The sequence below is a fragment of the Amphiura filiformis genome, chromosome 4 (genome assembly GCF_039555335.1).
Source record: "Amphiura filiformis chromosome 4, Afil_fr2py, whole genome shotgun sequence".
NCBI lineage: Eukaryota > Metazoa > Echinodermata > Ophiuroidea > Amphilepidida > Amphiuridae > Amphiura > Amphiura filiformis.
In genome coordinates, this window is record NC_092631.1 from 15,309,435 (window position 1) to 15,597,792 (window position 288,358).

Below are 288,358 nucleotides of genomic sequence, written 5' to 3' on the forward strand. Positions count from 1 at the left end.
AAGTGGTGTCAAATGAAAGAGGAAAAAGTAAAAAATATAATAAAAATATTTCCCCACCCGGGAGTGACACTCATCATCAGACCCGGGTCATTATTCATATGAGAGAAAAAATTAATGATATTTAAAATAATTTCCCCACCGGGGTGACACTCCTCACAAGGCTTTTGAAAACATTGTACCATAGTCCGGCGCTTTACCAACTGAGCTAATGGGGTTGAGTTTTTTGAGACACAAATATAACTATGTGTATCGATGATTTACTCAAAGCCCTTTACACTTTTGTGGAGGGGGCTCTTCATGTTTTAAAAGCACTCGATAGTAAGCACATATGCTAACTATCGAGTTTTTACGGTATGCATGTATGAACAGGTATTGGGTGAAACCATACTTGTTATTATTATATGATTATTATTGTTTTTGAAATCATATATGAATAAATAATTGTGTGAAATATATCTGATTTGTCAAGACTATTATCATCCTGCATTAGATCTGAGCAATTGGGTAAATATTAAATATCCGCAAGTGACATCAGGAATCAATGATGAGAAAACAAAAGTTGCTGCAATCATTGCTACCATTGGACCAAGGTGTTACACAACGCTGAAAAATGTCACAGCACCAAAGAAGCTGAAAGAACTGAAATTGGTGAAATCTGTGAAGCCCTCAAGAACTACTACTACCACTCACTGAAACCAACCCTGGCCTGTTGCTACAGATTTGACAGAAGGAAGCAGCGGCAAGATGAAACCATTACTGATTTTCAGGCTGATTTACAGAGGATGGCGTAGAAATGTAATCTTGGGACGGCTAAAATTGGCGACATAGTTTTAAAAGCAACTTTTCAAGTACATTGCTATTTATTTGCCTTTTTTTCTTGGATGTGCTATTTCAGTTGAAATCCATAAACCCCCAATGGAAGACATGACCTTAATCTTTCACAAAGGAATTTCAAATGGGGTTACCTGAATGGGTTACTCCATTTGAAATCTACAACCCATGTGTGAGAGATTAAGGTCAAGTCTTCCATACGGGTTGTATGGATTTCAACCGGAATAGCCCAATAGTAGAATATCTTGAAATTTCACATGATGAAGCAAAAATGAGTACTTTGTTTTAAAAAAACGTTTAAAGGTAAAGCCACAGGAAGTAATTCTTTATAATATTGATCCAACTAACTGTCAGGATCAATAATCCCAATTTCAGTAAGATTTTCGGTACACTTTTAGCCTGTAAATATGGGAAAGAAAATTTATACAATGCTTTTCATTTAACAGATTATCCGTTCTAAAGGATCACATTGAATACTTAAAATGAAAGAAAAAGAATGTTACATTATGAGGGTTTGATGCAAGAAAGCCCTCTCTGCAATAGCTGCCTTATAAAAAAAATTGTGGATTTCTGCATTCTATCTTGAACATTTATGTGATGCGATCAAGCAAAATCAGTCGGAACTCGGAAATATTGATTTTGAGATATAGCCACACAAAGGAAATATTTCCTTTTGTTTCCTGTTGTTTTGGAAACTCTTTAATTGCTCACATCTTTGGAACTGGTTGTTCAATTTCAATGGGGTTTTCTGCAAAATGCAGCTTTGTAAATGCTTTTACTATCCTATAAGAAACTGAAAATTTAATATTTCCGAGTTCCGACTGATTTTGCTTGATCGCATCACATATGACACCTGCAGATAGGTCTTTCTTACACCACACCCTTTTGATTTGTTGATGGAATGTACAAGAATTGTACTAATTATTAACATAAATCAACTACGTGATATCATATGTACTTAAATCAACCTACATGTACTCACTCTTTACAGCCCAGAGTCAGATCCATCTTCATACCAATGCTTATCTTATATGTACCTTGGCTTTATTCACCTGCACAGGTGCTTTGGAACAACATGGTCGTTTCATACATGTAAGATGCCTAAAGGGGTATTTCGTGATTTTAGTGCCATCTTTTGGGAATGGTTCAATAGACAGCCACAAGATTTCCAAAATTTCAAATTCAAATTAGCCGATATCTCTGTCAAGCGACCGAATCTGCAAGTAAGTTTATGCACACATATATTATGTAGTCCTAAATTTCTGATAGAATAATTATATTTTTTTGAAGTTGGGAGGGGGCTGAGGCTGTGGATCACGAAGTGCCACTTGAAGATACATGGTAGCTATAATGCTATCAATAAAACATAGCTCTCTGATCAAGACACACGCCCTGTTAATGAGATACATATAGCCAGGGCTTTTATGTTCCCTTTGTGATGCTTCATAAGCACCTAACACATCTTTAACGCGTTATCGGCCAATCAGATGACCGGTCTGTTGTTACCGTTGTGAAACGACTAGAACTTCACTTTCGTGTTTAAGCTCTTAAACGGTAAACAAGGTCCAAACTTCTCTGGAAGCTAATGTAACTTCATACTTAAAACCCGATTTCCGATTTAAAAACATTGATGACATTTGAGCATTTCAGTATACATTTTTGCACTGTTCGTGTAAATTACATCACTACTTGATGATTGGTGATGATTGCAACCTCACTTGGCTGTTATAAATGAAGAGGTCAGATGCAAAAACTGATATATCCATTCTTCTCAATTTGCGATATAATCTAATGTAAAGTAAATATAATATGCGCTGTTTTTGATCAGATCCAAAAATTTACTGTGGAATTTCTAAAGTAGCTGTGTCAATTTGGAGCTAGTTACAGGGCATATGTTGGTGGCTTTAACTCAAAAGTAGAAGAAAATGCTGTTTATCAGTTTTTGAATCAGAACTCTTAGGTACAGGCCTTGCAAACAGTGAAGCAAAATATAATTTCAGAAATCATCAAGTTCTGCTGTGTTTTTATTAGCATACTAAACTGCATTATGAATACCATACAGCAGCGGTCCCAACCTGTTTTTTTTGTAAAGCGACTTCATTTCTTGAAAGTGGCACCATGGGAAAAATACATCACACATCCCATCTTACTCCTGCATATGTAATCTTGCCAGACTCCCACTTGGTATCAAAACCAACTGGCTGGGAATCACTGCCATACAGCGTGAGTCTTCTGCTCCGAGGCCCTCTCCAAATCCGCCAGCCTTTGTTCACCCGTAATCGTTTTCTAACCCAATGCATATTTTAACTTAATTCACCACTCGCTAACATGGCTAACAAGCCTTCACTTAAATTAACATCGAAGTGGCTATCAAGTTTTCTTCACATTGTATTGATAATAACATTGCCTACATCACCTTGCAAAGCAGTGCACACAACTGCTTACTGATACCTGCAGAAAATGCAATGTCTTTTTCCGGCGCATTGGCTCTCGTCATCCTGTGCTGATGTTGAACTTGGTCGGATCAAATTCTGCCCCCCTGAATGGTGACCCTTCCGCATTCCAGGCCTTCTTCAACATATCTTGTGTTTCCTGGAAAAAGTAGCACATCAAAACAACACAATAAATATGTGTGTTTTTATATGTATTTTTATAGCACTAACTTGGCAATATTAAGTGATATTCTTTTATATTTGTTCTTAAATGTGTGAGAAAAACATTGATTTGATTCAAAGGGAGTCTCCGGCAATCATAACATTATGCCTTATACAAGTATATTAGAAAAATAATTATCAAGTACGAATCACATGGTTTAATTCAAAACAAACTCATATTGAACATAAAAAGTCAACTCTCAGCACGCGATATTCAAAATTCCTGCGCCAAAATTGTCTTAAGTGCAATGACGTAATGGTTGTTTGTGCTCAATTGTCGTCATTGATTACTGAGACATTGTTACACTTGACAATTTCGGCGCCCGGGAATTTTGAATATTGCGTTTTTATTCGTTTTTATGGTCAATAAGAGTTTGTTTTAAATAAAACTATGTGATACATGCTTGACAATTATTTTTCTTACATACCGTATTGTTTGTAATAAACGCCCCGGGGGCGTTGCATTTTTTCAAAAGGGGGGCGTTTATTGGAAGTGAATTGTCAGTGAAAAAAGCTTTAAAATCATTTTCAATTTCCCGATGGTGCTCCTATTAAAAGGAGGGATTCACACTATACATGATGGAAAATGATATTTTCGTGGGGAATACAACAAAATTACACCTGTAAGTGCATGGAATTAGTGAAATTCTACCATAATTAGGCAGTGAAATGGATGGGAATTGAGTCATAATAGGTTTTGTCCATTCAATTTAGCGATCGTGACTGACATGACTGATGCAAGTTTTAAGCTTACCTACACGATATGTCATGGAAATGTTCGCATTTTTGTAAATTTTTCACAGAAAAATTGGAGGGAGGGGGGCGTTTATTAGAGGGGGAGCGTTTATTACAAACAATACGGTATAAGGCATTATGTTGTGATTGCCATAGTAAAATTTCGGTCGATTCTTTGAAGTCCATACATGTAGGAATGATTTTTCCATAGCTGTTCTTGTTTATGAATGAAGTTTACACCCTCTGGTTTCCCCCCAGGGGGGTCACTCCCATTGTGGCCTGTACACCATCCGCGATAATCAACTTTTGAAAAGCACCCTAAACAAGGATTAAACCCTTGGCTAAAACGACACCCTAAACAGGGATTTCATTCCTAACATCAAATTTCATACCCTAAATTTCATTTCCGCGTATTTAGAAATTGCAATTTTGCTACCCTTTTTTTCAATTTTTCATGTTTTTGACACCCTAAACGCGATACGCGCGTATCGTGCCTACCCACGAAAAACGACCCTTTTTACGCGTTTTCATTATAGCGGATGGTGTACAGGCCACAATGGGAGTGACCCCCCCGGGGGTTTCCCTAGTCCGAATAATCAGTCCCAGAACAAAATATTAATTTCTGACATGATCGTGTTCTGGGTCTGAACTGTTTCCATATGAAATCTTGATGGCAAATTGGACAAAAGAAGCACATGGTTCTACTTGACAGCTTTTTAATCACTATTCATGTTATGTGAATCACGCTATTGTGGACCATCCTTCTGATACTTGAGTGTTTGGACAAGCAGAACGGTCTTTTGTCTACCTCTCTGTTTGTAAACAGACGAGGAGGTCAAAATTGTCATCCTCGCCGAATAGGAAAGACAGCGTAATAGTATACTGCACTAGTCCGAATAATCAGACCCAGAACAAAATATTAATTTCTGACATGATCGTGTTCTGGGTCTGAACTGTTTCCATATGAAATCTTGATGGCAAATTGGACAAAAGAAGCACATGGTTCTACTTGACAGCTTTTAATCCCTATTCATGTTACGTGAATCACGCTATTGTGGACCATCCTTCTGATACTTGAGTGTTTGGACAAGCGGAACGGTCTTTTGTCTACCTCTCTGTTTGAAAACAAACCAGGAGGTCGAAATCGTCCTCCTCGCCGAATACGAAAGTCAGCGTAATAGTACGGCACTGGTACGGCACTATGGTTTCCCTAATTGTGCAAGGTGATTCCCAATGCAAATCCAAATCAACGCAAAAAAGGTGGCAAATGTGTTGCAAAAAGTACATCTCGATTCCCAGGCGATTTACTTCAATGCAGTGGTAAAGGTAGTAGTAGAGGAATTCCATCTCTGTGAACCAAAACTTCTATTGTCCAGTCCTTAGCAACATGGATGTCACTTTAGTTACCATGCATCAGCAGTACTATGATTGCCCAAGTTAATATTTCAAACCTGGCCCCAGTGACTGGTCATGTCGTTTTTAAGATAGCATACATCAACCAAAGTCAAAAATGATGCTGAAATGGCCTATAGACCAAGGCCTATTTCCCGATGAAAATATGCTTTGAAATCTTGAGACAGTTTTCTGCAATGACTCTACAACGCACACCGACATCGCCTGGCTAATAATTATTTGGTGCAGCAGAGACATTAAAATGAATACACGGATCGATACACGTGAATTGCTATGCACGATTTTGATATCAGACGAAAATCTTCGGATACTGGGTTAGAAAATGATGAATATCTCCCGTAAATGATTTTTTTTCTAGAAACCAGATGTGGTCTCATACACTTGAAAATATATGTTGAACAGATATGATAGTCGTTAGCGTGCGCTTTGAAAATTGGCTGTGCGCTTTGAACTCAAAATTTTACCAAAACTTTTATATTGCGTTGGTCCTGTATGGACTACAGCGCGCAGCAGGCTATAGCGGCACTCACTCAAGTGGAGACAGTATAACCATTGACCGCAATGTCGTATACTAGCTTACTCACACAGCGAGAAATCAATTACCCGTCTATTGTCAGTAGCCTTAGTCAGGTCACTTCGCTAATTATGCATCTCATAAGGTCCGAATAAAATGGCCATGGATTCAACCTACCATGGCGATTTCTACCATGAAGATATCGGGGCGATGTCACTGTGCAACGTAATGTTCAAAGAAGGAGTGAATTCTGGCTGAGCTACTAATCCCCACTCACTCTAATCAAAACATGCATTAATGAGAGCACAAACACAAACAAGCTTTGAATACTATTGTATCACTGAACACTCATCAATTCGTTACACCCAAAACCCAGGTGTACAGAGCACTAGAAAAGCTATGGGGTCAGTCCATGTCAAAACAGACTGAGTGTACACCCACCCTCTTGGATTATGCTCTCCTTTGGCTCAGGGGTACCTTTCATGGACCCCTAGGTGAGGTCACAAGAAAAAATTCAAATTCAATTTCGTTTCCGAATGGCGGGCCATCTAACTTTTGCGACCTTGACCAAAATTGGGAATTTAAGGTGTCCAAATGACAAAGCGCTCTCTTTGAGAGGCATTTTCTTCTTAATTAAATCAGTTGTGACCCTCTTTTTGAATGTGGTCACTCACTGGCTGTGTCTGAAATGCCTAATGCCAAAAAAGATTGATTTGAATTTCGTTTGGGATTTCAGAGGGGTCAAAATCAGCACTTCATACTGTTCAATCAAATTATCTTTGATTTTGAAGGACCCATGATAATGCCACAGTGCACTTATAGGTCCTAATTATGTTCAGAATGGATTAACCATATGCCAATATCTATGAGCAATTCAAAAAAAGAGAAATTTCTAGACCCCTACAGAATTTTAGGCCCCCTAAAGTGGTTCAGCCACAAATGGCGCTTAAAATCGGCAAATTTTGACACCTAATAACTTTAGGTGTACACCAGATATGAATTTCTAGTCTTTTGCATCTGAAAGAATGTAGTCTTATGTTACTAGGAACATAAGATTTGTTTTGTATTTTTTGTGTTTTGATACTTTCAAAAGGTCGTTGACCTATGAACATTTTTAAATCATAAGCGCCTCCTGAAACGTCTGACACATAACAAACTATACATTTTGGAATCCTCATGACCATACGAGTAATTTGATATATTACTTGACATAATTGGGAGCATTCTGAAAATTTGACCCCATAACCTGTACTTTGCATGTGCATCGTTGCCAGGAAGTGCATTTTTGACCCCTTAAAAATCCATACAGAGGATTAGAAAGTAGTTTTTTCTTATTACTTGACTCAAGAGCAACTTGAAATATCAGGATAAATAATACAAATGGCTATAAAGTGATCAAAAATATAAAAAAATATCATACTAAAATTGGCATTTTGTACCGTATCCTGTATGCATGGTATGTTAGGCAAAAATGACTATTTTTGAAAGCGTCAACTTAATACTAAAACACAAAAATACAAAACAAATCTTATGTTCCTAGTAACATTAAACTACATTCTTTCAGATGCAAAAGACTAGAAATTCATATCTGGTGTACACCTAAAGTTATTAGGGGTCAAAATTTGCCGACTTTAAGTGCCATTTGTGGCTGAACCACTTTAGGGGTGGCCTAAAATTCTGTAGGGGTCTAGAAATTTCTCTTTTTTTAATTGCTCATAGACATTGGCATATGGTTAATCCATTCTGAACATAATTAGGACCTATAAGTGCACTGTGACATTATCATGGGTCCTTCAAAATCAAGATAATTTGATTGAACAGTACGGCGTGCTGATTTTGACCCCTCTGAAATCCCAACGAAATTCAAATCTATCTTTTTTGGCATTAGGTATTTCAGACACAGCCAGTGAGTGACCACATTCAAAAAGAGGATCACAACTGATTCAATTAAGAAGAAAGTGCCCCTCAAAGAGAGCACTTTGTCATTTGGACCCTTAAATTCACAATTTTGGTCGAGGTCGCCAAACTTTGATTGCCCGCCATTCAAAACGAAATGGAATTTGAATTTTTTCTTGTGACCTCACCTAGGGATCCATGAAAGGTACCCTGAGCCAAAGGAGAGCAAAATCCAAGAGGGTGGGTGTACACTCAATCTGTTTCGACATGGACTGACCCTATGAAAAGATCCTAACAAAAAGGATTGAACACCCAAACCTTTTCAATCACTGGTATTACCCTAGACCCTCCCTCGGGTCCGTGGAGAACGACTGGTAATGTAGATTACATAGCATTAAAAATCAACCCAATACACGGACCCTCCCAGTCTGTAGGCAATTTGACTTCCAGCTCCCACAAACTGCTGGAAGTTCACTTTTACGGATTTGGAGTCACGCAATCTTTCTATATACCACGTCCATGTTTTCACTACATTAACGTTTGTGTAAGTGACTAAACAACGATATTGTATCCGACCAATCAACGCAGCTTGGCAGCGCGGGATATTTGAAAAGGCTTCCTAGCTAAATAATGTGCAAACATTTGCAAACCGCACGCGATAATGTACGCAATATGGACAATAGGCCTAAGTCCGAGTCGAGTGGTTGCCTTTGCCTTTATTATTGCGCTGCACCATGGGTCTATCAGACGCGTGCCACTTGAGCTCAATACCTCTCAGTTGTTGACAAGTGTCCCATCCGATCTTAAGTCCACATCCCGCGCATAGCTTTGTGCTACCATATTTGAATTGAAACTGGGCGGGCTTTCGTAATTGACATCGAATCACCGTGCTTCGTTGAACGAATATTTGGAAGTGAGATCTCTAACAGATTGGACCAGTCTCGGAATCAGCGCTCAATGGACTTTCGCGTTCACTTATAATACGAGTATATTTCTATATTGCTGCATAGTTGACTGTGGCGGGTGTAATTAGTGGCGCCGATTTGTGGATGAAGAGGAATGGGTTTTGGCATTGAAGAAAATAAGGGGGTGGGGGGAGTTGGCATTTTTTTTCATAGGGCATTACGTAATTATTTATTGTTACATTATCCAGAGATGGAACCCGAACCGAGACTGGGGCCAGTCTAGTATTACCCAACCATCAATACTAATACAGGGTGAATGACCAAAAAGGACAGTGACTACACTGGACCTGGGTGACCTATTATAACCTTTGGGTTACAACAACAAATGCTTTTAAAAAGACATGGTGATGTGCAGGAATAACAAACATAATAAAATGCCAAATCAACTACAGGCCTACTATTCTAATGTGACAATATAAAGGCCATGAAAGCATTTTATATGAAAATACATGTTTCAAAAATGTTGTCAAAATATAATTGTAAAATATTTTTTTTAATTGTTAACATTGTTCGTTTTATGCAAATCCAAGAAAAATGTTTTAAAAATTTATATATTACCTGAAATTTAAATTGTTTTGTGTTTCCTGGGTAGTTCAAAGTAAAGAATGTTTACTTTCTGTATTTTGTTAGTACAGCTAGATGGCCATCAGCCTGACGCCAGTCGAGTGTTTGAACGTAGCAATTTTGTTAACCTGGGTGTACATGCAAGGAGTGCGCAACTTGCCAGTGCTTGCGCACAAACTCATTCCATACGCTATCGCTATCACAATCCGCACTTAATGTTGACCCCCATGAACAACATCCTACCATCTATAGCATGGGAAAATACATACCAGTTCTTTGCTTGATGGTTTTCCGTGTCTTTTCTGCTCAAAATCATACATGACTCTCCTATAGTCGCTCTGTGATTCCTCATCCATTTCATGTATGTGCTGAGTGTTGTCTATGCTCTTGCTGTCTATATCTGGCTCACCCTCTATAGCATGTTTCCACCATGTTTCTGTCCTTTTCTCCAAATTAATCTACAAAGAGAATAAATGTGCAGGTCTCAAAATTTTAATATGCTTCTCTCAAATTCATGCCAAATTAACAAACTTTATGCATACGTATGTGAAATATATTTGCCAACCACTTGTATCAGATAGCCTGACCCATGTGTACTACTAACTTGCTGACGACATTCTGAAAGCTTCACAAGATCTAAGTTCCACCATAAGACTTGCATTCAGCAATGAATGTTAATATCTTCACAAGCATTGAAACATACTTTATTTTAAGGCTGATATGAATCAAAAGCAATTTGAAAACAATTACATTGCACAAAAAAATAATATCAGCTTTATCTTTGATTTTTATGGAAGAAGGTTAAGGGATCAGATAGCAACGTTTGCACAGTATATTTTGTGGGAGCTGAGAGCACATCAGACATATCGAATTGCATCCTGAATATGAGGAAGGCCCTTTTTTTTTTTTGAAATTGGCGATATTAAACACATTTTATGTCAAATTATTTGATATGTCTGATGTGCTCCCATGTCCCATAAAAAATACTGTGCAAATGTTGCTATCCGAGCCTTTAAGCACACCTGCACATATTTGCCTGGGTCCAGACTCCACATAGATTCTTCGGTGTTAATTCTACTATTCACTTTTGCTTCTAATAATACAGTAGGTCCTCCTGGGTCTTTGGTTGCCACCTGCAAAATATCGAGACAAAGGAGTGAGAAGAGAGATGGGTTTTTTTAATGTCAAGACATATCAAAATAAACAGCTTTTTCATTACGGTAAAGCTGATGGGTTGATGCCTACAATCAAGGAAAAAAGTCCTTGGAACGCTTGGCACACTCTGTCGAAATTCCGTGCAGAATTTCTTATGTTCATGGAAATGACCTATATTGTGGTTGGGAAGAAACATGACACCTACAACAATGATTTACCCTTCCCCTCTCCCCATCAAGCAATGTTGGAACACATTGGGGAACCGCTGAAGACATTGGCATTTCTCAACATTGCACGGGGGAGAGGGGTGACAGGTTTCCGTTATTCACACGCAAGCGTTCCAAGGCTTTTTTCCTTGATTGTCTCTACCGAATGCAAAATATTTCATCTAAATTGCGTTTTTGTCTCATAACTCAAAAACGGAATGTCGTATGAGCTTCAAATTGCACACGATTTGAGAGTGCATTATATGCTTTGTAATCATAATAAAATTGTTGATAAAGAATTTGGTTTATTTAGGAGTGGTCATTGGAAACATCCCCTATGCTAAATTACTCACGTTTCTTAATCATGGCTCTAAAATGTCGTTTTTGTCCATAACTCAAAAACAGAATGTTGTATGAGTTTCATATTGCACCAGATTTGAGAGTAGATAATATCCTTTTGAATCATAATAAAATTGTTGATAAAAATGTTGGGTTATTCAGGGAGTGGTCACTGAAAACACCTCCTATGCTAAATTACACAAGTTTCAGTAATTATGCCCTCTACTGTAGTCAAATTTCGTTTTTGTCTTTTGTACTCAAAAACACTACAAATACAGTTTTTACAATATCACAATGTTTTGTAGCATGTTTCCAAAATATTTTCAATGTTATTAAAACTTCAAACATTTTGTACCCTTTATGATATAACCCAACATGTAAATGTTTTGTCTAAAACTTGTGTTTGCTGAGTATAGGCATATATAAATGTTTTCTGGAAAACTTGTGTATGCTGAGTATAGGCATATCCGAGCGAATCACAAATATTATGATGTAACAATTTGAAACAACTCATTTCTGAATATTATTTCTATTAAGACACGCTTTTGCGATGAGAAAAACAAGAAAAAAAACACACAATTGAATATACTTTTTTAAAAAAAGACCACCACTGGGACTCGAACCATTCACATCGGTCAATAGTCAAAAGGTTATCAGTCTGAGGACTAATCCGCTACACCACGCTGCCATTTCGCAATCGAAGTAACAAGTTTTGTTCTTTTATAGTAGTCAGGTATCGGGGAAAGTGTAAACTTGTATATAGTGCTTGCACGAAAGGTCATGAGTTCAAATCATCCTCCAGACACGCTCCATAAGATATGCTAATGCATGGAGTACAAAGAATTACTTTGATCAAAACCAGTTAAACAGGTGATTGGTATTATACTCCGTGCATTTGCATGTCCTCTAGAGCGTGTCTTTAGGATGGTTTGAACTTTGTGATCTTCCATGCAAGCACCCTATAGTAGAAACCTCAAAATGTATCAGTTTACCATAATGACAAAATGGTCCAAAATCGACATTTTATGTTTTTAGGCCGCATCTCACGAAGCGTCACGTTCGTTTACATTTGCTATACAGTTAGCAGCCTGCACAACCGATTCTTTTGTTTGGCAAGGCTCACTCAGTCATTTAATGAGGCAATACAAACGATCAAATTTGGTGTTGAAATCAGCTAAATTTTTAGTTACACCTTTTCGATGTAAAATTAATTTTCTCGGCCAAATGAAAAGCAATCATTTTCATTTTTTCAGTAAATGTCAGGAAAAATTGTAGTGCTTGATACTGTATTTTTTTTTCAAATTCTAGTGTTAAACTTAGGTGTGAAATTTAGTCATTTAGTGTAAGATTTTCGATTTTGATAGGCTTAAACTCTGTCCATGAGCCTTTTTTGGATCAACCTTTTAGCTTTTCAAAGTAAGATAGTTCGCTAATGAAGGATTTTTCCCAACTTTCTAACGCACATCACCGTGAGCGATATATCATAGTTTTGTCAGAATTTGCGTTTTCATTTCACTATTTTAACTGCCGGCTGGCCATTTTTCAAAATCAACGAGTGAAATCTAAGGCTAACTAATACTAGCATTGTGGATCGATATCCCTGGGTTTAATAGGAATACCGGCATGGCTACAGTGTTGCTAGAACTTCAATATAGCAAAGAAATTCCCAGGTCTATAGCGCTTCTTCTGATCATGTTTAACCAGAACACTCAATTGGGGATTTGGGCTACCAAATCGCTGGTCGGGCAATTTGCTTTCAATGGAAAATTGACCTGGATAAACAACAAAGGAAATATCGACTATTTCTGTTGGTTGCTCTCGAGATAAAAGTACTGAGTTAGACATTTTCCGAGTATGAAGGGAAAAAGGGTAAAATAAAAACGGAAATTCTAACAAAACTATAATATATAGACCCACACGATGTGCTTTACAGAGGTGGGAAATATCTTTCTTTAGCAAACTATATTAGTTTGAGACGCTAAAAATGAATTCGTAAAAGCTCAAGGCGTATGAACTGAAGGCCTATAAAAATCAAAATATCACACTAAAAAACACAATTTGATGCTTAATTTTAACACCAGAATTTAAAAAAAAATGTATATCCAAGCACCAAGTTTTTAACTGACATTACTGAAGAAAAAAAATATTGCTTTATATTTGACCGAGAAAATTAATTTCATAGCAAAAAGGTGTATCTCTGAATTGTGCTGATTTTAACATGTATCGATCGACTTTCAGCGCGACTAAGCATTTCTAAAGAATCGGTTGTGCAGGCTGCTAACTGTATACCAATTGAAAATGTTTTATTGCAAAAGGAATGAAACATTCGTTTCATATATAAAATTTGTTAACAGTTAAGTTTACCAATTTGAATTGAAATAAATACGCATAAACAACTCATTTCTGAATATTATTTATATCAAAATACGCTTTGCGATGAGAAAAAAAAAAAACAAGAAAAGAAAAAAGAAAAAACAACAATTGAATATACTTTTAAAAAGACCACCAATGGGACTCGAACCACATCGGTCAATAGTCAAAAGGTTATCAGTCTGAGGACTAATCCGCTTGTTTGTGGCCATTTTGAATTGAAAGAACAAGTTGTATATATTATTTCAATTCAAAATGGTAAAGTGTTAACAAATTTTATATAAGAGATCAAGGTGTCATTCCCATTTGCATTAAAATTTCAATTGGTATAGCAAATGTAAACGAACGTGACGCTTCATGAGATGCGTCAAAACATAAAATGTCGATTTTGGACCATTTTGTCATTATGGTTAACTGATACACTTTGCCATTTCTACTATACAAGTTTACACTTTCCCGATACCTGACTACTATAAAAGAACAAAACTTGTTACTTCAATTGTGCAATGGCAGCGTATGAAAGCGGATTAGTCCTCCGACTGTTAACCTTTTGGCTATTGACTGATGTGCATGGTTCGAGTCCCAATGGTGGTCTATATTTTTCTAAAAGTGTATTAAATTGTTGTTTCTTTTTTCTTTTATTTTGTTCTCATCGCAAAAGCGTATTTTGTTATAAAATATTCAGAAATGAGTTGTTTCAAATTGTTACATCATAATCTTTCTGATTCGCTTCGGATGTGCCTATACTCAGCAAACACAGGTTTTAGAGAAAACATACATTTTACACGTTAGGTTATATCATAAAGGGTACATAACGTTTTAATAACATTCAAAAAAAACATTTTGGAAAACATGCTGCAAAACATTATGATATTGTACGAAAAATGCATTTGTAGTGTTTTTGAGTTATGAGACAAAAACGAAAACTGACTCAGTATCATACAGAAGAGGGCCATAATTACAAAACTTGTGTCATTTAGCATAGGAGGTGTTGTCAGTGACCACTCCCTAAATAACTCAACATTTTTATCAACAATTTTATTATGATTCAAAAGGATATTATCTACTCTCTAATCGTGTGCAATATGAAGCTCATACAACATTCTGTTTTTGAGTTATGGACAAAATCGACATTTTAGAGCCATAATTATGAAAAGTGTGTAATTTAGCATATGGGTTTTTTTCAGTGACCACTCCTTAAATAGACCAAATTCTTTATCAACAATTTTATTATGATTGCAAAGCATATAATCCCCTCTCAAATCGTGTGCAATATGAAGCTCATACAACATTCTGTTTTTGAGTTATGGACAAAAACGACATTTTAGAGCAGTTTAGAGCCATAATTATGAAACGTGTGTAATTTAGCATATGGGGTGTTTTCGGTGACCATTCCCTAAATAAACCAAATTTGTTATCAACAATTTTATTATGATTGCAAAGCATATAATCCACTCTCAAATCGTGTGAAATTTGAAGCTCATACGACATTCCGTTTTTTGAGTTATGAGACAAAAAACGAAATTTAGATGAAATATTTTGCATTCGGTAGAGACAATCAAGGAAAAAAGTCCTTGAACGCTTACACACTCTGTCGAAATTCGTGCAGAATTTCTTATGTTCATGGAAATGACCTATATTGTGTTTGGGAAGAAACATGACATCTACAATTATCATTTGCCCTTGGCGACACCGCATCAGCCAATGGTGGAGCACGTTGGGGAACCGCTGAAGACATTGGCATTTCTCAACATTGCACGGGGAGAGGGGGTGACAGGTTTCCGTTATTCACACGCAAGCGTTCCAAGACTTTTTTCCTTGATTGTAGATAGATGTTAACCTCCTTATTGAAGCTGGCCCATTTCACAATTCCTGGAATGCGAGGTTGGAGCGCATTCCATGTGCGGGCTGTAGATGGATTGAAGGACCGTTAATTACTATCAAGGTTAGATCTTGGAATTTGAACTGCAAGATCGTGAGATCTAATGGAGCAGCAAAGATGAAGGCCAGTCTTGGCTGGTCAGGAACAGCCCTGTACATAGCGACCAAATCGGTCACAAATTTTGAGTAAGCTTGAAAATTCGTTCCGACTTCCGATAATCCAATTTCCCGAAGCATGATTTACACCTGCAGTCGCAAATGCGACCAATTTTTTACCAATGCGGTCATGTTTCCAAGCAATACTACACTGATCATTATGAAAGCTTAACAAGAGCACCAATGGCGCTGTGGCTCTACGCTTTTTTTGTGGGAAAGCAATTGTTCTTGGAGTCGAATGCGCAACAGGTTGGTAGGTCGGTCAATTTTTTTAAACCTTCAGTTTGAAAAAATTCCCCACAAATATTCAATACGGTCCTTGAAACTCGATGCGGTGGTCAATCTTCCTCCTCCGCATTATTATTTTTTGCCGCATTACTATTAGTTGCAAAATCTGAAAATAATTCATTATTGTGCAAATTACTACTGAACCAGCAAGAATAATTTGTTCTGCAACATTTTAAAATCCCCTTTTTTTAGTATTTGAAGCTTTCAACAACTATAGAAAGCCTTGGCAACTATTAGAATTCATCTAAATTGACCTCAGACGACCCCGAAATGACCTCCCAAAAATTTTGCTCTAAATGGTGACCTCAGATGACCCCGAAATGACCTTCTAAAAATTTGACTTCAAATGTTGACTGTACCCACCAAGTTTCATGCCCATGCGACAGTTTTTAGTAATTTGACCTCAGGTGACCCCTGGCTGACTCCGAAATGAGCTTCCAAAATTTGGTTCTAAATGTTGACTGTACCCACCAAGTTTCATGCTAATTTGACTTCAGATGACCCCTGGATGACCTCTGGTGACCGTGACCCACTATCCAATACAAACTTGTTCTGTGCGACCCTACAAAATTAGGCTCCAAATGTTGGCCGTGCCCACCAATGCCCATACGACATTTTTAGCAATTTTACCTCAGATGACCCCTGGGTGACACCGGTTGACCCTGAAATGACCTTCCAAAATTTGACTCCAAATGTTGACTGTACCCACCAAGTTTCATGCCCATATGACAGTTTTTGCTAATTTGACCTCAGATGACCCTGGATGACCTCAGGTGACCTTGACCTACTAACCAATACAAACTTGTTCTGCCTGGGGTCAAGATGCACCCACCAAGTTCGAGGAACATGCGACCCCACAAAATTTGGCTCCAAATGTTGACTGTATCCAGTTTCATGTTCATACAACAGTTTTTTGGTAATATGACCTCGGATTACCCCTGGGTGACCCCAAAATGACCTTCCCAAAATGTTGATTCCAAATGTTGACTGTACCCACCAAGTTTCATGTCCATACGACAGTTTTTAGTAATTTGACCTCAGGTGACCCCGGATGACCTCAAAATGACCTTCCCAAAATTTGACTCCAAATGTTGACTGTACCCACCTAGTTTCATGCCCATACGACAATTTTTAGTATCTTCCCAAAATTTGACTTTAAATGTTGACTGTACCCACCAAGTTTCATGCCCATACGAGTTTTTAGTAATTTGACCTCAGATGACCCCTGGGGGACCCCGGATGACCTTCCCGAAATTTGACTCCAAATGTTGACTGTACCCACAGTTTCATGCCCCTACAACAGTTTTTGCAAATTTGACCTCAGATGACCCCTGGATGACCTCAGGTGACCTTGACCCACTAACCAATACAAACTTATGCTGGGGTCAAGATGCACCTAGTACCAGGGATCTATACGATGATTTTGTTTTTGGGTGGATCACCGCGATAGGCATTTTACACATAAAATACACATAACCCACACACAACGCAATTGAATAACAGACCGGTACTGCACAGTGCCGCTGGTTACCAGTTGTTCTCATTTATGTAATCAGCAATTGGAGCCTACAAAATGTGGTGCATTTATAGTGTACGGTACTATTATGTGATATCGAATTGACACAAATTTTACGGTAACAAAATCAGTCATACCCAGAAAGGATAAAATTCAATTGAGAAAATATTGTATGTGTGACTTGTTGTACTAAAGATGCATCCACCCACCAAGTTTGAGGAACATGCTTCCCCTACTATGCTAGTGCTCTGACGATAACACTCCGATCGCCATGCAATCTAAGTTTTGTAGGCCAGTGGGACAACGGAATCACTACGTGAACGAGCTACTACTACACTAGTCTCTGAGAGAAGAGGCAGACACAGACAAACAAACAGATTCTAGTGAATAAATAGTGATGATCAGTTGTAGCAACTACAAATTTCGAACGCTTGTCAGGGGTCAAACCCCTCCATTTATATTTCCCCACACTTTTTAGACAGACACCCTTTTTATCAAAATTGAACCCCCACCCTTATGTAGTGTTTGTGACCAAAGCTTACAGCATTACTTTATCAAATTCGGAAGACTGAACAGCGTCGCTATCGCCGTTTTATACAGTCACTTCCGGGTCCATTTTATCACTATCTGCGCCATCAATCCATTTCAGAATCCAAATTGATGCAGAATTTATCCTCATCTATCAAACACTCATGATTTTCTTATTCATCTGAAACATTTGCGACATAATATTGGCAAAACTGCAATCATCTTTCGAAAAGATACGACTTTAGATTGTTTACAGCATTACTTTATCAAATTCGAAAGACTGAACATCGGCGTTTCATACAGTCACTTCCGGGTCCATTTTATCATTATCTGCGCCATCAATCCATTTCAGAATCCGAATTGATGCAGAATTTATCCTCATCTATCAAACACTCATGATTTTCAGATTCATCTGAAACATTTGCGACATATTAAATGTTGGCAAAACTGCATCACTGCAACTGCATCGAAAAGATACGACTTTAGATTGTTTATCATAAAGTAACACATGGGCAAATGGGCAAAAGGCTGAGATACCTGTGAGATCCTGAATACATGAATACGTCAGTCTATACTCTCTACACGGCCACTGTGGTTCGGATCGCTCCACTTCTAGTGTGAGCGAGCGGGCCAAAGCGGCTGATGTAGAGACTGAAAATTATATTCATTCATAAAACTCACGGCGCGTCGATTCTACTACAGGTGACGTCGTATGAATTGAAAACATCAGCAAATTAATTTTTGACATTTTCTTTCCAGATTTATGAAGAAAATATGAATGTTTTTCAACAGATCATCAAATTACTTTATTATATTTTTTTTTCAATTGGTAGCGTTACCCCTACGCTTTATAATTATATATTGCTCACACGCTTTTTAGAAACCCACCCTATATTCCGCAAAATTGTAATTTTTACAGATTTTCAGAATTCCCAACCCACGCTGTAGAAAGCGTGCCAGACAAACAATGATAATGAATAGCCAGATGTGACCTTCGCTGTCGAGACGTTGTTTTCAGGGTTGTCAAACCCGCGATTTGGTAACCCAATTAGGCGACTTTTGAAGATTTTCCCCAGGACAATTTCCTGCCCCATAGAATACAAAGGGTAAAGAAAAAAATTGGGCGACTTTTCGATTATTTGACCTGCGATTCGGGCTGAATTTTTTTGGCAACCCTGGTTATTTAGCGTTCATTTAATTAAATTACTACGCCGCTGGTCTCTAAATATTTTGAAGTGTTGTCCCATGGTAACAAAACTCCCGAGAACTCAATAAACAATCTGGACAAAGGAATCATCCAATCACGTTTCTATCCATGTGAGATCACCGCAAAATTTCATGATAAAAGGTCACTTTCCCAAAGAAAAATAGTGCAATCCGTCAATTCCCGCCATGATCTCACAACTTAAATTACTCAGACCAAAATAATCTCTAGCGCATACAGGGAACCAAGCAAAACGGCAGTTTGAATTTGACCTCAGATGACCCCCTGGGTGACCCTGGATAACTCCAGAATGCCTTTCCAACAAAAATTTGGCTCCAAATGTTGACTGTTCCGACCTTGTTTCATGCCCATACAACAGTTTGAATTTATTTGACCTCAGATGACCCCGGATGAGCCCAAAATGCCTTTCCAAAAATTTGGCTCCAAATGTTGACTGTACCCCCCAAGTTTCATGCACATATGAGCTTTTAGTAATTTGACCTCAGATGACCCCTGGATGACCCCAAAATGACCTTCCAAAATTTGGTTCTAAATGTTGACTGTACCCACCAAGTTTCATGCCCATACGACAGTTTTGCTAATTTGACTTCAGATGACCCTGGATGACCTCTGGTGACCGTGACCCACTAACCAATACAAAGTTGTTCTGTGCGACCCCACAAAATTAGGCTCCAAATGTTGGCCGTACCCACCAATGCCCATACAACATTTTTAGCAATTTTACCTCAGATGACCCCTGGGTGACACCGGTTGACCCTGAAATGACCTTCCAAAATTTGACTCCAGATGTTGACTGTACCCACCAAGTTTCATGCCCATATGACAGTTTTTGCTAATTTGACCTCAGATGACCCTGGATGACCTCAGGTGACCTTGACCAACTATACCAATACAAACTTGGTCTCCCACCGCTGTTCTCACCAAGTAACTGAGTTCACGCGTGACGTCATATCCGCTTATTATTTTCCCGCCGCAAACTGATTGTTATTTTTTTGCTAAAAGTGCCGCACAGTCATAGCAGGGCGATCGGATCATAACTCATAACAGGAATTACGCCTCGAGATTGCGCTTTTACCGTCTATATATTTTTTATCAATAACAATGTTGATTTAATTATTGAAGTTTGGTGGCTTTATATTTTTTTACTTAATAAACTTTCTGATATCTAATATTCTTCTTTAAAAGAAGAATTTTGTTGATTTTTTTGATATTTTTACACAAAACCACAATATTTATCGCTTTATATTTATCATTGGCGTGGTTTAGCCGAAAGAAATTTTGACGTTTTTATTAAAAACACCCTTTTAACTTCACTGTACAGTTTACAAAACCCCGGTAGCAGATTTTATTTTCTTGCACGAATCGTAGATCCTTAGGCCTCATAAGTCACAATGCACGCAATGTACACTGTTTAACCCCGCACGTTCATGCCTAAAAAAGCTAAACCTACCGTCATCACTGATCCCAGTATTTATTATTGATTGTTTTTATTATTGTTGATGCTACATGCTAGCCATGCACGTACTTGACGAGTTATGAACCACATCTGGGAGTGCGGGTGCAGCCGAATACCCGGCCCTGCAGCCAATCAGAAGATTCTCTGTCTGGCCCGATGTTGCAAACCTCAGACTAGACTCGCACATGTGTATTTTTTGCAAAATGCAACGTGACCGTACGGGAATGATCACAACGCAATAACACGCTAACGCTTTTTGCTTTTGGGAGTTTGCTATGACAGAAAAGCTGAACCATGAAACACATTTTTGCAGTAAACATGCTCTTTATCAAGTGGAACTCTTAAATGAAAAGTTTGTTTGCCAACTGCTTTCTTGGAAAGATCGCGGAAAGTCAAGAAGTATAAATTCATTGCATGAATGGATTCCAGTGCAGTGCATGATCGGGATATAGGCCTATAAAAAGCGGTGGATTTTAACTGTGGAATATTATTTATCTAGATAGGCATATGAATAAGCAGTTTTCCAATCAAGTGAAGTAATATTATTTGAAATACCCGGGGGAAATACCATGGTCACATTTTGATCATTCTATTGTAGGCCTACCTCTGAATGAGGATATGCAAGCCTCACGGAAGTAAACCTAGACTTGTTTTCTTATCTTTGTTCATGACTTTGTTTTGACTCAATCGGGTCATGGATGACAATGCATGATGGTTTGTTTGATTGTGACAATGGTAGGCCTAAGTAGAAAATACTTTTTGGAGCTGTCATTGTTTCATTGTTGTTTTCTTTCTTATGTTTTGGCTTGACCTCCTTAATTACTAATTAGGATCTAGGCCTAAGAATTTGCAACTGGTAGCATCTTTTTTTTTTTAATTTTTTTTTCGCCTAGGCATGCTAGGCCTAAAGTCATCATGCCATGCATGCGGATGTCATAATTTTCGGCATGATGATGCCTGGCGGTGTTCAATCAAAAAGTTATTTAACATCTTCCGAAGCCTGTGATAAAACTGTACGATACCGATATTTGAAAAGGAGTTTGGTCATTTAACAAAACTGATTTTTTTTGGGCACAGGCCTAATCATGATAATAATGTTTACACATGTCCGAAGTAGGCCTAAACAGCTAAATTGGATTCAGAATAATCCATAATTTTAAAACAAAGCAATCCGGGAAAGCAATGCTTAAATCCATCATGCGTGACCATACATGATAGTTTAACATGTTTAAGGCCGTAAAAAATAATGTTTTGGTTCTCGTCCAGAGGAAGTTCATGAATATATTTTTTTTTAATGTGAGATTCTGAGGGCTAACCCCCCTATAGAGTAGACCTACCACAAAAAGTATAATTGTAAGTGATCCGTGTTCTCTATAATAGGCCTTAACTTATTTTTATGCATAGTTTTCTTAAAGTATCCCAAAGTCTAAAAATTGGTGAAAAATCTAAAAACAAACTCTGACAAATCCCAGAAATTGAGGAGGGAGGGACGAGGACCAAAACAAAATAATTATTATAGGGTCTAAGCAGCCAAGATAGAAAGTCAGTTTTCATTCGTTTGATCTCATTTATTGGGTTAAAATGACCAGAAAACTTTCCTGACAGTTTTTTCGGGGTCCAAAAGGCAACTTAAAAGGGAAAAAAAAAGAGGCTCTCGTCCAGAAGATTTTAACAAATTAATGACTGAGGGAGAGAGGTTTTCAGGTATGGTGTCTTTAATGTAAAATTCCTGAGCACGTTTAAGTGGCCCAGCCAGGCGGGGTGAGGGGGAAGCTTCATCCTGTCCCTCTGGGATACTAGCTGTCCTGGTATTTAAAAAAGTAAAGCATTACCCATTTTTGACCATGTTCACAAAGTTTGCCCCCTTGAAAGTTGCCTCCCCACCTCCTGCACACCCTCTGAAAAGTGTTGGCTACGCCACTGGTGTACCTTTTTGCTGTTTTATTCGGTTTTTGCCAACCCTTTTCATTTCAAAAATACTAAATCACAATTTGAATGACCTGTCCTTCACTTTTTTAAACCAATTTACAAACAATTTTAATTTTTTCGTAGTGATCACTGAATGGGTCTTTAGTCTGCGTCTAGGGATACATCATGTAGGCCTACATGCAAAATGTCAATTAAATAGTATACCGTATAAACAAAACTGAATGCATCTTTACACTGCATATCGGGCTGCAAAGTGCATACACACATTGATATTGTTACATTTCACTATCATTTAATATAAAGACATAGGCCACACGAATATGCACGTATAGGCCTATACATCAGGGCACTATAACAATAACATGTAGGCCTAGGCCTATCGTCCAGGCTTTCTCAAAGTTTTTGCAATGTGTTTATGATAAACCAAGAACTTCTAAACATGTCTTTTCATTTATTCACTACAACAATTTCAGAAACAAAGTAAGGGGCTGGTTTTTTCTTCGTAAGAGGGAGGGGGGTCCCAAATATACTGGGGTAATATATTTTTGGAAAGAAAAATAGGTACGTGGGAAGTGGCGGCACAAGGAATTCCGGGGGCATGGGGGACAAAGTGAATGTCAGGGGGAAAATCGCCCAATTTAGCGCAAAATTGACACAAAAAGTGGACATTTACGTAATGTTGGGGTAGGCCTAATATAAAAGTGGGGAGGCGACAAACCGGGGGGACAAGAAAAATATTGGGAGAATACCCCTCCCCGTGAAGCGCCCCACTGGGGGGTTAAAATTGTTAATGACCAATAAAGTCACAACTGCGATGTTTATTATTCAAAAAGACTGATTTCAATACACTTTTAGCCTAAAGTTTAGGCCTATCGGTGGTGGGGGCGCGGGGTGGGGTCATAAAATTGTTGTTGCCGAAATAGGGGGGTCGCTATTTTATTGCTGCCGACTTTTTAATTTGTGACCCCCTCCAGCCCCCTAATGCCATATAAAATTAATGTCATGGTTCTCGTTCCCTCCCTCCTCAATTTATGGGATTTGTCAGAAGTTTATAGAATGTTCTAATTTTTTTAGACTTTGAAATACTTATAGGAAAAAGTTTATTAGGGAACATGAAATCATTTCCAAGACTTCTCATGGTAGGCATACTCTAGGGGGTTTATCCTTTCACATTTAAAAAAGGGGCCCCCTCCTTTCCTCTAGCACAGTTTGCAAAAAAACGAAACTACTAACAAAGCTAATTTTACATTGAAAAAAACCAACAAGTAGGCCTAGTAAGTATTTACACATTTGTATCTAGATAGGCCTACCTGTCATATGAATAATGGAATAAAAGTAAGTTTAGTGGGCCTAGATTTTTTTATATAAACGTTTGTTATTTTTTGTCTTGTAAACATGAGCGGAATAAAAAATGTAGACCCTAAAAGGGGAATCAAAAATATTTAGACCCTAAAAAAGGGATCAAACAATAATTTTTTTTGTGTCCCAAGCGCAAGTTTTTTCACCCAACCGCACCAAAGTATTTTATAAACACGCCCTAAATAACGCACTATTGTACACGCTCATTTGAGAACTTTAATAATCTGCTACCGTGATTTCAGCTTATAGATAAGCTTGTTTATATGTTATATTTTGATTTAATTCAAATAAATATGAAATGTAAACCCCGCAAGGTAGTAAAAACTTGGCCACAAAATCACTCCGTACGGCGACTACCGACTAACGTGTAGCGATCCTGTACATCGCGCAATGATGGATGCATGGACTTGGCGCAAATTAGACCGAGCATATTTACGAAATTTTATCCCTACAACGAAATTAAATACACCAATAGTTGCTCGAAATGTCTTCTTTTCAGCATACTGAATGAATTCTATCAATATGACGGAAACCCCAGCTTTGCAGCTTTTTTTTGTCTGCTCTCTTCGAGCTCTTAGGTTTATGGACATCGCCATGTTACACCGCGCCTCGTGATAGTAAAACGACTCATGCGTTTATAGATAAGTCTACGCCAGCGCTGTAACTGAATTGTCGCTACAGCGCGATATGAACAGCGGTGCTCCCTGGGGTCAAGATGCACCCACCAAGTTCAAGGAACATGCGACCCCACACAATTTGGCTCCAAATGTTGACTGTATCCAGTTTCATGTCCATACAAGTTTTTTAGTAATCTGACCTCAGATGACCCCTGGGTGACCCCAAAATGACCTTCCCAAAATTTGATTCCAAATGTTGACTGTACCCACCAAGTTTCATGTCCATACGACAGTTTTAAGTAATTTGACCTCAGATGACCCCTGATGACCCCAAAATGACCTTCCCAAAATTTGACTCCAAATGTTGACTGTACCCACCAAGTTTCATGCCCATACGACAGTTTTTAGTAATTTGACCTCAGACGACCTCTAGGTGACCCCGGATGACCTCAAAATGACCTTCCCAAAATTTGACTCCAAATGTTGACTGTACCCACCAAGTTTCATGCCCATACAACAGTTTTTAGTAATTTGACCTCAGATGACCTCTAGGTGACCCCGGATGACCTCAAAATGACCTTCCCAAAATTTGACTCCAAAGGTTGACTGTACCCACCAAGTTTCATGCCCATACGACAATTTTAGTACCTTCCCAAAATTTGACTTTAAATGTTTACTGTACCCACCAAGTTTCATGCTCATACGAAGTTTTTAGTAATTTGACCTCAGATGACCCCTGGGTGACCCCGGATGACCTTCCTAAAATTTGACTCCAAATGTTGACTGTACCCACCAAGTTTCGTGCGCCTTCGACAGTTTTTGCAAATTTGACCTCAGATGACCCTGGATGACCTCAGGTGACCTTGACCCACTAACCAATACAAACTTATGCTGGGGTCAAGATGCACCTAGTACAGGGATTTTGGGTGGATCACCGCATCAGTAGGCATTTTACACATAAAATACACGTAACCCACACACAATGCAATTGAATAACAGGCCGGTACTGCACAGTGCCGCTGGTTACCAGTTGTTCTCATTTATGTAATCAGCAATTGGAGCCTACAAAATGTGGTGCATTTATAGTGTACGGTACTAATATGTGATATCGGGAATTGATACAAATTTTACGGTAACAAAATCAGTCATACCCAGAAAGGATAAAATGGAATTGAGAAAATAATGTATGTGTGACTTGTTGTACTAAAATGCATCCACCCACCAAGTTTGAGGAACATGCTTCCCCTACTATGCTAGTCAGTGGTGCTCTGATGATATTAACACTCGATCGCCATGCAATCTACGCTTAGTAGGCCAGTGGGACAACAGAATCACTACTTGAACGAGCTACTACTACACTAGTCTCTGAGAAAAGAGGCAGACACAGACAAACATATTCTAGTGAATAAAATAGTATGATGATCAGTTGTAGCAACTACAAATTTCGAACGTTTGTCAGGGGGTCAAACCCCAACCATTTATATTTCCCCACACTTTTTAGACAGACACCCTTTTGATCAAAAATTGAACCCCCACACTTATGCAGTGTTTGTGACCAAAGCTTTATACAGCATTACTTTATCAAATTCGAAGACTGTGAACATCGGTAGCGACCGCCGCTTCATACAGTCACTTCCGGGTCCATTTTATCCACTATCTGCGCCATCAATCCATTTCAGAATCCGAATTGATGCAGAATTTATCCTCATCTATGAAACACTCATGATTTTCTTATTCATCTGAAACATTTGCGACATAATATTGGCAAAACAGCATCACTGCAATCATCTTTCAAAAAGATACGACTTTAGATTGTTTACAGCATTACTTTATCAAATTCGGAAGACTGAACATCAGCGCTACCGCCGTTTCATACAGTCACTTCCGGGTCTATTTTATCACTATCTGCGCCATCAATCCATTTCAGAATCCGAATTGATGCAGAATTTATCCTCATCTATCAAACACTCATGATTTTCTTATTCATCTGAAACATTTGCGACATAATATTGGCAAAACTGCATCACTGCAACTGCAATCATCTTTCGAAAAGATCCGACTTTAGATTGTTTATCATAAACACATGGGCATTTGGCAAAGGGCTGAGATCCTGATCTCTACTCTCTGCACAGCCGCTGTGGTTCAGAGCGCTCCACTTCTAGTGTGAGCGAGCGGGCCAAAGCGGCTGGTGTAGAGACTGAAAATTATATTCATTCATAAAACTCACGGCGCATCGATTCTACTACGGGTGACGCTGCATTTAATTGAAAACATCAGCAAATTAATTTTTGACATTTTCTTTCCAGATTTATAAAGAAAATATGAATGTTTTTCAACAGATCATCAAATTACTTTATTATATTTTTTTTAATTACACACACGCTTTATATATTGCTCCCACGCTTTGTAGAAACCCACCCTTTATTCCGCAAAATTTATTTCCCACCTTTTTACAGATTTTCAGAATTCCCAACCCACACTGTAGAAAGCGTGCCAGACAAACAATGATAATGAATAGCCATGTGACCTTCGCTGTCGAGACGTTGTTTTCAGGGTTGTTAAACCCGCGATTTGGTAACCCAATTAGGCGACTTTTGAAGATTTTCCCGGACAATTTCCTGCCCCATAGAATACAAAGGGTAAAGAAAAAAATTGGGCGACTTTTCGATTATTTGACCTGCGATTCGGGCTGAATTTTTTTGGCAACCCTGGTTATTTAGCGTTAATTTAACTAAATTACTACGCCGCTGGTCTCTAAATATTTGAAGTGTTGTCCCATGGTAACAAAACTCCCGAGAACTCAATAAACAATCTGGACAAAGGAATCATCCAATCACGTTTCTATCCATGTGAGATCACCGCAAAAATTCATGATAAAAGGTCACTTTCCCAAAGAAAAATAGTGCAATCCGTCAATTCCCGCCATGATCTCACAACATAAATTACTCAGACCAAAATAATCTCTAGCGCATACAGGGAACCAAGCAAAACGATAGAAATGACTTGTTTCTCAAGACGACTTTTGACTTTTCTCACTTCAAAATAAGTACTTTCCCACCCCAAATTCACTTCTAAAGGAGTGCAATCGATTGCTAAATAACTAAGTAAACCTTGTGACGAAATTCAAAGCCAAATATCATAAACAAAAAGAAACCTTAGCATAAAAAGCAAGAACACAAGTGGCCAAAATATGTAGCAAAAATTTAGTCCTCACTGAGTGCAATGAGTAAGGCTCACCTAGCTACGCTAAGAGCCAAAAATCGATTAAAATTAACTGATCTCTTAGCATTTATACTATATTCACAAAATGTCAGCTTTCTTGTGCGATATACGTACGTGAGCAAACGTTATGAAATACTAATTTATATTCTGCATGTTCTTTATTCATCATTTTTTTCCTGCTTAGTTCGTTCTACATGAATGTATGAAAGAGGGTGGGGGGTGTTTGTATGTATGTAATTGTATTTTATTAGACAAATTAAGAAACTTAGGCTAAGGTTAAGGGGGTGCTTGTTCAGGCCTTTTTGGCCTTCTGAGCATCTCCTCATTCAAATGTGTTGTTTTGCTGTTATTGTATTGTTGTATTTTGAATGAAATAAAGATTGATTGATTGATTGATTGATTGATTGACAACTGTTTGGTTACTAACATGTGTTTAGAGTAGATTATTGAAGTAATCCTGTGTGTAATTTTGGTTCATTTCTATGGACAGGATTTTAAGATATGACCGAGTGAAAAATTACAAGTTTCTTTTTGAGCCCAGTTTATGATATGATGATATCTGTATGTAACCACTTGTTGGGAGTTATTCCCTAGAAAGATCTTAACCCCTGAGCACTACCTGCCAATCTAACATTGCCTTTGATTGGTCAATTACATAATATCTTCATTTTAATCACCAATCAGAATGGAGCTTTGCCAATAATTCACCTCAATTTTTTTGCATAGTGAAATTATTTTAACAATGTTGCTGATTGGTCCAATTGATAATGAAAACTTATCTTTGACCAATAGGCAGGTAGTTCTCATGGGGTTAAACTATATACCTTGATGTGTTCTGCTTTGATTTCTACTGAGAGTTGCTTGGCTGTTTTGATGTTGCTAGGCACAAATACTTTGATATCTACATCCTTGAGTGTCTGACTCCAAGCGTAGGCATCCCGAAGCGCCCCATTGTAGGTGTCAGCAGGGGTCAACGATGGTTTGGTTTTGCTCCTGTGTAGTTAAAAAAATCAATCATATTGTGATTGGTAGATATGAAAAATCGGATTACAATCATGGTATGTACCTGTTGCATGACCCGCTAGATCCCCTGCCTATCGCGGGAGATTAAGAGATATCGCATTGACAAGCTGTTCCTAGCAATTTAACCATATTTGACTCCATGACCCACCTCTGAAATCAAGCACTGCCTACTTGAAGTTGAGATACATATAAATTATAATGCTGTGAAGATGGACACCCATACTTGCTTTGCTTAGATCAACAGATAACATGTTAAAAGATTTATAGCAATTTAACCCTATTTGACCTTCAAAATCTAACCTTAAGATCCACCTCCGAGCTCACCCGCTGCCTACTTGAGGCAAAGCAACACTGTGAAGCTTGACAAATAGCTTAGATCAAGACATACCCTATTTGACCTTCAAATTTGACTCCATTTGACCTTTGACCCATGACACTCTTCCAAACTCAACCACCATCTACTTGAGATACACCTGTGCTGCGAAGATGGACACTCGTATGCACTTAGATCAAGGGATCTTGCATTGATAGTAATTAGGATTTATAGCAAGGTTATATAGCAATTGGGATTTGGCTACATTTTGTAAAACAGGTTGTTTAATTCAAATAAATTAGTGCCATATTTTTCTGGAACTGCGAGAAAGCACACACTTACATGTCTGTTACATTTTCTTCACTATCCTTCTCCTTTGCCTTCTCATTTGAAACGGAGCCAGTAGAAGGATCTTTTGTTTGTTGAGATGATCCTTCACCTTTGGCCTTCTCATCGGATCCGACCTCTACTTCTTGTGCCATAGATGGTGCTGGCCCTTGTTGAATCTCAGCACTTGGAATCTTGGCCATTTGCTCATACTTCATGAAAGCCTATAGATGCATTGTGGAATAAAATGTTGGGTTTAAACAATGTAGGAAAACTGCAATAGTCGGATATAACTTACTTGTGAGTGTAATGTTGGGTATGACCAACATGGGCACCCTTGAGCATTCAGAGAATATCGGGGTCAACCTTTACAATGTAATTTATGCAGGGATCAAAAAATAAAATTTGTTGCGATTTGGTTAGAACCTATTCAAAAATATTCCCTAGGTCACAAAAATTCAGAAAATGTATAAGTTGACACACATAAAACTAATCAGTCTGGGAATATTGATGACTACAATTTCGAGCTTCTCGACCTGCGCGGTTCTCGACGCAAAGCATCGGCCGCAATGCCTCCACCTTGACGCCCATCATTTTAACCGGTGCAATTTCACTTGACCCCAAAATGACCTTCACATTCTTTCATTCATTCATTCATTCATTTATTATTTATTATTTATGACCAACAGGGGCACCCTTGAGCATTAAGAGAATATCGGGGTCAACCTTTGAATTTACGCAGGGATCAAAAATGGTGATTTGACCCCAGATGACCCCAAAATGACCTTGACATTTTTGGCTTGTTTCAGTGGTCATCCTCACAAAATTTCATGAACCTGCGACAATCTATGGCAATTTGACCTTGGATGACCCCAAAATGACCTTGACATTTTTTTCTTGCTACAGTACATGGTAGTCGTTCCCACCAAATTTTATGAACCTGCAACAATATATGGCCATTTGACCCCGGATGACCCCAAATGACCTCACAATGACCTTGCGATTATGCAAATTAGGTACTTAATTACCATATTTTGCAACAAAAACCTGCTAAAATTTGGAGACCCCCAATTGCCACCTCTCCATAAAATTGCATCACTATACGCCTTACCAGTTCCGAGAAATTGCACTCACAAGCTCAGATTGACAGACGAACGGACGGATAACCAGGAAACATAATACCTCCGGTGGAGGCATAAAAAAGTCAAAGGTTGAAATTTGGGCTCTATAGGGGTCAAACACAGCCAAATTATCCAATTTTGATGAAAATATTCTCAAAATGTTGGTCATGTTATATTATTTCAGAAAAGAAATAGTTTGCACTATCAACAATGTTCCGTTATTATTCTATGGGCGGACGGACCTTTCAAGTAGGGTCGGTTGTTCAGGTGCGTTCGGTCATTTGGGAAACAATTGTAAAAATCTGTAAATAATTTACTTTTTTTTTGCAATTGTTTAACTTTATTTTGCATTTTGCACGCTTTTTTTTCAGTTAAAATAAATCTACTTATTGCCCCAAACAGCTCATTTTACATGCATACAACAGATTCCATATATATGGTCGAATCCAACCAAAAGTGAACATGGGCCAAAAATAAAAGTCCAAAATAAAAATGCCTCCATATTTTTTTTTCCTTTTGCCCATTGATTGAAGGCATGTTGGCCTTATTATAGGAACCAAAAGTGCCATTACTAATCTTGAAAAATAAATCCAGGACGTGTGATAGTAAATGTGACATCATAACCCAATGTTACCTACGAATACCACTGGGATGCTTTCACTATCGCAATACTAATCAATCTAAAACAAATGGTATATTCCCGTTAATGCTTTTTTCGTGTATTGTAGACCACAGGGTGTCAGGAAAATGCTAGCTCAACCAGAAAATATTTGTTTTTATTTTCATAACGCGAACAATATGATCTTATTCAATTTATGCTAGTTTATTTTTGAAAATGAAGTTTACATGTAGGTCAGTTTCTGTATTTTATTTATAAAATGAGTATGAATCAATTTACATATTATGTTAATGAATGAATAAAATGGTTGTTTTTAGATCTGTTTCAGCTGGTACGTCCAAATGAATAAATGTCATTACATTAGATCAAAAAAATTGTGATGCTTTTAGCAAGATTTTGAACACTTCATTTTGATACAAGTAGTTTAACAGCAAATTTACATAATAAATGATTGTTGAATGAATCTGTATATGGGTAATAATATTGTCCAGGGGTACCACTTAAAGTTTTTGACAATTAATTTCCATTGGTAGGGACACATCATTACACAATGTCATGTATTATGCTGTATTCGTAAGCAACATTTAACCTCAGACGGAGACAATGACACACAAGGCAACAGCAATTAAAATTTTTCGTCTATCCATTCTGAAACCAATAATGTAATGAAATCAAATCACCACGACGGTGACCAGCGCTGACGAGAGGGCAGCTCTCATTGGTCAACACACGATGCTGTCACGCAGCTATGGCAACACCCGGGAAAACACAGACCTGATCGGTATGAACCGGAATTGTTTCCGCGTGGGGTCAAATTTGTTTTCTTACCGTTTCACGTTAGAAAACTTTATTCAGTACATATTTTTCAACAATTAAGCCGTATTCAGTTCTGCATGGCATGCATGTATGTGAATTCGCAACTTTCATTGACATATGATTTGATAGCGAACGTACGTGCCTTCTTTATGTACCGATATGGGCATTGGCATGAATGGCAGTGTTTTACAATACTGTCATGAAGTCAAATTGTATTTGTAGGCAACATTCGCCACCGAAAGCTACCTTACTTATTTTGTTAATATCTCAGTTCTAGTTAAATGCAGGCTATCGAAACTTGGTCGTATTAAAGAGTGTATTACCCTGCACCTATTGCTTAAATATTATTTATTATTCTCGCAGTTCGTGGAAATGATAATTTGTTTAATACTTTTAAGTTATGGCCCTGAACATGCTGTGTACACTTTTCATTGGATTCGACCATATGAATGCCAATTTTGGCAAAATAAATGCTGATTTAACATGCATGTATTCAGCAAACTAAAAAAAACCAAAAATGTTAAATCTGGATTGGCAGGGCCAATAAAATAATTGTTGCTGCCTTACTGATATTCTGGAATAATCAGCTTGCCCAAATGATACATGACATATCAGGAGGGAGAGAGATGATGCCCATGTAATTCTAGATTCACTTCCCATACTTCATTTAATTTCCCTGAACATACCTGCATTACTAGTCTGCGTGCCATTCCGGGAGGCAATCCCATAGTATCCTTGTCATCACGCATAGTACGATAGAAATCAGTCCTACACAGAAAAAATCATATAGAAGCAAGACATCATTAATGGGTAAAACTGAGACTCAAGGTGTGCAGGAATAAAGTAAAATCTTTTCTCCCAGTCAGACAGGACTAAAACCAGCATGTGACCACGACCACCAGGGACCGCTATCTTTGGCTAAAATAGGTTGTAGCCCTGTATGGTCAGGTGATGGTTTGGGGAGTCCAGTACGGTACCAAAATGTATGGGTTAATTTTTGGCTGCTAGGAACACATGATTTTGGAGGCAAAAAAATGCACCCTGATTTTCCAAAAAATGCAAAAATCTGTGATTTCCCACCAAAATTGTTTTATAATTTTTTTTGCAGATTTGGAGAGTCCCTGGACCTAACATCAAGTGGTGTAATCAGTAAAAAAATTTTTTTTTGTGATCTTAACATTTTTTTTAAACGGATTTGGAGAGTCTCTTAAAGTGCATCAGTTTTGTACACAAGTATGGTATATCTTAAGTTACAAATCTGCCAATTTTGATACAAACTTGTAATTTTTTGATAATTTTTTTCTACAACCACGAATGAAATGCAAAAAAAAAAAATGTTTGGAGCCAAAATACCCAAATAATCCAATTGCATATATATATATATTCTTAGCAGCCCAAGTTTTTTTTCGATGGTCTTGAGAATTTAGACCCGATCCCTTGTTCAGGCAATGCAAAACATTTCACTTCAACTGAACACACTGCACAGACATACATTAGTGCGACAATTGAAATAAACACAAGTCATCACAATCAAGTTTATTTTTGAAATAAACACACATTCAAGTAAACATTGGATATTATTTAGATGATATTATACTACTGCAAATGTTAAATAATTTGGTACTTACAAGAAATATTTTGATTCCTATCAGGAAGCTCTTTGGAGAAATATCAAAAATATTAGGGGACTCCCCGATTATGTGTTGACATAGCATTTGCAATTTTCCACAGAAATGAATAGTAAATTTGTAACAAATAAATAGGGCCTCACTCATTTCCCTTGATCGTGTCACATATATTGATTCCTTCAAACGTATTTCACTCATTCTGAGCATGTGCAGAAGGCGTCACTGCACAACTTTGGACGTCATAGTTCAGATAAGATTCATCCTCTGGGCGGCTCACAGAATTCAGGCCACAATCCTAAAAAAATTTTGACCATGCTTTATGAACTAAATCCATTTGCATCTAAGTTATGAGATGATACTTTGACTCATTTACCAACGTTGGGGATTATTTTTTAAGATGGATGCGCTCAGGGCTGGAAAAAGTGCACAATTTCCCGGGAACATAGTTAAGATTTTCCCCTATTTCCCACTATTCCTTATGTATTTCTTTATTTAGAACTCAAACATTTCACTCCAAATCACAAAATTTCCCTGGAACCAGGTTTCCAAGTTCCCTATTTTTTTCCAGGCATGGATGCGCTGTAGTGCTGGTATTGCCAAGCATTTTCATTGTCGACAATCGACAAAATTAAAAAGCTGACATCGACAACTGTCGACAATCAGGCCTTATTAATAACCCCCAAAATCGTCACACAAACCTGGCAAATTTTGCGACAATCCGGGTGCAAAATTCAGCAACCTACATTCTACAACACGCTGCGGGAATACCATGAAAGCGATACAAACTGGCAATGAACAGGCATGAGATTTTTCTTTAAATATGACCCCCCATACTCGGCAGTGGGGTTTGACTCCCACCCTTTTTATTTTACCCCCACCCTTTTATTGAGGCACCCTTTATACTGAAAATTCCTGACCCCCACGCTTTTTACTGAGGCACCCTTTATACTGAAAATTCTTGACCCCCACCACTTTTTGCTTTTTCCGCTATTTGTTCGAAGTATGAAGTACGCCGAATTCTGCACCTATTTCACATGTGCGAGTCCGATGTTTTTCTCTCCAATAAGTTAATTGATACATTACGTGAACAATGCAAATTATATGTGAAAAACTACTACTGCACTGTAAAATAAGCATTTTAATGAATAACTGTACTTTTATGGTGTTCAAATGTTGTTCTTGTCATGAAACTTGACGTACGCTGTGTTCAGCGACTATATCCTACTTCTTCCGTGCTGCTTCGCTCAATCAATTACGCATGTCAATGACTTCACTCATATACGATCAATGTAAAGAAAAATAACACGTCATGGAAAATCGGACATTTGCATATGACGTAGGTGTTTTGGCAGCGCTTCCAGGGAGGATATTGTGTACATTGCACTGGATTCACGTAAACAAGCGCGAGCCTGCATCAAATGGAATTTTATCTTGCGACATAGTGTGCAAGTTTTGGTGATTTTTCTTGGAACTATGATTATTTTATCATTCAATAAAAATATACTGTAAGTTGGAAGCCCCACGCTTTTTATTTTAATCCCACGCTTTATATCAGTCCACGCTTTTTACCCAAAAAGTTTAAACCCCCACGCTTTCACCAATTTTCAGAATTTCGAACCGGCACGCATTATAAAGCGTGGACTGCCGAGTGTGCCCCTGAGATCAATGTGAATCCGGTGAAACATTAGGGGGGGGGCAATCATTCATCAGGCAATGTTTACGAAAACGAAGTTGATGAAAATAAAATACCTGTAAAAATTACAGCGATAAACACGAGGTTGAAAAATATTTCCAAGACACGAGTATCGCCATTAGGCATGGCCCGGTAACCTGGATAAAATTTAACGCAATCGATCGTCCAATCCTAGTTCACCTGAGTGATCACGTGGTTTGCTGAATGAACGGTATCGGTGTCGGGACAAGGATTGTTACTTGTAAACAAATCGTTTCGCCGGCACGTTTCAAGAAATTAAATTTACGATGTTTTGATAGGGATCGTTTTATTTTAACCTCTGGCATGAGTAGGCTTGTTATCGACAGAGCTACTGACGCCAATATTGTCGACAATGAATTTTTTTCAGATTTTTCCGACAGTCGATATTGAGACTTTCATTGTCGACAAAATAGTAATCAATAAAAAATCATGCACGGCTAGTAATTAGTAGTAAAAATATAAAACCAAGAGCTTCACAATCCAGACAAAATGACCCTACAAAAAACAAAGGGAAGCCAATTAGTATATTTACACTTAGATGGGTATAGGCCTACCATGATAACGCCAATAGAATTGCCATGATCCGAGTTAAAATGCCGTCCAAACCTCCAAGCTAAAAACTTTTTACCAATAGCTAGCGTGGAAAGTAACTATGTAAACAACAAGTCACAGCAACTGTACACGGCACATGTTGAGCTAAACAGCTAATTATAAATGCACGGTCGAGGGGTTCACTGTACTCGCCAGGCACTCGTGTAATAATAGGTGATTTCCTGTGATGGTTTGTTTATTATCCACAGATGTAATTATTTTCTTTCTCTTGGTTTCTTTCTTTTTTCTTTTCTTTTCTTTCTTTTATGTTTTTTTTTTCTTTTTTCTCTTGATTCTTTTATTCTTTCTTCTCCGCGAATCAACTTTGATTTGCGTGTGTACCAAGTTAGGCGAATCACTGCGCGAATTGATTCGATGACCCTGCAGCTAAATCAGCTCTATCGATATTATAATAATTTATGCATATGACGTATTGGGGAATACCGCGGAATTCCCATCCTGATTGGTTGTGCAGAGTTGTTTACAGAAAGAATTCACGTGTTCGGAGATTAAGAGATGAAATCGTCCGTGTGAGGAGGAATAGCGAGAATGTGCGCAATTCTAAAAATAACATGCCCTCAAATTCACCTTGGGAAACCCGACATTGAAGGGCGCAGGGACTTCACGTGTCGAGTGTAAGTGTTTACTAATTTTTCCCAGGGACGCACTGTACAGTCGGGAGTGTTGTCACTGAGTGGATAATATTTTGTGGTTTTATTATACAATGGACAATGGAATGTAGAGGCGTTGTTGGTCAATTGGGCGCAACAAAAAAAGTTCTTAGAAATGACAATTTTTTATAAGCTTAAACGTCACTTTTTATCTCTCAAATTTGTGAAAATATGGTACCAAATGGCGTCAAATTAATGTCCATTTTTGAAATAATACTCAGACACCCCCCCCTCCGTACATGTATGTGGTGCAACGCTGTGTGTGAGCTATTAATAGCGAACTCGTCATGTCGTAACTCATGGGTCAGTCCATTACTACCGTGTAGGCACTGGGAGGGCAAGCTGATGCTTTAATACTGCTTGTAAAGATGTAATTATATTTCTTGGCCTGTCTATGGATTAATTATTATTTAGCTGATTTATTTTTAAAATATTAAAGTGAGATGATACGGCAATGAGTTGATTGGGTTCATGATAACACAGTCATATTGAAGTGAAGTCCTTCCCCCGAACCACTTTTGAACTGCTTTTTTGGGAGTCCCCTGCACACGTCATTACATCATCGCTGCATGCTTTCACCGTTGAATAAATTTGACCTTGTAAATCATTGTAATGAATCCTCAAAATAAAGGAGAAAAAGCAAATAAATGAAGCCATCCAACAAGAATAATGTTTGGAAGTTCGTCAATTCATTCAAGGGAAATATGGTAGGATAAAGTTCGTACAGGTAACAAGTGCTATTTTAGGGTCATGGAATTCGCCATCGTCGGCCGTCATGGATGCACAAATAACGCATTGAGTGCTTAATTCGGAAGCTTTATAAAGACTATATTTTTCACTTGTTTGTCGACAAAGATTCGACGTCGGATTCAGAGTTTTGGCGACATGTCGCCAAAGAAAAATGAAACGATAACAAGCCTAGGCATGAGAGATTGAGAATGTGGGTTAAAGATAAACCACTCTGTGTTCTCATTTTGCAACTAAAATAGGCTTCTCATAAAGCTTAAATTTGCGGGCCATTATGCTGGCCATCCACGTATTTGAAACATGGTGGATATACCAAGCACCCTCACTACGTTCGGGTCTGTGAGGGTGCTCGACCAGGCATAGCCAAATAGATCGAAAAAGTAATGATGAAAACGCTAAAGAAACATTCACGAGAATGTCAGGTAAATCGACAAAGATAGACATGTCCACATTGCTTATTATAGAGGGCGACATTCAATCCAAAATGTGGCGACCACAGTAGCTCACACTCAATGGCTTAACTGTGTAATCCCCATAGGGAAATACAAAAATTTGAAATTTGGACACCAGAAACTTGGAGACGTAGTCTAAAAAGTTCTGGTACTTTATCCTTGATACAGAAGTCAGCATGCAGTGAAAGTTAGATTTCATAAAATAAAATTGCCTTTGTGTAAAATGGATCATCATGGTAAAAAAAGATGCATTACATGCTTTTTTTGTACAGTAAGTCATTGTAAGGTATTGTCAATGATGGCCGCAGAATAAAGTTTTCTAACTCGTGAAACAGTTAGACAACCCATTTGACCCAAGCAGAGATACTTCCGGGTCGTATTTTGTCAGACCGGAATTCCCCGGGAGTTTCCATGGTCGCGATTTTAGCATCGTTGTTTCAACCAATGAGAGCGCTCCTTTCATATGGGTTTGGCCACAGAGATCGCAGATTTTGATCATTGCATTTGTTGACCAGCAACCGGGAGGACGTTAAAAATTTATTTCCCACCCACCTCTCCCATTTAAAGGGGAAGTGTAGTGCTACTAAATGCAAGATCATTTAGTCAAGCAGTGATTTATAAAAATTGTGTTTAAAATTTTAAAAAAGCAAGTGTTGCTGTTGTATTTAACACATTTGATTGGAACCGGAAAATTGATTCAAGCTAAATTGATTATTGCTTGTTGACAGCATGCTTTATGCATGCTTTATACCGTTTTGCTTTAAAACATGTGGAAAAGAAATCGCAAAAGTGATTTGATCTAAAAACTCATAATGTTGGATGGCATGCCATAGGCATGCCTCTTTGTTTGACATAGTTAAAGATGTATTCAAGAAATATTCTAAAAAATTAAATAATTAATTAAAAAACTGACATGTTAGGTCAGTTAAAATAATGAATGCACGGAAATTCAACATAGTGCGACAGATAGCAATTTCATTTATAAAGGTTAAGTTAATCATTCTTTTTAAATAAATTCATCTTCAAAATTCTACCAACAGTAAGGAAGTGAATCTTAAGAGAAAAGCATATTATGTCAACCAATAGAAAAAAAGTAATAATTAGGAGATGTTTGTCTCTTTTAGCTTACATCTTCACGTTATATGCACATGTATATCCATATTTCATACTAATATTATATCACATTCATTCTTTCAGTCGTTGTATCTTCCAGGTCCATCACCTCGAGGATTCATCCCAGGCCGTAGCCCTCGGAGCAACTGATTGTATGCACTAAAATCATAGAAGAAAAATTTGATAGTGAAAGTTTCCAGCCATTATAAAGATTCCCTACAGGTGAATAAAATGGGAAAAAAAAAAAAAAAAAAAATTCCTTTTTGGGTTGTAGTGAATATCATTTTCACTCTTTGGATTCCGCGTTTTACAGTCGGCTGCATGCTGTAGAATTTAAATTGGGTCCAGTATTCTCACTTGCGCTCTGGAATCCTCCATTTTGATTGTTATGGGATTGGGATTCACGTTCCTCAGTCGGGTGGTCGCTGAAGAATAGAAATTGGGTCGAGCCTTTTCGCTTTTACTTTTGAATCTCCCCTTTTTTGTCTGTTTTTTCTGGGTTTTGCAAAACCCTGTGCATTAAATGCTTAATGGCTGGAATCTTTAATGGAAAAGTGCATGAAATAAATTTATTGTCTATCCCGATGGTCAATAAGTGGTCCTACGATATTGCATTCCGTGTGTTTCCTTGTCTCTGTCTTGGGTTAAAAGTGTAGTTTTTTTAAAATAGACATTTGCCCATAACTTTGCTAATTTTTGACCTACAGACATGGTTGACCCCTCATTTTTTAAGTTAAATAATCACCTTTTTAAACAAAATAATTTCCATGTGAAATATCCTACTTGAAAATTTTGTGAACATGCCTAACAAAGATGTAAAGAATAAGAGATCCTGAAAATACCTTGGTTAATTTTTGTTAGGATGTTTAACTTTTCGAGCTTTCTTAGCCAAAGTTTTTGTTTACTTTTTGTTGATACATGCAAAGCTCTTGTCGACAATCGGCAAAAGTGCCAAGTTTTGTCGACAAAAGTCACAAAGCCTTGTCGATAACGACACTAAGGCCTAAAAAAAAAAAAATTTTGGTTTCCGGTATCCCGACCGACCGTGTAAAACCCTGCCGACTCAAGTAATTTTATCCAATTTTTGAAAAAAAAATTTAAAAAAAAAAAAAAATTCAAATACAATGCATTTTGAAATCATTAATAGAGTATGACATGAATACAAATTATCAATTTTCATATTAAAAATACAAAATATCTTGAATTTTTTTTTTAGGTCAACCATGAATGATCCTAGCATCTAGGTCTAGGTCCAGGGACACTCCAAAACAAAATAAAAAACTTTAAAAAAAAAAAAAAAAAATATTTTTTTTGAAATTCGAGTATAATCCCACCCCCAATTATGAAAAAAGTTGAAATCAATTTCTCCCCTAATATTAAGTGGGTAAGGGCAAGGGTTTTGGGTTAGGTTGGTTGGGCTTGGGTGGGTTTGTATAGTTATTCATGTAGTAGGTTGGGGTGGGTTTGAGGGCTACTATAATAGTTTGCATCATGGATCCAAAATTTTTTTCCTACCTACCGTCCCAGTTTTTTTCAGCAATGTAACCGGAAACCAAAGATTATTTTTGTTAGGCCTAAGGGACCATTCATAAATACTTTGGTGGGGGGGGGGGGGGGCTGGGCACTTGGAAATTTTGGAGTCAAACTTTTTGACCCCCCTCCAGAGAACCTAAAACTTTTTTGACCCCCCTCTATAGACATACAAAACTTTTTTGACCCCCCTTTTCAAAGCCAAGAGGTTATAAAACAGTCTGGGGAGGGGGGGGGGCTACTCCATTTGTGCAAATTCAGTCACAATTATAGGCCTACATGTTTGTTCATACATTTATTTATAGGTCTGTTTCCTAAAAACATGAAAGTTGAATGTGTTTTTCACATGCTGTGACTTGTATGAAGTTTAATTTCAATTTATGCATTCTAATTTTTGGAAAATACATGTTTCATTCTTATAACCAATAATTAAATTAATAACAGTAACACAAAAAAGGGAAATTGACAGTGACGTAGCTAAGGCTTGTGGCACCCAGGGCTAAGGATAGGTGTCACTCCGATTCTTGAAATAATTATTTGCCCAGTCCCCCCCACCAAAGTATTTATGAACGGTCCCTAATGCACTGGGTATTTCCTTTGATATACTTTGAGGTTTGCACTACAGAAGCGTCCTCACTTAATATATTCAAGCAAAGAGATACAAACAGTAAGTAATAGTTTGCATTAGCTCGAGATACTCTAGCTAAAATACAGGTTTACATTTACTATCTTACATTATCTTGTTGTATTTCAGCTAGAGCTCCAAACGACAAGCTTCCGGGTTTTTTTGGAGAACAATACTGTTACGTATTAAGATAAAGAAGAAACCCGCCTCGGAGCCCGCCCTACTCATTATTTCATTGTACTTTTAATATTGCAATTTGCCTCCCCACATTACGTAATCAACACAAAGCTTTTGTGAGGATTAGTGAGTGGATAAGAAATTGACAGTGGAGGATACTGAAGGACACGCCGATTGTTAGTTGTCAATCATGAATTGCCGCAACATTTTACTGCATGGCATTCCGCAAAACACCAAGACAAATTATGCCGTATTTTTCCAAAGATCATCTCATATGAAGTAAGCTGAATGCGATCTGTACTTTTGTAACATTCCGATCGCTTTTGATCACCTATTATCGGCGAATTTGCTTGAAAACACGTGAGTTCATGTTGTGTAAACATAATTAGCATAGACACAAATGAAATTACGATGCAATACAATGCAATTTGAATGGGCAGCAGATCTATAGAAATAACGTTGCCCGGTTTTATGCAGAATTAGACCCTGTCTGGTTTGCATGCACATATGTACGACAAGGTTTCCGAATTCGCCGACCATGATTGAGACGCATGCATGTGACGATTTTTTGGACACACTTTCTACGTCATGTAGTAACTTTTTGACGCTCCAAGTTAATGCAAACTAACCTCCTATACAAAAACTCGAACACTACATCGAGGAAATTATCTATCTGTCTCACATTCTGCAAAATATCCCCCAAGTTTTGGTCGAACTGCTGAGCCGTCATTTCCACTTCTGTAAAGTTTCGGGATTGTTTACCTTCCCACAATGCCACGCTGCTAATGCCCTGAAAACCCGGAAGTGCATCAGAAAGCAACACAGAAAGTCATGCCGAGTTCTTGATGATGCAGGAGTTTAAAGGTTTTACTTTTGTACGAAATCAACAAAGATTTGATATGTTGTTATTGTGGGGTTGTTTTGTTTTATCTGAATCTTAAGTTGTACAACAAATTCGTGTTTTAATCTTCGGTAAGTGCCGTAATATTATCAATCAAAATAGGCGTAACCTGTCCTAAACTGTTCACACAGTCACCAGTGCAGTCATTGCAGTGACAGTCATTGACATTGTTGTCAGCTGTGTGTCAGATCAAAGGCGATTTTATTTTATGATAAACTATCACTGCATGATGACTAGGGTAGTGTACAAGGATAAAGTACCAGTACTTTTAAAACTACGTCGCCAAGTTTCTGGTGTCCAAATTTCAAAATTTTGTATTTTCCTATGGGGATTACACAATTAAACCATAAATGATTTACTGTGCCTTAGGCTGTGGTCGCAACTTTTTGAGCTTTTTGAGTTGAACGTCGCCCTCTATAATAAGCAATGTGGACATACCTATCGATGACATGTCATGAAATGAATGATATATGCAGATCAAAATTCAAAAGCACCCAATAAAAAATAAGTATTGTAATGGATTTATTCATACAGTTGGTCATGTTGGTAAAACAGAACTTCAGAAGTAGACTGCAGAACTCAGTCTTCAATGATAGTCAGTAATTTATCTTTTGGTCGTTACATGCATGACTATCGAAGACTGAGTTCTTATGATACATCTTCCGAGGAGCAGTTTCAGACAATAGCTCGAGTACTGAGGTACGGTATTAAAAAGCAAAGAAAATTGGAATTTAGCACGGATGTCACCAGGCCCGTGACGCAGGATTTTTTTGGGGGTGCTGATTTTGAAAAAGTGGACTTTTTTTCCAAAGGGGGGGGATTTTGTGAAATGTGGACTTTTCCGCCAAATTTGGACATTTTTTGAACAAAAAAGCATAAAAAACCTGATTTTTTTGACTCGCTACGCTTGAAATTTTGAGACTAATTGTTTACTTTTTGCAAATTTGGGGAGGTGCGGTCGCACCCCCCGCACCCCCCCTGCGTACGGGCCTGGATGTCACCTCTGTGTGTACTCGGTTGTGTTACGACACAATCCTTTTGATGTGTGTATATTTCCATCCCACATGCCATGTGGTCATTTTCACGGTAAAGGGTGTAACTTTGGATTTTTAACATTTTGATCCGTAGTTTTCTAATAAAGCCACAGAATTCCATGATTTTTGGCCACATAAGTCATCTAGTTAGCAGCTACCTTGGGTAGCATAATCATCTTCGGGAGTTACTGCGTTCAGTTTTAGCAGGCTTAAATGTACCTAATATTGCCATTTTGAAAAACTATAAAAACAGTAACATTTTTGTAAAACCCTGTGTTTTCTTCAGTTAGTTCATGGATAATTTTTCTTATCCTGAAAGTATGGTCATATGTTCAGTAAACACTGCCACATTAGATTTAATTGTGAACAGCCCTGTATTTTGAGAACCGGACTTGATATTTGTCGCTTCGAGGCTTCGTTTTCCGTTAACAATTGTTAACAAACTTTGTGGGTATAGCTTTGGTTCATAATTCTTGGTTATTTCTTCACTTCTTCTTGATTCATAACAGTTGATATCTTAACTTGAAATGGGTAACAAAAATTAGTTGATTTGCAAGCTTTTAAAATTTTTATAAAATCTTGACTTCAAAGAGCCGATTTTCCGTTAACTTTTTGAAGCCTCCGAAACAAACTGTTCAGCAAGCTTGGGCAAATATAAATAAAAGAGCTCATCCAATCTATTTATCAAAATGTAGCAAAGTAGATCCTCAAGTCACTTGTTTTTAAATCATGGAGATATATATCACCGTTTGAAAATGGGACCCAACACAAACTTTCCGTTAACAATTGAAGCCTCCGAAACAAATGAAGCCTCCGAAACAACAGTAAACTTAATTATCATCTATGCATATCTAAATTGGTATGTTCCATATTGATATCTGCATTGTAATTGTTGCATGATATGTGCAGAATGTCATAAATTTAAAAAAAATTGATATTATGGTTAATGCTTGAAAAATATACTGATATCCAATAAAGCCCGTTTCGTAGGCTTCACATGCAAATAACACCATACTTAACAAATGGGTGAAAAAATTATCATGTTATAAATCTGCAATATCTGCCGCATAGAATCATTGATTCAATACACACAAGAAAATAACAGCTTAGATGATCCCAACAGTGTTGTTTTCAAAAAAACTACTTCTGCCATGTTTAACCATTGTAAACATGAAGCCTCCGAAACAAAAAAAATGACTTGCTGTGATAATTTAATTTTTGTCACAACTGAAATTCAATACTTAGAAGCAAAGCATGAAAATTGGTAATTGTGATATTTTTACCTATTTTTTCATGTCAACTTGTAGTAGTTAGCCAAATATTTTACTTTTATGATCACCTGTGTTGTTAACTGAAGCCTCCGAAACACAAATCGCTTGAATTGCCAATTTATAAAAAATAACTCCAATTTCTGTGAAACTTGGCTGGGAGGTTCCTTTCATCAAGTAGTATTTGTACATGAAGTTAGACATTTAAATTATTTTAGGAACCCAATTAAAACTTAAAAAATATGTTTAAGGTTGGGAAATTTCCATTGCAAATGACCCTTGATGTTAAAAATTTTCAAAATTGCAATTACAAACATAGCAAAACATGGTATAAAATTTAACTTATATCTGTTGACTTACTTTGGAATGGGATTTCACATGTATTCCAGCTTTCATGTCATAATTTTCTGAGCTTATGTAAAATACATTTTTCTTAGATTTTAACCAAAATGTTATGGAAATGTCAATTTTTTTTTTTTTATTCAAAAGGTTTAAGCCTTGAAACACTATTTTACTGGAATTTAAGTTGCTTCTATGCATGATTACAGTAAACAGAAACATATTTAAGTGGTTTGAAATTTTGACCCTAAAAATCAAAAGTTACACCCTTTACTGTGAAAATGACCATGTACATATTGTGTTATGAACATCACATTCGCTCGCGTTCAACTAATATTTCCATCGTAATAATAAAACAATGGTTCAAGACCTTGATTCAAAATCTCGGATTTTGACAAAACTACAGCACTTAAAAGTCTTCATTTTTGCAGGGTATTGAATAAAATTAGTACATTTAAGGGGGTACTACACCATTGCATTTTTTTTTTGCGTTTTTTTTTGTGAAGAAATCAGAAAAAAAATTGGACAAAGTGGTATGCAAAATGAAGGGGCAACTCTTCTCGTTCTATTGTTGGCATCGGTATCAGTGTAGCTTACATGCTTTTAAAGGTAGAAGCCCAAGTGCACTTTTTGGCTTCTACCTATAAAAGCATGTTTTTAAAGCTACCGTATGACATTGATACCGATGCCACCAATACATGTAGAACGAAAAGATTTGCCCCTTCATTTTGCATACCACTTTGTCCAATTTTTTTCTCATTTCTTCACAAAATACGAAAAAAACACATGTACACAAAAAATGCAATAGATATGGGTGTAGTACCAGTAGGGCCAGTGGCAAATTCGACCCCTGTGTGGTCCATTTCACTAAACTTTTAACCCTTCGTAACTCAAGTAACCATTCGTAAAGTCCACCAAATACTAGACGTAATTTTATGAAGGGTCCCTGTAGTTTTCCCTTACGAAGGGTACCATTTGTAAGTATGTTTAGTGAAATGGAACTTACGACTCGTCTTAAGTTACGAATGATTTTGAGACTTGCGAAGCTTCGTAATAGTGAAATGGACCCCTGGAATTTGACGTGCCGACGACCAATGGGTCAGCCGTCTTGTCAAGACCATTTGGAATCGCATCTGTCTTTAAGCTTGTGTACGCTCGGCGCAGAGCACAGACCACGAAAGTAATAAAAAATTAACTTTCGCATTTGTTTTCAAACCACTTGTGAGCTTTGAGACAAACCTAATATATCAATTGTATTTCGAGAACTGTCTTGTGAAAAACGCTGCACTATATGTACATACATACTTTCAGTCATCTGGAAAAAGTTCAAATTGAGATTGTGATGTGCCCTGAGTAATTTAATTTGATGATTTATCTTTGTTTACAAAGTTACATGAGTGATGACATTTTAGGGAATTCCCCTCTCAAATTGAGCAAAACAAGTTGAATCATATCTAATTTGGAATATTTGGAAACCCCCTTCAGATTGTAAAGAGATGACATCATATATGGGATTCCCCTCAGGAAGTGATGTAATGGGATTTCCCCTCAGGAAGTGATGTCATGTGAAAGGTTAATGTTATAATTAAGACTTTGGAATTTCCCAGATTGAGCATAATGTGAAGGTAGTAAATGGCCCATAATAGAATGGGGTTTTTCCCATGCTTGATATATAAGAAATGTGAACACAATTATTGTGACAGTTGATAGTGTTGATCTGGGCTATGCTTACAGTCCAATTCCTTGAAAGAAAGGAAATTACAAACCAGAAATATTTTATGTAGTCAAAGTGCTACTATTTACCAGTGTTGTCGGAGAAGATCTAGAATACGTCAAAGAACGTTATTCTTCCAAGAAAGGAAATATATTCTTCTGTCGACTTGCTGAAGTCTGGTATTTTGATTCAACACAACTGTCAATATAAGTGGGGACAACTGCATCGCAGTCCTGCTTCCTGAAGGTATTGTGTGAAAGGTGGAAATAGCACCAAGTTTGGAGAAAGCAGCGCAAGGAGTTAAATTTGGAGAACTGCAAGGAGTTTAGCATAGGAGAACGGCAGCAAGGAGTTTAGCATAGGAGGACGGCGCAAGGAGTTTAGTATAGGAGAATTGCATGAGGAGTTGTAAACGTGTTTGGAGAACACCATTTTCGGTGTAAGGATTTTATACATGGAGTTATCAATGCAAGTATACAAAGGACTTCGCTGATTGTCGCAGGACAAGTGATTACATCAGTCGTCCAGAACATTACAAGAACTTTATGATCACCAAGAAGAAGAATGCTGGCTAAGTACAAAATAGATAAAGAGTGATTATATTTGATTAATGTATATGTGCATTTGTAGTCATTATATTGTACCCAACGAAACTTGCTTTCAATTAAAGACTTAGATTTTGTTAGCTTAAACGAACAGTGTATTTGTGTTGTGCATTCGTGTGAGTTCGGGTAAAAGGTGATTTTGGCCTTGAGTCAAGTACGGCTCGTAACAAGATCAATTGAATCATGTCAACCAGAAAAAACTCACTTTTGGTTAGATGTTATCACTGATCGATTAACCTCGGATGATCCTACATGTAAACCATCTACCCAGCTGAAGGCCAAAGGTTATGGCCGTAACTTCGGTGATAACATCTTACCAAAAGTGAGTTTTTTTCTGGTTGACATGATTCAATTTATCACAATGTCTTGTGAAACCTCCATCACTGGTCAGAAGCATCACAAATTATTAATTCAAGTCATATACCATACTTTGTCTACTATAGATCAGACAGGTAAACAATGCGACTCTTAAGGGGGTACTACACCCCTGCCCAATTCTGTGCCTATTTTTGCATTTTTCTCAAAAATTATAGCGCATTGGTGACAAGTAAGATACATGTATGATTGTATGTATATTATAGGGGCAAGGACTACAACTACTGCACTGGAAATTTTATTTCAGCACAGACAACAGTTGTGGATTTACAGTCAAAAATGAGGGAAAACCAAAATAAATTTGATCAATAAATCAATAACTACTTGCCTTGAGTTGCTGAATTTTCAGTGTAGTAGTTGTAGTCCTTGCCCAGGGCTATAATATATCTTACTTGTCACCAATGCGCTATAATTTTAAAGAAAAATGCAAAAATAGTCAAAAAAATTGGCCAGGGGTGTACATGTAGTACCCCCTTAATGCGGGTCTACTATTCAGCTTACTATACTATTATTTCTATTTTATTGTTTTATAGCCCAAGAACCCTAACCACCCATTAAAAAGAATAGAGATTTGGTCATCCTCCAGCAATAACAATGGCACTGAAAGGCACCAAAGCTTTGCTGGTGTGGAGCCAACGTTGTACTGAAGGCTACAAGGATGTCAAGGTGGACAACATGACAAAGTCTTGGAGGGATGGACTCGCATTCTGTGCCATTATACATCACTTCAGACCAGATTTAATGTGAGTACAATGTACAAGTTTAATCTTGAAACAGGTTTGTTTGGTAAATAAAAAAGAGTTTTTTAATCTGTCAAATACAGTTGAAAAAAACTTACTATTTTCTTGCTGACAGTTTCATCTGTGAACCACTTATTTTCAAAGCTTGTTGTTGCCCCCCAGTCATCAGCTGTTGGATCATCACAACAACAAGCTTTGAAACACTAAATATTAGTAAAACAGAATAGTGGTTACTAGTTTCCAGTTCTCAAAATACATATTTGATTACGAGGGCTCTATTAACAGATTTGTATCAAAAGTAGCCCTGTGTACATACATTTTACCATTGACACATATATTTTCCCACAGAAGTTAATCTAGTTTGTCAAATTTGGGCTAATGGCCCGTAGTAGCCCTGTGTGATTTGAACCCTGATTTCCCATTCTTTATCAGTTGGGTCCAATATCAAATTCTCAGCGGCACACCCCCATTCTTTGGTTTGGGTATTCACCATAGAAGTGACGTAATAATCGGATTAACTACCATAGCAATAGAGGAAAACTATTTTTGAATAGATCGCACTTCACTACAACGTTCACACGGTACCTATGCATTGAACCATAGATGTCAGAGAAATGCTGATCACTTGCACCAGGGATTATATTATGCTTGCACCTGTAAGATTAGTATCTTCGAAAAGAGCGGTATTGTATTCAATCTATGATTACAGACATACACAGGTGATTAGTGCAACCTGTTTGTAGTGAAGGGCGATCTATTCAAAATTGTTTTCCTCTATATTGCTATGGTAGTTAATCCAATTATTTATGTCACTACTACAGTGAATACCCAAACTAAACTTCAGGTACCCCCTGATCTGACTTTGTTGCAGAAAGACTGTCAACTACCTTAAAAACTGCATTATCAACCTTGAATTCAAGAAAGGAAAATAGGTTATTTGGGGGGATTTCCTTGGTGAGTGATGACATTAATTCAGGCCTAAATGAGAATTGTCAGGTTTAAACGTGAACTGTTTTCTCTCTTATTAGCTCAACTTTGATATAAATGCACTTTTGAACAGGTGTTTTCGTAGTGGTTAACTTTCTTCCATGCATAAAAATTCATTTTAAAAGTGTATGTATGGTCGCATGTCATAAGTTGGGTACAATTTCAATTACATGGTCAAAAATGACAAAAAATGTATTTTTTGATATGTTGTATATATTGACAACCTCTAATAATTAACACCATTTTTAACCATAACACATGCTTAATTTATGAGATAATGCTTAATTACTTATTAATTAATACACAGGCGTCTATGTAAATCTCAATTTTCAAATGCATTTTTCTCAAATCGGACCTCAATTACAAAAATGACTGTAAAATTTTTATTTTATGCAAGAATGGCATCAGATTTGGAGGATATGTTCTCAATACATTAATGCTTCAAATGAACTATTTAAAATAATTGTATGTATGTTAATTACATTGTGAAGGTCAATGACCTTTTTACGAGTAATTAGCGAGACGGTTATTCTATTATTGAGGAAATGAATATCAAGAAGAGAAATGTACATTAGCATGTTGCTAAAAATACTGAAATTCAACTAGGATTTCATCAAAAATGAAAAAAAATGGAACATATAACCCGTTAAGGTGGCGCTACACCTGTTGATAAATTTGTGACTATTTTTGCATTTTTCTCAGAAAATAATAACACACTGGTAACAAAAGTTATGTATATTATAGGGGTAAGGAATCCAGTTACTACACTTGAATTCCAGTGACTCAAGACAAGCGGTATGTTATATTTATGATAAGAAAAGAGGTACCGCTAGAATGTACCTCATTTCTTAACATATATAATGAACCCCTTGTCTTGAATCACTGAAATTTCAGTGAAGTAATTGGAGTCCTTATCCCTATAATATACATAACTTTTGTTACCAGTGTGTAGTTACTTTTTGAGAAAAATGCAAAATTAGTCAAAATATTTATCAGGGGGTGTAGTACCACCTTAAGTAGTCAGTAATTGTTTTAGTTGTACAAATTCAATATTCAAAGCTGTCAGTACATCATAGCCTCACTAGATTTGAAAAAGTAACCAGTAGTTTTGACATGCTGACATCTGAATTTTCACATAGGCCCTATTGCACACTCCCGATCCGCCTGCTCCACATCCGCCTGCTCCTCCACCCCTGGCATTTTTCGTTTCAACTGATGTGATTTTTTTATTGAATAATGTATAATTATATGCTTCAGTAGAATGAAAGAGTATAATATTAGGCTTAAAATGAGGTATCAGCCACTGCTGTAGGATATGGGGTTACGGAAAGCCAATCAAATTTGTAACGCAATTTTCTGAAAAATGTAATCCCTCCACCCTTTTTGCATACCCAACTTATGACATGCGACCGTATATGCTTGGGTAAATGACTGGTCTTTGTTTTTGTGATTTGACCTGAAATAATGGACTGAATCCTAAATGAGATTTTGGCTTTTTCAAAAATCAATTTATTTACACTAGAAAAAAATATTGTTTGTTATATTATATTACCTATACCTTCACAGTGAATTTACAATTTTTTTTTTAATCTAGCATATTTGAACTTTTTTGGGAGAAAAATCACACATTTTGGTAAAAAATGTTCAAATTGCGCATTTACAAAAAATGGCGCACGCATTTTACTCTCAAAAATAGCGCATTTACCCACTGCTTATGATTTAAGGCTTAAAAGAAGCAAGTCTTATTTCTTGTTGCCCGTGCACATATAGCATTTTGAAGGCATATTAGATTTTTAGTACAAATTGTATTTGTGCTCAAAAATCATTTAAATCAGGAAAAAAAAGGAAAGAGAGAAAAAAGAAGCTAGAAATAATTGCATGATCAGCGGAAGCAACCAAGAAGCAATGAAAATAGACATGGCAGCAACAAGCCAACAAATTGTGAAGTGATTTGATCCAGAGTCAAAATGCGCATTTTTTTCAGTCACACATGTTGAACATCAATCATTATCATGATCACCCTTTTGTACATGCAATAATATATGACACAATTGTCTAATTAAACAAGGATCATTTGACACATATGTACGGTATCGAATCATTCATCAGTAAAATATGCTGTGCATTGCAGTAGATTGGCCCATATATTAAACGGGATATTAAACCATATTTGACCTGTGTATACTGTGATAAATTATCATACCCCACACCTGTATCATATAGATCACAGCCTTGCTTGATTCAGAATTTGTCAATAAATCACTTCCTGGCAAACACAGAACTCTTCTGGTGGGGGGGGGGGGCATTGGGACTAATCACAGAAAATGTGTTGGGGCCATTATCACCCAAATTTGCCTTCAGAAAACTCTGGTTTTCCATGCCATGGAGATTGGAAAATTTCCAGTGTTCTGGCCCTTAAAAATGGCATGGTTTGGAATTTACTCATTCCAGAAAATACAGCGCTAATGTTTTGCGACGAAAACAATATTATCCTATTTTGTCAAATGAAAAACCCTAATCCTTTAATATTAGTTCTATAACAGGTACTTAGAATATTTTAATATTTAGTCAATTTTTGGAAATAAGGGCCAAAAACATACGTTTTTAGGGTGTTTTACGTTTGCTGTAACAATCAAGCCCAAAGACTTAATGTACTAAAAACACATTTGCCTTATTTTGTCTTTTCACAATATCTTCTATGAATTACATGTACATGTACATGTAATTATCAAAATCAACATAAAATATTAGATTTGTTATGAACTAAACTCATGACCTGTACTCCCAATTTTGAATGTTTAGAGACTTGTGGCAAGTTTTAGAATTTTGTGACTGAAATTGTAAGAAATCTTACAAAATTCCCTGTTTGGGGGCAATTTCTCTTCAAATTGCAAAAATTTGACTTTCATTGCCAGTTTAGGACTAACTATTTTAAGGATTAAGATGTACTACTTTTTTTTGGGGGGCGAGACAGGATAATATTTTTTAATAAAAAACAATATTTGTGTTGTATTTATCTGGAATTGGGAGTAGTGTCCTGGTGACTTGGTCACAAAAATTAGTTTGCTTCCATGAATCATAATATTGTGAATTCATACAATATCAATTTCCAATAACATAGATACTGATATGTATAAATGTTTGATCAACATTTCATCATCACAACTGTATAGCCTAGGGATCCATCATGAGTGACTAAGAGCAGTGGCGTAGTGGGGGTCATCACATTGGGGGGGGGGGGTACCGACCATGACGGGGGGGCACCGGGTCTGATGGTGGGCACAAGCCGTTTTTCGGCAATTTTCCTATGGGATTTTCTAATTTTTGCAATCCGGTGCCCCTATGATGCTACGCCACTGACTAAGAGTTTTGAAAAACTAAAAATGATCAGCCCACTCAAAAGTAGGCCTACAATGTACATACATGTAACTCTTCTAGCTTCTTCTGGTGCAATCATAATCTTGGCTGCTTTATCATAGACCCGGGGGAACTCACATATATATTGGCACGTATCATATGCCTGTCATATACCCCCTTTTTTCTGCAAATCTGTCAACCAATGACCCCCTTTTTTCATCAGCTTGCACCCAATGACACATGTTTTTTAGAAATTTACACCAAGTCTGCAAATCTTTTGCATGCTCATATTGAGCAAATTTAACATTTTTGTAGCAATTTTAGCTTTAAAATGGCAAATTTTTGCACAATTTCCCCAAAGTCCTACCCCCAGCTTGAAGAAAGTGTTTGCAATGTGTTTACATGTATAAATGATAATCAAGAAATTCCTTCTTTTCATCACAACAATTTTAGAAACAAAGTAAGGGAGCAAATAAGAAAAATTACAAAAAATTTGAAAATCTCCAACAATTATTGGTGAGGGCGGGGACAATATACATGTTATTTATTTTACTTTGCCTTATTTTAATGTATTTAGTATATTAATTAACCCAGGATCTAATCTTATGTACTCTTTATCAGTTTATTCATTTGTTTGTTGGTAGGGATTGTTTGTTTGTTTGTTCTTTCATTTATTCTGGGACTTTTTTAACTTTGAATCTTTTTTGTGAGGCCTAAAGTAACTTACATTTGCGAGTGTATTTTGTATTTTGTTGGCCTACAGATAATTTTTTGATTTTATGTAGTGCATGAATTACAAAGTTCAACCATCCTAAACTCCAGTTCTGGATTTCATATGAAGTCAAATGATATATCATTTTTTGCTAATAATACTTTTAAAATATGTAATTACAAAACAATATTGACTGGGCCAACTTTAGGAGAGTTTTGAGGTGGATGTTTCATTAATTGTAAATATTTCCACATGAAATTGATGAACTTCAATTTTAAAACTTAGCCTGCAGGGCTGCACGATAAAATTGACAACAATAATTCCATTTGTTTCTATTGCTTGAAACAAATATTTTTATGACACACTGGCATGTCATAGACCTCAAGAGAAATTCCTGTGACATAGTCAGCTAAGTAACACACTGTGTGTACATGCTGACTTCATTGATATTGCCCAGATGTGATGTGATCAAGCAAAATGAGTCGGATGTCAGAAATATTGATTTTCAGATATACCCAATAATAGTATTCAATTTACTTTGTATTTTATTGTTCTGAGCAACACTAAAAGTGGCCATACCTTTGGAACAATGAATCTAATTATAATGGGGTTTTTCAGCAAAATAAAGCTCTTTTATGAGATTGGCTAATAATGAAATAGTAAACCGAATTCTGATTGTGATAGACATTAGACTCATTTGTGATGCGATCAAGCAAAATGAGTTTGATGTCGATCAAAATCAAAATTCAGTTTTCAATTTCATTACATTGAGCTATTCTCAGAGCTTTTGCTGAAAACCCCATCATAATTAGACTTACTGTTCCAGAGATATGGCCATTTTAGTGTTGCTCAAAACAATAAAATACAAAGGAAGTTGAATTCTAATATTGGCTATATCTCAAAATCAATATTCCCGTCATCCGACTCATTTTGTTTGATCACATCACATTTGTGATCATATCACAAAATACTTTCTGCTGTTTTTGGAACATTATCCTGGCACTTGATAAATAACATTGACATTACAGGAAAGGAGAAATGTGTTGTGCTTTGTACATGATGATTGGCAGAATTATGTATTGAGGGAAATATAGTCATGCACTGTTATTTTTCAAGGGTTAAATTTTTGCCAATTTCATTAGTGTATGTGCATAAATGGCTTCAAGAGCAATTCCTGTGACATAGTCAGCTAAATAACATGCTGTGTGTACATGCTGACTTTAGTTAATATTGCTTCAAAAGACACAAATATATAACACACACTAAAATATATTGTGTATATTTGTACATAGAGGTACAACTGGATATAATATGCCACAAAATCAACAACTCAAGCAATTTTTCAAAAGTTCAGCATATTGCCAAAAAAAATGTGTGGAAAAATAGCTGCGTACCAGTATCAAGTAGAATCGGTCTGTTGGCACAGAATCTCAATTTTGAAATATAAGGCCTGATGGAGCTATTGTAGTGTTCAAAGCCGCTGTAAACATGCAGGGATTAGTGCTTTTTTTATGAAATTTACACATGGTCATATATATATCTTAGGGGCTGTGCAATAATTAAAAGCTGGGGTAAAATTTGAAAATGGGTGCCAAAAATTGCTTGCCCCCTCTCTGCCTGCCAAAAATTGCTCAAAAATATTTGCACCCCTCCCCCCATTTTACCCTGCCCATGGCTCATAATTATTGCACAGCCCCTTATAAATGGCCCAGATTCAACAGGATTCCTGTCTCCCTGTTCATGGTATACAAGGAATACCTCGAATAGTAAGATGCTACAAAACCAGAATCCAGGCAGGCTATACTTTCGTTCACATAACTTTGGTTGCGACTTAAGTGCATATTTCACTGGTCATAGTATGAAATCATATGCAGAGTATAATTGTGCAGAAGTTGCACAGACACACGTACAAGGGCAGTTTTCCTGCACTCTTTTGGCTGATTTAATTACGAAAAAGCATTGACATCAGTACTGAACTATAGAGATGAACCAATGTGGACGTATCAAACAGGAATAAGCCATGCAGTGATAATAATACAAACAGTGCTTGTTATGCCCTTAAAATTTGTTTTCATTTTCACCAATTTTGTTCAAGTGATCAGTGCCACAGCTCAAGCACTTAGTGAGCATTTCTTGCATGTGCATTGACAGGTCTCATTTTGGTGAAAAGTGCATGCAGGTTTATGTCAGATTTTTTCGGTTTGTTTGTTTTTATAAATCTAATGAGCACCTTCGAATTCCCCGCTCCGAACAAAATTGCAGACTTGCACCCTCCCAAGCCCCATCATCTTGCATATAGTAGAATGTATCATGGAATATACAAGGGGGAAAAAAGACACATTTTGCTTTTCTTAAAATAAGCTTGTTAGTCAGTGAGACAGGGATCAGGGGATATGATGAACCTTTTAAGCAGGATCCTTGCCTCCTTCCTTCTACCCCCACCCTTATAATCAGCCAGTTAGTGTACTGAATGGGTTTTTTTGGCCAGATTTCACCTTGCATCAATTAAAGGAGTTGAGTTTTAAAGTTGTACTATATGAAAAATATTTTCAAGGTTCATTTAAAACCTTAACCAGTTGGTAGCCAAAAGGGGTCGGGGGGTATTGACCTGTGCCCCTTCGTACCGACAGCCCGTAGGTACATTGTGACCTGTTGGTACATTTCTCTGATTGATTTTAAACCGAGTTTGCTTCAATTTTGGTTGAATTGCAAACTCGATTCACATTCAATTTTCCAAGTAATTCTGGGAGTAGATGTGCCATATTGCTTAGAACTTTTAGAGGATGTCCAACAACATAAATGTTGGAATCTTTAATTCTGTTGGTACAATTGCAATTTTGTGCCGCTCTGGTCTTAAAAGCTGGCTACGCCTGTACGCCAAATATGGCCTTTAACAATATTTTGACCAGCTTCCCAGGATCAGCTTCCTCCATTCATTACCATTAACTCTTCTCATTTCCGTTGATTTAAGTTGACATATCAGTCCGTTTTTTGCAGGGTATGTTCTGAGCAGTAAGAATCCAATAGGCTATTCCAGTTAGAATCCATACACCCCCTAGATAGAAGTCATTGACCTTAATCTTCTACACAGAGAGTGTGAATTTCAAATATGGCGGTGCCTGAATGGGTGACTCCACTTGAAATCTACACCCCCCCTGTGAGAGATTAAGGTCATGTCTTCCATAGGGGTGTGTGTATTTTAACTGGAATAGCCCATTTGCATGAATCCACAGAGTTGCTCTTCTTGACTTCTTCAAGAAGTGCAACTGCAAGAATTTGAAAAAGGTTCTCCCCATTCCTGCTGTTTTGTTTATTTGTTTATTCAAATGGTGGGTCATTTCAGATCAAATAATATCCGTTTCAAGAGTTCTCATAATCATATGGAAGCCCTCAATCATTCATGAGTCAGAGAATTACGTCTGGGTGTAGTGTAAAAAGGATATATCTTGTCTGCTAGAAGGGATTGTAAGTCTCAATCCTTCCATGTGTAAGTCTGAACAGCGCCTCACACGTGGTGTCAATGATCAGCTATGTGGCTGTGATGGATATGTGACCTGCTACCCATATGTGACCTGCTACTAGGGGTGTGATTTTCGGGTAATTTTGTGCCCGGGTACCCGGCACATTTTTCGGGCGGGTAACCGGGTGCCCGAAATTGCAACCAAAAAAAAACATTTTTTTTAAGTTATTTATTTTTTCGGTTTTGTAGTGTCCCTGGACCTAGACCTAAATGCTAGGATCATTCACAGATTGACCTAAAAAAAAAATAATAATAAATTGCACGATGTTATGTGTTTTTAATATGAAAATTGATACTTTGTTTTCATGTCATACTCTACTAGTGATATTAGTTAAAGTGGAAGAAATTACATTATGGGAAGCGTATCTTGACTATCTTCTTTGGGTTGTGTGTGTGTATTACTTGAAGATTATGACTCTTGATCTCAACACAAAAATATTTACCTCCATAATTTTCAGCTGTTACTACTTATACAGCTTTCATCAGGTCAATAGTCCGAAGAGTCATTAGTCTGAAAACCCAATAAGTTATAAACCCTTACCCTAGCCCCAAACTTTGCCCTAACCTCAATCTATAACCTAAGCCCTGATCCTAACCCTAAACAACCCAAACCCTAATCCTAACACAATTACCCTATCCCTTACACTAATCCTAACCCTAATGCTTACCCTAACTTTATCTCTAACCATAATCCCAACATAACATGCCCTAAACTCTAACTTTAACCCTTTTTGGACTACTGACCCTTTGGACTATATGCATTGGTTGAAAAAAAAAAAAGTATCTATTTTCTTGTAAAATAATATCAACATCATATGTGCCATGCATATCAAGATGTTATCAACATTATGTATGTATTCCACAGTGTATCTATATTATATCAAATGTCAATTGATACATTTACCTTCCAACCATTATCTATTACATTATCTAAAAAGCTTTTTCTTTTCTGTTTATGTTTCAGGGATTTCGCCTCACTTTCCAAGGAAAATGTTTATGGAAACTGTAACCTGGTAAGTTCCAGTGGCCAATTCCAGTTGACATCCATCAACTCCCCCTCTTGAAGACATGACCTTAATCTCCCTCGCAGGGGGTGTAGATTTCAAATGGAGTCAACCATTCAGGTAACCCTATTTGATATTCACACTCCTTGTATGGAAGATTAAGGTCATGTCTTCCATAGGTTGTGTATGGATTTAAAATGGAATAGCCCATTTATATCTTGACTGGGTGGAGCTAGTTTTGGTTCAGTCCCATCTGATATCCTCTGAGATACTTCATGCGCAACGCTGCTGACATGGCACAAGCGCCCCCTGCTTGCGATAGAAGATAGAAGGCATCATAGTCTGGAGAAACTGAGCTACAATCATGGAAAAATATTGGACGCTGCCGACATGGCGCAAGCGCCCACTGCTTGCGATAGAATATAGAAGGCATCATAGTCTGGGGAAACTGAGCTACAATCATGGAAATAAATGTTGGCACACTTGGTTGTCTTCCCCCTTCCACTCCCCAAATTCAATGTTTGGGCAAGCCATATATGTTGTTGGCATGTCTGTGAGACCATCTGGCTTTGAAAGGTGGGGAGTGGGGAAGGATGAGATACAGGGGGAGTCTCTGCTTCACTTACATTGCATGCATGTTTCACCATCTTCTCCCAATTTTGATATTGCACACATTTCAATTGTTTAGTACCTATTAGTGGGCCAACTATTTTTTTTCCAGGATTGTAGTTCTAGGTGGACCCAATTCATTTTCCATCCATTTAAACATATCATAGAACATGAAAGCGGAACCTATTTGTCACCAAGATCCAGACAGCCAGAGGAAGTTGCCATGGGAACATTTCTCAATCATGCATGTTCTGTGGATCTTTTAGGTTTTATGGTGGGTATAAGAGAAGGTATCATACCTTTCCCAGAATCCTTTGCAACATGGTATATCACATTATTTCATCATTTGACACTCCTATTAATTTGTTCATGTTCCATTTGTTTTCAAGTTCAGAACAGACTGGCTAAACATGGGTTGATAGTCAAGAAATACAAATATTTTACAAGATCCAGATGTGCCCTGTTCATTGAGGTACGTTTCATCACTATCGACCCATGTTGCTCTAGATAGCAAATCAGTACAGAAAATTAAAATGGGAGAAGTGCATTGTGGGAAGTGTTAGATATCTCTGGGCAGGTATATCAAGGGAAAAATGATGTTTACTTGATTTAACCAATGTATTGAATCAAAACCATCATGCTATTGGCATGGCTGGGTTAGAGAAACATGGTGTAGGTGTCAAAATAGGCCATAGAAGAGCAGACAGTTTAAATTCTTTTTTTAGGTATGACATTTTTAAAATGTCTATGAAATGAATAAGCATCAAATTGTCAAATTGAGGGGCTATTAAGTGCAAAATTCCCTATCTGCAATAGCTGCTCTTTTATGAGCCATTTGATGATTTCTGCATTTTATGTTGTATACACCTCTAAAAATATGACACCAGGCAGCTATTGCAGATAGAGGTCTTCTTGCACTCCTTGAAATATTCTTTTTGTGGGCAATATTTCAATAGAATCGCTTCCTTGTACATGTATATCAATCCATAATAAGCCTAAAGGAATCCTATCATCGCTTTCTATCCATCTACCATCGTGACTCCCACAACATCCTGACAAAACTGCCACAAAACCCTCAGAACTTTTTTGGTTAACATAGAATCTTACATCACCTATAGTGACCAATATCCAAATTTGCCGCTGAAATATATAACCAAAGGGTAGTTTATCAAGCTCCCCAAATTTGAACTCAACAGGCCACATTGTATGTGACATAGAGCTGTTGTGACATGCTAACAGGACATGATCTGACTCTCTTTCTTTCTCAATGCTCTGCTTGTTAGCCTTAAGCTTCAACATAACTTCAACAACTCTTCCTATACCTTTGTACAGGAGCCAAGCGTTGTTAATCCGTGATGAATCTACAGTCGAGTAGCGAATATGCGAACACAAGGTTACGCGTACGCGTTACACGTGAGCGCGTAAAATTCCTCATGCCTGGAACTTATCTTATGCAATAGCACTCTCATGTTGCAGGCAGCAGCTAAATCATTACCACTTTATTCTTTAGCTTTATTGCTCACTTTTTCTTTATTTTAATGCTGATATCAACAGAGAAATCATCGATCTTCTTGTAAGGTTGAGTGGCAATGACAACGGACATGCCTCATGAAATAATCATGTGAAATAGCTTGTTTTCATTGTTGAAAGGGATTCAATCATGTTTCACCGTTGTTCATCACCGATTAACAACTTGCGTCCGGCGCGTCTGCGTAGTTTTCTTCATTCGGGCAGTCTTATGATTGAATCCCTAAAAGTCCAAGTTTTAAGATATTTTCTCAAAATATCAAGACCAATTTCAAGAACCACTAGGCTTGTTTATAATTATTTAAATGTAATTTTCATGCTGATTCCAATATGGTCATGAAAATTTACAATTGTACAATTTTTGAATTAAAAAAAAATTGAAACTTGTCGTCTGCAGTCAACACCTGTGTGGAGAGAATTGAGATTCTGAAGGAAAAAAGCTGCAAACCCTTGATATAGGCTCTGTGTGGGTTACACTGAAGCTGCATTTACAGGTCTAGTTTTGGTAGCAGAAAGTACTTTCTGACCAATGACTGGGATAGTACTTTTTGATGCAACAAGTAATGATCTATTTCATTGGCCAATAATCAATCACTCAATCTCTAATCAGTCACACATCAGAAGCCATTGAACTATGAATTCAGCCTACGGTGGTTAAATCAGTGATAAGAAAATAAGGGATGTGACAGCCACTTCAGCAGTGGATACAGCTATGCAAGCCACAATTACCCTGCCATTCCATTCTCTGGAACACCATATTTGCACCAATGCACATTGTACGCCATGCTGATCGTGTAGTGCATGATCAGCGTTGAAATTTTGGTTGTCCGGTTGCCGGGACAACTAAAAAGTCGCCGGACAACCAAAATATGATTCGGTTGTCCGCCGGACAACCATAAATCTAGCCAAAAGTCACATTTGTAGGCCTACGGACAACCAGAAACTTAGACGGACAACCAGAAATTGTAATCTGGTTGTCCGTGGGACAACCATTTATTTTTCCTAAATTCGAACACTGTGCATGATGCTGTAGTTCGGGGATGCTGGCATCCATCGACTCAGAGGTGGCCAGCACTCTGGATGGCAGCTCCCATATGTGTACCTAATTTGCAATACCCAGCAATTTATTTTCATTCAGATTCTGTAGTGTGCAAATGATAACCAGCCAAATTCAGTCAGAACCCTGGTTCGACTATTAGGGCTCCAAACTCTTAGTAGCTCAATACTGGAAACACTATGAAATATGATTTTCAAAATACATATCTTGGAACTGGAAGTGTGCCAACTTGCATGGAACTACAATATACATAGTTTAAGTGTGAAGTTGCAGTTAATTAATCTCTGTGGAAAGAGTAGCCATACACACGATAGATATGACAAAAATAAACTCTTCCTGATTTGCAGCTAATTATAGAATAAGTGTAATTCAAAGTATCATCTTCACAGTAACAAAGTTAGAAGCTGTCTGTTGTTGGCTTTCAACAAAATCAGTTTTGTTCAAGAGCTTCAAGAGAGCAGGACGACAGGTTCGTTTTGCATACCTGCACACTGCATATTTCTAGAGTTTCTAAGTGGCGAGTTATAAGCAGCAAATGTTGCAGAGTACACAGCTGGTGGCAGAGTGGAGTATACATTGTGTATGTGTGCTTGTGGAGTGCGGTAGAGTTGAGTGTGGTAGTGTGTGATGGATGCGCCAAAGCATGCACTCCAAATATAATAGCTTATACTCGCCACTAAGAAACTCTAAAAATATGCAGTAGGCGGGTATGGAAAACAAACTTGCCAAGATCATGCAGGATGTGAAACTTTCTCAATGATTTGCTTTGCTAACCCAACCAGAATCTCCAAGAGGCTACATCACAAAGCAACTTCAAGGGCAAATATTCTATGTGATCCGATTGCATCATCATGTGAACACACATACCCACAAAATGAGCATAACGTATCAAAACGTTTATAGCTGTGAGAGACCCATTACAAACTGCGACTTTAACTTCTTTCCAAAACTGCTTATAGGGATCACAAGGTCAAACGCGATCTCTGTGTGTAGTTCAATGCAGTCTCAGATTACCATCTTTAACCTTTGGTGAAACCTCAACATACGAACCGGCTCACTGCACGGACTGTGTACAGAATGCGGAAAGACCAATATACCTAGTTCAAGCAGAGGTGGATTTGGGGTTTTTGCTCGTACCAATTTTCTTTCAGATTTTTCGCTGTATGCGATCCTGCGAGTGAGATACTTGACAAAATCAGATTCTTTCTTAGATGATAAGCTTGGAAACATCCCAAGCTTCAATTGTATACCTCGACTAGGTATACAATGGTTCCATGTCATTATAACGCTTTGAGATAAATGGTCAAAATACGTAGAAAATCATAGAAAAGTTGAAAAACATGGATTTCAGGCAGAAAACAAAACCTTTTTAATACAAAGGTGGAGGTGAATAAAAATTATTTGCGAGTAAACAATGTCATCTACATTATTTTCAATGCGATCATAAATTGCAGGACATTCTCATGTTTCTTTATAACGACTGTGATATATGACTAATAATTTCAAAGTTGTGATTTTAGTAATACAAATGTTAAAATGTTTGATTTTTGTTGATGTCAGTGGACGGTACGAGCGGTTGTTAATGGAATGAAATAAGAAAAGGAGTAATGACGCTTGGGGTACCCTAACGTTTTGATATGAGTCACCAAGGCACTATTCAACAGTCCATTAAATGTGACAAAATTTGATAGAAAACTAGAAATTCTGTTGGAAATATTAATTTTTGAAGACTAAAGTAATGAGCCATCCTAACATGTTTAGTATCCTTTTAAAAGGAATAAAATAAGGATTTCAAATCTGGAATATCTCAGAAAGTTATTTTGTCAACTTTGTGCTCAGGGATGACTCTTCCGTTGCACCCCCCTCACCCCCTCCCCTGGCTACGGGCCTGATATAGGGCTATTGATAAAGACTACATGTAGACTGGGCCTTGCATTAGTTTTCCTGTACAAGCTGTTTTGTCACACCTGTTTTGGTACCCCTAGAAAACATGAGAAGCAAACAAAAACAATATGACTGTGAAATGTAATTTGAATGTGTTAGACATTAATAGTAATTTCTATGTAAGGCCTACAATGTACTTCCAAGAAAGTTGACAGTTTCGTTTGCACCATTCACAAACAAGGTAACCCGTAACTTCCTTCCACAATGGCAACTTGGTCCACTTTTGGAGCCAAAATTAGAAAATGCCATGATCCTGTATTCCAAGTTGCCGGTTAATGACATATCGACTGCTCAGTGCCAGAAGTGGGGAAGTGCAATAGCTGCCATGTGTAGATGAGTACAATATACTGTGTGTAAATTGTCAAAAGTACACAGGGCAGCTATAGCACTTACCCACTATTGGCACTGAGCAGTCGATGTATTTGACTCTTTGTTCATGTACTAAACACCTGTGAACTTGCTTGCACTATGGAGCTCAACCATGCTCATCTTCAGGACTCAGTTCTTTCATGCTAGCCATAGGATTCACCATGAAAAGTCAAGAGCTATCTCAAGAACCACTGAACCAATACTAGGCTTGTTTGTACTCATTTTAATGCATTTGTCATACTGATTCATTCAAAATGTACAGTTCTGAAATTTTTGAATTTTTAAAGAAAATTTGGAAATTATGGACCTTTGAATGCGTTGGTACTAAAACTCATACTCCACATCTTGAGGTCAAATGTTGACCTACAATTGTTGAATGGAATGGATTGTGCCAATGGAGATGAGATGAATTCAGCTCATATTGGGCTATTCCAGTTGAAATCCATACACCCCCTATGGAAGACATGACCTTAATTTTTCGCACGGGGGTGTAGATTTGAAATGGATTCGCTCATTAAGGTAACCCCATTTGAAATTCACACTCCCTGTGTGGAAAATTAAAGTTGTGTCTTCCGTAGGGGGTGTATGGATTTCAACTGGAGTATTAAAGTCCATTGGGGGGGTAATCTGGTGCAGAAATATTAGAAATTGAGTCATCAAGAAAAACAACACTGTTGATAAGGACAGATGCTAGGGATGGGAAATATGACAATTATGCTCCACCTGTGTGCATCATGTCCCTAGGGTCATCAATTCATGCATCCCCTTGGTCATCAATTCATGCATCCCCTGGGTCATCAATTCATGCATCCCCTGGGTCTTATCATACCATCATGGAACAGTACACAAGGAAAAAGGGTATGAAACTAACAAATAAGATCAGGAACCAGAGAAGATATTTTGCCCTTCCCAGAATCCTTTGCAATATGGTGCATCACTTCATTACAGCAAATGACACCCCCTGCACAGGTTCCCTTTGTTTTCAATTTGAGAAGAGACTGGCCAACATGGCTGACAGTCAAGAAATAAACATATTTTGCAAGATCTCCATGTGCTCTGTTCATTTTTTGTCACTAGTACATGTATATATATCGACCCATGATGCACTAGATAGCAAATCAATACAGACAATTGACCTTTTCGGTAAATCCCATAACCCTTTGCGAGTACACCTGAGAACTTGTCATTTGACGTCCACGCCGACTTGCAATGCAGTAACGATGTTCGATAAACGATAAAGCGCATCGGCGCAGAGCGGCGTGATTTAAAATGACGAGTTCTTAGGTGTACTCGCAAAGGGTTATGGGATTTACTGAAAAGGTCAATTGAAATGGAAGAAATGCATTGTGGGAACTGTAAGATATCTTCTCGGATTAGGTGATCTATTCTTGCTACCACCAGGCTTTCACTGAATCACAGGGACGTACTCGGTCACGTCTCGGGATCGTTGAAAATATTTTGACCATAGAATGATTGGAAAGTGTTTGCGATAAGTCAAATCAGGAAGTGTTGAACATATACCCTGTAAGCCTCTGATTCGGCTGTGGAATCGCTTGGCTTAAGTTCATCACAAAGTGACGTCAAGCCTCAGTTATTTTATAATATCTTCAAACTTGACTTGTAGTAGCATGACTAATAGGGTGACGTGGAACTTGGAAGATGATTTCAACTGGTATGCATCTGTTTGGGTTGAAAATGAACAGAATATCTTGCTTTTTTATAGCGTTTTAATTAAAAAAGAGGTTGGGAGATTTTTTGTACATAATATTTGGTTATAGGCCTTGATAATATGTGTCTATTTCATTTGGGAGTAACCAGTGGCGGCGGAAGCATAAAAATTTAGAGGGGTCGGGGATGAGCATATTATGTTTTGGTTTTACTTGGACTTTTTTTGCGTGGGTAAAGGAAGATGCACAGGGCAATTATTGATTAATTTTTCTTCTATTATGATTTTTTAGGGGTGTGTGTCCCCCTGCTTCTGACACCTATGGGAGACCTTATATTCTTTGATTCACCTCAAGTTCGGAAGTGGCATCGTGCCTTTTCAATTTTGCATAGCTAGCATGCTAACAAACATGGTTGTGTCATGGTCTGAAAGTTTTGTTTTCTTTTTTCTTTGCACATTTTGTTTCATTTTCATTTTGTATCATCTTTTTTTTTTAAATTATTGTTTCATTTAGTTTTATTTCATACTTTTTTGTCATGGTTTATAGTGACCATAGCCAGTAGCAAATAACAAATAAACAAGAAATTCAAATTACCTGTCCATATATCTCTGTCTGGTCGGATCTCATGCTCCATATAAATCACGTCCACACACAGAGGGCTTTTTGCTTTAAAAGCAATGTGGTTTTCGAGCAAAAAAATCCACCGTATGAACTATCTTAAGTCCAAGTTGTTCTTGGGGGCTTCCGTTGTGTGAACAACCCATTTTATGATTCTCAGCTCTTGAGTTTAACCTATGACCTTTGTTTAATTATATTTAATATAGTTTATTTGACGAGCCACCAGAGAGGTTACAGTAAACCTCCAGATGCAAGTCCAAAGCTGACGTCATCAGGCATCACAAAACTCCATGATTCCAGTCTTCAGTGGAGTCATATGGACACACAGTCAGGGATTGACTTTGGAATCACAATTCTGGAGTATGCCAATGCTTGAGATTTCTATGATCATCTGAACACGCCTATAGACAGAATTGCCCACAGGTTTTCAATAATTATATAAAAGTTACGAAGATGATGACAGCCTGATATGACAGTGCGATATGAATATTTGACCCCTGGATTTGACCATATTAGTCTGACTTGTCATTTGCTTGTCCCCTTCGTTTCTTTTATTTTGATTGATTGTTTGTTTGTTTTGTTTGCCATTCTTACTTGATCAGCTTATTCCATTTAAAATCCATACTACCAGTGTGGAAGATGTTGGAAATATCTTCCACAAGGGAGTATGAATGTCAAATGGAATGAACACATTGGCAGTTCCATTTGAATTTCATACCCCATATACCCCATAGAGGGTGTGTGGATTTCAACTTGAATAGCCATTTGTCCTGAGGGATGTGTGAACCGTTGACCCGGACTTGTTCTTCTCTTCCTCTTTCCCTAAGATAAAACCCTGGGCATGAGCTTGTATATGTAAGTTTCTTCTTGAGTTCATGCAGTGATTCAGATCAAACAATCAATTTCAAGGGGAAGTAGTATGCTAGGTTGAACTTTTCTGATATCAGCACTCAACATTTTGTATAATACCAAGTCCAGGTATGGTGGATAGTCTCCACCAAATGAAGTTTGGAAAGGGGGCTATGAAGATGAGCTCCAATGTATGTGTGTCTGTGCAGAAAATGTTAACCTTTTGCAAAAATTATGGAAAATGTTTGCAAATTTTTCTAAAAAATGATTAAAATCAGCTGCTTTCCTGATTTTTGGACCACCCCTTCTAAGCAATTTTTCTGAAATTTGCAACCCATCAAGTTAACTCAATCGATAAGGTGTTTGACTACGGCGCAAGAGGTTGTGGATTTGAACTCCAGCGGTGGTTAGTATCTTGTGTAAAAATTGAGTTAGCTTGAAATTCCCCTGGAACTTACTGTGTCTTAATTAATGACCATATGAATGACCAGTGATTGGAACATGACACAAACCTAGGTAATTTGTGTGTGTTTGTTTGTTTGTTTGAGAGTGTTGCAAAGTGGTTATAAAGTGCATGAGTTCTATCTAGGATAGGAATCTAGCAGTGATCTAGCATTGGGCACTTTTCACATGAGAAAAATATGTTTATAATCCATCAAAAAAAATGTGGTTCAAAAAGCGTATCACATGGGATCGCCCTTAATATAACAAAGTTTGGGTGATGGACTTCCATGCATGATGCATGTAAGGTAGAAACATAAGGGGCTGGCATTTTCTTTGGAAGGGGGTCCCAAATTTACAAAAAGTCAGCGTCAATAAAATTGTGACCACCCCCTATTTTGGCAACAAAATTGTATGACCCCCACTACCGATGCAACTTACCCCTTTAAACAGGCTAAAATTGTATTGAAACAGTCTTTTTGAATAAAATAAACCTACTATCTGTGGTCATCTTGTGACTCCTTACATTTTGGTCATCAAAAAACTTTTGACCCCCCTCCCCCCTATTTTTCTTTCCAAAATGTTTTGACTCCATTATATTTGGGACACCCCCCTTCCGAAGAAAATACCAGCCCCCTAATTTGATAAAATTGGACTTCACACCTTTTATTTAGCCCTTGAAATAATATTACAAATAAACCACTTTTCAAATAGCAATAGTAATGTAGACATCCAATATAGACCACTTGACATGTGACGTCATTGCCAGGCAGTATGCACGCAAATTATGGCAATTTCCATTGTTCTTTACCCAGCACTGTGCATTGTAGTTTGCTCAGGGTATGCATGTGCATGTTAAATCGCGCACCACATTTCAAGTAGTACAAGAAAGCCATTGAACAGTAGCAGTTCGTTCAAGCATATCAATAGACCAGTCCCTCGCCTTTGTTGATAAACAATGATGTCAAGTGGTCTATATTTGGCATTGGTAATCAGAAATATGGAAGACATCTAATTTGTAGACTGTAGAGTTAAAATGATCTGGGAGATCAATGTTAGGGATTTATTTTGGGTGGTATTGAAAGTACTGTCACTGTAGTCTGAGACAACTCTTTAGTAACATGGTCTGAAAAATAATCAGCCTAATAAAGATTCTACAAGAATAGTCTATCTGCACATGCTGCTGTAATGATCCACGCCCATATGAAAATTTCAATAATAAAAATAAAAAAACTTTTTTTTCCAGATTTTGGGGTTCGAAAAGGGTAATACAAATGTTTCGTAGGTTTAACTTGATGTATTTTCCTTTTCAGGGCCCCCAAATGATGTAGACTGTGTAACTTGATGTCTACAATTGAGAGAAAAAAAAGAACAAAACAATTTGTCTGACTTTTCGGGTATTATAGTCTAGTCCAGGGCTGCTGTCAATATTACAGATCATCAACAAGAAATGTCTTTAAAAAGGATAACACAGTGATTAAAGGAAACATGCTGGTTAAAAAGTGACAACAGACCAACATGAGGGGTGCTATTAAAGTTGCTTGCTTGGTCTGATTTTTCATGTTCTGTTTTCTATCTTTCATCAAAGCCTACCATTAAGGTGGTACTACACCCTTGATAAATGTGTGACTATTTTTGCATTTTTCTCAAAAACTAATAAAACACTGGTAACAAAACTTATGTATATTATAGGGGCAAGGAATCCAGTTACTACACTGGAATTTCAGTGACTCAAGACAAGTAGTTATTGATTTATTGATCAAATATTGGTTTTCCCTCATTTTTGACTGTAACTCCACAACTGTTGTCTGTGCTGAAATAAAATTTTCAGTGCAGTAGTTGTAGTCCTTGCCCCTATAATATACATATCGTACTTATCACCAATGCGCTATATTTTTTGAGAAAAATGCAAAAATAGGCACAACATTGGGCAGGGGTGTTGTACCCCCTTAAAACAATAGGTTTTCCAAATTTTGAGTTACTAGTGCACCTGCAGCTGTGAGAGCCCTGATGCTGTGAGAGCACTGGCGTGATAGCAATACTGTTTGACCCCAGATGACCTTTGACCTCGGTGTAATTTTTTGCATGCTCCCCTCATACGAAGGATTCCGCCTATCAAGTTTAAGCCCAATAGGGCAAAGTTTAAATGTAGCCCCTACATGACCTTTGACCTCGGTTTACCTCAATGAGCTCAGCTTTGTTTGCGCATATATATTCGCCTCGTATGGTGGCTGCGTCCCACCAAGTTTGAGCCTGATAGGACAAAGTTTGAAATCCATGACCTTTGACCTCGGATGACCTCCATATAATGTTTTTCATGCTCCCCTCATACAAAGGTTTCGACCCACCAAGTTTGAGCCCGATCGGGCTAAGTTTGAAATTTGACCCCTCCGTAATGACCTTTGACCTCGGTTGACCTCGATTTTATTTCGCGCATTATATTCCCCTCCTATCAAGGATTCCACCCACCAAGTTTGAGCCCGATTGGACGAAATTTGAAATCTTGACCTTTGACCTCGGATGACCTTTAAAACCACCCGGTCAACATGCTTTTGCCGATACCGATCTATATCCGAAATATCGCATTGATGCGTCGCCTTTGACCTCGGATGACCTTTAAAACCACCCGGTCAACATGCTTTTGCCGATACCGATCTATATCCGAAATATCGCATTGATGCGTCGAAGCGCGTCGAAACGCATAGCCGGACACACAGATACACTTCGCTTATTATTTTATTAGTACTAGTGCACCTGCGGCTGTGAGAGCCCTGATGGTGTGAGAGCACTTATTGGGGTATGGGCGCTTATTGGGGTATGGGCACTTATTGGGGTGTGGGCACTTATTGGCGTATGGGCGCTTATAGAATTCATTGGCAGCAAGTTTGGGCCCGATCGGACAAAGTTTGAAATGTACAAATCATTTGCAGCAATGCATTCTGGGTAGACATTACAGTGCATTTCAAATTGGGCAGATAGCCAAAAGCTGAATGAAACCCGCTTGGGCAGCTTGAAACTTGTTGTAGATTGTCTACTGGATTCTTTTTATCCACTTGCTGCTTTGTATCCACGTGGGGTATTTTCCCCATTTGACCTTTGACCTTGACCTCCGATGACCTTGAAAACCACATGGCCAACATGCTTTTCCCGATACCTATCTATATGCGAAATTTCAGCGCGATGCGTCGAAGCACGGCGAAACGCATAGCCGGACAGACAGATAGATAGACAGACAGATACAGCCCGCTTATCATTTTATCTACTAGTGCACCTGCGGCGGTGAGAGCCCTGATGCTGTGAGAGCACTTATTGGGGTATGGGCGCTTATTGGGGTGTGGGCACTTATTGGGGTGTGGGCACTTATTGGCGTATGGGCGCTTATAGAATTCATTGGCAGCAAGTTTGCGCCCGATCGGACAAAGTTTGAAATGTACAAATCATTTGCAGCAATGCATTCTGGGTAGACATTACAGTGCATTTCAAATTGGGCCGATAGCCAAAAGCTGAATGAAACCCGCTTGGGCAGCTTGAAACTTGTTGTAGATTGTCTACTGGATTCTTTTTATCCACTTGCTGCTTTGTATCCACGTGGGGTATTTTCCCCCATTTGACCTTTGACCTTGACCTCCGATGACCTTGAAAACCACATGGCCAACATGCTTTTCCCGATACCTATCTATATGTGAAATTTCAGCGCGATACGTCGAAGCACGACGAAACGCATAGCCGGACAGACAGATAGATAGACAGATAGACAGACAGATACAGCCCGCTTATTATTTTATTAGTATAGATAGTGCACCTGTAGCTTTGCAGCAATGCATTCTGGGTAGACATTACAGTGCATTTCAAATTGGGCAGACAGCCAAAAGCTGAATGAAACTTGTCCATAGTTGCCCATTACACATCTTTGTATCCACTTGCTGCTGCTTTTGCTATCCAGTTGGGGTATTTTGCCCCTAGATGACCTTTGACCTCGAGGGGCCCTTGAAACCACCCAGTCAACATGCTTTTCCGTCACCTACCCATATCCGAAATTTCGGCTCGATGCGTCAAAGCGCGGCGGAACGCATAGCCGGACAGACAGATAGATAGACAGATAGACAGACAGATACAGCCCGCTTATTATTTTATTAGTATAGATAGTGCACCTGTAGCTTTGCAGCAATGCATTCTGGGTAGACATTACAGTGCATTTCAAATTGGGCAGACAGCCAAAAGCTGAATGAAACTTGTCCATAGTTGCCCATTACACATCTTTGTATCCACTTGCTGCTGCTTTTGCTATCCAGTTGGGGTATTTTGCCCCTAGATGACCTTTGACCTCGAGGGGCCCTTCGAAAACCACCCAGTCAACATGCTTTTCCGTCACCTACCCATATCCGAAATTTCGCTCGATCGTCAAAGCGGCAAAGGCCATGAACGCATAGCCGGACAGACAGATAGACAGACAGATAGACAGATACAGCCCGCTTATTATTTTATTAGTAAAGATAGATAGATAGATAGATGTTGCTCCAGGGGTTTTGATATAAAAAGCAAAATGCAAAAACATGTATAACAATACTCCATAGGATAGTACATACTTCAGGCTGTGGTTACCACAACGGCACAATTCACAATGCTTTTGTTCACACCATTTAAATGAAACATCTTGGGTGTTAAATTTTACTGGGGTAATGAGAAAAATATGAGCTTTCATCTTCCATGCAGAAGCACTGGGACTGTCTTTTGGAATTTGCAGGAGAGCATTAAATCTCTTCTGGAGCCTTCAAGGAGAGCTGTTTAGAGTAGTCACAATTGAATGTAAGGAGAGAATGGTCAACTAAGGAGAGCTAAAAACCACTCTCCTATATCAGATATAAGGAGAGCAGTAGAGAGCAATAATATTATTGCTCTTGATCTCCTCAAAAGGCAGTCCCTGCAGAAGATTTCATCAGCAATGCACTGATCTAGCTGCTGCCCCTCCACTGGTAATCCTCCTTACTCTCATCCCCAGTATTCCTTGTGGTAGCTGGTCATAAACATGATCAGGGTCACCGCTAGAGAGGGGTATGGGGCTGATACACCTCCCAATTCTTGATTTTGTCGGCAAAAAGTGACTGTTGTTGGCGAAACAATAGGATTGTCGGCAAATTACAAGAGTCGTATAAAAATAAAATGTGTGGTTGTTAACTTGGCTGTTGTTAATATTATAAATATTTATTGTTAATGTAAAGGTAGTTACTAATGAAAAGAAAATGTTGAGGAAACATTTTGATCCTCACACCACCCCCTCCCCCCACCCACTTTTTTGTTTCATGAGCTCCCTGGCCAAAAAAAAAAAAAAGGATCTACAATTCACAATTTTATTAGGCAAAAAATATTTCTGTCTGCAAAATATGCTGTGCATCCCCCCATCCGATTGATCTAATGACACACCTGTAGGTGATTAAATCTTCTGACAGAAGGTGAAAAGTCTAAACTGAGTCAATTACTGGACTTGTAAAACGTAATTTAGTATGAAAAATAGCTGTCCTGATGAACTCATTCAAAGAGCATGATGAGGAGTGATTCACCCCTCATGCCACTACCTTGAACTTACACTTTTTGGGGCGCCAGCTATGGCTGGGCCCCTATATTGGCATGACTTTGCAAAAAGCTTCTAATTTCGGTCTTTTTAGATTTACCTTTCATCTGTTTTACGTGCGTAGAATAAATAACACAATTTGGTTTTGATTTTATTACTGTTTACTAATATGCCTTTAATACAAGTAAAGTAGTTCTATATACAACGGGAATTAACGCTTGAAATACGAAATTAATGCAAATGCCTTTAAGGTCTTCTAAACACGCGAGACGCCATTACATGCAATCAAGAGATTTCAAGAGATGTCGCTATACTGACACAGAGTACGTTCCAGGTGATCTGCGACATGATGTGCTCTTTCTTTGCTTTCTATGCCGGGTTTCTATGCTAATGTTACATTATTGTTGTAAAGGGAAAAAAGGTATCCAAACGGCTACATTGCAGCACATTACATAAAAGCTCCCGGGTGCCCCATTCCTTTTTTTTAAAGGAATTTTTATTACAGCAAGTTTTTACCTATATTGACCAATCTTATCAAAATTGCCATTTCATTCTGATTTAGGTCAACATTAATTGGACATTTATGATAACCTGCATGCTTTAAAGTTGGCATGTATAATTGCCTATGGACATTCTATAGGTCGACAAAGTCAGGTAGAACGGGCTGGTGAGTGTAAAGTTGGGAATGACAAACAGGTTCTGCTTTAATATTGACATCTGAGGTGTATTGAATAAGAATATATAATCGATGCCCTCTGAGCACTACCCTTGAGCACTCCTAGGAATTCAGGGTCAAAGTTTACAAATGGGTCAAAACTTCAAAATGTCAACCTTTGACCTTTCTGCTAATAACTGATTGGTCATATAAATAGGTCAAACTATATATTTTTTTAATCCTTGTGACCTGAAGAACATCTTGGCATAGCTTTTAACCAAAATCAAGCAATTTTGACTTTTGACCCCTGTATAACCTTTGACCTCAATTCTTTATTGCTCCTAGGGTGCGCTCACTGGGCACCTGTCATTTTTGACCTCTCAACATATTAGACATCAACTTTAAACCAGAAAATGCTAGTCATACACAACTACTTTACACTCAGGGGGAAAGAACAAAAGACATCTACTAGACCTAAGGGGTTGTGCTATAATTATGAGCTCTGGGAGAAGGTAAAGTTGGGAGGCAAGAAATATTTGGCCAGTCAAAAGAGGGAAAGCAGTTTTTGGCAAGCCAGGGGGCAAGCAATTTTTGGCATACATTCATGGGGCACCTTTTAAATAAAACGCTCTAAAAAGGCTTAGCAAAACACTACGAAAATGCTTATATGCAAATTTTCCTGCTTGCCGAACTCGTTAGACCATTTTAGGTTTGTAATTTGGGATCCCAAAAATTTGGCATGTGCAGGGGGCAAAGATTTTTGGCAGGCCGAGAGGGGTAAGCGATTTGGGGGGGGGGCATGGGGGAGGGGCAAGCAATTTTTGGCAGGCCTTTAAAAAAATTACCCCCAGCTCATAATTATTGCACAGCCCCTCAGCTCATCACAAAATACAATGTAGTGGTACGAACTTTTAACATGTTGATCAGTCCCTGCACTTGGCCTCATATGAAACAGTCAGTTTTTAGGTGTATTTTAAGCAGGTCCATCAAAGTTATCACCAGGCTGATTAGTTTTACATGAAATAGACATTTATGAGATACCTGTATGCACAAATTGACACGTACACAAACTTGATGATGAATATCATTGTACTAGTAGTTCAGTCAGTCTCAAAACACTGTGGAGAGATGTGATCCAATGATTTGAGCTCTGAAAATCACATCAAATATTTCATCTTTTCAGGGACTGCCTTTTGAAAATTAGAAAAGAGCTGTAATATGCTCTTCTGGTCTCTTCAAGAAGATCTTTGGAAGTGCTGTTTGCATCTGTGGCTATTAAAGCATAAAGAATTTAATGAGTCATCTATAAATCGTTCTTGCAAATGCAACTTAAGAAGAGCTGTAGAGGAGTGATTGCTCTCACTCCTCTCAAAAGGCAGTCCCTGGTATAATACACCTTCTTCAACCTGATCATCTTTGCATCAAAACCACCAGGAAGCTTCTAGATCAATTATGACGACCAGATCCAAGCAGTCACAGAAGAAATCTAAGCCAAATTTGCTTGATTCCATTACCGAGGAGACAAATTCTGCACCTCTACTAATCGATCCCATAATCAATACCAGCCCGGGAAATACAGATGATGCATCAGATGATGTGTGTGAGCCTGAAGTCACAGGTGAGATGAGAGAATCACTCAAACAAGTTCTCTCGGATACCAATTTACTACAGCCACTTGTTTCCATTTTGTCTGCGGTGCTCTTAACGCCGGAGATTTTCAACCCTCTTGTGGATGCAGTATCCAAGGCTTTGACTAAAAAGATTACAGAAAAGCTAAAGCCTGAAATTGAACAGAGTGTCTATGAATCTGTTTCCATGGATATGCAAGATATCAAGAAAGAGATGGCTGCACTCCGACAAGAACTAAACAAGGTGAGAAAGGAGAAAACTCAACTAGAAAACCGAGTCGAAGAAGCTGAACAATACAGTAGACGGAATTGTCTTCTACAACACAGTGTCCCTGAAAAACCTGAGGAAGATAACACAGATGTCGCTATGGAAATCATCAAAGACAAACTGGACATTAACTTCGAATTTCATGATTACGATCATACCCACTTGTTGGGAAAACTGAACAAAGACCAAAACACATCTGCGAAACCAAGACCACGTCCGATAATCATGAAATTTATATCATATTTAGATAGAGCACAAGTCTACCAAACAAAACCCAAGTTTAAGCACTCGGCAATGCTTATCACAGAGAACTTAACGGCAACATGTATGAACCTTTATCGGGAAGCACAGGGAATGGGAAAAGATTCTCGCATATCCATTATTTGGACTCAAGACGGGAGAATTACGGTGCGTACCAACATGGAACAAAAGGTAACCGTCAATAGCCTGGCTGAAGTAGATAAATTGTAATTATTGTTGATAGCATGTCGTTGCACCTTAAGACAGTTTACTGCTAATAGAACTCATTATTAGTTTGTTTGTCATTTAATATTGAACGATTACCTTTATACTTGATTAATTTATTATGTTACTGGTTTCATGTACTCAGCATTTCATTCATATGCATGATTACTTTAATTTCATTGACCTAGCAGACATGGTCTACATGTAGTCCTACCTGTCATTCTGTCATATCACGCTTGCCTTCCTAGCTCTTGGTCAGTACATGTTCAATAATATTATGAACACTGTTCATTCTCTGTTCAAAATGCTCGAGGTAGGCTAAAAATGCTATATTTTGGTAAGCATCTGGCCTTTAATTTGTATTGAAAGACATGAGAGAAACAGATTTGAAGGTACAGATCAAGGAAAAGAAGGCCTCTCCCAACAAATTTAATTAACAACTTTACTGTCTGCCTTTGGGTCAAGGGAGAGGAGTTTTTTCATCTTATTTAATACAATCTTTAATGAGGCTCGGAGGCATGGGATTAGGTTTAGGATTAGTCTTAAAATCAGTGATAAGGTAAGGGATATTAAAATGTATGAGTACAATCACATATTTTTGCTCTGTATTTTTAAAACCTTACCACATCAGTTTCTTCCTATACTGTACAGACCAGGAGTGATCAAGGTTGCCAAACTGGTGATTTGTTAGCCCAATTGGGTGACTTTTGACAATGCTCTTTTTGATTTTTGACAATTTCCTGTCCTTTAAAAACCAGTTAAGAAGAAAATTTAACAACTTTTCAACATTGGTGACCATGACTTTCAGTAGTTTAGTGTCCCATAAAAATGAATGAGTAAGAAAACAACAACTTTCAGATAATATTTGACTCCCGATTTGGGCTAATCTTTTGGCAACCCTGGGAATGATCAAACATTTTGTTATTGTGTTGCCATGACTACCTTGCTACACCTGTGTTAGTTTTGATGATGCAAGAAATCAGTAAAGAGATACCATCAGGTTTTAACTCATCCGTGTTTATGAATTGTTGCAGCGCTTCCTGAAATGAATCTTCAACAACAAGAAGCAAAGAACGTTATTTTTATAGGTGTACACTCGTCCCCATTATTAACACACAATTTGAACTTGGTTTAACCAGAATGGGCCAGGTAGTACTTGTGTTGTGTCAGGAAAAAACAACAGACTGTTAACAGATGATAGTAATATTGTATAGGATGATGTCATATGTTTACACCGGGGAGGGGCTGGGGCATTTGCATACATAAGGATATGTCATACACTTGTCAATAGAGACTCCCTTTTTTGACTGCAAATCTGCCTTCAATGACCCAATTTTTGTTTTCAAAAGTTTATACCTAATGCCATTTTAGTGCTTGCTGTTTGGATGGTTCACTCAATGACCCCTTTTATTTTTCAATATGACTGGACAATTATTACTTCTGTAAACTCTGTCATTGGCTAATACACAAGATGGCATTTTCTAGTCCGGCAAATGACCTGTAAATCTTTTTTTTAACTTTTTTAAAGGAAATCTGAGACTGACCAATCAGATAAAATCTTCAAAACTTGTTAATTTGATATTGATTTTATAGAATTTTCTAGGACAGTCCTGAAGACCTTTAAATCTTGTTTGAGGAAATTTAAGAGTGAACAATCAAATTAATCAAGATGTCATCATGATCAAGTCTCAAAATTTGTTTTGCTGACATTTCTAGTCCAGTCGTAACCATAAGGGTTTTAGTTTTGATGATATCATATTGGCCTACATGTACCTGTGGTTTATCTGTCCAAGATCAGTGCAACAAGTTGAACTAGTCAAAGTTTTCTTTGATTCAGTAACATGATCAGGGACGTTTGGAAGGATAAAAACTGATTGCAAGATGTATGAACTATGAATATATTTGAAAGTTAGAGTTAGTGGTTGATCACTGATACTGACTTCACTACCTTACAGAATGGGCTATACAATTTGAAATCCACATTCCCCCTGTGGAAGATTTAGCTAAAGTCTTCCACAGAGGGAGCATGAGTTTCAAATGGAATAGAGAGTTGGGTAACCTTATTTGAAATACTCACTCCAGTTGTGGAAGATATAGGAAAAGCCATAATACAGAGGGAGTATGGGTTTCAAAATGATTAACCCTGACCAAAAAAAAGGCGCATTGATTTATAGTGCGCTACGCACAGACACAACGCCTAGACGTTGATCCACAAGCCTCAGCACACTTTAATTACACTTGAAAAACATAATCCCCCTGTGGATGATATGTCCAAAATCTTCCACAGGGGTAGTGTGGATTTTAAATGGAATAGCCCAATTAGCAACTGAGAGAAATTTAAAAAAATTGAAACTTTATTATTTTGATTGATAAGCTCACACTATTACATTGTTTAGGCCTCAAACAAACAAACAAACAAACAAACGACAACACTAGTAAATGAGCTCATGTCACATACAACATGAGAACATTATCTTGTGTTGTCATTCAGTATGTTCATTATTTTTAGTTTGGATTCCATTGTCTTTGTATCAGTAAATCAGTAATTAAGAAAGGTTAAAACAAGTCAAGACAAAGTAGGATGGAGTCTTTCAGTGTACCATATTAACTACATTAACCTTTCTCAGAACTTTGCTATTGTCGCTAATCAAGGGTGTGATTACCAATAAAATTTGACTAACTTCCCCTTATAAGGGCTGGGGTATGAACGTTTGGACAGTATTTATTTTGGGACAGTAGAGCACATCAGACATATCGAATTGCATTCTGAATACGAAGAATGTCCTTCTGATATCAAATAATTTTGATTTTTTGAAATTCGCAATTTAATACACATTTTATGGCAAATCATTAAAATTGATATTTTTGATATTTAACAGTACTTGAAGTAAACTTTATAAATCTGATGATTTATACTTAAAGTGTATGTAGGTGGGATGAAAAGCCGACGATCAATTGAAAATTTTGACCTTTAGTATTGAAGATATGGATTTTATTTTCCAAAACACCAAAAAAAAATTAGGTCTTTTTGGGAAAAAATCCATATCTTCAATATGAAAGGTCAAAATTTTCAATTGACCGTCGGCTTTTTCCTCCCTGCTACATACACTTTAAGAATATATCATTAGATTTATATAATTTACTTCGAGGACTGTTATATATCAAAATTTGAAAAATATCAAATTTTTATAATTTGTCATAAAATTTGTATTATATTGTGATTTTCAAAAATGAAAATTATATGATATCTTAAAGACATGCTTCAGATTCAGAATGCAATTCGATAGGTCTGAGGTGCTCTCATGTCCCACAAAAATACTGTCGAAACGCAATAAACGCCATTTTAGATCCCTTAAGATCCATTATATAAGTAAGACATCAACTAATTACCTCAATCAAATCAAATAATTAAATAGCATAACTAGTTAACTAGAAAAGTTCTTCTTTGGTCCGAGCAAAGCCCTTGGATTAACCTGTTCAACGCAGGTGGCGACTCTGGACGACAAATTTTCATGAATATTGTGAATCAGCATGAAAAATGCAATAAAATGAGTACAAACAAGCCTAGTAATAGTATTGTTTCAGTGGTTTTTGAGATAGCTCTTGATGTTTTGAGAAACATCTCAAAACTTAGACCTTTTATGCGGGAGCCTATGGCTAGCATGCAGAGCAATAATTACCAGGGACTTGTGTATTTTTGCTAGGGGAAAGAGCTGGAAAGGTGCATTGCACTCAGAGACTATATAAGGGCCAGAGGGTACTCCAGACCTGCCAACTGTCCCTCATTTTGAGGGACTGTCCCTCATTTGGGATTTACCAAAGTGAAAATGAGGGACAGTCCTGTTTTCTGAAAATTTCAGGAATGGCCTATTTAAATGTAAGAACAACTGAAAATGATGAAAATGTCACTTTAAAATATGCTATAGCATTCTCTTTAGTTTATTATGATAAATTCAGACCTCCAAAACCTTCTCTGAATTCTGAAAGTATTGCACACCTCAAGTCTTTGAATTTGTCATTTGTACAATGTTTTGGTCTCTATGTCCCTCATTCTGTCTTTGGTAGGTTGGCAGGTCTGGTACTCAAGTTTGGTTTGGGTAGGGGTGTGCCACTGAGATTTTGAAAGTGGCCCCATCAAGAAATGTGGTCCCATTGATATACCAAAAGTCAAAATTTTCAGCCAAATTTAACATAAATTGTCTGAGTTTTTACAACTTTATCTCCAAAACTTAGCTACAGTGAGGCAAAATTGGGATATTTTCTGGAAAAAAAAGACTCATCCATATACCAAAAGTGGCATAGAAAGGGAGGGGGGGGGGGGCAAGTGGTATACCAAAATGCTGAAAATGCTACCTATGTTACCGGCACATCCCGTATGGTCATTTGTACTAAGTACCCCCCTGGGACTACAAACTGTCCAGAACAGTTAAAATCATGAACATTTAACACGGCAAAAATACTGCGCTATATGGTAATTGATAACTTCATTTACGTAGGCACTGTCATACTAGGATCTCATCTATCAGTGCACAGTTCTTTAACCTTGTATCTTCGCATTCATAGAATGACATAACATTTGAATGTGTCGATTGCATAAAACTCATACTTCACAGGTTGGGGTCAAACTTTTGAATGACTGTTGAATGGTACTCTGTCACAGGGAGTGAGGCTATGTAGGTTTCATACCGGGCTCACTATATAGCAAGCTAGACGACTGGGGGAAGTCACATCATCATTTTGTATCAGTGTATCACAGTAGTAACAAGCTTGTGTGTGTGTGATTACTGACAATCATCATGCCAATGATTGCAAGCATCATGCCGGAGCAGTTTAAAACTACGGCCAAAGCGCCGGTAGTTAAACATGCGAAGGATAATTGGAATATAGTAATGTTATGTGCTAATAGGCCACTGGCTATACCTGCTCGATATCACCTGGATCATGAGGAGGAGGGTGATGATGTGAGTATCTTGCGATGAAAATTTTGGTAGTCATTTTGGTTCCATTTCCTCAAGGGGGGTCACATGCATGGCAGCGAAGCGTCCTTTAAGCACACAGCGCGAGGCGAGGGGAAATTTGTAGTGCCAGAGAGGGCCTTTTAGGGTCCCCTCAGCACTGAACAGCACAAGCTGGGGGGGGGGGGGGACTTTGTAGTGTCAGAGGCTCTTTCATGATCGCCTGAGCACTCAACTAGTGCTAAGCTGGGTCTCAAAACTTGATGATGGTGATGAACGTTGCTTGAGATGGGTACAGCACTGAAGTTTGTCTATTGTTATGACTTTACATTGTATACTGTACCACCACATGAGAATAGCATTAGGGTGAAGTATTAATGTTAGGCTTAGGATTACTGGATTAGCCTTTTTAAGGTTAGATTTGAGAAATTTGTGTTGGGTTAGCATTATTTGGGTATATTTTTTTTTAGGTCTTAACAAAGCCATAGATTTATGTATTAAAAAAGTCGGTGACCAGTTTGGGCCAACACACACTTTATAAACCAATAAGCATTAGTAGCGTAGCCAGGACTTTTTCAAAGGGGGAGGCAAAGAGGGGGGGGGCAAGGCAACTTTCAGAGGGGGGCAAAATTTTATGAAAATTGTCAAAAATGGATTTAAAAGTATAAAAAAGCCAATAAACTCTTAATTATTAGGGTGGTTAGCGGCAGGGGCAAGATTTCTCCGCGCCGCAGGGAGAAGCTGCCCCCTTTGCCTCCCCTTAGCTACGCCATTGTTTAGCATCATTTAATAAGGGACGTAGCTGTATACAGTCACAAACCCTAGTTGGCCTACTTATCACTCAGTGATACCTTTGCAGCTAGGATCAGCTCCCAGAGTTTCATCTGGGTAGACTCAGGGACAGTAAGCAGTAAGTTCCTTTCCCAGGGGCATTTCAAGCTAGCTAAATGTTTTCCCACGAGAACAAAAATAGACACTGGGGGGGCTCAAACTCACACCATTAAGCACTCCTGTGCCAGTGTATAGCACCTTACCAGATGAGCTAACTGGATTCTTGCACCAACAAGCTTTTAAGTTATATTTTAAGTTATATTTAAAAATATAGCCAGTAAGCACTAAACAGGCGCATATGCAGAGGGGATGGGGTGCGAGGGGTCATCCCATCCCTGCCCCCAATTTGCAACAGTGTTAAAACAATATGCGAACCTTAAAAAAACCCAGGTATTTATGCTTTTTTGGTTAAAAAAAGGTAAATATTGTTGGGAAAGGGTCCACTTTTCACTAAATTGCACCCTCCACTTTTTCAAAATCCATACCTCCTCTAAAAAAATCTTCCGTACGGGCCTGCCGGGAAATATAGTAATGATTTATTCCCAATACACAGTACTAAATAGTGACTGGGTACATGTTACTTATTGATATACATGTTTAGTAGTCTGTTTCTTGTGTATTTTGTAGTTTCTTTCATGCACCCTTGCAATCCAGGATGGAACCTCATGCTTGACAAGCAAATGGCACAGCAAACCAGCTTAAATTTTCACCAACCTAGATACTCCCACACATTATTGGTAGTTTCGAGTATTTATATTTCTAGGGCCCTTTGTAGTGCATCCAAAACACACTTAATATTCAGTTTCTGGTATTTGAAAACTTTTTTTATGGTATATCTTAAGGATTATTTTGTGATCCTAGTGTCCTCTTTTTGTGACATTCATTAGATATCCACGAAAAAAGCTTATTCCCAAAATTTCAGTTGAGTCCGATTTTGTGTTTGCGAGTAATGCATTATGTGTATTACACTTCTCCATAGGCCACTGTGTTGTAATTTTGTTCTGGTACACCAGAACGAAATACAAATTTGACAATATAACAGATCACAAACTGTAGTTGTGGTTCATTGACCAATGTGTAAGAAAATCAAAAGAATTTCAACCTAAATCATGGGTCAAATAATTGAAAAGTCACCCAATCTAATGCCCTTTCTGGATTTCTGGAAGGAAGGAAAGGGAAAAGTTGTTTTCACTGGTGCGGTTTTGAAACCACCTACCCCTCGGTCATGGGGCACAAGCTGGGGGATAGTCAGCCATGTGTGTTTTTTTCTTAACCATTGGTTTTTATGGTACACACAATTATCAAAAGTTGCTGGGAAATTATTGAAAAGTCATCCAATTTGGCTACTAAATGGGTTTGGCAACCCTGAGTTCTCAAAGTTACAAACCCAACTCTCATAAGGCCAAAAAAAAGTTGTTTGGTTGTACTCCACTGACCGACCCAATGTTTGAGTCCGACCCCCCTTTTTTTACATAAATTGAAAAAAAAAGTTATAGGCCCTAAATTTCTTTTTATTCAAGGTTGGAAACCGGAGAAATACTGCTACTAAAAAAATGCTATTTCTTTTTCTAAGTTGGATAAAGTTTTTTGATTACTTTTGCTTCTAATCCGACCGACCGACCTAACCTTTTTGGACCAGTTGTAGTACAACCAAACAATTTTTTTTGCCTAATAGGGTACCTGAGGTGATCGGGTATTAATTTGATTGATTAGGTGACCAGATAGTAGAACTCTTTCTATTTGTTACCATTGAAGGGAATTTTACAAGATAATTGATTCTCACAGTATAACAATTTAACAAACCTAACGTCATTATCAAATTTAAAAAGGCTACCAACTTGATTAAGTACATGACCAGATATAGTGAAATTCTTATTATTTGCTACCAAAGGTACAGGAAGCAAGGGCAATTTATTTAGTTCTTTTACAAAAATTATGAAGATCACAAAAGTAATTACTGTATGATCAATAAATCAGGGATTGATATTTTAACACTATATTCAGTTCCTCTTTTAACACACTGTAAAAATACAAATTATGAAGAGATATAAACTATTAAAGGACATTGCTCAAATAAAAGAAAACAGACCAAATGGGTTCTCATTGATTTAATCAACACAGTCATCAGCCCTCGAATTAACCCATGGCACCCATGGCATTTTGGCGTGAGTGCCCATCCCCACTGCCGTAATGCCCTCTAAATATGTCCTTTACCCAAGGCAGTCACTTGCCGTGCCCTCTAATGAAGTTGCCGTCGGTGCCACAGCCCTGCCCCTTCATTATAAAATTATCTATGTTTGTGTGTGTTTTCTTCACTTTTGAGAAATTGCCTTGGTGCCCTTCTTAAATTTTCAACAGTTGCCATGATACCCTCTTGAAATATTACCAACTGTCGTGCTGCCTTGCCTTTTCAGTGAAAATCCAAGGCAATTATCAACTTGCCCTAAAAAAGTTGCCATGCCCCTTCAGATCCTTAATTCAAGGGCTGACAGTCATGTTCACAAGACTTGGTGATGTAATGTTTACTGCCTTAGAATTGTAATTTTTTTAAAGTTTGTGTGTTTTGTGTTTTTCCATGAAAAGGCATCAGAACTTGCCAACTTAAGTACCCTTACTACTACTACTAGGTTTTGGGGCAAGGACTTTTAACATAGATCCTGCGTTCTTGATTCATTATTTTACAATATGTACTCATCACACCTTGGTCTGGTGTGGACATTTTATAAATGAATTTAGAAGAGCAGCAACGACACCACTTGCATTACATTCCAGATGTTAAATCGACATCATATGCAAAATTTGAGGAAAAATGAATGAGTCCATTTTATTTTAGGGTCATTTGTCTATAACTGGTCTTTACATGTAGCCCTATGGAGAGAGTGCCCGTTGAGGGCGCTATAACCCCATTTTAGGAACAAAATGTGATTTTAAAAAAAAAAAGGACTCGTCATGAATTTTCTAAAATTTTCAGAGTATGTAGTATGAACATGTAGAAATATAATCAAGTAGTTATCTTACCTGCTCTTCTCCGAAAAAATAAAAAGTCCTATACCTCAATGATAATGAAACCTAGGTGATCATTCCAAATTAGTATGTGTATGTGCATAGCTCTGTCTTTTATGGTTCAATGAGTTAAGGTCCATTCATACTACACCACAATTGCTTTGCGGTGCGTTGTCACACTGCATCGTACTGCATCATACTGCATTGCGGTTTCGCAATTAAATATATTTTAATTTAAAAATATGACGATTGCGTTGAGTTGCAGCAAAAAATAATCAATATTTCGCCACCGCACATAGTATGAACAGACCTTTATTCAGTGTGATACAAAAGTAGTTGTTGGACGTGCAGATTAGTGGCGTTGTCGACATGCCTTATGTCGACATCGGCACGTATCCCGACATGTCGACATCAAAAAAAATTATAAAAAAATCCATTTTGATGAGGCTTAGGGTGAAGTGAGGGATGAGGCTGGCAGTCAGGTCACCCACCTATATAAGTTCAGTTACCATACATGTAATTGTTCACATCCTTGAAATATCATTGCTAGCCTAAACCAGTTCTCATCCCTCCAACTCTTCCCCTTCCCCATCTATCAATGCTATATAAATGTACCATTTGACCTAATTCAAACAAAATGAGCACGAATTGTAATGCCCGCAATGATGTACTAAAATGGGTAAGTGGGCATTAAAATACCACATGAGACTTAGCCTGAAATGCTTTAATTACAATAAAATGAAAGTTTTTGTATTATATACGGAGCTCTCCGGTTTTATTCAGAGTTCATGGATCGAATGGTGGCTAAACACATTGCGTGCATGTGTATCATTGAATCGGTGACAAATAAACAATGTGCATATTGCTATTCGTCTTACGTCTTGAACCATAAACTGAGCATTTCGCTATTCATCTTACATCTTGATAGTACGTCCCAGCTGCTGAATTAAGCTGACCGCTAATAATCATGATAATAATATGATCGACGAGCTAAGCGCTCATAGCAATTACCTTTGTTTTACCTCATTTGTTTAGCTCGAAATTAAAAAGAGACAATGTGACCAGTGAAAACTAACATTTAAATAGGAATTCTTTATCCAAATCATATATTATTGCTTTAATTTTAGTCTAAAGTGTGAATCATTTCTCTTGATTGTGATTCACGTCACATATAAACGGGAGTGATAAAACAACAATTTTGTCATCATTGACGGCGAATGTGAGGGGCGTAAGTCAATTAGCTTCCTTTCAGTGGGTTGAGTAGACTATGCCATAGTCGATTTTTGATAAATAAAAATGTTATTAATCATGATGAACGCATTCAGTTGAACTCGAAATTATACTGATATTTAGTACATCAAAATACTAGTATAAAATGGTTATGAAAGTTTTAGGCTATATAATTATATTTGTGACAGTAAAAGTAAAGTATAGGCCCTACGTGAGGCTTATATTATTGAATGCAACATATCATAATGGCATAATTATAATGACACTTCAATACTGAACAATTCTAATCTTAGAATCTGCCAGTTTATTATCCGAAAAACCGACTATGGACTTTCACTTTTAAGCAGAACTTTACCCCGGGACTCACATACTGTCAATCATACTTGTTTATCAATAAAATCTAACCACAAGACTAAGCATGGTGGTACAATACGCGCTAGATGCATACGTTCATCCACCAGCACAAAAGCGCCGCATTCCCTAGATAGTTGTGTACCATGTATAGTTATAATGGTACCAGTACGCGTCGGGAGGATTTAAACAATAACGAGATCTGGGCGACCAATCACAAGCCAGATTCATTTTTAAAGATGCATTACATCATGCCCAATTTTAGTTAGGCCAGAAATTGGCCTAACTCTCAAGGCAAAGTCAGTAGTCCACTTGGGAAGCTAACAAACAGAGGGCGTGCGGTGACTGAAAAGATCAGTTGTGAAAATCTATCAATTGTGCACTCATTAATTAAATCAGAGTTTTAAGCTTAAATGTAATAGCCAGAGTAGTGCACAATTGGCAAGTGGACTACGGAGAAGTCTATGGGTTGAGGAACACAACAAACCTAACAAGCATCATAAACATGTATGATATTTATAGTGAAATAGTAAATATAGTATATGATATATAGTAAAATGGTAAGCATAGACTCGGTCAGGAAAGAGATGATCGATGAGGCATGTTTATTGGCTACGAAGATAAGCAACATTTTGCCATCTTTTTTTTCAATGTACTTTCTGGTATCAAGCTTTTAATCTTTCCCCAGAGAGGATGATGCAACTAGTTTGTTCGTTACCTGGGTAATATCCCCATGCACCAAATTGATCATATCATTAAGAATATTTTTTTTAATGTTTTGCCAACAAGTTAATGGTTTCAGTGGGTTTGCTGTCTGCAAAACCATGAAAACTGGAAAAGTGCCAAATGTATCTCACCTATCAAATTCAGGTTACATGTAGGTCTACAACAAATTTTGCACAAAATTTTTGCAAAAAGTGGACATTTTTGTAATCTTGGGTTTTTACTGGGGACATTTGGGGAGGGGTAAGAGTGCTGACTTGGGGGAATCTCCCGCCCATGCCCCTGGTGCCGCCACTAAATCTTTACCAAAGAAACATATTAATTTGATTTTAATATCACCCAGCAATGGCGGCACCAGGAATTTATTTTTTTTGGGGGGGGGCATTGGGGTAAAATGAATTTAAGGGGGGGCAAAATCAACAAATTTTGCAAAATTGCTGCAAAACAGTGGAATTGTTCGTCATGTTGGGTTTTTACTGAGGGCAACTGGGGGCAAAAAAAGAGTTCCCCTCACCATGCCGCTACTGTCATCCATTTCAATAAATATGAAGATGAGGTCATAATACAGGTAAATAAAATATTGAGTAATGAAATGCTAAATGTCAAATATTGCTCACCTGTATGTAGGAAATTGAATCTTGTGTATGGACAAGAGCAGTATTATGTGTCCCTAACAAGTGTATCAAAGTTTGGACTAGCTCCAAGACAGTTTGTGACCATTGGTTTGTGTGTGATAGGGATGTAGGATTTCAGCAATAATACACTTGCATGTCAGATGATGACGATAACACTGTTTTCAAAAATTGGCCCATGTATAGAGCCTGAAAAAGGTGTATGATTGGCCTGATTTGATCCAGGGATTTTATCTGATCATGTCAGATCACAGAATTATAAGAACCGAGACTCGACCGCCATCTGATTCCAGAATGGAGCAAAATTTGGAGTATTCGGTTTGTCTCAGAATGCGCTTGAGGCATTCGTTGTCGTGCAAACGTGACATCGATGATGGGCTGCACACGAGTACCAAGATGCTTCAGATGAGATGCAGAATTGTTTTCGTTCGTCTTGGCGGACTGTCGTCAAGGACCCGAATACCCCCAATTGTTTCCTCATAGCTGACGACGCGATTGTACGTGGCGGTATAGGGAGTCCTGGTTCTCCTTCACTAATTCTGTGTGTCAGATAGAAAGGATCAAGTCAATATGAGGGTATCATCCTAGGGGGTAGCCATATTGTTTTTGTAGATTGTCGTAATAAGAAAGCCCAGACTTGCATAGCCTCATAAACTAAATTTCCTAATTATTCAGTTATGTGCAGTGCGCTGGGCGTATACGAGCATAAACACAAAATTGACAAATAATCATGCTGATAGTTGACCCATTGGTCGTTGAGCCCATAGAAGGGGCAGAGACTTCACCTCTTTTATGCGCTCGATCATTTTCGCGTACCTGGGCATTTATTTTAGTTCCACGATATGTACATGGAAATCCAACATATTGGCTTGTCACTTCTAAGAACTAAATAAGTGTACCTCTGACTCTTCTTACCAAAGAAATGAAACAAAAATTAGTATCTTTTATGATACCAATTTTAAAAACATCTTAAACTAATATCTTGGGTACTATAATCTGCACAATGCATTAATTAGGCATAGATCACAAATAAAATAAAAAAACTTAAAATTAAAAATAAATGTGCATGCACATTGCAAAACCTTTGGAGGTTCACAGTTTTCCCCTCACAAGACACATGTAAACATGGTGGATTCTGACTTAATCAATGGATGCACATCCAATTTCTATCAAGAATTTTTGCCGTACTAATTTAAGCTTTGACAATGACATCCAAGGCACAAATTTGCAAAAAAGTATATTGTTTTGTTTAAGTTGATTAAATGCTTAAATAACAGTCAATGTTCATTTCTTTTACAATTTAAAACACCAAATTCCCCCAAATTTAAATTGTATAAACCCCAAAGTGAAGATCAAATAATTTATTTAATCTGCTCCTCATCAGTTTGTCGTCTAACGGAGGAGAAAATTTGTCCTTTTAGATTATTTTAGGTATGAATGTACTACCAGATTGTATATCTGCAATATGGCACTGGGATCTAAAGGTATTATAAAACAAAAAGGGAAAAAAACCCGACCGACCAACCCTATGGATCTATAGGACAATTAAACAATAAGCAATAAAATCGCTAAAAGTGACATCTGATTGAAAACATGCAAGCAAATGAATCGGTAAACAAATGAATCAGCTGAAAGAAATACCCACATCAATATTATTGTGAAAAAGGTGTACAAATTGTGACTTTCAAATTTCTTACAATTTTGTTTCTTCTCTTCTTGCCTTCTGTTATTATCTAGGCCTTTGAAGTTGCCGAGAGGGAGCTTGGTATCCCAGCCCTATTGGATCCCGAGGATATGGCAGCTATGATGATACCGGACAAACTCTCTATCATGACGTATGTGTCCCAGTACTACAACCACTTCAAGGATAAGAAACCAGGTAAGGAAATGCTGTATAATTAACCAGCAATTGTGTCAAGGAAGTGTGGTAATTGCCATGGGGCAGGGTGCTACCGTGCTAGACTAGTGAAGTTTGGTTTAGGTAGGTGTTAGCACTACAGTATAGCTTTCGGGCTCTGTTGCTTTAGTATACTATACAGAGAGGGTGTGTCACCTCAGCTCACAAAATTCTATACACAAGCACTGGTCATCCGTATACCGATGCGTGGCCGCTAGCGTAACCGTCCCGGCTGAAAAATGAATCGAATATGGTACAGCAAGAATGATCGCATCACGTACGAAACTGCAGTTAAGATAATGAAAACGACTGGTAAGCAAGTCTAAGTATTCTAGTTAGAAGTTTAACGAATCAGAATATGATCCTGGTATCCAATTCTATGCAAATGAGTTGAAAGAGGTTACGTGAACATGTTCAGTGGAGCGACTCGAGTCCTAAGGACCTCGTTTGCCTCTGCTGTTAAGTCTGTGAGGGCCACAAACTACGGCTAGGCATATGTGTACTGGTGTGCCTTTGAAAGTGGACCCACAGCTATACTAATTTTCTAGGAAATTTGGACCCATGCATTGCTATACCAAAAGTCCCAAAAGTTTTAGACAAATTTAACAGAACTTACCCGAGGTTTTACAACTTTTCCCCAAAATATTTGGCCAATTTTGAAACTTTTGACTACAGTAAGGTGAAAAAAAGTCATATAGGGGAAACTGATTGACAGTTTGGAACAAGTCTAAAGGAACACAAAAAGGACTCTGAAACAATTGCAGAAAGAAAGTTCACAAGAGCAAACAGAAAAGAATCAACCATACATTGTAGAACAGCATAAATCAGCCACCACTGCCCACATAGCTCAAGAATATCATATCATAGAATGGGAAGGGGCAACAATCCTCGACAAGGACTCAAATGCTTTCAGCAGAAGAATCAGGGAAGCAATCTACATTTGTAAAAAGGGGACCAAAGCAATCAACCGCGATGAAGGTCTCATATCTATCGATCACATATACGATCCACTGCTCAAAACAAAATCATCAACACTTCCGGGAAATGTCAACAAGCCGTTTCGTGGGAAAAGCAGTGGACCAAGTCACTTGTGATCAAGCCATCAGCCCGATGGCGAAAGCTAAAGTAGTGAGTACTTATTTAATGGATTTGTCAAGCAAAAATGTTTGAATTGTCCATCATGATGTATGTGTCCCAGTGCTACAACCATTTCAATTTCAAGGATAACAAACCAGGTAAGGAAATTAAAGCTCTAGCATTAGCCTGTAGTTGTGCCAAGATCAAGATCATGAGCAGTAAATCAAGGGGAAGCAGGGGGCCAAAAGTAGTGTGTATGGAGGCAAAATCTAGATAGGCCTACCTCCATAATCCAGTGATGTATCATTCGAGTCCGGACTCGGACTCGAGTCCGGAGAGTCCACTTGGACTCGGACTTGACTCGGACACAAAAAGACTCGCCTCGGCTCAGACTCGGACACAAAAGGACTCGGACTTGGCTCGGACTCGGATACAAATGGACTCAGCTCGGCTCGGACTCGGACAAGCAGGACTCGGGCACAAGTCTGCCATAATCTCGCCGGGTAATCTCGATGTTGTTATTCTTTGCCAAAAGTCATGAAATGAATAGTAACAGCTTTTGGGAAGGATTTCTCCGGGGGGATTTCTGGGGTTTGTTTTAAGCCAAAATAATGAGATAAAATGAAAGAAAATTCACTTACTATCTTGGCGGCTTAATTATGATGTTCTATGGGAGATTTTATTTCTTTACTAAGATATTAATTTAGCATTGTATCCTCAAGCTAAATAAATTTGGTTGAATCCGATTAGCCAAATCGGCATTGAAATTTGCAATACATTGTGGGACAGTTTTAGCAGTTTTGGGACACTTTTATTTGAATTTTCTACTAAGATGAAAGTGTCATATAGCAACTACTTACAAGTGTTTTTTTTAAAGGAAGAAATTCTCGCCAATAATTTGGGTAGATGTCAACTTTGTTTGTTCAAAATGACCATTTCATTTTTGTTTCATGATCTAAAGCCTATAAATCTGCTTTTGAGACACTGTAAAACCCTAGCAAATGTGGTATTAAGCCGAGGGAAAGGCTACTGAAGGAGTCAACAACTTCTATCAGACAAAGCAGACCTCCAATTCATGAGGGACAGGGCACCAAAAAAATTCAACTGATTTCAATTTGCATCACATCTAGAGGATACTGGTTTGACAGGAAATGTACCAAGGAAACCACAATTTGTTGTTTACTCCTGTGAGTCTGCACAAGGGCTTTAAAAATGGGCACAAATAATATCCTTTTTGATAATTTTGACCTAGAATGACATATCATCAGATACATTTGTTTACAAGGGAAACTGCAGAGTTTAATGGAGGGCAGAGGTAGTGGTTCCTCTCCTTAGGGCTCATATTGAAATACCCTACCACGTTTTCACACAGAAAGAAGGCAGGATTCCCCTCGCTAAGCGCTGCACCTCAGGAAAGCTCGGTCATAAAACGGATGGATTATATGCATCAGTGATACACCCTGCCTTTTGAAGTGGTCCATGATGAATGGGAAGTTTTACTCTGCCCAAACATAACGGTCTGGTGACAAGGATTATAATAAAAGTTTATCAAACACCTATTGATTGTTGAACTAATTGAACTAATCGGCTCATCGCACAACCCAGGAAAGCGCGCTCCTAATTTAAGTGGCTAATTGCAGTGTTATAATCACAGGATTTTAACAAAAGAAGGCTAGCACAGGAAAGCTGCAGGATGGCGCACACCTTCCTGTGTTAGGGAATTTTAATATGAGCCCTTAGAATGAGTGTGAAATGTATTGTGTACTGTTACAATCTGTCCCATTTTACAGACATTGAATAAAGTGCTAAGCTGTGCAGTCACTGCTGACTAGCACTACTTTCAGGCTCTGTTGGTTTAGTTTTATCCAGAGAGGTTGCCTCGGCTGCTCGCGCTGGCTAAGGGGAGCGTGGCCGAGTGGTTAAGGCGTTGGACTGTGAATCCAAAGGTCCCGGGTTTGAATCTGAGTGGGTCCACTTGAGCTTGACCGTCTCATTGTGTCCTTGAGCAAGGCACTTTACTCTACTTGCTTAGTGCTTCGGATGGCACTTTAAGCCGCCGGTCCCGTGTACATGTATTTTTTCTCACATTAATGCAGTGTGCACATTAAAGAATGTCCCAGGCTATTCGAAAAGAGCAGGGGATCATCCTGGTATTGTTGACTGTACTTCAAAAATACACTCATCTCCTCTAGGTTCCAGAGTGCAAAATAAGTATACAGCTTGTCTGTACGCAGTGCGATAATACTCATACATATGAGGGAGGCACTAATATGGAAGAAGAAAAGACTGCAGCTAAATGCTGACATGATGTGCAGTGTAGTCATCCTGGAGGAACTGGGTAGATTCTGATATCCTTAATCACCGATTGGATGGTTCCGACATATACATGGAGAACCTGGAACTGGCAATAGACAAGAAAGGAAGCATCATATAATTTTACACACTTTCCATTCAGTGTTTGATTAAAAAAATAAAAGTTACATGCACCACTTCAGTTTTTCCTTGAATATGGGCTGAATATCACAAAATTTTGCTCGCACAGGTAACATTTTACATGCACAGAACCAATGTTACATGCATCTATGCATATAAAACCCCTTTAAATCGAACCCTGTTTCCATTCACGTTTGATCGAAATGGTATATTAATGCCTTTAATCTGAGCATGAAGCTAGTAGCCTCGTTGTCTGAGTGGCAGTGGCAGTGGCATAACTACAAGAGGCGAAGGAGGATAAAGTGTGTGCGGTATATACATTGATGTACCAGACTAACCGACGGTACCTAATATCCTAACCACTGTTCCTCCCTGTTATTTCCCACAAAATTCAGATCAGCCTAAAAATAAAGCAGCTTTTTAAAAATATAATTTGAGTTCTTGCCAATGCAATGACAGAAGGATCTATTTTAGTATTCAACAAAATGTGTGACAAACACTACACCTCTGTACATCAGCTCACCAGATCATGTGTCAGAGCTGTAAAAAGATACTGTCGATGTGAGCAGTTTTGTGGATCAATAACTTTCACACTTTTCGCATTGAGTACAAAAAAGCGTACAAATTAATATGCAGAAATTTGTTCATAAAAAAGATCCTCCACATTGTGAATTTAAAAACAAGCAAATTATTTCAAAGTTGGGAAAGCACAAAAAGCACACATGTGAAAATGATAATTTTTACAGTATCCTTCAGATTGAACATATAGTAGTCACATGCAGTAGTCGTGTGTCACATGCGGGCTACTAGACGGTCACATATCATCTTTCTAGGCGTTGTGTATGTATCTAATACTAAACACCCTGTGAATGTATTTCCTGAATAACAGTAAGAGATATCAAATGTATGTTTGAAATATTGCAGTGTTGTTGGGATCAGGGTTGCAGGTGCCATGGTTATGAAGCCCAATGGATTGGCAGGATCGCCTACTTGACTGTTCTAGGCTTCAAATCTTTTGTGGTGATTTCTGCCGGGGATTTCTGCAACTATTCAGGGAGGAATGTCCTGCTATACATGTATTTTTTTTATTTTTGCAAGTTTTTTCGTTCTTTTCGATTGCTGTTGTTGATTTTCTTTAACGTTTGGTTACCCATTAAGTAGATAGATAACACTGATATTGGACTAGTTGATCCAGTTGAAATCCATACACCCCCTATTGAAGATGTGACCTTAATCTTCATACAGGGCACACCGACATCGCCTGGCTAATAATTATTTGGTGCAGCAGAGACATTAAAATGAATACACGGGATCGATACACATGAATTGCTATGCACGATTTTGATATCAGACGAAAATCTTCGGATACTGGGTTAGAAAATGATGAATATCTCCGTAAATGAATTTTTCTCAAGAAACCAGATGTGGTCTCATACACTTGAAAATATGTGTTGAATAAGATATTATAGTCGTTAGCGTGCGCTTTGAAAATTGGCTGTGCGCTTTGAACTCAAAATTTGACCAACTATGGACTACAGCGCGCAGCAGGCTATAGCGGCACTCACTCAAGTGGAGACAGTATATTAACCATTGACCGCAATGTCGTATACAAGCTTGCTCACACAGCGAGAAATCAATTACCCGTCTATTGTCATAGCCTTAGTCAGGTCACTTCGCTAATAATATGCATCTTATAAGGTCCGAATAAAATTGCCATGTGTGGCTGTGGATTCAACCTACCATGGCGATTTCTACTATGAAGATATCGGGGCAATGTCACTGTGCAGGGAGTGTAAAACCTAGCTTTCCTTCCTTCCTTCCTTCCTTCCTTCCTTCCTTGCTTTTGTTCTCTTTTTTTCTTTCTTTCTATTTCTTTATAAGCAACCTTCATATTGTAAATCAGAATGAATTAAATTCTTTTTTTTTTTTTTTTCTTTCTTCTTTCTTTCTTTCTTTCTTTCTTTCGCAGCCTTCATATCAGAATGAATTACATGTATATTGAAATGAACAGATCTGGCAACACTTGTTGCATTTTATAATGTGCTTCTATTTACACTTTCTAAGCAGGGCACTGACTGGTCAAATGTTCAACTCAGAGTTATAATTAGCCCCAGTGTTCTCGAGATCTGCATTCTCTCTTATCTCTTATGACATAAGAATCAGAAAACGCATTTGTATAAAATCATGTGAGCAATGATCATGGTGATTTTGCAGTTCAAGTCTTGATAATCGATTGCTTATTGCAATTTCAAAATGTTTTATTAAAGTCATTCAGTGTGAATTCAGATTAGGAATGGGAAAAGTATATGTGACCAGCTCCATGCAACAAAACCCAGAACAAGTCGCCAGGACATGTTTTTGAGTTATAGGCCTTCTAAGATGACATTTCCATTAAAAAATCAAATTTTGGAATCCTTTATATTTCATGATATTTGACTGTGGGACTAAGTGGACTTTCAAATCCTTGAAAGTACTTATTAAAAAGAGGTTTATATCTCTGATTTAATCAGTAATTAGCAGTTGAACTATGATAATTCCTATTCAATCCTGTGTAAGGCAGGAAACTAATTGGCCAATTACGTATTGGTCCGAGTATAGTCCCACCCGTGTTTTAGGTGAAAATTTTTCAAAATTGGGGGATGGGATTATACTTGAATTTCAAAAAAAAAAAAAAAAAAAAAATGTTAATTTTTTTTTTTTGGTTTTGGAGTGTCCCTGGACCTAGACCTAGATGCTAGGATCATTCATGGTTGACCTAAAAAAAAAAAAAAAAAAAAAAAAAAAATTAAAAAAAAATTCAAGATATTTTGTATTTTAATATGAAAATTGATAATTTGTATTCATGTCATACTCTATTAATGATTTCAAAATGCATTGAATTTGATTTTTTTTTTTTTTTTGTGACTATACTCGAACGTGGGACTTATATACTCGGACGAATACCGTATATGGTACTCAGAATAGCAAGGTGGCAAAAATATCAAGGTATCATTTACAAAATTATCCATATCTTGAAAAGTATTGATGCTATTTATATAATTTTGGTATAATTTTTAAGCTTATTGTCTAATGCTAACAGTTTTATTCAAATCATGAATTGTCAAAAATGTGACTTGTTCCTGGTTTTGTTAGAGCGGGTCTCATATACAGCCCAAGACAAGAAGGAACTGGATAAATGGAGGGGGTATCATTATGTGTATTTCATTTAACTTGACCAAGAGGTTAAACATGGTGTAATGTGTACACACGTTCACTTTGAACCCTGGGTGGGGGCACATCATAAATTTGATGTGGGTATACTCCCCCAGAATTTAGAGGTGGTGGCTCCTTGGGAGCTGACGGCGTAGCGTACCAGTTTAAGGGGGTCAGTGCGAGCTGTGAACAAGTAAAAGGGGGACTTTTGGAGCTGTGAACAGTCAAAATCAAGGGTGTTTCTTGGCTTCCTGGTTGAAAATCGCCTGAAAAAACAGAAATGTGAGGAATGAGCAATTTAGTGGTCTTGTAGAGCTGAAATGATCAAAATCAATGGTCTTTCAGAGCTCTTTTGGGGTCAAATTTACGGGTCTTTCAAAACTGCGAAATGCAAAAAGGGGGTCTTACATACTATATAGTACCCATATGGTCATTTGTGTTAAGTGCCCCCCCCCCCCCAGTTCGGACCCCTCCTTCCCAACCATTCATAATGAATTGCATATTACAAAAGCTGATGAGCAGCCACAAAACCTACAGGAAATGTGAAGCTATTCAGTAAATGCAGGACATGAGCCACTATCTTGTAAGCTCTTGTAGCATGCATGAGACTCAAGATCCAGTCAGCTCAACTCATAGCATAGCTCCCCCAGAAAAACCCAAAAATTACGAAAAATTCCACTTTTTGCGGTAATTTTGAGCAAACTTTGTTGATTTTGCCCCCCCTGAAATTCACTTTGCTCCCCTAATGCCCCCCGAAAAATTTCCTGGCACCGCCACTGGAGCTATAGGCAGGTCTTGAGTTAGAACTTAAACTTGTCTGTAACCCATAATAATGACATCATAGTTGACATAAGTAGGTAAAAGATCCAGGTAGCCTAGATAAGATGTTTGCCAATCTTGATGTTGAAACTTCCAAGGATCTTTAGTAAATAGCCAAGTCCGGTGAGAGTTACTATCTCTGACTTTCTGAGAAAACCCTTGGCAATAACAAGGTTCGTCAGAAAGTGCATCAATATGCCAAGTATGTATGGCTGTGTGTAGGTCAACTTAATAAGATTTCTCTTTTACAAACACATGTGAGCACAAATTATATCAATTACACACACCCAACTGCATTGGGTTGGTCATGTCCAGGGATAGACTTAGGTTTCGGTTTTCTACTGGCCCTCCGGGCCAGTGAAATGGCAAGTCGACTGGCCCTGCAATAAATTTACTGGCCCAACACTTTCAATGTCAGATGTGTTCTTCTGCAAAAAGTGCGAAATCTAGTTACAAAGGTTCACAAAGATTCAGGTATGCAACTATGCGGTATCATTATCATCATCATCATTAATATGTGTGGCTCACGCATGCAATACGAAGTATCATATAGAGCACAAAAAGAGCTTGGAAATAGTATGTAGGTCTACCATTGCTGTAAAAAGCAGCCGTATAAACTAAAATTATTTCCAACTTGCATGCAATGCAAGGGCAGAAACTGTGTCAAAATATGTCCATCATATGTCTCATATGAGTTATAATGAGTTATGGCTCAAATATCTAGTGGTCCGTCGGATCAGCATTGTTGGAAGTTTACTGGCCCAACGCAAAATCCACTGGCGCGGGGCCACCGTGCCACCACTTAAATCTGTCCCTGGGCACGTCGTGAGGATGCCTGATGACAGATTACCGAAAGTTATCTGTGATATACGATAAGCTCACAGAAGGAAAGAGAAAGCATGGATGGCAGAAACTTTAGTATAGAGATGTTGGGAAGCATCGTCTGATGAAAGCTGACTTGGATGTTAAGACATGGGAGACGAAAGCTAGTGATCGGGTCACTTGGCGGAAGAAGATCAAAGATGCGGAGAAAACAGTGGAATGCAAGCGGAAGTAAAAGTAACTTGAGAGGATGGAGAAAGAGGCATATCTCAACCTTGACAACTGTGCTACTTCTTCGACCATGATGGGCATTTAATGATGATGATGACCCACTCATTCCACCCCCCCCCACACACACACACACCTACTTACCAAAAGGTACGTAATGGGGGTGCTCCCACAGTGTTCTGAGTATATTGTATGTTTGTTGGTACAAATGACATTGCGGGGTATAAATAGGTATGAACATGTAGGTACTTTGTGGGGGTACGATGATACTCCCTTATAGTCTGTCCACATAGAAGTACAAAGTAAATAGACCTCGGAAACTGGAGGTATGAGAATAATTATTGAGTGCAATGCTTCTTTGGCGTGCCAACTGCTGCGCGATTTGTGCACCGCGCCCTTTACGTGTCGCGTCGCGCTCGCGTGTGACGCAAAGCATCGACCCCCGATGCCACAGATTTGGTTTGTACTTCTAAGTGGACAGACTGTAGTGGATGATGGTGGCATATACAGTGTGTCACTTTGGGGTATATTTAATACCTACCCCTACTCCCACTTGAGGCCCTAAAATGCCATTTGCAGATGAATTTGAAAAACGCCCACAATGTACCTCTTGTAAGAACTCCTACACACAAACACACACAATCAAGCAAGATTTTTTTGCAAAGATATCAGGGAGGATTTAATGATTTCTTCTTGCAGTGATTTCCTGAAACTGTTTGGATGCATCCAAAATAACTCGAATACTGAATCCAATGACCGATATTATCAAAATAATTGCCTGAAGTCAAATAGATTGTTACATCATGCAGCGGAAAAGCAACTCTGACTTAACAACATGAAGTGTTGCCAAATTGCTAAATCATTGATTTAATATATCTAATGCATTTCCTTAGCTACATGCTAATTAATTTGATTAATTAGGGAACATCATTGGAATTGGCTATTAAAACCAAAAAGTGTCAGAATTTGGAGTGAGGAATGATTCGACTGTCACTAAAAAGAGTAACTCACCTTTCCACAATGACTAATTGTATTGAAATTGACAGTCGAGGCCTTACCTCTGAGAAAAACAAGGGCAATATTGATTCTATTTCCTCTCTAATAGCACCAAGGGGTGGGCAAAAGAAAAGTTAAAAAAGAAACATGCAATTTTGCTTTCCTATACAATTGTTTACTCAAAGTACGAACCCGACTATTGAATTACCATCCAGCTGAGAGATACAAACAGCAAGCAACAAGGTGAAATCCAAAGAAGAAATCTTTTGTTTCCCATAATGCATTTCTCCTATTTCAATTTCCTGTACTGATTTGCTATCTATTGCAACATGGGTCGATGGAAGTGATGAAATGTACCTCAGTGAACAGAGCACATCCAGATCTTGCAAAATATGTTTAATTCTTGCCTATCGACCCATTTTTAGTAAGTCTATTCTCAAAATGAAAATAAAGGGAACCTGGGCCAAGTATTGGGAGTGTCATTTGATGAAGTGAGTGATGTATCATGTTGCAAAGGATTCTGGGAAGGGTAAGATATCTTTTCTGGGGGAAATCAGGATGGAAAGAAAAGCAACCCTATTTGCATTTAGATTCCCTAACTAACTGGGACACATTGCCAGTGACTGGCCCCTATGAAATGACCTGGCTGGTCACACACCCAAAAGGAGGGGGCCACCCAATCAAGCTCTTTTCTAACATAGCCTATGCTTCATTAATTGTAAAAGAGACTACTCTATTGCCCATGGTTCTATGCATGCATTAAGCATGGCTCGAAGTTCTTAATTTGACCATATAAAAAGTTGACATAATATATGAAATGGAGCATATTCAATGTACATTATTCCAAGTGTTGAAGTGACTGGCTCCTATGAAAATGATGACCTGGCTGGTCACACACCCGAAAGGAGGGAGGCACCCAATCATGCTCTTTTTCTGTCATACATGTATAGCCAATGCTTCATTGATTGTGAAATACATGAATTATGTCACCAACTCCAAAAAGAGACTCCTCTATTGCCCATGGTTCTATGCATGCATGAAGCATGGTTCGAAGTTCTCAGTTTGACCATATGAAAAGTTGACATCATATATGAAATGGAGCATATTCAATGTACATTATTTCAAGTGTTGATACATATATTTAACTAGATATGATAAGCATGAGCGATAAAATAGCTGCTGGGATGTTGCCCCACCCCATAAAAATACTGCTGGTCATGGTGAGCTGAAGAAACAGTTAACAAACAACTTGTGCAAAAGAAGTGAGTTTTGACAACTAACACTGGGCCGGTATAGTAAATTTGGATTGCACTGACAACTTTTGCTTCTTTAGTAGCCGACTATAGTCAGCACCAAGTATTGACTTCTATCTTCTTCAGCCTATTTCACTCCACTCCACTGAAGGAGGAATTAAGGCTCTTTACCAATTTTCTTTCACCTACTGTCTCTAAGTCTTTTCCATGCACAGTTGATTTTCTGCGTGTTTCTACTGTGGAAAGGTTGGCGGGTAATGGGGTGTAGTTTAGAGTGTTACCAGGTTATGAAACAGATCGGTTTGGAGTGATGCGGTGTGGACACCCGGCAACTGTGATCCACCTCTGGACGTAGATCATGGAGTGTAACACCGGGTATTTTCCTCAGTGGAAACATGTTCGGTGTGACAGTTAACAGGTATATCAGAAGTCGATCTTGCAAGGTCGAGTCAGTGACAATGAATGAATGAAATGTGCATAACACATGACGACCTAAGGTCATGAAAACAATATACAGTACTACCGCTCTACACCAGATCACACGATCGTTTAATGGGTAGAGTGTCAGTGGAAGCGTGGTTGTTGGCCATCAAACTGTTAATTTGTTGGCCGGCATTGCCCGGTAAGAAATACACAGTGGAAACATGTAGTTTGAAGTCACAACTACAGGGTGAGTCAAAAAAAGTGCAATAGAGCAAAGAATCGATATTTATGTAAGAACCATGTTGAACTTTCCAATTATTGAAAGTTTCTATAAATGCCACAATCAATAGTCATCTGTTGTGAAAAAATGAAGTCAATCACATCTACCGTTTAATTTTTACGAGTCCTTTTGCTACGATACCCAATTTCATATTTTGTCCACGAGGTACCATGTATTTTGAATGAGAGCACACAGTGCACGATAAAGGCACCAGCTCTGAAACTGACTTTAACTTAAATAAGGTTGATTTTTGCGTTATTTTAATTTTTTTTTCTGTTCAAACAAACTTTCTAACATTTCTTTAAGTCCTTCATACTTCACTCGACTCCAACTGCAGTTTTTTTAATCCTGGATATTTTATAATTCACTCCACTTCAATTTGCGCGCATTTCATTTCGACATTTGAAAAAATTCGCCTACAAATGTGTATTTTTTTGATGGAGAATAAACATCTTTAAAGTAAAGGTAAAATGAAAATAACAACAAATAATGTTTCTTTTCCCTAAACAAGACCAAGGACAATAACAATTTAGGTGCTCCATTTTATTTCAATGCCAAAATGAGGTTAAGAAAATAGCAGTTGTTCCAAATCTACCTTACTCAAAGTGGGCTGATATTTAAATTTTGAGATGTTTCTTGGACAAACATTAAAATTGGGTATCGCTATAAAATGTGTCATAAAAACAAAACGGTAAATGCTATTTCCTCGGTTTTTTCACACAAGGTCACTAATGGATAAATCATTTATAAAACGTTTTAAAACCTAAAAGGTTCAAATCGGTTCTTAAATAAAAATGGATTCTTTTCTCTATTGCACTTTTTTTGACTCACCCTGTATGATGACTGTTTGGAGTTTAAAATCTGAATAAACACTGGATGTAACCTAGTGGTCAGGTGGTCAATCTGTCCAAGAACCTTTAAGAGGTAACCTAGTGGCCAGGTGGTCAATCTGTCCAAGAACCTTTAAGAGGTAACCTAGTGGCCATGTGGTCAATCTGTCCAAGCACCTTTAAGAGGTGACCTATACTTTGGTCAGCTCGTTATCGGCGGGAATTTTGTGTGCTAAAAAAGTAGACAAAGTATATAGGACTTCAATTAATAACTTGTGATGTTTCTGGTGAGATGTCACAAGACAATTCTGAAAATAAAATGTATTGATATTAATCCGCGATATTATAAGGCCCGCCGATTACGAGCTGATCAAACTGTAGGGGCCCTATGGTCAATCTGTCCAAGCACCTTTAAGAGGTAACCTAGTGGCCCGGTGGTTAATCTGCCCAAGAACTTTTAAGAGGTAACCTAGTGGCCAGGTGGTCAATCTGTCCAAGCACCTTTAAGAGGTAACCTAGTGGCCCGGTGATTAATCTGTCCAAGAACTTTTAAGAGGTAACCTAGTGGCCAGGTGGTCAATCTGTCCCAGCACCTTTAAGTAAGTTAATTTCCCTGGGGAAGTATCATTTATGCTTTTTGAGGACATTATAATGTCAACATTCATCAAAGTTTGCCCCTTCAAATTTGCCTTGCTCCCCCTTTACCCCCGCCCTCCCAAAAAAGTCCTGGCTACACTACCATTGCAAGTTATACATGTAACCACCTCTATTGGGACTTGAGTCATTCAACCCTATAGCTATTAGCTATAGCTATTAGTAATGTCCTCTTTTGTTTTGGTCAAAACTCAAAATGGACTGATCTGCCTGAATAATAATTCACATAGTAGTCACATATATGACATGATCAAGGGGAATGAGTAGCATGTCGGCAGTTTTCAATTGGAAATTTTTAAAATCATTTTCTAGCAATTTACAAATGCTACATTTTGATGCAAATTCCATCAAAATTGGACATCTGGTTACCGAGTTATGAGCAATTTATCAATGGCTGAAAACGATATAAAAGAAAAGAATTTGAACACTGGTTTTGCCAATATCTCAAAAACAATATTAGCGACATTCAACTCATTACCCTTGATGATGTCACATATCCTAAAGAGAAATAAATCAAGGATCTATGCTACAATGAATATATGACTTTCTCAATTTCATTTGTGCGGAAAGAAAATTAACAAGTAGCCATGGGCAATCACACAGCTAACTTTCTGATCATATTATGGCCGATCGACCATCCTCGGACCTTATTGACTTTAAGCACTCCACTAATCAGGAAGATCCTGCCATGTGGGATAGGTAACACGTTTTGTGTTTATGTGAGTGACCTTCACATTTGTCGAGCAATATTGTTTGTTATTGTAGGAATATCTCAAAATGTAAGAAGTTTTTTAAAGTTGAAAAAGTTATTTAATTGTGATTTTCAAAGTTCTAAACATTATATGAGAAGATGATTTAATATTTTGGTTGGTTTACATTTGTGTCATATGGTTGGGGCAAAATGTGTCGCTTGTCAGAAAAAATCAGTAACATTTACAAAGGACATAGGTTCGCCATCTCTAAGGTTTGCTATCACTAATTACAGAAAAGGTTCTATGTTCTTAAGGTTTGATATCACTAATTACAAATAAGGTTCTTTACTTAAGGTTCGATATCATTCAATTTCAAATAAAGTTCGCTATCTCTAATTTCAAATAAAGTTCGCTATATATCTAATTTCAAATAAGGTTCACTGTCTCAAATTTCAAATAAGGTTTGCTATTTCTAAAATTAGAGATAGTGAACCTTATTTAAAATTAGAGATAGCGAACCTTATTTAAAATTAGAGATAGCGAACCTTAATTAAAATAAGAGATAACGACCCTTATTTAAAATTAGTGATATCGAACCTTGGAACTAGCGAACCTTATTCCTAATTAGTGATATCGAACCTTACAAGTAGCGAACCGTTTGTTAGCTATAGCGAACCTTTTTCTGTATTAGAAATTTTATCCCCATTGGATTTACATGTTAGTGATAGCGAACCTCAGGGATAGCAGTCATTAGGGATAGCGGTCATTAGGGATAGCGGACCATCGCCAAAATATCATCTCAAGAAAGGAAGTTATCAATTTCTATTGGAAGTTTACAGGAACTGCAAGTCCATCAAACTTGTTTGTTTTTACATAAAAATGAAAATAAAATATCCAAACGATTTTTTAGACTGATGGCACCTGGGGACATTGCATCTTGACCAGTCCAAGAACTCTCATCCCTGGCCTAGGCATTTGAAATATATAATCAACATATCCTAACTAAGTTGTGACCAGTCATCCTTTTCCCCTGTCCTTAAGTTAAATGTCACTGTAGTGTCATCTTGTCATGGTCTTCACTTTGTAGTGATACAACCTCATTGTTCCAGATAACTCAGTAATTACTTTTAAGTATTTAAAATTATTTAAATTGTTAAATAGCAGCAACAAAGTGATTGCCAACACCCTTAATTGCCCAATAGATTTTGTCAGGTATTTCATTGGTCAGCAGCCGGGGGCAGCGGTATGGGACATATTCCTGGCCATACTGAGCGATATTGTATGTACTTTAATGTGATGTGTGATGAAGTCCAGTTTGAAGGGCAGTTTTGCTGAGTGTTTTAAGACAGTAGCAGAAGACAGCTAAGGGGTGGTGCAATCATTATGTGCCCCAGGAGATAGTAAAATGTGGGAGACAATATTTTTGGCAAGCCTAAAGGAGGAACAAGCAATTTTTGGTAGGTCAGAAGGAAAAGGACACAAGCAAAGATATGGAAACAATCAAATGTGGACCAATTATCTGCTCAATATTCTTGCAGGAGGTATCTACAATGTAGACCATTTTAGGTTTGGAAAATACTTATTTTTGTATGACCACCAAAAGTTAGTACTTGCAAAGCTGGGGGGGCAAGAATATTTTGCCAGATGGGAGAGAGGGCATGGATTTATTGATAAACTGAGAGGTATAGCAATTTTAGCATGCCATTCGGAAATGTTTCCTTCCTCCTGGGGTCCATTTCACTAAACTTTACGAAGCTTCGTAAATTTCAAAATCATTGGTAACTTCACTTAACTTACTTACGGCCAGTACCCTTCGTAAGTAATAGGGATTTACCACATGGACCCTTCATAATAAAGTTACATCTAGTATTGGGTATTCTGTCGGTCCGTGTCACGTCACTTCCGGTTGATGATGTTCAAGTGAAAACAAGTCCCTGATTCGATTTTTGTTGATGATTTCTGTCATTGGTGTAATGTAAATTTCGATCGCAAAATAGTCAGTGGAATCAAACAACCGTTTCTAAGTCTTCAGAGTGAAAGAAACTTACTTGATTTACCGTTTATATACTGACAAACTTAAAATTAAATTCCATGGTCGAGTGTCGTTTTTTCCGAAATTGAATGTCACTCCAGCAACATCGCTATGTAGCCTCCTTCACAGCCGGTTTCTGTTGTTCACAACAAACCGTGAGCCACATGCAGTTTGGGCCCGAGACTAGAGATAGCCCGGATGTCCGACCGACAGAATTCATGTATTCATAACTTCACAAACGGTTACTTGAGTTACAAGTTTAGTAAAATGGACCGGACACATTTTATGTAACTTGTCATATCTCACACCAACTCTGAGAATATTTAACCAAATGAATTTATGTTTGTTTGTTTTCTGTTTGTTTGTACCCACAGCTGCTAAAGATGGTAAAGAGGAGAAATCCAAAGGAAGCAGCAAGCTTAACTCAATCAGGAGAAGTATGCGGGTAGGTAGCTATTGGTCAGTGAAGCCACTTTCCACATTGCTTTTTTTTCAGTAGGCCTATCTGTTTTCTTTGCTTGCAGGCTATGGAGAGCATGTTTTAGGCGAGTTACAATATGGCCGAGTTAGGAAAAGGCGAGTTAAAGGAAATCTGTACCATAAACTAATCAATGGCTATATAGTTGCAGTAATAATAAAAACGACAAACAGTAAAAGTCCCAAGCTTATATACGTCCAAATAAAGGAGAAATTCTTAATTCCTTACGACGATCAACGGTCAGTTTGCAATCCATGGCCATATTGATACCCGATGTATTTTTTATTACGCTGTAACGGTACCCCGATTTTGAAACCAGCAAAATCCGTGCCACAAGCCTCGTCCCTCGTGAACTTTGGTGTCACGAAGCGAATACTACCAAAGTTCAGATTCAACATTCGTTCAAAAGAAAACGCGACAATTTTTACCCATAAAACTACAGAAGAACATAAAAAATGTATTTTAAGTAATATTTATGATCAACAATGTCTTTTGAGAACGAAAAGTAAAAACAGCACTAAAAACCAAAATTAAGCTGTGGGGTTCGCGAATGCCATTGCAACACTACGCCGCCGTGGGTCTGTGTGAAAGGTTACACTACCGCTTGTGGCAGAAATGATTCAAGCAGCTATCATGGCGGCTTCCATGAATCGCAGTAATGAAGGATTAAAAGTGCTTTTTCTTTGTTAGGAATATTCCGAAATTCATATAGACCGTCTGGTATGTTTAATTTAGGGGTATATAACTATATTAGCCATTGATTAGTTTATGGTACAGATTTCCTTTAAAAAGGCGAGTTACCCCCCACAGAGTCAGTCTATTTTTAGATATTCCCATGGGTAACACTATGAAGTCCCAGTGGCGAGTTATAGTAACACTATGAAGACGCATGGACTTTCCGGAAATTCACAACTCGTCACATGGACTTTCCGGAAATTCGCAACTCGCTGCGTGGACTTTCCGGAAATTTGCAACTCGCCGCATGGACTTTCCGGAAATTCACAACACGCCGCGTGGACTTTCCGGAAATTCACAACTCGCCGCATGGACTTTCCGGAAATTCACAACTCGCCGCATGGACTTTCCGGAAATTCACAACTCGCCGTGTGGACTTTCCGGAAAACACTGCAGGGGGTAACTCGCCTTTTTCTAACTCGCCTATTTTTTAACTCGCCAATAACCTGTTCTCCAGGCTATGGGTCTTTAGAATCAAAAAGTACCTCAATGAACAAGGCACATCCTAATCATGAAATTGGGCTATTCCAGTTGAAATCCACACTACCCCTGTGGAAAATACCCGGGGGAAAATATCTTCCACAGGGGGAGTATCTTTTTCAAATGTATTGGTTAGGTTAGCGTTAATCACTTTGAAACCCATACTCCCTCTGTATTGTGGCTTAACACCTATCTTCTATAACTCGGTGAGTATTTCAAATGGACGTTACCCAATTGTCTATTCTGTCCAAAATTCATACTCCCTCAGGAGAGGTTTGTGTATTTTAATGGAATAGCCCATTATGGGACTTTAAACTAACAACCCTTGATAGCCAGTCTATTCTCAACATAACAAAGGCTTGTTGTTCAGGGAGCCTTTGCAAAGAAATATGATTACACAAGATGATGTACTGTATGTTGCAAAGGATTCTGGGAAGGGTAAGATACCTATGGCTGTTGGTCTTCCTTGATCAACTTAAATTATAAGATGTGACCATGATGTAATTTGTACATGATGATCAATTATAGAGAGAAGCCTAAAGGAGCAAAATCGTGTAACAATTATAGCTTGTATAGTGTGTCTCATCTCAAGTTTAGACTAACGTCATGTCCGATTTCACAGTGGCAGATTCGAATCGATGCGATTACGCAGTTGCATTGCTAGCGTATGGACAAATTCCCCTGTCTACGCATGTGTATACGCCCTGTAGGATTAGGTTAGTGTGCATGATTGGCATCTACCACTGCAAAATCCAATGGTGTTAGACTCTCAACCCCAACTTGAGACAAGACAGACCATAGTCATGAACACATTTATATGTAATGTAAAAGTTTGAAAGAAATGATTTACAAGGAGGGGAGGGGAATTTTAAGCTATTACAAATGCACCAAATTTCATATACTGGTATCAATCTTTGTTAATTAGCAAATTTGGTATCAAATTGGATCTAACAAAATTCTGCACATGACCTTATCAATAACACGATCAGGTTTTGATGTAGGATGGTTACATAAGTGCGGACTTTCTTTCTGTATTGTGTGTATTATGGGGACAGGTCATGTGACGATCCATCTGTCAACAATATGGGGAATTAATCAAGTTGATTAATTTATCAAACAGTTGCCATCATCGGGAGAAAGTGACAACCCTTCCGTTAACAAGTAGGGGCTTAAACACATTTGTTATTATATCAAAAATTTACCATCTTAACCAATTTGGTATGATTTCCTTTCCTGGAGGATCACTATTTCTGGGGATTTTACCCATGATGCATTACATGCAAAAATGGTTTGAACTTGATTTCCATTAGAAAGGGTCAAGTGATGTCCCCTCCTTAAGCAATATCAGGGCTTTACTAAATAGTACATATCAGGGGCTTGAACATATTTCTTAATACATTAACAGTGTGCCATTATAACATTGTAATTGCAAGAATGGGGAATAATAATGGGGGTTTTAACAAATAGGAGCTTTTTGCCATTATAACATTATAATTGCAAGAATTGGAAAGGGGTTGAGTGATTACCCCTCCTTTAATAATATGGGGCTGTAACAAGTAGGGCTTTATTTCTCAATATATCAACAGTGTGCAATTATAGCATTATAATTGCAAGAATGGGGAAGGGTTGAGTGATGAACCCCTCCTTTAATAATATGGGTGCTTTGCTGAATAGGGGATTCAACCAGCGTTCAAAATGAGCCCTATCGCAGTGCAATTTAAAATTAAAACTTTAAAAGTGTGGTGCAAAATTGCGATATCACATTGTACTGATGTTATCGGTGTTGATTGTCTGAGATTGCTCTGCATCGGAAGATATTGCACCACAACTTTCAAAATGGGGTGCAAAAGTGCACCCCAAGGTTAAAAAATTAATTCGAAGACTGGATTCAACATATTTTTTAATATAGGAACAAAGTTTCATTATGGGAGGGGTAGAATGTTGACCGCCTCCTTTAATAATATGGGGGCTTTAATATATTTCTATATAAACTTGCCATCTGAACATAATATATGCAAGGAGGAGCAAAATGTTGAGTGATGGCGCCTCTTAACAATATGGGTCTTTAACAATTAGGGGCTTTAACATATTTCTTATTATATCAACGCACCTAATATTATAATTGCAAGATGGAGAAAGGGGTTGAGTGATGACCCTTTCCTTAACAAAATATTGTACTAAAATAAATTATTTGTATTAAATGTTGACAGTTACGCCATTTAGGGTGGCAAATTTGCATTTAGGGTGGCAAATTCATTGACGCCAGTCTGTTTTGAGGGTTGATTAACAAGCATGAGTAGTACTTATATAGTTAATTGACCCCAATGGTGACCCCTCCCTGAAAAGGGGGCTTTAATATATATTTAATAGTAGGAGCTTAAACATTATTAGGTTTCAGTGATAACCCCTTGTTTTAAACAATGGGATTTCAACAAATTTGCTGTCATAACATTATAGAAAATGTGAAAAGACACAAATTTTAGTCTTTTGCGAAACGTTACGCATATCTACAATACAAAAAGTCAAAATTGATGGTCGGCTTTTCCTCCCAGCTACATATACTTTAAATACACATCATTAGATTTATAAAGTGAACTTAGAGAATTGTTAAATGTCAAAAAAAGTTAATAATTTGCCATAAAATATAAAAATTTTGTTATATCGCAAATTTAAAAAAAAAATCTAAATTATTTGATATCAGAAGAACATTCCTCATATCAGAATGCAATTTGATAGGTGCTCTCAGGTCCCACAAAAATGTAGACTTGTTTCAAGTCCTTTGGCGTCCATAGTTAGTGCATGTAAAATTCATGGAAGCTTTGCCACATCTTCCAAAAATTTCTATTTTTTTCCAAAGTTTTGAAGTTATCTATTCTTTCAAAATAATTATTTACCATCATAACTTTAATTTGTGAAAATCTATCTGACATTTGAATAGTGACTGTCTTATCATACAGGCATACTGTGCACTGCAGGGGTAGTGTTTGAGCAAAATGCACACCATGCCCACACAAGGTATACTTCCTCCCTAGCTCATGTTGCCAACAATGTTGTTTGTCGTCCTACACAAAAATTCTGACCTGACTAAAAATCTGAAGGAGTCCAGTATATGATACTTCGACCATGGGTCCTAAGAAGAGCATGAATAGAGAAAAAGTAAGGAGGAAGACTTGGATCAAGGCTAACAAAAATGCTGTGCAAAGGTGGGCCACTGAGCCCTTAAAGGCCCATTCAGTGATTTGCTCATCCGGACGATAGTAAAAATCATCAAAATTCAGATTTTGGTACCTTTGTCATTGTCATAGATGTGCTAACATAGCCTGCGAGTGGTTCAGCTAAAGCCGTGTATTTAAGACAAAATAAAACATTTTACACAAATCTATAATTTAGATACTGACAATATCTAAATTAGCTACATGTATTTGAATGGGGCTTCAACTTAGTCAGTACTACTGTTTTCTTGTGTTTTTGCAAAATTTGTCATTTCAAAAATACCAAATGACAATTTGAATGACTTGTCCATAGCAGTCAGGTTTTCTTTAACAAACACATGAATAGACTTGGCCTACTGTATTGTTTAAGAGTTATTCCTATGGACTCAGATGCAACTTTTAACACTGTTTAAAGCGGTTTCTTTTTTTACATTAAGTCACCATTGTGACTGAACACAACGACGTGTGAGGCTATAATTTGGTCCATATGTGTAAAGCAAATAGGGCTACCCATAGATTTTTACACCTTTGCATTTCGTCAAATATTTTTCGACTTATTCATACAAATATTTAGGGGGGACCTTATAAGTTGTGGACCCTATATATTCCAAGGGTTGATAAGGGTGAATTGATGACTACTTTAATCTTGCAAATTTCGGTCTGTCTAATCAGGAAGCTGCTATGGTTAATGTGGTTTAGATATATGTCTCAATAAATTGAGATTCAGGGTCCATCTCATATATGCAGGATGTCCCTCCTTATAATGTTCTTATGTTACAATGCTAAAATGTAGAGTATCAATTATTCTTTAAAAAATTAAAAAGGGAAACAAACGAAAAAAAGAAAAACTATTTACGAAAGTTTTTAAAAGCAGAATCTGGAAAACTTTTCAACCACTACTACATTTTACAATGCAGGCTACTTACATATGTATCAGTCAGCCATTCCTATACAAATATAGGCCCGTAGCCAGGGGGCTTTGAGGGTGCGATCAAACCCCCTAATATTTTCAAACTCTGAAATACAAGGTAAGAAAAGTAGAAATAAAGATGAAGAAAAGGGAAAATCTGTAAGAAAAAAGGAAAAGAATCAATATGAAAAGAGCAAACACAAATAAATAATTATATGAGGTATGTTTTTGCAGTCATTGTCTATAATCATAATGTAGTCGAAAATGGGAAGGGGTATTTACAGACCCGTAAGGTTCTTGATATGCGTGGAATTGATGGCAGAATGTCAAATTACACCTTAAAACTATGTACCAAATCACTCCATTTACACTATATTTTTCAAAAATTTCTCTACTTATGGAGCACGTCCCCCAATAACCTCCCCTGCGTAGCATGGAGTGATTAACCACATCAACAAACCCACCCCACCCACTCCCATTGTCCGCTTGTAAGGATACTGATTTGAGTTGAACCCGCTAATAACTTGGAAGCCTGATGGCTATGGGCCTGAAATAATAGAAATCATTCCAGATTTCTAACATTTGAAGCGTAACAAATATCATATGCTTACTTCTTATTCGTTTAAAACATCATCCAACTTGGCAATTCTAATATCTATACAACTTCTTTCGTATGTGGAAGCTTTTTCTTTTTCTTGGCAGAGATATGTTCTTTTGATACAGTTAATTCTGTTCCAGTATCTGTATTTTGAAGCACTCCCCATATAGACCTAGCTTCTTCCTATTTGTGACTTTCGTTATTTGTAGCAGTGCTGTTAATGTAAAATGTTCATGCATTTAGTTAGTTGAAATGTTTAAGTTTCAAAATTAAGTTGTTAATTGTCTCCTGCTGATTCTAGAAACATGCAGAGTTAATATTTCCAAATAAATTTCAATTAAGACTAAACTTATTATCAAAGTTGCCAACTTAAACGTAGGTAACATAATCATAGAGGTTAAGTCAAAAAGTCCAAAACATACATTGTATGTTTTCTGCATGCTGCTGTATATATGCACAGGTATACATGTAGAAAAAATATGTAATAAATTTGCATGAACAGAAAAAAGTGATTACTTATTATTATTATTATTATTAGTTCTTAAACCTCATCAGTGCAAGCACTATATTTCAGGGGTGCGCAGGGGTCAAAACAAAATACGTACACTAAAATCCTTTTGAAAATAAAATTGAGGTTATCCACTTCACTCATGTGTGACTTCTAACAAAAGGCACTGGTTCCCATAGTATTCCTCATTCAAACTAATTCAATGCACAACCTCGGAGTTACCTGCATGACTTTGGCGGGCTATTTTGAAACAGTCATGGTTGCACATGCAGGTACTTCTTTAGAATGTCCTAAACAAGGTATAGCAGTCATTGATAGGATATGCAGCTTATAGAACATGGATAACCTCTATAAACCAAATAATTAAACCTGCTGGTATGTCAATCTTAAAAACTTTTACATTTCTGTCCCTTGGTTTGAATACTGATATAACTCCATGTTTGCTTCATTCCCAATTAGCATGATAAAGGAATAACATTGAGCAATGCACCAAGTTTGCTCCAATCTATAAATATGATTTTGTTCTCTTTTATTTGGAAAACTAGTTCTGCAATTTTCTGTAAATAGGGAATAGGGCTGTTTCAGGTGATTGGTGATGTATTGACATATGATTTCCTGTGAGTCTGTCTTATGAGGCTATAGATAGGCTTATATAGTAGGTCCTGTAGGGAAACCAATGGCCCAGAAAATTTTTATCAAGATGGTATAGCTGACAACAAAATATGAGAAAGTTGTGAAAGTGATTTGTCTGTTGAAGTAATGGATTGAATTCAAGTAAGTTAATTTTTATATTAATAAAAATGTCAACAAACAGGTGATTTGTCTTAAATGGATTGAATTAAAAAGGTTCATTTTTTGAATTAATTGAAAAAATAAACAAACAAACAAATGATTTCTTGCTATTTGTTACTCATTTTTCTGATGTTTTAATGTCATTATACAAGTGTCTACCCCTTGTAAAGATGCAAACAAGATTTAAGATAAATAGTGCCATCAATGTTCAACTTTACTTAAAAATGAATACAGTTCTACATGCCATCAAACAACCGACAATACCAAATTTCTACCAATACTGTAACACTGTAGATAAACATGACCACCATCACATCGACTATCATGAAATCAAAAATAAGGGTACTGTATGGTATTTTGACATCATTTAATGGAACAGTTTGGTTGAAAAAAAGTGATGGGGGCAATTATTAGAGTGGAGCTTTAATAGAGAATATGGTATATAGTGGCCTAATCTTAAAATTTGATTGTTTTCCTGCAATGCACGCAAGCAGACTGCCTCAACTTCAACAGGAAAATGATATAAGATAATAATCATGTTACTGGTGAATTTCCCTGCTGTACAGGTAGACATGTGATTAGCAAAATAGACTGAACTGGAGGACAAATCAACTGAAAAGCCACCCAATTTTGCTTTATCTATAGGTTTTTATGGGATAAGAAGCTACTGATTTTTGCCATGGCCAGTCATGTTGAAACGTTACCAAAATTTTCATTTAACCATTGGTTTCCATTGAAGATATCTTACACTTCCCACAATGCATTTCTTCCTTGTACTAATTTGCTATTCAGTGCAACATTGGTTGGTAGGAACAAAAATACCTCAATTAACTCATCCAGGTCTTTGCAATTGAGGTATCTTGTCACTATCAACCCATGTTGCACTGAATAGCAAACCAGTACAGGGAAGAAATGCATTGTGGGAAGTGTGAGATATATTCCCTGATTGGTTTCTATATGGGACAAGAATTAGTCAAAAGTTGCGCGGAAAATCTTCAGAAGTCGCCCAATTTGGCTACTAAAATCGGGGGTTTGAAAGCCCTGGGTAGACAAAATAGTTGGTCAAATGTTGTATGAAAAGTCTTCAAAAGTCGCCCAATTGGACTAAAGGGGTTTGAAAGCCCTGGGTAGAATGTGATTTATATCAAAACTTATATAATAATAAACCTTGTATTAGATAATTTGTGTTAACCAGGGTTGAGAGCTGATCTGAATGACCTGATCTGAATGTCAAAATGACCTGATCCTACAAAATGAGTAATATAACTTTGCCAGGGCACTATAGAAGATACAGTCCATTAAACATGACAGAATTCAATAAAAAAACAAAAGAAATTCAAAAGGAGATATTGATTTTTGAAGACTAAAGCCAGGAGCCATCCAAATGTGTTTGTTATGATTTTAAATGTTATAAAACAAGGATTGCAAATATGGAATATCTCAGAAAGTTATTTTTGTCAACTTTATGCTCATTTTGAGAGAGCAGTACATTGTGAGTTAAGGCTTTCTGGTTCTGAACTCTCGATATGTTCCTGTTCAAAGACAGCCTGTCTGGTCCATATCTATGTGCCCTTTCTCAATGTTTTTTTTTTGTTGCTCATTTGTGGGTTGATGCACTTTTAATTGTCTCAATCTCGTTTGTGATATGGTATTCTTCTATTTAGCTGTTCCAGTTGAAATCCATACACCCCTATGGAAGACATGACCTTAATCTCTCACATAGGGAGTATGATTTTCAAATGGAGGTTACCTGATTGGTGACTCCATTTGAAATCTACACTCCCTGTGTGGAAGATTAAGGCCATGTCTTCCATAGGGGGTGTAGCCGGTGTACGGGATTTCAACTAGAATAGTCCATTATCTCAATTCTGTTTTGATTTTTCCTTTTTTTACAGAAATCCAAGGACAGGGACAAAGATAAAGAAGATGGCGCCAGTCCACGTAAGAAAGCCACCATGGGTGATAAATGCAAAATGTGTGGCAAACATGTCTACATGATAGAGCGGCAAGTTGTAGATGGCAAACTGTTCCACCGAGCCTGCTTCAAATGTGACAAATGCTTCACCACTTTGAGGCCTGGATCATATAAGAACACTAAAGATCCAAAGAAGTTTGAATGTCTCCATCATGGGAACGACATGTTTAAACTCAGGTCAAATATGAAGAATCGCGCTGGCAATCGTGCTGGCAGTCGACTAGCCGGGGCCGACGACGATGACGATGACAATGCCATCTGGCGTGTGCAAAGATCGGCTAGTCTGGCGACTAAGCCAACTGTTCAACCACCGCAGCCTCCTTTACACCCAGCCTCAGCAACTCCACATAGTCCAATAAAAGCAACCACAGCTCATCCACCACCTGCAAGACCAGTTTCAAAACCACCACCTGTTCCATCTACTGCAAAGCCTCCCTCTGCTGCTGGTATTCCATTACATCCTCATCTACTAGCTGCAGCAGGTGTAGCATCTGCTAGGTCACAATTTGCAAGTGGAGCAACTCCAGAAGAAACCAGTGTGGAAGAACTGAACCAAACTCAAGATACGACAGGAGATAGTCTGTCTCTGAAATCGGTTACCAGTGATTCAACATCAACAACAAGTAAAGAAGGGTTGACAACCAGTGAAGATTCTCTACTTAAGAAAAGTGATTCACGGTGTCAAAGAAAGATGATGCAGTTATGAAGACTCCAGCTGGACACAAGGATGAGAATATGCACGCTGAGAAATCAGATGCAGAAAAGGCGTCTTCGCTGCACTTTCAAAACAAGGAGATGACAGCATTGATAAGGTGGGTCATGAAGAGCATGAAAATAAAAAAGTGTCTCCTGTTGAAGAGAAAAAAGATGAAAAATGGGAACGTGAACTCGTGAAAGAGAATGTGCAGGACTTGGAAATTGTTGAAAAGAACGAGGCTGCTAGTTTAGACAATAAAGAGGCGGAAATGAAAGAAGCGGAAATGAAGGCGGCTTCACCTGAACTTATCGTTAATGAAAAACCCAATGCGGTGGATGATGACGACGACAGTCTGAACCCATTTGGGGATGATGACGACGAGGATGAAAGTGAGAAAATTTCAAATGAAGTTAAGTCTGATGTAAAGTTAGAAATAACGTTAGAAGAATTTCAAAATCAGAAGAACGAATTGGACATTTCAGTGGAGGACAGCAAAAGAAAAGACAATGACAGCATCGCTTCTGGTGATACCGGCAGCAAGGCTGATAGTGATGTTAAAGGTGCCGGCCATGTTGAAGTGGCCAGGCTCGCTGTCCAGACCCAAGAGTTGGGAGATGATGCAAAGAGCGCTAGCAGCGTCGACGATATCTACGATAATGAATTGAACCCATTTGCCGATGAAGAGGAGGAGGGTGTTGCTCAGCAACCGGATGATTATAAGAAGGAATATAATCCTTTTGATGAATCTGGTTCTGATCAAGATGAGGACTATGATAATAGTCTGAACCCGTTCGGTGATGACGACGAGGACGATACTCCGACAACTCCAAATGGTGCTTATAATCCATTCACTGGTTCCCTCTTAAATCCAAAATCACCAAAATCTGGTAAGAAACCAGACCGGCCACCGCCACCTCGTGCCACACAAGACCAGTCTTCCATGTATCAAGTGAAAACTCGCCAACAAATTCTCCAAGAAATGCATGTCAGTAGGGACACTATAAAACACGGTAACAGCAAAAAGAAGAGACCCGCTCCTAGGCGTCCACCTCCCCCTGGTGAGACAGGTACCCCATCACCATCAAAAGACGTTGGTACACCATCACCATCAAAAGACGGCGCTGTGGCTCCTCCGAGAAGAAGGAAAACAAAAACGAGGAGAGCACCACCGCCGCCACCGACAATGCAAGGTGATAGTCCCCAGAAACCACCCCCACAAAGACCGCCACCTATTACAGTCAGTCCATCTCCCGACAAAGGATCCATTGCCAAACCAACTCCCTCTCCTAGGTTAAGCTTGTTAGCAGATAATAGTGGGACCTCATCGCCAGACCAGTCCCCACCGACACATCCAAGGCTACATATAACGTTCACACCTGATGCTCAAGTAGCATCTGATGGAGAGGATAGACCGACGCCTACAACCAGGAAAAATAGAAGAGCGACAACATGTGGAGTACATCCGAAGGTCAGTAATCTTGTTATTAACAGAAGACTTTGGTGGCGATGTCTTTGCATGCTAATTTAGAGCTGTAGTTTACATACATGTGTATTACTAACAGGAGATCTCTAAGTAGTGATTTCTCTTTTGCATGCTGTTAATCTGTTAAGGTGGGTCGGATGGCAGGGCTATATTTTTTTTCCAGTTTTAGTCATTTAACTAAAAAACAGCAGAATACTTCTTAATATTAATACATTGATTGTATAGGAAATTATAGTCTTGGATGCCAATAATCTTGTGGTTCTTGAGTTAAGGCCAAAAATATACCAAAACTAAAATGGACATCGGGCAGAGAACGCCCCTCATAAAAAGCCTTGGGATCACATTTATACATGTAAAATCCATACAATGTATACCTTTCCTCTTGAGTGTCATCTTTATTTGTCTTAATACTTGAGCACAAGTACTGCTAGGACACGCTCCCCTCCTACTCACCTTAATAGTGGTAGTTCAATACTTGAGCACAAGTACTGCTAGGACACACTCCTCCTACTCACCTTAATAGTGGTAGTTTAATACTTGAGCACAAGTACTGCTAGGACACGCTCCTCCTACTCACCTTAATAGTGGTAGTTTAATACTTGAGCACAAGTACTGCTAGGACACGCTCCTCCTACTCACCTTAATAGTGGTAGTTTAATACTTGAGCACAAGTACTGCTAGGACACGCTCCTCCTACTCACCTTAATAGTGGTAGTTCAATACTTGAGCACAAGTACTGCTAGGACACACTCCCCTCCTACTCACCTTAATAGTGGTAGTTTAATACTTGAGCACAAGTACTGCTAGGACACGCTCCCCTCCTACTCACCTTAATAGTGGTAGTTTAATACTTGAGCACAAGTACTGCTAGGACACGCTCCCCTCCTACTCACCTTAATAGTGGTAGTTTAATACTTGAGCACAAGTACTGCTAGGACACGCTCCCCTCCTACTCACCTTAATAGTGGTAGTTTAATACTTGAGCACAAGTACTGCTAGGACACGCTCCCCTCCTACTCACCTTAATAGTGGTAGTTTAATACTTGAGCACAAGTACTGCTAGGACACGCTCCCCTCCTACTCACCTTAATAGTGGTAGTTTAATACTTGAGCACAAGTACTGCTAGGACATGCTCCCCTCCTACTCACCTTAATAGTGGTAGTTTAATACTTGAGCACAAGTACTGCTAGGACACGCTCCTCCTACTCACCTTAATAGTGGTAGTTCAATACTTGAGCACAAGTACTGCTAGGACATGCTCCCCTCCTACTCACCTTAATAGTGGTAGTTTAATACTTGAGCACAAGTACTGCTAGGACACGCTCCTCCTACTCACCTTAATAGTGGTAGTTTAATACTTGAGCACAAGTACTGCTAGGACACGCTCCCCTCCTACTCACCTTAATAGTGGTAGTTTAATACTTGAGCACAAGTACTGCTAGGACACGCTCCCCTCCTAGTCACCTTAATAGTGGTAGTTTAATACTTGAGCACAAGTACTGCTAGGACACGCTCCCCTCCTACTCACCGTAATAGTGGTAGTTTAATACTTGAGCACAAGTACTGCTAGGACATGCTCCCCTCCTACTCACCTTAATAGTGGTAGTTTAATACTTGAGCACAAGTACTGGTAGGACATGCTCCCCTCCTACTCACCTTAATAGTGGTAGTTTAATACTTGAGCACAAGTACTGGTAGGACACGCTCCCCTCCTAGTCACCTTAATAGTGGCAGTTTAATACTTGAGCACAAGTACTGCTAGGACACGCTCCTCCTACTCACCTTAATAGTGGTAGTTTAATACTTGAGCACAAGTACTGTTAGGACACGCCCCTCCTACTCACCTTAATAGTGGTAGTTTAATACTTGAGCACAAGTACTGGTAGGACATGCTCCCCTCCTACTCACCTTAATAGTGGTAGTTTAATACTTGAGCACAAGTACTGGTAGGACATGCTCCCCTCCTAGTCACCTTAATAGTGGTAGTTTAATACTTGAGCACAAGTACTGGTAGGACATGCTCCCCTCCTAGTCACCTTAATAGTGGTAGTTTAATACTTGAGCACAAGTACTGGTAGGACACGCTCCCCTCCTACTCACCTTAATAGTGGTAGTTTAATACTTGAGCACAAGTACTGCTAGGACACGCTCCCCTCCTACTCACCTTAATAGTGGTAGTTTAATACTTGAGCACAAGTACTGGTAGGACATGCTCCCCTCCTAGTCACCTTAATAGTGGTAGTTTAATACTTGAGCACAAGTACTGGTAGGACACGCTCCCCTCCTAGTCACCTTAATAGTGGTAGTTTAATACTTGAGCACAAGTACTGGTAGGACACGCTCCCCTCCTACTCACCTTAATAGTGGTAGTTTAATACTTGAGCACAAGTACTGCTAGGACACGCTCCCCTCCTACTCGCCTTAATCATCATCATCATCAGTCGGCTGCGGAGCAGGCGACTACAAGCTTTCTCCAACTAATGCGATCTTGGGCAAGCGAAACAATTTTGTTTGGCTGCAGCATCCCTTCAGTATCTCCCAGGAGGTGCTGGACATACTGTAAGTACAGTGTGCTTGTGGCCGTCCCGGTTTCCTCTTCCCATGTGGTGGAATATAAAGCGCATATTCTTTCACAGGCTCGCCATCTTCAAGACGCAGTATATGGCCGAGAAATTTGAGTTGATGAATCTTGACTCTGGCAACCAGTGGAGTGGTGTTGGTCAGGTTGTAGATGGTTTCGTTTGGAATCCGATCCACACGCTTTAATAGTGGTAGTTTAATACTTGAGCACAAGTACTGCTAGGACACGCTCCCCTCCTACTCACCTTAATAGTGGTAGTTTAATACTTGAGCACAAGTACTGCTAGGACACGCTCCCCTCCTAATCACCTTGATAGTGGTAGTTTAATACTTGAGCACAAGTACTGGTAGGACACGCTCCCCTCCTACTCACCTTAATAGTGGTAGTTTAATACTTGAGCACAAGTACTGCTAGGACACGCTCCCCTCCAACTCACCTTAATAGTGGTAGTTTAATACTTGAGCACAAGTACTGCTAGGACACGCTCCCCTCCTACTCACCTTGATAGTGGTAGTTTAATACTTGAGCACAAGTACTGGTAGGACACGCTCCCCTCCTACTCACCTTAATAGTGGTAGTTTAATACTTGAGCACAAGTACTGCTAGGACACGCTCCTCCAACTCACCTTAATAGTGGTAGTTTAATACTTGAGCATAAGTACTGCTAGGACACGCTCCCCTCCTACTCACCTTGATAGTGGTAGTTTAATACTTGAGCACAAGTACTGGTAGGACACGCTCCCCTCCTACTCACCTTAATAGTGGTAGTTTAATACTTGAGCACAAGTACTGGTAGGACACGCTCCCCTCCTACTCGCCTTAATAGTGGTAGTTATACTATTAGCCATATTAACAGAATCCCTAGTTGGTATTTTCTCCATTGCATGCTGTCATTAGAGTGGTAGGTAGTTTATTGGACTATTCCAGTTGAAATCCATACAACCCCTATGGAAGACATGACCTTAATCTTATACACAGGGAGTGTGAATTTCAAATGGGGTTACCTGAATGAGTGACTCCATTTGAAATCTACACCCCTTGTGTGGGAGATTAAGGTCATGTCTTCCATTTGGGTGTATGGATTTCAACTGAATATACCTATTACATGCCAGTTGTAAGTAGCAAGTAGTGGCAATCTGTAATTGTAGTAATATATGTATACTTTGTTTTGGTCAGTCAATCCAAAGTGACACTTTGAGTAACTTTCTGTAACTGAGGATCATTTGAAGCAAAGAGTACAAATAAATATAGTTCAATTGAGAGCAGTGTGGCCCAGTGGTTGAGGTCATTGGCTCTGGTGCAAGAGGTCCCTGGTTCAATTCCCAGTGGAGGCAAATATCAAAATTGAATTGTCGGGCAGATGCAGTGAATGGCAAAGACCTCACAGCCAGTTCCCAGCAGGGTAACAACTTGCTATCTGTACACTCTACAGACAGGGTAGGGTATACAGAGTGTGCACCCTACCCTGGGCCTCTTGGGAGAACTGTGTCTGACATTGAATGATTTACCCGGTTAATTACGAAAGCAAATAAATCAATCAATCAATCAAAAACTTTGAGAGTATCTAGAAGAGTCAAATTGGAGTTGATCAACCAGAACAACTGATTATGCGCAGGGAAAGATGTTATTTCCAATAACTTCAATGCAACCATATCAATGGGACAAACTAATGCCTTAAAGCAATTGCTAATGCAGTAATCCTAAACTCATGCAAATAACTATAAATACAAAACTTGTGACAGGTTTTGATCAAATTCGGTTCCATATTTAGTCTCCTTACACTATGGAACACAATAGCCTAATCCCAATGGCACAGTTCAATCATCTCAATTGAACAATCACAGTGCAAAATTTGACCTCAAGTTGCAGAGTATGAGTTTTTGTACCCAAATTTTCAAAGGTCATTCAATGAATGTGCACATGTATTGGGGTTAAAGAACTGTGCCCTGATAGATGAGCATGTTGTGGATCCTACTGTTAGCATATCATTACACTCTGACAAGGTACAGACCTTGATATTAAAAAAATGTGTCATAGCAGTCACTATGGACCACAATGGCCTCATCCTATTGGCATAGTTCAATAACCTCAATAAAACAATAATAACACAAAATTGACCTCAAGTTGTAGAGTATGAGTTTTTGTACCCACATTTTTAAAGGTAATTCAGTGAATGTAGAAATGTATTGGGGTTAAATAACTGTGGTTCTTAGTGAGTGGTATAATGAAAGTGTTGTAATTGACATCTGTGATATGAAGCCGCTAATTCCTATTTAAGACCCGGCTAAGTCTAAAATAGAAAAAAGAAATCAAAGTAAAATATAAATATTTGACAACTACATGGAAGAAGGAGATATAACCTGTCATTCTTGGTTTGTCTAATGATGAAGACAGGTGCAGTGCCCTTAAAGGGGTAATCAGGGTTTGTCTAATGATGAAGACAGGTGCAGTGCCCTTAAAGGGGTAATCAGGGTTTGTCTAATGATGAAGACAGGTGCAGTGCCCTTAAAGGGGTAATCAGGGTTTGTCTAATGATGAAGACAGGTGCAGTGCCCTTAAAGGGGTAATCAGGGTTTGTCTAATGATGAAGACAGGTGCAGTGCCCTTAAAGGGGTAATCAGTATTTTGCTAAATCCAAAATGCCTTTAAAGCCATAATGTATGATTTGATCAAATTTTAATGTTGTTATTCTTCACTCAAAATGCTGAAATGATATTAGTAATAACTGTCAAAAGTTTCTGTCCAATTGAAGCCGAAATAACAAGATAACATGAAAGAATCCACACCTGGCTGTTTTGTCCATTTTGACCTAATTATTGAGTGAGTTATGACTTTATGGAGAAATTGCTCTGTTACCTGACAAGCAAAATGAATTTGGCTGATTCCAGAATGTAGGTGTAAGTTGGGACATGTGTCAGACAAAAAATCAGGTTTGAAAAGAAATAACCAATTATAATAATTTTACCAAAATTTACCACAATTCTGCATAATTCTGGCCTGGACGTGTGTTAGATTAGGAATGTCCATGCCAAATCATATATTATTAGTTTAAAACCCACGCAAATGGCGTAATATTGGTAAATACTACAAAGTTAACCCCATGAGCACTACCTGCCGATCTAACATTGCTTCTGATTGGTCAGTTAGATGATTTTGTCCATGCAATTTTGTGATATCAGACATGCAGCAAATGCCAGCGCTGCCATCTTGGATTTGAACCTGGAACTGAATCATATTTTGCGATATTCACCCAAATTTTCAGGCTTTTTCATAGAAAATTTACCTCTAATAAACACCCCCTTTAGACAATATCATGCCACCAGGGTGTTTCTTAGGAACAAGATAGTAATGAATTATTTGAGCAGTTAGATAAACTTTTTAAAGTTGTACAAAATATGCAAGCATGCCCCTTTAACTAGAAACATGAATAGAATTATTCTTCCCCCACAACTTATGATAGAATTATTTTCAAGCATTATCGCAGGATCTTTTGGCATATTTTAAGAAACTTTTTTGTACCTTTCAGGAGAACATGACAATCATGCTCACTCGTACTGTAACCACATTATAAAGTTAGTTACATGTAGAGGTTGCACGAATTGTTAATGTATGTCGTAATTTAGTATTTATTTATTGGATATAATATTTATGTGTATTACACTTGTTGGCTTGGCGTGTGTATCTTTAAAAAAGAACTTTTACGAATATGCTGGTGAGTTTTTTATTATTTTGATATATTTTTAGTAAATAACATTCATTGTAGTAATTAACACATTTATTCATTGCATGATTAGAATTTGTTATTAAAACCCAAGGGCATTTCTTGGGCACAGTGTGTCATACCCTTAATTGCACGAATCAACTCCCAAATGATTTCAACTTTTTAAAAATATCTTTAAAAGTACAATGTATTTAATTATAAAGAGATGGGCATGTCATATGTTGTGTTGTAGATTAATTATTTAGAGCATATGGTACCAGTTATCAATATGTGATGCGATCAAGCAAAATCAGTCGGAACTCTTAACAAAGCTGGATTTTGCAGAAAACCACATTGAAATTGAACAACCAGTTACAAAGATATGAGCAATTAAAGAGTTTCCAAAACAAAAGGAAACATTTCCTTTTTTTGGCTATATCTCAAAATCAATATGTCCGAGTTCTGACTGATTTCGCTTGATCACATCACATATAATAGTTATCTAATCCTGTGTTTATTGGTTATATAACCTTAAATGTGTAAAAGAATACTGGTTTGGGTCTAAGTGCCATAACATTTGGCTGTTCCAGTTGAAATCCATACACCCCCTATGAAAGGCATCTCTTCACATAGGGGGTGTAGGTTTCAAATGGAATCACACCATTTGAAAATGGAATAGCCTATTTATTTATGAGGTGTTTGCCAAAGTGTGTGTCTTGTTTATCGTGTAAAAAGAACAGTGTCAGACCTAAATCATCATTCATATGATGCTACATGGTTAGGTTAGCGAATGAGGTATCATTGTTTTATAGCTTTTCATTATGTGATTCCAACAGCCAATCAGCACCCCTCTTCCATGTTTATGCAGTGCACATGCTCAAGTGGTGAAAAAGTGCACAACTTCTCTGATAACTAGTGTAGTTTTACAATACAAAACATGTCGTTGTTTTGATCATGTGATCGTCAAGAATAAATACATAATACATTAACATGTAAATCATTTTGGGACACTCGGTATACCACATGATAATTGTCAAAATGTTAACAAGCTTTTGTTTGGAGTATGTGCTTCTGACCATTTAATAGACCCTCAGGGATTTCAGCTTTGGCAAGTTTATTCTCAGAATGGCAATAATTGTCAAAATGCCATCATTTTGTTCCTAGTGAATCATGTTGTGTCACATTTCTGAACTGGAAGAAAAAAGGCTAAAGCAAGCAAAAACATTTATGAGAATTATCGTGATTGCATATAGCTTTATTTATACATGTCCAAATTTGCAGGAATTTTCTTGATTCACTTAATTCTTTAATACATGACTTTCATTAAATTAATCACTTGCAGGCTATGCTAGCAGATCTATGCTTCCAATAAAGGTGCAAAAATCTGAATTTTGGTGATTTGTTACAATTTTCTTAAGAGCATTAACCTTAGTAAATTCTGTTTGGGGTAATGGGAATATCAAATAGAATAGCCCATTGCCTGTGTAAGACCCAAATCAGTAATGAGCAACATATATATGTGATGTGATCAAGCCAAATCAGTCTGAACTCAGAAATATTGATTTTGAGATATAGCCAAACGAAGAAAGTATTTCCTTGTGTTTCCTATTGTTTTGGAAACTTTTTAACTGCTCACATCTTTTGAACTGGTTGTCCACATTAAATGGGATTTTCTGCAAAATATAGCTTTGCAAATGATGTTTACAATCCTATAAGAAACTGAAAATTGAATTGGCCGACTTCAGACTGATTTTGCTTGATCACACCATAATATATGCTGGTGAAATGAGAGTTTTGCATTTGAAACAAGAACCTCTATTTGGACCCTGATTTGAATACTCCGGTGAATATTGAGTCAGCCATGGAGCAGTTTACTGTGATAGGCTTGTATCAGTCTAACATCTGTGTGTGACTGTTTCCAAACAGTTTGATGAGGAAATATGAAAAAAATTGATGATCGTTTATAACAAATCATTCCGTTTTTCTCCTGACTCATTCACTAAAACGTGCGCCCACCTAACGTTAAAGTTCCAAACTTATAATTTTGGTAGTAATACTGTGTAATTTGTCCCTACATTGTATTGCTGTTATTTATTTGTAATAATAATATAGTGTCAAATGTATCACACAAAATGTTATTTTGTCTATTTCCCCATTTTAAATTTAATAGACCATTTACAACTTAAGTAATATTATAAGGTATTGTTGTTGCTATTTCAAAATTTCAATTTTATGAATTTTGTTGGTACCAGGGTATAATTATGAAAATTATATTAAGATAGGGCTTATGAATAAAAAAAAAAGATGCTATGATATAACATCATACAACTGATCATAAAATGCACAAAACCATGTAATTGCATTCTTTCAGCATGATTTTATTACTCTGAGTTTTACGCCCTAATGGCGATCATCTGATAAAAATTGCTGTTAAGGGCAGAGTAATGGGAGAGAACATGGACCTTTTCGAGCATCATTATTTCTGAATTGTATCGCCAAAGTATATAAAACTATACATTTTTGGAAGGGAAATGAGTCAAGGAATCCCATGGTGACGTCAGATTTTTTCAAAAATCTCGAGTTTTTGATAAAATCACAAAAATCACTTTTTACCCCAATTTTTTGTGACAACTTAAAAAAAATCAGTTCGGAGTAAAAAAAATCAGTTAGCTTTTAATGAAGAAGAGACATGAACTTAGGGAAGGTTTTTTATTTTTTGAAATTAGGCTCTTTTTTGAAATATTGAAAAAACATGTGAAAAAAGCAATTTTGTCATTCTATTCAGCTAAAAATTGCACATAATGGTGTATATTTTTGTTTAAAACAAATATTTTGAAAAAATGAGAAAACCTTCCCTAGACTTTGATGTACTCTAAACGATAGTGCAAAAAGTTTACCCTTTGCTTGCATATTTTTCGAGTTATCTTGTCACAAAAATCATGCAATATTGTCAAAAGTGAACTATGAGAAATCGATGTTTTAGTAAAAAAAATGTCAAACTTATGCACAAAATGACCTTATATGTTAAAACGGCAAGACTTTCACGCTGAAAAGCTGTACATGGTGCATGGTCTTAATATGCATCTTTTTGCAACAATGAATTTATAATGTCTGCTTTTAGTCCGCCAAAATTCAACATAATTAAAAAATCAAGTGGCATTTTGACTGCAAATTTGTGTTTGTTTACACCGCATTTGCCGGCGTTAAAAACATACCGGATGCGCCTTGACTGCGTTGGACATACACACGTAATCACAATATTTCGCATTCGCGCATTTCTGACTCATTATTTCCCGCCAATTTACTAAGCTGTCTTGAGCCATGTGACTTTTTAGAGTTGAATCAAGCAAAAATACGTGTAAATATTAACAAGTTGTATTTTATCAGTTTCAAGTGAAAGAATACATCTTAGTGTTGATAAAAATCAAGAAATCTCAAATTCGGGCGTGGACGAATGTGTCTTCCATTACTCTGGCCTTAATTCCATGGTTTTGTGTTTTTTTATTACCTCCTCTACTGTAGAATAGTATTAGTATCAAGCACTTTTTCATCTGGTTTTGATTGAATATAATATGTGGCCCACTTTGATCCATTCAGGTCGAAATATTGAAAATTGAGTTACTACCATTATTAACTTGCTCAGTACCTGCACTTACTGATGGTGAATCCCCAGGTCTCTTGAATACTTGGTTGCAAAGTTATGAACCTTTTACATATCCATTTTCTTATGCTTTTTATTGTTTTTTCTCCTCACTTTTTCGCAGTTTCATTATTGCCGACTTTAGCCTGATTGGGTCAGATCTGGTCACTACATGATCCTATATATTTTTGCCCCATCAGATCTTTGTGTTTAAGTTTCTTTATACGTTACTGATGTATGAATTTTTGTTTCTACTGCAGAAGTCTATTTCACCAAGCAGGTTATCAATGGTTGCTAAAAGAAAAGCACCGCTACCTCCCGCCATCAAGAGAGATGTAAGTCTATTTCTATTTTCTAATCATTTTTTATGTTGTGTCAAATCTTGGAATCAATTTAACCCTTACAAAACTTACTTCTTCTCAGTGCTTGGTTTTGAACCCCCAACCCCTCTGGTGCTAGATAGACCAGTGGCATAGTGTCATAGGGGCAGGCTGGCATGTGTCTTACAATCGATTTGAAAATTTAGAAAATTGCCAAAAAATGGCTTGTGCACCCCACCATCAGGCCCGGTTCCCCCAATCATGGTCAATGCCCCACCCCCAATAGGATGACTGGCACTACTCCACTGAGACACATAAACGGTGATAGCTTGCCACAGTGGCGTGCGCAGCACATTGAAAGTGGCGGGACCAGGTTGTTCAGTTCCCCCAAATGGAGTCTGATTAGGAGTGTAAGGTGCCCCTTGAAACTTTGTGGTTTTAGCATTTTAAAAGGCTAAGGAATCCTATTTTGAGGGGGCAAATTTTGATGTTTTTGCACTGTCAAAAGTGACGGACTCTTTCATAAATACTTTTTTCCCGAATGACTGATTGCCCCCGAATGACCAACAAAAGTGGGGGGTCTGTGCCCCCTGCCCTCCCCCCTTTGCGCACGCCACTGGCGTGCCACGGGCAATACCTTGGGCAGGCTTTCAGTGAAAATCTGTGTTTAAGCCCTAAATGCATCACGCAAGTTCCTTGCCATGGCAAAAATGCCCCTTTTCACTCATTTTTTGGTCATGCATTTTCAGGTAACTAAAGATCATGAGGATCCTCAACAAATTCAAAACGAACTGACTGACAATGAGAAACAACAAAGGGAGTTGGAACAAAGGGGCATTGAGTTAGAGAACAAACTCAGGCAAACAATGGAAGGTAAGTTGTTGCTTCAGTGTTCGCTCATCAAAAGTGTTGGAACACTTTCAATAGGGTAATGTAAAATTGTAAATGAGCTCCCCATTCCCCCCGAACAATGTTGAATCATGTAATGTTACTCATATACACCTAGCAGTACCCAACATTGATTGGTGGGGAAAGGATTTGCAAGGTTAAAGAAGCCTGAAGGGTTAGGCTTGACACCAAATAAGTGGCATTAGGGAGGTAAAGTTCTACCTGAAACACCAGAAGATGGTACATTCTAATAATTCGTCTTTTCCCTGACAAACTTTGATGCTCTGTATGCTGGCCATAGACTTCAATATAAAAAGTCCCAAGTTTTAAGGTATTTTCTCAAAATATCAAGAGCTATCTCAAAAACCACTGAACCAATACTAGGCTTGTTTGTACTCATTTTAATGCATTTTTCATGCTGATTCCAAATATGGTCATGAAAATAGACTATTCTGAAATTTTTTGATTTTTAAAGAAAATTTTAAACTTGTCATCTGCAGTTGACACCTGCATGGAGAGCATTGAAATCAATTTATATTTGGGTACATGCAATGTTTGTGCCACATAAATTTTTCACTTTCCACTCTCTTTCAAGCATGCACACAATTTGCAATTGACATAAAAATTATTTAGTGTAAGTTTATGCAAAATTAAAAAAAAAAGTAAAAAGTATTTGAAATTGTTGCAGCACACAAAATGAATCATGTGGAAAAAACAATTTCCCTTCCACAAGCAACATTACAAAGCAACATTGAACGTGATTAATGTAGGTAAACTTTGCGGCTTCCATCCAGTAAAAATTGGACCAGGCAAGTCTAAATGATAAGGAAATCTAAATAGGAAACCACTGGTGAATAGTTTGTCAGTCAATTTGTTGAACATTTAGAGCAAGGCATGGCCATGTGATTTACAGTGAGTGTACTTTCATATCAATTTGGCTATTGCAGTTGAAATCCATACTCCCTGTGTGGAATACAGGACCTTAATCTCCCATATCAAGTGGGAGTTGCCCATTTAAGGTAACCCTATTTAACGACAACTAAAGATCTAGAACAAAAACTAACAACAACACAGCGAGCCATGGAAAGACATACACATGTATGCTGAACATAACTTTACGTGACAGAATCAGAAACAGTGACATAAGAAGTAAAACTTGAGTCAAAGACATCATGGAAAGGATCGGTGAAGCAAAATGGAGATGGACAGGACATGTAGCAAGAAAAAAATGACAATAGATGGACAAAAAGAGTCACCGAGCGGCAACCAAGAACAGGAAAGCGTAGAAGAGGAAGGCAAAGACGAAGATGGCGAGACGACTTAACAGCATATAGAGGCACCACTTGGGCAAGGGATGCGCAAGACAGACAGAAAGGGAAGATTCTTGAAGAGGGCTTCATACTACAGAGGATGAAACAGCCTAGGTGAGGTGAGGTAACCCTATTTGAAATGCATACTCCTTGTGTGGGAGATTAAGGTCATGTCTTCCATAGGGGGTGTATGGTTTTCAACTGGAATAGCTCCAGGTACCTGGTGGAGCAGAACATGAAACATTCACACTTGACTGGTAAGGTGATGAAGTCATATATGAAGAGTGCAGGCACATAACGTTATACATCAACTAATTGGGGCATAAAAACGCTTACTGCATGGGCTGCCTTGAACTCTTTAATACTCTTTGTGCTTACCATATAGGCTTCAACATAAAAAGTCCCAAGTTTTGAGATATTTTCTCAAAATATCAAGAGCTATCTTAAGAACCATTGAACCAATACTAGGCTTGTTTGTACTCATTTTATTGCATTTTTCATGCTGATTCTAAATATGGTCATGAAAATTGACAATTTTGAAATTTTTTGAATTTTTGGGGAAAAAATTGGAACTTGTCGTCTGCAGTTGACACCTGCATGAAAAGAGTTAATAATGATACAAAATATAAATAACAAAAGGCAGCTATCAGAGTCAAATCTTTTTCCCGCATAAACATAACAAAGTAGGTTATCAGACTATCTTGTAGATGGACATGCTACCTGTGTAGTTGATATGTCATGGGCAATGTTACATCATCATGCATGCATGCAATGGTACAAAGGATTCAAACTCATCTTAGATGACAGGAATATGGTAATTATACTTGACACATTTATGTGTCAGCAAATTATAGCAAATTAATAATCATATGTAGGCCTGTGACATTCACACATGCTCATCATGGTTGTAGTGCCTACATGACATAGCACAGTTAGACAATAAACGATAGGAATTTTTGTTTTTACTATCCTCTACCGTGTGATGGACGACAGGCAGGTCCAGTATTTCGAGCAGTGGATGCCAACTATGTTAAAATGTTATTGGACCTGCCTTTCGTCTATCACATGAAATTCAGCGCTAACAAGCTAAGCCACTGACTAAGAATTCATGTTGAAAAACAATTCTTATATATTGTATGTATATGAATAAAGCATCGTTAAGTATGATGCACTTTTCATCAAACTAGAAATAGTCACACATTTTTTATCATTTGCCGAATGTGACCACTCCTAGCCATCCATAGGATGCCCTAGTACAGGGATGTTCCCAGAACCTATCAACCCATAGGGGCTAGGAGGAGAGAGCAGAGTGGCTGAAATGGGCTCTTCCATTTGAAATATGTCACACCCCTCTGGAAGAGTTAAGAAAAGTCTTCCACAGAGGGAGTATATTTTTAAAATTGAATTGGCAAGATTTAATTATTTTGAAACACATACTCCCCATGTATGGCTTTACCTATATACTCCATCTATGGAATACTTTAGCTAAATCTTCCATAGGGGTTTTGATTTCAAGTGGAACAGCCCAATGTGCCCCAAATAGTGTGATTTGGTATTAAGGGGGTACTACACCCCTGACCAATTTTGTGCCTATTTTTGCATTTTTCTCAAAAAATTATAGCACATTGGTGACAAGTAAGATATGCATATTATAGGGGCAAGGACTACAACTACTGTCCTGAAAATGCAGCAACTCAAAGCAAGTAGTTATTGATTTATTGATCAAATATTGGCTTTCCCTCATTTTTGACTGTAACTCCACAACTGTTGTCTGTGCTGAAATAAAATTTCCAGTGCAGTAGTTGTGTAGTCCTTGCCCCTATAATGTACATATCTTACTTGTCCCCAGTGCGCTATATTTTTTGAGAAAAATGCAAAAAATAGGCACATAATTGGGCAGGGGTGTAGTACCCCCTTAATGTATAGAAAAACACTCCCCCAGCCACCCCAGGCCGCTCACTATAGAACTTGATTTTGTCACTTGAAAATTGCAATATAATTGACGAAATTTGATCAAAGCCACAATTTGGTATGCAATTTTAAAAAGGAATTAGTTTCACCCAATTTTTGGGTGTAAAGCATCCAGTTGTATCATTATTAGGTTTTGGATCCTATATTTTCACTCACTTGAATTCATCAAAACATATCAAAACCGGAACCCCGGGGGGGTCAATCCCATTGTGGCCTGTACACCATCCGCGATAATGAAAACGCGTAAAACACGTTTGATGTTAGGAATGAAATCCCTGTCGTTTTAGCCAAGGGTTAAATCCTTGTTTAGGGTGCTTTTCAAAAGTTGATTATCGCGAATGGTGTACAGGCCACAAAGGGAGTGACCCCCCCCCCCCCGGGACCGGAACCCATTTATACACCTGGGTGGTGAGAGGAATTAAGGGTGTAGAGCCTTGTCTCAGTGCTCAACACTTTGGCGCCACAGGGATTGGAACCCACAACCTCAAGCTACTTCGTGATATGAGTTAAAGTCTTAGAACACAGTGTCCATGCATGGTGTGCATGATATGCCATTGCCATGCTCCAGTATCATAGACATAATTAGAGTGTTTCCATACGCTAGGTTCATCTATCAGGGCACAGTCCTTTAACCCCAATACATTTGTAGGCCCATTCCATTCCGTCAACTCCAGGGATGTGCACCGCAGCACCTCTTCAATTTTTTTCTTTTTCTGTGTGGTGGTAGATATTGTTGAAAGTAAAATCCGAAAATTTGAGCTTCATACTCCATTTCGTTTTTCCGTGGCATCAATTTGAAATTTAGAGGGATCAGCGTAAAAAATGTGTCGCGACGCGAAAGACGATGTTTGGAGGTCCATAAATGTATAAAGGGAACCATTTACAACTTTGACAAGTATGTATCAAAATTGTGTACAATTCTAATCTGGCATCAGAATGCAAACTCTTTACTTTAAAAGATGTGTCAAAATGCAACCGTCCATCGACCAACTTTGTCCTCAAAAGTAAATATTTTATTGTCCATTTTGTCCAAGGACCTTTGGTAACATACTCTGAAGTTGATGGTTAGGCGAGATATTACCCAAAAAACCCCAATGTCTTTTTTGTACATTGGTTTTCAGGGGGATCAAAACTGGTACAAAAATGTACAATTGGGAGAGTTTTGCATGGCTAACATCTCAGCTAAAAGTATTCTCCATAGGTCATCAATATCAAAATTGTGTACAACTCTATGGAGAATAAGATGTAATGAGTCCCAAAGCCAATATCTCTCAGAAAGGATGGTGCTGTCTGACATTGGTGGGGGTCAAAAAAATTGGGGTTTGCATGGAATATCTCAGCTAAAAGTATTCTAATAGGCTCAATATTTAAGAGTAATGTCCTACTTTTGGACAATAAAATTTTTTTTACTTTTGGAGTTTTGACCCCCAAAGTTGGTCCTGGATGGACGAAGTTGCATTTTGAGGGCCCTATATCTTTTAAAGTAAAGGAGTTACAAGTTTTCTGATGCCAGATTTGAATTCTACACAAATAATACCCCAGAATACATACTTTTCAAAGTTGTAAATGGTTCCTTTTATACATTTATGGACCTCCAACGTTGTTTCATGTATGCGACACATTTTTACGCTGACCCCTAAATTTCAAATTGATGCCACGGGACAACGAAATGGAGTATGCAGCTCAAATTTTCGGGACTGTACTTTCTCATCAATATCTACCACCCCCCACAAAATGAAAAAAATTGAAGAGGTGCTGCGGTGCACATCCCTGGAGTTGACATGGAATGGGTCTGTAGCTATTTGTACATTCATTGAATAACCTATGAAAATTTGGGTACAAAAACTCCTACTCCGCAACTTGAGGTCAAATTTTTCACTATGATTGTTTAGTTGAGGCTATTGAACTATGCCATTGGGATGAGGCCATTGTGGTCCATAGTGATACACGCATAATATTAGCGCTTTGGCAGGAACCTGTTTATTAATCTCGGCACCTTGTGCATTAGATATTACTGATTAGCTTGTCTAGTATAATTTATAGGCTTGTTGTTGCCACTTTGAAACTGATCCATTTTATGATACGCTATGCTCAATATAGTATCATGCTTGATGAAAATGTAGATATATGTTTTCATGCATCATATGTGGCACCTTGTATCTTAGATGTTGCTATTAAAAAATTTAGACACTTTTTAATAAGCTTTTAAATAGTTAAAGCTATTTTGAGACTTGGGCCTTATGCTCAATCAAATTAGCAAGCTTCACAATACAGATTTTTAAATACTTTAACTCTTGCTTAGAAAGGATCCTTCTAATTATACTGGCACCTATGTATCTGATATGATGATTAATGAGGCTAGGAATCCTATAGAGTTACACCATTAGCTATTTCAGTTGAAATCCATATACCACCTGTGGAAGACATAACCTTAATCTTCCACACAGGGAGTTTGAATTTCAAATGGGGTACATGAATGGGTGACTCCATTTGAAATCTACACCCCTTGTGTGAGAGATTAAGGCCATGTCTTCCGTAGAGGGTGTATGGATTTCAACTGGAGTAACCTGGATCCAACCAGGCCCAAGGCGGCAGTTGTGAAGCTGAGATACAGACAGGAATAGAGAGTAATAAATAATAAAATACATTAGAAATTTCCATTGTAAGAGATGATATGCTTGGGATGTAAGATATACAGCAATAGCCTACTTGGTTACTGCCACCAGTTGATGAGGACCTTGACCTACCTTGACCTACATGTATAGCACTCACTCCAACCTGGGGTTTGAGTGGTGCCATCTGCTTCATGATGATGGTCTTGACCTACCTTGGCCTATGGCATTCACTCCAACCGGGGCTGAGTGGTACCATCTGCTTCATGATGATGGCCTTGACCTATCTTGACATATGGTATTCACTCCCAACCTGGGGTTGAGTGGTGCCATCTGCTTCATGGTTCCTGCTACTTCCTTCCGTCTTTAGCACCTAGAGCGTGCTTGCTCAGACCAGAGAGATAATTACGATAAATGTCACTAATTGATGATGACCTTGACCTTTGGCATTCATTCCAACCTGGTGTTGAATGGTGCCACCTGCTTCATGGTATCCTGCCATTTCCTTCTGTCTTTTGCTAGCTTGCCAGCACAGACCATAGAGATAATATGCACTTTGTTACAGTAACTGTCGCTAATTAATGATGGCCTTGACCTACCTTGACCTATGGCATTCACTCCAACCTAGCGTTGAGTGGTGCTATTTGCTTCATGGTGTCCTGTCACTTCCTTCTGTCTTGAGCACCTAGCGTGTTTGCTCAAACCAGAGAGATAATGTTCACTTTGTTACGGTCTGCTTTCAGGTAGTCACACCATATTTTTGATGGTCTCCATCTTGGATGGTTGTCAGGGATATGCGCCTCAAATGCTAATTTGAGAAAGCGTGACAGTTGATGATGATAGGAAATAAATTTTCAGGTTTTTTTTAATCATTTTTTTTTGCCTGGTTGGATAGATTGTGTCACATAATGGGTCTTGAAGCTTGTCTCGGATTGTCTTGGGAATACATGATACACCATGCCCAATCATGCTTGTAGTAATAGTGTTACATTACAGTTATCTGTGAGCTGAGGCAGGACTCTGTAGATTATCTAAGTAGCTCACTTACCACGTATGAAGGCTATTCCAGTTGAGATCCATACACCCCTAGCTATGGTAGACCTTAACCTCCCACACAGAGAGTGTGGATTGGATTTCAAACGGGGTTATCTGAATTGGTGACTCCATTTGAAATCTATACTCCCTGTGTGGGAGATTAAGGTAATGTCTTCTATAGGGGGTGTATGGATTTCAAATGGAATTGCCCAAAGCTGCACCATGTGTATATCTTGAGGCCTGTGATGTGATGCTCCAATGTCGCCATTTCAGTATTTTTTGAGCAGAAATATGCGGCTAAAACCGTTAATTTTTGAGCTGAAATTTGCAGCTAATAACATAATTTTTGAGATGAAATATGCAGAGAACTTAATTTGAGCACATACTGATACTGCCGGAATCAAAACATTCCTGTATTATATGTTAGCGATCACGGAATAGACTTTAATTTCCTGTTCCACTTCAGCTAGACATGAATTTAGTTTTTAAATGTACATCAAAACATTCCTGAATGTTGGTGATTATGCATACAGACATTTATTATGTTACAATGGGTATTCCAGTTAAAATCCATACACTCCCTGTGGAAGACATAACCTAAACCTTCCACACAGGGAGTGTGAATTTCAAATAGGGTTACCTAATTGGGTGGCTCCAATCGAAATCTACACACTCCCTGTGTGGGAGGTTATAGCTAGGTCATGTCTTTCACAGGGGGTGTATGGATTTCAACTGGAATAGCCCATTTTATCTAGATGTGGAATAAGTTTTTAAATGAACATGTATCAAAACATTGGGCTATTCCATTTAAAATTCACAGAACCCCTGTGGAAGATTTTGGAAATATGTTCTATAAGGGGAATATAAATTTCAAATGGAATTGAATCTTCCACAGGGGGTGGGTGAGTTTCAAAGTGAGCTCCCTAATGTATTCATTCCATTTATAATTCATACTCCCCCTGTGGAAAATATGTCCAAAATCTTCCACAGGGGTAGTGTGGATTTTAAATGGAATAGCCCATCCCTAGATGTATGTGATTATGCATACAGACTTATTATGTCCTGTTACATTTGAGCTAGACATCAAAGTTCCATCACAACTAGTTGACAAAATAATCTGCTGGTAGTCTAGACCACCAAATTTTTTCACCAGGCAACCAGAAAATACAAATTTGGTAGTCCAGATAGACCACCATTTTTTGGTTTTATTGAAAGATGTTGTCAACTTCGTTATCTTACTTTTCCACTGAAAGTCTCAATGGTCACGTACAATTTGTAACAACTTTCATGCCTAGTAAGAAGAAAAAAAAAAGCTCAGAGGTTCGTCTACCAAAAAAGCAGGGTTTTCAGTGATTACTGTAAGCGAGTTAGAAAACATTTGCCCTTGCAACAGCACCCTTTTACAGCAATTTGGGTGTTGAATTTAACACCATATGTGACGTGATCAAGGGGAATGAGTCACATGTCGGCAATTTTCAATACGAGTTTTCTTACAACATTTTCTGGCAGTTTACGAATGCTACATTTTAATGCAAACCTCATCAAAATTGGACATCTGGTTACTGAGATATGAGCAATTTATCAATGGCTGAAAACAATATAAAACTAAAAAATTCGAAAACTGTTTTTGAACACCATGCATCTGCAGACTATCAAAATCTTAATGACTACCTCTAAGAACCAGGTAGTTCATTCCTTTGAGGGACTTGAACCCCAAACTTCCATGCTCCCATCCAGTTGGCCCATTTTAGGGTGTTTCTAAATATTTCAGAAATGTAAATTTTCATGACCATATTTGGAATCAGCATGAAAAATGCATTAAAATGAGTACAAACAAGCCTAGTATTGGTACAGTGGTTTTTAAGATAGCTCTTAATATTTCGAGAAAATATTTCAAAACTTCGACTTTTTATGTTGACTTGAAGTGTATGGCTGGCATGCAGAGCATTAATACCTTAACCAAGTTGTCCAAAAGACATCCTCTGATTCACACACTTTCTATGAATTAAATGGGTCCCAACCCATGATATAGCTGATATAAACAGGAACTGTGTACAAGCTACTAAAGTCGTGTTCACATTTTGAGTTACACCCGGCGTAAACTTACGCTAACATTGATAAAAATTCCACAAATATTTTCGCTACTCCTACCGCATGTCCACACCTAGCCTACTCCTAGCACTACGCCGACCAGTTCAACCAAGCATTCACTTCTGGTCGGCGTAAACATCGGCTACCACTTCCTGTGTTTTCATGACCTTTTTCAACCACGCAATATGTAATGTCTTAGTTCCAACCAACAAAAGGTCAAACTTACACCAGGTGCCAGGAGTAGCAGCGTTCACATTGCAACTTACGTCTGGCGGAGGTTACACCCAGCTCGCTACTCCTGACTTTTGTCAGGAGTAAATCGTCGGACGTACGCCTGGCGGCCTACGCTAACCATCGTTCACACTACCACTACTCCTGGCAGCGTCTATGGCTACTACTCCTAGCAACTTGCGCCGACCAAGTTCCGCCGGGCGTACGTCCGACAATGTGAACACAACTTAAGAATGATTTATTATATGTTTTTGTTTTCATCTACAGCCCAACCAGAGGCAGAGTCGGAAAATGAGGAAGTGCTTCTAGAGTGGTTCAAGCTGGTAAACGACAGGAACAAATTAATACGCAAAGAAGGAGAATATATTGCACAGTAAGTGAAGATGATTTATTGCCTGGTGTGCGTTGTAAAGAACCAAGTGTGACCCAATGCCAGTGAATGCGGAAAATGGCTATTCCGGTTGAAATTCATACACCCCCATGGAAGATGTGACCTTAATCTTTCATAAAAACAGAGTGGAAAGTTATTGGTGTGTGTTCTAAAGAACCAAGTGTGGCCCAATGCCAGTGAATGCAGCAAATAGGCAATTCCTGTTGAAATTCATACACCCCCATGGAAGATGTGACCTTAATCTTTCATTATACAGAGTGGAGTGTGAATTTCAAATGGGGTTACCTGAATAGGTAACTTCATTTGAAATCTGCACCCCCTGTGTTGGAGATTTAGGTCATGTCTTCCATATAGGGGGTGTGTGGATTTTGAATGGAATAACTCAACGCCATTGATTTGTAAGCACAAGTGTGGAACAAGGTCAAACTAGGTCAAATTTATGATGAATGATTTTTACAGTATATTCTATCTGGTCCAATGTTTAGCTTTATTCGCTGTCGAAGTGATGATGTAACAGGATTAATAACCATAGCAATAGGTGAATACAATTTTTGAACAGATCGCCCTGCACTACAACATTCATGCGGTACCTATGCATTGAACCATAGATGTCAAAGAAAATGCTAATCACTTGCACCTGTAAGATTTGTATCTTTGAAAAGAGCAGTATTGTATTTAATCTATTATTGCAGACATACACATGTGAGGAGTGCAACCTGCTTGTAGTGCAGGGTGATCTATTCAAAAATTGTATTCATCTATTGCTATGGTAGTTATCCGATGATTACATAACTTAGACAGCGAATAGAAATGTAAAAACAAAATATGCAAAATGTGTACAATTGATGTGATGAGAAAATGTGATTTCATAGCTTTTAAAGGAAAGCTGTATAACATGGATTTTAGTATCAAAATGTTTACCAATTTATGTAAAACACTGCGGTATCAATACCTCAGCTTTGCCCTTTCCCTCATTCAGTCTCAATTGCTCCTGTGTTCTGTATTTAAAGTGTTGCACCAATAGTGCGTGCTAAGATATACATGAGCAATCCTTATTAAAGCTCAAGCCCAAAGACACAAATAATCGTTCGATTTTGGGTTTTTGCCAATAAATGCCGGCACACTAAAAAATATTTTGGTCTCCATTGGGCTATTCCATTTAAAATCCACACTACCCCTGTGGAAGATTTTGGAAATATCTTCCACAGGGAAGTATGCATTTCAAATGGAATGAAAACATTAGGCAGCTCCATTTGAATTTCATACACCCTCTGAGAAAGATTCAGCCTGAATCTCTCACAGAGGGAGGGTGAATTATAAATGGAGCTGCTAATGTGTTCATTCCATTTGAAATTCATACTCCCCCTGTGGAAGATATTTCCAAAACCTTCTACAGGGGTAGTGTGGATTTTAAATGGAATAGCCCAATTTGTGTTAAAGATGGGGGGTTTACCATAGCATGCCATTATACTGACAGGGCAATTCTGAGCGGGGGTCTGTTTGGGATTAATCTCGCTGGTCTTGACAGATCATCATGTTGGATATCGTGAAATTTGTTCAAGTAGAAAAATTCAATGCTTCCCATATCCAGGAACAATTTGCCTCAATGTTTTGTACTTTTGACTGTTGAATTTTGCTCCTGGCTCTATAAAAGTTCCCTCGGTTCCAATTACCAAGGGTAAATGAGTGCAAAAAATGTGGCCTGTGGTTATATTTGAAGTCTTGCATCTAATGTTTATCAACAGGTCCCTGGTATGAGGATGATTCAATCTAGATGCACGAGTCTTGATACAAGGAGCCCTTAAGCTTTTAACCTTGTATGGCCTCTTCACATGACGAGTTTAGATGTAAAATATGATATATGTAATGGCTGCCCTTGGTAAAATTTAGGCAGGGTATTTGTATCAGGGCACCTTTTTGGTAGATCCCATATTGTATTTGGACCACCTGCAGATTACTACAAACTATTCACAAACAGTCAGAGTCCCTGTGCTTTGTATGCAGTGAATTCTCCCATATTCATGAGGGCTGATCATTTGAGCATGCATGTCTAACATTCATGCCAGCATTGTCTGCCTTTATACGATAGTGCATTCCGTAAAAGTATGCAGTATGTGCGTAACAGTAACAGTGTCATCTGCACTTCATGGAACGACCGCCCCTCATTAACAAGTGATGGTGGGACTTTATCTGTTTACGAATAGACTATAATATGCGGTTTGGACCCTGGATGTCATCTCACCTATGCACACATCATCACACTGCACACGTCACAGCTTTGAAATGAGCAGTGGCGGTGTCCGGTAATCATGTGCGCATTGTGACGCAAATGATGACATTATGATCCAAATGCAAAGGTTTATGGATTTGCCGTAATGGTGAATTCAAAACAGCATTATGTACACTAAAATCTTAATGAACCCCCTGGACACTACTGGTCATCTATCAGCATTTCTGATCAAGTGATTCATAATTTGAAATGCTCATTTCAATTGCCAATGATGACTAGGCTTTAAACTATTTATGGTCAAGCTTGCATTTGCAGATGATCTTATTAATACCCTCCTTGATTGGTTCAATATTGGACACAATATTCATTTTGGCCAATCGGCAGGTTGTTTTCATGGGGTTAACAGTAACTCAAGGCAGCAATGATGTGTATCACATTTGCATCGGAACTCTTCACATTTTGCTGGCTTCAAATGTAATGAGTCATAGAATAACACATTTTCTTATCAACAACACCAGTTAAAATTCATCAGCAAATTAATTTTGTTTCTTCAAAGTTTCACTTGACTGCATTTTGTTGTCATAGCATCCAATCATCAGTGGGCTGTTCCTTTTGAAAACCTCACCCCCACTGTGGAAGAATTCCAAAGTAAACGGTTTAAATTATACCAGATCCAATAATTTTTAACCAATATAAGTGGAAAAGGTATGGAAGATTTTGGAATTCCAAACAAGTTTAATTTTAGGACAAATTGTACGAAACTCAACCAGATTTTATAATTTTTCACACAATTATCCACTGGAATTTCACATAAATTTTGCCAAAATATCCTGCTGAATTGAACATAAGGTGCAACTACAGGGGGTGTGTTGATTTTAAATTGAATAGCCCCTTAGATGAGTCTTGTTCCTGAAACCCCTTAAGTCTTGTACACAATCTTGATCCAACTTGGTACAAAATCGTGGCTCAAGTTAGTCATACATGACATGATTATACATCAACAATAACAAGTTTCTTATCAACAACATTGGTTAAAATTCCATTGCAGAATTGATTTTGTTTGTTTAAGATTATGCCAAAGTGTTTTGTGTTGTGACAACAGATGCATAATAATGGAGACTCATGGCAAATTTGTTTTAAACAAGGATAATTATAATAAACCACTTCTGGAATCCTATATAAGGATCCACAACACTAATACTTTACTGTGTGATATGGCAGCTATTCAGGTGCAATTACCTCAGCTATAAAACAACTGGTTACTTCAAATGTAAAATGACAGCTATTCATACACAATTTTCTCATCTATAAAGCAGCTGGTTGTGTTAAATGTACAAAGATGTGCCAAATGGAAAGACTAAGATCTAGGTAGTCATAAAAGATGAAAAAAAAGTTTATGATGAAGCCTGAAATTTTGAGATATAACCTGTCAAATGGGATCTACATGTGTATGTTTTATAATCTATCAGAACTGAATCCACATTACAGAACTGAATCCAATTATTGACTCAACATTTTTACCCAAAATTGTACTGAGGAGATAATTTAACTTAAATGTCCAGGAATAGGGTCTTCTTAATTATTTGATAACAAATTTGCACCAAAACACACATTTTCATAACATAATTTTTTTCTTAATTTCATTAATGAGGGCTAATCATTCCATGAAGCATGACATGACGAAACTGCCACACCTGTATAGCATATTTTTCACATCTTTTCCGTAAACGCATAGGCACTCATCAACACTTGATCATGTTTGCACAACATGTTCATGACGTGTTACGACACTAACCTCTCATCCGACACAAACAATCTGCCCTCATGAATATTGGAGAATTCACACAGCATTCAAAGCAGGGGGAATTCACCTGTTGGTGTGCTATCTGCAGATCTTTAATCTATGACTGCTATGCATAAGACAATGAGTCAGGACTCTGTACTCTCCTTGATTAGGGTTGGGTGCATTGGTATTTGTCATGTACTCTCCTTGATTAGGGTTGGATGCATTGATACTTGTCATCTGAACTGCAATAATATCATTGCCAGACATTAACCTGTAATATAAACTGAATTCTTTTTCATAGGCTCCAAATGCAAGAGCTCGAAGTGGAACACGCAGATCTTGAATATGAGCTGCGTATCTTAATGAACAAACAAGAGCATGAGAGAATCGATGCGGACGGAGAGAGAGAGGAGAAGCTTCTTGAGATGTTGGTCGACGTGGTAACAAGACGAAGCTTGGTAGTGGATAGGCTAGAGGCTGATAGGATACGAGAGGAGGAAGAGGATGAGAATATCCGACAGATGATGGCAGAGAGTGGTAAGTTCCGGGGGGTTCTCAGTACAAATGACCATACGGGACGTGCATAAATATGGGTAGCATTTTCAGCCTCTTGGTATATCAATGACCCCTTTTTCAAAGCCTATTTTGGTATATGAATGGGTCCTTTTTTCAAAATTTTCTCAATTTTTTTCGGAAAATAGCCCAATTTTTCGGTAATTTAGCAAAAATTTTCAAAATTTTCCCAAAATTTTGGGAAAATTTGTAAAAACTAGGACAATTTGGGTTAAATTCGCCAAAAAATTTTGACTTTTGGTATATCAATGGGTCCAAATTTCTTGAAAAATTGGTATATTTATGGGTCCACTTTCAAATTCTCAGCGCACGTCCCTACCAAAACCAAACTTGAGTACCCCGGGTAAGTTAGAGTGTATCTTGCAAAGGACAGTTAAAGGAAGTGTCAGGCAATCACAACATTATGTCTTATATGTTAGAAAATAATTATCAAGCATGAATCACATGGTTTTATTTAAAACAAACTCATATTAACCATAAAAACGAATAAAAACAGCCATCTCTCAACACACGATATTCAAAATTCCCGCGCCGAAATTGTCTAGAGCAATGACGTCATGGTTATTTGTGCTCATTTGTCGTCAGGCTTCATTGAATTATTAGGACGTCATTGCTCATTTCGGTGCAGGAATTTCGAATATTATTTGTGGATAGAGATTGCTGTTTTTATTCGTTTTTATGGTTAATATGAGTTTGTTTTAAATAAAACTATGTGGTTCGTGCTTGATAATTATTTTTCTAACATATAAGACATAATGTTGTGATTGCCGGACACTTCCTTTAAGCCCAGCGAGCAGTCAACCAGTATAACACAAGGCTAACTTTAGTGATATATCAATAACATGTTGCTATAACCTGTCCCTATATGTATAATCTGTGAAGTGTTGTGCATGAATTGCCAAGGACTGCTTGTCCTCTACCATCAGTATAATTATTTGGGTTTCATCACTGTGAGAACCACAACAATAGACCGCACTATAGTATTCAGCAAATTCCGACTGCCCTATCTGATTATCCCGTAAAAATAACGAGGTCATGCGATGCTACGCAGCTTGACCATGGAATGAGGTGCTGATGACGTGATATAATTAGCCAATCGGAACTCCACTTCTGTGTTTACGCCATAAACATCGCCAAATTGGCAGACCGCTGAAGAACATTGCTGGAAACTATAGACTATGAGTGCAGGTGAACAGACATGGAATGTTGAACATTAATGGGCTATTCCACTTGAAATTCACACCACCCATGTGAAAGATTGTGGAAATATCTTCCACAGGAGGTATGTTTTTCAAATGTAACTGGTCCCCTTGTATTATGGCTTTACCCGTATCTTCCACAATCCACAATTGGAGTAAGTATTTCAAATGGAAGATACCTAATTGTCTATCCTATTCAAAACTCACACTCCCATTGTGGAAGACTTTAGCAAAGTCTCCCACAGGGGTAGTGTGGATGTTAAATGGAATATAGCCCAATTGCACCAAATTTACATCCCACATTCATGTACTGCATTCATTTCGTTCACCTAGTGCTGACCAATGCTTTAAATAATTATTTTCCTTTTGCCTGTGTGATTAATGTCACTGATCACCAATATCTTTATTATGTGAATGTCTGACTTGAGGACTGAACTGGACATGACCTGTTTTACAGTGTGTAAGATTGGACTATTCCATCTAAAATCCACACTCCCCCTGTGGAAGATTTTGGAAATATTTTCTGCAGGGAGAGTATGAATTTCAAATGGAATTAACACATTAGCAGCTCCACTCAACTCACTCTCCCTCAGAGGAAGATTCAGGTTGAATATTTTTCAGAGGGTGTATGAAATTCAAATGGAGCTGCCTTATGGACTTATTCCATTTGAAATTCATACTCCCCCAATGGCAGATATTTCCACAATCTTCCACAGGGGTAGTGTGGATTTTCAGTGGAATAGCCCATTGCACTAACTTGTTACATAAAAACCATGTCACACTTTTGACTCAAGTTAGTAGACCAGTTCAGCTTAAAATTGTTTCTTTGAGACTTCATTGATTGATGCATTGATTGATTGATTGATTGATTGATTGATTGATTGATTGATTGATTGATTGATTGATTACTTGCTTGCTCAATTGATTGATGATAAGCTGATGGAAATGCCTATAACAGCGAGCACATGACCGGCTGAACTGGATAACAGATGTGTCTATTTCAACTTCAATTACACATCTGTCCAATATACAAATGTTATGGTCCACCATTATATTTATATATCGATCGGTAAAACCTAGTTTAGTGATGATTGTTGATGTGTTTTTCTCTGTGTAGGTTTTGTTGTTCCTATAGATCCTGTAGATCCTGAACCCATACAACGCCATTACTCTTATTAATTACGGTAAACATAGCACCCAGTGCATGTAGTCTGTGCCTGCATGTCTACCTGCATGGACCCGCACTGTATGTTAAGTGCACCTTGGCAGTTTGATATTATAAGAAAACTTTTGGAAATATGATGAGATTTCAATCTACTTTAAACAATGCTGCCAACTTAAAAGAGGAAAATAAAAGGAAGGGACAAAAATAAAGAATGATGAAAGTGAAAAGGAAGCATGAAAACAATGAATGAAAGAAATATAGTTGGAAAGATATAGATGATTAAAATCAGCAAGGTAAAAAAGATCAAAGCAAAAGAAGGAAACAAAAGAATGTGAAAAAATGATAAATGGAAGAAACAAGTAGGAATACACTTGGAACAGTTAATTTTTGCATGCAGATTAGTTTTGAATGCATGAAAGACCAAATAAATTTATTATGAAACTTACAAGAATATGGTGTACTTTTTGCATTTTTTTTTCAAAAAAACAAGTTAAAAACATTCTTTATTAGGAGAATTGAGTTTGTTAAATTAGTGCATGTATAATCATGTCAAATGTTTTTTTGTTACACTGCTTGGCATGTATTGAAGTCAGAACTTGAACTTTTGGCAATTTATAAGCCTGAAAAGATAAGTTAAGGGGTATAAGTATCATTCAGGTATTACTTTATACTACACTTTGTAGAGTTTAGTAGTGACGCCAGTAATTTTATGCGGTTGCACCTCAAGCATGTCAACAAACTTCTGTGCATGTGTGTGTGTACAATCGGCAAATTACGTTAGCCCGCATGATTTGAACCTTTCACCAGTGAAATATGCACCCAAGTTCCTTCCAAAGTCAAGGTGAAACAAAGTATAATCCCATGTCCAATTTGGTAGCTTTTGAGTTTGAAAAATCTGGGCTGTAATTTTCAGAATCTACCCATTTAAGCTATTCTGAGCAAGGGTGAAAAAAAATAGTGTTTCTATCAGGACACAGTTTTGGAAAAAAAGTAAGTCTGGTTCACATGAATTTAGTCAGGACCAGGACTCATTTTAGTCTAAACAGGACCAGAGCCGGATTGACCTATTTGGGGGCCCTGGGCCAGGCCAAAATTTAGAGGCCCCAAACTCACTGTGAGGAAGGCATATGCAAGTAAGTGGCAAAGTTGTTTGGTTTAAGTATAAGATCAACAGTTGGGACGGGAGCATTACAATTTAGACGGACACGAGCATAGATTTTTCAATGACATTACAATTTCAAACTATTTTAGCCCAAAATGAAGGTGAATTTTGCTAGTAATGAACCAATGCGTGCGAAGCGCGCAAAATTTTGCAATTTTACCCTATTTTGGTCAAAGCATGGTGTTTTTCGGGCTAAAAAGGAAGATGCACAGGGCAATTTTGGGTGCCCTGGGCCCGGGCCCATCTGGCCCAATGGTAAATCCGGCCCTGAACAGGACTCACTTTTGTTTTAGTAACAGTCAGAATTGAAGCCAAAATGGTCTAATGGTATATAATTCAATAGTCAACTTTCAACAATAATAGCTGACCTCACATATTTCAGCAAAACCCATTTTGGTTCACCATTTTGCATTTCTGGGGATATTAATATGTACAGACTGTATGGTGACGGGCTATGGTTCAAGTTCAGGACAAAAAGTGTAGCCTGGTGTTGGGATTTTTAATCCCAATGGGATATAGTAGGCAACTATGGCCTCAAACAAGGCCCGTAGCCCACTTATTTTCACCCTTGATTCCTGAGTGGCCATCAACCCCTCAACCCCAAGTAACCTGCGACTCGTCCTGTTGCATTTTTTCTGTCTTACAATTTATTGTTTATTTCTGATATTCTCTTTATACAGGTTTAACCAAAGACACAAATGAAAAAGAAAAGAAAAAGAAGAAAGGAAGTAAAAAGAAAAAAGACAAGGTACCTGAGCCTGATGATAAATCTGATGATAAATAAATTATTGTATACTGTGTAAATCATTATTTGATCAGAAGTTCATTTTTAAAAACAATAAATAATTTGCATGGAAAAACATGTATACGCACACAGAATAAATTATGTAGTGCATAGTTTAATTTTGTGGAAATTGCAAGTTGGAAGATGATGGAATTGTGGGTGAATTCTAATCATGAAAATAATGGCTTTCTCAGTAGTGCTATATCAGTATACAGGCATGGGATTTTCCAGTGGAAACACTGGAACCAGACTTTTGTGATGTCAAAATTTCCGCAATTTTATTAATTTTCAGCCCTTTTTCAGGTGTTTTTGAACAATTTTACACGCTTTTCCAGCTTTTTTGACAATTTCCAGACTTTTTCATGAATATATAGTCCCATGCCTGGTATATAGTTCAAAGACATTACACCCAGAGAGAATAGACTCTACCATGCTTGTGTGTCACTCATGGAGGTCAAAAAAGTGTGTGCTTGTTTTAAAGGGCATGCTTGTTTGAGTTCTGAGTGTAAAACATGTTGATAGTGTGCCATAGATGCAAGCCTGAAGTTGAAAATGCTCAAGTTCAAAAATGCGATGTATTGTTCAGTTTTGGCTCTTTCCGATAAATCTTTTGGTCTCCATGCACGACAAACCAAGATGGGTGTATTTAGCATAGCATTATGTAAGGGGCAGTTCTGAGTTAGGGGCTGGCATTTTCTTCGGAAGGGGGTCCCAAAAATACAGGGGGGTCATAAAATTTTCAGACCAAAAATGGGGGGGGATTTATAATTTTTTAACACCCAAAATAGGGGGGTTATAGAATTATTAAGGGCTGGTGACTCAAAATGTTCGCGCGCTGCGCACGCATTCTTTAACTTCACAATCGAAATGTGCGTACAATCTATGCAAAATTTTTACGCTTCGCACGCCTTCTTTACACTTACGGTAAAAAATTCAACACGCTCCACACACTTTCTTCACTTAGGTTTTGGCACGCTATGCGCCTTAGTTCCAGCAATTAATAATTTGTCTTGAGTCTGTGTAGGTGGAAATTTTCGACCCAAGATGGGGGGGTCGTACAAAATATTGCCCGCGACAGGGGGGGTCACCGACATATTTGGGACCCCCCTCCGAAGAAAATGCCAGCCCCCTTAGTTCTCTATGGTATAATATCTTTGGTATAGCTTCAACAAATGGGCTATTCCAGTTACAATTCATATACCCCCTATGGAAGACAATAATCTTAGTCTTCCACACAGGGGGTGTAGATTTCAAATGAAGTCACCAATTTTGGTAAACCCCATTTGAAATTCACACTCTCCCTGTGATTAAGATATAAAGTCATGTCTTCCATAGGGGGTGTGTGGATTTCAGCTGGAATAGCCAACATGTTTTACAATTTACACTTTTGTTAAAATAAAGTCATGCATTCGTAATATGAAACATCTTAGTGAAAAAAAAACACATTTTAGTTTATTTATGATTTATTTTGTAGTACATTTAAGGGGGTACTACTCCCCTGCCCAATTTTATGCCTATTTTTGCATTTTTCTCAAAAATTATAGCACATTGGGGACAAGTAAGATATGTATATTATAGGAGCAAGGACTACAACTACTGCACTGGAAATTTTATTTCAGCACAGACAACAATTGTGGAGTATTGATCAATAAATCAATAACTACTTGCTTTGAGTTTCTGAATTTTCAGTACAGTAGTAATGTTGTAGTCCTTTGCCCCTATAATATACATATCTTACTTGTCACCAATGTGCTATAAGTTTTGAGAAAAACGCAAAAACAGGCAGAAAATTGGCCAGGGGTGTTAACAAGGTCATCAACATTATTACACATTTTCATACTTGTTTTTGCTTTGAACAATTAGTACAAAACCAGCTTAGAAAATGCCAAATGGAACAAAAGTTTATACAAGTGCGCCCGAATATATACACTGCATTTACCTGCTTACTAACTGCATGATAAAACAATTAGCCATGACATAACACATAAGTAGGCCAATAGCATATAAAACAGTGCGTATAATTCTGAAGTTTATATCCTAGAGAGTAGTGTCAATTTATATAATACTTTCATGCAAAGTATGTGCAAACAGCCAGGGGGTAGATTCCACACTCCATTGTGGAAAATCTTACCCCCCCCCCCCCCTTGTGATGATGGCCACTGTAGTTTTGACAATTTTCATAAAAATTTTCCCCGCTCCCAGCAAAAATTCTGGGAAAATCCTGGCTATGCCACTGCACAGCTAAAATTAGAGAGGCCACTTACTTTCAAAGTTACAGCTGTTTTAATATTGATATATTTTGGTAAAAAAATCACAAAAACTGCCTTTTTCAACCTAAATATCTCAGCTCATGTCACTTTTCAGAAATGCCATCCAGGTTAAACAGAAAGATGAGACCCTAATGGTTAATTCTAACCTGGCTGGCACCTTTGTCTAAAAGTGTTGCACAATAATCTTAACTAGAGCAGATAGACCGATGTGGCCACTCTACTATAATGTTGATCAAATTTAAAGCAAAAGTTTTAATTTTGGCCCTGGGGTTACAAAGGTTCATTGGATTATATAATATGCATGATATAGACACAATTACATTATATACCATAACAAATCTTCTAATATTATGTTATTTTGTTTGTTTAATTTTTTTTGGTGCTTGTTTTCATTTCAACACTGGGTTTAAAACCACTCAATGGATTAAAAGTAAGCATGGACTCTACAGGCTTTGATCTATTTTCAAGTTTCTGCAGTTTATTTCAAAAATATTAATCGCCAAAATTGCTGCATGTTTTATTTGCTACTTCATCTAGAGTACAAAAGCAAAACTAACACACTTCATGTGTAATGTGGTCGAGAAAAACAAGACTTACGGTACGGTACACATCGTTTGGAATTTCAAAACCAATTTTTCCGACAAAGGACTTGTACTGCTTGATCACATCACATATACACCAACCATATATAAGTTATATTTAAGACCATAATCTCCCATCAAATCACTTTTGCACCCTTAACCATTATCATTTGTTCTTTTTGTTTTCTCTCTCTCTCCTTCTTTCTTCATTTGTGTATGTTATGCATTCACTAAATTTAGACGATATGGCATGTAAGGTAGCAACCCCCCACCTATCCATCCAGCCGTGATGTATTGCCAGATGGTTTGCATGTAAAGCCATCATTTTCTGCTGCTGTCGCTGCTACATATATCTGTATAGGACTAACCTTCCTACCCACCTTAATATTGCTGAATATTGGGCTCTGTGATTCCAAGATAGAAGATCAGTCCAGATGTGATGACTACTACCTAGTGAAATATTAAAGGGGCATTTTGTGATCCACAGCCTCATCCCACCCTCACTTACTTAAAAAACTATTGCGATTTTTGTACTATATAAGAAACTTTGGACTACAAAATGTTTGTGTGCATAAACGTTCTTGCAGATTTGGTCGTTTGACAAAGGCATCAATTGTTTTTTTCTGAAATTATAACACAGTGGCCTTTTTAGTGAATATCTGTTGAACCACACCCTAAAATGAGGATGCAAAAATCATGAAGTGTACCTTTAAGTCATGATTACTTTAGATTTAGAGAACAATGACTTATTCAATGTTGCATGCATGTGCCTGAATATAGGGCTTTGTGACTCAGAGAAAGTAGATCAGTCGATGTGTGATGACTACTGCCTCGTAAATAAGTCATGACTTTAGAGCACAATAACTTATTCAATTTTGCATTTGCCCTTAGATCCTATTTCAGAATCTATATGATTTGCCCTTATATTGGGCTTTGTGGCTCCAGAGAATGAAGATAAGTTGAAATTTGATGACTACTGTTTTGTAAAAGAAGTCATGACTTCAGAAGAGCACAAGAATTTATTCAATTTTTGCATTTGCCTCTGAGGTATGGAGTTGATACATACTTTACTCCCAGCTATAAAAGATTTGTCATCTCATCATAAAAATGATGATTAAGCTGATTTACTCTGTACCAAATACCAGAGGATGATTTAAGCACTTCCCACCACGCCACTGTGTTGACTTGCGGTTAGCACAGCTGTGTGAGTGAACATGACACGACTGCTCGCACATTGCATTGACGGCCATGGTTAATTTGAATTTGGACTGATATATTTACAATAAAAATGCATTCACAATGCTGGTCGATTTCACATTTTATGTTACCTACAGAAGGTGTGAATTATCCTTCATGCATACATCACTTTAGATCTGAAATCGACCAACTAATAATGACACACACACAATTCTTAAACAACATCTGTTGCACAGAATTCAATGGGATTTGAAAAGTAAAGTGGCAGTTGAAACTCTGGTGATAACACGTTTGCAGTGCATGATGGGGCTTCCTTAAATCATCCTCTGACCAAATACAGTCCACCTTCAAGAGGAAACCGTGACATAATGTTTAGTGTTTTTAAGGGAACGCAGAACTGCATTTCTATTGATATAAACATTTCTTTGGCATTTTAATGATCAAAAAGATAAAATGCAAAAATGAACGTTGTTATTGTGGTTCATATAAGATGGCATTTTCTGTAGTATCATGTTATTCTTATTCATACAGCCAGGATATTTTAAGTTACTGTATAACAGAATATTTCAGTGGTATTAGATTTGTATACATTCACATTCTTGTGAAGTTTTAATCATATAGCAATAATTTGTTTAGTGGCATTGGACTATTCCAGTTGAAATCCATACACCCCTTATGGAAGACATGATCTTCATCTTTCACACAGGGAGTGTGCATTTCAAATGGGGTTACCTTAATGGATGACTCCATTTGATATCTACACTCCCTGTTTGGGAGATTAAGGTCATGTCTTCCATAGTTGGTGTATGGATTCCAATACTTCAAATGGAATAGCCCTTTACATTACCTCTGCCTGAAACTAAGTGTACATTTTCACTTCATTGAGTTCACCCTGAAGTTGTCAATATGTCACTGAGATAACCACATAAACACAAACTATATTATTTTTATATCTGACTCCTAGGAAGTGACATTCACTTGAGGCATTTGGTGAAATATGGCATATTGTTTAAGGCACATGTAACCTTATGGCATGTTTGTACTTTGTAGACTTGTACTGGAGTAAAAGTAGATTGGAAAGACATAAATGCCTTGCTATGCATGATGGAAAGATTCTATACGCAGTATTGTCTTGGATGCACTATTTTATCTTTATCTTTATTATGTTTATTAAACCCAACACAATGTTTGCAAAGATAAAATGTGTACAACTTTTTTATATTATTGAAATGTAAACAAGGGTGATTGTGTGATGTAGTAAGTTAAGTACTCATTTCTCATTACTATTATGTGATGCGATCTGATTTAGTCAGGCCAAAGGTAGCAACTTTGAAACTGATAAAAATTATAGGCCAAAGTAGGGAGGGAAAAAACAATAAAATACTTCAGAGAAATGCCATTATTATATATATATATAAACTTATACACATTGCAACCAAGTACACTAGCATTGTGAGGATTTCAGCAACATTATGATTGGTTACTGAACATGCTGATGATGATAGGGACTCAAAAATGATTTTGAAATTGCTGCTTGTGGCCTCAGACTGCGTCACAAATTATAGTCTCCGGCAAAGAAAAACTTGGAATGTTGCATCTGCCTTGAGGGCTGCATTCATAGTCCCGCGTATGGTGACCCAAATCAAATAATGTATTAGGTCAATTAAGACAGCCAATCACTTATTTTTCTACTTTGAGTGACGGGTAATGTCAGATGCAATACTCCAAGTTTATATCTGCCGGTGACTGCATGCCTATAAATATGACAGCTTGCTATTCTGAAGCCTCGGTATTACCAGATTCCAGTGTTTTCCCTCCTAGAGGCAGCGTCAGTGCATTTTAGGGGTCGTAACATAACATCACAAGCATTGATTCTGATGTACATGCATGCACAAAGGCAACACATTTAATATGTGAGCTTCATTGATGTTGCTGCCATACCTTCAGGCAGCCCAAAGTAACTGTAATCCTACATTATTTGAAATGGGAACATCAGGTAATTTTTATCTTCAGAGCTTCAGAATAGCAGATTTGTGGATTAGGTACACATGTCGATTGCTCAGTGCCAGAAGTGGGTAAGTGCAATAACTGCCATGTGTAGATAAGTACAATATATTGTGTAAATTGGCAAATGTTCACAGCGCAGCTATTGCTCTTAACCACTTCTGGCACTGAGTAGCCAATGTAAGCTAGCTAGCACCCTGGTGCTTGCTAAATGCTTGCTTGCTCCAAGAATGGTAAGGAACATACAGGTGATTTCCTATGAGTGTGTTGATTATTTGTCTATCTGGTGTGTGATATGTCAGTAATGTGTGTTAGGCATACATCCATATAGTGCCTAACAAATGTGCCCCCACCTGTTCATCATGTTCTTGGAGCGAGCAAGAAAATGAATAATCATTGAAGTGATCAAAGGATACATTTCTGTACATAAAGATTAATCTCATACATGGAATATTTCAATGAGGACGTATCATTTTAAGCGTTGATACTTGTTTGTACTGTACATGCATGTTTTGTAGACCTATTTCCATATATCTCAATGGGCCAATCCATTTGAAATCACTCCGTGGAAGATTTTTGGAAATATCTTCCACAGGGGGAGTATGAATTTCAAATGTAATTGGCACATTAACCAGCTCTATTTGAAATTCACCCTCCCTCTGTGGAAGATTCAAGTTGAATCTTTCTCAGAGGGTGTATGAAATTCCAATGGAGCTGCCTAATGTGTTCATTCCATTTGAAATTAATACTCCCCCTGTAGGAGATATTTCCAAAATCTTCCACAAGGGGAGTGTGGATTTCAAGTGGATTGGTCCATTGTAGTGTGAATTACAAAAAGAAAAGCCTAATTCCAGGATACCAGATAAATGCAGCAGGTGAACTCTGACATTCGAATGTGGATATGAGAATCCCCCTCCCCATTGAACAATGCTCTGTGCATATATGGAAAAAAGGTCCATATATAATGATAGACAAAGATAAAAAGACTAGTTTGCGTCTGACGTCATCTGTCAATCAAACTCCGAGCACGGTTTGTTTACAAGTGTCGTGATGATATGAGTTGCTGAACACGGCGGTAAAACTGGGCGCCTTATTGTTAATTTTGCACCTTTTAACATACAAACCATCTCAAAAGTTAGGTCTTAATAGTAGGAAACTTTTATTGGCGAAGGCACAATGTCCACAATGCCTAGAAAAGTTGCTTTTTGCCTTGTAAGAGTACGTATTTTTCGCCATTCACTGCTATTCCTTTTCTCCGATCGGCACCAGCCAGATGAATCGACCTTCCTTATACACGCTATTAGCCAATCAAGGATCGTAAAGAATTTGATTGACAGTGACGTCAGACGCAAACTAGTCTTCTTATCTTTGTCTTTCATTATAGGAAGAATTTTGTTCCCATCAGTGTTTCTATTCTATTTATCTGTCCATTCGTTGGTTACAAGGTGACTCATTGAACACAAAGCTAAAAAATTAAGTGAGAATGATCCTTAATACCAAAATTGACCCACGGTGCTCTTCATGTACGTATTGAGTAGAAAACTATGATACGGTGTCTTGATTGTTGGTGTGCATGTCGTGTAGATGTGCATGGTTTTTAAAGTGTCTTATACATTTGTGCTTAATTTGCTTCCGTACATGTAAGATACATGTAAGATTGATTCAATTGTACTTATTTGCAAATATGTATTTATATGAATTATGCTTTTTTTTTATAATCAATGCAATAATATGAAATATTTAAAAAAATATGTTTAAAAGTAATATAAGGTAATAGTAAGAAATCTCATTATTATAATTAAAGACAGAGATAAAAACAATTTATCGCGTCTGATGTCACTGTCAATTACGATCCTTGATTGGTTTACACAGGTTAATCAGCGCGTAAAAGGAAGACCGATCTATCTGGTGCTGATCGGAGAAAAGGAATAGCAGCAAATGGCGAAAAATTATGTACTTTTACAAGGCAAAAAGCAGCTTTTCTAGGCATTGTGGACATGGTGCCTTCGGTTAAGAAAGTTTCCTACTAGAAAGACCTAACTTTTGAGATGGTTTGCATGTCGAAAGGTGCAAAATTAACAATAAGGCGCCGGTTATAAATCCGCTGTTCAGCAAGTCATCATCACGACACTTGTAAACAAACCGTGCTCGAGTTTGATTGACAGGTGACGTCAGACGCGATAAATTGTCTTTATCTTTGTCTTTCATTATAGGTTATCTATACCTCAACAAAGAGGGTATTTCTAAGTTACGCTTTTTTTGTCTATTCATCAGGAGTGTCAATCCGGTGGGGAACAGGGGGACATGCCCCCTTGACTTTTTGGCAAAATAAGCTACTTTTTGTTCTTTTCAGCCACTTTTTGGCAATTCAGGCCAAATGTCTCTCCCCCACCCACTTTTCCAGGACTGATTGATGCGACTGCTATGCCAGAGGATAAAACAAGTTAAACAAAGGCAGTATTATAATCTTACAGAGTTCTGGTAATTATGCAATCATGAATGTATACCCTGAGCATAATACACCCATACATGGCAAGTGACGTGCCGATCAAAATTTCTGAGGGGACAAAATTGCAAAGCCATCCCACTGACCGGCACCAAGAATTAACGGAACAAGTGTGCATGAAGTGCACCCAAATTTGCTATTTTGATGCTAAATTGGGGTTAATTCTGGTCTAAAATAGATAAAAATAAAGATGCAAATCACAAATTTTGGTCAATTTTGTCCAGTTATTTCAGGTCAAGGTCAGGGGGCAATTCTCCCCCATGCCCCGATTGGTACGCCATGGTACACGACTCATGTTGTACATGAAATAGACCAATCAGTTGAATACGATCGCACATTCTTAACACATGGCAAATAATTCTATACAATTGTGATACCTGCTGCTTTAAAAAGTTGGTTTAAAACAGGGACTGTCTTTACATTTTGTAATACTGAATTATAAACTTTTTTTGTGTCAATGATATTTTGAACCAGGTATTATAAGTGATAACCTGAAGGCTTTTTAAAGGTGTTTGAAACCCCCTATATCCACATTATTATATCTTTTAGTAATCTGGTTTTCACATATTTATAGGTTTTTGAAAGCCCCCTATATTCACATCATTGTATCTTGTAGTAGATCTGTTTAGTTATTTATTTTTGCAAAGATTGCTAGTTAATAGGAAATTCATAATTATAATCAATATTGATCTTCCAAAGAGGATTTGAAATATTTTATTCTTAGCATTCCGAATTTCACCTTCCAGCATGCTGCATGCATGAATTACTGACTTATCTTTCAAGGCATTTCTTTGAAGCAAATATATTTTACGAGCTTATATTCTGACCTAGGCTAGCTGAGTACATTAAAGTAGTGATGATATATGTCATATATATCAAGTGTTATTGTGTCAAGTTTGTGTTTTCGTGTGGATTTGCTACATCAAAACATGGAGTTGTGTTTACAAGGGTGATGAAAATATTTTGTTAAACTTTGTGTTTGTTATTTGATGATTTATACGAGTCAACAAACAGGATGTGGTTGCACTGTTCTAAATGATACATTTTACAAACTATGGTTAGACACAGCATATTTTCAGAAGTATGAAAACCAAACTAACCCTAGGATATTTTTTTTATTTAACAAACATACAAACCAACCCTATGAGATTTTTTCTTGGAAAGAAACATATCCTTGGTATAATAGTCCAAGAACTGTTTTTAAATTTTTTTTAGCTTACATTAACAAACTTGTTACTTTGAATGAAAGTTTGGTCAAAATGCAGTGAGTTAGACCTAAGAATATATTATGGCAAAGTTTGGCAGAATCATCCCCCAAATTCAACTGCATGTTTTTGTTGTAGTCATTATTAGTACATTATTGCTTCATTTAACTGTATGTTAACTGTATTGAACATGATATACACTACTGTAAAAACTCCATCGAGTGCTTTTGAAAACATGAAATTGTATCAAAGTCCGTGCTTTACCAACTGAGCTAATGGGGCTGAGACACACATTTGCAGGTTTACATGTTTATGTGTATCGATGAACCCTTTACACTTTTGTGGATGGGGCTTTTCATATTTGCATGTTTTAAAACGCTCGATAGTAAGCACATATGCTAACTATTGAGTTTTTACGGTATATTATTATTTACAAAAATCATGCTATGTGCCTTTATAATTTGACATGTGTTGATTGAATGCAAGGTTGTAAATGCTTTGTTGTTATTACCATGCACTGACGACCTTCTGTGTACTTAGCCGTCCAAATAGGCAGACTACCAGGAATGGGTCTATACTTTGTGTAATTATTTTGTGTAAGCTAATCCTAACCCTAACCACATGTAAAATTACATGAAGGAATAACCCAAGGTTGCTTGATATATCCTGGACTGTTTGGATATTCACAATCTATAATTGAAGACCGAATTGAAAAGACTAGTTTGCGTATGACGTGCTGTCAACCAAACCAAAAATGCCGTATTGCGCAGGTCAGTAACCAATCACATCGCGCCTGTGCCCTGACGTCAGACGCAAACTAGTCTTTTTAATGTGGTCTTCATGAAGTGCACCCAAATTTGCTATTTTGATGCTAAATTGGGGTTAATTCTGGTCTAAAATAGATAAAAATAAAGATGCAAATCACAAATTTTGGTCAATTTTGTCCAGTTATTTCAGGTCAAGGTCAGGGGGCAATTCTCCCCCATGCCCCGATTGGTACGCCATGATACACGACTCATGTTGTACATGAAATAGACCAATCAGTTGAATACGATCGCACATTCTTAACACATGGCAAATAATTCTATACGATTGTGATACCTGCTGCTTTAAAAAGTTGGTTTAAAACAGGGACTGTCTTTACATTTTGTAATACTGAATTATAAACTTTTTTTGTGTCAATGATATTTTGAACCAGGTATTATAAGTGATAACCTGAAGGCTTTTTAAAGGTGTTTGAAACCCCCTATATCCACATTATTATATCTTTTAGTAATCTGGTTTTCACATATTTATAGGTTTTTGAAAGCCCCCTATATTCACATCATTGTATCTTGTAGTAGATCTGTTTAGTTATTTATTTTTGCAAAGATTGCTAGTTAATAGGAAATTCATAATTATAATCAATATTGATCTTCCAAAGAGGATTTGAAATATTTTATTCTTAGCATTCCGAATTTCACCTTCCAGCATGCTGCATGCATGAATTACTGACTTATCTTTCAAGGCATTTCTTTGAAGCAAATATATTTTACGAGCTTATATTCTGACCTAGGCTAGCTGAGTACATTAAAGTAGTGATGATATATGTCATATATATCAAGTGTTATTGTGTCAAGTTTGTGTTTTCGTGTGGATTTGCTACATCAAAACATGGAGTTGTGTTTACAAGGGTGATGAAAATATTTTGTTAAACTTTGTGTTTGTTATTTGATGATTTATACGAGTCAACAAACAGGATGTGGTTGCGCTGTTCTAAATGATACATTTTACAAACTATGGTTAGACACAGCATATTTTCAGAAGTATGAAAACCAAACTAACCCTAGGATATTTTTTTTATTTAACAAACATACAAAACCAACCCTATGAGATTTTTTCTTGGAAAGAAACATATCCTTGGTATAATAGTCCAAGAACTGTTTTTAAATTTTTTTTAGCTTACATTAACAAACTTGTTACTTTGAATGAAAGTTTGGTCAAAATGCAGTGAGTTAGACCTAAGAATATATTATGGCAAAGTTTGGCAGAATCATCCCCAAATTCAACTGCATGTTTTTGTTGTAGTCATTATTAGTACATTATTGCTTCATTTAACTGTATGTTAACTGTATTGAACATGATATACACTACTGTAAAAACTCCATCGAGTGCTTTTGAAAACATGAAATTGTATCAAAGTCCGGTGCTTTACCAACTGAGCTAATGGGGCTGAGACACACATTTGCAGGTTTACATGTTTATGTGTATCGATGAACCCTTTACACTTTTGTGGATGGGGCTTTTCATATTTGCATGTTTTAAAAACGCTCGATAGTAAGCACATATGCTAACTATTGAGTTTTTACGGTATATTATTATTTACAAAAATCATGATATGTGCCTTTATAATTTGACATGTGTTGATTGAATGCAAGGTTGTAAATGCTTTGTTGTTATTACCATGCACTGACAACCTTCTGTGTACTTAGCCGTCCAAATAGGCAGACTACCAGGAATGGGTCGATTCTTTGTGTAAGTTAATCCTAACCCTAACCACATGTAAAATTACATGAAGGAATAACCCAGGGCTGCTTTGATATATCCTGGACTGTTTGGATATTCACAATCTAAGTACTGATGTGATGTGCACCGGAGGAAGTGAACAGATTCTGTTATCCATATACCCATCAGGACCCAAGCGTGTCTCCACATGGAGTGACCGTTTAAACAAACAAACAAACACTAGCTCATCTGCATATACCTATTGTGGACTGCTGGAGTTTGCGCGTAATTTACAGGTGGGTACCTGGGGTATAAGTATCGCCACGGATCAAGTCAAAGTGAAGTGGGAAATTAATAATCGCCCAGTGAAAGATGGATCGTTCCATTTTATTCGCTGTACCAGCTTGTGAGTGGAACAATCCATCTTTCACCTTGTGATTTTATTTCAACCGTCACACTCGGAGATATTTGTATATTAAACCTCAAGATTTTTTGTGAAACCCTGTAAAGAATTTGACCCTAGAGGCCAAAATTGCTCCTGGAAATTCGGGACTTCTTTGCATCGGTCTTATATTTCGTATCTGCATTAATTTTTTACTCATTTTAATATGACTCTGTATATTTTGCTGCCATTTTGATGTTTCAAACAAGGGTGGATCTTGTTTATCTTTCAGTCACTGTGTAGCCGGGATATTTTCGCAGGGGTTTAATTTTCGCGCTTTTTGCGGTGGAGCAGACAGCCACAAAATCTTAACCCCACAAAAATATTTATTACACATAGTATTTAATGTGAATATATTTGGAAATGTAAATTAAACACCCATTAAACTGGCCAGAGTTTGATAAAATTGTGAAAAATAAACCCAGCGAAAATATCCTCTTATACAGTATGTTGTAATTGTAATCATATAATATGCTATTAATAGTTCTAATTATAACACAAATATCACTATCATCATCATGTGGTGTATCATATAACATTTGTTATGATCATTTCAGTATAAATATGTTATGTTTCATCGGGTAGTTATAGTAATAATACACATATCCTGTGGATATACAATATACATGTAGGCAGAAAGGCTCCCATGTGTCAAATTGTTTATATAACATTATTAAAGGGCAATACTGAATAATAAATACTTTTATTATTTCCGCATAAAATATAATTATGCTATGTTAAAAATTCACTTTCTTTCAAATTCATCTCAACAAGAACTTGACTATGTTAATTTAGAGGTAATGTCAGAAGGGGTCAATGGGCTATTCCGCTTGAAATTTTGGAAATATCTTCCACAGGGGGAGTATGTTTTTCAAATGTAACTGGTCAAGGTTAATCATTTTGAAACCCATACTCCCCTGTATTATGTTTACCTTTATCTTCCACAACTGGAGTGAGTATTTCAAATGGAAGTTACCAATTGTCTATTCTATTTACATGTAAAACTCATACTCCCTCTGTGAGACTTTAGCAAAGTCTTCCACAGGGGTAGTGTGGATTTTAAATGGAATAGCACAATATCAGCAGACAATGAATACAACCCATTTTTGAACTTTTGTCTCAAATTTCATTTTTATATTTTTTAATGTAATTCAGTCACAAAAAGGAATCATTAAATATATTTTGTTTTTATTACTAGCTCTTCCTTATTTTGATGGCTTTTTGTTAATGTAACAGTAAAAAGATATGCTTTGTATTTATATTTTTGTACACATAAGGGCGACTTAATATTAATTCATTTCGACATACATGTACGATGTTCTGCGTGGTGAATTTGCGAAAATGGAAATCATCATTTTTTGTACAAGTAATACAGGCTGTATCAAAATGATTATTCTTCATCCATTTTTTGGTGTTTTTGAAATGTCTGTCTCTTCCAAATGCACTTGAAATGTCCAGATGTTTAAGGGATCATATAGTGACGTTTGCACAGTATTTTTTGAAGGACCTGAGAGCACACACCAAATTGCATTCTGAATACAAGAAATGTCCAAAAAAATTCACAATATAATACAAATTTTATGGCATATTATTAAAAAACAGTCCTGGAAGTAAATCTAATGATATGTACTTAAAAAGTGTATGTTGCCGGGAGGAAAAGCTGACCATCATTTGAAAATTTTGACTTTTTGTATTGAAGATAATACATTTTTTTCCCCAAAAGACCTAACATTTTTGATGTGCTCTCAGGTTCCACAAAAAATATTGTGCATATGTCGCTATCCGATCCCTTGATTATGAAGTATACAGTATTAATTCCGATCATTTAAAGTGGATCCAATGCTGCGCTTGGAAGAGGCAGACATTTCAAAAATACCAAAAACAGATGGACAATCATTTTGATACGGCCTGTACTTGAGTGTTTTTAATGTTTGCAAACTAAGTGGTGCTTAAGGCTGCGATCACATAGAAGTATACGGTATACGCTATTCGCTATACGAAATACGCTCATTCGATCAGGAGTACATGTATATATACTATGTGAACTCAGCATGATCGAATGTGCGTATTTCGTATAGCGAATACTGTATACCGTATACTTCTATGTGATCGCAGCCTAATAGTGTTATCAATTGTCAGCAGACTGGTGAGCAGCCAATTTATCAGTGGCACTGCATAATTATGCACTTAGGGATTCAATCATGTTTCACCGTTGTTCATCACCGTTTAACAACGATGCGGCAGCGTCGTCTGCGTGGTTTACTTTCGCGAGGGCAGCTTTAGCTGCCCGGCGAAGTAAACCACGCAGACGCCCGACGCGAAGTTGTTAAACGGTGATGAACAACGATGAAACATGATTGAATCCTTTCAACAACGAAAAGAAGCTAAAGATCGTAAATTCACATGATTATTTTTATGAGGAGTGTCAGTTAATCATTGCCACTCAGCCTTGCAAAGACGTCGATGATTTCTCTGTTGATATCCGCAATAAAACCACAGAATAAAACTGCAATGTTTAGCGCTACCTGAAAAATGAATGAATTCAACTTGTAAAGCTTGCGTCACTTTACAGGTTCCAGGCATGACGAATTTTACGCGATTTCGCGTAACGCGTAGTCTCGCTCGCGTTCGCGTATACGCTACAGTAAAAGTGTGGGTTCATCACGGATTAACAACGGTTAACTCCTGTACAAAGGTATAGGAGGAGTTGTTGAATGTATGTTTAATGCTCTGCATGCTTGCCATATGCTTCAACATAAAGGGCTAAAGTTTTGAGATATTTTCTCAAAATATCAAGAGCTCTCATAAGAACCACTGAACCAATACTAGGCATGTTTGTACTCATTTTGATGCATTTTTTGTGGTGATTCCAAATATGGTCATGACTTTTTATAATTCTGGAATTTTTGAACACCCATGTGGAAAGAGTTGAATTATGCTCATTTTATAAAAGGAATGATGATTCAAATTTTACACGAACCATGACTTTTGAAATGCGTGTTTAAAATTACATAATAATTATAATTATAATGATACTGCATTTTATGAAACAGTCTATGTACTCTGCTCAAAACACAATAATGCACCTGAATTGGACGATTGATTTTATTGGTGGTTTCAAGAGCACATGGCTTTTCCATTTTGTAATCCACACTCCCCCTGTGGAAGATTTTGGAAATATCTTCCACAGGGGAAGTATGAATTTCAAATGGAATTAGCACATTAAACAGCTATTTTGAAACTCACCCTCCCTCTGTGAAAGATTCAAGTTTTGCTCCGAGGGTGTATGAAATGGAACTGCATAATTTGTTCATTCTATTTGAAATTCATACTCCCTCTGTAGAAGATATTTCCAAAAATCTTCCTCAGAGGGAGTGTGGATTACAAAATGGAATAACCGATTTGGATACCATGGAGTTGGGTCTACTCAACCAAATGTTGAGAATATGTTTAATATACAGCCATTTTGTATTATGGCTAAACTTTGATTTCATCTTTGGCAGAAGGGCAAGTCTAGAACTAGAATGTTGACTTGACAAGAAGAATGTTTATATATATTATAACAGGAAATAAGATATGAAAATGACATAGCTAACAGTATATTAAAATAGTGTATATTTTGTAAGCCATTATATACATACTGCAACATGTTGGAATTTTAAATGCCAATAAACGTATTGTATAAAATGTAAAATTAAGTTTGTCCTGTGTAATTTGTTGTTAGTCAAAAAGTATGACTCGCAAACTATTTTAATATTCAATATATTATTGCATATTATTTATAATACAATTAGGTTCATGAAAGAACAACAAATGAATACATTCAACAACAAAAAATGTTTACATGTGATATAAACTAAATAGCTTTTTTAGTCACCTCGATTTAGTATTTGAACGTAAATATTATTACTACAAGTTAAAAACTCATTGAAATTTGACATATATCTAGAGTTACTAACATCGAGGGCTCCGTGCAACATTGTTATTGAAAAAAGATTTTGGTACCAAAATTTTACAGAATTCTCTTTCAGTAACATAAAGCCTTATCTCCATGCGAGTACTTAAAAAAGATGGCTGCCGAGGTATTCAGATTTACATGGGAGTTCAGAGCATCATGTTGATGTAACTATAACAGCATCTCTAGGTGGTCGTGGTCATAGCCTTATGGCTTTACACAATGGCACAGCAGCCATGCAGTATATGGAAGATGATACGGCCTGTCTTAAAATATGTTACACAATCTGATCCATGGGGCCAAAGGCAGCAAATTTGAAATTGAGATAGCGGCAAAAATATGGAGAAAAAAAACAATAAAATACATAAGAAAATACATGTCAAGAAAAAGCTCAGAACTTTTGAACCAAGTATGCTAGACCTTTTCAGTATGTGTTTTCAGTATATGGTAGCTTCATGTTTGTGTAAGGGAATAATTATAGTAACTCAATCTATACTCATCAGTCATCATACTATTTTATATATAGTATGAGACAATCTTCAATCATATTTTCTCAGAATGGCCAAAAATAGAGATGGCATTTTGCACTGAATCCTTGACATGTTCATGTTGCAAAGATACACAAGAAAAAATAAATAAGTTGACACATTTGCTGCATAATGGATATTAGCCAGAAATGACCATTGTATTCTATTCTACACAAACATTTATGAAACACTCTAGTGAGAACACAGCCCTTTACAATGAAAAACATATAATTGCAGTAAAGGAGAACAAAAGGGGTGTGCAGCAGTCAATATTAATTCATATACATGTAGCAATAATTTATTTAGATTTAGTCAACCAAAATGCTCCATGCTTACCATGGTTATCTTATCCACATATTTAATTTTGCATGTCCCTTAATCATTTACTGCATTTATGTACACGACCAGATTCTTATAGCTGCCGACCTCAAAGATACACTGCTGCCCAGCGCAGCACCAATTCAGTACCAGTGTGTGTACTGTACATTTGATTCAGATGTATGTACTCTATAGAGTACCTGCTTAGTAGAGTACCACTGAAGTAGCTGGGCACAGTGGACAGCAGCGTACCTCAGGCAGCAGCAATAGGAATTTATCACCAAAAAACCCCTTGTCATGCCAATACTGGTTGAGGTAAGGAAGGCCCTCTCACAATTGAGGTTATTCAAGTTTGGAGAACTTGATGTAGGTGACATATTTTGCTAGTCAAAGTACGGAATCACATTCATCAATACACACATGATACAAGGTGGACTGTCTGCACACCTGTTGTGCAACATGGAGAAAGCATTAACGTATGGCATTGACATTACTAACTGAAAATGAGGTGAACCGCGTAGGTGTGCTTGAAGAGCACTATTGGTTTACAAAATCTCAAATATACCATCCATAGCATAATTGAGCACACTACTGACATGACCTCTGCAAAGAATCCATTGCTATTTATTGCTAATTGTATTGTTTCTTTAATTGGTATCAATTGTGTCATCCCTCAATTGTGAAATCAGTTGTATTCATTTTCACTAACTAAAAGCACAAATTTGGCATCAGAAGCTGAACCAGTTTAAATAACAAAACAAGTTAAATATATTTCAAGTACTAAAATATGTTACATTGAAAATTGGACGGCCTAAAATTTCATATACTGTAAACAATTGTATATACATATTAGTTTTTCCCAAGTACATTTGTACGTACACAAATATTTGGAATAAATGAGTTCCCAAGTACGTACACAAATATTTGGAATAAATGAGGTATTGGACGGATGTCATTCTAAATGAAGCATTGCAATGGACGGATGTCATTTCAAAAATGACGCATTGGACGGATTTCATTTTGAAGGCACCAAATGAACAACAGTGGTCCACTTTTCATAATACTTGGGCAAATGATGAGAAAATTTACAACAGAAATGCTGTGAGAAATGAATAATTCATGTGTCCGACCTCCGTGAATTATACACACAACCCAACTTAACGCAATCAGCCATACGACTGTCTCCGAGAATTAAATATATGAAAAGTAGTTATGGGCAAATATCCCTATCATCTTTTCCCTCTTTAAGAGACACTCATTTACAGTATGTGGACAGCTACAATTAAGGAAAAATAGATGGCACACTTGCATTTTAAAAGAACACCACATTGGGTTATTACAGTTGAAATCCACTCTACCTCTAAGATCTGTGGAAGATTTTGGAAATATCTTCCACACGGAAGTTCCACTTGAATTTCATACACCCTCTGAGTTTTGAGCTTCAAATGGAGCTTCCTAATGTGTTCATTCCATTTGAAATTCATACTACCCCTGTGGAAGATATTTCCAAAATCTTCTACAGGGGTAGTGTGGATTTTAAATGGTATAGCACAATTTACAACTGCTCATTCAAGTTAAACAAGTCTGCCAAGTATTTGACGCGGACACTCCCCCTTTATGCCCCACCTCATTAATCATTATTGATTACTGCTGCCAACTTGGCTCTGCTCAACACTGTATGTGTGTGAGGAGCAAGCAAATGATGTAAACATATTGACAATGTTACAACATTATTTTCCTTGATTGTAGCTTCTACTCAAACCTGATATGTTTTAGTAATTCAAATTTCACTGGTTTGCAAATAAATTATGTACATATTCACAACTTATATTAAGAATCAAACATTTAGCGCAACTTTTTCTTGCTACAATCAGTTGTTTTAACAGATTTTTCATGCACAGCATGTATATATAATTCTTCATCACACCATCATACATCTGTATAATTTTATCATGGCATGTGTACCTTTAGCTGACATGAATTCTGTTATCTCATTGGTCAAACACCACTTGGATAAAAATCTGTATTACCTACATACAACTCGCACAATACCGGTTGCACTGTTGTTAAAAAGCAAAGAAGAAATTGGCCTAATTTTTGGTAAGAATATCAAATTAAATTCCTTCACCAAAAATGACGATCAAGTCTGAAGATAACAGAATTCATGTTTTTTAAAGGAAAAAATTGTTACCCCCAGTCTGTCCTCACAAAATACTGGAAAATATATACGGTCTGGCGTCGTATTCCATTTTTGGCTTCATGGGATTCTGCACCAGAGCGTAGATATTTTGCTGTATTCCGTGAACAAACAGGGGGTCACTAATAGTATTATTTTATGGAAGTTTTATTTTGTATATGGATGATATGTGATGTGATCAAGCAAAATCAGTCCAAACTTGGAAGTCCAAAATATTGATTTTAAGATATAGCCAAACAAAGGAAATATTTCCTTTTTTCCTATTGTTTTGGAAACTCTTTAACTGCTCATATCTTTTGAACTGGTTGTTCAATTTCAATGCAGGTTTTTGAAAATGTAGCTTTGCAAATGCCTGTCACAACCCAATAAGAAACTGAAAATTGTATATGGCTGACTTCAGACTGATTTTGATTGATCACGCCACATATGAGTAACCCCTCTGGACCTGGGTGGGGTATTTGTATAAGGTATTTTAAAGTTCATCTAAATATTTTTCTTCATGAACCAGGTTCTTGTTGTAGCTGTAGTGCTTTCTGAAGTTGGGCTGTCCTTTGTTTGTCAATTATCTCCATTTCTCTGACTTTCTATATAAACAAAAACAAAACAACATTGTAATACAGGCGCTGTATCAAAATGATTGGTATTCAATTCAGTGTGGTCTTTGCAGGGGTTAATAGTGGTTTGAATCCCTCAAATGAGTTGGTTTGGGCTATTCCATTTAAAATCCCCACTACCCCTAAGAAAATTTTAACCCCCTATACCCCCCCAAGAAAAAAGGAAATGTCAACTCAATATAGCACCCTCACCCCAGTGTAAAATTGAAAATTGGCCAGGTGAACCCAAAATTTTGGGCAAAAATAGTGTAAAATATCAAAATGGGCTGGTAAATACAAAATTTTACCTTAATTTTGGGCTAAAATCACGCACTGAATTTGACGCTTTGTGTGCAATTATCACAATGACCCTTTTACGCCACTAAATACCATGTAAAATACTTGGACCGCCCTAAAAGGATTTTTACAAAGACCACAATGGTACCCATCAGTTTCCAATGTTTATGAACCAGACTGCTCATTAAAATGCAATATAATATCCAAAACATTATAGATTAATGTCATGAAAGGTCACAAAACTCAGGCTATAAATCTGGTCATTGGGCTATTCCATTTAAAATCCACACTACCCCTGTGGAAGATTTTGGAAATATCTGCCACAGGGGAGTATGAATTTCAAATGGAATGAGTATATTAGGCAGCTCCGTTTGAATTCCATACACCCTCTGAGGAAGATCCAACCTGAATCTTCCCCTGAGGGAGGGTGAGTTTCAAATGGAGCTGCTAATGTGTTAATTCCATTTGAAATTTGTACTCCCCCTGTAGAAGATATTTCCAAAATCTTCCACAGGGGTAGTGTGGATTTCAACTGGAATAGCCCATTTCAAGAGGATCCAATATTGTTGAATTTGGGTGATGCATGCTTTTCAATCTAGACTGTCAAGGGATGACTTCAAAACTCAACTGTCGATCAACAGCTGGCAACCTGTCAGAACCAGCAATTAAGCCAGGTCTCTATTTTTCGAAATAATAGAACACCATTGAAAGTAGGTTCTGTCCGAGCACTCGTGGTAGAATTTTGAAGCTATCCCGGACAAAGTTTAAATTTGGGTACAAATATTTTTCTAATATTCCTGTCCACCAACCTAGAACTGATCAAGTATATGGTAGAACATTTAACATAGCAATATAAAGACCTCACAAAAAATTACTCAACCATAATAAAAACAGGTTTATTTAAGTGCATTTTGATACCCTATTTGGCCAGTTTTGCTCAATATTGACAACACAGCAGTGTTTTTAAACAAAAAAAATCCTGATTTTGTTGCATTTATAGCAATCAATGGTTATTATAGACGTAAGCATTGTGGCATGTAAAACGTGCCATTATCTTCGCGCTGAATTCAAATCAATACAATGCAAAAATGGAAATGGGCATTTGTCATCTTCAAACCTACACTAAGACCACAAAATACTCTATAGCAGTTGTAACAAAAGCGGTGTCAAAATTACCGTAATTTAATTTGTTTTTGTCTGGTGTTTTCAAATACCAAATATGGTTAATAGTTTCCGGCGTATTTATAATGGCTAGGTCACCTTTTTTGAGGTATTTATATGCGCAGTCTACGTACCTGTGAGATTTCTGTTGAGATTATAGCTTTGTACTGCTTATCTTTTCCTAATCTGCGCATGTCTTCTAGAAACTCAGATCGTTCCCTTATTTCTGCTTCCACTGAAAAAATAAAAAAGATCAAAGTTGATGTAAACAATAACAAACCGTGATTTGTGTGTTTAAGTAAACCCTGACAGGAAGAATAAATTGAAACTAAACTAAATTTCCTAATTCTTGGGTATGTACATTACGTTTCAGTACCTGGAGAGAATTGATCAAAAATTGAATTCCCTCCTGAGGTTCGTATCTGTCAATGACACAAGGATGTCATTATAGCTAGAGGCAGTTTATAACACAAATGGGTCAATGAATTACATAAGATGACCTTGTGTGGTTCCCAGGAATTGAGTTTTGCCTGAGGCAATTTGTGGCTGAAAGTTGATCCCTCACTACAAGAGTTATTACCGTCGATTTGGTTGAAAAAGGAGGTGAGATGATCAAATCTCTCCAGGTAACAAAACGTAATGAATGGTGATCATTGAACATGTAGAAGAGGCGAAGTATCCACACTCAATGACCAATGGGTCAATCATCTGGTTGTCGTGATTGTGGACCAGCCAATCAGTACGACTGAAATCACTTCTCCCTTTAACCCTCGTATATGCTTAGCACATAAGAATAAGAAAAAAAAAAAAGAAAAAAAATTTTAAAAAATATAAAAAAAATAAATAAAATAAAATGAAATGAAATGAAATGAAATGAAATGAAATGAAATGAAATGAAATGAAATGAAATGAAATGAAATGAAATGAAATGAAATAAATAAATAAATAGTAAGAAATTATAATGAAACCATCACTAGATACAGTGCTCAACAATAAAATATAGGAGCGAAATATATTATTATTATACTAGTGAAATTAGCACATAGCAATACAAATCTGTTTCATATAGATGGTTTGACCCATCCACACTCGTCAGTTGCAATGTGTAAAATGACAAAGAATATGTCTTGAGTTTTGATGCGCGCGCAAGAGGAATTAACGCAACCGCGTATCTTAAAGTTGCGCAACACAATGAAGCCTTAAAGAAGAGTGGATACAGTTACGAACTGAAATACAACCCTGCTACCCAAAATAGCAATCAGCAAGCAAATAAACACAGACGTAAACGGAACATTACATGGTTCAATCCGCCGTACAGCGATACCGTTTCTACCAATGTTGGAAAGAAGTTTCTCAGCCTACTAGATAAATGTTTCCCTCCAGATCACCAGCTCAACAAGATTCTAAATAGAAACACCGTAAAGATAAGTTATACTTGCATGCCCAACATGCAGCAACTTATATCAGGACACAACAAATATGTGCTGCAATCTGCGAAAACATCAAATGGCTTCGACACAAAACACCACTAATTGCAACTGCAAAAACAAATTGTGCCCTCTTGATGGAAATTGCCTGACATCGGGAGTAATATATCAAGCGACGGTCACAAGGGCAGACAACCGCAAGGAGGAGACATATGTTGGACTTACAGAAGGCCCATTTAAAACAAGATTCAATGTCCATAACAGTACCTTCAAAAATGTAAATCAAAGATACGCCACCGCTCTGAGCAACTACATCTGGAACCTTAATGATAAGAAAGTATCATATTCCATCAAATGGAGAATTATTGCTCAAGTAAATCGTACTCTACCAGCAGCAAAAATGCAATCTATGCATTACTGAGAAATACTTTATTATAACTAAACCACAAATGTCAACCTTGAACCACAGAAACGAACTAGCAAGTGGCTGCAGGCATAGAATTGTGTTGCGCAACTTTAAGATACTGCGGTTATGTTAATTCCTCTTATTGCGCGCATCAAAACTCAAGACATATTCTTTGTCATTTTACACATTGCAACTGACGAGTGTGGATGGGTCAAACCATCTATACGAAACAGATTTGTATTGCTATGTGCTAATTTCACTAGTATAATAATAATATAAATAAACAAACAAACAAACAAACAAACAAACAAACAAATAAATAAATAAGAAAAATAAAAAAATAAAAGAATAAGAAAATTTAATTTTCCTCTCGTAAGGTGTCCAATGTGTGAGTGTTGAGCACCAACGATTGTCTTGTCTGCAGCTAATATGGCCAGCTCGGGGGCATTGTCTGATTTCAATAGTTTCCAGGATGCCTCTCCACCCAGGTGTATAAATGGCACCAGGCTTAAGGTCCGTTCATACAACGCCGCAATTGCTTCGCTTTGCGGTGCGTTACCGATATATCGATTACTTTTTGCCGCAACTCAATGCAACTCATTGCATTTCCAAGTGGCAATGCACCGCAGCAATTGCAGCGTAGTATGAACAGACTTTTACAGTGGAATAACAGACTCGCTGTGCGAGGTGCCCCTACACAGCCTATTGATATGTACTGAGGAGTAGCCTGACCTCACTGCTTCAAAAGAGATATGAGCACCTGGCCAGTGTACACAGAGATGAACTTTGACCTTTACTTTATCATCCGTACTTACATTCATCAAATCTATCCGTCTCTGGTGGTGGTGTCTGTATTCTCAGTATTTCTTGTTTTCTTTGCTCTGTGATCGGTGGTATATCTTCACCATATGCCATGTAATTAGCTAGTCTCTGCTTTTCTTTATCAAGATTTTCTGAGAATAAAAAAAACCATAGTATTAGATGTGATGAAGTCCAGTGGCAGCACCAGGGGGGACAGGAGGAGGAGCATTGTACCAATCTTGGACTTTGCCACCCTCCCTTTCCCCAGTCAAAATAAGAAATTGCAAAATGCCTACTTTACAGGTCCAAAATGCTCAATTTTATACATATTTTTTTTTTAATTTGCCAACCCTCCTAAAATCTCACTTTCACAAAATCAAATTTTCTTGTGGACTGGTCTCTCGGCATTTTGGTCTACTAAAAGTGACATTAACAAAAGGGAATCGTTTAGCTCTCACCCAACTCCATGGCCTTTTACTCAATTCTTCTATAGACACTCTCCTTCTGAGACCCGCCCCAGAGAGACTTCTGCCCTTGTCCTCTTACTTCTAAGCCCTGGTAGACATGTAGATATACTGTGGCCTTTCATAGGCACCTGTTTCATCTACAGCTTCTCTACCCCCAAGACCCATACCAGAGACTATAATACGTTTACGGGACCTTTGGACGTCCAACCGATCGATTTGAGCATACCATTGGTCTGGATAGGAGGCATCTCTGTAGACGACAAATTAATATGACCTTCATCAAGTGAAGATCAGCCAAGCATGAAAAGTTTCTTGTTTAGCATAACTAGCATATTATCTTATAAGTATTTTTACCGTAGGGTGTAGGCCTATTATAATCATATCATTAATATACAGGCCTGCCTCAATTGTAATGTGCGAGTAGGATGATTTCTTTGATATTCTTCTTGATTTTATTAATATTATACCTATTTCTTTTCTTTTAATAATAATACCTTTACATCATAGGCATATAACTTGTATTAGTGAAAATATAGTCTAACAAAATGGGATTTCCCTGCACCTTTTCATTTTGAAAGAAAATTTTCAAGCTGGAAATAATGTCACAGATATTTTTTGCTGAAATGTTTAAAGATACAAAATACCTGTGTGATGGTTGATGAAGGCTCTGATATCAACTACGGGGACTATTAATTAACTATATATAATGGCATGAGAAATAAATATCAATTGTGTGAAGAATACTTTGTGGGAACAGGTTAAATTTAACGTAGTATTATGAGTTTGAATTACAAAGTATTGGTTAGTACTTTTGTGATTTTTCCAATTGGCGTTAAACATGTTTAATACACGCCTGCATTTGCAATGCTTGTTGGGGAGCAGGGGTGCAAATTGTGGTTTCTTCCTCAGGAGCAAGGTTTTTAGGCTCAAGATTTCCTCAATCATAACCAGATATAAAATATCTTTATTCTACACTTCGAATGACGACAATGGTAACATGGTATTTTTTCAGAGAGACTCTACATGTTAAGTCTTCGAGCTTGCAAAAATGCGGTATTTCACACTAGTTTGGCACATAATTTTGGTGGGACACGGTCTCCTTTCCCCTTTACTTTCCCTTCCCCCTCCCTGATTTTCTCTTTTATTTTTTGTCAGAGTGAGCACATTTCTCTTTCATATTTGTCAGGGGGCTCTGTCCTGCAGGGCATTGCTTCATTGCCTCAAGTCAAGCCACCCTTTTCAACTTTTCCTCAAATTTGATGTCAGAATGTATCTGATAACAAAATCTTGGGAGCATTGTGTTTTGTACTACTCTTCTGTCCTGCATCTCGGAAATCTTTCTCAGCTACTTGCATTTGGTGAGCAAAATCATGTGTAAAGTAAGCTCTGTGTAGACCAGTGGCGTAGATTTCTTTTTGACATTGGGGGAATTTCTTGAAGTATAGTGCATCAAGCACCTTTTAGCGACAGAATAAGTTAACGGTACAAATGTGCGCAAAACGAGCGAACATTTTGCCATATTTAAGCTAAATTGATGAAATATGGTGCAAAAGTGGAATAAATTCGCCCCGAAGCGTGGAAAAATTTGCACTTTTGGGGCTAAAATGGCCAAATATGAGGTTATTTTGGTCAGAAACCCACATACAGGCGTCAACATTGGGGGTGGGGATGATTGTATGGACCATTCCCCCCTGGCAAAATATTGGGGGCATTTGGGTCAATTTCCTTACTTTTACAACTTGTTCAGTGCTTTATGTTTCTTCTTTTTAAATTTATTTCCTCAAGATTTTCCAGGTTGTTTTCTCCTCGCTGGCACTTCTGATTTTTTAGTATTGATACACTGAATTTCCTTAAAGACTACAATTTTTCCATAAATTCCTAATTGCCACGTTGTGTAAATTTCCTCAAATATGTGCCCATTTCCACCTGCATTCACGCATCTTCCTTTTTCCTCTACATTGAATACCTAGTCTTGTGATGAATTGTAAATTTCCTCAACCATTGCCAACCATTTCCATATTCTAACACAACACCTTCCTCTTTTAAGGCTCTTATTTTTTGAACAATCATGTGAATTCCTCAAAATTTTGCACAACCAGTGTCTTGAGATTTACTCTATAGCTTCACTGCCTCACTGCCGTCAACTTGTTGATTATTAACTTGTTCTTTAGCTGAGATATATGTTTCCCTCTACGTTATCTACCTCACTCCCCTCCTTTTCTTCCTTTCCTCTTCCCCCTTCTTTCCTTTTCTTTCCTCTTTCCCTCTCCCCTCCTTTCTTTTTCTTATCCTTCCTCTTTTTCCTATCTCTCTCTTTTTTTCTGCACAAGGCATTATTTCCTCAATTTTGACTCTCATTTCCTAGGAGCGGTGCTCTCCGCTCCCGCACAATTTGCATCCCTGTTGGGGAGTAAACAAAATATTCTGTGTGCGGGGCCTGAACTAAAGGTCTGTAGTGCAAATCTGTCTATTTATCCAGTGTTTAGAGAATGTGTACTCAACCGTTGCTGTCAAAAGACCTTCGATTCTGGATACTTGTCCGAGTATTTAATGACATTGTACCATATATGCCTAATGCGGATGCGATGGCATAGCATAATTCTCCATTGACGTATATAGAACAGCATTAGCAAACTTTAGTACTTCTCGGACCTAAAGATTATAAGACATTATACACTTGGATGATGTTGTATTCATACTTGCATCTATCAGCATATACGGCAACGTCGCCTAAAGCTAGCCTTGCGAATATGCTTCTTGTGTGGCGTGTGTAAATAAACGAATTATGTATGAAGGATGCATGCAAGGTTAACATCGTCACACGTCTGCACATGTCCGTAGGTGCTAAGCCAAGTATAAACTTTCATTTAACATTCTAACCAAGCACATGCACCTCAATTCTAACCTTCTACCTCTCTTCCGGCAAACTTAGTCCAAGGGTCCCTTAAACGTACTATAGGTACTTTAGGCCCTGGTAAACATGTATATTCTGTGGCCTTTCAAAGGTACCCATTTCTGCTATAGCCTCTCTACCCTTGAGACCCTCCCCAGAGATACTTCTGCTTCCACCTACTTACTTCTAGGCCCTGGTATATACTGTGGCCTTTCATAGGCACCCGTTTCTGCTATAGCCTCTCTACCCTTGAGACCCGCCCAGAGAGACTTCTGCTTCCACGGTCCACCTACTTACTTCTAGGTCCTGGTATATACTGTGGCCTTTCATAGGCACCCGTTTCTGCTAAAGCCTCTCTACCCTTGAGACCCTCCCCAGAGATACTTCTGCTTCCACCTACTTACTTCTAGGTCCTGGTATATACTGTGGCCTTTCATAGGCACCCGTTTCTGCTATAGCCTCTCTACCCTTGAGACCTGTCCCAGAGAGACTTCTGCCATCTAATTTACCGCTATGTTGTCGTGATACTGGTTTGGGTGGTGGGGCTGGCTCCTTGCTGGTGGTAGGATTACATCGCATTGGGAGAGGACCACCCCCTGTTGGTAGAAGAAAAAAAATCAAAATATCAATTGATGGTTTATTGTAAAATTATTACAATTATAATTCAAGTTCTTCTATTAAAAGTGGGAAGACATGCTTACATGCATGCACTTTGTCTTGACCATGTTAACAATGGCATCATATATATCGTTATGATCACATAACAGCATATTGTTGAATTAGCATGCAACTTTGTAAGGTAAAGGTAAAGGAGACAATCCTGTATAAACAGTGATCATGGTGATCGGAGTGCCCATCTCTCTTTCATTGGCGATTGGGCCAGACTCCTCCATGTAAAGTTGCTATAGGGGGATTGCTACAACTCCTCCATGTGCAGCGAGTCTGTTACCTTCCCAGCATTTAAGAAAGCCGGTACCAGGGTTCGAATTCGTTAAAAAATTTTGTGTAGCAGTTTTTGGCTAATTCATCATAATCAGGATACTAAAGCACAATAAAAAAGTGCTATAAAATTGGGTAGCAGTTACTTCAAAATGTGGAGCAAACTGCTATGCGATACAGCCGAATTCAAACCATGGCCGGTACCCATTTATACACCTGGGTGGAGAGGAGTAATCGAGATAAAGTGCCTTACTCAAGGGCACAACACAATGACGCCGCCGGGGCTCGAACCCGCAACCTTCCAATTATGAGTCGGAGGCTGTTCCGCTCAGCTGCCGTGCTCCCCTGTGCTCCCCTAACAACTTTTGTACTGTATTTGTATTTTGTCAACAGAGGGTGATATTATACCGTGCTTATAATAAATGTTTGCCCCGATCCAAAATTACGAAAATTTCCGCTTTTGCAGTAATTTTGGGAAAAATTGTTGTTTATGCCCCCCCTGAAATTCACTTTGCCCCCACCCCGATAAAAATTCCTGGCGCCGCCACTGAGTACAAATCTTACCTTTCATAGCTGTACTGAGTTGTCTTTGCTGAAAACTGGTCAATTTTGATTCCTGCATCATTACTAGAGGAAAGAAATTAAATGTAAATTTAAGTCTTAAATGTATTATACTTGATTTGAATAAGCTACATTTATAAATATTCAATTGTATTAAGCATATAGCACAAAATATAATCAATTCCAGTAAACCTTTGACGAGCGCATATTTTGAGCATACATCGCGTATTTAGTGCGTTGGACGCACTTGTCTCTGATTGGCTGCTGAGGCGATCTGCTGTTGCCGAGTGGAAATTTATGAATGAACTGTGCGCCGTACGCGTTGTTAGCTTCGAATTTGCAACATCACGGTAGTCGCGCTCGTCAAAGGTTTGCTGCAAAATAGTATATAAATTATAAATTAATCATTTTATAATGAAAGACAAATTAAGATAAAAAGACTAGTTTGCGTCTGACGTCATCTGTCAATCAAACTCGAGCACGGTTTGTTTACAGTTGTGGTGATGAGTTGCTGAACGCGGCGGTAAAACCGGGTGCCTTAGGCCTATTGTTAATTTTGCACCTACAAACATACAAACCATCTCAAAAGTTAGGTCTTTATAGCATGAAACTTTCTCTTGCGAAGGCACCATGTCAACAATGCCTAGAAAAGTTGCTTTTTGCCTTGTAAAAGTACATAATTTTCGCCATTTTCTGCTATTCCTTTTCTCCGATCGGCACCAGATAAATCGACCTTCCTTGTACGCGCTATTAAACCAATCAAGGATCATAGAGAATTTGATTGACAGTGACGTCAAACGCAAACTATAGCCAAAATATTAAATTTTCGATCATGAGAGCCAACTTGGGTACGCAGTCTACGCACAGTTATTTGCGTCGAGCGTACTACGCAAAGACCGGCGCTTACGGCGCAAACACAGCTTTTGAGAATTGACCAATCACACGGCCCATCACACGGTCTTTGCTAGGCAAGGTCAAGGTTCGGTCATGCATGTCGTGCGATCGTGTTATTCTATGCTGTCGCTGACGCAGAAGGTACTATGATCAAGTCGAGAATTTGTTATTTTGGCTATTTATAGTCATTTTAATTTTTTTTTTCTTTCATGAGTTAGTGACTTACTTTTTATTTCATCACCGAAATAAGATTTGGCATGTGAAAGCGGCCCCTTTCTCCCCAGACCGAGAAGGGGGGACAAGCATTTTTGGCACGTCGTTTGGAAATTTTACCCACAGGCGGGGCTCATAATTGTGAGCCATCACATCAAAAGGGACCTCTTCACGGCACTGGGCATTTTGAGATATAGGCTGTTGAAGTTTACATACACTGAAATCATGTCCGATGTCGATTTTTCAATTTCTACATAAACATAAACTTTGAAGTGGATATTTTAAGAAAATCAATATGAAATTCCCAGAATATTAATAAAATTTGCGCAAATGTAAGAAGAAATTACCCATGTCAATTCATTTGTAAACCTTTATTTTAAAACCGGTTTTTCTCAAAAACATAATTTTCAAGTGTGGGCCTGTTTCTATTTGATTTTTTGAAAATATTTCGAGAATGGCACATCCGATACCCATAAAATTGGTGTCATTTTAAAGCTAGGATAATCAGCTTTCATCTTGTATGAATAACTCAATTTTTATTTCCCCCTCCAAGAGGTCCCTTTTGATGTGATGGCTCACAAATATTGCACAGCTCCTGCAAAAAGGGTTGCCGAATTCATCACCACGGAGCCATCCATCAGTAAAATCGTTTACAACGTCTCCATAACAACCGCTATTTTTCACGATTTTCAATTCAACTGCATTAGCAAAGATACCAAATATATTCTATTTCAAACGTAAAACACATACCTTTAAGCAACTCCTGCGTATCTTTACTATACGCAGGCGTTTTGCTGTCAAACATCCCACCTTTCGAAACATTTCCTCCTCTTTGGCGAGCCGACATTTTGGTTATTTACATTTTACAATGAGTTATCGCTAGATGGCGCCCTTTCAGTTAATTGATTGGCCTAAAGTTGACTACCCAAAATTTGAAAAAACAGGGTCGCCTTTTTTTTCCTTTCTTTCTTTTTTTTTTTTTAATGTCAGATTTTGATATTTTGGTTTTATAATTTCAAAATATTTGTTTTATTTATGCGCCATAAACAAATTCTGATCCGATTTCTGCGTTTGCGTTTCATAAACCTGTGACTACGTTGAAAACATCTAGTAGGCCTACCGTAGTCTCCTGCTATAGGCCTAGAGCTTCCTGTGGAAAGCTCATCCACACTGATAAGTGATATCAGCAGTAGCCAGCACTTTTTCAGTTGGGGGGGCAAGACAAATTTTAAGGGGGCACCTTTTGGCGACAAAATCAGTTAATGTTACAATTTACAAATGCGCTCGAAGCGCGGGAAAATTTTTGGCATATTGAAGCTAAACTGGTGAAATATGGTACAAAAAGGGAATAAATTTGCGCGAAGCGCACAAAAATTGGCACTTTTTAGGTTAAAATGGCAAAATATAATGTCAATTAGGTCAGAAACACAAACAAGTCTGAAATGTCGCGGGACGGCCACCACACACAGGGGGGCAAGAGGAGGGTAAGACTTTTCACAGGTGGGGCAGCTGCCCCCCCCCCCCCTTGGCTACGCCACTGTTTCTAGGCTGAGACAAGAATACCAACAGACCTATTTATATCAAAAAGTTTGGAATTGCTTGAAAGTTGAAGCTCGATCAAATTCTTCTAATATTGGATGTGACATTTTAGCCTGCCGATGTTGCGAAATTGAATGATATTGATAGTAATTATAAACCTAAAAACGTGTAGGAAATGTTTGGAAAATTTTGCTCTAACCACTTAAAAGTTATTTTTGGCCAACTAAATCTAGAATTGATCACATTTTTGACTAATTTACAAATATTTTGAATAATAGAAGTTTAACATGCTCAGAAAAACAACACGTTTTTATTGAACATTTGTGTTTCCACTCAACCTTAAATAGGGTACCTGCAGGGAATATGGGACCATTAAGGACGTTTAGCCAGAGAAAATAAAGATAGAGAAGCGACACTCTCTGCAAACTGCCTATACCGTGCTATACCGCAGTTGAAGACATCTAATACAGTAGAGTGAGCAGACAGTACATGTAGGCCTACAATGTGATTCTCTCATTTATAATTAGGATTACGTCATTGCCAGAGCTTTGTTTTGTGAGCGGTACAAAGCGTATAAGTCCGCCCACCGCTGTCAATCATTCTAATGAACGAATCAACAAGCTCTGGCAATGACGTAATCCTAATTATAAATGAGAAAATCACATTGTACATGTACTGTCTGCTGTACTTCATGTCTTCCAACAAGTGCCGGAGTGTCGCGGCCCTGGTTTAGCTTATTTGCATAAAAACTAAAGAAGATATGCCCACAAGACTGGATTGTTATGATGAACAACCTGTCCTTTAAGATTAATAAAACAGGCATGTGCAGGTAATATGGGACACTGTGTTATCAATATGGTGAAAATCAAAAAGTTCAGAAAATCACTCTTTTGTTCTAAAAACATTTTTGTTACATGATTTTGAATGTTAAATGCAAATTTCTACAAGAAAATTCAATTTTCTAAATAGTTTTGCTTTTCGCATTGACAATGCACACAATTTCCTATGTGTCCCATATTAGGCCTACCTGCACCCATTCAGTTGAAAATCAGAGAAAATAATCATTTATAAAGGAAAGTGCCACTTGTCAGTGGAATTTTACCTGCTGATAAGCTTAACCCATCACCTAAAGATCATAAAAAATGACAAATGCCCCCTCAATACCAGAGTTTTTTGGATACACAATCATAAAATGTGACGTCATTGATTTTATATCAGGCCAAAAAAACGACATAATTTTTTGGGCAATTTCACTCTTTTTGGCATTGATTTCCAAGAGTTTGATACACAGACTCCAAAATTGCATTTCTAGAAGCACAATTGATGTCTCTAAACACTTAACAAATCAACTTAAAGTGTTTACCTTCTCTAAGCTACTTTTTGTTAAAATGAAAACAGGTGTCCCATATTACCTGCTGTCCCATGCATATTACCTGCAGCTACCCTACGTCTCTGTTTAAAAAACACACATTATACGCATTTATGACCAGCTCAACAGCACCCGGATCAAGTCGCCAGACATGTTTTTGAGTTATAGGCCTATGCCTTTAAAGATAATATTCCCATGAAAAAAAATCAATTTTGGAATTCTTAATTTCATGATATTTGACTGTGGGACTTAGTGGACTTTCAAATCATTGAAAGTACTTATTAAAAAGAGGTTTATTTAATCTATAACTATAAGTAGCTATCTACTGCTGACATCGCTATTGATGAAGTACCGGGTAGCTATCTAGGCCTACTGATATCGCTATTGATGAAGTAGCTATCTACTGCTGACATCACTATTGATGAAGTAGCTATCTACTGCTGATCTCATTATTAATGAAGAAGCTATCTACTGCTGATATCGCTATTGATGAAGTAGCTATCTACTGCTGATATCGCTATTGACATGAATGATGAAGTAGCTCATCTACTGCTGATATCGCTATTGATGAAGTAGCTCATCTACTGCTGATATCGCTATTGATGAAGTATCTCATCTACTACTGATATCGCTATTGATGAAGTATCTATTTACTGCTGATATCGCTATTGATGAAGTATCTATTTACTGCTGATATCGGTATTGATGAAGTATCTATTTACTGCTGATATCGCTATTGATGATCTATTTACTGCTGATATCGCTATTGATGAAGTATCTATTTACTGTTGATATATCGCCTCATGACTTATAATTATATTCAATTTGTAACGAATAAGAAATTGCATGACTAATTGTGAATTTATGACTTAACGTGGGTCTACTTTTCGGCGAAGTGGTAAAAGCCTAACATTTCCCGCCATTTAAGAGCTGAACAGACTATAAGTCAACGTGCAATTTTTATGGTGTTTTTCACACGCTATGGCAATCAAGTCTAAGTTTAGTTTAGTTTTTATTTAGCTTTGCAACATTATACAAAAGACAGAGAACCAAATAATACAAAAAATTATTAATTATTTTGAATGCTATAGGGGTCACACCACTAAATCAAGTTCCTATTCTTTTATGTGTTAAGAGGTACCTAAGAAATTGTCATTTTTTTTCGTGGTTAGAACGTGCTAGGGCATTGAAAACAAAAAATTTCTAAAAGATTGTGATATATTCTACCCTAAAACCACCATTATTTTGGTAGTTGAGTGGCTCGATTTTTAGCAGTGGTGCATTGAACATGATGTAAACCATACCAAAGCCACATCTCAGCGCCTCTATGCTGTGACGTCATTTGGTGCATGGAACTAAAAAATCTTCCTAAAATGTCAGAATTTTAATATTTTTATTATTTTATGCTAGGATGATCAGAAAAAGATCCAAAGAGCACAACTATCACCAAAAAATGGGCAAATCAGCCTTCATTTCAAACTTTTTTTCCCATTAAAATGCACCTGGTATGGTCAGCGAATAAAAACACTCAGTTGTTATTTCTTCAGTCAGATAGGGTTGGACCTGATTTAGTGGTGTGATCTCTTAAGGAGCAAAATTGTTTAAAAGATCATTTTACATGATATTCAGTCTTTCTTAGCATATCTTGACCAATTAAAAGTGAAATAATTCAAGTTTAAATATAATTCTGAGTCAAATTAATGCAGTATGTGCATTGCTAATCATGCGCTATCTACTGAAGATAGCAACATTAAGATATGATAATCAGGCAGGGCCTAAGTTTTTGCTTCTCAACCTTTCAGATGTTTTTAATTTAGTCACAGGACACATGTTAAAGTTGAGACAAATGTTTATATATCCAGATCGATTGTCAAGTAGGCAATGCCATGTAGTTAAAATTACTAATGAAACCCAGCATCCCTTTTTAAAGGCTTTTCTTGTTCGCTGTTTTCTTGATTAATCTTGCTTGTAAATAGTCAAAAATGCTTGAAGGGTGCCTTCTTTTTACTCCATCCATGATACCATGATGGTCACACAACTGAAAAAAAACCACACAAAATTGAAATCAGACTTTACTGCAACTGACAGGCCTAACCGAACTCGGTCTTAATTAAGGGGTCACACCACTAAATCAAGTTCCTATTCTTTTATGTGTTAAGAGGTACCTAAGAAATCGTCATTTTTTCGTGGTTAGAACGTGCTAGGGCATTGAAAACAAAAATTTTCTAAAAGATTGTGATATATTCTACCCTAAAACCACCATTATTTTGGTAGTTGAGTGGCTCGATTTTTTAGCAGTGGTGCATTGAACATGATGTAAACCATACCAAAGCTTACATCTCAGCGCCTCTATGCTGTGACGTCATTTGGTGCATGGAACTAAAAAATCTTCCTAAAATGTCAGAATTGTAATATTTTTATTATTTTATGCTAGGATGATAAGAAAAAGATCCAAAGAGCACAACTATCAAAAAAAAATGGGCACATCAGCCTTCATTTCAAACTTTTTTTCCCATTAAAATGCACCTGGTATGGTCAGCGAATAAAAACACTGGTTGTTATTTCTTCAGTCAGATAGGGTTGGACCTGATTTAGTGGTGTGATCTCTATAGACAAATTAGTGTGCACTGTGAGTGAAGAAATAATGAACACATTAGCTCAAATACTTCCAATATTGGATGTGACATTTTAGCCTGCCGATGTTGTGAAATTGAATGATATTGATTTATATAATTATAAACCTATAAAAACAAATATTTTGAATATAGTAAGTTTAACATGCTCAGAAAAACAACATGTTTTTTATTGAACATTTGTGTTTCTCACTCAACCCTAATAAGATCGACAGTGGTGGCAAATTAGAGGGAGATAAGCACATTTTGTTCCGATCTTACTACATGTAGGACATTTGCATGCGAATTTTTTTTTAATTTCAGACCATTTTAGCCCAAAATGAAGGTGAATATATTTTATATATTATAGTCTGATAGGCCTATGCGCGAAGTGCGCCAAATTTTGCCATATTTTGGTCAAAAACATGGTGTTGGTTAAGAGGAACATGCACAGGGCAATTTGGGGGGCCCCTCTGGCCAAATGATAAATCCGGCCCTACTAAAAGGGCCCGCACTGATTCTTGTCCATGGGCCCTTGAGGCTCTTGCTACGCCCCTGAGATTTATACAATTTACTTCGAGGACTGTTAAATTTCAAAACTGACATATCAATTATTTTTAATCATTTGCCAATTTAAAAAAAAATATCGAAATTATTTGATGTCAGGACATTCCTCGAATTCAAAATGCAATTCATTCCATATATCTGATGTTCTTTCACGTCCAACAAATAATACGTGAAAACTATCCGAGCACTTAATGACACTTTACTCTCCCCATTTTATCCATCCCTGATCGGGGGGGGCAAGAATTCTGACTGCGGGCATTTGATCCCATGCCATTGTGGCATCCCCTTCTCTCTCACCCCTTTCTCTCTCACCCCTTTCTCTCTTTCGTTTCGTTTACCATGGAGGCCGCCGCAGACACAGACCTCCAATAGTTACAAACACTTCAAATTTTATCCTATTCCCTTAAGGGACGGGGTATGAACGTTTGGGCAGTATTTATTTTGGGGACATTAGAGCACATCAGACATATCGAATTGCATTCTGAATACGAAGAATGTCATTCTAATATCAAATAATTTTGATTTTTGAAATTCGCAATTTAATACACATTTTATGGCAAATCATTAAAATTGATATTTTGATATTTAACAGTACTTGAAGTAAACTTTATAAATCTGATGATTTATACTTAAAGTGTATGTAGGTGGGATGAAAAGCCGACGATCAATTGAAAATTTGGACCTTTCGTATTGAAGATATGGATTTTTTCCCCAAAACACCAAAAAAAAATTAGGTCTTTTTGGGAAAAAAATCCATATCTTCAATATGAATTATGAAAGGTCAAAATTTTCAATACATACTTTAAGAATATATCATTAGATTTATATAATTTACTTCGAGGACTGTTATATATCAAAAATTTGAAAAATATCAAATTTTTATAATTTGTCATAAAATTTGTATTATATTGTGATTTTCAAAAATGAAAATTATTTGATATCAGAAAGACATGTTTCGTATTCAGAATGCAATTCGATAGGTCTGAGGTGCTCTCATGTCCCACAAAAAATACTGTCGAAACGCAATAAACGCTTATTTTAGATCCCTTAAGGGCTCTAGTATGAACGTTTCGACAGTACTTTTTTTGGGACATGAGAGCACATCAGATAAATATTTTTTAAATTTTTGATATTTAACAGTCCTCGAAGTAAACTTTCTAAATCTAATGATATGTACTTAAAATTGTATGTAGCTGGGATGAAAAGCTGATGATCAATTGAAAATTTTGACCTTTTGTATTGAAGATATGGATTTTTTCCCAGCTACATACACTTTAAGTACATATCATTAGATTTATAAAGTTTACTTCAAGGACTGTTAAATATCAAAAATATCAATTTTTAATCACTTGCAATAAAATGTGCATTATATCACAAATTTCAAAAAGATCAAAATTATTTGATATCAGAAGGACATACCTTCGTATTCAGAATGCAATTCGATATGTCTGATGTTCACTCATGTCCCACAAAAAATACTTTCCAAATGTTCATACACCAGCCCTTAATGTGAATATTTTCAATTCGGGACAGAAAAAGATTGGAAACAATGAAAATTAATCCTTCTACTGAAAATGCAATCGAAAAAAGATATGCCCCTAACTTTAATCGCTTAAAAAGATTGAGAATCACTCCTTTGAAAAAAAAAAAAGTTTAAAAATATTCAATCAGGTAATTTAAGAGATTATTGGGCTATTCCAGTTGAAATCCATACACCCCTATGGAAGACATGACCTTAACCTCCCATATGGGGGTGTATATTTCAAATGGAATCACCCATTCAGGTAACCCCCATTTGAAATTCACACTCCCTGTGTGAAAGATTAAGGGCATGTCTCTCACAGAGGGTGTATGGATTTCAACTGGAATAGCCCATACAATATACCGTATTCGTCCGAGTATAGTCCCACGTTCGAGTATAATCCCACCCCCATTTTTCGAAAAATTTCAGAAATTGTAAAAAAAAAAAATTTTTTTTTTTTTACAAGTTAATTTTTTCGGTTTTGGAGTGTCCCTGGACCTAGACCTAGATGCTAGGATCATTCATGGTTGACCTAAAAAAAAAAAAAAAAAATTCAAGATATTTTGTATTTTTAATATGAAAATTGATACTTTGTTTTCATGTCATTCTCTATTAATGATTTCAAAATGCATTCAAATTCAATGCATTTTGAAATCATTAATAGAGTATGACATGAATACAAAGTATCAATTTTCATATTAAAATACAAATATCTTGTTTTTTTTTTAGGTCAGCTGGGTCAACCATGAATGATCCTAGCATCTAGGTCTAGGTCCAGGACACTCTCAAACTGAAAAAAACTTTAAAAAAAAAAAAAAATTTTTTTTTTTTGAAATTCGAGTATAATCCCACCCCCCAATTGTGAAAAAATTTCACATAAAAAACGGGTGGGACTATACTCGGACCAATACGGTACTAATAGAAAGACATTCATCACACATGGAATGCATTTCACATAGCATAATTTATTGAATTTTCTACATAATGACAAAAGCAATTATCACAAATATGATTGAGATGTATGATTATACAATTATATTTGACTCACAAAGACAGCGGTATCAAATTTCATAAACGATAGAGAAAAATGATCAATTTAAACGAGCGTTTCTCGGTGCCCTAGCATGCTATACCTGAATGGCCCTTGTAAAATGGATCACTATGGACCACAGTTGTCCCATCACAATGGCATAGTTCAATAACCTCAATTAAACAATCATAGTGCAAAATTTGACCTCAAGTTGCAGAGTATGAGTTTTTGTACCCAAATTTTCAAAGGTCATTCAATGAATGTACAAATGTATTGGGGTTAAAGAACTGGGCTGATATTCATAAAACCACGCTAGGCCTAGTTGACAGCTAAAATTGACTTTAGCAAGCTGCTAAGCCTAGCTGATTGCTAATTCTTATTCATAAAACCCAGTTAGAGTTAGCAACATTCTAAAATTTTGCCAAAACTTAGAGTTGATCTGGGGCAGCGCTAAGTCACTAGTTGACAACTAGTCTTAATGATTTTGAACTAAGTTTGACATGATTTATTGTTTTAATTTCATATTAACTGTTGTCAATTATGAAAAATAATGTTCTCAGAATATTCTGTTTCTGAGGTCTTCAGTGTGTTTTACACATAAGAAACTGTCTTAAAAACACACAACAAATTTAGGGTGAATGAATAAACATTGAACTAAGCCAGTATTGTTTAACCAAATTTGCACAAGAAAAATGATTATGATATAGCAAGTAATCTTTAGTTAAGCAGATATGTTCAATCGAAGCAATTCTGTTCAATTGTTTGATACGTAAAATATATATTTTGGAGACATGTTACCAATGTTCTCTTTGGTAAAGATGCATGACTTATTTTCAATAACAAATTATATGTCAATTTGATAAAGATAAATCATGCTTGGCTTTTGTCAGGACAACAAGCAAGATATATCATATGCTATTAAATTATCTAATATTATTTACACAGTGTTGCTCATGAAGCTAAATGAGCAGCGTTAAGTGGATGCATGTTGTTTTCTATTTGATGAAGCAATATAGTATGTATAGTATGTTTTTACAACAAACCAAGGACTTAACATGTATATGAACTTTACTTGTTCAGAGTATCTTTTTTAATTTAATTTGTCGTAACAACCTTGTAGGCCTATATAGCTTACAAAATACTCATGTAATTTTATTAACGAAATCTCAATGAAGACCATCAGCAATGAGTCATTACATTTTGATCATTTTGACTGTGGTTCAGAGCTCAAGTATAATAGACATGTATTATATAAGCCTATTGTATTAGATGTTACACAACTGTTGAAGGCCATAGCACCCAAAACACCCAAATAAGTTATCAGCTAAATATTTCTAGTTGATAGCTAGTTAGCAAAGTGTTTAGCAAGGTTTTATGAATAAGAAATTAGTTGATTGCTACGTAGCTATCAACTAGTGGATTTAGCATCTTGCTAAGCACTAGTTGGTTGCTAATTTAGCAAGGCTTTTATGAATATCGGCCCTGTGCCCCTGATAGATGAGCATTTGTGGATCCTAGTGGATGCCCTCATAAAGTAAGATTTTACCTGTATAATTTATTTGAATATTTTCTGCTCAGAAAAAAGAAAAAAGAGAAAAGAAAAAAAAACGTCTTACGGGTCGATGTATTTGTCAAGTAGGGTCAGTATTTTAGGCCATCAACAAAAAAAACCCTGCCGTTTTTTACTGCCCAGCAAAACGCAAGATATGGGTTGGTCTGTCCAGCAGAACAGGGTGTATTTTTGTTGCTTTAGTTCATTTTTAAAGCTCATTATAGAACACAGTGGCATATCCAGATTTTCACAATCCAGGGGAAATCTGCAGGGGGGGTTCATATGGGTTGGAATACTGATTATCCATTTAAAGCCTATACAAATGGTCAACTAATTCATGGGGTGCAAACTGGGAGGGGGTATGTGTTCCAATCGGAGAGTTATACCACTGAATGGTAGAACAGCATGAAAACAGAAACAATTCTAACATAACAATATAAAACAGTTCATTATAAGTTCTATTTAACATGAATACAAGACAACAAATACACTGTTTGCTTTTATAAAGCTCCAAAAATATTTACCACAATGTGAATTGTATGTTCACTATTCAACATTAATATACTGCTCCAAATATGAGTTGGCATAAAAACATTCATTACATGCACATTATTCATAATACAAAATATTTCTTTTTCATCTACTATTAAAGTCCATGCAATTGGACGAAACACTTGAAACTATTACTGTAACCTGCAAGAATATATATATTATAGTTTTCTGTGCCATAGAAAATTTAAAACTTGAATGCTGTTTTGATGAACACACAATATTGTGATATCATACACGTACATACATGATTTTGACTGTCCACGTGTAGCATATTATAAATACATAATTTATACAACAATAGAATATAACCCTGTTTTACATGATCTGAAAGGAAACATTCTTGAACAAAGCTACAAAACATGGCTGCAGATAGGAAAATTATGCCATTAGGCAACGAAAAAACCAACCCTGTTCTACGGGGACAGACCTTTCAAGTAGGTCGGGCCTTTTTTTTATTTGGGGAAAAAATGGAGATGGCATTCATTGTACAGGAAATATTTGTTCCCCATTCTTTAAATTCTGGGTCGGTCAGGTCAGTAGAACAGGGTGTTTTTTTTCGTCGCCTTACCATAATACTGCTTTTCCATAACATTTAGTCCTACTCTGTAGACTGTATACAAAATTTTACTGTGTTTATACAAAGAAATCTTTAGAGAAGCATACAGCATTGTTTCTATTACAAATGTATATTAATGTAGACACTTCTGAAAACAAAATGGTGTCTTTTTTGGGAAACCCTAACATGTAAAAATCTTACAAAATCTTACAAGGAAAACCACTGCCCATGCATGCATTCCACGTCATGCCATTGCGCAATCATCCTAAGTCATTTATGGGCACCAAGTCAAGATCTAAAAAATTAAAAATACCAACATTACAGCCCATACATTTTGTAAGTGGTGGATGTCTCATAATGCTCCTCAGAAATTCAGAATATGGCAGTATATTTGGCAGATATAGATCAGTGCATATAAGGGAATATATAAACCTACATGACTTTCAAAAAGGCTAGTAATTATTCAAACATAATTTTGGGTTGGCATACATTTTCTCATTTATGTGCAGGATTTGGGGTCCTTCTGTGAGAGACTGGTCTGACTAATATGGCACCTGAAGAATACAGCCACAATTTCCATTAATAAGCTACTGATTGCATTTTTGGCAAGTTGTATCCTTGTAGAGACTGTGTCAAATGTTTAAAATAGTATTCCGTGTACGCCCTGCTACATAATGCCATTAAACAATTAAAAGCTTTTTACAATAAAATAAACAGTTATAAATTACAGTTACATGTAGCACCTTTGAAAAACACATTTACCGTACTTTGCTTTTAGCACCTCCAAACACATAATGTCATTACTCAATAATTCTTCATATATATTTATATTTTCCATAACTTACCATTCCAGATACAGCTCAGGCTGTATCAAAAAGACTGTTACCCATATGACTGTTATTAAAGAAATACAACATGCAAACTACCCCATTTGTAGATTCTGCTGTGCAAAAGCTATAGGTCACAAAACTATGAATTCTACTTGGAAGCAGATTTTTCAACAAATATCGAAACTGATTGGTACTAATTATCCGGTGGGGTGGGGCACTTGTATTTCAATGTAGATATCGTGCTCTTGATGCAAAAAAGAAAGAAAAAAATGTAAAAAGGGCAATTTTAACCTGCAAGCTATTTACAATGTAGGGTGTCAAAAACCTCAAAAATAAAAAAGGTATGAATGACAAGACGTGAAACATGAAACACCAAAAAGTACATCATTTACTGTTTCAAAAACATCGAAAATTTGAAGAGAAAAAAAGATCTATTTGACATGGACCTCAGACATGAAACATAAAAACTGCACAAATAATAAATAAATTTACTGCTGTTTTAGAGTAATAAACACAGGCCCAAATATGTGTTTAGGGTATTATAGAAACCCAGGAAAATACTTGTTTAGGTAGGGTTCATTTTGAAAGTTCATGCATGATCATGATATCTGCCTTAGAAATACCAGTGAAGCCCACCCCAGCAATTATCATTGTGATATCAGGCCTTCTGTTTTAGATTTTTCTGGCAACAGCTCCCCTTGAGGGTATTAAAGAGAGAGAGCTGTTCAAACCGCTCCCTAAAATTTTTTAAGGAGAGTGATCAAGCTGTTAAAAGAAGAGTGCTGAGTGAGCTGCAATGTAGGAGAGTTGCTATGCCTGAAATATTGGACACTTACAATACAAAAAGTGTAATTTTGAGTTGGGAAAATCTATCAATAGATTTCATTTTACTGATATTCAGTCACAATTTGTGAATAAACTTATGCGAAACTATTGGGTTAAGTTGTAAAAAACAGCTCCCCTGATTGCATTTAAGGGAGCTGTAGGAGAGTGTCAGCTCCAGCTCTCCTCAAAACTAAAGGTCTGTGTGTGTGATACATACATGTACAGACTATATCAGATCTCTTCTTGATCTTTGATGTTATCAATCATGATCAGAAAACTTTCTCCTCATTTGAACTCTATCAAAGATCAATTACCCTTCAAAGGGCTATTCCAGTTGAAATCCATACACCCCCTATGGAAGATATGACCTTACATAATCTCCCACTCAGGGAGTGTGAATTTCAAATGGGGTATCTGAATGGGTGATTCCATTTGAAATCTACACTCTAGTGATAGGTCATAAATTATCTTCCATAGGGGGTGTATGGATTTCAACTGGAATAGCATGGCAATTATTGACTGATTTTAAAAGGATATCGCTTGGATGAGATTCATGAGAAAAAGTCTCTTGACAATGGGGTAGTATTTTCATTAATTATTTGCTTGACAATATGTGACCGTACACCACGAATGCGCCGTAAATGTCCTAAATTGAATTCCGAGTTACAGTGTAAAATGTGCATGAATTGAAGGTTGTAAGTACCTCAAGTCAGTGTTAAATACATGTATCTCATTTTGAAAGCGCTAGTCAAACACCTTTTAAACCAGTCAATAATCCTATTCTTGAAGAGGATAATAAGCTTCTACCTACATTTATGTCCATAAAATTCTTAAACATCTTTGGCTAAAACCTGTTCAAGTGGTGGGTTACAAAGCATTGTATTTTGTCTAGTATAGGTATACATGTACATGTATAACCATTTTTGTATTAAAACCAACAATCAACAATGAGACATTCCTGAACCTTGTTGACTTGGGGATGATTTGAAATGACCGCCAATTATGACTGTTTCATACACTCCTATATCAAAGCAGCCAATCAGAAAAGCTGTTAGAAAAGTATGAAACATGCATTGATTGTGTATATTGTGCACTCCGCGTACTACGCGCAGTGTTTCGCGCGCGTAGGATTGATTCATTATTCGGGCGGGTTGATGCATTTATATTTGGTTCTGTTTTCCAACATTTTCAGTGATAAGTTGTTATATAAAAAAAGTAAAAATCACGTGTTTTTTTCTTCTCGTGTATGAAATAGATAAATAAACTTGTATTACTTATTGCTCCAGAAATTAGACAAAATAATGCACTTGCGCTGATGTTGATGCGTCTAATGCACTCCCCCTTCGGGCTCGTGCATTAGGCGCATCAACATCAGCGCCATCTGCATTATTTTGTCTAATTTCTCCCAATAAGTAATCTGCTGCGCTCATTAACCTATAATTGATATTTATTACCAGCAATTTGGGAAAAGAGACACATGTAGAACCGAAAAAAGGTATACCATTTTGTTATAAGTCTGAGCAAAGTTCAACAAACCATAACTCCGCTTCTGGATACCGGTATATCGTAAGTTAAAATGGTATACCATTTTAAAGCTTATGATATAATATATTTTCTAAATACGAAATAAAACAAAATTGACCGGGGGCGGAATTTACGGCTCATTCATCGTGTACGATCACTTTTTATGATCATGATCAAAATTTTTCATTATGATTAAATTCTTGAAATGCGGTAAAATTGCTCCAAAACCAAATGCTTGCGGCCTACGGAAAACAAACTTTTTCCCAGCCTAATCTTGCAATTTTTCATCATTCTGGGCTTCACGAGGTTTGTCACTCTCTCCCTCTTGTTCTGTTGTGCAGTCTTTGTTCTCGGGTTTTTCTTCATGATCTGTCCTTTCATCATCATTTCCCACAGAATCACTGACGGATTTGTCCTTGTCTTTCTCCTCACCGCCCTCAGCCACACTTTTCCCAGGCTCGCTGTCATTTGATTTTGACTCTTCCACATCTCCTTTAAAATAGTCCAAAGTGTCTCTATTGCCTTTCTTATGCTGCGCTAAATAAAAACTAGCAATATTTGCTTCGCCTTGGTGTGTCTTCTCATGTTCCACTAAACAATATTTCTCGGCAAAACATTTCTTACACACCTTGCACTCGTAATAACGTTTCTTCCCTGTGTGAACCGAATCGTGTCGAGTGAGGTGGCTTTTCTTTCGAAAGCTCTTATCACACTTAGAGCACTGATATGGCCGTTCGTTGTTGTGACCCATCATGTGTAAGGTCAATGTACTTTTTTGCGTGAAACACTTGTCGCACAACTCACATTTGAAAGGCTTCTCACCCGTGTGGATCAGTTCATGTCGATTCAACGAACCGCGCCGTGAAAAACACTTATCGCAGTTCGGGCATTTGTACGGTGCTTCTTTCGTGTGCGTTGAAATGTGCCGCATAAGAATTTTCTTTAATTTGAAAGCTGCTCCGCATATGTCACACTTATGGGGGCGCTCGTCGGTGTGTAGTAAAATAACATGAGTTTCGAGAGTGCCTTTGCAGAGAAAACGTTTATCGCACAGATCGCAGGAAAACGGAAGCTCTCCCTTGTGCGTCAGTTCATGCTGATTCAAGTAGTATTTACTCGAAAATTTCTTGCTGCATTTTTCGCACTGTAAATCACTGTCCCATTCCGTTGGGTGCGCTCGTTTGTCGTGTGCAGTCAATTCCAGACGCGATCTGAACATCTCGTCACAATGACTGCACTTATGAGTAAATCCATACCCTGGTGGTTTTGGGCTGGCTGATGAGTCCATGAGTGGTCCCACTACAATATCAGATAAATTCAATTCCTTTGAAGCTTGAGTTCCTCCATCTGAGGAACCACCATCCTTATCAGTGGAGCTTGTATTGTTCTCAGATGCAGTGCTGCCGGATGAGTCCCTTTTGACACCGGGGCTAGATGTTGCCTTACTTGGAATTTTGCTCGCAACCTCACCTCCGTTCCTCTTTTCCGGCTTTGACTTAGTCTTAGTTGGTGCCACATCTTTCATATTCTTAAACAGATGCTGATAGTACAACAACTGAAACTGCTCAAAAGATAAGTCCGCTATGTTGAGTGGTTTCTCACCGCTGCTTAACCAACTCAGATCGAGTCCAGAAGTATCAAAATCTGGAGTGCTCACTGCTGGTGCACCGCCAGGAATCGCACCATGGCTCTCCTCTGCACCAGTTGATGCTTCTGATGCATTTGCACCCATTTTACCACCTAGTTCCGATGCTAATGCTCTCATCGTATCAATACTAGCACTACTTCCGGCCGCTGAATTGAATTTGTTGGTCATTTCTTCAGCAACAGAATGGCCTTGATGAGTATTGCCGGACATTGCAATATCTGCTGTACCTGGCAGAGAGTTTGTTCTGTTGGTTTCGCAGTTCGTGCCAAAACAGCTGGGATCCATACCGAACTCATTTGGTTCTTCTTTGATGTCTACATTGGGCTGCATCATTGCTGGTTCTGCTGCATTATGATCCATTCTTACTTGATTAGTTTAGCACTTATGCAATCTGTAAAATGAAAAGACAGAGAATTATTAGCAAAAGCATCTACATGTATGTTTCTTTGAGGTACACAGGCCATTTAATTTTGAGGACGATGTTGCATTAACACCCAAAAATACCACAAAAAACCACGATGAAAAATTAAGCGCATGCGTGAATCCCAGGGTCTGCAAATCACCCTAAGTGTTATAGACGAATCCAACGAGCCAAGTCATGGTCAGGATTTGGTCGGCCATCTTTGGTTACCCGCTAGCACCAACCTGGTGTTTTGAGCGCCCAATTGTGCAAATAAAAGCCGCCTAACACCTAGAGAAGATGCAAGGACGAGGAGGGTTAATAGAATAATACAATAGAGATAATTCCGCAGGTAATCCCGTCGCATCTATTCATACATAGTCCTTTTGTTCGCAAGTACATCCATTTGTAGCGTTTGATATGGTGTATGAGACCGCTATGGTTGATCAATTTGCACGCTGGAATTGGAAATATTTCCAATGTTTCTATTCTCTCGGTCGGGGCCACTTCACATCCATTCATGCATTGGAGTGAAAACAATATCGCATATTTTTGTTTGCAGAGAGTCGAACCTGGCACAATAGTGTGATAGCTTGTGATACACTCCAGAGTTCAGTATTAAATGCGAATGTTGTTTTCACTCCAGTGCTATTGTCAGCCGGTTCATGCCCAGATGTCCGACCGACAGAATAGATAATTTGTTTGAAAGTATTAAAGACACCCCCCCCCCCCAATTTTTTTGTTTTGTTGTAAATATAGGCCTATAACTTAGTTTATGATTGTTAGCATTTTTTCAGAGAAGTGATAATTATTGATCATTTTATTTTTTTCTGTATTTTCGGTGGTTTCCTGAAGCGTGATAATCAAGATATTCTGGTAATTGACAGTATTTTGATAACAGGCTGAAAGTGACAATGCACAGATACCGTGTGTAGTTAATCCGATTATTATGTCACTTCAACTGCGAATAGACCATGTAGAAGCTGTGTGTTTTGCTGAAAGGAACTGTAGGGCCTATTGTGTTGTAAACTTTAATCATTCTTTTGTCTACCTGTGTTTTCATGGAAGGTGTAAAACGGGTGATGGAATGCAGTTTAAAATTTCCGCCAAGGCGAATCATTTCACATTTTTGGTGCATTGTAGCCGACGGGTACCCAACTAAAGCTGTCAGGTGTAGGAATGTGTGGATTTGGATTCGTCTATATATGCTCAAGGAATTGCTGCCCGGGCAGCGATAACCCGTGTAGCTACCGGTCCGTGATCGTGTGGTTGGCATGTGGGGGGCAGTGTTTACTCTCTCTGGAAATTGAGTGCGCCAAATGAAGCATTTCTCCCAAAAATTGACTCAATTTTGTCTCAGTAATTCCTCAAATTATTGACTAATTGTAATACAGCATTGCAAATTGTTGTGGGCCAAATATAATTTTCACTGGGCCAAATTTGAGACATACAGCCTCTGAGTAAACACTGGTGGGGGGTCAAAGGTTCGAATCCCGGGGTGCCAAGTGACTTCTTTGTTCATCTTTTCTCCTTTTTCGTATCATCTTTAACTTCCGATATCAAAAAGCAGGGTTAAGTGTTAGGGTTAAGTGAACTACTGCATGATATGACCCCTATTCGCCTGCTACCATAGCAATAGATGAATACAATTTTGAATATATATTTAATGATGTCATTATGCATAATTTATGCAATTTGTGGAAGGAGTAGCAGTTTTTAGTGAACATCATTTTGCAAATGGCTAAGAAAAACTGTTGTCTGCAAAGCACATGTGATTTTGAAACACACACAGTATTCACAAATATATGCAATTTTGTAACTATAGAAAAATTATCAAATTTGTGTACATCGTGGAACATACTCTTTGCGTGGCTGTGCGTAGTAAGCAGTTGTACGCAGATAGCCTCGCTCATATGGATGCGTAGAGTAGCGTTGTACGCGCATGTAGTTAGCATGATTAGTCGCGGAGTAACAAGCGTAATTGAATGTTCCACGATGTACACAAATTTAATATTTTTTCTATAACATAAATAATGAATGTGCGATGTGTTGCTTTTTAAAAAACAACTACGCATGTCTCAAAGAGCTTTCTCAAGAGTTTAGATTTGCATAAAACAGAGGGATCCAAATTCGAAAAACATGGAAAAAACCATAAAAATATATGGCTCTGGTTTTTTTAACATGTATCAAAAGTGTGAACTGAGAGGGTAAAAATGAAATTGACAGAAGACACTTAAAATATGTCATTTCTCAAAGCAGATGACTTGAATTTTATGAAAATACAAAACTTGGAGCTTATTTATGTTCATTTGGTCTGTAAACTTTGTAGACCCTTTGGCCAAATGAGATTTTTTCATAAAAAAGCAACTTGTTGCCAAAGCTAGATATTGCTTACTGTAATGCCCATTAGTTACCAAATTAGTTGTCATAGGAAAATAATGAGTCCAAGTTACTATTGACCAAATATGGCCATTCTGCTATCACTTTTAGGTAACTTTTCAGGCATATGAAACTGAAAAATGGGCAAAATAGCAGGTTTGGTGGTCAAAAATATGCTCTAAATGTAATTAATTTCATCCACATAATTGCTAATCCATATGTGAACAAGGTAATGATAACCAAGTACTGACATATCAAAATAAGTTTGATAATGGCTTTATAGTAAAAATGTAACTCTAGATACTCATGGGTTTCGGATGTTACATTATTTTGTTAACATGCATTATTTGCAGGTATATGGCCCTATTTCTAAGCACATATTAGTTCAAAAATATGTAAATGATAATCACTGTCAGATGATCAAACCTATCACTTGAAAATCTAATCATCATTAAATGATATTTTCATCTTACTGAAGAAATTTTTTAATTTAGATGTATATACATGTACTGATATGGAATTTATTCATATACATTGTTACCCACATCCTTATTGTAAATGTGCACTGGACATCATAATAAACCAAATTAATTAGCTCCCTGAAGCATTAAGTTGATAATACAAAGGGCTACACCTTTCTTACAATCATAATCAGGCTTTCTTTTACGTCTTCCCAACTTAAGAGTGGTTCGGACGTTACATTACGTTAACATGCAATTGCAATCTAATTGAACTTATTAAAGGAAACATTTGGGACATTTCATTATTTTAGCATAATATCAATCACTTTGAATCAGAAAACCTGTTGAAATTATTCAAATGATTCAAAATATGTACAAATACGTGTATAATTAAAGGCAGTGATTCGGATGTTACATGATGTTAACATTTTTACAAAGTTTGATGGTTGGAAGTTGAATTAACAAACATGAGATCATTGCATTTACAACAGGTATGTTGCCATGATGGACACTCAAACATTTTTTAATGCAAGGCACAATCATTTATCATTTGCACACATATAAAATATGCAAAAACTGATTGTATTAAAACAGCTCATAAGTCTGTGTTAACAAATAATTCCCATGAAACTTGTTCTGTTGTAAGAGTATTTTTCTTAGTGGTTAATTTGTTTCCATTGATAATTTATTGTTTTATCGGACATAATGAAGCTGTATGAAGCATAGTAAGTATTTCTCCTGCTTCATTTCTGGTATATATGTGCATAGTGATTCCAATATAGGCCTAACACATTTGTACATGCTTATATATTTTATGTTAAAATGATCATTTTTTATGAAAATGCAGCTTTTTTCAATTTTGAAATAAATGATGATGACAAAATGCTACTTAATAAATTATTTTCAATAAGTTTTAGATATCATCTAATGCTAAAATATTATAAAGTTTATTGAAATTACAACTTCATTTTGGACTTGTTAACAAAAAATGTGTAACATCCGAAACACATTTTAAATCAAAGTATTTTGCTAGTGTAATGGAGAAATATTCAGTGTAAGTTGTTTTTCAAATTTAAAATAAATTTCTTAGGACATGTGTATATGTCAGTAATGAAATTCATTTGAAAGGAGTGAACCAAATTAATTATGTTGCTTTTTATCTTATGTGTTATGCATAGAGACAATAGATATTGTAGAGCTAACAACTTGTTTTTTTTTCCACTAGCAAGGTTTTACAAAGGTGAAATGGAGTCAGCAATATTATGAAAATGAGGATGTACACCATATTTACTAGAAATTCACATTCATTTAAGTGTATATTCTAAAATCTTCTCACAATGCCCTGTTATTGGCCTCACTTTCCGTTAACATTTTGCCTTGTAACATCCGAAACAAACTTGACATGTTAACGGTTTGCACACTCAAAGAACAAACCTGGGTATGGTAAAAATATTTCTACTATGGCCTTCCCATGATTTCCAATCCATTTGACCTTTTTATTTCCCCTCTAATTAAATTTCTTCAACAAAATGTCATTCTTTCTGTCTCGGATGTTACATTTGATTCGGATGTTACCATTGTTAACGGAAATGTTGTGTGGCCAAAATTTTACATAAAGTCATGAGGAAGTGAAATCATTTTTTCATTTAGATACTTGTTGTCATGTCTACTTCAACTTAATAATGAAAATTCAAAGCTAGTATTGTTCTTCACATAATTATAAGACAATATGTATTCTTTCGGATGTTACAAAACTGTTAACGGAAAATGAGACCCATTTAAGTAATGCTTCACCATAATTTGAAAACATTCAACCGATACAAAATTTGCATTTGCAATTATTTATATTGTCCTGAGGCAAACATTTAAAGTATTTGTGTATGTTTTACATGATAAAACAATTACTTAGACCATGTTAAAAATAGAGCAAGATTGTTAACGGAAAATGTAACGTCCGAAACATAATTTTCAAGTGCTCAAAATTGTTTCATGTTAGAAATTATTTAGGTAAATCTTGGATTTCTTGGATCTTGTACTAACATGTGTTCATAAAATATTGAACAGAATACTCAGAGCTGATCTGGTTTTATTTTGTAAACAAAACAAATTAGTCACTTTTGTTAGGTTGACAAATTTCCGTTAACAATTGGACATTTGGTCTTGGCACAAGTAAAGAAAGAAAACTGGGACAAATTTTGTTAAGCTATGGGAGATTAGCCTAGGTCTACACTACATAAAAATATAAAAAGTTATCCGGAAATAGGTCACATGTTTCTGCTGGGGTCTCCCAAAGTGTCATTTAGCCTTTTGATACATGTTAAAAAAACCAGAGCCATATACCATTTTAAGCAATCATATCAAGACATCCATATGCGGATAGTTTGCCGGAGTTTCTGCAGATCACATATTGGACTACATTAGTGTAAGTGCATCAAACGCCCCTCATGTCACAGAATTTGTTGTCCCTAGTCTTAAAATGTGCCAATGATCACAAAAGTAAGCGGTGCAAAATTTGAAGTGAATCTGAAATTGTCTAGTGGGGCCTCCGAGAGCCTAAAGTTATTGCATTGGATCTATGTATTAGAGTTCGTTGACCCCTGTGTAATTTCAATTAAAAGCCACTGCGAAGTTTTGAAATATCCGCTACATGCAAACCGTTTGGTCTCACAAGCTGAAATTACACGAGCTGATCGTCGGGAGGGGGGCACTCACATTAACAGTCTGTACGCATATGCATGACCAACAAAACAAGTAAAAAAGGGGTGTTTTTTAGGCAAGGTAAGTTATGCGTGTGACGCATTTAGGGTCTAAAACACTGATTTTCAAGAATATGGGTAGTTTTCTGAAACTGAACAACTTGTTTAGGGTACCTTTTCGGTTTTCACGTTATGAGATCAAAAAGGGTTCATTTATTGCATTTTTACTAGCTAAAAACTCATTAGGGGGTAAATTCTATATTACAAATTACCTAATTAAGGGACTAAATTTGCTGGTAGATTAAAACTCGTTTAGGGGGTGTTTCAAAAAAATATGGTCACATGTGTACGTGTACATTATCACATTTGAGTGGCACCCTTGGGCTTGAGAACTTTCAATTCTCTTGCCATTCCAAAATGGAACATAAATCCTGGCAAGAGAACTTTTCACTACAGATCATGTTATGCTTGGAATGAACTCCCTCAAGACATCCGTAGAAACTTTTCTTCCATGACCCTTAATACTTTTAAAAACTGTATTTCAGATTTGTGATTAAAATTTTATCAATTTCCACAAATTTATTCAACTTTTTGTCTTTTCTTTATATCTGATTGCCAAACATGTACATTGTTATAATATTATTAGTATTTAATCATGTAACTATTTGTGTTACCAGACCTGATGTAAAAATGAACCTGATGTACAATGTAAATAATGTATCATGTAACTTTTGATTCCATGCATTGCTTTTAATTTAATTTATATATTAACCTCTGTCATGAAATTGTACAATGTATATGTATATTGTGAATTGTCACTCAGGGCCCCCTTGGAGATCAGTACTAGTTACTGAAGGGGCTACCCTGGTTAAAGAAAGATTAAATAAATAAATAATATGAATGATCCTCTTTGAGACAATATTGAAATCTTGACTAAATGTATGAAGACGTGCATTTTCAGGATGCACAGGAAATGCTTTCATCTAAAATGCGGCAAAAAGGGTTGTGTGACATCCGGGTGTGACACTGTCCTGAATGCACTGTTATTTATAATTTCAATATTATCTCGAAGATGATCATTCATACTATCAGCTCATGTAATTACAGCTGCTGAGATCACACGGTTTGGATTTAGCGGGTATTTAAAAACATCAGCTACATGTAGCTTCTAATTGAAATTGTACAGGGGTCAACGAACTTTTATACATAGACCCAATGGAATAACTTTAGGCTCTCATAGGCCCCAATAGACAACTTCTGATTCACTTCAAATTTTGCACAGCTTATTTTTATGATCATTGGCACATTTTAAGACTACATGTAGGGACAGAATGATCTATTGAAATTAACCGAATTGTGGGGCGTTTGATGCACCTAGTACTGTAAGTATGTGGTTTAGTCAGACTTGGAGAAAGAAGAATTTTTTTTTTGCAATTGGTAAATGGCCAGAATAAGCTTCTTTGCGAAATGAACTCCAATATAGCGCCCTGTAACTCGGTATCATATACGGTATCAGATAATGTCATAATGTTAAATAAAGATACCAAGTTACAGTTACTGGAAGTTCATGAATCATGATTTAGGTATGCTAGGTGAATTCAAATTTGCCATCAAACTGCATCATTTTAATCAATTAAAGCCCTTGAGTAAACAAAGCCAAAACTGAAAACCTTTTCTTCATAGCACTTTCCGTAGCAAAGTTACATCTTGTCAAAGATTGACTTTCATCAAAAAGATTCAGCTAGCAAAATTCCCCAAAACGGCATTTCGGGGGTGTTTCTAGATCTTAGTCTCATTATGATAGCAGCTTTTTTTAAGGAGGCTGTGTAGGGGAGATTGGGGTTAGTTGGAACGCGGGGTAAGTTGAAACATTGTATTTTTTTCTGACACAAAAATTAATTTGGTAAAATACTGGCACCTAGTAATAGGTATTAGCAAGGGTCATCCACCAAATTAGCAACAGCACTGATGCCCCACCAGTGTTGGCTTGGGAAAGGAATATCTGTTTTTTGACTTGCTGACTAATTTTTATACCCCTCAGAAAAAATGCGTTATCTCCATGTTGTTTGAAGATTCAGGGGATTATTTTTTGAGTATCATAAGCACTAGTAGTAAGTCCCAGAATAATGTTAAATAAAAGTTTTATTGTATTTCTTATTTTGTGTAATGAACTTTGAAATGTAAAAATAGGCATCGGGGTTAGTTGAAACTTTTGAGGTGGGGTTAGTTGACACGTGAAAATCGCATAGAAAAAATATGGTTAAAAATTTGACTTTTTAAAAATTTGTAACATGTTTACCATTTCTTCAATATTGCTTAATATGGTTAAAAAGCAATAATACAAGCAAAAAGTGCACACAGAAAGTACATTTTATAATATTTTAGGCTTCTCATATTTTGGTCCATGGTGACACTCGTCACCTTGTGTCCAAAGTATTGACCCACACTCCCACATATTTATTTATTCATTTTTTCACACTGATTGTATGTTAAAGGGTGCCTTCAAGGGAAGTATAACCCTAACAACACAATAATAATTATTTTGAAATTTTTACAAGCTGTGTTTCAACTAACCTCACCCTATGTTTCAACTTACCCCAGGGGTGGGGTTAGTTGAAACACTTTTTTCAAATTTTCAAATTGGATTATATGAATAATTATAAGCAGGTCCAATAAAGTTTAAGGTCGTGCGTCATGAATTGGGGTATAGGAAAAGGTGGCGGTGTTACATTTTTACATTTTTTTCAGGACATTCTATACCAGAACTCAAGAATGGAGAGGGGTACTGAACTAGTTTTGGTCTCATTTTGTTTCTAATTTATCTAGCTAACATTTTGGTAAGTAACAACTTCACACTACATTTCCTTCTTGAGATATTGCAATTCAAACGAAGTAGTGTCAGGGGTGGCGGCTTAATACGGTTGAGGCGAATACGGTTGAGGCATGTGTTAAAGTATAGGGAATATTGATTTTAGTGCCTCTCAAATTTATTTTTTACTCTAACTTCAGTAACCCAGCAAGGTATTGGGATGGATTATGTACCATTGTTTTGGTATTTATGTCTAGTTGGTAATGTGACCAATTTTACTCCAAGCTAGTTATAATTTGTTGTAAATGTGCTGCATTTCGTGTCATGGGTTCTAGGCTTTTCCTATACGTTACTGTACTAAGCATGCATATGCTCCGAAATGTTCTGAATGTCATATTTCTTGAATAAGTTACACTACTTCTGTAAAAGTTATCATTTCTTAGAAGGAAATTTGATGAGGAATTCAAATATGCCATTGGTTTTTGTGTAGGGCATGAAGGGAAAAAGTTTTGATTGAAAATATAATAAAAATCATAAAAATTTTGTACGACTTTTGAACACCCTGTATCTCAGTTAGGCAACATAACTCATCATTACAAGTTTGCTTTTTTTGAAAGTCTACAATGTTATTAGCACATCTAAAAAGTTTTAACAGACTAGGTGTTTATGTTAGTAAATAAGAGAGGAACAAAATTGTATACTTTTTGAACCAAAGTTTAACTTTTCCACCCTATATGACATTTGTGGCACCCTGTATATTTACCAAATATTTGTATGTGTGTATTCCTGGTACTCTAAGCTTTACAGTGATGTATAATTTGATAGGGTTTCATGAACAGAATATGAATTAGATCAGTTTAAGTACAAAAACATGTAAATTGTTGAATTTTTTAGTATGTAACGCATTTGGCCCCCAATTCATAGCGCACGACCTTAAGGCTGTATTTGTAGCATGTACATGTATGTATATATTTATACTGATATGGTTAGTGTTTCTTGAAAGTAATCGGTTTGCGTTAAAAAGACGATTTTGTGACAAATGTTTCAACTAACCCCAATCTCCCCTACTCTCAGACATGCATGTAGCAAAAGTGCAATAACTTTGTAATTATTCGCGCAAGACATATATACATTTGTATACATTTTTATGAAGGCAAGACATCAATAAAATAGATTTGGGGTAAAAACAACAATTATGAAGAAAATCACAAAAAAGTGAGTTTTGGGCAATATTTGTTAGGTACATCATAACAAAAAACACTCTTTCCAAAATATTTTATTTTGTTTTTAGCTCAATCTTGAGGCTCCATTCCAAAAACTGTTTATTTTTATTTTTTTGATATTGGCCTTATTTTTTGAGATATTGACCATATAAGGCAGCAAATTGAACTTTTTAAAATGCACAAACGCATATTTGCACAAAATGATGCCTAAAATCGGAAATAGACCAAAATATAAAAAAATGAGAAAACTGTTTCTTGAGTCGATCATGCTTTTTACGATGATCATATTTGCTTACCTATAGATGGTCATGTTTTTTATACTGGGACCCTAAAAAAGGTGGTGCTGTCACATTTTGCTAGATCATTTTGTCTTCTTATTCCTATATTTTTGCTAAAATTCATCATGAACAAATGGTTTTGGTCTTATTTTGAAGATAAATTATTAATCTAATGAATTAATAACAAATACAATTAAATAAATGTATTAATTAATTACTACAGCTTAATTAAGTTAATTAGTCAGGGTGGTGCCGGAAGTGGAGGAGCCGAAGCGGAGGAGCTCTATGTAAATCCAATGGGAAGTTGGTGTGCATTAATAAAATTCATGCACTTTGGTGCCTAGTAGAAGTAAAAATGCAGTTTCATAGTTTTACCTAGTTTTTTAACTTTCAAACTATAATTGCTTAATAGTTAATCTTAATAAACTTTAGTAATTAAGGATTTAACGAGCTTTTAATTAATGCAGTGGAATATGTGTGTCATGCAATTCAATAGAATTCAGGATATAGGATAGGTTTTCATAAATAGATGGACTTTTAAATTGTTTTATCTTTGAAATATCTATAAATATGTCTTCTCAAAGGAGATTATTACAGTCAAAGGATTAATCTGATGACATATTGATCTCTGGTTATTGTTAAATAGTTTGTTGATGTAGGCTTTAGAATTATGCATGTATATGCCTATGTACCATTGTTACAAATTACTTTATATTGATTTTTGGAACACCCTTTATGGGAATTAAATATTTAAATGTGATATTATAGCAATTCTTTAAACTATTTTGAATATATTTTCCAAATTCAAAGTGCATTTGATTACAAATGCTACAATTAATGACCCTTTTACATTAAATTAAGCAATTTAAATACAACTTTTTTAATACCTTGTATAACACAATGGGCTTAACAAATATGGTGCAACCTATATATTTAATGAAAGGGCTAATTGCATACATTCCAAATATCAAGTTCATTTTCCAATTTAATATACTATGTAGAAATATTGGAGTGGTAAAGAAATGTTATTTTTTGGTACTTTTCATTGGAATCACCCTGTATATTTTTTTGGCACACCCTGTATATCCATTCAAACTTTACAGATTTGTAATCCTGACAATATATGCTTTCTAAAAATGTATAACTTTACATAGTTTAGGATAAAACTTTTTGAAATATAATCAGAAATACAAAAAGGAGTTGATTTTTGACAAATTGCAAGATGTGACACAATTGGGTCCCACCTCAAAAAACATGACCAGATGCTGTATTTATTGAGTTATCGTGTACCTAAATCATCATTTTACCGAGAAAATGAACATTGAAATAATGGCCGTTGAAGTTTAAAGTGGTCACATTTTGCACTTTCATAAAGGAGAATGCGGCAGTTTTTATTTTTCTACCTTACATTACATAAACATCGGGTAAATCCACGGCCCCTTGAGAAGTTTGAGCGAAATCCATTCATAACTTGATATTTAAATCGGGGGAAAGAAATTGAAAAAACCCACATTTTATCAGCTAAAACGGAGCCATTTGACCATTAGGTTTTTGTGCTTCCGTGGTGTTTCCATAAGATGCATCGTGTGTGCGTAGCGTATTTGTGCGTTAACAAATTGCGCGATGCGTTGTTGCGCACGTGTACCCTGCTGGAGTGCTGGTACAACAAAGATTTTCTTTCCTTTTCAATTTCAAACACGAGTGGAATAGTGAAATAAAATCCTTAAAATATTGCAGTTGGAGTTTACAAATCTGGATTTTCATTCCTTGTATTTATAAAAACATAACAAAGTACAAACATATCAAAAAAACTCAATTTTGCGAAAGAAACAATGTCTAGAGTACACAGCTGCCTTAATGGAATTGCTATCAAAAGCAAAATCCCTCTAAAATTCCATGTGCGATTGTCTTATCACCAGGCATAAAAAATCATATATTTGGGTCAAGTGAAGTATAGAATTAGAAAACATATTTGGCCACACGTTTTGAACTCGCCACCCAAAAATGGTGGTTTTGTTACGCTTTTCCAAATCGAGACTCGTTCAAATTGTTATATCTCTGCTTAAACAAAAGGTATTGTAGTGTGTTTGGTGTCATGTTGTAGCTAAATGAGTGACCTAACAGACCTCCAAAGGAGAATTGTTTATCAGCTAAGATAGTGGAGTTATAATTTTTTGAGTTCAGAATGGCCGAGGTGGTTGTTGTGGCGGTGGCGGTGGCGGTATGTACAAAGTCTATGAGAAATATAGTGCACGTTGAATCAACTGATCATATCTTTGCATCCATATGGGCTACAGGCATGGTTAAGAGCTCTTGTGAAAGGTTATTAATTATGCTAATTGTTTTTAATCATTTTGAACTCTTTATGATTGGTTTAGTCTATAAAATACAAACTTTTACGTACAAAACTACCCGTTTTCATATTAAACACTGTAGTAAGCAATGCGGATGTCTTCAAAATCTAAAAGTTGCTGTAAATATTTCATTACTTATCCTATAGTCAAAGTATACATTTTCTGAGAGGAAATTTGATGAGGAATCTAAATATGGACTTACTTTTTCTGTATGGGTTAGGGGTAAAATGTTTCAGTTCAAAATATGTTGAATTGTAAAAAATTTGAACATATTTTGGGACACCCTGTATTCTGAGATTACCAAACAGCTGTGATTTTTTTCTTCCCATGTCAGTAGGCCCCCCAACCTCTAACCAAATCAATGTTGTTTACTTTCAGTTTATAACTGCAAGTTAGTAATAAGCAATGCATTAAGTGACCCATTTTTTATTTGGAATTTTTTTATTCCACCCTGTATAACTTCATGGTCACCCTGTACAATGAGTTGAAATGTGTATATTTGAATTGCTTATGCCTTCAGCTTTTCAAAAATGTATACTTTTGCTAGTTTAGGGTTGATAGTTGTGTAGATATTCTAATTTGAAACTTGATTGGTGTAAAAATTCATAATATTTGTGATGTAACGCTAAGGGTGGCGAGTTCAAAACACACGGCCATTTATGTAGGTTTCCTTGACCAGCCTGTTCTTTTAAATTTCTATGTAAAATATGTATGAGTTCTAGGTGAATTTGGTTGACTAGCAAATGTGTTAACTAAGGTTTGCCTGGCATACCTACAATCACTACATGATTGTTTACACATTCATGTACAGCCATGCATGCATGACATTGACAGTTTCTGGATTCACATTTAGATAAAACTATAAACATGATAAAGCTTATCTTGAATACTTACCATTCGATTGCGAGATGCGTTCTAATTGCTGCCTTTAGAAAGATAATAAACTGCTTATTTATCTCAACGTATTATTCGACATTTTCATCATTTTTATGAAAAGAAAAACGTAACATAAACAAGGTGTGTTTTGACTTCTGGATGCACAAACCAAATTAACCACAATGCGGAAGTTGAGAATAAAATGACCTCTCATTGACCTAAATTGACCTGTCAGTCACATTATGGAGTTTCCACCTGCGAGTTTTTATTATGCGAGGGTGCATAGGAGTTGCTTTGCACTTTGAATAGATGAATATTTAAATTGCAGAATGAATGAATGAATTGTTGAATGAATTGTTGAACGAACAAATGAATGAATGACTTCTAAGTATTTTAAATAAATAAATAAATTTAAAAAATATAACTGAATGAATAAACGAACGAACAAATGGATGAATGACTAAATAAATAAATAAATAAATAAATAAATAAATATAAATAAAAAAAATGAAAAGAATGAATGAAAATGTAAAGAAAGATAAAATGAATCATTGCATGAATGAATGTATCAATGCATGAATGAACGAATGAACAAATGAACAGCAAATGAAATGAACTGTTGAATGGATGACTTGTTGAATGGATGAAAAGAAATAAACAAACAAATATTGAATAAATAAATCCGGGAAATCAATCAATCAATCAATCAATCAATAAAAAAAATAAATAAATAAATAAATAAATAAATAAATAAATAAATAAATAAATAAATAAATAAATAAATAAATAAATAAATAAATAAATAAATAAATAAATAAATAAATAAATAAATAAATAAATAAATAAATAAATAAATAATACATAGCCGAAAAACTTACATGTTAAGGGATGGCGTATGAACGTTTGGACAGTGTTTATTGTGGGACATCAGAGCACTTCAGACATATCGAATTGCATTCTGAATACGAAGAATGTCCTTCTGATATCAAATAATTTTGATTTTTTGAAATTCGCAATTTAATACACATTATATGGCAAATCATTAAAAATTGATATTTTTGATATTTAACAGTACTTGAAGTAAACTTTATAAATCTGATGATTTATATTTAAAGTGTATGTAGGTGGGATGAAAAGCCGACGATCAATTGACCTTTCATATTGAAGATATGGATTTTTTCCCAAAACACAAAAAAAATTAGGTCTTTTGGGGAAAAAAATCCATATCTTCAATATGAAAGGTCAAAATTTTCAATTGACCGTCGGCTTTTCCTCCCTGCTACATACACTTTAAAGGGGTACTACACCTGTGGTAAATTTGTGACTATTTTTGCATTTTTCTCAAAAATTAATAACAAACTGGTAACAAAATTTATGTATATTATTGGGGCAAGGAATCCATTTACTACACTGAAATTTCAGTGACTCAAGACAAGCAGTTCCGTATATATGATAGGAAACAAGGTACACCCTATAGCGGTACCTTATTTCTTATCATAAATAACAAACCGCTTGTCTTGGGTAACTGAAATTCCAGATTCATTGCCCCTATAATATACATAACTTTTGTTACCACTGTGTTATTAGTTTTGGAGAAAAATGCAAAAATAGACACAAATTTATCGAGGGGTGTAGTACCCCCTTAAGAATATATCATTAGATTTATAGAATTTACTTCGAGGACTGTTATATATCAAAATTTGAAAAATATCAAATTTTTATAATTTGTCATAAAATTTGTATTATATTGTGATTTTCAAAAATGAACATTATTTGATAACAGAAAGACATGCTTCGTATTCAGAATGCAATTCGATAGGTCTGAGGTGCTCTCATGTCCCACAAAAAATACTGTCGAAACGCAATAAACGCTCGTGTGTTTTATTTATTTACGTTATTCCTTTTAAATTGATATATTTTCTAGAAGGCAGCATGCAACTTCGAAAGATGAAAGTGTCTCCTTGAGTTTATGAACTTCACATTTACTGTGCGAATGCTCATTAAAATAACTGTTCTCTATCAGCCAATCAAATGACGAGAATGAGTTAAAGGCCCGGGCATTTAATCACATGTGCCATGTGGCGCGAAGACAACAAAACCCCGCGAAACTCACAACAACACACCGCTGTTCGGAGTCTGTGTGATCAACTTCTCGCAACCGAAAATCGTTTTTGCCGTGTTTTTTCCCAAGAATAAAGCATCTAGAATTGTAAAATGGATACAGACATCGACCAGCAACTGCGTGATTATCAAAGGGAATACTTGGATTTTCTAGACGACGATGTAAGTTAAAAATATTTAGTAAGCTTAAAATATTATAATAATGTACACATGTAGTATGATGTACACGACAACATCAACTTGCAACTTGCAAGTTTCATTGTTTGTTTGAGTGCATACATACATACGATATGCTGCATGATAATTGATATAGTTTCCATTGGCACGTGTTGATTTTTGTATCTGATTGTAACATGTATTATTTAAGAAAAAAACGGCAGTAAAAACGTTTAAATAATGGGTTCGGCTGCGCCTCACCCATTATTTACGTTTTTACTGCCTCGGACACATTATTTTCGTGTAAAGGATCATGCTGCACCCTTTATTTCTATTCTATTACCACAAAATAGTGTGATTTAAAGAGAAAATAACAAATTTTTTGCCCAAATATTTCAAGTTGTTTACCTCAAGGTGGAGCGCATACGCGTAGCCAAACATGCAAAGCGTATGCACATTCCAATAACACAACCTAACATTCCATTCTCCCCTATAAGCAGGTATGCACATACAATAACACACCCCTGACATTCCATTCTCCCCTACATAAGCAGGTGTGCTGTGCTTTCTACTTTGCGCTGTGAGCCTGTGATGATAGAATTTAGCCGAATTTGTAAAATAAAATAAAATAAAGTTTGTTGCCCTTGACACTTTATCGCTAATTAATGGTCTGTCACGTGACGCGTTTCAACAAATCACACTGCGCGATTTTGAATAATGGGTCGTGGGGGTATTAAATAGAATATATTATAATTGACAGTTTACGATAGCCGATCACCGGAAAGAATGTGAGCAATTTTTCCCACAAATAATAATATTGATGTAATTGTAAATACAAGTAAAGTGCACTTGAAATTATGAAATCTGAAGTTCTATAAAATTATTTTGCAGTACATGCATGCATGCATGACATGAGCAGGGTCCAGTAGCTCGAGAAACTCTAGTCCTGCCAGCAAGACTTCAGTCTTTTCTAGACTCGCTGAGTCTCATGGACGCCGTTCCTATGTCCATCAGACTCGTATTTCCCATTTTGGATGTCAATGGGAAATACACACTTAACGATTTATGCCGGTTAGAAACTTGAAAAAAATCTTTAAAATTTTATCAATGTATATAAAAGTGGTGTCAACCTTATTGTGCTTGCTAATTTAAGACTCGGTTGAAACAAAATTAAGGATCGAATGCATTTTAGTGTCCAAAAAGGCAAAATTATCGTCAAAGTTCTGCGAAATCGGCACCCTTATGAAAGGGTTCAGAATTCGAATCGAACGAAAATATCCGATCTTTGCGATCAAAAACACAAAATTACAACTTTAAACATATTATTGGCAAAAGACATTATTACCAAACAATATAGAAAAGAAAATTTGACATCATTTTCTCAAAATATTGAAGAAATTTGCTCACTAGACATCGAAAAAGTACGCAATCCAATTCCCGTTCAAACGCGTGAGAAACTGAAAGTGCATAATCCCGACTAGTCTTTTCTGTCTTTATCATAAAGATGATGACATCTACGGACATCTACATATGTAGGTATGACGAGTGTACAGTTACTGGAACTAGAGATACTCTATAGGGGAGATTGGGGTTAGTTGAAACATTTTTCACAAAATCGTCTTTTTAACGCAAACCGATTACATTCAAGAAACACTAACCATATCAGTATAAACATATACATACATGCTACAAATACAGCCTTAAATTGTATTGGACCTGCTTATGATTATTCATATAATCCAATTTGAAAATTTGAAAAAAAGTGTTTCAACTAACCCCACCCCTGGGGTAAGTTGAAACATAGGGTGGGGTTAGTTGAAACATGGCTTGTAAAAATTTCAAAATAATTATTATTGTGTTGTTAGGGTTATACTTCCCTTGAAGGCACCCTTTAACATACAATCAGTGTGAAAAAATGAATAAATAAATATGTGGGAGCGCGGGTCAATACTTTGGACACAAGGTGACGAGTGTCACCATGGACAAAAATATGACAAGCTTAAAATATTATAAAATGTACTTTCTGTGTGTACTTTTTGCTTGTATTATTGCTTTTTAACCATATTAAAGCAATACTAGGCGGTTACCCGTATTTAGCGGTTATCGGCTGTCGCGGTTACCTGGCTGATGGTGACTGATGCCCATAGGACAGTTTTTACTAATTTGACCTCAGATGACCCCTTGTGACCTTGAAATGACCTTCCCAAATTTGGCTCTAAATGTTGACTGTACCCACCACGTTTCATGCCCATACGACAGTTTTTACTAATTTGACCTCAGATGACCCCTGGATGACCCCAAAATGGTCGTCCAAAAATTTGACTCTAAAAGTTGATTGTACCTACCAAGTTTCATGCCCATACGACAGTTTTTACTAATTTGACCTCAGATGACCCCTAAATGACCTCGGGTGATCTTGGCCCACTAACCGAAACAAACTTGTTCTGTCTGAGGTCCAGATGCACCCACCCACCAAGTTTGAGGAACGTGCGACCCTAGTCTCTGAGAAAACAGGCGGAAAACAGTTTTTACTCATTTGACCTCAGATGACCCCTGGGTGACCTTGACCCACTAACCAATACAAACTTGTTCTGTCCAGGGTCAAGATGCACCCACCCGTCAAGTTTGAGGAACGTGCGACCCCAGTCCCTGAGAAAAAGAGTTTTTACTAATTTGACCCCTGGATGACCTTGGGTTACCTTGACCCACTAACCAATACAAACTTGTTCTGTGTGGGGTCAAGCTGCACCCACCCACCAAGTTTGAGGAACGTGTGACCCCTAGTCTCCGAGAAAATAGGCGGACAGACAGACAGAGTCACAGACAGACAGACAGACTACCAGTATTATTATATAGATTGAAGAAATGGTAAACATGTTACAAATTTTTAAAAAGTCAAATTTTTAACCATATTTTTCTATGCGATTTTCACGTTTCAACTAACCCCACCTCAAAAGTTTCAACTAACCCCGATGCCTGTTTTTACATTTCAAAGTTCATTACACAAAATAAGAAATACAATAAAACTTTTATTTAACATTATTCTGGGACTTACTACTAGTGCTTATGATACTCAAAAAATAATCCCCTGAATCTTCAAACAACATGGAGATAACGCATCTTTTCTGAGGGGTATAAAAATTAGTCAGCAAGTCAAAAACAGATATTCCTTTCCCAAGCCAACACTGGTGGGGCATCAGTGCTGTTGCTAATTTGGTGGATGACCCTTACTAATACCTATTACTAGGTGCCAGTATTTTACCAAATTCATTTTTTGTGTCAGAAAAAAATACAATGTTTCAACTTACCCAGTGTTCCAACTAACCCCAATCTCCCCTACTACTGCGTATTGCTGTATGGAACCAGACATAACTCTAGCTAAAATACCGGTAGGCCTACAGGTTTACATTTACATGTACTATCTTAAACATTATCTTGCTGTATTTCAGCTAGAGCGCCAGACAACAAGCTTCCAGGTTTTTTTGGAGAACAATACTGTTACGTAAGACGAAGAAGAAACCCGCCCCAGAGCCCGCCCTATTTCATTGTACTTATTGAAATTTGCCTCCACACATTACGTAATCAACACAAAGCTTTTGTGAGTGGATAAGAAATTGACAGCGGAAGATACGAAAGACATGCCGATTTTTAGAATTGCCGTAACGTTTTAGTATTTTACTGCATGACATTCCGCAAACACCATGACAAATTATGCCGTATTTTTCCAAAGATCATCTCATATGAAGTGAGCTGAATGTGATCTGTACTTTTGTAACATTCCACTCGCTTTTGATCACCTATTATCGGCGAATTTGCTTGAAAACATGTGAGTTCAAGTTGTGTAAACATAATTAGCATGGACACAAATGAAATTACGTTGCAATACAATGCAATTTGAATGCGCAGCAGATCTATAGAAATAACGTGGCCCGGTTTTATGCAGAATTAGACCACGTCAGGGGTCCAGCGATTTTCGCGGCGCGAAATTGCATGAAGCGCCGCAAGATTTTCCTTTCTCTAGCTCCACGCAATTTCATTTTCTCCGCGAAATTCATGTTTTCTGCCCAATTCACTATGAAATGTGAACAAAAATGCATGAATGGTCTTTTGTTTGTCTGTATTGAAATATCAGCCTTGTTTGAAGCGTCACAGTAAATGTAACGATAGATTAACAACTCATGAATGTAACCATTTGTTAATTTGTATTGTACTAGCATGCTAGTATTGCTTACTTTTGTGTATTGGGCTGGGTTTTTTTCTGAGAACAATACAAATACCGGTACGTATAAATCTATCATGACTTCAGTGACGCGACCTCGATAGCCATCATTTCTATTCACGATGTCCATTGAAGTGAGAAAGAATTGAATAGATGCATATGCATACAACTGTATCTCTACATGGCAGAGATATTTTGGAAATTTTGAGGCCTGATAATTTTAATTATACTTCATGTGTGTATTCATTTTCAGACTGACCAAGGAATCTACAATGAAAAAGTACGAGACATGATTAGCAAGAATCAGACCCGGCTTATTGTTAATATCAATGACTTGAGACGCAAGGCACCAAAAAGGGCTTTAAGGTAAAATGATTTATAAATCCCATTCATAACCTCATGAATATGCAATGCATGTGATCCAATCATATTTTATAAACACGAACACAAATCAAGCTCATTTTATATCTCACAATTGACCGCAAAATGCATAATTGTTTCAGGGTAAATTAACCTCTGTGCGTGCTGTGTTGTGCATCGAACAAAGTTACAAAATGCATGTGCGCTCACCCCCTGTTGTTGGATTGCATTCCTAACAGATTGTTTTATTGGTCATCATTTGATTTTTGGAAAGGCAAAATGTAGAAATTGTTTATTTTTACAAATAGCAATGCTGATGGACGCGAGAGCGTATTATAGCGCAAGGCTTCCACCAACTCGCCAATTCGGTGCGGGTGTTGTTTTTAAAATAAATATACATAGATATTTTTGATTTTGTTTTCGTGGTGATTTGTAAAATTGGACGAAAAGGAACTTATAAAACAAATATTGAATGTTTGAATTATTTGTTCAATGGAAAGAATATTTCCATTCGGTGAAATGTGAACTGTTCCATTCAACTCGGTAAAGCCTTGTTGAATGGAACAGTCCATATTTCACCTTGATGGAAATATTCTTACCATTGAACTCATAAACATTCAATATTTGTATACTATTTGGGGTGAGGATTTGTAAATTAAGCATAGATAATGATCTGATTTCAATTTTTAACTTCTTACATACACATACACAATTTCTTTTTGCAGTCATTTAAATTCTTTACATATCGTTAATGTTTTTCTCCAGGTTGTTAAATGAATCTCACGAAGAGGTGGTAGCATTCCAGAGGGCGCTGAAAGAAATTGTCTCTGCCGCTGACACAACCTATGGAAAACAGGTGGAGGAGTTCTTTGTTGGCTTTGAGGGAAGTTTTGGCGCCAAACACGTAACACCACGCTCCCTCTCTGCTCGCAACATTGGCAACTTGGTGTGTGTTGAAGGCATTGTTACCAAATGTGAGTCAGTTGATCTATTAACCCCATGAGAACTACCTGCCGATTGGCCAAAAAGAAGTTTTCATTATCAATTGGCCCAATCAACAACATTGTTAGAATAATTTCACCACGCAAAAAAATTGGGGTGAATTATTTGCAAAGCTCCATTCTGATTGGTGATTAAGAAAATATCATGTAATTGACCAATCAGAGGCAATGTTAGATTGGCAGGTATATTTTGAAGCTCTGAAATAATATTAATTGTATACCATTTTTTTCACGTATGCACACCAGCGCTTTCAGTGAACACTTTTTGAAGTTGGGCCCAATTAAATGCGCACTGACGTCACTGCCTCATAAGGATGAAAAATGGTATCGTCAAATTAGCTGGTAAGAGAATTTGTAAAATCTTGGAACAGATTTAATACAATTTAACTTTTTTTATATACCCAGGTTCACTGGTCAGACCTAAGGTTGTCCGAAGTGTCCACTACTGTCCAGCCACCAAGAAGACCATGGAAAGGAAATACACAGATCTGACATCATTGGACGCATTTCCAAGTAGCTCTGTTTATCCTACTAGGGTAAGAAAAAAAAAAGTTTGTGTCACCCATTTGCCTTTTTGAAGTATGGCGTACACAAAAGGAGGGCAGTCTTCAATCTGGGTAAAACCAGCAAATTTAAAAGACTTTACCCACTTCGTGCAGCGCCATCCTATTGTGTTTCCCATATCTCGTAAAGGCTAATGTGGACAGGACTGTACTGAATTCAGCAGACATTTAGGAGAGTGTTTGTTTGCTGGGAAGGTAAACCAAAATGTCCCACAAAATAGCAATATTTCCCACACATTCTTAGGTATCTTTATTTGGGAAAAACAAAAATGTCCCTCCAAATGCCAATCTTTTCCTGGAAGGTCAAGGAGCTTTCTCGATTACTCATTTTTTCAGGAATGTCCACAGAATTAGAACCAGAGAACGTGTACACGCCTGCCATCTTGATTCGCGTATTGTGTTGCAGGAATTTGTGTTAAGGGGGTACTACACCCCTGGCCAATTTTGTGCCTATTTTTGCATTTTTCTCAAAAATTATCGCAATTGGTGACAAGTAAGATATGTATATTATAGGGACAAGGACTACAACTAATGCACTGAAAATTCAGCAACTCAAGTTATTGATTTATTGATGAAATATTGGATTTCCCTCATTTTTGACAGTAACTCCACAACTGTTGTCTGTGCTGAAATATAATTTCTAGTGCAGTAGTAGTCCTTGCCCCTATATTATTCATATCTTACTTGTCACCAATGTGCTATAATTTTTTAGAAAAATGCAAAAATAGGCACAAAATTGGGCAGGGGTGTAGTACCCCCTTAACAGGTTTATAAAGGTATGCTGCTGGGGACTTGAACAACATTTTAGTGTTATCAGTTATGTTTTAACAAGATTGCACTGTATGTTTTGCTCCCTATTTTTGACTCATGATTGTCTGTGCCCTGATTTTGAATCGCATCACATCACATTACATTTATAGCTCTGCTAATTAATATCTAATTAACATTTCAGGATGATCAAGATAATCCTTTGGAGACTGAATATGGCCTGTCCATCTACAAAGACCATCAGACTGTGACCATACAAGAAATGCCAGAGAAGGCACCTGCTGGTCAGCTGCCTCGGTCAGTAGACATTGTTGCAGATAACGACTTGGTGGACCAGTGCAAGGTGAGACTATGGTTAACCGTAAAAACTCGATAGTTAGCATGATATATGTGCTTACTATCGAGCGCTTTTAAAACATGCAAACATGAAGTCCCCCATCCACAAAAGTGTAAAAGGGTTTTGAGCAAATCATCGATATACATAGTTATATACGAACAAGTAAACCTGCAAATTAATGTCTCTACCCTATTAGCTCAGTTGTTAAAGTGCCGGACTTTGGTACAAATAACCGTACAATATCATGTTTTCAAAAGCGCTTGATAGTTGGTATTCATTTTATTTATGAGCTGATCATAGGTTTTATCCAGTTTATACGTCCCCTCATCCTGATTCATGCAATCTGGATCAGAAGTAGGGGTCAAGACACCATGAATAAAGACACAGGGACATACAAACTGGATACAAATTTTACTACACTAGTTGGTGAACCATCGCCTACTAATGATGCTATGTTTGAAAACTAAATAATGTTATTATATTTTGTACAGCCTGGTGACAGAGTGCAAGTAATAGGAACATACAGATGTCTACCTAACAAGAAAGGGTCGTACACAAGTGGAACATTTAGGTAAGATTAATCGCAAGTACTATTTCCCTAGGCTACAACCTTGTCCCTAGAGTTGCAGTAATAAAACAAATATATTTTACATAGTTTATACCCTGGGTTTGGGGTAATAGCGAGGTTCTACCCACAAGTACATGTTACGTGTGCGTATGCCTGTCAAATGCATGCTTTAATAACTGCGTATGCTTTGCAAAGCCTTCTACCGCATTACTAGAAAAGTGCGAGAAACAACAATGCAATTTTTGCACAGGCGTTTGCAGGGAGAACCTCATTTTGGGCGAATAGAATCATCAGCATGGCATGCACGACGCAGCACCTACTATCCCTTTGCATAATGTGTGATGTGACTGGCAAATGTTTAATTTATATAAGCAAGGAGTGCAAATTTCAAATGGGGTTGTGGGTGAATGACTCCATTTGAAATCAACTACACTCCCTGTGTGGGAGATTAAGGTCATGTCTTTCATAGGTGTATGGATTTCAACTAGAAAAGCCAAATACAACAGCTGACTCGCAAGTATTATTTAAAATAGCGACTCGACCCCAGAATCTCCTAGAGAATATTTGACAAAAACTCAAAAACCGCTTTTGTTTTTACAGAACCATTCTACTAGCCAATCACGTGAAGCTTTTAAGCAAGGAAGTGGTGCCACTTTTCTCTGCTGATGACGTCGTCAAGATTCGCAAGTTCTCACGCAACAAGAAGCAGGACGTGTTTGAGGTGTTGGCTCAATCTCTGGCGCCCTCTATCCACGGTCACGAGTACATCAAGAAGGCAGTGCTGTGCATGTTGTTAGGTGGACAAGAGAAAGTTTTGGCAAATGGAACCAGACTTCGTGGGTAAGACAAAAATAATATAAGACTAATAATATACTGCCATACCATGGCTAAAGGGTGTAACTGATACACTGCTTTTGAGGTAATAGGCAAACACTGATACTCTGTTATCACTGACCTGTGCATGTATGCAGACCAACTGAAACTAAAGGGTTTACTTTCGGCTTTGGGTGTTTCATTACCAACATTTCAAGCCCCCTAAGAACGAACTAAATTTCAATCCCACTACCCCCGCCAATAGTGTCAAATTGAAAAATTGACCTGGTAAACTCAAAATTGCACCTTTTTATTTTAGGCAAAAAACATTAACAAAAGTGGCCTGGGGGCTAAAATAGTGTACAATTGAAAAAAATTAAGCTTCAAACAATTTTCACAGTATAACACAGGCCAAAATGATGACAATTTTTGCCCCCTCAGACAAATTGTCCTCATATGCCACTGAACACGTAAAATATTTTACCCCCAAAGGATTTTTACCAAGTAGCTTTCATCTTTAAAATAACCCCTAGTTTACATTGTAGCCCTAATTGAATTCCTATCAATTGAGGTCTTTTAAATTTACATTTTTTGTTTCTTTTTGCAGTGATATCAATGTACTTTTAATAGGAGATCCTTCAACAGCCAAGTCACAAATGTTGAGGTAAGTTTGGCCATCCATAGGTATCACCAGGGGGGCAGGCTGCCCCTTTGGTGAATAAAAATGGGGAGAATATAACAGAATGGAAATTTATGTTAAATCGGTCCTTTTTGGTGGATGCTCTTTTCCATACAACTGGGACAAATTTCTCAACAACCTTGGAATAAGGAGGCTGATTACATGCCTGCAGTCAGCAGTCATTGTGGTTGTTATAGTCCAGTTTTCCTACGAAAAAGGAGTAAAGCTAAAACCACTGGTCACTCCAATTGATCCCCTGCTGATCCCCTGGCCCTATTGATAGAGCTGTCAAAAGGTTCTGATAAGTGTGACCACAGGTTCCATAATTACGTTAATATATAATATTTCATCGGGTGGGTCTGGCGAGATGGGAGTGAAATTGGCCAAAAGGGGGAATTAATTGCCAGTAATTGGTCTGGTTTTATATCCTTTTTCATGGCAAAATGGATTTTTGAACTAAACAAACAAAATTTCTAGATATGTGCCTCTAAAAATTCAGGCAAATATTGGTAGCTTTTAAACTAGAAACATCTAGTCCACCAAAGAAGTAAGGCCAAGGTTTAAATGCTGATCACTTATGATCAAAGAAACCAGACAATGCAACCCCTAAAATGAGATAACATAGATGTGATTTAATATCTGAACTCTTCCGATCTTGACAAGATATTATTTGCTTCACTTTGTTCTCTTCAGGTACGTACTTAACACGGCTCCGCGTGCTATCCCTACCACGGGTCGTGGATCATCCGGTGTAGGTTTGACGGCTGCCGTGACGATGGACCAAGAGACGGGAGAGAGGAGGCTAGAGGCCGGTGCTATGGTGCTTGCTGATAGGGGTGTGGTCTGCATTGATGAATTTGACAAGGTAATGCATGGGTATCTAGGGTAGTTTGATTGATAGCTTAGGGCTCATATTGAAATACCCTACCACGTTTTCACACAGAAAGAAGGCAGGATTCCCTTGCTAAGCGCCGCCTCAGGAAAGCTTCGGTCATAAAACGGATGGATTATATGCATCAGTGATACACCCTGCCTTTTGAAGTGGTCCATGACGAATGGGAAGATTTACTCTGACTACGGCTCATGGCACAACCCAGGAAAGCGCGGTCCTAATTTAAGTGGCTAATTGCAGTGTTATAGTCGCACAGGATTTTAACAAAAGAAGGCTAGCACACGGCCGGTAGTTCCTGATACGCGATGACAGGGTCAATGGCCGCTTCCATGCAGTAACGTACTTCTGAACTTGCTGTCAGGGTCCTGGTTCTAGCACTGTGTAAGGGAATTTTAAAAAGAGCCCTTAGTGATTGTTGCATTTTACGAGTTCACATTTTGGTGTATGTGGGATATAGCATGCAAACTATCCTACTAAACACATCAAAAAAAAATAAGTCCCCCTCCCAATATTTCGTCATAGCATTGTAAGGTTTCGTTTTGTACCAATAAAACTAACTTTGAAATAATTAAATGACTGTTTACTAAATGTTGTGTGAAAATGAAAGATGTCCATGACTTCAGGGCTGAATGAGCTCATATTGAAGACAAAAACTGCCCTTTTCAAAAGTCACCAAGTAGGCCTATGCTTGTCACAAATGCAAAACCCATGTGGACTGTGGTTGAGTGCAGTTTAAAATCCTCACCAAGTGAACATTCTTGATCATTCAGCCATGCAAAAATCCCCATCTTGATGCACTAGAGCTCAGCACAGTGAGTGTTAAGATGGTCAGTCTCATTCCTTGTCCCAATACACCTTGCAGTTAACAAACGTAGGCCTACTTCGTGACTTTTGGAACGGGCAGTTTTTGTCTTAAAACTTGAGCTCATTCAGCCATGAAGTCATGGACATCTTTCATTTTCACACAACACTTAGCAAACAGTCATATAATTATTTCTCAGTTAGTTTTATTGGTGGTACAAAGTTTTAATTTTGAGAAGGGGACTTATTTCTTTTGATGTGTTTACATCAAGCAAAATGATTTATAAAGTCAAGTATATGACAAACCTCGGGATATTTCCCATATGATGCCAATTCTGAGGCACAGAGGTCAGGTCAGGTTCTGAGGTCAGGAACCATATTTCTCCAGTTATAGCCATTTAACTCAAAACATGCAGTGTGCTTCTTAATATCAGTACATTGATTTTATTGAAAATAAGTGAAGGAAGCCAATAATCGCATTGATATTACCATAGGTCTTGTGGTTAACCCCCTGAGCACTACCTGCCGATCTAATAGTGCCTTTGATTGGTCAATTATGTGATATCTTCACTTTAATCACCAATCAGAATGGAGCTTTGCAAATAATTCACCCCAATTTATTTGCGTGGTGAAATTATTCTAAGAATGTTGCTGATTGGTCCAATTGATAATGAAAACTTCTTTTTGGCCAATCGGCAGGTAGTTTTCATGGGGTTAAAGGCCAATTACATATCAAAACAAAATATTTGGGGTGTTTTTCTCTACAAGCAATATCATGCATGTGTGACGGAATTGGCACCCCTTATATAAAGCCGTGGGATCTCCCTTACAGAATCGGTACCATATACCTTTTGTGTGTCACCTTTATTATAAATCTCAATATTTGAGTGCAAATACCGCTAGGTCATGCTCCTCTCGGACCACCTAACATCATTCCTAACATCAACATTTTTGAGTCGGTCTAGTTATTGAAAACGCACAATTTACGGCACAAACACATGCACCCCCAGCCCACACCTATGCATGTGTTTGCTCACCACCATGGATGTTCAATGGATTTAACTGCCACTATCTAAAAAAAGACACACCTGGATGACTTGCTGCAAACCCTTTGTAATCCGCAGTCCATTGCACCAATAAAAACAGGACAAATACCAGATTTGTCTCAGTCCATATATTAATGATGACTTATTCTCACTTTTGTCAAGAAAAACCTGGCATTTGTCCTTAGCACCAATGCATACCCCCCCCACACACACACACACTAATGTCTGTACTGAATCATTCTCACCATTTTTATGGCTTGTTCCAGTATGACTGGTATGATAATATCATATTCTGTATCAATTCCTTTCTATCAGATGAGTGATCAAGATCGTACCGCTATACACGAGGTGATGGAACAGGGTCGCGTCACCATTGCCAAGGCTGGTATCCATGCTAAACTCAATGCAAGGTGTAGTGTGTTGGCTGCTGCTAACCCAGTCTATGGAAGGGTAAGTTTTCATATCATTTGTAAGTTTTGTGACAATTGTACAACCTGAAAATTTACCATTTTTCCCCACAAACTCCAACTATAGGTCATATGTAAGCTTAAACATTTCGTAGGCCAAAACAAGTAATTTGATATTGGTAAGCATTAAGCAAGTTAAATTGGGCCATGTTTAAAGGTCCGTAACCCGATCGACAGCATCATCCCCGATTTTTTCATTGTTGATGAGGTTTTGGTATCACATAATAGATACTATTTTTCTCATTACTATCCTGAAATTTGACGCTCCAAGTCGATGTATTTCGAGAAATCATGAATCACAGCGGTTTTACAGGTATACCAGTTTGTAAACAATGGTAAATACTTTGGATTTCTGGGAGGAATTATGAACGAAATATCAGTCACCGCAACAGCTACTTTGGTTTCAGCGTCATACACATTCTGTGAAAAAGCGAACCACACTAACTGCTGAGGAGATGGTGCGCCGTATATAGTTATGAAAACGGCATCAGTAAGCGTGGTGTGCTAAATAGCTCAATTGACTAGCGCGTTTGTTTTTTACCCGAGAGGTACCCGGTTCAAAACCCGGTCTCGGAAGGTTTTTTTTCCTCTCCATTTTACCCAAACTTTTTTTATTTTCATTTGAAATGTACATATTGCAAGGGAAATATATTTTGTTTCCTTTTTTTCTGAAACGATACGAAGAAAAAAAAATTTCCGTTCAATACGGGCCGGGCATTGTACAGCATGTCAGCATTCGTCATTGCCTGCCCAGAATGCAATTCACGTATACCAAGGTATTGGATTGCAAATTTGGCTATTTATTCACATTTACGCTGAAAATGCTCTCGTTTTTCACAAAGCAGCATAAAGGAGGCGATATTTGATATTATTATGTAATTTTAAAGACAATCCATATCCAAAACCAATAGGGTTACCCCCTTTAATTGGATCATTTTACAGGTTGTGATCAAAATTTGATTCAGCATATCCAAAATAAAATAAAATAAGGTGGTTGCCAACTTCAATTCAAAAAATCCCTCATGGAAGTTGAAATTCTTAAAACTTGTAAAATCTAATGATATTCAAAGGTAATGCCGGCTTGCATAGCTGTTCTACCAGGTCCCCCACTGTAAAAATAGGACCAGTCAAATTTGCACGCTACAGAGCCTGAAAAATAAGATCCCGCAAATCACAAATTGACGTGCGTATGGGAGCTGCCATGGGGTGCTAACGGGTGTGGGAGCTGCCATGGGGTGCTAACGGCAACACGATGGGTCGCCGGGAACACGGGGTCGCCGGGTGCTAACGAACGAGTCGCCAGCACAAGCGTCCTGCGCGATCAATAACGCGTATAGGGCGCATTCCGTACACGGCCGGTAGTTCCTGATACGCGATGACAGGGTCAATGGCCGCTTCCATGCAGTAACGTACTTCTGAACTTGCTGTCAGGGTCCTGGTTCTACTGCTGAAACCCCCCATCATTTCCCAATCTGACTTATTCCCTGCTTATGTCTTTTGCAGTATGATGAATACAAGTCACCCATGGAGAACATTGGGCTGCAGGACTCCTTGCTGTCTCGTTTTGATGTCATCTTTATTGTGCTAGACACGGTGAGTTCAAACTAAACAATTGATTGGATACATGAAGTGAGGCTATCTTACTGAAATATTCCTGCACCATGCTTTTGCAAAATGTTTGACTGTATTGCACAGTTACAATGATCATTGCCAAATAAAAAGAAACAAAAGATTGGTAATGTAAAGGTGGAAAAAGATTTATAATGTAGATTTTGCACAATTTGCACGAAAACATAAATCGGACGGTCTGCCCCTTCTGGGGCTTCAGTCAGTTCAAATAGCTATATTGCTATAGCCTTGATTTCTAAGTCTGGTCTTGTTTTGAGTTCACCAAACTTATTCAAGCATTAACTTTAGAATGAAGCATATTAATTTTGTCCCAGGAGCAAACTACCTGTTTAAAATGATGGGTGGACGGGTGGCTGGTCTTGACGGGTGTCAATCGAAGTTGGGCCTTCGATTAACACTTTTCCCTTCCCTGTCATTCAATGTTGCGACACTTTGGAGACACACTGAACACATTTGCATGTCTCAACATTGTACGGGGGAGTGGGGATTCATTTTCCCCTAAAGACCCTTAAATATTTCCAAATTATTTCGAGGATTGTAGCTAACACCCTGTCAAGTCTTAATGTCAACTTTGAACAGGTGCTAATTCATGCATATTAATACAGGGTCAGAATTTTGGCGTGAATCCGAGAATCGATTCCCGCAAAGATTCTCGTAAACAGATTTGTGTGAATCAAAGTTTACACAGAAGTTGATTTGCGAGGATCAAATGATTCCCGCAAATTTATTCTGCAAGTTTGATTCTCACACTGTGAAACGAAATTCTGACCCTGTAATATCTGTGCTTATTTAGATTACTTATTGATCTTTTTTTTTTCATTTCCACAGATGGACCCAGACCATGATCGTAAGATCTCTGAACACGTACTGAGAATGCATCGATACAGAGGTGCTACAGAACAGGATGGTGATGGTAGGTCCATTCATTGAATCGGGGGTCATTTTTGGATGTAATTGTAGAAGTGATGAGTCACTCATTGTCAGTGTCCGAAATAAAAAAATAAGGAAAAAATTAGGACAACCTAAGCATAGACTCTGCTTGTCCTTAAATTATTTAAGTTGTCCAAAAAAATGTGTGATATTTTGTGGGTGCAAAAAAAAATTAAAGCAACTTAACCCCCTGAGCACTACCTGCCGATCTAAAATTGCTTCTGATTGGTCAGTTACATGATATCTTCACTTTAATCACCAATCAGAATGAAGCTTTTGCAAATAGTTCACCCCAATTTTTTTGCGTGGCGAAATTATTCTAACAATGTTGCTGATAATGTAAACTTCTCTTTGGCCAATCGGCAGGTAGTTCTCATGGGGTTAAGAAATTCCATAGCTATGAATCCCCGGGTATAAATCCCAAAACCTGTAAGTCGCCATCATGCTGACCTTGATCACTGGTATAATTGTTAACTTGGTGAAATGGGTATTTTCAAATCTGTACAAGAGGATACAGCATGCTTGCGATAAAAGGTGATGAGAAATGGTTTGTAAATCCAAGCTCCAACATCAGGGCCTTGGCGTGGCTCGAGGAGTGTGGGTTCAAGATTCACAATGACGGCCGTGTAAGTGGCATACTGTTGCACAAATGGAGGAGGTATCCTACCCTAATATCTAAACATGCTATCTATGTTTCCTTGTAGCCATGCCTCTTGGTAGTTCCGTTGAGTTCCTTGCCACCCGTGACCCAGAGGCTGAAGATGAAGAGCTGAGACAAACACAAGTCTATGAAAAACATGACAATATGCTGCATGGACAAAGGAGAAGGTAAGCTTTAAAATCTGAAATGTCTGCCTTGTGGTCCAATTTGGCAAAGGCCAATGCACCATGTTATTACATGTTGCTTAAATTATTTAACTAAGAGCCAAATCTGACCATCACCTGTTTTATGGGAGGGCGAGTTAGCGCAGCGGTAGTTCCCTCGCTTTGCACCACTGAGGTCCCAGGTTCAAGCCCGGCGCGCCCAAGGACTCATGTGCACTTGGTTTATCCCGATCCATGCTCGCTCGCAGGTTTTCTCCGGGATCTCCGGTTTCCTCCTGCTTTCAAAATCGGTGATTAGTTGTTTAGTTAAAAAAAACTTCCTTCACCCAATGGAATTTGGGGAGCTGCAGAAAATGGGTGGATGTTACAATCTAAGTGCGGATAGGTTTGCGCCAGGTTCGGCTGCAACTAGCCTAGTTGATGCGATCTGATTGTGATGATTCACCACGAAGCGAAATTACAGCGCTTTGAATCCTCTGGAAAAAGCGCTATATAAATTCCGAAATTTATTATTTATTTTTTATTTATTATCTGTGTTTGGGATGCCTAAATCAAATTGATTTCTGATTTGGTCATGATTTTAAGAAGGGTGTGACTGTCCGAGGCCTTGTTGAGGGTTGCCTACCCCAATCTGCTGAATCATAATGGGAAGCATGCTGGGTCTAGGTTTATGCAAGAGTGCGTGACCCTGCCCCTGTTGGTGGACCAGCGGCAAAAGCGGCTCAATTTCATACCAAAATCAAGGAAAACATGGTTTTGTTTTTGAAAATACATGGAAAACACACAGGGTCATATCTGGTCACTGCAGTAGGCCACTTGAGGTAATCAATATTGGTAATTGAATGGCGTGACTCAGTGACTTTCTGCTCATTGTAAGACTGACAGTGTTGTAAACTTGATTGCATATACAATTAACATTAAGATGCCAACTGATATTCTTTGTACTTGAGTTGTCAGTTGATGGTATTAGAACTGTCATGGAAGTAATAGTAAAAAAATGTCAACAAAACATGCTACTGCAGAACTCTATGCCTGTATGTGTGTGTCTGAGGGCCGATGACCGGGCCGATGACACATATACGATGGGTGTAGGTGGGGGGGGGGAGGACACAGAAACAATTTGATGCTGGACAAGAGTTGTCGATTGTCAGCACTGGCATGGATGGGGACCAGCAGTGCAATAGCACTCCGCTGTGGGTGGTGGGGGAGGGGGGACCACAGAGACAATTTGACGCTGGACAAGAGTTGCTGGTTGTCATGGGTGGAGACCAGCAGTGCAATGATGCCTTGCCCCAAGTATTTCAATATTTTCGACAACCTCGTCGAGCGAAGTAATACTAATAAAGGTACAAATTTTTGTCTTTTATCAAATTGCGGTCAAGTTTGCCATTTGTCCACTTCAGTAGCACATCTGTTGTTCAAAAATGCAATGAATTTTGATATATTTTAGGGTATTCTGGATCGATAAATCAGAAAATAGGCCTTTATTTAAAGTGACCAATTTCACAACTTCTTATTCACAGAGGAAAGATAGTCAGCATGGAATTCATGCGTAAATACATCCACATTGCTAAGTCCATCAAACCGGTGTTAACGAGAGAAGCAGCCGACTGCATAGCAGACGAGTACTCCAAATTGAGAAGCCAGGAAGCAACAGCTAACAACGTAGCTAGGGTAAGTTTGCCTTCCCGAGTAGTGTTGTACAGATGTGGGGAGCTGTGGTTCCACCACTGAGTGATGTCAATGTTTTGCTATGCATAATGTGACTATCCATCACGAACCCAGTGTAATAAAGTCGCCTTGCTTATTTAAGAGATACAGAACAATAAAGGTTACAGAAATTAATAGAAAACAGAAATTTTTACAGCAAAATTGATTTTGGGCACCTATTTCCCAAGCATTGTGACAAATGAATAGCATTTCAAAGCTTGTTTTATGGAGATTTCAATTGTTTAGTATACTAGTATTCGAAGATATTCAAAAAATTGTGACTTTTAAAAACTGGATTTGGTGTGGATAGTCACATGTGTACTGTACAAAAATAAAGTCAGCCTCGAAGTGAACAACTCAAACAGTAAATGACACAGTATCATTGATAAAATAAAGCCCAGGTTGAATCTGATTTTTGTCCATTGTCCAATCATCAAGTAATGATATATATACCGTATGTGATAAAGTAGAAATTTTGAACTCAAAGCATGGCTAATGCCAACTTATTATGGTAATTCAGATACATGTGCTTAGCAATGAAAATCATATACATGTACTGTTCCCTCAACAGACGCAACCAGTAACCCCACGTACCTTGGAGACCATGATCCGTCTCTCAACTGCCCATGCCAAGGCACGCATGAGCAAGACCGTCGACCTAGAGGATGCCGAGGCGGCCATTGAACTCATCCAGTTTGCAATCTTCAAGAAGGTTCTAGAGAAGGAGAAGAGACGCAAGAGGAAGGATGATAGCGATGAGAGTGACGAGGAGGCGCCACAGGCGGAGGAGCAGGAGGGGCAATCCCAGAAAAGGAAAAGGTGAGAAAAAGGTTGAATTAAAATAGGATGCCACATGTGCAGTGGGGGGTGAGGGGTAAGCCCCAACTTGAACTTTTCCCTGGTTACCTCTGTAATCTTTTCCCCCTGGTTACCTCTGTAATCTGTACAAAAACACATTTTTCCCCACAAGATTTCAGAAAAATACATTGGTGCTGCCACTGCAGTGCACTGCCCATTTGTTCCCCAGGACCCCCACCCATGCCTGGAACATACATAGGTGGTATTATGCACTGGAAGTTGGTAAATGTCTTCAAATCATGGAGGGGGATGTTGTCATCAAAATCTTGCTTTTTTATGCGTCAATGAAATCTTAAAATGTCTTCCAACAATCTTCTGTATTTTTATAGACCTTTATCTTTGCATAGTATTTTGGACGTTGCACACCGACACCGCCTGGCTAATAATTATTTGGTGCAGCAGAGACACTAAAATGAATACACGGGATCGATACACGTGAATTGCTATGCACGATTTTGATATCAGACGAAAATCTTCGGATACCGGTTAGAAAATGATGAATATCTCCCGTAAATGATTTCATCTCAAGAAACCAGATGTGGTCTCATACACTTGAAAATACATGTTGAACAGATATGATAGTCGCTAGAATGCGCTTTGAAAATTGGCTGTGCGCTTTGAACTCAAAATCTGACCAAAACTCTAATTTTATATTGCGTTGGTCCTGTATGGACTACAGCGTGTAGTACAGCTGCACTCACTACTAGGCAGTATAAAAGTCGATGACCATTGACCTCAATGGGGTATACAAGCTTATTCACGCACAACCAAGATCAATTACCCAGCTATTGTGAGTAGCCTTAGTCATGTGCCTCGACTAATTATTAGTCTCAAAGAGCTTCAAAGGTCTGAACCAAATGGCCAATCGTGGCTGTGGATTCAACCTACCATGGCGATTTCTGCCATGAAGATATAGGGTCGATGACACTGTGCGTTGTACAGGCCATATTCTGCGCCAAAAAGGCCAAGGATGACCTATTAGTTTATAGGCAGACTTGAGTTTGGGTTTGTATGTATTTCAGTTTGAATTGTTGATGTGAAATAAATCGCCCGTCAATGACTTGTAACCTGTTTTTTTGTCTTCAGGAGATCAAAGCGTTCACCCAAGAAACCAAGGTCCGAGAGGAAAGAAGGTGACCCTGAAGATCCATATGATTTTGATAGCTATGCCGAATCTTCTGAGGATGAAACAGAATGTAAGTGAATCTTTTGCCATGTATGTGGGGATCAGCCCTCGAATTAAGGATCTGAAGGGGCACGGCAACTTATTTAGGGCAATTAGGGCAAGTTGATAATTGCCTTGGATTTTCACTGAAAAGGCAAGGCAGCACGGCATTTTGTAGTATTTCAAGAGGGCATCATGGCATCTGTTGAAAATTTAAGAAGGGCACCAAGGCAATTGCTCAAAAGTGAAGAAAACACACACAAACATAGATAGATGATTTTATAATGAAGGGGCTGGGGCATCAACAAAAATAACATGTCTTCTTGAAGTGAAGCTAATATCTATACTGTTGGATTGACAATTCACTCAATAAAACTGGGTAACTTCCAGCGGAAAAGGATGACATGTTGACAATATGTGACATGATTAAGAGGGATGAGTCACATGTCGACCCTGGTCGAAAATAAGTTTTACATGTTTCTAAACAGGACATTTAGAGCTTTCAGAAACAGAAAACCCCATGTTTATACTACTCTTCTTTGCGAAGTTAAGTCATTTTATCAATCGCTGAAAACAATAGAAAACAAAAACATTTTAACACTTTCTTTGCCAATATCTCAAAATCAATCTTAGCGACATCCGACTCATTTCCCTTGATCGTGTCACATAATATAATATCCCCCCCCCCCAATTTCTCCCTCCCCCAACAAAACATCCAACTATTGTGAGTGTTGAGGCTGTTTGCAGAGGGCAAGAAAAAATATTTTTTGGCCTTATTTTTTTATTGTATTATTTTTCAGTGTAGATTTGATGTGTATTTGTATTTCTCTCATTTATGCAGTACCAGTTAGGAGTGCAAAGAAGAAGACGTCACCTCGCAAGAAGTCAGACGGGGACAGCCAGGAGGATATGGACACTTCCGATTCACAGACTGCACTTCTTCCTGAAAGGTATGCAATTCACATTGGTGTAAAACTCATTAATTTGCATCAATCATATTTTCTCAGTGATGAACCCTATATATTATGGCCAGTTCGTAATAGCTAGGCAGGGCTCATAACATTGTGGATTGATATAAACTGGGAGTACACACATTGACAGCTGGGTGCAGCACCTGCGCATGAATTGTGCTTTGAGTATTGCGTGACTGGCGCAAGGTTTTGTGAATTTACAAAGGCATAAGTTAAACTTAATGCGTGGAGTAACAAAAAAAGGATAGTAATAAATCACAGTAACATGATCATGGTTTTTTTAAACTAGACATATATGAATGAAAATGGCGAAACTGTTAACACTGTCAAAAAGAGTGAAGCGTCTGCATACAACATATTTTGTAGCCTAATACAAAATTTAATACAACTATTTCGTGGCACTATTTTGAATTATTGACAACATTATATTGTGTTATTCTCCACCCACAGGTTAAAATTGTTCCGTGGCACAGTCCAGAAGGTGTTCGCCACAACACACGCCCAGTCAGTTGCCGTTGACGACATCAAGAAGACATTACACGAGGACTTCCCCGATGAGAGATTTACAGAAGACGAAATTACAGCGGCCATTAATGAGATGCAAGAAGCTAACCAGATAATGGTTGCAGAAGGCATGGCCTTCTTAATTTAAAGTGACTATAACAAGAACTTGAAAAGATACAAAGGACTTGCATAGATTTAGTGAGCAGAGTGCAAGATCATCGTAAAGTGCAGTAGAATATGATAGCTGCCATATGTAAAACATTTGTTTGCAGCACAATTTCCTCATTGTAAATGGTTGATGTTACTTACATGATGGCTGCTAACATAACCCAAGATATCACTTTGATTATATATGCGATATGATTAAGCAAAATCAGTTGGAAATTTTGGATTTTGAGGTATAGCCCATTTCCTTTGTTTGGCTATGTTTTGGAAACTTTTGAACTGGTTCAATTTCAATGGGGTTTTCTGCAAAATCCAGCTTTGAAAATGCTTTTTAATAGAAACTGACATCTGAATAGAATCTGGCACACATGGCATTTCTGTTGAAGAAAAGTCTCAAATCAATCATGTTTTGACTGAGAAACAACACTACCTAGCCCCAGTCTGTACAGAATGGCTGGTGTGCTGCTAACATTGAGAAATGTAACAACTACTAAAGTTGTTGATATGAATAATTGTAAAAAAAATTCTGTGTACCCAATGATGATCATCGAGTGCGAAGAAGCAGCAGTCTCCTCCACCCCCTTCACGCTTGATGACCAACCATCATGTTGTCATAATTGTTGATCAGCCGTGCAGCATGCTTGTTATAATCTGAAGAATTTGGAAATTAAGTTTTAAACGCTGGTTACAAAAACAAACAAACATGCTAATGCATAATTCAAAGCTTACATTGTAATCATTGCAGGATTTTCCTGTAATAATCATTTTTGCATAGTGCTCATTTGCTTGCAAATCATTCTTGTGCACCCATCTTTATTGACAGGAGATTTCAGACTTTGTATCAATTAAAAATTGAACAACTTTGACTAAAATATTCTGGATATGCACGTACATGCACACTTTTGCTACACATACAAATATTTAAATATTTCTTAAGGCCATACATGGTCACGTTGAAGTCACTATCCACACCATAACCTATAAATAATACTTGTATGGCTGCCTCTACATTGCTGATCAAGATGATGGTCAAACGTGATGCATGCTGGGAATGAAAAGGGCTCAAAAGCTATAAAATTTGTCATCCGAGATTGCGAATTTGAGCCCTTTTCCTTCCCAGCAAGCATCACTTTTGCCTATCGATCGCTATCAGCAATATACCTTATGGGCGACTCGACATGGGTGTGATATATTCACATCAATGCACACTACTGTGATCTGCTTCTATAATAAGCAAGTCTACAGGGCACTCGGATCCGCATCTAGGAAATCATCGCATAATGAGCATGTTTCTTGCGTTACAGTCTGTGCGTGTAGAGAGCTCACGGCTCATTGTCGTGCATGTATATGACGCGATGCCGTCTGCGCGCACAAGAGAAGTTCACATTGATGCGCATCTCAGGAGTGCGCATTGTTGTGGGTCTTGCTGCTTGTATAGAGTCCCTCAATATTCTACTAAAATTTAAAAATTCACAAATTCTTTTTGCAGATATGAACTCCATATGGGCATTTCGATTTTATAAATATTTCCACCTTTATTTTCCAGGTATTCAAAATTGTATAAAAAGTATTGGACTAAACTAGTTCTCCTTTCATTAATGGCTTTGTATGAAAATATAAACTAGATATCTCTTTTTACCACAGATAGATGCTAGTTTTCAGGAATATTTATTCCGTACTAAGCAGAGGAAAAGGTGCATTATCAGTCCAAGAGAACGCCAAATATGGATCAGGAGTATTACATAATAATACCCTGCTATGACAATAGCTGCACTAGGTTAATCGTATAATATCCTTATGTGGTTAGCATGGCTGGGCCAGGAAATCCACAAGGTCAGCCAATGTATGTACATGTATTCGGTACATGTGCCATATCTTTTACAATGGGTGATAAATTTCTGGTTTGTTTTATTTCAAAACGCAACAGTCGATATTCTAAAGCTTGGTCCAAATCCAAGAGAAGAACCAACTCTAGTAATTTATGTGGTTTCAAATTATATCGGCCGTTGCCTTTTTGATAGAAATGGTGTTTGTTGATGTGCACAGTTTCCCATTAGATCATAACATGCTGTTGTACATCCAAGGTCAAAGGTCTTTTAATCCATATTTGGCGTTGTTCTGGGACTGATTATAGGAAATGGGAGGCTGCTCCAGGATTTTTGGCCTTGCTCGCTTGCATCAGAAATTTAAAGTGAATCTGCTTTGGTCTTAAAGTGGACAGTGGTTATCACATTGTGTGTCTATAAATCTTTGTTCATGTATAGTAGTTTAATGCTACTATTGAAATTATTATTGTACAACAATGTATAGTGTATATTATATTAATTTTTGTACTGTTTAATACTTTGTTCTAAACAAAAAGGAAAAAAATATGTAGATGTTAATAAAACAGAATTCAGTATGTACCAAACATGGTGTATTTTTTATTCGAGTTCTTGCAACATTTAGTGGGTTTTTAGCTGGTTCGCCGTCGGACAAGTTTAAAACTGTCAAGCTTTCGTCAGGAGTAGCTCTGACTTCAGTACCTAAAGTACGCTAATCTTTACCACGTCGTATGTGGCGCTCTCTATTTTCAAACCAATCACAGAGCCGCTAATCTGTACCACGTCCGCAATTAAGTGATATAAACGCTAATCGTACATACAATCAATCAATCGGTCCATGAGTGGCCAAATGGTTCCTGGTAAGCCGTATACTTCTATTGCAGTATATGCAGTCTACATGTTCTCTGTTGACAAGGGGCAGTCTTCATTGAACAGCTCTTTTTTAGAGCTAACAAACCTTTAAATTTAGCAGATAGGCGAGGTCTGCTTGTTTTCTGTTGACAAGGGGCAGTCTTCAGTGAAAGGCTCTTTTCAGAGCCACCAAACCTTTAAATTTAGCAGATAGGCGAGGTCTGCTTGTTTATGTAGACAAGGGGCAGTCTTCAGTGAACGGCTCTTTTCAGAGCCACCAAAATCTTTATATTAGCAGATAGGCGAGATCTGCTTGTTCTGTTGACAAGGGGCAGTTATCAGTGAACGGCTCTTTTCAGAGTCATCAGTAGGCAAGGGGCGATTTACATGTCTCATTCTTAGGTACTTTGTCCTGAAGAAGTCAGAGCTACTCCTGACGAAAGCTTGACAGTTCTGAACTTGTCAGACGGCGAACCTGCTAAAAACCCACTAATTGTTATGAATTCCCGTCGTAAAAGCCTATCCCACAATTTCTTGCAACATGTTGCATATTTGTCAAAGTTTAATATCCCCTGTATAGGGTATGCAAGGTGCATCTTGGATCAATGAATGCAGTGGGGGAAAATGACCCACCAGAAACATACAGGGTGTCCCTGAAAGAACTGTATCGTAAGAAACTTGTTGAATTTTGACAATTGACCACACCGTTTGTGAAATATTAGAATTTTACGAAACTCATTTTCAAACCTTTCCACGGATTCAAATATCAACCGATGATCTGTATTCATCATTGTGCATGGCACATGGGACGTCTATTGTCATTGACGGATTTGACTCCGGGCTGAAAATTGGGTAGTTTCGTAAAATTCTTTTATTTCAAAAACGGAGTGGTCAATTGTCGAAATTCAGAAAGTATATGATAACCGATATATTCCTCAACACATCACTCACTTAGTAATGTATGGTTTGTGTTAAAATACCCAAAATATTCAGTTTCCGATGATACAGTTCTTTCAGGGACACCCTGTACAATACACCGGGCTAATAAAAGTGGATTTTCATTTTAGTCGTTTTTCGTTATTATTAAGAAAAGTCCATTATCTGACAATTTAGTGGAAATAAACCGAAATGTCATACATGACAAATTTTGTTTCATTTAATCCAAGCAAATCTGTTCTCAATCTGTTTCAAAAATGTCTGTATGAAAAGATGATCTAAGCATTAATCCCTGGTTTTAAATTGTCTTATATCAAAAATAAAAGTAATAATGAAATGCAGTCAAATAATGAAATGGTTGCCTCATTATTTGATAACTCTCTCCCCAGAAACTTGACATCAACTTTAATTATATAAGCCTAAACCGTACCCAAAGGGATTCGGGGATTTGCCTAAAATTAATAAAAAACAAACCCTTCAGGTGACAAAAAAAAAAGGACGGACCTTTTAAAATTTTTCTGGAGGCTTAAATATCACCAAAATCTATTTAAAAAAAAAGAATTTTGGCTCCAAAACGGCTGATTTTACATAATTTAACAATTTTCTACCCTAACCAAATACTGGCATTTAAACCCCATTAGAAGTAAGTAAATCAGTCATTTTATTGACCCTAAACCGTTCAAACAACTGGGAAATTGAAAAAGGTTTAACCTACGCCACACTCCATTTGTCTCCAAGGAATATGCAAGGCAGGCATAACCTTTTCTTAAATTTCCTTGTTTTAAATCCCAGTTTTAAATACCCTATTCACGATACATACTTACTGTGCCTGATCATTCATGAAAAAAACAAAAACCTTTTTATGTGAATCTTTGGTCACACATGATACCACCTGGGATTGTTGCATTTAGAAGAGGCATGCTATCATTTTGACACATCCTGTATAATAGGCTGTAAGCAAACAAAACAAACGTGCAGAACAGGTTACAGTATATTATTTGACTTTATTATATACATATCAGACTTCAGATAAAATGGTTTTTACAACATGGGCACACAATTTAACATGACTGTTTACTAAGTTTCTCCACTACTAAGAGTGGCAACCCATCACATCTGATAGCTTCCTTTTATACAGTTTGTCCACTGAAGTACAAAGTGACAATGCGCACCTACACAGTGCACAGTGCTGTGTCTCTGCTGCAGATATGTGTGCCTTCAACAAAGTCGGCACAATGTATGCGTCCGCATCAGTACTTTGTACTTCAAAGTAAACCGACTGTAGTCAACTGCTGTTCAAGGCATGGTGAGTTAATCAAAGTGAATAGGCTCCCTCATCCTTCTGAAAATGCCTGTGCCTTTGCTGGGGATCCAAATAGCTGCTTTAAGCCACCTGAAGTTCTTACCAGCTTCTCTGTGAACAACTTTTGAGTCTTCTGAATTGATTGAATGATTATGGGGTGTCAAAGCAATCCTGGTAGCCACAGTTGGAGAAGTTGGACCATCACTTCACTTTTTAAACCAGTCTTTGACACCAAAAGAACCCGAGGGGTGTAATTTTCTTTGGACGTCACAGGCAAGTGTCAACTTTGTATGACCCCCCCCCCCATCTTGGGATGAAAAATGTTATGACTTCCATTCATTTTGTAAATGTGTGCGTGCCCCGTAATGCGTGAAAATATTTAATGTTACCGCATAGAATGTGAGCATAAGTGGTGAAAAGTTTAAGTCATAAGCCCTTGATAATTTTATGATCCCCTTACTTTTGGTGTAAAAAACTATGACCCCTTGACTCCCCCTTGTGAAGAAAATTACATGGTCCCTAAAAGTTGAGTGCCTCACCCCATAGTTCATCATAAGTAATATTATGCTGCATAGCCTGCATACTTTACTGGCAATTTGCAAGTAAATTTTACATTACCATGAGTCTTCATATAATGCAGGCCAATCATCCACAATGAAGTTCTATCTTTTTCAAACAAAATTAAAGGAGGATCGTGATCCTAGCATCCTCTTTTTGTGACATTTTTCAGTAGATATCCACGAAAAAAGCTTATTCCCAAAATTTCAGTTGATTCCGATTAAAGCGAAGTTATACATGATTATGTGTATTACACTGCTCCATAGGCCACTGTTGTAATTTCGTTCTGGTATACCAGAACGAAATTCAAATTTGATGATATTTTTGTTTTTAAACTAATAAATCTGCAAGACATTTTTGGTATATAAACATTATGTAGCCAGAGGTTTCCAGTGGTATAAAAATCGAGAAAATTGGAGGATGAGGCTGTGGATCACGAAATGCCCTTTTAATTCAAAAGAAATATGCATTGATACAAGTGTATATATCTATGAAAGAAACATTTACAATTTACATACAATAATATTTCTAGTATAAATGTTTATATAATGTCATAATAATGATATTGCAAAGAAGGTAGGTATTTAGTTCATATTTGCAACCATGGAAACAAAATTTTGAGTGGATCTCATCGCTGGAAAGAATATTGTCACACAATATACTTTTCATTACGACAGAACTCAAGGGTTTTGGAGAAGGCGCAACCAATAATCGGCAGAAATTAGTTGATGCTTACCAATAATGCTTACTGATAACATGGTGAAAAAAGTAACAACACTTCTAAATACCATAAAAACTGTCACCTGTACTAATTGTTCTGGGACATCCTGTACATGTATAGGGCGATTTCACGAAAGGTCATTAGGTAAAATCTGCCTCCAGAAGACATGATGCATGCATAAAGCACAAAAACAAACAAAAATCCCCAGTTGAAGTGATATTGATTGACTCATATGTGACATGATCAAGGGGAATGAGTCACATGTTGGCAATTTTCAATTAGAAGTTTTTCACACTGTTTTCTGGCAGTTTACAAATGCTACATTTTGATACAAACCCATCAAGATCGGACATCTGGTTACCGAGTTATGAGCAATTTATCAATGGCTGAAAACAATATAAAACAAAAGAATTTAAACACTGTTTTTGCCAATATCTCAAAAACAATATTAGCGACATCCGACTCATTCCTCTTGATCATGTCACATATGCTTTGTACTTGTTCCATGCATCATGTAGACCTCTGGAGGCAGATTTGAACTAATGACCTTTCGTGAAATCTCATATAGTGCTCAACACCACTTGACAGAGCCAAGAACCCGGGCCAAGAACCCCTTTGCTAAAGTCAGAAATAAATTGCCTGATGACACATGTCAATCAAACTCTACTAACCAATCATGGGCCATGGAGAGTTAGCGCATAAAAAAGGAGGTATTCATCTGTGGCAGTGGCACCTTCATCAGAGAGGAGGAATGCACAAAATGTTAGACGATATCTGATGCACAAACATCTTTTCTAGGCATTGTTGACATTGTGCCTTCAGCAAAGAAAGTTTCCTATTATGAAGACCCAACTATTGAGACAGTTTGTATGTTTAAAAAACTAACCTAAGGGCACACTTTTGTTTCACTACATTCTGAAATTTCAAACATCACATAAAACCGTCTGAGTTTGATTGACAGGTGACATCAGACATGAACTATCTTTCTTTAAATTCTGACTTTTACTATAGCACGGATCCATGAAAAGAATTTGGTATGAGCCTTTAGAGGTCCAAATTTCATTGGACAAGATTAAAGTTTACTTATTTCATGAGTACTCTACTGAGTCTACTCATAATATTGCAATCATGACTACGCAGTGGCGGATTTAGGGGGGGGGGGGCGCAGCCGGCGCGCGCCCCCTCTATTTTTTTACTAGCAAAGGGCGCCGGCCTAACTTAGAAATACAAAAATGAAAGAAATAAAAAACAAAAAAAACAAATTCGCCACGAACAGCAAACAATGGGCCAAAACCGTTGAGTTTTCGAGGGGGTGACCCCCTTAACACCAAAAGGCGCCCCCTCTATCAAAAATTCCTGGATCCGCCCCTGCTACCTATTCTATATCTTGATTACTTACAGTGCATGTCAATCTTTTTATCTCCATTGTGAAATACAAAGTAACACTGGTTATAGCTTGCAGTGGAATTTTGTGTTGCTCTTGTGCCTAGCAAAAAGTGTTAGGGATTGCTTCAAACCCAACCGACCACCCAAGCCCTCACAGAACCAAGCCCAATCGCCAGTTTCTCCAGGGTGCTAGTCCTCCAGTGGTTGGGTTTTGAAGCCATCCCTAATGACCCTTTATTAGTACTGATTACTGAAATAAAAGGAACATTACATTCTTGCTGGAAATCAATAACCCATCAGAGTGACTATGATGACACATCCATGGGTAGATTTTCACCTCACATTCCAAGAAACAATCTTGATTTAAAAATACAAAAGGAATTTTACATGATTCACTTTTTTTGTATATATTCTGTAGTCTGCAGAATGTAGATATAAAATATTTACCGAGACTGAACACTGATTCACACAGATCCTTTGTCCGAGAATCTTTGAGAGAATTGGGCTACCGTAAAAACTTGATACTTAGCATAATGTGTTTACTATCGAGCGCTTTTGAAAACATGAAATTGTACCAATGCCGGCACTTTATCAACTGAGCTAATGGGGTTGAGACACACATTTGCAGGCTTACTTGTTTGTAAAATGTATGTAACTATGTGTGTTGATGGTTTGCTCAAAACCCTTTACACTTTTGGGGATGTACGTGGCTCTTCGTGTTTGCATGTTTTAAAAGTGCTCGAGAGTAAACAGCTAAGCACATATCCTAACTATCAAGTTTTTATAGTATTGCAGTTGAAATACATACATGCACATTGTACACACCCTATATGGAAGACATCATAGACATGACCTTAATCTTTCACATAGGGAGAGTGAATTTCAAATGGTGTTTCCTGTATGTGTGATTCCATTTAAAATTCACACTCCCTGTGTGGGAGATTAAGGTCATGAGGTGTATGGATTTCAACTGGTATCTAGACCATTGATTCACAGATTTGCACTGTAATTCTAGCCCTGCTGCCATGGACCATCCTCTAGGTGACAGTTGTCAGGGTGACCTTCCCCTGCTACGTAATGCAAGAAAACCCATTCACTTGTATGCATAGCAATAATAAATGCCATTAATGATGAAATTCATCAGGATCGTTCAATTAAATATGTAAATAAATTCTGGTAACAGACCCAAAAGAATATAGATGTCGACAATTAACTGAGCATGTCGCAGCTACCCATTAGTTGGGACGAGAAAAATCATAGATCAAGAGGCAGACAAAACCACATGTTGGCTCAAAGAAGCTATTTGGATCAAGGGAATAAAACACTATGAATAAGGAGGAGGGGACATACAAATTGAACAGAATCTATGACCAGATCATTTCAAAATGGCAACCTTCAAAAGTGGTGATGTCATCACAGTCACCATGAACTGCCGATATTTAAAAACACTGTAGTCATTGTAGAGTAAACAAGGTTCCTGGTAGGAACTGAAATATATCTAGTGAGTACTATATTCTTTTGGATCTGTTACCAGAACTTATAAATGCTTTGCAGTTTGATAGTATTAGCTACCTATCTCCACTATATTCAGAGTCAGTACTTCCATCCTTATCATCATTATTTGTCCCTGATTGTCTTGAACTATTACCATCACTCACTTTTGATACCAAATTCTTCTTCCAATCTTGCTCACTCACAAAATTAGCCCACTGTGGCGTGTTTGGTAGCTTAAAACCAGCCATCGCAGCCTTGATTTGATCATCCTCGGCCATCTGTTGCTTGCGCCATTCCCGCACATCCGTTGTGTCGCTGTATGAAACCTTTGTCGCTTGGTCCGGTTGTGGAATTTGATTAGGCATGAGTGTAGCCATGTGTTGGGGTAGATGAGGATGGGATGATGATGAAGTGGAAGATAAGCTTGATACTTGCTGCATCATCGCAGAGTCATACGATGAAGCAGTTGCTGCTGCTGCTGCTGCTGGCGTTGATGTGGATCCTGTGGTTGAAGGGGTCTCCGATTCTTCCTCGATATCCTCTGGGCCCTGAGACAAAATTAGAACCGGAATAAAAATGCAATGTCAAATACATGATATTCAGATACAATCCAAGCTGCGTAGAAACAATGTCAAATTCCTTAAGGGTTCGGATAGCAATGTTTGCACAGTACTTTTTGTGGGACCTGAGAGCACATCAGTCACATCAAATTGCATTCTGAATACAAGGAATGTCCACCTAATATCAAATAATTTAGATTTTTTGAAATTTGCGATATAATGCAGATTTTATGGCAGTTTTCAGTCAAATAAAGCTATGAAATTGCCATATAAAGTTTGATTTTGCATGACAAATGATCATTTTGCTTCAAGTTGATCACATCACATTAGTGCAAAATGAGTCGGATGTTGGGAATATTGATTTTGATTGAGATGAAAAGTTTTTACCTTCCTTTGTATTTTATTGTAGCATTAAAATGGCCATATCTCTGGAATTGTAAATCTAACTATATATGATGGGGTTTTCAGCAAAATAAAGGTCAGAGAATGGCTCATGCAATGAAATTGAAAACTTAATTTTGATTTTGATCGCCATCAAACTTATTCTTCATTTAGCCTGACCGCATCACAATTGTAGTCCAAAATATAGGAATTCCATTGTACTCACATCAGGATCTTGTGCTAACAGCTGATAGCCTCCATTCTGCATCTGTCCCTCCCCTTCATCCCCGCTGGACAATCCCTCATCATCACTCTCCGGTTGATCGATCACTACAAATCCTTGCTGTGAAGGTAGAGGTACATCATCTTCTGAGCCATCCTGATGGTCCCTTGGAATCTCGTTGACCCCTCCTTGATCTCTCATCATGCTAGTACTGGGGGGTTTGGAGATCGACTGGTATTTTTGGGTAGACATTTAACACATGATGCAGACAAATTCCAAAGTTGGTAACTGGGTCTGTGTATAAAAGTAGATAAGATCTAATAAACAAATCAAGTTGTTTTGGTTTTCACAGGTTAATGCCAGAATAATGGACAGGACACATTATTGCACTCCCCTTTATTTTTCTTTAATTTTTTACTTAAGGGGGTACTACACCCCTGGCCAAATTTGTGCCTAGTTTTGCATTTTTCTCAAAAATTATAGCGCATTGGTGACAGGTAACAGGTGACAGATATGTATATTATAGGGGCAAAGACTACAACTACTGCACTGAAAATTCAGCAAATCAAGGCAAATAGTTATTGATTTATTGATCAAATATTGGTTTTCCCTCATTTTTGACTGTAACTCCACAACTGTTGGCTGTGCTGAAATAAAAATTCCCAGTGCAGTAGTTGTAGTCCTTGCCCCTATAATATACATATCTTACTTGTCACCAATGCGCTATAATTTTTGAGAAAAATGCAAAAATAGGCACAAAATTGGGCAGGGGTGTAGTACCCTTAAATGGATTAAATGTAGTCGCATTTACTGAAGCATGATGTCCACTGACTGTGTAAAGCAAAGGAAGCTGAGAATAAACACAGCCATTGATGGGCGATAGCATCAAAAATGTAAAATGTTGTGAAAATTGCACTTGACTTCAACAATATTTTGTGACTGTCAGTACCGTACTGGCTCATGGACATTTTGCAGGACATCTTGCTATTCTGGGACTTCATTCTACATTGTATTGAAGGACAAAGTACCCTAATTTGTCCTATTATTGTTGGATGTCCTTCAATAACAAGACTTTTAACCCAATTCAGCTAATTCATGCCCCTTAAGGGCTGGGGTATGAAACGTTTGGACAGTATTTATTTTGGGACATCAGAGCACATCAGACATATCGAATTGCATTCTGAATACGAAGAATGTCATTCTGATATCAAATAATTTTGATTTTTTGAAATTCGCAATTTAATACACATTTTATGGCAAATCATTAAAATTGATATTTTTGATATTTAACAGTACTTGAAGTAAACTTTATAAATCTGATGATTTATACTTAAAGTGTATGTAGGTGGGATGAAAAGCCGACGATCAATTGAAAATTTTGACCTTTTCAGATTGAACATATGGATTTTTTTTCCCAAAACACCAAAAAAAAAAAAAAGGTCTTTTGGGAAAAAATCCATATCTTCAATATGAAAGGTCAAAATTTTCAATTGACCGTCGGCTTTTCCTCCCTGCTACATACACTTTAAGAATATATCATTAGATTTATATAATTTACTTCGAGGACTGTTATATATCAAAATTTGAAAAATATCAAATTTGTATAATTTGTCATAAAATTTGTATTATATTGTGATTTTCAAAAATGAAAATTATTTGATATCAGAAAGACATGCTTCAGTATTCAGAATGCAATTCGATAGGTCTGAGGTGCTCTCATGTCCTACAAAAAATACTGTCGAAACGCAATAAACGCTCATTTTAGATCCCTTAATTTGGTACCGTACAAATTCTTGATGTTTGCCAGTTTTTAGCAACTTGCAATGTTATTTTTCTTTGAAAATAATACTTAATATTCCTTCCAATTTTAAAGAATACTTTACAACTTTCCTAGTTGAACTCAAGATGAAGCTGTAAAAAGGATTACACCGTAACCAAGTACCAAGATGGGTAAGAGCCATAGAGGCCGTCAACGTGACGTCATACATGTATGCCGCCATCTTGTGGGTACACGCTGCGATGGTCGTTCGATCTCCATGCGTGGTGATGCGTGATAACAGCTGTGTGCAAGCTGCGCTTTGCGCGTAGTGTCCGACGCATGAACACACGTATCATTTGTACCCACAAGATGGCGAAAGGCTGACGGCCTCTATGTGGAACAACCCCCGAATTTACAATTTCAAGCATAGGAGTTTGGCAAGAAGAAGTACATGTATAGCTCTGTGTAATTAATATTAAGACAAACATGCAACTATTTAAGCTACAAGAGCCTTGTAAGGTATGCCAGGCAAACCTTAAAACACATTTGCTAGTCCGCGAAATTCGCCTAGACCGGGGACCAAACCCAATACATATTTACATAGAAATTTCAATTTTTTTCAAGATCAGGTCGGTCAAGGAAACCTACATAAATATGTTTTCTATACTTCACTTGACCCAAATATATGATTTTTTATGGTGATGAGACACTCACACATGGAATTTTTGAGGGATTTTGATAGCAGTTCCATTAAAAAAAGCTGCTATCATCATGAGACTAAGATCTAGAAACACCCCCGTAATGCTGTTTTTGGGAATTTTGCTAGCAGAATCTTTTTGATGAAAGTCGATCTTTAAAAAGATGTAACTTTGCCACGGAAAGTGCTATGACAAAAAGATTTTCAGTTTTGGCTTTCTTTACTCAAGCGCTTTATTTTTTTAGCCTTTAATTTGATAAAATGATGCAGTTTAATGGCAAATTTAAATTCACCTGGCATACCTACCTTGTATTTTTTAGTGCAAACTCTAATGCCCCCAGCATACTTTCCTGCCGCTTGCCGCTGCGGCAAGCGCCACTGCGTTTTAACCAATGACAAGCCTTGATTGTGTCCGTTTGTCTGCAATGCGCGTGCGCCACGCCGCTCAGCGCGCAGCGGCAAGGTAGTATCAGTACGACGGCAACTTCGTTGTTCGATAGAAAATTTTTACGGGTTGGTGAACACGGGTTACGTAACTAAATGTTGAAAATTTGGCCGGCAAACATGTTTTAGCGAAATAGCTCCAGAAATGGGAGACACGGGTCGTTTTTTGCTTAAATTGCGTACCATGATCACGGATATGATACCAAACATTTGTACAAAGAACAAAAAACGAGTAAAAGTTGAATAATATTGAAAATAAAGAAGCTTGAACATGTCCAAAGTGGCCGGAAAATGAGAAAAATTGCATGTCACGATCACCAAAATGGTTATATCTACAACTATGAGCAAACGCCGGTCGTATGCTTTTCTGTAATGATAGATATTAACTAAACTTGAGCTTGTATTAAATTTTCAGCGAAAATGATTGGTGGAATAATCTAGTCGTAGGTTGGAAAGTTACTCTCAAAACGGCCCGTGTCTCAATCGTGTGTGTCCCGTTAGTGACAAGTGTCACTAGCAAAATAGCAGCCGGCCTTGTCATTATATCAAATAATAATCGTCAGAATCGTCCAGTTGACTCCAGTGATATTTATTTATTCAAGCAAAATACTGCATTGACTTACAAAATATTGAAGTCAATATAAAAAGTAATATCATCTCATTTGACTGAACTTAAAAGCAGTTTTAAAAATATTATTGTTGATCGAGTCCCTGAATGAGAAATAAGATTGCAAAAGATACAAGTATGGTACAGTAGGTTGTGATGGTCTAGTGGTTGACGCTTGCGTGGTTTGAAGTGCGAGAGGTTGAAGGTTCAATCCTACAGCATTTCGATTTTTTTTTTCTCTTGTTCTGTTAGGCCTATGGTGTATCCATGTGTGTAGGCCCGTCAGTATTATGATCAATTGAAAATATTTCTATGCGACACGTTTGCAATGTTTTTCTTTATGCGTAGGCCTACATATTAAAAAATAAGATAGCGTCAGCCATAATTTACGAAGTTCAAACCTGATATTTTGGCATAATATTATTTGTAATTTTCACCGTTCTTACACCCTACCCAGACATACATGTACACATAATTGGAATCAGCGTTTTGTTGTCTAGAGTAACTTTAATTATCTTCAATAGAACACCATAAGCGGTCAAGATAAAAAAAATGCTTTCTTTCATTTTACCTCATTATTTCTGCTTCAAATGATCAGAAACCCTTCCTGAAAGTTGATTACTACTATCATAAATATTTTCAAAAACAAACTTCCAACCTCTCGCACTTCAGGCACGGCCTTAGCCACTAGACCATCACAACCTGCTAACTTATTCTCGTACCGTTTGCAATGTTATTTCTAATTCAGTGTCTCGTTCAACAATAATCTTTTATAAACTGTTTGTAAGTTCAGTCAAATGGCTTGAAATTACGTTTTATATTGACTTCGATATTTAATAAGACAGGGCAGTATTTTGTATGAATAAATAAATATCACATAGTGATAGTCAACTGGACGATCCTGACAATTATTAATCGATTATATGGACAAGGCCGGCTGTTAATTTTCCTGCTGGACACTGGTCACTAATGGTCACGCACGATTATGAGGGAAGCCGCTTTTGAAAGCAACTTTCCAACCTACGACTCGATTATTCCACCAATCATTTTCGCTGAAAATTTAATACAAGCTCAAGTTAGCTAATATCCATCATTACAGAAAAGCATACGACCGGCGTTGGCTCATAGTTGCAAATATAACCATTTTGGTGATCGTGACATGCATTTTTTTCTCATATTTTAGGCTACTTCGCGCACAATAAACATTCATTTTCTCCACAATAATTGGACTTTTACACGTTGCTGTTTGCCTTATACTCATGTTTCATATCTTATCTATGGGCTCAATATGGAAATGAAGGGAGAAACGACTTGTGTATTCCATTTTTTTGATGTTTTCTGAAAAACTGTATTTGCCACCTGATTTTTATCATTTATTAATACGTTTATACGTAACAGCAGAGGTCACGCCGGTAAAAATTACCAGAAGTGAGCTAAGTTGCTGTCGTACTGGTATGAAACCAGCTTAATTGAAATCATGCAATTGCGCTTGCACCAGCTTTTTGTATACACATTTTATCCCATACCGTGCGTTGTGCAGAGCTACTAATACCGGTACTACTAGCATGACTAGCATGACTAGTACATGTAGTACTAGAGCATGATGAGAGATAAGCTTACCCGGGAAGCTTACTAATTCATGAACTGGTTATTACATAGTCCAAACTTTTAATATTATTCATATCTTACTTTCATCTACAATTACCTCGGACGACTGGATTCTACAGCTGAAAGAAACACGTGAAAAATGTGAATTTTGCACGACAAGCTTCACTTCGAGATTGACAGGATAACACTTCCGGTGGTGGGAGACACACTCACACTTCCAATAAAATTACAAGAATTTCTTTTAAAAATGCCCACTGTTGTACTTAAATTCACAATCACAATCGTGTGGTAAAGTAAAAGTAAATAAATCAATTAATCAATAAATCAATGCAATAAATAAATAAAATAAATAAATCAATGCAATCAATCAATCAATCAATCAATCAATCAATCAATCAATCAATCAATCAATCAATCAATCAATCAATCAATCAATCAATCAATCAATCAATAAATAAATAAATAAATAAATAAATAAATAAATAAATAAATAAATAAATAAATAAATAAATAAATAAATAAATAAATAAATAGGCCTAAATAAATAAATAAATAAATAAATAAATAAATAAAGTAAATACCATAAATAACGGGGTGGATGGCGGATGGATAAATAGATAAATAACTAATTAATCAGATATGGATAATATTGCAAATGACACCTTGATATTTTTGCCAAATTGCTATTCTGAGTAATGGGCCAATTAGTGTCCTGCCTTACACAGGATTGAATAGGGATTATCATAGTTCAACTGTTATCTATTGATTAAATAAACCTCTTTTTAAAAAGTATTTGAAAGGATAGGCCACCATAGGTCCGCCATCACAGACCATGTAGGATCACAACAAAACCATGTCATTGATTGGGAGGGAGCTAAAGTAATCGACAAAGACTCATGCAACGAACCAGATGGATTAGAGAAGCAATGTGGATCAGAAAACGGGGGGCCAACGTTATCAAATCAACCGGGCAAATCAACCGCGATGAAGGGACATACTCACTCAATCATGTATATGACCAGCTGTGACAAAGAACTACACCCTCTGGAGATGAGAGTAGGAGTGTTGCTGGTTCATCACATTTACTGATGAAGTCAAGTTCCGTAGAAAGATGAAACGTCTAAAAACGTGAGTAATCAAGTGGATTTGTAAAGCACAATTTACCAATAATTGATATCTAAGGGACCGTTCATAAATACTTTGGTGGGGGGACTGGGCAAAGTGTGGGGGGACACAAAAGTTTTGAGTTGCACAAAGGGGGGGGGATCAAAAAGTTTTGGTTACTAAAGGAGGGGGGTCAAAAAGTTTTAAACAAGAACATACCAAAAGAACAAGAGCATACAATTTTTTTGCGCGCTACGCGCGCATATGTACCAATAAAGCCTTATTCTTACCCCGATTATGGCCAAAAATAGTGTAAAATACATTTTTTGCTCATTACCGATATCCCATAAAAGCCTTTTTGGAATAGCAAACACTTTACATGTATTCTGCAGTCGCTACAAAAAAAAAAGGGTATATGTATGTATCCCACTGATAATACCGGGTCAAAATGATGCAACCATTTTTTTTTGTCTTTGCCACGAAATTTATATTTTGCCCCCCTGACCAAGAAAGCTGGCTACGCCCCCTAATAAACAAGTCTTACGTATTAAAGATCTTGAGTATGTGCCCGGATGTTGCTCTCAATTTTCAGTGGCATAAAGACGGGGCGGGGCATGTGGGGAAATGTGCCCTGGGAGCCACTCTTAGGGGGCGCTGAATTGGCCAATTTAGCATCGATTCTGCGCCCCTCTAAGCGATGAAAGTCAAAATTTTCGCGCGCTTCGTGCGCATTTCAGGACAAAGTCATTTCCCTATTTATAGTAAGATTATATGCTCCGCGCGCAATAATTATTTCAAGAATCGGGATCGACACCTATCCTTAGCCCTGTGCGCCACAAGCCCTAGCTACGCCATTGTCAATTTCCCTTTATTGTGTAACTTTTATTTATTTTATTATTGGTTGTAAGAAATATTGGTTATAAAAATTAAAATGCATAAATTGAAATTAAACTTCATACAAGTCACAGCATGTGAAAAACACCTTCAATTTTCATGGTTTTAGGAAACAGGCTATTATAAATAAATGTATGAACAAACATGTAGGCCTATAATTTGCACAAATGGAGTAGCCCCCCCCCCCCCTCCCCAGACTGTTTTTAACCTCTTGGAAAGGGGGGGGGGGGTCAAAAAAGTTTTGTATGTCTAAAGAGGGGGGTCAAAAAAGTTTTAGGTTCTCTGGAGGGGGGGTCAAAAAAGTTTTGACTCCAAAATTTCCAAGTGCCCAACCCCCCCCCCCACCAAAGTATTTATGAACGGTCCCTAACAATCCTGATGAACTTATTCAAGGAGTCACCGCTTTAGTTTTTAGGCCAAGTTATGACTAGCCTACTTTCTGAACGCTCGCCCAGAACGTGTGTCGGAGAACCTGTGCAGTAGCAGCTGAGTAGGGCCTACCTGTGTAGACCCATAGGAACTCTTGTGTGTACCTGCCAGGCCAAAAATGATCAATATACGGCTTGCCAGGTGAAAGTGATTTTTGTAAATAAACTGGTCAGAATATGTTCATCGGTCACAATGTGGGACAAGATAACAGAATTGGAAAAATATTGATATAGGCCTAAAATTGGATCGATTGAGCCCATATTGGTCGAGCTATGAGTTTTAAAATATTGAACGAGACGTACAATATTTCAAAACTCATAGCAAGACCAATAAATATTGGGCGTAAAACATCGAATTTTATCATTATTATGTTGCTATGGAAACTATGGCCATATTGGATTATTTCAAATATTTGGCCTACTCGTGCTTTAAAGTAACTTCATGAAGTAGGCCCCTATAATGTCCATGAAAGTTGGCACATTTGTTCAGAATAAACCAATTTAAAAAAAAATGAAGTGATTTGGTAAGAAACGTGTAGCTAATTAGTCCTACCTTAACGGGCTCGTCAATATTGAAATTTAACGTTTTCCCGCCAAAAATTTGCAGAAAATTATCCATAGCTATAAACGACGCGACCTGAACATTTTTTCAAAAAAAATCTCTTCATTATTTGTTGGAATGAGTTATTGTGAGCAACTATGCCAAATTTGATAAGAATCTGATGACTAGAAGTAGGCTTCTTTAAAAACCGCGCGCAAGGGTCAAAAAGCCGAAATTTGACATTTTGCGTATTAATTTGAAACACTGAATTTTAAAAATTTGGTAAAATTATTTAACTCACCAGTTATGAAAGCGTCAAAAAATGTGTAAGATTTGTTAATCACTACAAATTAGTCAAAATTTTAGACAAATTGCGCCTTTAAATAGCTTATTCTACAAAAATGTTTAAAATTGCCCCTCCAAAACAATAAAATATAGGCCCTACATAAGAAATTCAACACATGTTAAAGTATGCCTTGTAGGAAAATTTACAATTTCGTCATTTCGCGTGCACGCATTTCGCTTCACTGGGCGTCATTTCTAAATCCTAAATCGGATTTCAATGGAACCAAAAACATTTGAAACCTAAAAGTGTACATTTATCAAATATACAAAAACTTAAAAATACCGTTTTACCACTATTCCCTGATTTCACCTGGCAAGCCTTACATTAAAAGTAAAAAGCGCACTACAAAAGCCAAAAAAAATCTTAAATTAGGCCGGCGTCCAGCATTGGGTCAAGACTTCTCACAGGTGGGGCAGCTTCCCCCACCCACCCCACCCCTTGGCATCGCCACGGCCCCGCACAAACACACACATTCATATTGAAAGTCCCCCCTCCATGAAAATGTCCTGGCTATATTTTTTTACTACACACTTAAAAATAGGTAGTCAAAAATGACCCTAAAGTAGTCATTTTTGACCCCATGGCAGGGTCAACTATGCACCAAACCCATTGAAGTCATTTTTGACCCGGAGAAGTCAAATGATTTGACCTAGTTAAAAATGACTACTCTCTCTCTCTCTCTGTGTCAGGTGGCGCTGTGTAGCGTTGCTGTGGTCTTCACAAGAGTACGCCATCTCACGCGATCTGATGCCAAGTGCGTTGCACCTTGCATTCCCTGGTTAGAAACCAGCTTCACGTCATTAGTCCAAGATGTTGGTGCACACTTAAAAATAGGTAGTCAAAAATGACCCTAAAATAGTCATTTTTGACCCCATGGCAGGGTCAACTATGCACCGAACCCATTGAAGTCATTTTTGACCCGGAGATGAAGTCAAATGATTTGACCCAAATTGTAGTTAAAAATGACTACATTTAGGTCAAAAAATGATTTGACCCCCAACAGAGTCAGTTGAAAAATAACCCTTAGTGTCAAAAAATGACTATATCCGGGGGTCATAATTAGAAAATTACCCCTAACGTAGTTGAAATGACTATATACATTCAGGGGTCCCGGTTTGAAAATGACCCCGGAACGTGGGTCAAAAAATTACTATATTTGGGGTCATTTAAATATGACCCTTTTAGGGGTCAATTTAATACGATGTCAACAACTGAAAATGACCCCTATGCTAGTCAAATTTGACTTCATCAGGGTTATTTCAAATTGACCCCCTAAATTAGTCAAAATTAGTGTGGACGTCCTCTTCCTCGTTTGCCTTCCATAGCCCCTTGCAAAATCTGTTTTTCTACACCTCCATGTTTCCTGACAATATGGCCAAAGTGCTTCAGCTTTCTCTCATTATGCCCCCGAAGGGGTCACTCCCATTGTGGCCTGTACACCATCCGCGATAATCAACTTTTGAAAAGCACCCTAAACAAGGATTTGACCCTTGGCTAAAACAATACCCTAAACAGGGATTTTATTCCTTGCATCAAATTTTCCGCGTATTAGCAATTGCAATTTTGCTACCCTTTTCCCCAATATTTCACGTTTTTGACACCCTAAACGCGTTACGCGCGGATCGTGCTTACCCACGAAAAACTACCCTTTTTACGCGTTTTCATTATCGCGGATGGTGTACAGGCCACAATAAGAGTGACCCCCCGGGATTATGCCGCTTCTGATGGTTAGACTTGTACCAATCTTGTCGAGGATCCAGGAATTTTTTCTCCTGTCTTTCCATGTCACTCGTAGAAGCCTCCTGTAACACCACATCTCAAAAGCATCTACTCTTTTCCTATCATTCTTGGTCATAGCCCAAGACTCGCATCCATAAGTGGCACTATGGAAAACACAGTTGCACGAAGTAGGCGTACCTTGAGGTCAATGGATAGGCCTCTGCTTTTCCATATGCTTGACATGCCCTGCACAGTTGTCCTTGCAATAGCCAGTCTTCTCTTAATTTCAGTTGTGCTGTCACCACTATTGTTAATCATTGAACCCAGATATTCAAATTGCTTCACCTCCTCAATCTGCTGTCCATCTATCACAAACTCATCACTTTTCCGCTCTCTGTCTACAACCATTATTTTTGTCTTCTTTGTGTTCAGGAGAAGGTGTTTTTCTTCGCTGGCCTCTTTGATGCGCTTCAAAAGATCAATCAGCTCTACTCTGCTGCTACAAATAAGAGTGGTATCATCGGCGTACCTCAGGTTAATAGTAATTCTTGTACCGCCAAACTGCACTCCACCTTCAAACCCCTCCAAAGCTGTTCTCATTATGTCTTCAGAGTAGATGTTAAATAGGTTTGGTGATATAGCACACAGCCCTGTCGTAAGCCTCTTCCAATCTTGAACCAATCTGTGTCTCCACTACTACTTGTTCTGACTGCCGATTCTTGGTCTTCATATAAGCAGCTGATCAGATCCACAAGATGACTTGGGAAACCCATCTTTTTCATAGTTTCCCACATCTGAGGGTGGCTAACACAGTCAAAAGCTTCACTGTAATCTATGAAGCACATGTAAAGAGGAAGTCTATGCTCTCTGCATTTTGAGCACATTCCTGATATTGACAATTTGGTCCCTAGTACCCCTTCCTTCACGAAATCCTGCCTGCTCATCAGATATTTCTTGCTCCATTTTGTTCTTCATTCTCTTGATGATGATCTTCAGAAGCACTTTACTTGCATGTCAAATCAGGCTGATGGTCCGGTGATTGGCACACTCTTTCAAATTTTCCTTCTTTGGCAGTGGAATAAATACTGCCCTGCACCAGTCTCTCGGCCATTTCTTCTTTTTCCAGATGATACCACATAGACGCCACATTAGGTCTATCATGATGCAGTCATGTCTACAGTAGAATTCATCTCGACCTTTGCAGGACTTAAACCCCATTAAAAGCTATTAAACCAAGATAACACTCATTGAAACAGCTCAACTGATTAAATCGGATCTTCTCTGGTTGTGCACATGTGTCTGTTTTATATATGCGATATCGCTATGAGGTGCTATCCCAGCAAACACAAAAACATTTTAAAAACGTTTTAAATAAGTTATATTTTGGCTTTTGGTTTAGGTAAAAACGTTTTAATAACATTAAAATGTCGGGTTATATAAAGATCATGATAACGTTTAAAACGTTTTGTATGAAAACACACTACAACAATATTTTTAAATGTTTTCATAAAATGTTATTGTAAACTATTTTTTGCAAACATTTTTGCCAAATATTGTGTCAATGCTTAAATAACATTATGTTAAAATATTTAAGCCAGCAAACACATAAATGTTCTTAAAATGTTTTTTTCAAAACCTTTTAATAACATTTAAATGTCGGGTTATATAAAGGTCATGAAAACCTTTATAAAACGTTATTGAAAATATTTTGGGCAAACATTTTTCGCAAAATATTTTTTCAACCCCAAAATAACATTCTGTTTAGAATGTTTTGTATCAAGTTTTCAAAAATGTTTTTGGAATGTTATTAAAACGTTTTTATACCCTTTATATAACCCGACATTTAAACGTTTTCTGTAAAACATTTTTGTTTGCTGAGCAGTAGATTATCAAAAAATGTTTTTTAAGGTTATGAAAACGTTTTATACTCTTAATATACCCTTTATATAACCCGACATTTAAACGTTTTCTGACAACCTTTTATAACTTTTTGCGAATGGTGTCGAAAACGTTTTGTGTTTGCTGGGATAATACAGCTTCCTTTGGGTAACTGATTATAAAGGAAACGAAAGGAAACAATGGTATGTGGACCTTTGTTCACGAAATGAGACAATGGCCTGCTTTTTGTTAACCAGCATTCTTGAAAATGAGCAACATAATGATTGTTGACTTAACACGGTTTGGAAATAATTTCTTCATATTTTGGTGTTATCTGTCGTTTACATATCCTTCCTAAAACACAAAAGTGCGACTATTTCCAAACACCTAAATTAGCTAAAAATTTAGGACATGTTACAAAACTATATTTTCTAGAATTTCATAGAATAGTTTACCGTTTTTTTGTGGCATCCTTCAGAACGGAGCGGTCCGTTACCAATATAGCTCAATATTTTCGGTCAAATCTCCATTCAATTAACACGGGGAGTTGGCTAGCTATGAGCTAGCTATGCTTTGCCCTCACTCATATTCTACGAAAGTGCGACTATTTCTGAACATCTAACCTAGCTGTAATTTTAGGTCATGTTAGAGAAATATATTTGCTAGAAGTTTGGAGAATAGTTTAAATATTGGCCGGTTATTTTTCACACATGTTAACTAGGCAAATGCAATATACTTCTAACATACACTATTTGTAAAGGTCGCGCGTCAATGGTGAGAGCACTGTGTATTGTGTATATAGGAAAACGGACAGCACTGCAGTATGTCCCTTCTTTCCCAGTTAACTTCCACAACTCAGAAGCTACATTATCAATGCCAGGTGACTTAGCATTTTTCATTTGTTCCATGGCAAGCTCAACTTCAGATCTCAATGGTGGAGGTTCTTCCTCACTCGTTTCACACTGTACATAGGCCTACACCTTGTCATCTTGTGCCTCAAACAGCTGGGAACTATACTGAACCCATCGCCTTTTGATGTCTACACTTTCGGTAAGAGTGTTACCTTTCTTATCATTTATAACATCCATCCTGGGGGTCCACTTCTTGGTAAGTTCTTTGGCAATACCAAAAGCTATTTTTGAGTCACCCTTACATCTTTCCATTTCCACACACTTCCTTTCGATATAGTTTCTTTTGTCCTCCTTAACACTTTTGACTACATTTAGGGTCAAAAAATGATTTGACCCCTAACAGAGTCATTTGAAAAATAACCCTATTAGTGTCAAAAAATGACTATATCCGGGGGTCATAATTAGAAAATTACCCCTAAAGTAGTTGAAATGACTACATTTGGGGGTCCTGGTTTGAAAATGACCCCGGAACGTGGGTCAAAAAATGACTATATTGGGGGTCATTTAAATATGACCCTTTTAGGGGTCAATTTAATATGATGTCAACAACTGAAAATGACCCCTATGGTGGTCAAATTTGACTTCATCCGGGTTATTTCAAATTGACCCCCTAACGTAGTCAAAATTTTGACTACCTATTTTGAAGTGTGTATCTACTGAAGATTTTAATAGCATTCATTGATGCCCCGCTACACACGGGCTACTTGAAGCTTTCCAAAACACAACTTTCGTGCATGTGATACAAACCACAAAGTTTAACTGAGCTGAAATCCACACTACCAAATCACCCTGCACATCAAAGCTCCCCAAGAAATCACCCCGCCCCATACCCGTCCCGTACCCATACACGCGCACCCCAACCCAGGGGCGTAGCCAGCTTTCTTGGTCAGGGGGGGCAAAATAAAATTTTGGGGGCACAGACGAAAAAAATTGCAGTTGTATCATACAATACATAGATACTGTATGTCTTCGAGCTTCCTGAAAAGGGCCTTATTGGGATGATGTGCGCGCGTAGCGCGAAAAAAATGGTATTTTACACTATTTTCGCCCATTATCCGGCTAAAAAAGGCTTCATTGTTACAATGTGCTCGCGTAGCGCAGAAAATTTTTGTATTTTACACTATTTTGGCCCTGAATTTAGCTTTTTTCTTTTTTGTCAGAGGGGCACTTTTCTTTCATTTTTTTGTCAGGGGGGCACTCTGCCCCCCTGCCCCCCGCTGGCTACGCTACTGCGGCCCAACCCCACCCCAACACTCGTATACCCGGTAGGGCCTACCTGTCAGTGGCGTAGCCAGGATTTTTGAACCGAGGGGGCACAACTTGTAAATATACCAACGGAAATATTTTTTTGCCGACGGAAGTTGTGATTTGTTGACCCAATTTTTTTTAGCATGGTTTGAAAACTGAAGAGCAAAAAAAAAAAAGAAATTTTACAAAGGATAATAGGCGATACCAACACAAAAATACACAGTTTTTATGTAAAATTCAATTTCATTCCCAATTTGGCATCATTTTTTTGATAATTCTCGCCATGACGAGCGGGGGGGCACCGCCCCTCTCCCCTGGCTACGCCACTGTACCCTGTATGGGCACCCCCTTAATTGCTTATAAGTGAGTATTAATATTGTTACTATATATTATTAAGCTTGACAGCATGACTAATCGTTCAAACCAGAATCAAAGGGTTGACCTAGTCAAATAAAATAAGCAAATATAATTATTACAATTTTGGACTTTGATCTTTATCTCTCTCTTTCTGTAGCACTGACAAACAGCGCGGGCAAAACAAGATGGTTCCCAAATATTTATCACGTTGTGTTGGTGTGTCTACGGTACTTGTATTCGTGTTGGGCATAACTTTTCTTTTTATCAACATGCTGACCGATGGATCCCAAATACAAATGGATAACGCATCTTCTTACAGAAATTTATTAAAATCTATCTATCAATCTAACTCCATCGAAACTTCGGAATCTAAGAATATTTCTCGGTACGTATACGATCTTAATTGTGATGCGATCAAGCAAATCAGTCTGAACTCGGAAATATTGATGGAGTTATATAGCCAAAGAAAGGAAATAATTTCCTTTTTGTTTCCTGTTGTTTTCGAAACTCTTTAATTACTCATATCTATGGAACGGGTTGTTCAATTTCGATGTGATTTTCTGCAAAATGGAGCTTTGTAAATGCTTTTTACTGTAGAAACTGAATTTAATATTTCAGAGTTCGGACTGATTTTGCTTGATCGCATTACAATTGTAAATAAAACCAGCCTTCTAGCCTGATGTGCAAAGGTGTTACATTATACTTTTTTTCCGAGTAGAAATCTGTGAGTAGAAATAAACAAAGGATCATATTTAGATGATCTATGATTTAATCGCACACATCCATCGTTTTCACCATCTGCCTTTTGCTCTCTTCTAATCATCCCGGGCCTATCATCAGCCAGGTGCAAGGTCGGTTGAGAGATCCAATGCAGTTGCCGTCTCTTCTTTCTGAGGATGTACTTCTCCCCGGCCTCCCCACATTCCGTGGGTCTGCTCATCTTCATTAACTCTCGTAATGATCGAACTTGTTCTTCATCTCTATGAGTATTGACTCATACTGCAGTTACTGTTCATTTTCCTATACACAATACACAGTGCTCTCACCATTGAGGTGTGACCTCTACAAACAGTGTATGTTAGAGGTATAGGGCATTTCCTAGTTAACGTCACTGTGTGAAAAATAACAGGCCAATATTTATTGTACTCTCTGAAATTAGGAAATACAGTTTTGTAACATGTCCGAAATTTTTAGCTAATTTAGATGTTTGGAAATATTCGCACATTGGTGTTTTAGCAAGTAGGGCACGGCATGGCCTGCAACATTCCCTGTGTAAATCGAATGCAACTTGTAGACCGTTCTCTTCCGAAGGGCATTAAAGCTAAACCACTTGACGGATATTTTTGTACTTAATGTCAATCAAGAATAATGTACATTACATTACATGTAGGCTAAAAACGGCTAAAAACTGAGTATGTGGGGCATCTGCAAATGTTCGTACCTCCCTGATACGTAAATGACAGATAACAGCAAAAACAGCTCCTATATCTGTCCATAACTTTAGTCAGTGCCGCGACCCAGGGGATTTCAAGTGGGTGATTATTGATTGGCAAGTGCCATATTTGGGCATAGGTGCAGTGCACAATTCAATGTGGAGGATAGACTAGACTTTATCGATTGATTTTGCTGGAAAACCAGGTTTAAGTACTGCAAAGGTTGAATCATATTTGCTATGCAGTATAACTGCACTATGTACGATGTTATCATTATGTGGTTCGGTGGTGCATTGGGTTATGGAAGACATGACATTTGCACGCAGGGGTTATAGATTTCAAATGGAGTCACCCTTTAGGTATCAGGTAATGCCATTTGAAGATGTTTGAAGTTGACACTCCCTGTGTGGAAGATTAAGGTCATGTCTTCCATAGGGGGTGTGTGGAGTTCAACTGAAATAGCCCATTGTCTCTTGTTTTAATGTCGCAAACACGATATAATTATTAATCTTTTTTTCTAATATGTTCTCCTTTTTTCATTTCACAGAACTGAGGAAAGGTGTCATCGACGTATCGTCTTCGTTAAAACACACAAAACGGCCGGAAGTACCGTCGCTGCGATAATCCAACGCTACGGACTGGATGGCAACCTTAACATAGTCACACCAAAACGACGCAACTACAACAGGTTTACAGGCTTTGAACAGTTTAAAAGAAATTATGTCTACCGATACTCAGAAGTGATAAACCAAGGCGACAGTTTTGATATCCTGGCGACCCATGCGATTTACAATCGCCGTGAAATGCAGGCAGTGGTTCGAGACCCCGTATTTTTAACTATTCTTCGAGATCCAGTTCAGCAATTTTTATCTGCATTTAACTATTATAACTTCACATCACAGATGGGCGTTTCAGATGACGTCATAGATGCTGTGGAAACCTTTCTCGGTAATCCTGATCAGTATCTTCAGAAGTTTGAATATGGTAAACATCAAGCCAGAAACGGACAACTCTATGATCTGGGAGTCAAATCGGACGGCAGAATAAAAGATTCTCTATTTAGAAAGGAAATAATACGTCTGGAAAACGAGTTTGATTTAGTTTTGATCAATGAACATTTAGATGAATCTTTAGTTCTCATGAGACAAATATTGTGTTGGAGCTTTGAAGATATATTGTACATCCCACTGCGAATGAACCCTGTAAAAGGTGACTTCAATCAAGTTTACCAAATTGATTCCAATACTACATCCAAAATCTTAACTTGGAATGAAGCAGATGTGTTATTATATCAACATTTTAACGAAACATTATGGAAGAAAATTGAATCGTACGGACCCGAATTTTGGACTGATTTGCGAACTTTCAGATCTCTTTTGTCGCGGCTATGGGAACAATGTCACGTCACTTGGTCAGTGCCAGAAAAAGTGGGATTTGTCTCATACACAGACCATCCATATTTAGAATGCAGCGAATATTTGAGATTAGATGATGACAACATTAGACTTGCAAGAGAAAGACTGCGTAACAAACTAGATAACAGATGTCGTACGAATTGCCGCCAGTAATGACATACTATGCAATAACGATATGTGTATGTGGCGAATTTGGATGATGGGAGCACATTTAGAATAATATTTCATGATTCGACCTTTGCCGTATTTAAACCTGGTTAAACCTGTTTAACAGGAAATTACTCCAGCAAAATCACTCCAGCAAAATTACTCCAGCAAAATCAATCGATAAAGTCTAGCCCATCCTCCACAATGAATGGTGGACTGTACTTATTCCCAAATATGGCACTTGCCAATCAATAATCACCCACTTGAAATCCCTGACTCGCTCCACTGACCAAAGTTACGGACAGATATGGGAGTTGTTTTTGCTGTTATTTGTCACTTACATATCAGGGAGGTACGAACATTTGCAGATGCCCCATCTACTCAGTTTTTAGCCTACATGTAATATATACATTATTCTTGATTGACAGAAGTACAAAAATATTCGTCAAGTGGTTTAGCTTTAATGCCCTTCGGAAGAGAGCGGTCAACAAGTGAGTGGTAGTCACTAAAAGTTGCATTCGATTTACACAGGGAATTTTGCAGGCCATGCGTGCCCAGCTACCTTACTAAAACACCAAAGTGCGAATATTTCCAAACATCTAAATATTATTAGCTAAAAATTTAGGACATGTTACCAAACTTTATTTTCTAGAATATCAGAGAGTACAATAAATATTGGCCGGTTATTTTTCACACAGTGACGTTAACAAGGCAATGCCCTATACCTATAGCTATTAATTTTGTAGAGATCACGCGTCAATGGTGAGAGCACTGTGTATTGTGTATAGGAAAATGAACAGTAACTGCAGTATGTGGCTTACTTACTGCTTACTGCTCCCATAACCCTCCTGGGTCGTAGGGGCACTCAGTGGCGTAACCAGTGGGGAGGGGGCAAGCTGCCCCCCGGTCACAAAAAACTGGGAAGAAGAGCTAAAAATTGGGAAGGGGAAAAGGGAGAAGGAGAGAAAAGAGGGAAGAGAAGGGGAAAGAAGAGAAAAAGAGGAAAGAAAGAGGGAAGAAGAAAGAAGAAAAGAAAAGAGGGAAGAAAAAAGGAAGAGAGAAGAGAAAAGGGGAAGGGAGAAGAGAAAATGGAAAGAAAGAGGGAAGATCTATACTACTTTCATTGTGAAATTTGTACTCTGAAACACTGATTTTTAGCTTCTAATATGCCAAAAACCAGGAGCTTCAGGGGGCTCTCGCCCCCTTGACCCCCGCCGGGGCTTTCCCCTGGACCCCACCAGGGGCCCTAAGGTGGCCCCTGGACCCCGCCCGTTTAACGCTTCGCGGCAAGCCGCTCGCTATGTTACAACTTTTGATCAGAAATTGGGAAATTTTTCAATCTTGCCCCCCGGCCGGAAGGTCAGGTCTGGTTACGCCCCTGGGGGCACTGCATGATAGACCGCTCCACCACCATCCTCCATCTGTCTCGGTTGTGTGCCAGGGTTTGAGTCTGTGAGAAAAGTCAGCAAACATTAGGTTTGTGATTGTTCGGCCTCCTATGCTGACTGTTCCACAATGGTCTTCTAGTGCTTCAGTCATGATTCTTTCCAAGAAGATGTTGAACAAGGTAGGAGATAGCAGACAACCTTGACGTACGCCAACTGATGTGTGAAACCATTCTCCGATTTTGCTTTGTGCAAGTATTGCGCTGCTGGCTTTACTGTACAGTTGTTGGATTGATTTGATTAGCTTCTGGCCCATGTTGTAGCTCTTCATTGTGGCCCACAATGCGTTGTGCCATACACGGTCAAAGGCCTTCTTAAAGTCAATGAACACATGGAAGATGTCCTGCTGGTGTTGGTTGTATTTCTTACCCAGGACACGCAGATTAAATATTTGCTCGGTTGTGCTTCTTCCACTCCTGAAACCAGCTTGCTCCTCAGAGAAAATTTCTTCTGCTTGTGGTTTCAGCCTGTTCAGTAATACTTTTAGCATGACCTTACTGGCATGACTAATTAAACTGATGGTTCTGTAGTTCTGGCATTGTTGCAGATTGCCTTTCTTGGGGAGTGTGATGATGAGCGACTGAGTCCATGGTGTTGGCCAATCACCAGATTGCCATATCTTATTGCAAATGACTGAGGATGTCAATTATTGTCATTTCGCCTCCATGCCTGATTAGCTCAGCTGTAACATTGTCTACCCCGGAGCCTTTCCAATCTTAAGTGATTTAATGGCTTTCTCCACCTCTTCCCTCAAGACGGGAAAGTCATCATTGTTTGATGATTCCTGGCTTATGGTTACACCAGGATCTCCATTTGTCTGGTGGTTGTAAAGGTCTGAGCAATACTCTGCCCACCTCTTTAGTATGCCTTCCTCTTCTGTGAGACAGTTCCCCTCTTTGTCTTGGATGGTTTTGTGAGGTCCTTCACAATCTGAAATGCTCTTCTGCTGTTGTTTTTCTTCAGGCTTTCTTCCAGCTCAGTACATTGTTTCTGAATCCAATGATCCTTAGCTTTATTCATACTTTTCCTGATCTGCTTGCTGACTTCCTTGTACCCTTATAGTTATGCGCATTGCAATCACCAACACAAGGTCCGAGGGATGATGTATTCTTGTCCTTGAATAGCTTTCTCCTTTTGTCACACATGTCCAGTATGTCCTCGGTAACCCTTGGTTGTGTTTTCCTGCGATGTTTCCCAAGTGTCTCTGTTGCTGCCTCAATCATGATTTCATTGAATTTTGATGTCAGCATTTCGGCACTGTCATTGTCGTTGAGCATCAACAAGGGAGCAAACTTCCCACCAACTGTGGCTTTGAAGGAAGCAGAGATTTTGGGGTCCTTCAGTCTGTCCAAGTTGAACTTGATCCTGGTGCTCTTGGTCTTTTTGGTATTCTTTAACCGGACTCGGAAGTTCATTATCACCATGTCATGGTCGCTCCCAATGTCTGCACCTGGGTAGGTCCTTGTTGTCTCTTTGTTGATTCCTGACTGAAACCGCTTCTGCACCAGTATATAATCGATCTGATTATGGTATCGTCCATTTGGTGAGTGCCAGGTCCAGCGGCGAGATGGCTTGTGTTTTCCAAGAGTGTTGGCAAGTACCATGTTGTTGAGTCTTGTAAATTCCAACAGTCTTAGCCCTCTTTCATTGGTTACAGTATTGCAAGAGGGGCCGCAGACTTCCTCCCAGTCTTTCAGTGCATCCTCACCGACTTCCTGCAGTTGGGTGTAGAAGGTTTCCACATGTTCATCATCGTAGTCTGACGTTGGCACATAAACCTGGATTATTGTGATGTTAAATGGGGCTGCTTGCAGCTGAATGGTAATGATGCTGCTAGAAACTGGGCAGCATCCCAAAACAGCATTCTTGAGGCTCTTGTTGACAAGAAAGGCCACTCCATTTGCATGTTTGTCAAGCTCTCCACTATAGTACAACACGTGGCCTTCCTCTGTTTGATGTTCTCCGAAGTTCTTCCATCTAATCTCGGACAATCCCACAATGTGCCAAGTGTATCTCTTTAGTTCATGTGTTAGCTCATGGAGTTTCCCTGTTTGGGCAAGTGTTCTAACATTCCATGTGGCTAATGAGATCAAATCTCTTCCACGGATCTTCTGTAAGTTTGCACCAGTATCACATTTTTCACGTCTGTCCTGGTGCAAGGCAGATCGCGCGGTCCTTGTTGACCCGGGCGACGACCGATCCGGTATGTTCTACAATCAAATCTTTATCTTTATTTCATTCAAAATACAACAATACAATAACAGCAAAGTTGTTGTTGGTGTGTCCATCATATAGTGTGTCTTGGGCAGTTGAGGCCTAGCGGAGCCCATCCCTCTCCAGGCCTGTTACTCAAATTACTAGAAGCTGAGGCTTGCTGGTATTGCTTCTAGCCGTCCTGGTATGTCCGTCACCTGTTGAACAAGTCAGCAGGTTCACAACCCCCGCCAGTCGAGAAGGTAGACCAGGGCGCTTACCCGTATCTCACAAGTCGGTCACCCCCTCAAACAATGTGTTACCAGGGATAGTCTCCTCCTTGTATGGTCCATCATAACAAGTATGATAAGAGATACAGATCATTAGGGGGGTCAGTAACTGCAGTATGTGGCATAATCTATAATTATATTAGGGTGCAACTTTCGGTAGCAGAGCGTGGGCTATAGTGTGTTTTCCCACACCACCACGGGATTCTACCGCCATTCATTTAAAAAGAGTGCAGTAAAGCGTTGAGCATGCAAAATTGTTGAGACGGTGAAAGAGACGTCGCAGTGACAGACAATTCTCTGTAGAAGTGACATATCGGATTAACTACCATAGCAATAGGTGAAAACAATTTTTAAATATATCGTGCTGCACTAGTACGTTCACGCGGTACCTCTGCATTGAACCATAGATGTCAAAGAGCAGGGATAAAGACCTGGATCGTAATTCTATAGAATATTCATATGCTGATCACTCGCACCTGTAAGATTAGTAGGCCTATCTTTAAAAGAGCGGTAGTTGTATTGAATCTAAGATTGATTTCACAGTACTTATCGCTAATACGGCGAATTCGGTGAAATTTCAGAATTGTACAATTGTATGACCATATTTGGAATCAACATAGAAAATACATTAAAATGTGTACAAACAAGCCTAGCATTGGTTCAGTGGTTCTTGAGATAGCTCCAGATAGTTTGAGAAAATATCTCAAATCTGGGACTTTTATGTTGAAGCCTATGGCTAACACACAGAGCATTTTATAGCAAGACGAAACTTATTTACCCAGTGGGCACAACTGACGTTGAAATCACGTTGAAATCAGGTTGAAATTTCGACGTCGAAATCAATTTCGACGTTGAAATCAGGTTGAAATCACGTTGTATTTGCAAATGGACCTCAACCTGATGGACTTCAACCTGATTTCAACCCGATTTCAACCTAGAGGTTAGTTGAAATCAGGTTGAAATTTCAACGTTGTATCAACGTTGAAATTTCAACCCGATTTCAACTAACGTCTAGGTTGAAATCAGGTTAGGTTGAAACTTCGACGTTGTATCAACGTTGATTCAACGTCGAAATCCTAACCTGTGCCCACTGGGTACTCATAGCAGCTATTTTTCGGAAATATATTTGTCAGCAAAATATCAACACATGTGTTTTTGAAAATAAAATGAAAAACAGAAAATATAACATATGGAATGATCGATATCCATTAACGCTACAAAAGAATCCCGTTCATTGAAAAATGGCGTAAGTTATATAAATTACCGCGCAAATGTTACATTATTGAATTATTAACACATTAATAGTCCTCCAAAGTACGCAGTAATCATGACATATGCTTCCTTTAAAAAACGAATACAGGTCATTGTATGAGTGCATTCTACTTTGAATGCGTATAGTTTAGTTGCTCTATGAAAAAAGGACATACAAATGAACCCCTGCTGATCCCTACTGATAAGCTGTCATCAAGAGCTTAGAAGTGTGATCACTAATTCAACAATTATTATCATCCTTGAGGCAATGAGCAATTAACTAACCAGACCAGTAACAGAGATCAAGCACAAGGTGACAGTACAGTGGGAGTGACACTAGTCAAGGGGTAATTACCAGTAATTACCAATAATTGGGCATAGTGCAGTTATGCTGCACAGCAAACATGATTCGACCTTTGCAGTACTTAAACCTGGTTAACAGGAAACTACTCCAGTAATCGATAAAGTCTAGTCTACCCTCCACATTGAATGGTGGACTGCACTTATGCTCAAATATGACACTTGCCAATCAATAATCACCCACTTGAAATCCCCTAACTCGCTGCACTGACTAAAGTTATGGACAGATATGGGAGCTGTTTTTGCTGTTATCTGTCATTTACATAGCAGGGAGGTACGAACATTTGCAGATGCCCCACCTACTCAGTTTTTAGCCTACATGTAATGTATACATTATTCTTGATTGACAGCAAGCACAAAAAATATCCGTCAAGTGGTTTAGCTTTAATACTCTTCGGAAGAGAGCGGTCTACAAGTGAGTGATAGTCACTAAAAGTTGCATTCGATTTACACAGGGAATTTTGCAGGCCATATGCCGTGCCCTTCCTGACTAAAACACCAACGTGCGAATATTTCCAAACATCTAAATTAGCTAAAAATTTAGGACATGTTACAAAACTATATTTTCTAGAATTTCAGAGAATACAAAAAATATTGGCCGGTTATTTTTCACACAGTGACGTTAACTAGGAAATGCCCTATATCTCTAACATACACTGTTTGCAGAGGTCACACGTCAATGGTGAGAGCACTGTGTATTGTCTATAGGAAAATGAACAATATAAACTGCAGTATGGGTAGATTAGTGGCTTAGATTTTTTTATAGAACAACTCAACTAAGGGAGTGTTCAGAAATACTTTGGTGGGGGGGGGGCTGGTAAAAAAGGAGGGGGGCCAAAAAAGTTTTGGACCTTAAAAGAGGGGGGACCAAAAGTTTTAGGTGGTAGGAAAGGGGGGCCAAAAAAGTTTTCCTCTTCAAAACCCAAAATTTTCGCACGCTTCGCGCGCATTGTAACCCTCTATATCACTTTTAAAATGGGCAAGTTTTAGTTTTCAGTACTTTTGTTTGAAAAAATGATGGCACTTAGTGTACACATATCTATTAATTACTTGGGGAGAGCGGGGAGTGTTCGCCCTATTTTTTTCTGACCAGCCTAGCGATGTCAATTCTAAGGTTAGTGATGACCTGATTAGCCCATGTGAAAGCCCTATGTCTTGGCTATATACGCCACAATCTCAGAACTACGGGCATTACAATAGCAACAGGATAGAGCAAACAACAATTTTTTGCAAAGTGGCGAACTTGCCCCATATTGGGGCAGGTTCGCCCATATGGTGGGATAAGTTCACCCTAAATCAAAAAAGGTTAAAACATTGCTTAACAATAACATATTCAATACAAATATTTAGCAAGGGTTTACAGGGCATTCATTTTCTTCTGGGGAGTTACTAAATTTATTGCAGGGGTCGGCGTCATGGTAAAATGTAGGGGTCCAAAGTGAGCTTTATCATATTTTTTTATACAATTTTGGGGGGATTATGGATTAGGACATAAACAGTGGTATGAGTAATACTGATACCATATAACTAAAAAACATGCTTTTCAGTAGTTTTACCTTGTTTAATGGTATAATTATCAATATTTTGCATAATACGCTGATGGGGCAGGTCCGCCCACCAGTTTGTAGACTATGCCATAGTCGATTTTTGATAAATAAAAATGTTATTAATCATGCATGATGAAAGCATTCAGTTGAACTCGATATTATACTGATATTTAGTAGGCCTACATCAAAATACTAGTATAAAATGGTTATGAAAAAGTTTAGGCTATATAATTATATTTGTGACAGTAAAAGTAAAGTATAGGCCCTACGTAGGCTTATATTATTGAATGCAACATATCATAATGGCATAATTATAATGACACTTCAATACTGAACAATTCTAATTTTAGAATCTGCCAGTTTATTATCCGAAAAACCGACTATGGACTTTCACTTTTAAGCAGAACTTTACCCCGGACTCACACACTGTCAATCATACTTGTTTATCAATAAAATCTAACCACAAGACTAAGCATGGTGGTACAATACGCGCTAGATGCATACGTTCATCCACCAGCACAAAAGCGCCGCATTCCCTAGATAGTTGTGTACCATGTATAGTTATAATGGTACCAGTACGCGTCGGGAGGATTTAAACAATAACGAGATCTGGGCGTCCAATCACAAGCCAGATTCATTTTTAAAGATGCATTACATCATCACCAATTTTAGTTAGGCCAGAAATTGGCCTAACTCTCAAAACAAAGTCAGTAGTCCACTTGGGAAGCTAACAAACAGAGGGCGTACGGTGACTGAAAAGATCAGTTGTGAAAATCTATCAATTGTGCACTCATTAATTAAATCAGAGTTTTAAGCTTAAATGTAATAGCCAGAGTAGTGCACAATTGGCAAGTGGACTACGGAGAAGTCTAACCAGTTTGGGGTAAGTCCGCCCAGGGCCAATATAGGGTGAACATGCCCCATTCTCAAAGGGGCGAACGTACCCCTTGTGCACATCTTTGTATTTTCCTCAGGGTATGCAAAATACAAATCGAATGCCGAATTTATAACTGCATTAAATCTTTGACAAATCTAATATGTTCCTAATACAGATTTCCATTAAAACCATCTGTATTTATGTATCGATGATAATACAACATTATTCATGCAAGAAAAAATTACGTTTTCGGGTAATTTTTTCGTTTTGACTGCAGTTCGATGAACACGTTCCTATATGTCGCGTAGCTAATATGAGAAGTTTATAATGACCTATGTCCCCTAATTTTGCCATCACCAAATTCCCAGATAGCCGTAGTGCTGAGAATAACGGGGTGGGCCGTGGGCGAACCTGCCCCTAGGGCGAACACTCCCCGCTCTCCCCTATAACATTAAAGATGATCAGCAACATGCAACATCTGGGTTGGTCTAAGAAATACTGGCACTTGTTATCATAGAATTTTATATCTCTCCAAAGTAGGCTATAAATATGATTATGTACCAATCTGATCAAAATACATCAAGAAAACATTGCAAATAAATTGGATTTCTTTGCACGTAAACTGCACACTTCAGTTTATTATTTCTAATTGCTTTTTTGCAAAATTATTTTGTACACATAGGGCAGAGTGGACGTGGGCACAGGCCCAGGTACCACGGTCTTTGGGGGCCAAACCGATACCTGTGTACATTTGCGTGACCAAATTAATCTCATATTTGACCATTTTAGCTTTTTGCATAAATTCGTTCCAATTTCAACAATATTTGACCATTCAAGCTTCAATATGGCCAAAATTTTTGCGCGGTTCGTACTATCATAATAGCCAAGGATCCAAATTATGCTGATGTGCCTATGTACCTCCAAATAAATCCTCTATTTCATTTATCCCTGTAAAATCAGATAAACACCCTGATTTGGGACAAATCTAAATTAAGTATAAAATGAAAATTTCCTTGTGCTTGTATATTTCATGCGCAATTGTCCCACCGGGAATGTGTCAAACATTTGCCTCCCTCAATGACATGTGACCCAGATACCACACCACTGGAAACAACACTATTAAGAATGTTTGTTATACGATAATGGGGGGGTCAAAAAGTTTTGTCTGTCAAAAGAGGGGGGGTCAAAAAAGTTTAGCGGTCCATCGAGGGGGGTCAAAAAAGTTTTCGAGTGAAAAATATGAGGAAGACCAGCCCCCCCTACCAAAGTATTAATGAACACTCCCTAACTACATCCCAGCAAACACAAAACGTTTTCGACATCATTCGCAAAAGGTTATAAAAGGTTGTCAGAAAACGTTTAAATGTCGGGTTATATAAAGGGTATATTAAGAGTATAAAACGTTTTCATAACCTTAAAAAGATTTTTGATAATCAGTCCCAGAACAACGCCAAATATGGATTAAAAGACCTTTGACCTTGGATGTACAACAGCATGTTATGATCTAATGGGAAACTGTGCACATCAACAAACACCATTTCTATCAAAAAGGCAACGGCCGATATAATTTGAAACCACATAAATTACTAGAGTTGGTTCTTCTGTTGGATTTGGACCAAGCTTTAGAATATCGAATGTTGCGTTTTGAAATAAAACAAACCAGAAATTTATCACCCATTGTAAAAGATATGGCACATGTACCGAATACATGTACATACATTGGCTGACCTTGTGGATTTCCTGGCCCAGCCATGCTAACCACATAAGGAGATTATACGATTAACCTAGTGCAGCTATTGTCATAGCAGGGTATTATTATGTAATACTCCTGATCCATATTTGGCGTTCTCTTGGACTGATAATCTACTGCTCAGCAAATAAAAATGTTTTACAGAAAACGTTTAAATGTCGGGTTATATAGACATTCTAAACAGAATGTTATTTTGGGGTTGAAAAAAATATTTTTCGAAAAATGTTTGGCCAAAATATTTTCAATAACGTTTTAAAAACGTTTTCATGACCTTTATATAACCCGACATTTAAATGTTTTAGTAAAAAAAACATTTTAAGAACATTTCTGTGTTTGCTGGGTTCAAATATTTTAACATAATGTTATTTAAGTATTGACACAATATTTGGCAAAAATGTTTGCAAAAATAGTTTACAATAACATTTTTGAAAGCATTTAAAAATATTGTTGTAGTGTGTTTTCATACAAAACGTTATCATGACCTTTATATAACCCGACATTTTAATGTTATTAAAATGTTTTTACTTAAACCAAAAGCCAAAATATAACTTATTTAAAACGTTTTTGTGTTTGCTGGGATGTTCCCATTACAGATGGTCCTCCACACCCTGCCCAATGGTAAATCCGGCTCTGTTTAGGGTATTAAAGTTTAGGATTACAGTGAGGATTATGATTAGGGTTAGAGTAGATAAGTGGGTGCTTAAGGCCCGGTCACACTATGACGGACGATAAGCAACGAAAGGTGACGAACGTGAAAATCACAAAACGTTGACGGCAAAGCGACGACAAAAAGAGGAAAAACAAGATTCGGTGACTAGTGGGAACGACCTTTAGCGACAACACGACGGCAAGGGACGAAAGGCTGCGGCAGGAAACGGAGACTAGCGACCAAATCCGGACGTTGTCTGGGCGATGAGTGACGAAGTCTCGACGGAGCCCGACAACAAGCAACGAGGTCAGACGGCTGGCAGCGGATTTGCTTGCGGCAAGGAACGGCAGCTGACGGTGGATTGCGGTGATGATGACGTGACTCAGCAGCCGACATCAAAGCCTGTGTGTGTGTGTGTGCGGGTCGTATACATGGTATAGTCCCCTTTGGCGTTCCCAATCTTCACAACGTTCTGATCATCCACTCAAAAATATCAATATCAATAATAATCAAAAATATTAACATCAATATCAACAATAATCAAAAATAGTAAAATCAATATCAATAATAATCCAAACTATTAATATCTATATCAATAATAATCAGGATTATTAACATCAATATCAATAATAATCAAAAATATTACACATATCAATAATAAACAAAAATAGTAAAATCAATATCAATAATAATCCATTAAAATATCTATTTCAATAATAATCAAAAATATCAACATCAATATCAATAGTAATCAAAAATATTACACATATCAATAATATTCAAAAATATTACACATATCAATAATAATCAAAACTATTAATATCTTTATCAATAATAATCAAAAATGTTACCATCAATATCAATAATAATCAAAAATATTACCATCAATATCAATAATAATCAAAAATATTACACATATCAATAATAATATAAAAAACCCAATATAAATATCAATAATAATCAAATATAGTAAAATCAATATAAATAATAATCTAAACTTTTAATATCTATATCAATAATAATCAAAAATATTAACATCAATATCAATTAGGCCTATTATAATCAAAGATATTAATATCAATATCAATAATAATCAAAACTATTAATATCTTTATCAATAATAATCAAAAATGTTACCATCAATATCAATAATAATCAAAAATATTACCATCAATATCAATAATAATAAAAAATATTACACATATCAATAATAATATAAAAAAACCAATATAAATATCAATAATAATCAAATATAGTAAAATCAATATAAATAATAATCTAAACTTTTAATATCTATATCAATAATAATCAAAAATATTAACATCAATATCAATTAGGCCTATTATAATCAAAGATATTAATATCAATATCAATAATAATAAAAAATATTACACATATCAAAAATAAAAAAAAAAATTAATATAAATATCAATAGGAATCAAAATATGAAAATCAATATTAATAATAATCCAAATTATTATATCAATATCAATATATCAATAATGATCAAAATATTATCATCAATATCAAAAACAATATCAATAATAATCAGAAATATTAATATTTTTGATTATTATTGATACTATTTTCTTTTTATATGAACTTTAAAATTGCATCGTGCCGGATAGTCTATTGAAATCGAAGTGACGTTTACCAACGACTACCAACGAAATTGTGACGACCTCAAAACGACTAGACACGGCCTCGCACGGTATGGAAACGTCAAAGAAATGAGGGTTACGGTCTCCAACGAAATCTGAACGGAATCACAACTGATTCTTTTGCCGTCACAAAATTTTCAACATGTTGAAAATTTGCCGACGAACGCGACGAATAATTGCGGCCGTCTGCGGTCGCTAACGGATTCGTCAGCGACAACTAACGGCAGCACACGGTGAGTGACGGTAAATTCAAAATTGCAATTCGCAGCTTAACGTCGCTTGCCGTTCACCCCTATTCGTCATAGTGTGACCGGGCCTTTAGTACTGTTAAACACTTCTCGATTTCATTTTCCCATTCTCACATGGGTATAAAATAAGCATGATAAGTGGCCGCTGCTGGTCAAAGTACAATCTTGAAGGAAGTATATAATTTGGTTCACCTCAAGTTTGATAGTGACGTCAATGCTATTTCGCGTTCGCGCCGCTGTTAACCTTTTGGGGGAATTTCCCATAATCCTTTGCAAAGTACTTTTTCGGTGATGCACACATCGCTACTGCGCATACGTTGAACTGCGTGGTAACGATATGCGCATCGGTGATGACGTATTCCACGTTAAATTTGCAAAGGCTTTCGGGAATTACCGAAATGGTCTATTGCCAGGTGTGATGTGCAATGTAGCGTTTCTATCCATTAACCTAATTTGCATACTGAGGACTTTGAAATGAAACCACTTCCACTACCATTCGCACGCAAAAGCAATTAATTTGCACCGGTGATATCGATTATTAAACCAGAGAAACCGCCGACTTATTTGATATGAACATGATACACTAATAACCTCACAGAGCAGCATCTGGTACGTCCCAGCATCTGTCTTTCTGGGACAAACATACTGAAGGGACATGGAACTAATATTTTTTAGCAAAGCCTTGCTAAAGGTCTGCTTTTGCTCGGTTCTTCTTTCGTCTTTTTTCTTCTGTTAATAATATCATAATGTATATTCAAAGCCAAATCCGTTTGACCATTGGTCACTATAGAAGAATCCAACGAGCCAAGTGATGGTAAGAATTCAGTCTGCCATTACTGGGTCCCGTCTGCACCAAACTAGTGTTGTTCCTGCCCAATTGGGTGGATTAAATCCGCTTAAAAATCGATGTTGAATTGTATTGTGTGGTAAACTTTCATCATTCTTTTGTCTACGTGTAACCCGGGTGATGGAATGCAGTTTAATATCCCCGCCAAGGCCACACCATTTCACATTTTAGGGGGAATAGACCTAAGCGGGGACCCAGCTATGTCTGTCATTGAGGTGTTGGAATGCGTGAAATTGGATTCGTCTATACACTAATCCGTCGAGCCAAGTGATGGTCAAAATATATTCCGCCATGGGCCATCCGCACAAAACTGGTGTTGTAATTGCCCAATTGGGTGGAAAAGCGCTGGTTCAAAATCAATCTTATTGTATTGCATTGTAAACGTTCGGCATCATTTTGTCACACGGGACGGGTGATGGAACATAGTTTAAAATTTCCGCAAAGCCTGCATCATTTCACATTTCAGGTGCGGGATGGTCCACTTCAATGGCTGCTATTGACGTGTAGGAATGCGTTGAATCGGATATAGGACCATTGCGTGGGGAAACATGTCACATGACAACTGGGGGTCAAATTGTCTAGGATAAATTCTGTAGTGTAAGATTTTAAAAATGCTCTCTGTGTATTTTATATATCTATTTTGCTGTTGTAGAGTAAGAGTTTTCTGTAAAGCGCACTGAGACCTTGTTACTTGCGCTCTATAAATGCCTTTTTATTATTATTATTATTATTATAAATGTCATCCATCATGTCCATTGATCCTTATGACCAAAAACGTGATTTTCAATAAAAAAAAAAAGCTACTCCTTCCACATATGACTTACACACATGCATGAGCTTTTATTGAGATCAAAGGTCATTTAGGGGTCATTTCTGGTATATGTTACCAATACAAAATGGTGCTGCTTCCGCAAATACATAGCACGATGATGTTACTTGATTATAAAAGCATGGGCTGGTGGCACAAATGTCACGTGAACAATTCGTGGTCATACACAATTATGATGGCCGAAAATGTGAATTTTTGTGCTTTTCACTAAAAATGCTACTCCTTTCACAGATTCAGTCGTAACAATGTACCTTGACCAAATTAAAACTCGCCGGCTCCGTCCGGTTCCATTTGACTTCTATTGGTTCTAAATAATGGAAACCGGGCGGAACCAGTAGGAAACTGCCGGTCGAGTTTGGATTTCATCCCTTACGGAAAGTAAAAATCAGAACAACAAGCACGTGACATATATGTTTCCTAATTATTGTAGCTTTGGTTTGTAATACAGCACATATGCAAGAATGGTTTATCTGGTTATAGAGTACGTCACTCTCAGTAAACGGTAAAGACCTGGCCAATTGGGCGATTAGTTTCATGTAGACTGTTTGGTAAGAAAGAACGACCCATCTTATTGGTCAACAGTGAAGTGACGTCAAAAACCTGATTAAAATTATTTCCAGTTTTATTTCTGTATAAATATCACTGCATATAACCAGCTTCAGTTCAGTTGGAACATCTTTATCCCGGATCTTTTCGACGAAGCATCTGAATCACTAACCCTTTGTCATGGTAAGTTTAAATTACGTTATGTTGGTAATTTTTTAATATTTCGAGGGAATAACCAGATTTCAGTGTTATTTATATCCATCAAGCGGTTTCTTTAAAACTTCCCGAGATGTCTAACTGCTTCTTTAAACAACTTAAGGAAAAAATGAATGAATTTTCGATATTGGTTTCCATGACTGATTGATAAACACTGTCCAACAGAAACTAAGGCACAACATCTTTTTTGGTCCGATAGCGCTATCGGTGCCCGAAGAGGTACCGATGAGCCTTTTTATCGTGCCCTGAACATTTTTACAGTACATATATTTTTTTAAAATTTAAATGAAAAACAATAATACTATGCAACTGTTCATTCTTATGCTTAATTCAATTTATTACATCTCCAGGGTGTGATGTTAAGAGTCATCGGTACCTAACCGGGAACCGATAGTTCTATAGGACCAAATTCGATGTGGTGCTTAATGGTAAAGAGAAAAATTATGCAACCCACGATTCGGGCTGACACTTATTGTGGCAACCTTCTCTAAAGTAGACATATTTAACGTGTTCTTTGACAAATGTTAAAATTAAAACGTTTTCTGTATGATGTTCCTCAGTGATATTAGATATTGAAATAATTGTAACAATTCAGATTTAAATCAACTTACATCGGATTGTTTATATATTATTGTGGTGTTTTTTAATTTATGATTTATTAATTTAATAATTATTAAAGATATGCAGCTATCAGGCCCTTGGATGTTTTTTTTTTAAATATTAGCCACTCTCTGTTAGCCACTAGCAGTATAGGTGACCGTATTTTCCGGAATTGGTTAGGGTTATCATGGTTATGGATAGGGTTATGGATAGGGTTAGAGTTAGGGCTTCCGGCAACCTTTTTCAGATCTTTCAGACACGTACTAAATTCCAGTTCTGCTGTGAGATAGGCCTATTCCATATAAACTCAAGGTCACGATCTTTTTATATTTTTACTTTTGTTGAATTGTTTTTTCAACCTTTTTTCAGATCTTTTTTAATTTTCCGGATACGTAAGTTCTGCTGAGAGATACTCTAAACTTGCGGTCACATTCTTTGGATATCCAAGTACTTTAAAAATTTGTATGCCCATGTTGTTGATTGTTTTCAACCTTATTTTTTCAGATGAATTTTGTCTCGCTAATGTGCATAGTGGGCTTGGTAGGGTCTGCTATAGCCACCGAAGGTAAATATCTTTTATTTTTAAAGTCCACTGTATTATGTTTCAGTTGTTATGCACCATTCATTCATTCATTCATTCATTCATTCATTCATTCATTCATTCATTCATTCATTCATTCATTCATTCATTCATTCATTCATTCATTCATTCATTCATTCGGACATTACATAGCGTGATACGCGCGCTTCATTGGGGGGTCCAAGCTAGTTGAGTAAATGGGAGCGATATACAGCAGTAGCCGCGATTCACCAAACGTTTCTAAAAGGCTGCTAGAATAAGAAACATTTTAATGCTATTTTATTGCACATGCTGAAGAAGCCTGATTACCTTTTTAAAATAGCCGAGGGGAAGCGTTTTCAATGAAATATTTTTTGTGTACAAACTGAAGTATCATAATTATGTATAAAAGAATATTTGAATATTAACTGAACATAACGATTCGTGATACCAAATCATGCTACAGTTTATATGGTTTAGGAGGCAGAGAAATATACGCCAAAATATTTTCTGAATGTAGTCAAAATAAAGGCCGAAAAGGGTATGAAAACTATGTAAAATTTACATAGGTCCCCACTAAAGATTACTGTTTCGTCTTTATGGGAATCTAATCTTTTAATATCTGAAAGAAACTTTGGGGTCTTATGTGGACTTTCACTGTAAATTCCACATTCCACACCGTCTTACAAGAAAAATGTTAGACTGACTACCTACCTTGCAAACCAACGCGATGAGCACACTCAGCGAAATCAAAAGCGATTATGTATTATGTATGTATCATTCTGTCATATGCCCCTCGTATTGTCTGTATTCGCTCGAGAATTCAACACATAAACATAAACTTAAAAGAGGGAGAGCGTGGCGCAATGGTTAGGGTACTTGCCTTTAGTGCATGAGGTCCCGGGTTCGATTCCCGGCGGTGGCGATTTGCTGGGATATTGACTTGGAAAAAAAGTCTGAAATTAATTGGCAATTTCTGTAGATTAAATTCAGACTTCCGCTCTCCCCATGGTTCATTTAGAATTGGGTATGAAAGTACTCCGTCCTTCGGAGGGGACGTTAAGCCGTCGGTCCCGTGTACAGAGAACCATACCTGTACATGTATATCGCAGCCAGGTTCGAAAAGAGTAGGGTGTTAACCCTGACTGTTCCCAACCCGTCCGGGTGTTCAAATGGACCCCAATGGAAATAAGCTTCAATAGAGGCTTTCTTGGGTTATCCAGGGTTGTAAAAAAAACCCCGAACAAATCAAATCAAAAATCAAAAAACCATGATACACTGACGTTCAATGACTATGCTAGCGCCGTGGGTTCGAGCCCCACCTTTGCCAAATGTAATTTTTTTGGGGCTTGGCGAATTTAAGTATGGCGTAGGGAGGAGTGGGAGTGATCACTCAAACGAGGAGAATAATTGAACATGTGGCATCACGGCGGCATTCGTCATCGGGCTAAGTGTTTTTAAAATACGTAAAAAACAACTTGATTTTAATGCTAATTATAGCACATTCTGAGGAAGTCTGATCTTTTTGAAATAGCCGAGTAGGCGGGTTTACAATGAAATATTTTTGTGCTAAAACTGAAGCATCCTATATATAAAGGAATATATGAATATTAACTGCGCAACATATATAACGATTCGTGATACCCAATTGTGGTACAGTTGGGACTGGGCGAATATATGTATGACATAGAGAGGAGTGATGTGGCATAATACATACCGAATCGCTATTTATTGTTCCTCTCATACCCCTGCAGCTGCACACATCAAGATTAAAGCCAGAGAACAGGACTCGACCGCCATCTCGATACGCGCATTTTGTTCCCATCCAATTTTCAATATTTGCTACTAAGATTGCGATTTCCTAGGCAGGTAGCATGGTATCCCACAATGTAATGCTCTGCTCAATTTCAAATAGAATATTTTAATAGACCGTTATTTCTTGGTTTAGAGTAAAGAAGTATTTAAAATATATAATATTATCAATGGATGAGCCAAAATAATGGCTTTAGTTCAAATTCCAAAACTTCGTATTTCGGGCGCTGTGCACTCTTTCTTGCGCGTTCAAGCATAGCCGCCTTCCTGTCCTTCTTCTTCTGAATATAGCCAGAGTGTACAAAGAATTGGGCTCAAAGCTCATTTAGGGACAATTTCAGGTATGTAACAAATACCTTCAAAATGGTGCTGCTTCCGTAAATTACATAGTACAATACTGTCACTTGCACATGCATCGGCTATAGCCCGTGAAGCTCATAGCTAATAGCCTATATGGTGTACAAAGAATTGGGGTCAAATGTCATTTAAGGACCACTCGGCGGTATGGGATCTGACTTCAAAATGCCTCTTCTGTCACATATAACATGGCAGTGGTGACGCCTCTTGCACACGTACACGTGCATTAATATTATCCACTGTTTGTATGTGGGGTCTTCACAGATTTGGGATCATTACCCCAAATCCACAGAAAAAAAGTTTTTATGGATATTGATCAAATTTATTATAAATTTCGGCATATTTTCTTTAAAAATTATACCTTATGCAACAAAAAAAGCACATTAACATGTTAACTTAAACAGTTATTGAATCCAAAATGGGCACGTTTTATTAAAGTTATTATTATATCCCAGCAAATACAAAACGTTTTCGACATCATTCGCAAAAGCTTATAAACAGTTGTCCGAAAACGTTTAGATGTCGGGTTATATAAAGGGTATATAAAAGGTATAAAACGTTTTCATTACATTAACAAAAGTTTTTTGATTACCTACTGCAAATAGTTTAACATAATATTATTCAAGTGTTGACAAAATATTTGGCAAAAATGTTTGCAAAAAATAGTTTACAATAATATTTTGAAAACATTTCAAAAATATTGTTGCAGTGTGTTTTTATACAAAACGTTTTAAAACGTTTTCATGACCTTTACATCATGACATAACCCAACATTTATTGCTTTCCAAAATCCAAAATATAACTGGTTTAAAACGTTTTTTAAACGTTTTTGTGTTTGCTGGGATAGTAGTGACACTGACATTATATTTAATTTTATTATTAATTAGTATTATATTATATTATATTATATTATATTATATTATATTATGTTATGTTATGTTATGTTATATTATATTATATTATATTATATTATATTATATTATATTTTATAATATTATATTATATGTTATATTATATTATATTATATTATATTATATTATATTATGTTATATTTTTATGTACATTTTATTGCAGAGACGTGTTTAAAACAAGATATCGAAAGTTATGGGTCCAGAAGGGTACAGAACTCGGATTTCCAATATCCCTTTCCACAACTTCCTCCTGGTACTGAACGGATTACCTTTAAAGTCACAGGACATAATGATGCTTACATTCTTTTGTCTCCGACAAACGATGGTCTACCCAATGACAGAGAACAAGATACTGGTATAACAAAAATAGGTAGGTTGTATGATGTGAATTATACATATTGGCAGCTTTAAAAATTATGCATCAAATTCTGCTAGAGATCTTGGTGTTGCCCTTGATGACACCTAACCATAGGCTAAGATCCCGGGGGATTAATCTCCCCAATATTTTACCAGGGAGGATGGTCCATACAATCACCCCCTGTTGACGCCTGTATAGCCCCAACTTTAGTTCAAATTCGCGCACGCATTTGGACCATAAACTTATTCTGTTGCCAAAAGGTGCTCTGCGCATTATAAATGTTATGGACTAATATTATTATCGTTATTTTTGTTGTCTTAAGTTATTGGTGGATGGAACAATCAAGGATCGGCAATATTGTGCAATTCACACAAGGACTGGACCAGATTCGACACTCCCAATGTTTTGAGTACAACCGAGGCAAGAGAATTTTTCGTTGAATTTGTTCCCGGCACTAATCTACTACAAGTTGGTCGAGTTGGGCAAGATCCATTTATGTCAACGCCGTATTGTTCAGAGGATGTGAAATATGTTGGTATAGCATCTGGTTGGGGTAGTAGCAACACTCAATGGGAATTTTGCTCGCAAGGTAAGAATACTTGAATTGTCGATGTCAGACGGATGAAAAAAATACGATATGGTTATTGTTTTTTTTATGGGGTTCAAGTTCATGGAGTTGGGCCTATTTTTTGCTTTTTCTTATCTATAGCATAGATATTCTCCTTATACTCGTTAGTCTTCTTATTATATTTTATTTTATTATTGATTAGTATTATATTATATTATTATTATATTATATTATATTATATTATATTATATTATATTATATTATATTATATTATATTATATTACAGACTTGACATTTAATATGGAATACTTTTTTCGGAAAATTCCAAGACTGGTCTAGAAATGGTCTGCATGAACCACGCGGGCTAAATATTAATTGGGGTGTGTCGGGTGATGGTTTAAAATAATTATTTGCCAGAAAATGTGCTTTCCATTAGTTTACATTATGGCGCTCATAATTCAGTGAATTAGCCTAAAATGGCGGATTTAAGGAGACTGAATTTGATTTCTGAAATTTCTGAATTTGAGCAACATTATTCTGATATTATCAAATTTATTCAGGTCTGATGCGATCTTGCTGAACCAATAAGTGTTTGTCAGAACTGAAATGCACCTATGAACTACCAGTTTTGAAAGTGGGAGGAGCTTTGAAAAATATGGCTCTTAAAAGTGGTACGCACTCAGAAAATTTGAATGGTCGCCTGGGGCCAAATGTTATAAACTTACTGTACACAAAGAAAGAGTGTGAGTTCATTGGACAACCAGGTATCCGCACAATTGTTTTTGTACCGTAAGTTTATAACATTTGACCTCAGGGGGCCATTCAAACTTCCTGAGTACGTACAGCTTTTAAGAGCCATATTTTAAGCTTCTGCCCTGTTCAAAACCTTGGTACATTGTAAGTGTATTTTTGCTGTCATGAATGCCAGCTGCTGACGAAGTTTAAGAAATATCACCTCAAACCCCTATAAATTTGATAATAACAGAACCATGTTGCATAAAGTCCGAAATTGTGTCCCCCACAAAGCTCAAATTCAGCATCTCTAATTCCGCCATTTTAGGCAAATTCGCTACATTATGAGCACCATAATATAAACATATGGAAAGCACATTTTCTATCAAACAATTATTTTACACCATCTCCCGACACACCCTAATTAATATTTAGCCCGTGCGGTCTATGCAGACTCCGTCCAGACCAGTCTTGGAATTTTGCGAAAAATATTCCATATTAAATGTCAAGTCTGTATATTTTATATACATTTTATTGCAGAAACAGAAACTGCAGAGACGTGCTTAGAACAAACTGTCGAAAGTTATGGGTCAAGAAGGGTACAGAACTCGGATTTTCAATATCCCTTTCCACAACTTCCTCCTGGTACTGAACGGATTACCTTTAAAGTCACAGCACCCAATGATGCTTACATTCTTTTGTCTCCGACAAACGACGGTCTACCCAATGATAGAGAACAAGACAAAGGTGTAATAAAAATAGGTAGGTTGTATGAGGTGAAATATTTCATCACGTGTCAATTAGTATTCGAATTGGTCTAATTGGCGGCAATAGTATACTGGCTTGAGAAAAAAAAGTAGTTAAAGCTATTGGCCCGAGGTAACTGGGAATTTATGTCACCAAAGACCAATAGTCTTAACACGGAGCCTCGAAAGAAGTATTATATTTTTTTATATCTTTCATTTATATATACGTTTTGTTCATTGATTAGTTAAAAAAACTTTGCATGGGAACTCAAAAGGTCATCATACACTGGAATTAGCCTCACTATACGTCCCTTCTTTCTTGCTGCTTTTACTGTAAGAACTGGCAACAAAATCCATTGTTTTATCTTCTTCAAACAGCTGAAATCGAGGATCTTCTTCAGTAGTAACAGCAAGGGGGTGACACTAAATTCACGGTTGTTCTATTAGCAACGCAAAATCTATGAAAAATTCAGCTGGTTTACTATCTAGAAAGTGAGGCCAGTTATCGATCCGTTATAGCTCGTTATGAATAATTCATGTTCGGCCCCTTAGATCATGTTAATTGAGTTTGGCAAATAACAACGTTGTTAGTTTTGCGAACTTTGCCTGTTCAATGAGAGTATAGCACGCCCCCAATACATCTGGGCGCAAACCAGGCGAAAACGATCCAGTTTAATGAAATGGCGGACGGGTATTCCCATCAGGCACCAGTGATATGTTTTTTCAAAGAAAGTCTACTAATTTGATATGAAATGACATTTTGCAGTAGCAAAGTCAAAATTAGGACTTGCTGTCAATAATATGAAGGAAATATGTGACAGAGGCAAGGTGAGAAATACAAGTAGTATTTAAGTTATAATAACCTTTGATACCCGACCTGACCTTCCATCATGGCGCCATGGTTCGTTTTATGTATTTCTATTATGCTCTCAAGTAAAATAAAATACCAATCTGCGCTGAGCAGACAATGTTACTTGGCTCCCAGCATGAATTATTGATTTTATACTAAGGTAATGAAATGCACAGTGTATGTGCATGATGTGCAAGCATACTCCAAATATTTACGGTAAATCTGAATAGTGGTCACATGGTGACATATCATGTGTTCGGGAAAACACGTGGCAACATTTTAAGATTTCAGGCTTGTTTACTAGTTAATTGCCATTTGTACTCTTTATTATTTATCTTTGTTAATTAACATATATTTTAAATGCTGATAAATCGTGGTTGGCTGCCCATGATATCTGTTAAATTCAATGTTTTATGAATATAATTCTACCACGCAGAGGGGGTCACGCAGCAGAATTTCACATCACCTGACTTATCTAGATTTCGAAGCTCTGCTCTTCAAATTCATGTAACTTTCAAAGTTTATACATTTAATATATTTAATAAGATACTATTTTTTTGTTATAACCAACTGGTACACGAAATATACTAGCTTATCACCTATACAGAAAGGTGATTATCAGCCTTCACTTAGCAAATTCACATGCCCGGCATATATGCAGCCATTCTCCGTCTGGATAACATGACTGTCGCCCTCAATACGTCTGGGCGCAAATTTAAATAACAATACGCTATTTACATATCAATGTGGCCTCATGCTAATTTCTAGCGCCGCTTCCAGGCCTATTCCGTGGTAACAGCAGCCGCTCAAGTCCAGCCATGTTTGAACTGTCATCTGCTTGTACTCTCGTCTAGTCACAGCCTGTAGTCTCAACGTTCAATTCACTTGCGGCAAATATAACGAATCGTTGCTAGTGGCGTAACCACTATCAGTGGGTTCCGTTTAGGAACCTTTCTATTATGCACATTGTAAATGTTATGAACTATTATTGTTATTGTTATTTTTGTCTTAAGTTATTGGTGGATGGAACAATCAAGGATCGGCAATATTGTGCAATTCACACCAGCAATGGACCAGATTCGACACTCCCAATGTGTTGAGTACCACCGAGGCAAGAGAATTTTTCGTTGAATTTGTTCCCGGCACTAATCTACTACTAGTTGGTCGAGTTGGGCAACCTGCATTTATATCCACGCCGTATTGTTCAGAGGATGTGAAACCCGGGGATGTGAAATATGTTGGTATAGCATCTGGTTGGGGTAGTAGCAACACTCAATGGGAATTTTGCAGCACGCAAGGTAAGAATACTTGAATTGTCAGACGTTTAAAAAAATGGCTTTTTCTGCAACAAAAAAATACGATATGGTTATTGATGTTCTCTGCATGCTTTTGGAATGGCGCATAATATAAACATGTGACAACCAGGCATGCAATGAATACCTAGAAGGAAGAAGGGCTTAACTCCTTCTCATTATTCTCAATAAGGCCCTACTTCATGGAGTTGGGCCTTTCTTCCATGAAAACCATGATCGAGTGTACTGGAATATTTAGAAAGTGAATTTGAGCCCTACTTTCACACCAAAGGAAGAACTTTCTCCTCGCGATAAAATGCTGGATCTTACTCATTCATGTCATTATTGTGAAATGGTGGAGTTGAGCCCTTCTTCCACTTAGGTATCCAATAGTGTATTTGGTGATCCACGTCTAAGGATGTTCAAATAGCTTGGGTGGACCAAGCAGGGTGTCCCATCGTAATTAGTACCCATCCAAGCCTTGGTATTTGTAAGCATACACCAACATGATAAGAAAATTTTTCTCGACTTACACTAAGCAAGATCCATATTAATACCATAAACTTACCAATTGCAAAACCATACATAGTGCAGTTATACTGCACAGCAAACATGATTCGACCTTTGCTTTACTTAAACCTGGTTAACAGGAAATTACTCCAGCAAAATCAATCGATAAAGTCTAGTCTATCCTCCACATTGAATGGTGGACTGCACTTATGCCCAAATATGGCACTTGCCAATCAATAATCACCCACTTGAAATCCCCTGACTCGCTGCACTTACCAAAGTTATGGACAGATATGGGAGCTGTTTTTGCTGTTATCTGTCATTTACATATCAGGGAAGTACGAACATACCTACTCAGTATTTAGCTTACACAGCGGTCAACAAGTGAGTGATAGTCACTAAAAATTTCCCAATATCTAAATTAGCTAAAAATTTAGGACATGTTTATACAAAGTTCTATTTTCTAGAATTTCAGAGAGTACAAACAATATTGTCCGGTTATTTTTCTAACATACACTGTTTGTAGAGGCCACACATCAATGGTGAGAGCACTGTGTATTGTGTATAGGAAAATGAACAGTAACTACAGTATGACATTAAGGGGGCAGGCAGGATCACTCAAAGTGCGAAATGTTAGACATTGTTTTGGTATATGTATCTTTAAAAGTAATGATGATCGATAACTACATAAAAGTATTTTCAGAAAGGAAATGATGCCAGGAATCCAACTAGCACGGAAGATTTCTGCAAAACGACCAGTTTATGTGAAAAGCGCCAAAATTGATTTGCCATGCCAAATTGCATATGTGCGTTCTAAAGACACAAAACTATACCAGGTTGTCTCAAATTTGTTTTAAAATACCTTAAAATATCCACAATTTTGGTCAAAATTGAAAAAAAAAGTTAAATTTTGATTCATTTTGAAAAGTAGAAAAACTGTACCGGTATGATATAAATCGCCACAGTCTTAGGTGACCTGTTCAGTGATTCTTCCCGTTTTAGTGATCGCTCCCGTTTATATTAGACGGCTAATTGTTTTCCCTATAAATAAACGTTGTTGGTCATCTACCTTGAAAAAAAATGCTACCAACGTTCAAACAATTTTGAAGTCCGCATAAATGTTGGTATTACATTATTTTGAAAATTTTTAATTAATTCCAGAAATATTATACACGAGTGAGCCACTGAGTGACAATAAGATTGCTTTTAAACCCAATTTAGCCTCTCGTATGGCTTAGCGGTGGACGCTAAAACCATACACTCCTGGTTCGAACCCCGGTAGGGTACTTCTATTTTACTTTTGATTTTATTTTAACTCAGTTTTATTATTTATTTTTTCTTAATCCAAGGTTTTATAATTTCGTTAAAGCCTTATTTCAATTTCGTTATTTTTTGCCAAAAGTTATGAAAATATCTGCCATGAAGTTTTTCTGGTCATTTGAAGCAGATAAAATGAAAGAAAAAGAAAACACCAATTATGTTGACCATTACAGCTGTTCTACGGGGAATTTAATGTCTTAATAAGACATCAAAGAGGCTCTCAAATTTGGCTGATTCCAAGAAATGACAAATATGCCATAAAATCAGATTTGAAAGGAAAATCATTCGTGTATTTATGGCTGAATCTCATGATTTGATAAACGCATAGAAAAAATTGAAGGGAAGACATTGTTCAAAATGTATTGCATTGATATTGAAAAATAACTATAAATGACACACACACACCCTCAACCCCATAACAAAACAAGAGAGAAAAAGATTCCAAAACAAAACAGTAGGGGTTCGAACATTGAACCTCTGGTACTAAAGGCAAATGTGTTAACCACTTCACCACAACAGCCTGCTACAAAATATTCGTGCTTTTTTGCAACCTTGTTTCTTATTCAGAGTCTCACTCAATAACAATCCTTTTAAAACTGATTTCACTTCCGTGTATAATGAGGTGATATTACTTTTTATATTGGCTTCAATATTTTGCAAGACAAAACAGTGTTTTGCATTAATAAATAAACATCACATGATCACTAGACGATTATTAATGGATATGGACAGGGCCGGCTGCACTGGTTACCAATGGTCACGCATAATTACGACACAGTTTTCAGTCCGACACGCCGTCAGTCCGAATCCGAAATACACTGCGCTAGTCCGAATTTGGAAAACACTTCTTCAGTCCGACACTGCGCTAGTCCGAAACTAAAAATCATGGCGCTAGTCCAAAACTGAAAACTACAGTGCTCTCCCGAATCTGAAAAACACTGCGCTAGTCCGAATCTGAAAAACACTGCGCGAGTCCGAATATCAGACTAGCGTAGTGTTTCCACAATTCAGATTCGGACTAGCGAAGTGTTTTTCAAATTCGGACTAGCGCAATGGTTTTCAGTTTTGGACTAGTGCACTGCTTTTTAGTTGCGGACTAGCGCAGTGTCGGACTGAAGGAGTGTTTTCCGGATTCGGACTAGCGCAGTGGTTTTCAATTTCGGACTAGCGCAATGGTTTTCATTTTCGGACTAGCGGCGTGTCGGACTGGCAGAGTGTATTTTAGATTCGGACTAGCGATGTATCGGACTGGTGCAGTGCATTTCAGATTCGGACTAGCGGCGTGTCGGACTAGCGGAGTGTCGGACTAGCGGCGTGTCGGACTAACGTCCTGTACCCATTTCCATAGTAGTTGAAAGATTCTCATTTTTTCTTTATTTCTTTTCCTTATAGAATGCCCTAACATATGTACTAGGGAATTTAACCCCCAGTGTGGAAGTGATGGGGTTACCTATGATAATCCATGTCTTCTGGAGGCAGCTCAGTGTCACAATGCTGATGTTGACTTACAACTTGCACACGAAGGCCAATGTGTGGGTACGTTCTGCATCATTATCATTATTTCATTTTTTTTTAAATTTGTGAAGTAACTATAGACGAATCCAACGAGCCAAGTGATGGTTAGAATTTAGTCGGCCATAACTGGGTCCCAACTGGGTTTCCAACACCCACCCCCATCAATTTCAAAATTCATCAGCACCAAGATTAGGGCAGGGTGGCAAGTCAGTCCCCTCCCCTGCTCAGTCGACAGATATGTTGTGACAAAATTTACGATTTGCATCTGCCTTTTGGTCTATTTTAGACACAAAGTTAACCCCAAATTTGGCCCATTTAGTATTTTTAAAAATGAAAAATTGCCGTGCATGAAACTTGTGTACTGGATCAAAATACCGGGACTAGATTACCCAAAAATTGTAAAAGGCCTATACTTCTTCCTTTGGGACCAGTGTACTGGAATATTTAGAAAGTGGCTTTGATCCCTTCTATCACACCAAAGGAAGAACTTTCTGATAGCAATAAAATGCTGGATCTTACTCATTATTGTGAAATAGTAGAGTTGGGGGCCTTCTTCCACTAGGTATTCAATAGTGTATTTGGTGATCCATGTCTAGCGATGTTCAAATAGCTATAGGTGGACCAAACAGGGTGTCCCATCATAATTAGTACCGATCCACTTTGCCTTGGTATATGTAGGCTTACACCAACATGATAAGAATATTTTTCTTGATTTACACTATTAAGCAAGATCCATATTAATATCATAAACTTACCATTCGCAAAACCATACATTAAGGGACAGGCAGGATCACTCAAAGTAGAAAATTTTAGACATTGCTTTGTATTGTATCTTAAAAAGTAATGATGATCGATAAGTACATAAAAGTATTTTCAGAAAGGAATTGATGCCAGGAATCTAACTAGCACGGAAGATTTCTGTAAAAACGAGCAGTTTTTGAGAAAAGCCCCAAAATTAATTTTCCATGTCAATTTTTTCGGTCCACCATTACAACTTACCCTTAATATCCAAATTGACGATAATTACATTAAAGACACATAACTAGACCAAGTTTTCTCATTTTTAATTAATTTTTTTTTTTTTTTAAAATATCCACAATTCTGGTCAAAATTGAAAAAAAAAAGAGTTAAGTTTTGACCCGTTTTGAAAAGTGGAAAACTCTTAATAGCCTTTGGTCACCTGTTCAGTAATTCTTCCCGTTTTAGTGATCGCTCCCGTTTGCTCAGCTAGTAGGGGCCCGCTAGTATAATTATAATAATAACAATACTACTTTTGAATTCAATCATTACTACAATTTTGATTTTTAAATTACTTTTTAAAGAAGAAAAATAAAATTTATAGTAAATGTTATCAATATTTGATCAATATCCGTAAAAAAGATGCACTTCAGGTTTAGTCATCAACATATTGCTTGTATTAACTTAAGGGAACTGGAATGAGCGTTTTGAGCGTTTCAGTATTTTTTGTGGGACATGAGAGCACATCAGACCTATCGAATTGCATTCTGAATACGAAGAATGTCTTTCTGATATCAAATAATTTTCATTTTATGAAAATCACGATATAATACAAATTTTATGACAAATTAATAAAATTTGATATTTTCACATTTTGAGATATAACAGTCCTCGAAGTAAATTTTATCAATTTAATGATATATTCTTAAAGTGTACGTAGCTGGGAGGAAAAGCCGACGATCAATTGAAAATTTTGACATTTCATATTGAAGATATGGATTTTTTTCCCAAAAGGACCTAATTTTTTTTGGTTTTTTGGGAAAAAAATCCATAGCTTCAATACGAAAGGTCAAAATTTTAAATTGATCGTCGGCTTTTCATCCCACCTACATACACTTCAAATATAAATCATCAGATTTATAAAGTTTACTTCGAGTACTGTTAAATATCAAAAATATCAATTTTAATGATTTGCCATAAAATGTGTATTACATTGCGAATTTCAAAAAATCAAAATTATTTGATATCAGAAGGACATTCTTCGTATTCAGAATGCAATTCGATATGTCTGATGTGCTCTAATGTCCCACAATAAATACTGTCCAAACGTTCATACCCCTTCTCTTAAAGCACCTGATCAAATGAATAAACCTCATTAGCTCAATTGGTATCAGACTTATATGCTTCAGGTTCCTAGTTTGAATCCCGGTAGGTAAAATAAAGTTAAGTGACGAATTTGTATTCGTTGTGAATATTTCATCTGATGGGGTAGGTATTTGTTTTTATTTCAACAAAGTTTTCTCAATTTTACTGAATTGTTGACCTTAAAGTTTCCGCTAGGACGATGCAGACTGAATTATTTCTCATAATAAGAAGGATATATTTTCGTCGTCTATCACTACCAGATGATAATATCGGGTTTTCTATATCAAATCATCATATTACGTTTTCAAGATTTTGTACGAGTTGGACTTTTCTCTTTGCATTTGAATGGGGTACGGAATTTGTGCGAATGCGTAAATACGCGTGATTTCTGCTGTGGATGTGAAATATGTTTCCAAATCCTTCCACAACTGACATAATATTATTTTTCAGAAAATACTGTGCACTAAAGTTTTAAAACCTCTGTTTGCTTTAAATTACAGCCGTTACTAGTGAATGTAAAGATGCAGACGGCAACCCTATAAACGAAGGCGGATCTTTGCCACCTTCTGAGCCGTGTGAAACGGGGTGCGTGTGCTCTAATGGTGAGCGTGTCTGTGCTCTTATGTCCTGTAGAGCTCCTCCCGAAAATTGTGAACCTGAATACATCGATGGAGAATGTTGCCCATCCTATGAACATTGTGAAGGTATGTGAAGACATCAAAAAAGTAGCTACCCTTAGAATTTACCAATCAGTTTTACAATACGTACTGTATATTTACGCCCCAGTACACTCTAAATTTCAAGGATTTAAAATAAATCCCAAGGGACTGTGATTAGGGACCAATCAAGTGTTAGATTTAAAATTAAATCTTTAAGATTTAAAATTAAATCTTTAAGATTTAAAATTAAATCTTTAAGATTTAAAATTAAATCTTTAAGATTTAAAATTAAATCTTTAAGATTTAAAATTAAATCTTTAAGATTTAAAATTAAATCTTTAAGATTTAAAATTAAATCTTTAAGATTTAAAATTCAAATCTATAAGATTAATTTTAAATCTAAAATTGATTGGTCCCTAACTACAGTCTTAAGGATTTATTTTTAAATCCTTGTAATTTAGAGTGTATGACACGTACCTATCTAAGCACAGGCAATACATCGCCACACGGCGTGTAATTAATGTACGGATAATACGACGTGCACTCGATGCAAATGTATCATGGCTTACGGCACTATGATCAATATTCAATTATTTTGCTTTAAATTACAGATGTTACCGGTGGATGTATAGAAGGCGAATCTCTGCCATCGTCCAATCCATGTGAAGTGAATTGCGTGTGCTCTAATGGTGAGCGTATCTGTGCTGTTATGGACTGTGAATTTCGTGAAAATTGTGAACCAGAATACATCGATGGAGAATGTTGCCCATCCTATGAACATTGTGAAGGTATGTGAAGACATCACAAAAAGTAGCTACCCTCAGAATTTACCAATTAATATTACAATACGTATAATATTTACGACCCAGCTCGGCACGTATCTATTAAGCACGAGCAATACATTGCACCACGGCGTGAAATTGATGTACGGATTTAACGAGGAATAATTTGGAGACCTTTTCAACAGCATTTGAGCAGTTTGAATTTTGACCTCTGTGTGAACTCTCACACGCCATATCTCAAAATGCTCAATGCTGACAGAGGTCCAGTAAACGTATGTTTGAAATTGGTTGTCTTGAGAAGCAATATCCATCAAA

General features: G+C 37.4%; 7 protein-coding genes and 1 long non-coding RNA gene across 11 annotated transcripts in view; 4 read left to right on the forward strand and 4 right to left on the reverse strand.

Annotated features, from left to right (window-relative positions):
* Positions 1–1,125: 1,125 nt before the first annotated feature.
* Positions 1,126–42,031, reverse strand: LOC140150597 (nudC domain-containing protein 3-like). Its single transcript, XM_072172647.1, has 7 exons — positions 41,916–42,031; positions 32,725–32,806; positions 29,498–29,706; positions 28,644–28,812; positions 10,595–10,705; positions 9,842–10,030; positions 1,126–3,423 (listed from the first exon to the last, which is right to left on the reverse strand). Exons 1-7 carry the CDS (start codon positions 42,014–42,016, stop codon positions 3,325–3,327), a joined length of 960 nt encoding a protein of 319 aa, XP_072028748.1. The 5' UTR covers positions 42,017–42,031; the 3' UTR covers positions 1,126–3,324.
* A 100-nt stretch (positions 42,032–42,131) lies between these two features.
* Positions 42,132–147,930, forward strand: LOC140150002 (uncharacterized). The gene is made up of 12 exons (XM_072172004.1): positions 42,132–42,258; positions 48,056–48,265; positions 57,803–57,851; positions 88,971–89,112; positions 105,236–105,306; positions 114,470–115,227; positions 115,310–116,714; positions 126,912–126,986; positions 127,721–127,844; positions 137,377–137,482; positions 141,818–142,053; positions 146,296–147,930. The coding sequence occupies exons 2-12, from the start codon at positions 48,117–48,119 to the stop codon at positions 146,397–146,399; spliced, it is 3,219 nt and encodes a 1,072-aa protein (XP_072028105.1). The 5' UTR covers positions 42,132–42,258; positions 48,056–48,116; the 3' UTR covers positions 146,400–147,930.
* Positions 147,931–165,948: 18,018 nt separating this feature from the next.
* On the reverse strand, positions 165,949–177,593 carry LOC140150599 (UPF0193 protein EVG1 homolog). The gene is made up of 6 exons (XM_072172651.1): positions 177,488–177,593; positions 175,634–175,696; positions 174,535–174,726; positions 170,785–170,922; positions 168,271–168,371; positions 165,949–166,669 (listed from the first exon to the last, which is right to left on the reverse strand). Exons 1-6 carry the CDS (start codon positions 177,582–177,584, stop codon positions 166,583–166,585), a joined length of 678 nt encoding a protein of 225 aa, XP_072028752.1. The 5' UTR covers positions 177,585–177,593; the 3' UTR covers positions 165,949–166,582.
* A 13,526-nt stretch (positions 177,594–191,119) lies between these two features.
* LOC140150591 (uncharacterized) lies at positions 191,120–206,504 on the reverse strand. The gene is made up of 2 exons (XM_072172634.1): positions 206,358–206,504; positions 191,120–193,254 (listed from the first exon to the last, which is right to left on the reverse strand). The coding sequence occupies exon 2, from the start codon at positions 193,221–193,223 to the stop codon at positions 191,484–191,486; it is 1,740 nt and encodes a 579-aa protein (XP_072028735.1). The 5' UTR covers positions 193,224–193,254; positions 206,358–206,504; the 3' UTR covers positions 191,120–191,483.
* Positions 206,505–208,419: 1,915 nt separating this feature from the next.
* On the forward strand, positions 208,420–229,887 carry LOC140150586 (zygotic DNA replication licensing factor mcm3-like). The gene is made up of 18 exons (XM_072172626.1): positions 208,420–208,622; positions 213,089–213,201; positions 213,961–214,169; positions 214,602–214,732; positions 215,712–215,870; positions 216,356–216,435; positions 217,033–217,272; positions 217,853–217,909; positions 218,618–218,789; positions 220,979–221,113; positions 222,634–222,723; positions 223,588–223,672; positions 224,394–224,517; positions 226,038–226,188; positions 226,796–227,043; positions 228,169–228,278; positions 229,089–229,197; positions 229,669–229,887. Exons 1-18 carry the CDS (start codon positions 208,554–208,556, stop codon positions 229,868–229,870), a joined length of 2,484 nt encoding a protein of 827 aa, XP_072028727.1. The 5' UTR covers positions 208,420–208,553; the 3' UTR covers positions 229,871–229,887.
* Positions 229,888–230,417: 530 nt separating this feature from the next.
* On the forward strand, positions 230,418–232,293 carry LOC140150587 (uncharacterized). The gene is made up of 2 exons (XR_011858816.1): positions 230,418–231,592; positions 232,022–232,293. It is a non-coding gene; the product is annotated as an uncharacterized lncRNA (long non-coding RNA).
* Positions 232,294–238,585: 6,292 nt separating this feature from the next.
* Positions 238,586–245,437, reverse strand: LOC140150588 (uncharacterized). 2 transcript variants are annotated; one of them, XM_072172628.1, is made up of 3 exons: positions 245,337–245,437; positions 240,128–240,418; positions 238,586–239,508 (listed from the first exon to the last, which is right to left on the reverse strand). In XM_072172628.1, the coding sequence occupies exons 2-3, from the start codon at positions 240,374–240,376 to the stop codon at positions 239,035–239,037; spliced, it is 723 nt and encodes a 240-aa protein (XP_072028729.1). In that variant the 5' UTR covers positions 240,377–240,418; positions 245,337–245,437; the 3' UTR covers positions 238,586–239,034. The 2 variants fall into 2 exon arrangements, with proteins under 2 accessions (XP_072028729.1, XP_072028730.1); XM_072172629.1 differs by having other exon boundaries at positions 245,321–245,437.
* A 26,763-nt stretch (positions 245,438–272,200) lies between these two features.
* Positions 272,201–288,358, forward strand: part of LOC140150589 (uncharacterized) — a 21,086-nt gene continuing 4,928 nt past the window's right edge. Inside the window, exons 1-9 of one of the 3 annotated variants that reach the window (XM_072172631.1) lie at positions 272,201–272,336; positions 273,474–273,534; positions 276,772–276,978; positions 277,289–277,555; positions 278,807–279,028; positions 280,876–281,160; positions 284,377–284,520; positions 287,103–287,306; positions 287,873–288,049. In XM_072172631.1, the coding sequence (XP_072028732.1) occupies positions 272,334–272,336; positions 273,474–273,534; positions 276,772–276,978; positions 277,289–277,555; positions 278,807–279,028; positions 280,876–281,160; positions 284,377–284,520; positions 287,103–287,306; positions 287,873–288,049 (1,570 nt within the window). In that variant the 5' untranslated portion in view covers positions 272,201–272,333. Of the gene's footprint in view, positions 272,337–272,745; positions 272,798–273,473; positions 273,535–276,771; positions 276,979–277,288; positions 277,556–278,806; positions 279,029–280,875; positions 281,161–284,376; positions 284,521–287,102; positions 287,307–287,872; positions 288,050–288,358 lie in introns of those variants that run through there. The other 2 variants (XM_072172630.1, XM_072172632.1) reach the window with 2 other exon arrangements.

Excerpts from the sequence above, each read along its gene's own strand:
- LOC140150597 (XM_072172647.1), bottom strand. The coding sequence starts at position 42,016 with ATGACGGCTCAGCAGTTCGACCAAAACTTGGGGGATATTTTGCAGAAT. Across the intron at positions 28,813-29,497 it reads GAAGAAAATGTAACAGACAT|GAGCAAAACCAAACCATCGT; the intron begins GTAAGTGTGTGC and ends TTAACTACACAG. Across the intron at positions 10,031-10,594 it reads ACCCAGGCAAATATGTGCAG|ATTAATTTGGAGAAAAGGAC; the intron begins GTGTGCTTAAAG and ends TTCTCTTTGTAG.
- LOC140150002 (XM_072172004.1), top strand. The coding sequence starts at position 48,117 with ATGGCACTGAAAGGCACCAAAGCTTTGCTGGTGTGGAGCCAACGTTGT. Across the intron at positions 126,987-127,720 it reads CTCCCGCCATCAAGAGAGAT|GTAACTAAAGATCATGAGGA; the intron begins GTAAGTCTATTT and ends ATGCATTTTCAG. Across the intron at positions 127,845-137,376 it reads ACTCAGGCAAACAATGGAAG|CCCAACCAGAGGCAGAGTCG; the intron begins GTAAGTTGTTGC and ends TTTCATCTACAG.
- LOC140150599 (XM_072172651.1), bottom strand. The coding sequence starts at position 177,584 with ATGTCGGCTCGCCAAAGAGGAGGAAATGTTTCGAAAGGTGGGATGTTT. Across the intron at positions 175,697-177,487 it reads TACGCAGGAGTTGCTTAAAG|TAATGATGCAGGAATCAAAA; the intron begins GTATGTGTTTTA and ends TCTTTCCTCTAG. Across the intron at positions 174,727-175,633 it reads ACTCAGTACAGCTATGAAAG|GGGGTGGTCCTCTCCCAATG; the intron begins GTAAGATTTGTA and ends TTCTACCAACAG.
- LOC140150591 (XM_072172634.1), bottom strand. The coding sequence starts at position 193,223 with ATGGATCATAATGCAGCAGAACCAGCAATGATGCAGCCCAATGTAGAC.
- LOC140150586 (XM_072172626.1), top strand. The coding sequence starts at position 208,554 with ATGGATACAGACATCGACCAGCAACTGCGTGATTATCAAAGGGAATAC. Across the intron at positions 221,114-222,633 it reads CTAACCCAGTCTATGGAAGG|TATGATGAATACAAGTCACC; the intron begins GTAAGTTTTCAT and ends TGTCTTTTGCAG. Across the intron at positions 228,279-229,088 it reads TTCTGAGGATGAAACAGAAT|TACCAGTTAGGAGTGCAAAG; the intron begins GTAAGTGAATCT and ends TCATTTATGCAG.
- LOC140150588 (XM_072172628.1), bottom strand. The coding sequence starts at position 240,376 with ATGTCTACCCAAAAATACCAGTCGATCTCCAAACCCCCCAGTACTAGC. Across the intron at positions 239,509-240,127 it reads TGTTAGCACAAGATCCTGAT|GGCCCAGAGGATATCGAGGA; the intron begins GTGAGTACAATG and ends ATTTTGTCTCAG.